This window comes from Pimephales promelas, chromosome 6, assembly GCF_988280905.1.
Source record: "Pimephales promelas chromosome 6, fPimPro1.hap1.1, whole genome shotgun sequence".
NCBI classification, from domain to species: domain Eukaryota; kingdom Metazoa; phylum Chordata; class Actinopteri; order Cypriniformes; family Leuciscidae; genus Pimephales; species Pimephales promelas.
In genome coordinates this window covers 31,711,072-31,999,429 of record NC_142774.1, presented here as the reverse complement: position 1 = coordinate 31,999,429, position 288,358 = coordinate 31,711,072, and the positions used below count along the sequence as shown (strand labels likewise).

The 288,358-nt window shown below is 37.2% G+C and overlaps 8 protein-coding genes and 2 non-coding genes across 37 annotated transcripts; 5 read left to right on the top strand and 5 right to left on the bottom strand.

Annotated features, from left to right (window-relative positions):
• Positions 1–72,812: 72,812 nt before the first annotated feature.
• On the bottom strand, positions 72,813–75,567 carry fgf20a (fibroblast growth factor 20a). Its single transcript, XM_039674630.2, has 3 exons — positions 74,549–75,567; positions 74,009–74,112; positions 72,813–73,801 (listed from the first exon to the last, which is right to left on the bottom strand). The coding sequence occupies exons 1-3, from the start codon at positions 74,823–74,825 to the stop codon at positions 73,556–73,558; spliced, it is 627 nt and encodes a 208-aa protein (XP_039530564.1). The 5' UTR covers positions 74,826–75,567; the 3' UTR covers positions 72,813–73,555.
• Positions 75,568–77,745: 2,178 nt separating this feature from the next.
• Positions 77,746–112,069, top strand: micu3a (mitochondrial calcium uptake 3a). Of its 11 annotated transcripts, XM_039674781.2 has the most exons (17): positions 77,746–78,089; positions 79,742–79,889; positions 81,974–82,005; positions 82,829–82,907; positions 87,625–87,672; positions 89,300–89,382; positions 89,499–89,570; positions 94,283–94,324; positions 97,305–97,400; positions 100,103–100,117; positions 101,022–101,116; positions 102,992–103,163; positions 104,533–104,541; positions 108,182–108,290; positions 108,796–108,953; positions 109,364–109,428; positions 110,011–112,069. In XM_039674781.2, the coding sequence occupies exons 1-17, from the start codon at positions 77,784–77,786 to the stop codon at positions 110,015–110,017; spliced, it is 1,536 nt and encodes a 511-aa protein (XP_039530715.1). In that variant the 5' UTR covers positions 77,746–77,783; the 3' UTR covers positions 110,018–112,069. The 11 variants fall into 11 exon arrangements, with proteins under 11 accessions (XP_039530715.1, XP_088988544.1, XP_039530717.2 ...); XM_089132418.1 differs by lacking the exon at positions 94,283–94,324 and having other exon boundaries at positions 77,747–78,089; XM_039674783.2 differs by lacking the exon at positions 100,103–100,117 and having other exon boundaries at positions 77,748–78,089.
• Positions 111,855–112,069, top strand: LOC120481412 (small nucleolar RNA U3). The gene has a single exon (XR_005623302.1). It is a non-coding gene; the product is annotated as a small nucleolar RNA U3 (small nucleolar RNA).
• A 1,468-nt stretch (positions 112,070–113,537) lies between these two features.
• Positions 113,538–113,752, bottom strand: LOC120481411 (small nucleolar RNA U3). The gene has a single exon (XR_005623301.1). It is a non-coding gene; the product is annotated as a small nucleolar RNA U3 (small nucleolar RNA).
• Positions 113,753–114,170: 418 nt separating this feature from the next.
• On the top strand, positions 114,171–123,615 carry vps37a (VPS37A subunit of ESCRT-I). The gene is made up of 12 exons (XM_039674877.2): positions 114,171–114,603; positions 116,029–116,103; positions 116,711–116,828; positions 117,608–117,705; positions 117,810–118,020; positions 119,292–119,362; positions 119,569–119,696; positions 120,150–120,208; positions 120,457–120,525; positions 122,466–122,609; positions 122,913–123,027; positions 123,133–123,615. The coding sequence occupies exons 1-11, from the start codon at positions 114,494–114,496 to the stop codon at positions 122,991–122,993; spliced, it is 1,164 nt and encodes a 387-aa protein (XP_039530811.1). The 5' UTR covers positions 114,171–114,493; the 3' UTR covers positions 122,994–123,027; positions 123,133–123,615.
• mtmr7b (myotubularin related protein 7b) lies at positions 123,262–137,133 on the bottom strand. Of its 2 annotated transcripts, none has more exons than XM_039674949.2 (14): positions 136,876–137,133; positions 136,202–136,321; positions 135,745–135,907; positions 134,591–134,748; positions 133,856–133,984; positions 133,581–133,715; positions 132,010–132,142; positions 131,811–131,920; positions 131,582–131,707; positions 131,401–131,450; positions 130,502–130,702; positions 128,519–128,653; positions 126,378–126,501; positions 123,262–126,124 (listed from the first exon to the last, which is right to left on the bottom strand). In XM_039674949.2, the coding sequence occupies exons 1-14, from the start codon at positions 136,897–136,899 to the stop codon at positions 125,828–125,830; spliced, it is 1,905 nt and encodes a 634-aa protein (XP_039530883.2). In that variant the 5' UTR covers positions 136,900–137,133; the 3' UTR covers positions 123,262–125,827. The 2 variants fall into 2 exon arrangements, with proteins under 2 accessions (XP_039530883.2, XP_039530884.2); XM_039674950.2 differs by having other exon boundaries at positions 125,924–126,124; positions 126,350–126,501.
• Positions 137,134–142,867: 5,734 nt separating this feature from the next.
• Positions 142,868–192,589, top strand: mtus1b (microtubule associated tumor suppressor 1b). 2 transcript variants are annotated; one of them, XM_039674733.2, is made up of 15 exons: positions 142,868–142,968; positions 153,116–154,681; positions 156,537–156,684; positions 162,518–162,709; positions 163,960–164,100; positions 165,663–165,767; positions 180,221–180,450; positions 186,595–186,661; positions 189,081–189,295; positions 189,532–189,637; positions 189,763–189,836; positions 189,992–190,087; positions 190,666–190,782; positions 191,398–191,495; positions 191,646–192,589. In XM_039674733.2, the coding sequence occupies exons 2-15, from the start codon at positions 153,278–153,280 to the stop codon at positions 191,851–191,853; spliced, it is 3,201 nt and encodes a 1,066-aa protein (XP_039530667.2). In that variant the 5' UTR covers positions 142,868–142,968; positions 153,116–153,277; the 3' UTR covers positions 191,854–192,589. The 2 variants fall into 2 exon arrangements, with proteins under 2 accessions (XP_039530667.2, XP_088988542.1); XM_089132416.1 differs by lacking the exon at positions 142,868–142,968 and adding an exon at positions 143,591–143,724.
• Positions 192,590–195,608: 3,019 nt separating this feature from the next.
• Positions 195,609–233,343, top strand: pcm1 (pericentriolar material 1). Of its 16 annotated transcripts, none has more exons than XM_039674992.2 (40): positions 195,609–195,764; positions 198,253–198,370; positions 199,470–199,715; positions 199,943–200,242; positions 203,579–203,749; positions 207,787–207,909; positions 209,685–209,868; positions 209,968–210,077; positions 210,989–211,229; positions 211,420–211,573; positions 211,688–211,882; positions 213,521–213,684; positions 215,436–215,668; positions 215,853–215,971; positions 216,089–216,218; positions 217,017–217,178; positions 217,866–218,029; positions 218,136–218,333; positions 218,413–218,662; positions 218,751–218,896; positions 219,386–219,558; positions 219,682–219,838; positions 221,265–221,617; positions 222,572–222,739; positions 223,005–223,061; positions 223,673–223,845; positions 224,712–224,843; positions 224,936–225,068; positions 226,248–226,388; positions 227,428–227,531; positions 227,629–227,763; positions 228,586–228,783; positions 228,864–228,923; positions 229,197–229,323; positions 231,197–231,348; positions 231,425–231,494; positions 231,608–231,804; positions 231,905–231,997; positions 232,257–232,380; positions 232,577–233,343. In XM_039674992.2, exons 2-40 carry the CDS (start codon positions 198,269–198,271, stop codon positions 232,600–232,602), a joined length of 6,165 nt encoding a protein of 2,054 aa, XP_039530926.2. In that variant the 5' UTR covers positions 195,609–195,764; positions 198,253–198,268; the 3' UTR covers positions 232,603–233,343. The 16 variants fall into 16 exon arrangements, with proteins under 16 accessions (XP_039530926.2, XP_039530928.2, XP_039530927.2 ...); XM_039674994.2 differs by having other exon boundaries at positions 210,983–211,229; positions 219,718–219,838; XM_039674993.2 differs by having other exon boundaries at positions 210,983–211,229; positions 229,203–229,323.
• Positions 233,344–233,416: 73 nt separating this feature from the next.
• asah1b (N-acylsphingosine amidohydrolase 1b) lies at positions 233,417–265,758 on the bottom strand. The gene is made up of 14 exons (XM_089132415.1): positions 265,472–265,758; positions 265,212–265,258; positions 238,177–238,267; positions 237,777–237,863; positions 237,544–237,622; positions 237,379–237,453; positions 236,944–236,989; positions 236,620–236,764; positions 236,341–236,395; positions 236,119–236,200; positions 234,423–234,554; positions 234,207–234,330; positions 234,056–234,112; positions 233,417–233,958 (listed from the first exon to the last, which is right to left on the bottom strand). Exons 1-14 carry the CDS (start codon positions 265,547–265,549, stop codon positions 233,869–233,871), a joined length of 1,188 nt encoding a protein of 395 aa, XP_088988541.1. The 5' UTR covers positions 265,550–265,758; the 3' UTR covers positions 233,417–233,868.
• Positions 265,759–267,347: 1,589 nt separating this feature from the next.
• On the bottom strand, positions 267,348–273,974 carry frg1 (FSHD region gene 1). The gene is made up of 9 exons (XM_039685475.2): positions 273,793–273,974; positions 273,567–273,631; positions 273,295–273,417; positions 269,660–269,717; positions 269,364–269,478; positions 269,153–269,257; positions 268,867–268,958; positions 267,620–267,730; positions 267,348–267,447 (listed from the first exon to the last, which is right to left on the bottom strand). The coding sequence occupies exons 1-9, from the start codon at positions 273,852–273,854 to the stop codon at positions 267,411–267,413; spliced, it is 768 nt and encodes a 255-aa protein (XP_039541409.1). The 5' UTR covers positions 273,855–273,974; the 3' UTR covers positions 267,348–267,410.
• Positions 273,975–288,358: the final 14,384 nt, after the last annotated feature.

Sequence of the window (288,358 nt, the reverse complement as noted above, 5' to 3'; positions counted from 1 at the left end):
AATATTATTTGTATTATTTGTATTATTTATTATTTTTGTATCATTTTTTATTATTTTATTTGTATTATTTATTTTTATTTATTTTTATCGATATTATCAGCACCAAAAATGTTAAAACTCTGCAGCTCAATTTACCAGAAATTACCTTCACACAGCTGCCTTGAAAATATATGAAGAGCGGAAGAGAAACAGTTCCTGTAATCTGACAAGTCATTTATCCACACACTCAGATGGGGAGAGACTCTTTTGTTTAAATGTCAGTCCAATTTGACAACATTTTTATCTAATATGTACATAATCATTATTTAGATTATTCCACATCAAAGGAATAACTAAACGTCTAGAATAATTGCTTTATTTCATTATTTAATATTGTTTTTTGGATTTGTATTATGTTGTTGATTTTTCAGTGACCTTCATATTTGTGCTAAGGAATTTGTCTACAGCTGATCATGATTTTAAGCTTTTATTAGACTTGGTTCTGAATCAACACAGCATCTTAAGTCTGCCTGCTGCATGCTCCATTACATCCCCATTAATGTTCCTTTTTTTTTTTTTTCTCAGACGTTTCTTTGTCACACAATTTTTTTTTCTTTAAGCTTTGAAGCCGCTTCAGAAAGATCTTATCTAACATCTTCCCAGTGTAGATTCCCAGGAACCCTCCCAGTCTGAAACAGCAGTTCTTTTTCATGTGTCTGCAGACTGCGATTTGTCTTTTCAGGTTTCTTTTTCTAGTTTTCCCCTGAAGCTGCACCATTCTCTGACTCATCTTTCCCGGTCACGAGGCATTCAAGCTTAAAGTGCACAAATTATTATTTATTTTTATTTATTTATTTATTTTTTAATCAATGGTTATCAGTCACCAACTATTACTACCTTTTCTGCCAAATGATTCAAGCTGAAAATAGTTTTCTTAACTCTGGGAAAATGATAGCATGGCTCATGAAGTTGGAAACCACTAAGAGTAATTGAAACAAACCAGGAAAGGTAAACACAGAAGTAAAAGTGATTAATGATGCTTCTGGAGCGGCACACTATCCATTTTTCTCACCGGTACGGGAGACCTTCGCCCCAGGAGAGAGCCATTCCAAAGTTATGGTATGGCTAAACGCTGTTAGAGAGTTTTAGCTCATTGCTCAATTTCATTCCCACTGATATCACTTCAACAGAGTGCCCACAGGAGAGCTATGGTGGCCATTGTAATGACCCTCGAAGGTCACAATGTTGCAGTTTCTTCTTGGTTCGATTCGTTTTCACAAGACATCGCTTCAAAGCTTGCCAAAATGTTTTGATTCAAGTCACTTGTAAGTAAACTATCCTCTTATTGGTCAGAGTACTATCTTTCAGGACGTCATCTGTCAACGTTTTGACAAGTTAGCTCTACAGACGTTTTATGGATTTATCTGGCTTTTGTAATATGTAATGTAGCCGTCACAGTATGGTGCAAGCAGAAGAAGAAGCAAGAGCTCCAATGCAATTACTTTTACTTACAAAGAAACTTCATGCAGGTACAGATAGGCTGTATAACACATGCTAAACACAGACTGAACTGAAGGAACTAAATACAAACACTGATTAACTGGAGCAGGTGACACAGATGATGAAAATGAACAACCGTTCCATTCAACCGTTAGTGGACTGCGAAGTGGACTTCACAGGGTATTTCACCATCTTAAGTGAGATTCCAATTCGAAGGGAACGAACATGTTCAGTTCGAAGGGCACTGCAAACGGCATAGGGAATAAGGGAACATCGATACATCACTTCACAGGAAGTCAGTGAAGTCCACTTCAACTGATATACCGTGTTCAGGGAGTAGGGAGCAGCGAACACTGCGTAGGGACCCTGTCGAATGGAACGCACCTTATGATGACAGGCAGGTGCAAAAACATGAGGGATTGCAGGGAAGTGTAGTTAAGAAGGTGCCAGGACAGACTGTGACATTACACCCCCCCCCCCTTACCCTTCCAGTAGGTGCTTCCTCACGCTGTAGAAGGACCGACAGCAAAGGGAAAGAGCGACCAGGGCAGATCAGGCAGTGCGGGCAGTCAGGGCGATCAGGCAATGCGAGCGGCCAGGGCGGAGAAGATGTAAGGAGGAGCCATGGAGGGGACAGGGCAGAAGACTCAAGGGGGCCGACTGACAGGGCGGAGCATGTGGAAGATAAGACCAGGGTGAAGCTGTAGAGCAGAGAGAGAGGCAGATGCTGAGGGACATGGTGAAGACAGAGGGAGTGAGGACCAAAAGGGAACTGAGGAATCCAACAGAGCCGAGGAGATGAAAGGACAGGGCGTAGCCAGAGGAGAGGAGTCCACAGGTGAGGAAAAGCTGACGAGCGACAAAAGTGAATCAATGGGAACGAGGGAGCCTGGCGGAACTGGGGGACTTAGGGGCAATTGTGGAGCAGAGGGAGGTAAGAGCCAAGGTTGAACAGATGGAATGAAGGGCCAATGTAGAGTCCTGGTTGTGGAGGTTGGAGGCAGAGACCAGGGATCCACCGACAATGAAAGGGGTTGGTGGCAGATCCTCGGCAACTCCACCTCCTCAAGGGTGGATACAGGAGCATAGGGGCTGCCAGGCAGTGGTGGAGGAAAGGTAGACAGGCAGGCGTGGCTAACCTGACAGGGACACGCTGGACGGGACCTGAGCCGAAGGCCCTGTGCTGGATGGGATCTGAGGTGAAGGCCCTGCCATCTTGGCTGGAGACAACGGTTTAGGCAGGATGAGGAGAATGGGCTGCTCCAGAATGTGTAGATCCCCTAAAGGAGTGGTCTTTGCAGGACTGGCAGATTGTTTTCCAGATCAGGGATCGACGCTCTCCGGACACTGGAAAACGGTCTCTCTCCAGCTGAGTCCGGTGGTGTCTGGAAGGTCGATCCAGTGCTAAAAGGTGGCCCCGAGCTGGAACAAGGCACACCACCTTTCGTCGTCAAGGGTGCTGTGGATGGCAACACGGACAAACCCCTTGAAGAACGAGATGAAGTGTTGGCTTTTCTCAGCCAGGACGTTAATTTTATCCCATCGTCCATCTTAGGGGCGGTTTGTAGTTCTGTTACAGTGTGGAACATGCAGAAGAAGTGAAAAGGTAAGAGCTCCAATGCAGTTACTTTTACTTACAAAGAAACTTCAGGCAGTTGCAAACAGGCAGGATAACACACGCTAAACACGACTAACTACGGACAAAGGACTGAGTGAACTGAATGAACTAGATAAAAACACTGATGAACTGAAACAGGTGACACAAATGATGATATTTAACAAGACACAGGTGACAACGATGATAACAGGCAGGTGCAAAAACACGAGGTTTGCTAGGAAGTGTAGTGAAGAGGCGGAGACAGACAGTCATTCCCTTGTCCATGCGAGTCCTTCGTACGTCATTAAAAAAGTGTCTGTTTAAAACATTTCGCCTTACAGATAACAAATTAAACAACTCTAGTTGAATAACAGAGTATTAATTTTGATTGTTTGTGTTAAATAAAAGGTGAATTGTGCTGAAATGTGTTCCTTTTGAAATCATGCTTTGCTCCTGTTGCAGCTATCAGTTTATTGACAATCAGTTTCTTTAAATAAAGCTAGCTAGCATTGCTATTTAGGCCCTGTTTACACGAGAACGCTCGCGAGTGAAAACGTAAAAATATTTTATCGGATGTGCCTTTCGTTTACACGGCGACGCCGTTTTGGGGGCTTAAAAAACTAAAAAAACGAAAGCACCCTCCAGAGTGGAAATCTTAAAAACGCTCCACCGCCGCGTTCCTGTGTAAAGGGTAAAAACACAAAAGTCTGCTTGACAGTGAAGGTTGTACGCAGGCGCGCAGACTTGGAGTTGTTGTAGTATGCACACCTAGCCACCTGAAGTGCATACTACATTGAATTTCACACACTTTTGCGTCATCATATGCATGCGGATTTCCCACCCAAAACTCTCGTCTAAACGCAGAATAAAAAGAGACAACGCAACGCCACTTTTGCGTTTTCTCTTCAGAATCATTTCCGTGTAAACACAGCCTTACAATCTCCTGATATAGAACCCTTTTCATTTCTCTTCCTTCTCCATATCTTCCAAAGAAACTGCAGCGTATCGGTAAAATGTAAAATGTAAACAAATACTAAGCGGCACTGTCTCTCTTTCGATATATAGCCTCTGTAAAGTTCTGAAGGCGTTGCCCCTTGCAACCGATAGCGTCTCCTACCATCATGGCCGACCGGCTCAGACCCCGCCCAAATCGGCACGTGACTCTCTCTCTCTCTCTCTCTCTCTCTCTCTCTCTCTCTCTCTCTCTCTATTCTAAGATGTGAATTTGTGAGTTCTAATGGAAAGTCAGGAGGAAAGGCTTTGTGGCTTTTTCTAATACACTTTAAACTTTAAATTTTATTTTTTTACACTTTGAATTTTAATGTGATTTACTTGGCTGACCAAACATTTATATACATATATATATATATATTATTGACATACATTGTACAGCCTACAGTGTCTTAGTAGTACATACTATGCTGTTTGTGCTGTTTGTAGTCTGTGACAAATATTATAAGATTGTAAAGGCCTGGAGCAATGCTAGTGTTGTGCTGCACCTGCAGACTTGATAAAATGTTTTTGAAAATGTGTTTCATTTGAACAAAATTTTATTTGACTATGTTGTGCAGGGAATCCAAAATGTGCCTACTGTATATTCATTTGTGGTGTATTTGAGGGTTGGCATCTATTATCTATTATGCAGTAAAAGAAAAAATAAATGAAAATTTAGGGAAAGACAACCATAATTTTTCTTTCATCTTCAACATTTTTTGTAAACAATTTGTACCTACTGTGAAGAAAATGACTGTGTGTTCAATCAATACTAAAATAAAGAAGTAATATTCCATTTTAGCACTGAAATAGCTAACAGATTACACTAATAATATTTTATTGATTGAGATCACCAGAGGAGGGTACATTTTCCAGAAAATGGCAATATACCTTTAAGCAATATAAGTCCAGTTTCTGTTTGAGATCCTTTCAGATTCTCAAAGCTTGTGTTGGAGAGAAATTAAGATGTCTTGATTAAAGAGAGCTCGAGCTATCAGAATGATTCTCAGTTACTTTTCTTGCACCATGGCACACAACACACTTACTGGAAAGGAAGTAATACCTTCATTTTCAGGGTCCCATGCACACGGATTCTTGAGGAAATGATATACGCTTGAGAAAGGCTTGTTCCGGGTCCTGAAGGCTGATCTACCAAGCATGACACCAAACAACAGATTTAATCTCTGCCTAGTGCTAGCATTTTATTTATATCTCAATGAGAACATCTTACAATACACTGGCAGTGCTAAAACCAATGCGCTTTGCCACTGCATGGTCATTGTGCACTGACAAACCAGTCACTGATTCTTGAAATATGGGCTGTTTGGAATTTTTTACTGTTACCATTAGTTCTGAAAATATTTTTCTTAAATGATAGTTCACTCAAAAATGAAAATTCTTTCATCAATTACTCACCCTCATGTCATTAAAAACATGCAAGTCAGGGGTCTTTTTCCTGTTATTGAATGACTTGAGAATTATCTTGACTTGACTTGACTTGAAATTATCAAAGAATTTGCAACAGTCAAACTATCTGTTTATATATTGGCCTCTGCATGCTGTGGGTTGAAGTGTATGAAATAAGTGATTACACAATATTTTCTTTCTCTGCAGCCTATTTCCTAATATGATGTAGAATTCAGCTTGAAAATGTAGAGCTTTAATAAAACAACGAAGGCCACCGTTCCAGTTACAGAAGTGTTGAAAAATCCAATACGAATCATTCAAAGCTGATCTTTGTTTAAAAGTATAAACTTAGCAAAACTTTGAATGAAACCTTGGAGATTTCAATTCTTGGCTTAGTAAAAATCCAGAACGCAAGCCTTAGGACCTCAGACCAGCTCTTATCTGTTAAGGAAATCAGCAGAGAGGGAAGGTGAGGTTGGCCCACTGAAAGTGGCTGCTTTCATCTCGGAGAAATTCCTGAGATGCACATGTCCACTTAGGTGGTGAGCTCCTCTTAAATGAGTGTGTGCTCCCACTTAGGCATTGACACAGAGTGCTTTGCTGACAGATATTCTAGAATTGAGGGCTGAGCGACACCTTAGTCGAACCGCTGCTTCCCGTGGGCTCCCTTCACATGAAGCCAGTTACACTGTAAGCCCAGTTCGTTGTGTCGGCTTGCTACACCATTCCTCTCCTATGGACTGGATACGTGGGCAATTCTTGTTCTCCTTTTTAGCCGAACCCTGTTGAGTTCCTCCATACCCTTCATCAATGGACATGCTGGAATGTCCGAAGCAAGGCCTATCACTCATATGCACTGGCAGAACGTGTGTTAGGCTGGGTCCATATGCTGTGATCCCTACGGCAATCCCATATGTGTATTCTTCCAAGGTACGGCTCCCTTCGGCGAGCCTGTGTCTTCCCTTGGCAGAGCCTGCTCTGCCATTACTGTTCGATTGAGTCTCCCCCCTATTTAGTGACATTCCACATGTTGTACTGCCCAGTCATTCGCCCAGTTCATATGTGTATTCTCCACATCTTACCTCCCTTCGGGCAGGATGTGGCTTCCTCAGAGTCCCTTCCTTCCATGTTCAGGGAACTCTTTCCCAGTGGTCCTACAGGAAAAGCAGTGACTTCCCTGGCCTAAGCCCTGTCCCTTCCCCGCCTCAATTGACCTATGGCTGAGCCACGCCCCCTCCACTCACTCGGACAAACACGGCACGGGCGCTATGGCAGCTGTCACAGTAGGAGACATTTCACAGGAGGCAATTGGTGATTTTTGGAGACAGAAAAATTATATATCATCTTGAAGTCACCTAAAGGGCATTAACTATGCATTGGAGGGTTATATTAATAATTTTATTTTTGAGAAGGTCGATGAAAAGCTTCAGCTACAGGCAGAGATGTACATGTCACAGTGTAAACATGATAACCCGCATATCGTTTCCATCACCGTTTGGTGCTACAGTATTTACATGAATCATTCGGCACAACATTGTTAACATTTGTTATCGCGGTTATTTATAGATATACGTTAATGAAGCTAATTGACATGATGTACAACACAGAGCTAAAAGCTAACGTTAATGTTTTCTAATGTACGTCTAACGTTAGACTAACGTTACGTTAGAGATTTTAAAGATAACGTTCAAATACTTTCTTGACTTAACTTAGATCAGATGTAGACATCCTTGTTTAATTTATCCGCGTTTAGTTGGTGTTGTGGTCTAGCTACCCCATAACTTTATCCAGAGCAGACACTTATCTCGGTTGAGATGTGGCTTGGGAAAGGGTAAAAAAATACACACTGTCGCCCAGCCTCTCAGGAACCTATTGTCAGAGTTTGACCGTTTGACCATTTTAAATTTAAAATAACAGGAAAAAACGAATGAAAACTGACTAACTCCAATGCATTTTAATGGAAGTGGAAGCAGAGAATGTCCAAGTGTGTTGAGGTTAGCTGCGCACTGTGATTGGCTCATCACGTTTGAGGGCGTGGCTTAGCCATAGGTCAATTGCGGGGTGATCTGGAGGCTTTTGTCTAGGCAAGGGAAGGTGGCAGCACTAGACAGCATTTTAATTAGGATCCTAATCAGTCGACACATCGACTATGTCGAACTTGAGCGACTGAAAGGGAACGTCTCGGTTACGTATGTAACGGCGTAGTCCCGTCGCCACTATTGCTGGACCACCGCTGACTCCGAGTTACGCTCGGCTCCTCAGCGAAAAACAGATAGTGTGTACATCCACTTCCATATTTATACCCACATCGCGGGGGCGGAGTGTGTTATCCATTTCACGCACGCCAATTACATTGTTTTTTTTTTTTAATAGTACTTGAAGATGAAAGGCTATCTAAGTGTGAACCAATTAGTTGACACGTCGACTGTGTTTCCTTTACCTCCTTCAGGGAATGAGGGTTACATACGTAACCATAGTTGATATGCTAAATATAAAATGCATGCACTTGCATTCGGGCATATCAATACTTTTGTTTTGTTTTGTTCTGCTGTGTTTTTCTACTGTGCATGCTACATCATTTGGAAATAATCTTTATGCCTCAGGCACTGATTGCATATTAAAATTTTGTGTGTGTGTTTTGCATGGCGTCAAAAGAAACACGTCAAAAATGTGTTAGGCAAGTCTTTTTTTTATGCATGCTCTTTACATGACCGACCTTCTGGCTGACCTGAAAACAGCTTTGCTTTGTCTGTCGTAACGGTGAAGGTTATGACTTGTGGGACCCGGTCGGTGATCGGTGCCAACAGGCAATTTCTACTCAGGGGATCTGTTGTAAGAGAGATGTCCATATGCTGAGCCATATGGGAGCTTGAAAACAGCTCTGTAATTCAGAGCGAACATGTCTGGGCCCTCCCCTGTGAAACCATCTATTTTTAAACCACATAACTAACTGATTCTAATTCAGACTGCCAGAAACAAAACAGAGTTTTGTTATTAGCCAATGAACTGAGGAGTTTAAGCTTGGTTTTCCTGTATGTGAACTGACTGGTGTGCATCTGGGCAATGTGTCGTATTATTCACTAAGGTCATAATGGGGTTTTTGTGAACACATGTCATCATGCTAGTCCCAACGTGCTTTAGTTTTCTCCAGCTATATATATGTGAATGGAGGCACTACTGGAATCTCCTATAACATCCATTAAGCTGCCACTCAGCACAGAGCTTCAGGAACATACTCTCTCTACCCAAAGGATCCTTTTGAGAAGAGCAAACATTTGTGACACTTTGAAAAGCCAGCAACCCCTTCCTTTAGGATTGCAAGACAGCTTTGCTTGGAGGCTCCAGTTTGGATGGAACATGTGTGAGGGAGATAAGTAGCCCACAAAGCTTGAATATATGAAAGACAGTCTCTAACATATCACTACTTACCAGATTACTTTTTAAAAATAGTTTTCAAAATACCCTACGGTGCCTTGAAATGCTTCCAAGGTTTTCTGGCAATAGATTTGCCACCCACATTAGGTTTCAAAGCACTCTCAGTCTCTGTAAACTGTGAATTCCAATTTTGACCATGCTTGATCATTACTAGCCTAAACAGTTACGCTCTTTTTCTTTTTGATTAGATCCATAGTCATCACTGTTAATGCCATATACTCGTTTGGATTATGTTCCCAGTGACCCTCTGGAGAAAGTGAAAGTCTTCCCACCACACACTTGAGGACAAAGTCCAGCATTGCATTTGTATGTGTATTGTTTGTATAATCCAACACAATCTCATGGCTATTCATAACTATTTTACATTTTGGAGAATTGGTGGCTAAATCGTATTTGTACGTTTTTATACAATCTGCCTAGTGCCTACCCCAGTGACAGTATGTTTAGGGGTGGACCTTCGAACGTTTTCATACGATTTTTCTATGACCATGTCAAAAATCTTATCTTTAGGGGATTTTATGGTACTGAATTATATTTATGGAATAATTAGAATCCATGTATTACCTGTTAGAAACTTTTTGAGCATAGACCGGAAAAGTATATTTCCAACTTAAACTGTCATAAATCTTGAACCTAAGTTTGCTCTTTTATTTAAAGAAGACTCTTGACAGATTATTACTGTTTAAGATTATAGAAGTTTAAGTTTATAATCATAAAAAATGCACAAAATACTATTTTTAAAATATATATCTGAAATGTGAGTAAAAAATTCGTTTTCAGAAAGAACTTGTTTGGGTGCAGTATCAAACGTTTATTAGGTGAAATCATTTTTGATCGTGAACAGTTAAAGGGATAGTTCACTCTACAGTATATCGTCGATTTCGTTCACATCCGAAGCGCCCACGCAATTAAGTCACTTGGACGTGGCTAATTTTTCAAAATATATTCTTGAGAATATTGGTTTAATTGATAATTATTTCATTTCATTTACATTGTTATGTTAGTTTATTTTTTATTTTTCGGAAAGTCCCCTTTAAAACAGGTTCGTTAATGACATCATCCTCCAAGATGTGACATCATTTTGATGGGAAATCTATATCACAAACATCAGTAGCTGCATTTCCACTGCCAAGTATAGCAATGAATTCGATGAAGTTTGTGATGTTTTGTAGTTTTAGTTGATTTGTTCCACTCTAAAACACTTAAAACCATAAAATTAAATTATAAAAACCATTTTAGATTAAAAAAATACAGAAATCATCATATTTCTGAAAGTCTTATATATCCCTTTTTTTAAATAAAATATATATATTTTAGAAAGTTCAAAAGGTACTGCATAACAGGAATAACCCTGTTCATGCATGATTTATTAGTCCATGATTCCTCAAACATATCTCGAAACGCTCCATAAAAAAAAAAAAACGTGGAGGATAATGGCAATATTTCATTCACAATTACATCCAAAGGGTCTGAGCTCATTACTGTTAATCATTTTCTGGTAAGGGGGCTGTCATGGAAACTCGGGAATAATGGAAGTCAGAATATTAAGTCACTCAGTGCCCTATGTGAGGGTCAACAACCACTAGACTTCCTCCACACTGTACCATTATCTGTCTGATTTCATTTCTACATGCACCAATTACTTGAAATTTCAGTTTTAAAATGAATTCCCAGCAGTGGAATACATTTTTATGGTCAAGTCCTGAGAAGGCTAAGAGTGAACTCAACAAGGATGAATGGTAGATGGATTATCTATGTAATATATTTTCCTTAGTTTTGTTGTAGTTTTTTTTGGTAGTTTTTTGCTTTCTACTTTGTTTTCTTTTCTGTGTATAATTATTTTATAGTGCGAGTGACTTTTTTCGAGTCGTTTAAGAATCACTTAAAAATTTGGTGATGTGCAGCCTAACCTTAACCTTAACCTATCAAGTATTTTTTTTACATTTGTATTTATTTATTGGCTGTTAGGGGCTCAAGATATTTTGTACTAATGTAACCCTTCCGGTTCTACTTGCAGCTCTCTAAGCAGCGCTTTTGAACAGGCGTCTCTGGGAATGGAGGAGCACATGCTAACAAGGACGCAGCCTCTAGTACACCTCTTGAGGCCAGGGGAGTGAAGCTTACTCGCTTACTCTTAGCTGGCCTCTGTTACACTCACCCCCTAAACCACACTCCCATCCTGGTCAGGGCACCATTGTAACCCCTTTGGTTCTACTTGCACCGCTCCAACCGGGATTCGAACTGTAAAACAGTTCTACTCACACCACTTTGAGCCGGATTCAACCCAGCATATCCAGCATGGGATGCTAAAAGACAACAGCCTATAGTGTCGCTCATCAACTCAAGAGGTTCATCAACTTCCTGTCTATGGCTAATGGAGTCCCTATGTTAATGCATGGCTAATTTAGTGTGAATTGGTGGAACAGAAGGCAGTGATGTTGCTTCTGTTTGTCTTCAGTGTTAAATTATCACATTCCATATAGACACTGACACTGATGAACTCCTGACATAGGTTGTATTTCAGTTTGTCTAATTATAATATCTAATCAGCAGCATGTGTGAATGTTGGCAGGGTGGAAGTACTGAGATATATTAGAGCTACACGACATAAATCACAAGTATACACATTCATTCAAAGTCACACAACACATACAACATCTGGAGGAGTTTTTTGCCCGCACTAGACACATAGCATAGCTCTTTTCAATTTGCTTCTAATTTCCCATTCTTTCCTTGGCCTCTCTCTTTTTCTTGCATTCCAATTGTACGACTGGATTTTGTCTATGACCGACCCGTTGAGGAAACAAAAGGCCCTCCTAAAAATGAACACTTGAACTATCTCTTGTATATGCAGCCAGAACTTCTAAGATTCAGCACACAGTGCAGACAGGGGTTAAAGTGGGCCGTCACCTCGGATAAATTAATAAATACAGATTCATTCATCTCAACGAATATCGCTGGTCCCGATATGGGCTGACTGACCGAGCGACCAACCTCCCTTCTTCCCCGCTGAACGCAAGCAATTACAAATGCGTGAAATGCACTCACGGTGGTTGAGCACAGTAAAGTTAGTTTTAGGTTCGATATTTAGCCTGACATTTGTTTTCCCTAGTCACTGTTCTATAGGGTCTTACAAAGAGATCAATAGCAGGGTTAGTTTTAACATTATATGTAACCATTATATATCGACATTAAATATTAGTTCAAAATCACCTACGTGCATTAATGCTGAATGCTTTGACGCGTTTGCACAGCGCATGATGAGGGAACGTCTGCTAATTCCACCAACTCCATTAAACGTAGAGTATAATTTGTTTTATTTAAAATCACTTTTCAAATTCCAAAGCTTGTAGAAGGTGGCAATACTGACCTGGTAGCCTTGAGTAAATTAACTTGTTTAAGAAAATGATTCATAAAACATAAATATCAGTATGTTTACTTTTTGACACAGACAAAAATGACTATCAGTCAAAGTTCAGCTTTAGGAGGGGAAGAAATAGGGCAGGATAAGGAGACTGAGAGAAAAAGAATGATGTAGATGAGGAGAGAGCAGGTATTGACAAAATAATCTAATGCCCCCTGACATTGGGGTTGTTTTGGCTTTCAAAAAAAAATCTTAGGGAAGTATACCCCCCAAACCCCCCTAAATATCTCACATTTTAATGCACATGTCTGTGGGTGGGGCTGCGGATGATAATGTGGGCTGACATGGCTACAGTACCAGTGCAATTTTAACATAGTATGGTCATCATATCATTGATGGGCCAAAATAAAACCATTAAAATATCAAGTAAATAAGTGACACTTGGTGCCACAGTGACACTCTTGAACCAGAAGGTATTGCTATAGACCATTTTGCAAGATGTAAACAACACTGGTCCAGAAACAAGTCTTGTTTCAGTTCGTAACTGTTTTCTTTATTTCACATGTAAAGAAAACATCTTAAAGATGTTTGTTTAACTCAGTTTTCAGTTTTAAATTTTCTGTTGGTTGTATTTTATCCCAGCTTTTATGTAGTGTTAAAAAACTGAAACAGGAAGTGCTTCTGGACCAGTGTTGTTTACATCTTGCAAAATGGTCTATACCACGATACTCAATAGGTTGTCCTATATGGTGAGGGATTTTTCCCTGTTGCACCTTCACAAAATTTGAATGTTCCCCCGTGTGCCAAATCCCACTTTAACCACTGAGTGCAGCTCACACCTCACACACACTACCTCTCTTTCATCCACCCTCCTCCTCCTCACCTAAAATACACTGAAAACCAATGCGATGTTGAAAATGTTCAAGAAGAAACTATACATGTTTGGTCTCCTTTTTAGTGTCCCAGTGCGTCTGGTAAAATGGTCTCATTCTCCCAGTCCCAACTGAGAAAAAATGAACTAGAAAAAATGATGTGTCCCTTAAAGGTGTTCCCTCCCCCAGACTATTGTTTGACCTTAAAATCTCCCTTCTCCCTCTTAAAAGTCACTCACACAGGTAAGCTGATTTCTGTTCCAATCTTGCATGAGTTTGAGGCAGAATTACCTGCTGTCATCTAAACAATGGAAGACTGAGCAGAAAGGGACAGTAGTATTTGGGAAACAGGTCATTATTTTTCCAATTTCGTTTGGTTCCCTTAGTGGCGCATAAATTACACTCTACAGCCTCAACAGCTTCTTTACCTGACACAACTAACCTTTTCAGGTAACACACACATTTGTAGAAAGCTCAGACGGATGCAGAGTGAAGAGGTCATGGTTTAAGTGCAAAACCTTTTAAGTGTTAGATTGCAATCTTCATTAATCCCGGAGTGCTGGAAAGTCTACTAAGAGTCCACAGCTTTTACTTGAGGGAAGATTGGGCCAGTGCGTATCTGGCCTTTTCAGTTAATGAGGGCCCTTCTCTCTCTTTCTCACTCTCTCGCTTTAGGAGGCATCTTTCATGTGGAACAAGATGGAGTGAATTTTACTTGGCTTTCCATTGTGTTCTGTTTCAGACAGCCTCTGGGCTCTTTGGCTTGTTTGCATCCTGCTCTCTTCTGTCATCAGCCTGCAGCTAAAGCACATAGCTGCTGGTGCCAATTGATTTTCTATGTCGTTTGTATTGAGAGTCTTCTACATAATTTATTTTGTAGCATTGTAATATGTCATTGCAGTGGATAACATGTATTTGAGTCTGCATTTTTTTTTCCTCTGAATATCCTAGGAAATTAATTCCTCTGATTTTTTTTTGCAGTGTTTTGTACTTTATTTTGAAGATGGGTGTGTTTAAGACTATTTGTTTTGCCAGATCTGATCAGACAGTGTGTGCAACAACAAATGTGTGTTTACTTTTTAATTGCCTTTTTTTTTTCCAGCCAACCTCAATCTTGTCTCGCTGGTGCCATTAAAGAATCATTCTGCAGTTAAACATCCTCAGAGACCAGATTCTCATCTTCTACCTATCCGGTTTTTAGACTCTAAATCTAGCCTCTAAGCCCTTGAAATCATCACCAGAGACCCCCCGCAGCATAATACCCTTTCATTTACACCTCCCATGTGTCAGTGAGTTTTTGGTCTATCCATTATCTCTTGCATTATGTCTTGTATAAAGCATGTAAGAGATTATGAGTCAAATTCATGTAGCATGACATGCTACATCTGTTTCTGAATTGTTCTATCCATATTTGCACATTCATTAAAACATGAATGCATTTTTTGTATCTTTTGCTAAACATTACTAAACACTGAAAAAAATCACATAACTTAAAGTTGTTGTGACTAAATAGAAATTTTCTAATTTGTTGAATACAAAAAATGGGAATGTAAAGTTAATTATGCTTATCATTTCAACAAATGAATAACATTTTGACAATATTTTTGCCTTATTTCATTGATTTAAAATAGATTTTTTTGGATTCCTTTTGAGTGGAACTCCACGCTGTGTCGTGACGCTGTGACACTGTGGGAACATCCCTGCGTAATCCAGTATTTGACGCACGTGTGGAAAATTGACAACAGCGTGGCTAAGTGACGTAACATCAACATGTCACCAAGACCATAGATAGACACCAGAAGCATGCGTCACCAGCTTCTTTGTCTTCAGGAACCATTGGTTTGTGTGTGGCAAGTTTGTGTCTCTCTGTGTTAGAAGTTTATTCAAACGAAAAACAAAGAAGTTGTGTTCTACTGTCTGTATTTGAAATAGAAAAGAATTACAAGCAGTGTGTTCAGCCATGCTCTCTTTACATCACCACCAGGGATAACGAACAAGATGTTAGTGTCATCTATTTGGGATGGGAACATGCTCGATCTACTCTTAAGGGGGCTGATTGCCCTCAAAAGCTCACTTTGAGGAAGCTCCTGTCTGGCTCTCTTCACGAGCAATGGGAGTCAGATGTCTACACCCTGTGGCTCAGGTCCCGCCTCTGCCTCTGTGGCACGGCATCATGGGGTCTTCAAGGACCACGTTCTGGATTCGAAAGCTCACTTAGCGTTTTCTTCCGATTCAGCCTAGGACCTACTTTCTATTGCCACAGGTTCTGAAGAGATCGATGGTGATCAAATTGCCATGAGTGACACACGACATTGAAATTAGACTGTTCATCTGATGAGTTGTTGGAATTGGTGACTTGTGCTGTAGACAAACAATGGGCAGAGGAGAAAAAATAAGTAAAGAAAACCAATTTAGATGATCCCTTTCCTTCTTTAGAGGGTCAAGTCATCAGCCTCACAGAGTTCTGCCATTCTTTTTGGACTTCCATGCTGAGGCATTGAGGCCCTGAGTAGAAAATATTTGGTTCAAGTCCTTGTTCAATTAATGTGAAATTACACCTAAATCATGGGACTTGGGGGATATGGGTATGCCTTGGGCCAAATAGACGCTTGTGAGTTATCCCCCATGGCAGGTACATCTTTAAAGGAACCCACTATGCCTTTGAGGCCTTGCTGAGTGACATCCGTCCTTGTGGGTAAAGCATATGAAGCATGGTTCATGCTGGTGCGTCATTGCACACTATAGCCATTTTCCAAGTGTAATAGGCTGACCTGCTGTTGATGTTTCCACGGCAGCATGGAAACTTCTTCCAAATTTATCTCAATGGGTTCTACGATCAAAAAGGGTTACAGAATTCAGTTTGGCTTTGACCTCCTTGATTCAATGGAGTGAATCACAAACTTGTGAAGTGGGTTCAAGCTCTATTCTTAGTAAAGGAGCAGCATTCTCTGTTGATGAAAGGGGCCATAGAATATGTTACATTTCCCTTAACCCTTTTAAACTGGGTGTATAATCGCCGACACATCCAACCAAGCTGTATTCATGTTCCAATAACTCTTCAACCAGTTGCACTATCAAAATAATTCTAATTGCTCTAGACAGCATACACTTTTCTACCATATATTACAGGACTTTTCTTGGTGAAGGTTCATGTTTGATCCTATTTAACAAACACATCCTATTATTATTATTATTTCCATTTGATGGTTTACCTCAGGTTTGTCTCTAATGGGTAACTATTCTAAGACCAGGGGGTTTGTGCTTGTCCATACTTCTCAACCTGATAAGGTAAGGCATGTCTTCAGTATGTCAACGTGGCTATTAACCCAGCAAACACAGAACGTTCCCCTAACGTTCCCGAATGGTCTGATGAGGATATTTTTTTGGGAACCAAACAAGAACGTTATAGGAACGTTCCATTTAGGTTATTTTTAGGTTCCATTTTTATAACGTAAGGAGAATGTTCCGGGAACGTTCCCTTAACCTTAAGGGAAAGTTCTAGGAACGTTCTGGGAACCAAAAGCTAACGTTCCCAGAACGTTCCTAGAACCTAAATTTGTTTGCTGGGAAGATTCCCATAGCATCACAACGTCATGACGCAGCATGGAGTTTTACTTGAAAGGGAATGTCTCAGGTTATGTATGTTTCTGTAAATGTTTCTTCCATACTTCATGCAATGGCTGAAAACATAATCCTTCAGACAATTACAATCTGGTGAAGTATGTTTCTGGCATCTATTTATGGTCTTCGGTATGTTTCCCACACATGCTTGAGACTCTGGCATTCGCATAGTCCCACCACATAGTGTCATTCCCTCTTAGGGAACTGTGACAAGTTTTCACATTTTTCATTCAATTAGAAAGGAACTTTACTTGTACATTTATTAATAAATACACACACACACACACACACACATATATCAAAGAAGTTGTTGTGCATAATGAATACAAGCCTGAACAAAATAGTCATGGCACCTCGATAAACCAGCTAAACCCCTGCCATATAGGGAGTTTGTTATCAGTTTCTACATGACGTCGCGGTCTCTCTGTGATAATGAGTTAGCAGGCGATGATATTTACTCTTATTAAGTTAGCGTGTGTATGAATCTCTGCAGGAGACAGGGGAAGCAGATGGTAGTGGCTATTGGCGATGGTGATTGGTGGACAAGGGAATCAAAACCCTCCTCCCTGAGCCTGCCTCTGAAACCAGTTGGAACACCGAATAATAGGAGACGACCAGGGAGAGGACAACTGTATACCATCTCAATTACAGTACAGGTCATTACAAACTTTAGACCGCACTTATTATACACAACTCATTAGTACTTTAACATCCAGTAACTGTGTAGCTATTTAAAACTGTACTTTATGTATTTATCTGTGACCATGGGAAGGTGCTATAGACAGATTTCATGTGGTGCTGTCATGCTAAGTTACAGGATGTTCCTTATGTTGCCTGAGGTTTAGTTTTTTTCAAGGTCACAATGGTGATAATTCAGGAATCACACCTTGCAGTGTTTAAATTTGCATCCTTGAACTTCGGGGACCAGCCCAGATTCACTAAAAAAAAATCTAACAACAATATTTACTCAATTAAATTGAGTTCACTGCACTCAAATAATACTTAAACTTGAAGTGGATTGAGTGACTGAAACAGAAGTCAAACTGGAGGAGTTATAGAACATTTCTAGATCCCAGAATGATAATGATAGTTAAGTTAATTATTCATAAATTAATTATTTTTTACAGAAAATGTAATTCAATTCCAAGCATATATGAATCTCAACAATGGTGACCATTAAAAAATGATTCATACGTTAATGCATGCTGGATACTACCATTGTATAAACCTTATCCATGACTTCCAGCATGGATTGCAGCATGAATCGTTTTAATGGTCACCATTGTTAGATTCATATAATGATTTTTGATGTCTGTGTAAGTCAGCATGATACCATAGAGTTTTTTTATCTGATTGAAACAATTATGGATCTTGCAGCAGAATTGCAGTTCTTTTATAATGAAAAATACAAATTATATTTCACCTGTTTAATCAGACATTATTCTCTAGAAAAGATCAGAGAATCAAGACACTTTCTTTGAGATTTTGTGCCATAACAAATGTCAATTACAGCAGCCAGAGGAAAAAAAAATGGTGTTATAAAGTCAAGGGTCAAGAACACAACTAAAGCAAACACTGGCCACTATCAACATTACATCATGACTTTTGCGTAAACATACATGCCACTTTCAAGTCAAGTGGCGTGTTTTCTATGCACATTTTGAGCTATCCGCGTGTATGCGTGTATGTCTATGCCCTTAAATGTCTGAGTGATTCCTCGTGTATGTACACGCCGTTAAATGTCCGAAGCAAAATGTAGATCTACATCTGGGGAGCGATGTTTTTTTTTTTTTCCTAGAATAGGGGAAGACTCATAAATTGTATTAACCCCAGTGACGGGTAGGTTTAGGGACGGAGTTGGGGTAGGTCATATATTTATATATACAGTAATATAACGTTAAGTCAGCGGCATTGTTAAACACGCTGAAAAGCGATTATGTTTGTTGATAGCACGCCAAAAATGGAAATACGAATTAAGATCAGTATGCCACTATCATGGTGTCTTTAAATGAAACTAAATAAATCATCATCTAATATGTTCATTCAAAATAACAACTTCTGTAAATGCACGATAATAGTCAAACTGGTTAGTAATAAGTGAAGCTGGTAATACTGTTTGTGGAGTTGTTCAATCCTCCTATGCTGAGATCTTGAGAGATTTAAACATATTTTATCTTCAGTTGATTTCATCTAATTTTGTGGTTGGAAGTCAGTTGTAGTTCTTGTGTTTCTCTTTCCTCCAGTGATGTTAACACCAGGTGTTCATCATTAATCAACAATCACTTAATTTATCATTTAATTAAATTTCTTGACTGCAATATCTACTTTTAGTGAACTCAACTCAAATAATTTCAGTATACTTATTACTATTGTTTTTTTTTATAAACTTAAATGAATTTAGGCAATCGGTTCTCTTACGAGAGGCTCTCTCGTATTGCGTAAGTTTAGTTTACGCTATGCGGAAAGATTCATCTTCTCGAGATATTGTAGCCAAAAAATTATCCTTAATTTTGTATTCATTGTCAACGCAGTGCAGCAGCTAACAGACCTAGAGCGGGCATCCTAGTGCTGCTCTGCGGGGCTGGTACAGCCTACCAGCGAGCCCGATGTGACCTCGCGCCCTCAATGCGTCCTAGCCCGCCAGAATGTTTTGAAATGTTCTCTGAGTATTCTGAAACAAGTAGAAACATTTAAAAAACATTACATGAACGTCCAACTAAAACATTTCAAAAGTAAAGTTCCATGAACAATGTGTAATGTTTTTGTGCTAACGTTTTGAGAACATTATTCAAGACCAGATAACTTTGAACAAAAGTTATATTAATGTTGGAACAACTGGAACAACATCTGTTCATAACTTTTAGAGAACATCATTGACAGATCATTAGCCAAAGGTCTGAGAACGTTCCCTGTTAGCTGGGTAGAACATTGACATTCAACAGATAAAAAAAAAAAAACATCCTCCATGCATAAAAGAGGTTTAACTTTTTTAAACCAATCCTCAAGACACTTGTGTTTTGTTCATGACCAAAAGAATGTGTCCTGTGTAAACGGCCTCTTTATAAGGTTGTAGTGCAAGAACAGTGCTGTTGTACAGTGTTCAGCCGATAATAAATCTTTCCTGTGAGTCTGCACTCCATTAGATCGGTCTCTTACAAAAGAGCTTGCCACTCTCTCGAGAAAACTAATCTAATTTTCAGATCAAAATATATTTAATCTATGAGTGATTCTGGTATGAAGGAAGTCATTAGTCTTCTGTTCCTCATTATTCAAACGCATATCCGATGTACAAAATCTAATGCATTTCAAATAGATATTCCTAATTGATGCTGGAAGCTTTAGACATAATCAGGATCAGTTTTTTACAGTCATTTACTGTCACTCAAGACTTTCATCATTCAGATGTGTCTTCATCTCATAAGAACGTCATCCTCACAGACGATCCTGGCAATTGACAGCACCTGAAACTCTTTCATAGTTCTTTTCAGCATGAGATTTATTTGAGCAAATTAAGGCAATCACCATTTCATTCCCAGTTCGCATGCCATATTTTCCTCCATGTCCTCAAATGTCACCCCTCCCACTTTGAAACCTCAGAAATACTGTAAAGTTAATTCACTTTGTATAATCACGGTGATAAAAATGTATAAGGAATAGGCTGAACTCTTGAACTCGCTCTCTTCAGAGTGGACAGAAGCACATTAAATTCCACAGAAACTTTGCCACCTCAGCAAAACACTTCACGGTAACTCAGTGTCTGTCTGCTCATCATGTTGGAGAAGAATAGGCAGGAGAGAAGAGTAATCTTAGATAAACTGAATGTAATGTGTCTACACTAAAAGCTAAAAGAATTCATGCTACTAACTTAAAGTGACTATGGGATTTTTTAACGGAATATTGCAGTATATTCTATATATATATATATATATATATATATATATATATATATATATAAAAAATTCACATGCCCTAATCCTTTATCAAAATAACTTCCCCCCCTCTCTCCCAATGACATCTTTTCTCTGATGATCTGTTTACTGGTGCAACCTGTCATCACATGAGATCACAGCAATAGGTGTGTTCAACTTGATCTCATGTATGACATCATCAATACCGCTAGAACATTTCAAAAGCATATTATGGAGCCGTTTGCGGTAGGCCTACTTTGATGTCATTCACCGATTAGCTTCAAGTTGAAGACATCTAATATGAAACTACAGATAAATTCCTGATGGACAAAATTAAATCGCACCCAAAATTTTTTTTTTTTTTTTTTTTCGGAAGCAGTTTCACTCGAGACCATTTCACAAGATGTAAACAACACTGGTCCAGAAGCACTTCCTGTTTCAGTTTTTTAACACTACATAAAAGCTGGGATAAAAAACAACCAACAGAACATTTAAAACTGAATCAAAAAGTTAAACAAACATCTTTAAGATGTTTTCTTTACATGTGAAATAAAGAAAACAGCTACAAACTGAAACAGGAAGTGCTTCTGGACCAGTGTTGTTTACATCTTGTGAAATGGTCTATAAGGAAGAAAAGACTGTCACAACTTCTGTTTCATTATTCAACATCCAGTAGAGTGATGGTAGCTCAGGTGTTTCGATTATAATGTATTTTTCCAGTAATGTTGAACGTTTTTATAATGCTTTTTGATGCATTGCATTGTGCACGCTTCTAATTACAGCCAAACTTATGATCTAAGGCAATCTTCCTAATCTTCAAAGTCTTGACACTCTCTCATGTAGATTTCTGTAAAAAAATAAATAAATAAATAAAAAAATAAAATACACATATATTTTTCCGTTTATTCAAATGATTCAGTGATTCATTCATTGCTTTATTGATTTTACGATCAACTGCAGGTTATGTCATTATGCCAGTAGGTGGCGCCAGAACTGATTTCATAGACAAACATACATTCCTTTATACTGAAAGGGTCAACCATTTTATAGTAGTAGGGAATTTAAATAATGTTCACATACATAATACATAACTATACTGAAAATGAAAATAATATTCAAAATACATCAACCTAAAATTATAGGTTGTAAAATAATACAAATAATAAACAAATACATTTCTACATACAATAAACATAAACACAATAAAACATGAAACAATAACCCCCTGCTCCCATTGAAAAATGAACTATGCCTACACTACCCAGAATTCTTTGGGATGGCATAAAATGAGGAACAGGAAGGCTGCACGTCCTCTTAAACACTCACCCCCGGAAACCATGCTGCAGACATGAACCCAGAAGGTTAGTTTTGCAAATGAGGATAAAACTAATGATTTATGTACGTACCAAAATAAAGAACTAAATCTCTTGGTGTTTTTTTTAAAAGTCTAATGTGCACCTCAGACTAGACAAAAGCTACCAAATAATGATAAACAAACATTTATAAAAATAATATAAACCAAACAAACACAGGGGCCTACACTGCTATCAGGGGTAAATTAGGACTTAATCACAGTTTCTTTTTAAAATTATATTAAATAAACATAACTATATATAAAATTACATCTAAACGTATGACAGTTTTGTTTCAAAGACGGGAGGACAGTACATTTTGAAGACTCTGCCATAATCCGGTTTTCCTCCCCTTTAAGCTCCAACTGGAAACTGAAGAGCACCTGTGTCAAATGCAGAACTTATGCGTGCATATGGCCCATTCTGGAATTGGGAAACTCTTGTGTGTGTTGCTAGTAACTGTTTTGGCTGCAGCCTGCGTGGAAATATTGTCTTTGACGGAGCAAAAAAAAAAAGACCACGTAACCTATTGGAAAAAGGTAAGTCACTCACTCATGTGTTGTTGATTGTATAGCCTATATGTGTTGTTTACACTCGAAATATGTTGTTGTTAATATCTGGGCTATATAGGCCTACTTCACATTTGTGATATTTGGTGCAACAGCGCTCTTGGAAGTGTGATAATTGTAAAGTGATGTCATTGTAGGCCTACATTTAAAAAGTTTCAATCTAATCTAATGTTTAGTTCAAAAACTAACGGTTTCCGAAGAGAGTGCCTAATTTCAAATTAAGAGGACTGTGAATTACTTCTACAAACTAGATGCACCGATATGGACAAACTGTCCATAGCCTAAGACAAGGTGCACAGAAACAAACACACATCTGTTTGTGTTGAGGGTAACAGGCAAGTTGACTGAGTGTATCCTAGCGGTTGAGTCAAACCTCCCACCCAGCTTGAGAGCGATGGAAGCAATTTCACACCTCTCATTCTCATTCTCAGGTGATGCATTTGTTGTAGAGTGATTATGTTCACTCTGAGGTGGCGTCCATTTTCCCAGCAAACTGTAATCAATAGAGATGACTGGTTTCTCGCAGTCAGGGATGCTTCAGTCTTCTGGCTCTCTCATTTGGCTTTTAGTGGAGCCCTGATGAAATACCTGTTATGAGTGAGGAGCAGGCCCAGTTGAAATATGTGGATTTTGATTGCATTTTATGTGCAGATATTAAAGGGAAATTTGTGGTAATATGTGTTAAATGGAGCTGAAAAGGTAGCTGAAAGAATAATCAGATTAGCAAAATATTTATTAAATGAACATGCAGTAGTTTTTTGAATGACTGTAATTTCGATTATGCAGAAATCTCTGGATTTTCTAGGTGCAAATTCCATGTGGGCCTGGTGATGAGCAGAGTAAATGAGAAAGCATGTGAAATACAATTAGGTGTGTGTGTTTGGTAAATAAAAAAAAAATAATCATATTCGCAGAATTTTTCATGAACAGAATAGATTAAAAAGAGGCAGAAAAGCAGAGCATAGTTAGAGAATTGTGGTGCTTAAAATGTTTATTTTGTCACAATTTAGAGAGCAGCGAGTTTCCTCCAGCCTTTGATTAGATCAAATAAAAATTTAATTTAAAGTCAGCATGAAACAGAAATTGTGATTTATCTTTTCTTCTCTATTATATCAGAGTGAAATAGCTAAACAAACGAGAAAAATGAGGTTTTATCCATCAGGAATTTATTGGATCTTTGTTGTTAGCTAAATCTTCAGTCTCATGTGTGAGAGGTCACATGAATAAAAGAAAAGAAAAAGATGTGCACTATCGCTTCCTTTACTATCCCTTAATACATCCTAATGATACAGACATGTTTCCATCTGTCTACGTATTTGTTTCTTAAGTGTATTTGGTTTTAAAGAAAGTTGGGGTGGGTAGCAGATTGCAAATGAGGTGAGATAGAGTTGGGAGGCGATACAGGTTGTTTTTGGAAGACAGGAAGGATGTAAGCGAAAATGGCATGAAGAGAGAGATTGAATGAGTTCATTAGTAACGGAGCAAAGATTCTGCAAGATTCTTCAGCAGAAATTCAATGAGGATAAGGAGGGAAAAGAAATACACAGAATGACTTTCGTTGTCGAATTAGACTGAAACAATTTGCATTTCAATAATTTATCAGTGTGCTGATACCGATTAATTTGTGTCATTACTTTATAAAATTATACTGGCATCCAATTAAGGGGATCTATCATGCCTCTTTTTAAGTCTCAGATGACCCCAGAATGTGTCTGAACTTTCAGCTCAGTACTCATAACTTTCAGTTATGTTTATGAACGTAAACAACAAGTAAAGAAATCGCTTGTAAACTGGGACTGCTGACACATGTATGTTCAAACATTATATATACAAAAGTGAATTTTGCATTATACGTCCCCTTTAAGTCTTGATAATGAAGAATTAATTGAATATACACCAATGCTTTCAACATCTAAACTGTTAATCTCTTCGGGTCTGAATGAACATGCATGTTTGTTTGTGTGTGTTAATAGTTAGAGGTCGATAGTATGGATTTGTTTTGGCTGAAGAAATCTGACACATAAATACCAGTAAGCTGATAGTGTTTTTTTTTTTCTCTCTCTGAAGAGTTAATATATATGTGCGTGCATGTGCATGTGCCCTCAGGCCTGACATTCTTTCCCCCTCGGCCATTACTCAGTAAATGAGTGTGAGTAAAGCTCTCAAACCTTGACCTCTACCATTAACACACACACACAAACACATGTGTACGTACATGCAACTGCACTTGCACTCATCCTGCACTTATTCTGATCAATGATCTTGGGCAAGAGAGTGGTCTTAAGAGAGACAGAAGGATCCAGAGCGAGATACAGAGATAATGGTCTTTTGAAAATGACTTTATTGCCTTTGAATGATGATTTTAATCTCTGGCTTTAAGGGTACTATTAAGACTATTACAACTCATCACATACCTTCACAGAGACGCCTGTTAGTGTGGATACTGATTGATATAGATTCTATATGGTTGCGTATACAGTCTGTCTGTACTGACCACGACTACAGGCACATCATTTTCCATTCACAGCACAAGTCTTAAATTCTGGTCAAGCTTTTATTCTAAATTATACCGTTCAAAAGTTTGGGGTCAGTAAGATTTTACTGTCCCTTATGCTCTACAAGGATGCATGCCTTTAGTCAAATACAGTAAAAACTGTAATTTTACGTGGAATTATTACAATTTAAAAAAAGTATTTTAAAATATGTTGAAATAGAAATTATTTTTTCATTTATTAATGTGATGGAAAAGCTGAATTTTCAGCATCATTACTCCAGCAGTGTTACATGAAATCTTTCCAATATGCTGATTTGGTGCTTAAGAAACATTTCTTATTATCAGTGTTGATGTGTTTTAATGCTTAAGACTATTTGATGAATAGAAAGTTCAGAGGAACAGCATTTATTGCATTTATTGTGGTTTTTAAACATTTGTTAAAGAGTAACTAAACCCTAAACCAACTTTTTTAGTTAATGATCTGTAAAAATGGATCTTTATTAATACCAGTCATTGATTCAAGTAACTTTTTTGACGTTTGTGTATAAAGTGTTTTATTTCTACAATATATGGTGTAAAAACGCCTTAGTGCTGCCCTCCTCAGGTTGAACGGTGGCTCCTGCAGTTGAATTTTCCTATTGGATGTTAACAGTCCTTAGTGACGTACGCACTTTTCAGCTCACCACACTCTTTGTACGAGCTACTCCCTAAGTTGGCAGTATAAAAACCAGCTTGTTTCGACAAAACCACTATAGCGAGTCAGAAACAATCAGGATAGAGTGTTTTAGCATCTATTTCATCCCCTCTATCTCCGCTGCATGGGGTCTGCCCACTTTTTCTGCATTTTCAAATATTGACAGTGGGTTTTTGTTTAGCTTTTATAGTTATTTATTTCTATGTTGTTTAGCTTTTCTATGTTATTTCTATTCACTTTTAAGATGTAGACTGATGCTACATAGACTGATGCAAACACAGTCTCATCCCAAAAAGTCATATAACTGACGTCTTGGGACGTCTTTTGACCATACGTCAATATCCGCCTTTTTAGGGCCCCCTTAAACGTCAGTAGATGGCGATCCCGGGCCGTCATACAACTGACGCTTTACCTTTAACGTCAGTTAGGTGACGGGTTAGGTTTAGGGTTAGGTTTAGGTCTGGGGTAGAGTTAGGATCCCATAACCTCATCTACCGACGTTTAAGGGGGTCCTAAAAAGGCGAATATTGACATATGGTCAAAAGACGTCCCAAAACGTCAGTTATATGACGTCTTGGGATGAGACCGGGTTGACCAACCACGACCAAGTCGTACGAATTCGACGAATGATTAAAAAATGGCTAATTCGTAACAATGCATACGACCTCACTCGTACGAATTAATACGATTTTGCTAAATCGTACATATTTTACGAATTGGCCAATTCGTATGAATTCGTACGAATGACCTACCCCTTACCCCGCCCCTAAACCCAACCATCACGTGGGTTTAGACAAATCGTACAAATTAGTACGAGTGAGGACGTACGATTTAATACGAATTAGCCACTTTTTAATCATGCGTCGAATTCGTACGAATTGGTCGTGAGATAGTGTTGCATAAACTCAGGAGTTATCTTTCAAGCACAACAGTTTGACTAATTGCAAAATCTCGGCTGTATTGTTTCTTTTAATGCTCCAAAAATGTTTCTGCCAAATTTTGACTATTTTATTTATTTAATATCACCTAATGCACAAAAAGTTGAATTGCTCACTGTCGAATTGCTGAATTGAATAGCTGTCTAATACAATCTGATTTATTTATTAGCAAGTTTATTATGTAATCAGGGTGTTTTTTACAGGTAGCTTAAAACATGATTATGATGTGGTTAAAATCAGAATATTCTTGTTACTAAAAAAAACAGGCAGTGTGTTATAGACTGGGGAACAAGGTCCAGAACATATGTTAGTGGCAGAGATATGCTGTTCTGTTTAGCAGGGAAGTGTATTGTAAGTTGTTTTGGTAATTAAAAGTTGATAAAGTTATGGAAAAATTGTTACTTGATTAGTATATCAGCTGCAAATAACTGCTCTTCTCCTCTAAGTGTATTATCTAAACAATTGTGTTTGGAGTATCTGTCATTTCACCTTCTCTTGCCTTTGATTGTGTCCATTCCTTTCTATCCTGCAGCGCTTGGAATCCACCACAGCAAAATTACCCAAACATCTTGCCTCTCCATGCCCTGGAGGCAGTTTGTTCTTGCCCAGCACTGACTGCTTTGATGGGTGTTTCAAAGGCCAGTGGGAATGAGCCAGATGTCCGCAATGCTGGAATCTTTCAGTGGCCATTTTCCTGCTGTTAGGCTCACTGCACGAACACCTACCACTCTCCGCCTGTCAGCTGTGGTGTGGTCACACTCGGCCCTCTCTCCTCATTAGATTTCATGCCAGCTCGCTGCTCTCGTGTTATAACGTTTGCTAATTTATGTTGACCTGGGGGTTGTTGACTTTCAGACTCCCTATTTTGCCACCGGGTCATTTGATTACACGCTACTTTCTGTTTCCAGGTCATTAGATTAAGGTATGTCAACACATCAGAGCCGTACTGTAATATCTTTCCAGGCTAATATGATCTTTACAACTCCATCAGCTACCGCTCAGCGCACCACTCTTTACTCCTGGAATTCTGCCACATTCGATCATCATTTCCTGTTTGTTCACCTAGGTGATTCAATTTGGGATATTCCCACAGACCTTTGACCATGTAGCGCATCTTCCAAGCATCTGACATGAATTATAAAGAAATATAATGACAAATAATGATAGAATTTGTAATATATAATGTAGCATGTCTGTCGCAAATTGGATTAATCCAAGATAACTGAAGAGTTTGCCAACCCGGTCTCATCCCAAGACGTCATATAACTGACGTTTTGGGACGTCTTTTGACCATACGTCAATATTCGCCTTTTTAGGGCCCCCTTAAACGTCGGTAGATGAGGTTATGGGATCCTAACTCTACCCCATACCTAAACCTAACCCTAAACCTAACCCGTCACCTAACTGACGTTAAAGGTAAAGCGTCAGTTGTATGACGGCCCGGGATCGCCATCTACCAACGTTTAAGGGGGCCCTAAAAAGGCGGATATTGACGTATGGTCAAAATACGCCCCAAGACGTCAGTTATATGACTTTTTGGGATGAGACTGTGTTAAGTTTGCAGCAGCCAAAGCAAGAAAATGCTTTCCTCTTTTATGACTTTATAAATTCATTACACCTGTCGTAAGTCAACAGTAGGGGTCAATATGTGATGATAATTTTATGTACTGTATGGGGCGGCAGAATCATATTTTGCCCAGAGCACAGGATTGTCTTCCACTGGCCCTGTTTTGCTAGCCTGGCTGCGCCCTACGCACTTCCGCTCAATTTCATTTTACTTCTGTACTACATCTGGGATCGCTCCATATCCTTAGGTTTCCAGAAATAAAATTTTTGTAGGACCAATCAGCGAATAGAGGGAGTGGCTGAGAAAGATGACGTTGATGTAAGCGCGTCAGTTTCAATTCAGTAATGGCAGCGGAGAAAGACGTGAGAAAAGCTATTCGGTCCGTTGTTGGAAAAGAAACTGCCGAATATACAGAATTTAAAGCCGGATTGTTATCGTCTAACCTCTTGTTGCACAACTGAGGACCAAGTGAAGGAGGCAGAAAGTTTGGAAGTTTGTGCTGGGCAGTTCGTGCATGATGACCGTGACATTTTGGACGGACGGTTTAGCCTGGTGTTCGCGGTGTTCAGAAGCCCCGAGTCCTGGCTGCTAAACTATTGTTGAAGATCCGCTCAGGAGTCACGTCAGTCGCTCATATTCCCAACTGTAAAGTTACTGATTCTTGTGATGAATAGAACATTTTGAGCCCCTTTGTGCACTCGTGCAGGAGGTTGGTGTGTCAGTTTTACATGTTGTAAATCATACAAATTGGTTGTGATTTAAAAAAAAAAATAATTGTCATAAATAAAAATGTGAAAAACCATACTTTGAAGATATTTGATTTTCAGTTTTAGATGGCAATGGTTGATTTGTTTTACTAAAAAAAATAAATGCCACTTAAAAATGTACAAACACATACTTTGAAGACCATAAGACCATAATTAAGGTAATTAAAAAACAATAAGACGTAATATGAAAAATTGTTGTTTATTACACATCTGCAGATAGAGACATACTGATCATTCACTGTAGCTGCTACAGCATTTGCGGCAGATCAGAAAACGACCACAGCGGCGTATTTGTAATGATTAGACACAGCTTCCACCGTTGAATGAATATATCACTGTCCTTCGTGTCAAATATACATTTCGAATTAATAATTGTTCCTAGATTAACAAAACCTGTGGCGCTCGTTGACTAAAATCCTATTGTAAACATAATCCTCTGATCATTCGGACTTGTTTCCAGCCATTTCGGCGCGTGACATACGTCACTCACGACACCCCGTTAGCGATTGGCTATGGCAGATCGTGAGTGACCTTGGGCAGATCCAATAGATTTGAAGTTTAATAGTGAACCCGCCTACAAGGAAGGAAACGTTTCTCAATGGAGCGGTTCCAGACTCAATGTGGAAATGAAATGAACTAGAGTCTGGTTGAACCAGGCTACTGTTTTGCAACACTAAAAGAAAAATAATCAAGTGCTTTCACCATAAGCAAACCCAGGGTCTGGGGAATGACTTTAGCACCAAGCTGGATTTGTGGATAAGACCAGTGGATTTCCGTGTTGCTTATTTGGATTTTAGGAAGTAGGGCTCTGGTATGTGGCATTCCAGTCAGATATCCCCAACTTTCAACCTTCTTTCATTACATCTGCACAAGAGATGAAATTAAACAAAATGGTTAGCTTTACTGGAGAATGAATTAAAAAATATTATTATTTTAAACACCTCTAATTAGTTGTAATGTTCGTGTGACCTCATAAACTTGTATTTCTTTTGTGGATTTAAAAGTCTGAAGTGGTGTTTTATTGCACAATTCCACTGTAAATAGTGTGGTAAATACCAACGCATTCTCACCCCAAGGCGTCACCTTTGTCCATGCTTCAATATTTGACGTTTTAGGCGCCCTTTAGCGTCACTTACATGACGCGATCCTACGGCGTCATCTAACTGACGCTAAAGGAAGGCGTCAGTAAGAGGACGCGGTTAGGTTTAGGTCTGGGGTGGGGGTAGGGTACACGCGATCCTAGGGCGTCATCTAACTGACGCTAAAGGGCGCCTAAAGCGTCAGATATTGAAGCATGGGTGAGAATGGGCTGTAAATACTGTATTTATTTATTTATTTATTCAAGATTATTTTAGTACAGGAAAATGCTATTTCAGGCTTTTTACTGGAATTAAAAAGTGTACATTTAATTCTGTGTTACTTTTTTCATGTTGAAAAAAGTGGGGGTAGGGGGTTGAAAAAAGTACTTTATTCACGATAATACATTGAAAATTCCAACAAGAAAAATTTACTTTTTTTTTAACCAAAAAAAAGTGTGGAATGTTGAAAGAGTTTTAGAATTGCTTGCTCATCAGGCCCCAATGCTGGACGAAATACAACCTTCTAAAATTCGGTGCTAGAGTATAGTGCATATTAAAGATATGTTCAGACTACAGTACAAGTAAAAGTGGCCTAAATATTTGTTTTGTGTGACTTTTCACATTTGACTCTGATCTGTTTTTTTCCTAACAGTGTGAACAGCACAAACCACATGGAATCTGATCTTTTCGATTCTGATATGGGCCACTTTAATATGTGGTCTTATATCAGATACAGGTTTGATGTTTTGCAATGCGACCTTAGTCAGACAAGTCATGTTCGAATTTTTGTGACTTTTATATCACTCTAGATCAAAATTCGCCACAGTTCTGTGCTTTTTAATCACTCTGTGAATATGGAAGATGGCAGTGAAGTTAGTCAGTGAAGGGACAATGAGCTGTTAAGGCCTGTTCACAACAAGAATGATATCTATATTAGGGTCCACACAAATGTAAACTTTTCTCCAGGCAGCCTTTTTGTCTTCTGTCGCTTTAAATACTCTAGATATTTAGAGCAGGATGGATTCTGATTGGCTGTCAATGTTAATATCGTTTTTCAAACGATATCGTTCCGCTGTGTCATTACCGTGTTGTAATCGACTCTGCTATTCTTTTATATTGAGAATGATTTTTAAAATATCTTTATTGTTATAGTTATCGTTCTTTGTGTGAATGGGCCTTTATCCTCACAAGCAAAACATGGAAAAACTTTGCTCTCTGTCCATCCTCGTCTGTGTCTTTGTCCTTGAACTTGGGTGCAAGTTTGCTGATTTCTGCGGCCCATCTCATTATAAATAAACACGTACACGTAAATGCTGATTTCACCTCTGCAACCCTCTACAATACAAGTAAATTTCACACTACTGTTATGTCATACATGTATTATGTTTTCAGTCTTTAGGTACATAGTGTTTTTACAAAGTAACATCGCCAACTACTGGCCTGGCATTCATAATACGGTTTTAGACATTTTTTTTTTCATCCTTGTGAACTATGAACGGGCATTGTGATAACAGCATTGTTGTCTGTACGTGAAAAACTTGAAGAAAAAACTTTTCTGTTTTTAGTACATTGTTGTTGTGTAAACGTACCCCAAGTTAAATGGAACTTCAGTATTCACATATTCAGAATAAACCGGAAAGAATAAAACTCATAGACCTAGTCGAAAGACTTTTGAAAGAAGGAGCATTGAGCAACTGTGTTTGGTAAACTTAACTCGCATTTATTTTTTAAATTTTAGGTCTATTAATACACACTTTTACTCTCTCTATTCTATGATGTGGTGGCGTAAAAACATTTTTTTTTGTGGCACTGCACCAGTCAGTCTTATTGACAGAAATAGCCTTGGCATCTCTTTTGAGTCTGACTCATTTAAATTGTAAAAAGATCAACTAATGCAATGATAAAATATGTGCATTTTCTCAGACCTTTTTTTTCTCAAGGCCATCCAGCAAACTGTTATACCATAGAAGCAAAAAAGGAAATAAGCTATAAATACTTAAAATGAAACTCATTCAGTATGAATAGTAGAGCTGTCAGCAACATCATGAGCTGCCAGTTATGAATTGTTGGCTTTTGAGCTCATATTACATAACTAAATAATCAACTTCACCTTTAATATATCCAGAGTTTCTTAGTCTTGAGTGAAGTCATCTGCTTGGCATTGCACAAAGCTAGTTTCCACAGGCCTGCGTATAAACAAGCGGAAGAAAGAGTTGTGCCCTCTGAGTGGTCAGGGACAGTCACCTCACATTATGCCACAAATTACACTGATTGTGTGTGAAATCTGTCACCCGTAATGAAGCCGGTTAAAAATGTGATAAAAAAACGCTCCACTTTTTGTGTTGTAACATAATACAGAGAGATTGTGTTGCCTCGGTTGGTTGCTGATAAAAATGAATGAGAGACCAGTCCCTTAAATGAGATGCCATTTTCACAATAAGTGGCTGAGGTATTACATTAGCTGTTTACACAATGAAAAAGATAACTTTGAATTTCCATGTTTTTTTAATGTTTTTTTTTTTTTTTAATTGTGTGAATTGTATTACATCAAAAGTTTTGGTAACACTTTACAATACGGGTGCACTAATGTGCATTAATTCATCCTTAACTAATGCACAGATAATCATGAGTTAATGTATAACTAATGAAGAACTAAACCATTAATTGATGATTACTGCATCAGCAACTAATAAAGAGTCAATATGATAAATAGATCAAGTAATACATGAATTGCTATTAATTCAATGTGTCATTGTGTATTAATTCCTTAATAACATATTTTCTTAACTAATAGTGTAAATGAATGTGTTAATTACCACAATTAGTCAAAGCTATGCACTTCAACTTCCAGTTGTCTGCTTTAATTAATCATTAGCTAATGATTTGCAAAGGCATCATTATGCTATGACTTTACTTGATGAGGCACATCATTATTAACTAGTCATTTAGTAATTGTAGTAATTTGCACTAACAATGAAGTAATTAATCATGTATTAATGCATATTAGTATACCTGTCATATTACCTGGAAGTTGAAATACAAGGCTTTGGCTCATTCTGGTAATTAACATATTAATTAACGCTATTAGTTAAAAAAATGAGTTATTATGGAATTAATCCACAATTACATATTTAATTAATAACAATTCATGTATGAACTAATATATTAACCTTACAGACTCTTAATTAGTTCCTAATGTGGTAATCATTAATGAATAGCTTAAATAATCATTAGTTACACATTAATTCAGTATTATCTGTGCATTAGTTAAGCATGAATTAATGCTTATTAGTGCACACGTATTGTAAAGTGTTACCAAAGTTTTAAAAAGCCGAAAGAGCAAATATTTATTTGACCTGACCAACAGGATAGTATAGCTCACAAATCAATATCAACCTATTTTCATTTTTCCACTCTATTTTTATACAAAGTATGTTCATGTACAAGAAACCTCACAGTGTGTAAAGGTGTCTCTTGCTCCGTAACTTTTAATTCAACTACTTTCCAAAACTTAATAGAAACATGTATACTTTCCTCCCGGTAGCCATAAAACTGTCAAAAGTACTTTCCAAGTCAAGAACAACCACCATGTTACGTGAAATATTGTTCCTCGGAGCCTTGCCTAATGTGCTTGTGCAATTTCAAACTTCGAGAAACTTTTGTTATCGAATTTTACTTCCAAATCATAATCCCACGCTGAAGAACCACGTTAGGGTTGTTTTGAGTCTCGGAGCATCACAGTGTGACCGCCGCAACTATATCACATATACAGCTTTCATGTTAGAATATGAAAATCTCTTGGCTCCTGCAGATGCATATGCAGAAGCAATGCCACATCCTCCTACCCAAACCCGTAAGAGCAGGGCATAAAGGCATTATTCCAAAAGGGATAGGATATTTTCTAAAAAAAAAAAAAAAACAAGCAATTTTTGTTGAAGAAGCCAGCCCAGGAGATATAAAATGGTAAAGCTTCCTGGATTCTATGTTATAATGGCTAGGGATTGAGAGGATATTATTATTTTTTTTTTTCTGCTCGAATGGGAGTGAAGTGCATCCCAGTGTGTTTTTTTCAGTCACCTATATTTAAGACACACATATGAGAGGAGACTTCCCCAGTGCATACTGGGACTGTTGTTCTCATCGACTAAACCTCTCTCTCTCTCTCTCTCCTCTTCTACATCACTGTTTTTCTAATTCTTTTTCATATTATTTGGTTCACTGGGCCTTTAGATGAATACATCTATGTGGAAGTAACTCTCGCAGACAAGCCAGTGGTGTTCATTCGCACAAAACAATATCTTTCAAAATGACTGTGGCAAGTTCAGTCCATGATTCATGATTCAGTTCCTCCTTTCATGCTCATACGTTGGCAAGGTTTTCATCCACTTGACTTCTGCCCTGTGTATTAATCACAAACGCTTCATTTTCAGTATAATGGTGCCACCTACCTCCAAATAAGGAAACTGAATGGCACTTTTCATGAGTAGGGTACAAAATAGTTTTTTTCCTTCAAAAAAATGTTGATTGTCAACTTCAGAAGCTACTTTATTTTCTGTTCATAATAGGTTGTTTAATTGTGAAAAACACCAACATTTATAAAATAAAATGACTAAATTAGAATGAGTCAAGCTTAAAGGTGCCATGTGTAAAAATTGAGGTTAAAATATCCAAAAAATGAGCTACACGCATCAAAAGAATGAGAAGAAATAAGGTTGATGATGTCATTAAAAAAATGACAAGTTATTGTGCTGCGGAGATATTAACCTGAATTAGCATGCTAAATTACTAGCCCCGGCCCGGCAGGTGTTGTAATACCAGTTACGGCCATGGGAGGCGGTATACGGGCGGGCAACATAACCACCAGCCAAACTGCAATACACGTGTAACTCGCATGGCTTGTGTTTGTACATAGACATATACACAAGACCTCACCTTGGATACGGCAGTTCATTGGAACGAATGCGTCAATAGAGCCGCCATCTTGAAACAGGGGAGCCCCTCCACTTTAATGCATCAGCGTCAATGTAGTAGACAGGTCTAACGCAAATAAAATCACCATAAATCATCATGAATGCGATTTTTCTTGTTTTTTTTGGTTTGTTCCAATGGTCAGACATGTATTTATCATTGATTCCAGATTTTTTTATTATTATTTTTTTTTTTAAAAACATTCTTCCTAGTTCAGATTTCATCCGTGAACATCATACGCTGCACAAAAGTCCGCCACCATCAATGAATTCGAAGTAAAGGCAGAGATAGCAGCGTTACCTAGCTACTTCCTATGACAAGACCCCTGTTCCAAGATGGCGGCGGTTTTGACGCATGCTTAGAACCCCCAGGTGAGGTCTAGTGTATATGTCTATGGTGTTTGTACTTGAACCTGATGCCAATCGTGTTGCCATACAGCCCACTACTACATTTCAGTTCAGGAAAGAGTTAAAAAAAATGATTAGTGGATATTATGCATGAGGAAAACATTTTGGTAAGTTGTAGCATACTGTATCTTTCAACCGTGTTCGTGTTCTTTTACCATTAGCTAGAGATGATCGGTTCATGTGCGCTAGGGATCTGTCGTATAACATTTACAAGCGCCAAAACGGTTTTTATTGTTTGAATTGCGTAATAAAATTGACAGAATCTGAGAGCTGAGATTTTTTATATATCATATCTAACCTGCTCCGTCTAGTCTGTCGGTCTCCGTGTCCTTTTCTGTGCATGACAAAATTGATGTGTGGCGTGTGAAAAGTGATTCACTGTGAATTCGTGAGAGTTGGCAGCTCTGAATGGCGCTAGCTTGGTCAACATCAGCGAATGCTGTTTGTCAAATTAATTCAAAGTAACATTAAAAATATAATATGAACAAAACGATACTGTAAAACTTCAAATAATAGCACAGGCTTTTATTTTCCCAAATCGTCAAAATGCACTGGCTTGTATTTGAGACGTCTATGAGACGGCCTTTATAATTTAGTGTTGAGATGTTGTTCATTGAGTCTCTAATCTCTAAAAATGTCCAAATGCTCCACGTGAAACTGCGTCTTCCAATCTTTTACTATCGTGTCAATTGATTTGATTAATATGTGAGAGGGAGACAGAGCAAGACAGTGCTCACCCGTGTTGTTTGAAGACGTGAGAGTGCGGGCGCACGGCCGCCACGGCACAACTCAATTTCTGGAGGTATAGTGCCCCCATCTGGTATGGAATATGGAGTATGATTTCATTTTTTTTTTTTTAAGATGGCACCTTTAAATTAAGTCATCAAGCAGGATATTGATTCGTTTGAGATATACTGAAAACTACTGAAAAAATATGAAAATGTTTGATTGATTTTTTTGTTTGTTTTTTGTTTTGGGGACAGTAATGTTACCTGGCTTTTCGTTTCCATAGCTTCACCTTCACGCTCTTCATCGGTTCCATATGAGTCCACATCCTGGCATCTGGTATTTGCCTCCACTAACTCCTCCACTGTCCTCTCACTCACCACTCCTCATCAATGCCTCAGCCCCCCTCTCCACTGCACACAACATTCGCATACGATTATCGTATTTTGCTCCTTAGCGGCAGTCGCGAAGACCTTTGAAAATGGTTGTGAACTAACCGTTACCTCGGCTTATTCACCATGGTAAAATCAATCATTTTAGTAAATGTAATGCATTTATGAATGTATCCACCCAAAACAAATTACCCTTAGAGATAATCAACATAAATGATAATTGTAAAATAATTATTTCTGCCGCAGTTTTACACAAATGGTGTATACAGAATAACGTTAACGTGTTAAAATATTGGTAATTATAACTTGGCGCTTATAGTTTTGATTAGAATCACATCCGGTTGGCTGGTTGCATACGGTTTAGCCGCAGAGTTTAAAAATTTGAACGTATCCATCCAAAGCTCAAATCGGATCCAAAGTTTCCTCATACACAAATTGGAACTCGTACTACTCCATTATAAATGAATGACTTCTGGTCCAACGGCTGTCGTTTGTCGTGTGCAGTGGAGAGGCGGCTTCAGATTCTCCCTTCCTGACCCCCAAGATTGACACCAATCAAAACCCTCAAGGACTTTTACATTTTTGTGGGCTATTAGGAGCCGTTTGTGACGGGGAGGGTATGTCACAAAAAGCCCCTTCTCAGACAGCACGCAAATATTGAATTCTCTTTCAAGTTTTGAATGTCTTAACGCATGTGACAACACATGTGTATATCAGCCTACTGGATCAGTGCATTATTTTTTAAAGTGACAGCAGCCTAAAATCCCTGCTGTCTGCGTTTTAAATTTTAATCAAACAACAAAAGACAGGGAATCTCTTGATGCTCTTAAATGCAATGTTGTTTTACTTTTTTTTTTTTAACTTTATTCAATATCTGTACATAAAAACTAGCCTACACTCTAAAAAATGCTGGGTTGTTTTAACCCAATTTTGGGTCAAATATGGACAAACCCGAAATGTTGGGTTAAAAATGTAATGTAAAAATTTAACCCAATGGCTGGGTTAGTCCATATTTGACCCAAAGTTGGGTTAAAACAACCCAGCATTTTTTAGAGTGTACTGTTAAAAACGTGAAAACCCTGAAAAGCACTGTTTATTTTATTAGCATATTTGCTCTATTGTAATTGTGCTGTTACTTAGTTTGATTATTTGTTCTTTTTTTGACAATAGTCTCTTTTTCACTGTACATACTGAACCGTACCAAAATCGTGACCCTAAAAGCCTGATAACGGCCCCTAATGTGCATATGAAGAGTTCAGATGCAAAAGCCTCTAAATGCCATTTGAAATTTTCTTCTTTAATGATGATTTTTATCAAACTTATTTAAGTTCAGTAATTTCACTTACTGTAAATAACAATTAATAGGTAATTATCATTGCTATTTAAGTGAAATTACTGAACTTAAATATACAAGTTTGATAAAAATCATCATTAAAGAAGAAAATTTCAAATGGCATTTAGAGGCTTTTGCATCTGAACTCTTCATATATAACAGCCCATTCTCACTCCCAAGGCGTCACCTAACTGACGCCTTGGGAAGCATTTGGACATGCTTCAATATCTGACGCTTTAGGCGCCCTTTAGCGTCAGTTAGATGACGCCCTATGATCGCGTGTACCCTACCCCCACCCCACACCTAAACCTAACCGCGTCCTCTAACAGACGCTTTCCTTTAGCGTCAGTTAGATGACGCCGTAGGATCGCGTCATGTAAGTGACGCTAAAGGGCGCCTAAAACGTCAAATATTGAAGCATGGTCAAAGGTGACGCCTTGGGGTGAGAATGCGTTGCATATAAGCCTAGAAAGGATCTTCTAACAAATATAGAACCTAAATGTGTGAATGAGTGTTTTTGGGCATTTGACTACAATTTTTTTTTTTTTTTTTTCAATGCATGTTTAATTCGGTTATTTGGTCAAATTTCATCAGTTTAGTGTAGCTCCTCAGACAGCTAATTCCCCCCAACATTTGTCATCATCTCTGTCTTATGTAGTCCAGAAGTTTCATAGTTTTATCCCGGATGTGTATGGCAAGTTGTGAACCTGCCTTGCTGCACACTTGGACTTGACTACAATATACTGTTCAAGAGATGAGTTGAGGACTTCCATTGAGGAGATAGAGAGTAAGAGAGTGGGCTGTTTTCACAGCACCATCTGTCTCTTGTCAGAAACCCTTCGATCGTCTACTGTGCTCACATACAACCTTCACTACAGGCAGAGAGAGAGAGAAAGAGAGAGACTCTGCTGCCATACAAGATAAATGTCTTTTTCTTGAGCTACTGTGACCCACTTGAAGGTAATCACTTTCCCCACCATCTCTGCCTGTTTCTTGTTTGTGATGAAACATTTAATCATCACAGTTGTAGTAAACAGAGGTGTCAGCGATCTAATACAGTCAACCAGCACTGAACTGTAGAGAATGACACAATACCATCTTATGTGCTAAATGTAAACAAAACTTCTTTTTTTTTTCTTTTTTTTTTTTTTTGTGCAAGGAAAGCTGTGTGGGAAGAAAAGTTCAGAAAGCTCAAGGAAGGTTTTGACATTACACAATGAAAGAGACACTCATGTGAACCTATTTTTCAAAGAGGAGAAGCCAAGCTGTCACTGTGACCCCAAAGTACTTTTTCTTATTTATTTACTTTTTTTAGCCTTGGTATTCATAAGTATTCATTATTTAATATTTGTTATATAACAGCCAACGAGGCAAATTTAGAAAGAGAAAAGAATATGAATATTCTAACTTGAAAGATTGACTCTGTAAGTGTGCAAATAATGGATGAGCTACAAAGAAACAAATAAATATCAGTGCTACAAAGTTTATTATTATTATTTTATCTTATGCTTACAACTATTATCTAGTGGTATAAGATAAATAGCCTACATTTAAATTAAAATGATAAAAGTTCATTTTGATTTATACAAATCATTCTGGTAACACTTTATTTGAAGGGGTGTGCATAAGACTGACATGACACTGTCATCATTCTCAAAGATACATTTATTAGTTTAGCAAATGGCGTCTTTTTTTGTGTCATTTGTGTTTGCCATTTACATCACTTCTTGTCATAAGAATTGTAAAGCTTGTTTAGTTTTTGTAGCTTATCATTCTATAGTCTTATGCTTCATTCCAGGCAGGTTTTTGAGCACGTAAATCATGACTCACGACTTTGTAGCATTCCAGGCCAGTCACGCCAAACTACCTGAGTGCAAGGAATTGTGGTAGCTAGATATAAACAAACCAGCATGGCGTACCTTACGGGGCTTATGCGCATTTGTAATCATTTCTGTTGCCAAAGGTGCTTTCTTGTTTATTTAAGGGAAACTGAGGTGGAAAAATGGCGCATAAGACAAGATAAGCTGTTATACCTTTTATTTTACTTTATTTGTGTATTTGGTATTAATTTATCCTTGCACTCAATGGACTGAAAACTAGTCAATGTTATATTGTTCTGAAGTGTATTCTCACTATGTGCCTCCTGCAAAAACACTGCAACCGTAGGGGCTACCGTTGTTGTTTTACATGGTTTCGCGGGCTATGTGACGTCAGAACTCGTTGGGAGTACATCAATCTAGTACGAGTTCTCGGGTCGGAAGTCACGGCTTTGACTGCCGTTACAGTGCACGTGTATATGGTTGGAAAAACACGGATTACAAGTTGCCTGGAACGCGGGATTATTTTACACAATATTGGCTTTATATAGTAGCCTACTTGTATAATATTAAAAAATATTTATTATACAGTGTATATGTCATATCATAGATACACAGTGAGGAAAATAAGTACACCCAGCTATTTTACAAGTTCTCCCACTTAGAAATCATGGAGGGGTCTGAAATTGTCGTCGTAGGTGCATGTCCACGTGAGAGACATAATCTAAAAAAAAAAAAAAACAGAAATCACAATGTATGATTTTTTTAACTATTTATTTGTATGATACAGCTGCAAATAAGTATTTGAACACCTGTCTATCAGCTAGAATTCAGACCCTCAAAGACCTGTTAGTCTGCCTTTAAAATATCCACCTCCACATTATTTATTATCCTAAATTAGATGCACATGTTTGAGGCTTTTAGCTGCATAAAGACATCTGTCAACCCCATACAATCAGTAAGAATCCAACTACTAACATGGCCAAGGCCAAGAGCTGTCCAAAGACACTAGAGACAAAATTGTACACCTCCACAAGGCTGGAAAAGGCTACGGGGAAATTGCCAAGCAGCTTGGCGAAAAAAGGTCCACTGTTGGAGCAATCATTAGAAAATGGAAGAAGCTAAAAATGACTGTCAATCTCCCTTAAACACCCAAAAACACCACCCTTACTGTGAAGCATGGGGGTGGTAGCATCATGCTTTGGGGGTGTTTTTCTGCACATGGGACAGTGCGACTGCACTGTATTAAAGAGAGGATGACCAGGGCCATGTATTGCGAGATTTTGAGGAACAACCTCCTTCACTCAGTTAGAGTATTGAAGATGGGTCGAGTATTATATATGTTTATTTTTACCAAACTGCACCAAAAAAAAGATTTTACGAAATATGTATTCAGAAAGGCAAAATGTGGAGGGCCAAAATTGCTGTTCCAGCCTCGGACTTTTCACTTTTTGTATTATCATTATCAATCCTGAGGCAGTTTAAATATTTAGTCTCTCTTGCTTTCTGTGTCTGTATATCTCTTTCTGTGTGTATGTATTCTGTAACTCCAGTCACTAACAGATAGCCCCTTTATGCGTGACTCATTTGGGAGATAAGACTTCCCAACTTGATGAAATTGACAGCAAGACAGAGAGATAGAGAGAGACAGGATCAATATTACCTGTGAAACTGTATTGGTTTTCACATGGCTCCATAACACTAGTCTGGCCACAGCTTCCCTGTAGGATTTGTAACAAGTCCCAAGCTGTGTGTCCTACCCTGTCCCAGACAGACATTGATTGGCAGACATTGTTACTGTGTTAGCACTCTGTGTCTGATCTTAGTGGCTGTATTCTTACAGACTCCTGTACATCTTTAATATTTTATTCTTTTTTACCCTCCCTTTCTAAGCTGCCATGAACACAGTTTTTACTATTCGCTCACATTTATCTTTTATACCACCTGAGCGTGTGTGTGTGCCCATGTTTGATATGCACATGATGTAATATGCCTTCAATGTCCATATTTGCAACATGCACTAATGCATGCCTTTAAATCTGGCATGACCAACATGTCAAGTTGCAATTCCACCTCCACAAAAGAAGCAAAAGGCTAAGACAGTTTGTAAACGTGTGTGCGAGAATGTGAGAGATACACAATACAACTATATAAAACGTTACAGTAAAGAAGCATTGTAAACATTAATGTATGCGTAAACTAACAATTATTCATATTTTTTACAGCATTTATCAACCTTTATTAACGTAATAACGCCATGTTAGTTTACAGTGAAGTAATACATTTTAATAGACACAACATTGATCTTAAAAATGTACAGTAAATGATGTGATTAATTTATATTGTTCATTTTTCATCTGTCATGTGTAATCTGTTTTGGTACTTTGAGTTGAGTTTCTTCTCTTGTGTTGTCCCTACGCTATCTCACGACCAATTCGTACGAATTCGATGAATGATTAAAAAGTGGCTAATTCGTTCGTACGAATTCATACGATTTGTCTAAAATCAACTGATGGGTAGGTTTAGGGGCGGGGTAAGGGGTAGGTCCTTCGTACGAATTCATACGAATTGGCCAATTCGTAAAATATGTACGATTTAGCGAAATCGTACTAATTCGTACGAGTGAGGTCGTATGAATTGTTATGAATTAGCCACTTTTTAATCATTCGTCGAATTCGTACGATTTGGTCGTGAGATCGGGTTGGTTGTCCCGGTTTCCTCAGTTGCATTAGGTAAGGTAGGGCAATGTATTTATAAAGCACAATTAAAACAACGGGTAGTTGATCAATGTGTCAACATTTTCATTCAGGCCATTTGCTATTTTCGTTTTGTGCAGGAATTTTTTATAGTTTAATTCCACAAAGCAAGTTCTGTTTTTGCTTTAAATCTTGAAATTCTATATTTAAATAAAAAACAACTGCACATTATATGTAACGTTCAATTCAAATTTATTTGTATAGCGCTTTTCACAATATTGTTTGAAAGCAGCTTTACAGAAAGTGCATTTCAGAAATTGACAGAAATTGTAATTTCAGACAACGTAGCATCGGTTTGGATTGCGATTAAAATGCAATGTTTGCCACTTATTTCAAATGGCTATACAGATCATTTTTAAGGTTGGTTTGACCTGCAATAGAGCAAATGAAAAAAACAAATTATTTATTTATTTTGTTCTCAAAGAAAAAAAAAATCCGCTACCAGTATTGGAATCAGCCAACTTGCTTGCAAAAAATCGGCAGAATCGGCCATGAAAAACCATGACACTAATGTAGTCAACAAATGAAACCTTGTAAAGTGTTACCAATACAATTAGATGCATTGTTTAGTCCATAACTGTTTCACAGACGATTTTTTTACGTAAACATTTAATAAAATAACAATGTTAAAAATTGTTATTATTATATATATTTATATAATGATATTTAATCATATTATCTTCACTGTATTCCCTTGTGTAATGCATGTGTTGTTTGCCTTTGGATGATTTCTTTATTTTTCATTAGAAAAATGTCCCATAGCAGCTATAATTTGTCAAATCCTATTTATATCCAATAAAGTTCCAAATTTTAATATCACAAAGGCTTCAGGCTTCAGCTGGATCTTGCTCAAAGTAAAATTGTCTAGCCTGACAGCAACACCTTTCATTACAGGAAAGCCAGGTGCACGTAGTGAGTTATTAAAAAAATCCCTGTGACCCTGGCAGACGATGTGACCCCTTAAGGGTGCGAGACAACCTTCATCTCATCAGGTGATAAGGTTGCTGCATAAAAGTGCTGAGTCGGGTAACACTAGGTAACACTGATGCATTATGGGGGTGTTGTCAGGCGGCACACGTATAGAGAGGGCATTAATATTGTATTAGGGTTGAAAGTGCCCCCTACCCCAAACTTCAGATGGAAATGTGAATCCCCTTGCAGTATAGAAGTCGTTGACTCTAGGTGAAGAAGCATTTAATGCTGTGTAGTCTTCTGAGATCTGTCCCACTGAGGTAAAACAGTTGATAAAGTAAGCTTACACAATTTTACACCTTAATTATTTTTTTCAATGTCACCACAAGTATACAAATAGGCTATATTAATACCAGTAAATTGTGACCTTGTGGAGATATACAGTATGTTGGCCAAACAAGCTCAAAAATCATTCAAGATTATCTTTTTTGAAAATCTAAAATAGCAGAAAGTTTTCTGTGATGGGTAGGGTTAGTGTAAAGGGAGAGAATTTACAGTTTGTACAGTACAAAAACATTAGGTCCATGGAGAGTCCCCACAAAGATAATAACCCAGGTGTTGTGTGTGGTTTTTTGAGGTGCAATGCTGCCCTCTGTTGATGTAATGACATAATTACGGTTTACGGTTGTTACAGTGTTTCAGGCTTCAGACATTTGCACAGCCTTCTGAAAGGGCAGATCCAGTAGCAGATGTAAAAGTGACTGTTTCTTGCTTGGCCATTCATAGGCAGCATGCAGGTTAATTTTCCTTCATCATTTGCTGCATTCATTACTAGGATTGCAATTTATTTTTATCAAACCACCAGATGGCAATAAAGTCCTTCCAAATAACCTTTTTTGTAATCTGAACATTTTTGGATTTGCTATTTCGACTGTGTTTTAAAAATAATTTACCTATAAGCTGTTTAATTACATTTAATTCCTATTAAGATCATTTGCCTCACTTACATGTATTGTTGTGTGACAGCAGCTTGTCAAGAGTCAAATATAAAAGGCTTGTGTGAGTGTGTGTGTGTGCATGCGTGCATATTAGGACTGTCAATTAAGTGCTTTTAAACCATTCAAGCATTCGAGTTAGGACGCAAAAAATTTACTCAAATCTGTGTTCCGCCTTGAATCGGCTCTCTTGAAAAAACACCCGAAACGTGTGCACAGAATGCACCTTCAGTTCTCTTTTGCGCTTGAACAGACAAAAACACACAAAATAATGTCAGATTTCAGTTTTGTCAAGTATCCTCCCGTCCTAAACACAGTTTTAAGTTAAAAAGAGTTCAATGAACTTAAAGAGTTGTGAAAAAGTAAGATGTGTCAGGTTTTAAAGTGACAGCAGCCTAATAAAGCTGCTGCTGCCTGTCATTAATGCTAATCACACTTGGCATGTTTGGTTTGATTTTTCTCATCAGTCGCGATGTTGCTCATCACAGTTCGTTTAAGGCATCAGAACTGCGGTTCCTTGCAGCAGATCTTCATTTGTGTGTGTGACGGAGGGAATCCTGCCACTGTTTTGACTCCTTTAAACATTTTATAAGCTCTTCACAAGTTCTCAACTGGTAAAAATACCATCAAATGTAGGCTACGCACATACAACGAGCACATTTATCCTAGCACACAGCATTGTTTTGAATGTTTTGTAAAGTTATGTCTCTAAATATACGCCCTGAAATCTGACTAATTAGGTTTTGAACGTACATTATCCCTAGGTTCGGTTTCTTTAGTTCCGTGTCAAAAATGCAAATGTGAATGCTAAAAAATGTTGTTGTTGTTGGTTGGTCTGGACCAAGCAAACCAAACTTTGAACACACCCTTAATCAAAAGACTCCCTTCTTTTTACCGAATAACTTTTGAAGTTTTAGTCCATTTAGGATTGATATATATTCAATTTACAATTTATACAACTGAAGACTCGTTATTTCGTACTACCTGAAAGTCTTAAAGCACTGTTTACATGGGTCAAAATAATAATAACTTTGTTTGCACATTTTAGCATTTTAGCAGTTAGCTGTTGCTTCAGGCTTCAGTCCTGAAATTACACAGGCCAAAGTCTCTTTAAAAGGCAGATCTAGTAACAGACGTGTATAAAAGTGATCTTACTTTACAAGCCATTTAACAGCAACAGTAGCCTAAGTACCATAAAAAAGGGGTTGTGGGAAACATTAGTTTCAAAAAATGCATGTTTATATGAGAATTTCTGTTTGCATTTAGTAAGGATAATAGGCCTATGCTGCCACCTGCTGGTTTGGATGGTTACAAAGGATTCAGTGTGATTATTAAAATTTAGTGGCACTATTGAGAATTATTCTTACATACTTGTCCAAACACTGCTGACACAGTTATTATGAATACTTATTTGTAACAACTTATAATATTACATATTTATTTTGTCTTGTAAAACAAATATTCTGACAATGCGACTATATCTCCTCCAACAGAAACAAATCAGTTCAACATCTGAACATGGCTCTCATTATCTCCAAACCTGTCACAGAGTGCATGTCCTGGGCAACAACATATCAAATTGCTGGGCAGGAAACCATATTACTGAAATGAGGCAGCATGGGTCACGGAAAGGAGTGGTCCGAGTGTGAAATGGGAGGAATGAGAGAGGAGAAGGACATGGGTATTAGGTAGTCTTTCCTCCCTCATTTACTGTTCGGTAATTGACAGGAAGTGCAGAACAATGGCCTGTTTTAAAAGGTGTCTGACCTGTTCTCAACTTACTTGCAATATACAAAAACTCTCTTACATGAACACAGACACCCAAAGCAAAGTGTCTTTTTTGCTCCGTATTAAAGACCAAACTGTTCAGAGCTGGAAAAGGTAAAGGCATTAATCTTCATAATGGAGTAAGACAGGCAAGGGCAATACAGACGAAAGATTCATCTCTGACAGACAGTGTGGTCATCATTATCTTACCTTTAATAGTGCTGTGTATTTTTTGTATGTGAACTTTGTTTGTTTTTGTTTTTTCATATTTTTTATGTGAACCATATGGACAAATTGAAAGGTTGTGTCAAATTGTAGTTTTATTACAATTACTTGAAAATGATAAGAAAATATTGAAAAAAAATAATTCAGGAGTACACTGACATGTACCTAGCTGTATTTGTCATTTTTAGTAGTGCTGTTCTGATTAAATGTATTATTTAAAGAGGAAATGAAACATGACTAATGCAAGGGAATGAAGAAGAGGGATTTTTAAAAATGCATCCCATGTTGGTTAATTTATTGGTTGGTACTAAACATTTATGTATGGTTATTTTCTCTATTTTTACTTTTAATCATTAACAACATATTGCTTTTTGGTGTCTGCCAAATGTGAATTCTTATGAAGAAATATTTTCATGGCATATTAGTGAGGAAGATATTAAACCAGATTTTCATAATGATCTTTAAAATTGATCCCTTTAAGATGAATTGTGATTGAGCAGACAAAGATAATCCAGAATTGCTTTAAAATGATGTATGGCCAAAATTTATTTGGGAATATGTTTTCTATGCTGTATTTTGTCTCTATTTTTATCCCCACACCGTTTTGTCCATCCAAAGTCAAATGACTCAATTTGTCTTCAATATTCTTTCTTTTTGTTCCACAGCAGAAAGAAATGAATACAAGGATACAGGAATGACAGTGTGGTGAGTATTTCTTATTTTTTTCAAAATTTCTTTTGACCTCTTTAATTAGATTAATTTGTTTAAATCACTTGCATGGTCTTTTTCTAGCTTATTCTTCTCCCTCAGTCCTTTATCCAATGTCCCTAATCATCATAACCATTATCTAATGATGTCACGCTCCTCATTCAATCATTCTCTCACCCAGTCCTTCCCTGCCTAATTGATTTCTATCGCTTGACCTCAACACAATAAAACAAATCCAATATACAGGCACCTCCTCTGACAGCCATATGCCACCCATTGGAGGTCAGAGCTGTTCTTGTGAGCTAACACACATTCTGTCCGTGTTCCCAGGCTCAATGAGGGACCTCATTGCAGCCCAGTGCTCAAGCTAGGACAATAACTGCTCCTGAGGGACATATCAAGGGCGGGAGTCTCCTGGCCCACCCAGTAAATCAGACCTTACTGTACAATATGCTGGGGAGGAACAGGAAATGTCTGCGAATGAGGCGAATGAGGAGTCAAGGTCTGCTGAAGAGGAAAGGAATAGCTGGGTTAAAATCAGCATGAAATCAAAATTGCCAGTTTTTAATTTATTTTTTTATGGAATATTGCAGTGTACGTCAATATTATTAATTTTTTTTTTAATTCATGTGCCTGCGTAATTTTTTAATCAGACAACCTATCACTCACATGAGATCACAGCAATAGCAAACCACAACCATCCAATCAATTCCTGATGGACAAAATCAAGTCACGCCATTTCAGTCAGATATGACGTTGTCATACTCAGATTCTAGTCAGAATGTGAGTCTGATACTGCTCCATTGAGCTGTGATTTATGGGGCGTGTTTCAACCGAACCAGGAAAGAAAATGCTTCTGCGCTCAATTGGATAGACCTACAATCAATCGTAGCAATGGAGTAAGTGACATATGTTCTTCATTCAACTTTCCATCCGATAAATACCTTGATTTCTCGTCTTCTTTTAAAATGAATGTGCTGTAGATATCTTCCAGAACCGACGCGATGGTGGAATCTTCACATGATGTTTCATAAACAAAGTTCGGGAAGACATGTTCAAATAATCAATCCAATCAACTTGTCATCAAACAATACCATAACGTTGCCCAATCAGCATGAGAGGAAGCATATTCACTCTGTCAACTCACCTGTATTCCTTGATAGTTTTCAGCATCCCTCCACCATCCCGAATCCTCACGCTTCGCTTGTTCTTTCACAGCCAGGAATACAGGGGGAGTAGCCTACTCTGGGTTTGGGGCGAATACCGAGCCCACAGCCCTCTCCTCGGACAGCGGAAGTGTGAACTCGTCGATTCTCAATTCTCCAGCGGCGGTCATCTTTGTTGTAAATGATTCAACCCAAGCGCTCTTTGGTGACGTAGATGATTACATCGTTGTATAAAGCCCGCCCTGGCAATTTGATCGGTCTGGCATGCAGGCTAAGTCAGATATACTGTGCATCAAGGTAAGAAAAGACTATTGTGACTTCCGTTTCATGCCGACTTTAGAGAATTAGTTCAACTAAACCTTAACATTATGTGACTTCATTTATTCAAGGGAACATAAAAGTAGTAGGCTAGTTTGTTAGTGCAAATAGATTTACCGTTTATTGCACTTTGATATTCTTAGTTATTTACCTGTGATTAATGAATCAGAAGTCTCTCACATTTAAAGAAAATACTTTTTTACTTCCACATTGCAAAATAAAGTGGATCTAAGATGACTGGATTGGTTTAACCAAGAGATAAAGGTTGGTTAGCATTGTCGAGTGAGTACTCCTTTCTGGAGGCTCAATTGATTGTTGCTGTTATATAAAACTTATATAATAAAAATATAAATATAAAATATATATTTTATAAAATATAAAAATATAAAATGTATATTTTTGTTAATTGAAATAAAGTTTAAATATAAATAATAGATGAATCATCGAAAACTTAACAAAACTGGTATAAAATAAGTTTAAGTTACAATAGACAAATTAAAAATAAAATGAAATATAAAAAAATAAAAGAATGACAGCATAAAAAGTAAGCTAAAATTTAAATGAAAACTGAAAATATGAAGAAAGTTACATTTGAAAAAAATGTTTAAAAATACTGTAATGGTATTTAAATGAAACTAAAATAACTTTGTCAGTGATGACAATTCAAAAGTAGCCAATGCTTTTACAAGTTAATTTTTATTAGAATTTAATATATTTTTTAAAGCATTATATTATATATTAGTAATAATTTTGACCTGTCTTTGGTGTTTTTAATATATATTACAATTATTATTTTTTTTCCCATACCTTTCAGTTACATGTTCTTGTGGTATCATCAGCCAATCAGCAATGACATCTACAGCTGAACTGAGAACTCGAATTGAGCATCTATGAGGAAACAGAGCATTAAGTGGAATGGAGGAATACTTAGAGCAGAAAAGGTATGTATGTGACACCAGGAGCATTGCAACAGCTGGAGTTACGGACAGAATGTGAATGCAAGTAAGTGCAAGTGTATTAGGCTGTTTACACACTGTGAAATACTGCAGTGGATCAGCAGATGTCTTTCTTCAGATTTGTCCCTGAAGAGTTCCAGGCTCCCATCTTCTGTCTCACATGTACACACTCTCACGCACACACTTACAAACGTTCACAGGACGCCTCATTGGAAATCATTGCCATTGATTCAGCCTGATCAATATAGACACAGATATACTGCTGCTCAAAAGGTTTTACTAATACACTCTATGCCAGTCATGACCTACACACACACACTGTTAGTGCACTCAGCTAGTGTGTTTATACCAGGGGCCTTCTTGTCCCAGGAGGCTAGAAATGACTTGGTTTTAATAAATAGTGTGTTCATATAAATTAAGTATTGTTTGCTAGTTGATAGTGTAATCTTTATCAGGCCAATGACCACTTGCTTAATGGAGCGATGGAGCTGGCAAACCCATTAATCATTGTAAAAAAAAACTGAATTGCGTTACATGTATTTTACAGTAACATTCAAGACTTTTTTTCATAGAAATGAATACTTTTATTCAGCAAGGATGCATATTCATCAAAGAATCTTAAAAAAAAAAAAAAAAACATGAAATGGCATTTCCACAGAAATCTAATGCGGACAACTGTTCTCAATATTGATAATAATAATAAAAAAGTTTCTTAAACACCAAATCAGGATATTAGAATGATTTCTGAAGGATCATGTGCCACTAAATACTGGATTTAAGGGATAGTTAGCCCAACAATGAAAATTCTGTCATTTACCCTCATATCATTCCAAACCCCTAAGACTCTCATTCCTCTTCATAACACAAATTATTATTATTATTGTTTTTTTTTTTTCGCTTCTGAAAGTTCATAAAGAGATCATAAAACTAATCGATATGAACTGAGTGGTTTAGTTCAAATATTCTGAAGAGACACAATGGCTTTATGTGATGAACAGATTTAATGCAGGATTTTATTTACATATAAAACATTCATCAGCGAACACATCAGTTGTGGTAAACGGAAGCTCAAACTTTTTTGCTTGACGTGTGAGAACCAATTAGGTTCTTTCCCGTGTTGTGCAGCACGTTGGAGCTTCCGCAAGAACCAATGAGGTTTGTCCTCGCCCGTCAAGCAGGTTTGTTGAGCTTCTGTTTATGACCACTCATCAATGTTTAAATGTGAATAAAAGCCTAAATTAAAGCTATCATGCCTCTTCAGAAAATTTTAATATAAAATAAAAATTAAATAAAATTTTATGTTAAAAATTTAAACAATTAATTTAAACGGTAATATTTTACAATACTAAATTTTCACCACAAATACCTCTTAAACATGATTATTTAAAACTAAGATGAAATAATGCCTTGTTACTCACAGAAGGGCTGTCTTTAAAGGCTTAGTTCACCCAGAAAGGAAAAGTTTCCCATAATTTTCTCACCCTCAAGCCATCCTAGGTGTATATGACAAAACACAAACAGTTAGATTAAAACCTATCCTGGCTCTTATAATGGGAGTGAATGGTATCTAAAATTTTGAAGCCCAAAAAGTGCATTCATCCATCATAGAAAGTAATCCATTTGGCTCCAGTGGCTTAATAATGGCCTTCTGAAGTCAATCGATGTGTTTTTGTAAGAAAAATATCCATATTTAGAACTTTATAAACAATAATCACTGGCTTCAGAGACAGTAACAACTAACAACCATTTGCAAGTCCAGTTCCAGTGAAAGAGTGACCTATGACCCGACGTATGAACGCCAATGGACAGCTTTCTCCACGTATTGTGAACCCAACGTGATCTCATGAGAATACGTATGTATTTGTACGTAAAGTGTCGTTCTATCATACAATTACGTTTTTCGTTTTCTATCTTTGTAAAAACGTAAAATACCTACGTATTAACAATGAGACCAGGCTGGTGAACCACAATCTACCATTCCCACTTGAACCCACAGCGTGGCAGCACTGAGCTCCAGTTCAGTGTTTGTGTGTGTGTGTGTGTGTGTGTGTGTGAGATCCTCTGACAGAGATTTACATCTCTAGTTCATCTGTTTGTATCTCGCATCAAAGAGCCTCATCATGTTGGCCTGCGGGAGAGGGAGATTACCAGCATGCAAGTGTGTAAGAGTGAGCGAGAGAAAATCACTAGCCTGTGGCTAAAAGCAAACCTCTTTGGTAATGACAATCCACAACTTCCATTTCTATTCTGAGTCATAACGTGTGTAAGTGAGCGTCTGCGTCCCTGTACATCTGTGTGTCTGTGATATGGGTGTGCGTGTGTGGTGACTGCTATAGCCAGGTGGGTGGGCAGTCGAGGCTCTCTGAGAACACACTCAGCCCAGCTGTTGATGTGATCCTGGCTCTCTTTGAAGTGCGGCTATCACCCGCCCCTGTGCACACCCTCATCCACACACACACATCCACACACTCACCGGAGAAACTTCCAGACCTCTCCGTGTCAGTCAAAGCACTAATAGCTGTTTTGACTTTATGTGCAGGTTTGCGTGTGTATGCGTGTGTTTTGGTGTGTTTCTGTGAATCTGTGAGTCACATTTCAGTGTAAAGGATTAATTAGAACAGGGATTTTTTTTTCACAGTAGCTATGGGTCCAATTCTCACTTTTTGCTAGTTGCTTATTAGCATGCATCTTGCTAGGATATTGGCTGTTTATTAGTACATATAAAGCGTATTTGTGTGCTTCATTCTGTATGAATATATACTTGAATATTATAGAGATTTAAAGGTGGGCAATTTTGACTTTGACCAATATGCATCCACTTTCTTATATCACATATACTGTATAAAGACCCATTATTTAATTTCAAGAGAATTTATTCGTCATTTCACTCAAGTCAAATTACATTATTGAAGTATTATTTGGGATATAAATATTTTAAGGTAAATACAATGTTAATAACTGATTTTAGAATAGAAGATAAACATTTTTAATTTAGTTCAGGTGACTGTAAAAAAAATCGCAACTTTTTTTCTTTTGTCAAATTAACTTAGATAATTTATGTAGTTCAGATAACATAATATTTTGAGTTTCTGATGATTAAATCAATCTCCTTCATTGTATTAACTCATTTTTTTCATTTCAATGTACTTAAAATTTTAAGGCAACCAGGTTACTTATCTTTTTTTAAGTTAAACCAACAATATTTGTTTACAGTGTGCCTGTTCATAAAAACATTGTATCCAAATCCACATATACTGTACTAATACTTATAGCTTATACTCTATACAGTGGTGAGACAAATGTAATGGCTGCTGAAAATCATACTGATAAACTTCTGAAAGATAAATGTATGATGTATATGTATTTTTGACAAAACTATGCATTTATTTATTTTTTTGTCCTACAAAGCCCCTAACTCAAGTTTGAAAATCCCTGGTCTAATTTGATAATCTGTTTGGAGTTACATTGTGACTCAAGTCCATGGGTGGGATATGTTCATGTCAGTGGGTTGTGTGTGTGTGTGTGTGTGTGTGTGCGTGTGTGCGTGTGTGCGTGTGTGCGTGCGTGTGTGTGTGTGTGTGTGTGTGTGTGTGTGTGTGTGTGTGTGTGTGTGTGTGTAGTCTGTGTTTCCATTCTTGTTGCTTTATATGCATGCATGTTTTGTGCACATAATTGCTCCCCTAGTGTGTCTTATTCCCATCAACTGTATCTACTGCTGAAATCTCACCATACCTTCTAAGCATTAGTGTCTTATCATGTTACCATGCACTTCCCAAAACTCTCTTATCTCCCCTCTAATTCGGCACTAGCAATGCATGCTAATGTAGCTTTAAAAAGGTCTTCTCTGAGCCGACATGATACCTGGCCTTACCTGGGCCCCCCGGCTCCCATCTGCCAGTGGTTCCCAGCCTTCGTAACCCCGGTGAAGAGGCCTTTTGTTGGGTCGATAAACCCGTCATTGTCTCCCGTTCCTCTGATTTGTGAACCACCAGAGCTATCAGCATTCAGTCGCCCCTCATCATCCACAACAACGAGGGTTCCCTTGTTGCCTCTACTCTTTTTCACATTTACCTATTCCCTCAATAGCTCTTAGTCTAACAGAAAGTGATGATGAGATAGGAGATAAATATTTCTGGCACAGGCCTTATAACTATCAATGGCATACCATGGTAGTCCAAGGTAATTCATTACCATAGTTACTTCCTTCAAATATAAATCGAATGTATTTTTGCACAGCTTTATCATCAACGAGGTAGAAAGCGCTTATCTGATCATTTAGAAAAGTAGCACACCTCTCCTCAACAAATTGCGCAGTTTGAGGTATCCTTCATACACTCTAAAAAATGCTGGGTTGTTTTAACCCAATTTTGGGTCAAATATGGACAAACCCGAAATGTTGGGTTAAAAATGTAATGTAAAAATTTAACCCAACAGCTGGGTTAGTCCATATTTGACCCAAAGTTGGGTTAAAACAACCCAGCATTTTTTAGAGTGTAGCTATAGCTCAAATATGCGAGTTACAGTATGCATATTTGTACAGTTGTTTTCGTAGGGTAAAAATTTCAACAAACCTATAGTCGTAAGTAGCAAAATATTAACTCTTTTCCTCCATTCCAAGATTTTCCTTCATAAATGACAACGCATTGTCAATTTATGCCTGCAATTCAGCTTTTTATTTGAAATGTGTTTTGATGAAACTTGTCCTCATTCAAGTGTTAAAAAATAGAAAAGTAAAATAAAAAATAAAATGATGGCTGGGAAATAGTTAATAGTGATGATTTATAGCCAAAATAGTTAGTTGTGGAATGGATGGTTGGTGTAAAAAGCAGGCCGATGATTATGCTTAGGATCGAGTTTGAGCCAAAGCTCTAGTTTGCTCTTTGTTTGCCATTGACTAGCTTTTACAATGCTGAGGAATTGTGAGAAGTTGTTGCCATTGCTATGTTAGTTCTTTATAGCATGCAGGTGGCTCCAAGAACACTTCAAAACCAATACATTCTTCTCTCTTGACTTGAATTTCACATCGCAACAACTTGGGAAATGAGTTTTGTAAGAATGTGCAACCTTGGCTTTCTTAGATCTCACTTTTGCTCACTATTGACTTGCAATTTAAATTCTTCACTTGAACAAATAACAGAATCTTTACTAAATTCCCTCTCATGGCCTTTATTGGCTTTAATTTGGTTGTTCTCAACTGGTAGGCTGCTCCTGTTTTGGGTTGTGTTAGTAAAAACATAAAATGCCACTCATTGTATAAGCACAATATAGAAAATATTACAATATTACATTTCCTATATTTGTTGTATTTCTGTCAAATATTTGGTGCAAATTCAGTTCATGGTAACATTAATACATTTACATGTTTTTTTATCTTTATGGTTCATTTGTAATTCCATATAATTGTTTAATTATATTCTAAATTATTAACATGACAGGCTGTTATTTTCATATAGCAATGTGTTAAACATTTTATATTGAACAAGCTTCATGATATGCAGTTTATGCTAAATATTATTAAAATGTCCATGTTTTTTGGCACTGGGTCACCACTTGATGATCTTAAATTAACCCATTTTTTAGCTGTTTTTTCAGTATTTTAAAAATTTGGTAATTCATTCTTAAAATCAAACTTTTATTTTACATCTTCTTTTGACCTCAAAATCCCCTGATGTCATTGCAAGGTCAAAATTCACAACGCATCACAGCCCCATCGAACTTTGTGATCCCAATACTTCAAAGCAAATAAATCCATACGGGTAACCATGACTGATCGCTTTCGGCATATCACCCAAATGCCTACTCCTGGAGGAGCCCCATTGGGCATAGACTGTCAGTAAGACAGATGTGTTTAACAATCTTTCTCTTTTGTGAGTGACTAGTACACTAATGTATAGAGGACATTTGACATTGTCTGAGACTTGCTCACTCAGCATTACAGTTATTGGGCTGAACAGGTTCTGCTCATAGGGATGTAGCACAAGAGTATGTCAGATTGGTGTGTATGCCCTTGGGTGACTGTTATTGATAGATGCCTTGTCCAAAGAAATTAAATATTAATGATTTCAAATTGGAAATGCATGCATGTGTGTTTTCAGCTGATGAATTTCTTGTTACCTACACAAAGCCGTCCCCACCCACCAGAAGCACCTACTTATTTCCAACAGCGTGCCTTGTACTTTTGTATCTTTCCATTAGACCGGCTCTGTGTGTAGTACAAGATATACATATTCTCTTGTTCAGCTCATCCTCAGGCTTTGATTTATGTGTGTGTTTAAATTGAGATCTTTAAAAGCACTATGTGTGTGTCATTACGGTTTGTTTTAAGATCTGCAGCTCTCCAGGGCACCAGGAATTTCCCTTAGACACTAATGTATTTCCTTCTCCCTCCCTACAATCCTCTCTCTCTCTCTCTCTCTCTCTCTCTCGCTCTCTCTTCCACTGAATGTGTGTACTGGCATGGCAGTTTGGCAGGGTGCTGTCTTCTTGTATCTGTTTGCGGTGTGATTTGTTTGTGTCTGTGTGCCCAAGTGCGTGTACATGTGTATAAGATTCTCGCAACATGCCGAGGCCACGCTGAGGAATGTTATGAGTTCGACTCAATAACACACAGTCTCACACACTGAAAGATGACATCACTGCTCCTCTGAGACGAAAATGTGTGATTTTTCTCCATTGTTTGAATGGTTGATCTTAGTTCATTTACGGTAGTTCGACCTGCGGCAAACATTCTGGTAACCATTGCCCACTTGGACAGGAAAACACCACTTGATTGACTTGGAAAGTAGTCAAACACAGTTTTTGTTTTTATGTTCGTAACAAGGTTAGTTGATAAGTGGAGGAGGAGGCCGGAACCAAAGAACATTTTACAAAACTGTAATATCAAAATAAACAAACACAAAATTAAAGTAAAGCGGCAGCCTCTCATGGATGACTGCAGCATTAAAACATAATAAAAACACAACATAAATGTCCCTGCCTGGTCTTCTCTCATCCTTCACTGTCGTCACTCCTCCTTTTATCCTCCAAAAACTCCACTGTGAGATACAAGGCCGATATGGTGTGCAGGTGATGCTTATTAACAATCTTTCTGTTCTCACTGCTCTCGGACTAGCCCTGCTTGCCACAGTGTGCTTTTAGGGGCAGGGTTGTCTGAAAGAGTTGGTACCACAATTAAACCAGCACAAAAAAAGTTTAACTGCAGTCGGTATGCTGAAATGCATTGAACATGAATGGATCGTTGAAACAGATTTTCTAGTCCCATGGTGTCATAAAAATCACAATTTAAAGCCTTAAATCTGGGAAGAGACCTTGACAAAAATCAGTAATTACCTTGACAGACAGACTGATCTCATGAAGTAACGTGTGTATGACACGCCAATTCGTATTTCCATTTTTGGCGTGCTATCAAGACGCATAATCGCCTTTCAGCGTGTTTATGAACTTAACGTTATATAAATATATGACTTACCTCAACCCCGTCCCTAAACCTAACTGTCACTGGGGTTAATGGCATATATGACTGTTCCCTTACCATCCTAGGTAAAAAAAAAAGATATGACTTACCTCAACCCCATCCCTAAACTTAACCGTCACTGGGGTTAATGGCATTTATGATTGGAGATTTGACTGCGTGTACAGACACGCGGAATGACGCGGACGTTAATGGCGTAGACATATACGCATACACGCGGATACACGCGGATAGCTCAAAATGCATAGAGATAACACCCCACCTGACTCGAAAGTGGCGTATATGTTTACGTAAAAGTCATGATGTCATGTTGTGACAGAGGTGATGGAGTTTGATCATGGATCGAGGTATGGTGACTGGTCTAACGAAACGCTTCCTTGAAGAGTGCGACAAAGCTGTCAAGAGAGCGATTGAGTAGGAGGGAATATTGTTGGAGAAATCCACTGCAATCCTCTACCGCTCCAGAGAAGGTCGAGCCATGGGACTGAATGATTTGACTACCGCCAAAGGTGTGGCAGGTAAGTATTCTGGTGATTGGGACCGAGAAGGTGGAGCTGAAGAACCTGTTGCTGATGGTGTGTTGGTTGAATCTGTGACAGTGTGCTCGAGTGTGAGCACGCGCAATAAGTTGCTGGCTGCAGTTCACTTCACAAATAACAATGGTTTCTGAATTCTAGGCCCTTTAAAGGGTTAGTTCACCCAAAAATGAAAATTAAGTCATTAATTACTCACCCCCATGCTGTACAGTGGCTCAACTATAAGTTTATCAATCGACGAAAATACTTTTTGTGCGAAAAAACAAACAAAAATAACGACTTTATTCGACTATTCCTTTTCTTCCTTGTTGGCCTGAAACGAGACTTCAATACGATTTCCACGACGCATGCGCGAGAATTGCGATCTCCCTTAACTACTTCAGTTCAGTTCTCGCGCATGCGTCGTGGAAATCGTATGGAAGTCTCGTTTCAGGCCAACTAGGAAGAAAAGGAATAGTCGAATAAAGTCGTTATTTTTGTTTGTTTTTTCCCACAAAAAGTATTCTCGTCGCTTGATAAACTTATAGTTGAGCCACTGTAGTCACATGGAATATTTAAACATTTTCTTCATTGACTTTCTGGGCCTTAGGAGCCTATGTGGTAGTTATACAGCTCTCAAATTTAATCAAAAATATCTTCATTTGTGTTCCGAAGACGAAAGAAGGTCTTACGGGGGTTGGTACAGCATGGGGGTGAGTAATTAATGACTTAATTTTCATATTTGGGTGAACTAACCCTTTAAGTAAGCATCTTGGAGTGATCTTTGATGACCAGCTGACCTTCTCAGACCACATTAGCTCAATCATGCAGGTTTGCTATGCACAACATCAGGAAGATCAGGCCTTTCCTAACTGAGCAGGCGACACAGCTTCTTGTCCAGGCCCTGGTTATTTCTAGGCTTGATTACTGCAATGCTCTTCTGGCTGGACTTCCATGCAACTAAACCTCTACAAATGATCCAGAATGCTGCTGCTCATCTTGTCTTCAAAGAGCCCAAATGGGCCCACGTCACTCACGTTCATCTCCCTGCACTGGCTGCCACTCGCTGCTCGCATCAAGTTCAAGGCGCTTGCAGATCGACCACTGGCTCAGCTCCCTCTTAATTTCACTCACTCCTACGAGTCTACATCCCTATCAGAAGCCTACGATCGATCAATGACCGACGCCTCGTGGTACCATCACAAAGAGCCACAAAATCACTCTCCAGAACATTTTCATTCACGGTTCCATGCTGGTGGGATGATCTGCCCATCATCATACGGAATGCAAAATCCCTGCAGCACTCAAAAGACAACTGAAAACTTATCTCTTCCATGAGCACTTACCATAAAAAAACATGTTCTTTAAATCCTTACTTTCCTGGTTTATGCTACTCTGAGTAATATTTGAACTTTGTATTTTGAGCACTTCTTGCGTTGTTATTGCCTCTTCACGATGACTTGTCTGATATAGTCCTCAGATGTAAGTCGCTTTGGATAAAAGCGTCTGCTAAATGACTAAATGTAAATGTAAGCATTAAATGACTGTAAAGTTAGTATCTGAATGTAAAAATAGATCATAAGAATGAACAATTTAATATCCATCCACATTTGAAGAAAAAAAAATATCATTTTTGAAAAATGTAGACTTTGAAAATTAAGTGATTGTTTCTTTCTCAGTTGTTCACCCAAAAATGACAATTCTGTCATAGTTTACTCACCCTTATTTCATTCTAAACCCATACTTTAGGTCATCTTTAGAATACAAATGACACACCGAATCAATGATCTCTCACAAGCAAGCAGGTTTGAGCTTCCATTTACCATATTTGATGTGCTTTATGTATTTTAGTTGATATGTGCATAAAACGCTCAATTAATTCTGTTCATCATACTGCAAAAAAAGAGATAAACAAAAGTCAAAAGTAATTAAAAATATGCACACTTACTCCTCAAAGTAATGTAAAGCCAGTCAGTCAAAATTAAAACTGATGAGTTCGCCATTTTTGTGTGCGTAATGCATCAGATGGTCAGTGAACTTAATGTGGGTGTGCCGTGTAAAGCTGAGACTTCTGCGTACTTCACTTCAAAAACTGTCTGTGCATCTCTGTGGTCTCTCAATATCGCAGTCCTTTTTTCTCATCTCTATTTTGATCTTTCTTTTCTTAACCCCATCTTTTGGTCTTTGTCTCCCTAGAGTTCTGTATCTCTCTCTCACCCGCATCCTGTCACCTCTTCACTGCTTGTCTGTCTCGGCGGCCGCATCTCTCTTTGATATCCGAGACCAAGCGAGTCTCCTCCACAAACAAAGGCCTTCTTTGTGTGTTTGTATGTATGTATTCGCAGCTCCGTCCTTCTGTCTGTTTGTCTGCTAGTGCGGTCCAAACCCATGCTGTGACGTAGAGGTCCAGAATTGCAGTGTAATCTCTAAACTGCATGGGAGAGCTGCTACCGAATGAGATTGGGATCTGGAAGCACGCAGTCTGAGCGTAGAGGAGTGTGAAGGAGGTCAGACCACACCACTGTGTCTGTGGGGTTGTGTGTGGTAGGCTATGATATAAAAAAGAAAAATCTGTTTGTTTTGTAAGTCTCCGACTAATTGGCATATTAAGATTCAGAACATTTGATACAGGTAATGACATCAAACTCATGGTAAAGAATGTAATTTAGCACTAATAGAGGATGTTTTGGGTTGCAGCTCTATAGCAAAACCTATGTGTGTGTGTGTGTGTGTGTGCCAGCCATAGCAAACTTTTCTGTAAAGTTTCTTTTACAAACTATTTATTACTCTCACGATGAACAAAACAACCTTTTAGCCTTAGTTTTAGCCTCATTTTGTTTGAAACTAGTCTACATCACTACAATGTGTTATTCAATTTTGATTAAAGTATTAAAAAAATAACTTTCTGACCCCAAGCTCTTGAATGGTAGAATTTAAATATAATATATTCAGCAAGAACACATTGGTCGAAAGTAACTCTAATGTAAATCTAATTAAGATTGTCCTGCAGTTGATTCCTCAATGAAACAAACTGAATGTTAAGAATGAAAGACCTACATTTGAGCAATTTAAATGTCCATTAGACTCAGAACTACAAAATAGTCGATAGGTGTTCAACCTCCCCAGTGTGTGAATGATGCAGAGTAAGAGGAGGAAAAACACATTGCTTTGATTGTCTTGTTTGATCTGATGCAGTTTCACAAGGTCTCTCTTTCTCTCACACACACACACACAGACACACTTGCTCTTCCCTGAGGCTAAAGGTTGTGCAGGGTGGAGGTGGAGTAGTCGTCCTCAGCTGTTTTCTTCCTCCCAGATATGTTTGTTTTCACACAGCAGGGCTCGGTATGAAAGACCTGTACTTGTCAGAGCAAATATAACATTTATCCAGTCTGCCCTTGCTATCACACACACACAGACACACATGCCATGACACAAGCACACTCTCGTGCTTTGTTTTTTCCTTGTAGTTTGAGTCCAAGGATGTACAGCGTGATCTAAAGTCTGAGTGTGCATTGCAAATCTGAGATTCGAAATCTAATTTAGGTCTATAAATGAACAGAACATTTCAGACTATTTAAAGGTCAAAAATCTGAGTCAATTGCTGTGTAGAATCGGTGTATCGATGGTTCAATATTCTTGCTTCTGTTGAAGCCCAAGATGATCAAACCAAAAAACTAATTCTGGAATTCCTATTGATCTTTCAGTGAAACTTAAAGGTCTGACTGAACATTATTGCTGTGATTATTGTGTTTCTAGCCTGTTATATGTTTGGCAACAATTCTTTCAACCCTAAATGATGGAGTGTGTAGCTTTTCATTCAACGCATTCTCACCCCAAGGCGTCACCTTTGACCATGCTTCAATATTTGACGTTTTAGGCGCCCTTTAGCGTCACTTACATGACGCGATCCTACGGCGTCATCTAACTGACGCTAAAGGAAAGCGTCTGTTAGAGGACGCGGTTAGGTTTAGGTGTGGGGTGGGGGTAGGGTACACGCGATCCTAGGGCGTCATCTAACTGACGCTAAAGGGCGTCTAAAGCGTCAGATATTGAAGCATGTCCAAATCCTTCCCAAGGCGTCAGTTAAGTGACGCCTTGGGGGTGAGAATGGGCTGTTTCATTTATTAAACAACCATGTAGGAAGACACATCATGGCCTTATTCCAGGATGACAAAGCCAAGATTCATCAGGCTCAAACTGTGTAAGAATCAGTGTTGGGTGTAACTAATTATTAAGTAATTAGTTACTGTAATTTAATTACTTTTCCCTTGAAAATGCAAAGTAAGGGATTACTCTTCATTTATCTGTAATTTAATTACAGTTACTTCTGATGTAATTGAGGTAAATACTGTGTATAGATCAATCCGATCTCACAGCGATTCGTAAGCATTTTATGAGGTGTCTAAATTGTACGACCGCACTCGTACAAATTCGTATGAATGAAAAAATATGTATGTTTAAATGTCATGAGATCAGACATAAAACAATAGTGGGTTTAATGTCAAAATGTATTGCCTGATGTTAAAAAGTATGTTTTTATAATGTAACCTTCTCCACCTTGGTCATTTTAAGGATAATTCATGCAATTTTATAGTATTTATTTGAAAGAAAACAGATTCATGTCTATCCTTGTATTATTCAGCTGGTTGAGATTGATATGGGATTTTGAAAGTAATTAGTAATTAAAAGTAATTAAATACTTTTTAGAGAGAGTAATTAGTACAGTAATCTAATTACACTGTTGAAGAGGTAATTAGTAACTGGTAATTAATTACTTTTTTAGAGTAACTTACCCAACACTGGTAAGAAAGGCCTGGGAGGGAGCATGAATAATCATTTTCACACATGCATTTGCACCTTAAATTCATTGACAGTCTTTGGGATGTGCTGGAGGAGACTTTACAGAGTGATTGACTCTTGAATTCACAAGATCTTGACCAAAAATGCATGCACCTCCATCAAGAGGTGCATACATTTTTGGTCAATTTGCATGTAATGCAGAACTGTGTATTAGTATTATTATGTGACCAATGTATTTAAATATGTATGTGTATTTTACATTTGCTAATATGAATTGAATATCATGTAGCATGTTCAGTCTCCACTATATTTACGCGAAACTGCGTTCATTGACACTACGTAATCACAAAAGTTTCTTCTGTTCTGCAGTGTGTCATCTTTTGTGTGCGTGCTTGGGAGAACTATGGAGTGTGGAAGAATCCTGCATGTTGAAAAACCAACAAAGTGCCACGTGTGAGAGACATTTTCTCCACCTGGCTCTTTGCAATGCCTTTGGAATGAGATGACAACATCAATGGCCACTGCATAGCTGTCAGGACAAGAGAATGGAAAGTGTGGCGCTCACTCAGGTTTGTGCAAGATACACACTGATGAGCTAATGGGGGTGTATGTCAGACAGAGTGTTTGTGATTCAGGATTTGTTTGCACAATTTTCTATCAATCATTCCCATCATTGGTTGGGTTCGAGATATGTGACATGCAGAAACACAAGTGTGCACTCGCACACACTACACACACGCGCAATCAGTGATATCTTTGTTGCTTATCACAAGATCTAATTGTGAGTGATCCTTGGTTTTCCCAAGCAGGGAATTTCCTCTCCTTGCTGCGGCTTCTTTGTGTGTGTGTGATTGTGTAGAAGTGGCTGCACGCCGCACCACCAGGCGCTTTTGAAGTGCACACACACACACACAAAACGCATAAAAATCTGAACCAGATAATGTTTGCTCTTCGACAGGTTACAGCAACACCTTACGGTACATGTTGTTTCCCCCTGCACTCGCTGACACACACACTTTTCTAAAGAAGTGATGACACACTATGGCAGGAGAGGAGGAAAAGACGAGATAGAGCCATTCTTTTTCATTATTCCTTCCCAGAATGAGTTGTTTTTTTCACTGTAACAGCATTTACAGGCTGTCCATTCAAAAAGTATATTTTGTCCAGATTTTGCCCTATAGCCAATCCCGGTATTGTTAGATATTAAAGGTTCTGTAATTACCAGGACCAGATGTGCGCCACAATTATTGTTGTGTCTTATAAAGTGAGAAAGAAAGCCATGGACAGGCAGAGTTGTGTCAGTTCTCTTTCTACAGGCTTGCTGAGACTCGCCCTCCACCCCTTCTCCTCATCTTGCTCGCTCACACACTCTCTGATTGTCTGATTGATCTTGACTCTGTCCGCATGAGCTTTCAGTGCTGACTTTGGGGCTGTCCACACAGGTCAGGTTCCTCAAAAACAGCTAGATGCTGTGCAGCAGTGTAGAACAGAATGCAGGTGTCTCCATATGTTTTTAATGTTATTTTTAAGTTGTCATTGTGCATGTTTAACAACACTGGGCAAAAATTTAAGGTTTCTGCTAAAACATGAATTAGCACAACAAGAAAGAAATGTTTCGTGAGCATCAAATCAGCATTTAAAGGATTAGTTCACTTTTGAAAAAACTTTTGCTGATAATTTACTCACCCCCATGTCATCCAAGATGTCCATGTCTTTCTTTCCTCAGTCGAAAAGAAATTTAGGTTTTTAATGAAAACATTCCAGGATTTTTCTCCATATAATGGACTTCAATGGGAACCGGATGGTTCAAGGTCCAAAAGATATTGTTAATAACAGTTTCAGATGCAGCTTCAAATGTCTTTAAACGACACCAGACGATGAATAAGGGTCTTATCATGCGAAACGATCGGTTATTTCAAAACTTATTCCAAAAATGTAACTTTTCTAAGGACAAATGCTAGCCTTGCTATATTCTCTGAGGCGCGTTTGTAACGTCACGTAATACGTAATTACGTTCAAAAGGTCACGGGCGACGTAGCCGGAAGGACAGAATCAAAATCGTCCGACATCGTTGTTTTTCCTTTTAATTCCTTTTTTTGTAAACGGTGTTTGAGCTAGTTTGCACGTTCAACCTATGCGTGCAACTTGTAAACACTGACTCTGTACTTTCAGTTACGTCACCCGTGACCTTTTGAACGTAATTACGTGATACGTGACGTTGCAAACGCGCCTCATAGAATAGAGCAAGGCTAGCATTTGTCCTTAGAAAAGTTACATTTTTGGAATAAGTTTTGAAATAACCGATCGTTTCGCATGACAAGACCCTTATTCATCGTCTGATATCGTTTAAAGACATTTGAAGCTGCATCTGAAACAGTTATTAACTGTCTTTTGGACCTTGAACCATCCGGTTCCCATTGAAGTCCATTATATGGAGAAAAATCCTGGAATGTTTTCATCAAAAACCTAAATTTCTTTTCGACTGAGGAAAGAAAGACATGGACATCTTGGATGACATGGGGGTGAGTAAGTTATCAGCAAAAGTTTTTTCAAAAGTGAACTAATCCTTTAAGAATGATTTTGGAAGGATCATGTGATACTGAAGGCTATAATGATGCAAAACATTTCAGCTTTGTCATCACATTAAATAGAAAATGGCTATTTTAAATTGTAATAAAATTATACAATATTACTGTTTTAACAGTATTTTGGATCAAATAAATTAGGGCTGAACGATTTTGGAAAATAATCTAATTGCGATTTTTTTAACCAATATTGCGATTGCGATTTAATATGCGATTTAAAAAAAAAAGTTATTTACCTTCTGCATTAGTCGACAAAAGACAAGCAATAAATCATTGTACAGTATGGATGGGAATCTTTAGATAGCTCATGATCCGATCTACTTTTTTTCTTATTAATTAATCTTAATAACTCTTAAAATATGTATTTAATTACTTGTGTAAAAACACATACTTTAAAAAAATAAATATAAAAAACATTTAATTAAACCAATTACATGTTAAGAATTTTAAATAGGCTATATAAAATAATATAGCTTCAAAATATCAAAGCTAGTAAATAAAGAGAAACAAAAAAAAGATACGATAAGCTGCATTCACACTAATGCATATATCTCTTTTGAAATTGTAAATGTGGTTTGTCCTTTTGGTTTAAGATATAACTGACCGTGTTTACATCAATTTCGCGTCATAAAAGCATTTTGACATGCAAGTACATTTACCAATGAGTCGCTCACGGCCGCATGCAAGAGCGCTCTTCACAAAGCACGCGTTAGTATTTTAAAATGAAAGCAGCCTTCTCAGTGATTTTCATGGTTTTAATATAAGCCAACTGCATTCCAAAATACATAAATAATGCCTCTGTGAAGCATTTGTAAAGAAAATACCCGCGGGAGAGAACGCGCACTCCAAGTGGAACGTTATAACATCAAGCAAAGCGGCAAAACATGTTCAATGAAGCCCGCGAATGTCCTTGTAATTCGGTTCAATCCCGAACTTTATGAAATAACGTTACTATGTTTTGGAAGGTTCGAGCGGTGTCGTGTGTGAGTGAGGAAGAGAGAGAGCGAGAAAATAGAAGCAAGCAGATTCAGAACCCGGTTCGTTTCTAAAGCACGCGCAGCGTCATCACGCATCTGTGTTTAAAAACTATAAGCTCAGACTCGATTCTGAAATTCTCTGAATCGATCCAGGATTGTTGAGAATAAATAACACAATAAACTGTTCTTTTCTGGACGCCAGACCGCGTAGCGTGGCAAGTTATGCTTTATCTTGCAGACTGCTTTTCTCTTGCGTGTCACGTGACCAGTGTAATCGCAGCTCTTGCGATTACAAAATCGCGTTTCATCATATCGCGATTTTATCGCAAATGCAATTAATCGTTCAGCCCTAAAATAAATGCACCCTTGGTGAAAATAAGAGATAAAGTCTTATACGGACCCCACACTTTTCAACTGTGGTGTGTAAAAACATATTATTGAACATTTGCATTGGGGTTTTGGAGGGATCTACAAAGCCTTTTTCAAAGATAAACCACTTTTAATTTGACACACCATCTTAAAGGTGCACTATATAGTGTTCATTTTTCAGCCAAATACAGAAATGCGCTGCAAGTACCCACAATGCACATATGATCAGGATGCATGATCAAATAAACAAAAAAACTCACCTTTCAGGTCATTGACAATACCACACTGTAAAAAAATATTGTTGGTTTTACTTAAAAAAGTAAGGAACCTGGTTGCCTTAAAATTTTAAGTTGATTGAATTGGAAAAAGTGAGTTAATACAATGAAGGGGATTAATTCAATCAGAAACTCAAAATAATAAGTTATCTCAACTAAATAAATTATTTAAGTTGATTTGACGAAATAAAAAAATGTTATGATAACAAATCTTGAAAATATTTTTTTTTACAGTGTACTAATTCGTTAATCAGAGTTTCTTGATAGTTACTAGTAGTAACACTGTAAAAAAATATTGTTGGTTTAACTTGAATTGAAATGAAAAAATTGAGTTGATACAAATGAAGGAGATTGATCTAATCATCAGAAACTCAAAATATGATGTTACCTGAACCACATAAATTAAGTTGTTTTGACAAAAGAAAAAAATGTGATTACAAATCATGAACATATTTTTTTACAGTGCACCGAAGAGTAGACATTGAACAACAAGCATGTCCTAGCCAGGTTCTTCATTTGTTTTGTTTTTTAACCACTAGAGGGACAAAAGTTACATAGTGTACCTTTAAAAAAAGAACATGGCGCTTATTGTGCAAGACAGCTTAAAAAACAGCAATGTGACATTTGATTTTCTGAAACTGTTGAGTATAGACAACGAGAGTCCTTTCCAGGGTAAAAAAAAATCAGTGGAGACCAAAGCAAAAGTCTCCATTTGCTCTCCATTTAATCTCATTTGGGTCTAGAAGAAACCCTTGAGATGTTAAAACAATCCCCATTTGTTATTTCTCTTTCCAGTGGGTAAGTGCATGTTTATGTGTGTGTAGAGGCTGAGCATTGATCCGATAATTGAAAGGAGAGAGAAGACGAGATTCTCATTTAGTTAAAATCGTTACACGGAATCAAAGCAAGATCACATAGCAGTTTGTCTGCATATTTGAGACTGTCACAACCACACAACGAAATGGACATTAAAAGGGATATTTAGATGATATGCACAAAACGCAGAAGCACACTGTTAAAGGGAAACCATACTCGGACATATGTTTTAAAACATTTATAATATGCGTAGACTTACTTAATTGAACCCCAAGGGGAAACATGCTCAACTCATGCAATGTTATGAACAAACATATCCAGAGACACACTGCAGCAGCTCTGAAATCTGTGCAGCAGTGAAAGTGTACTGTCTGCAATCAATATATCCTTACAAGTCATCACTCAGTAGTGTGTTTGTGTGTGTGTGAGAGAGAGAGTGTGAGTGGGAGAAAGACGGAGAGAGAGAGATGAGTTCAATATTCTTCAGTCCCCCTCCACTCTAACTAATTACTTTCACCATGTGTGTGTGTGTGTGTGTGTGTGTGTGTGTCCGTGTCCCAGGTGCCTCAGGACACTTCTTATGATTATTCTGCTTTGTGAGAGCTTCAATATTTCAGGTTGTTTACTGTGAACAGGTGGACAACAGAATATAAAAAACAAGAACATGCTGTCCTCATGTACTCATCCTCAAGTCTTTCCCAAATTAAATGACTTCCATTCCTCTGTGAAACACAAAAGAAGAAGTTTAGCAAAATGTTGATGCTGTTCTTTTCCAATGGTGTCTAGTGAGGATGAGTTCTTAAAGGGATACTCCACCGTTTTTTTTTGTTTGTTTTTTTCAATTAAACTATTGTGGGATTTATTATTGTGGGATTTATTAAACTATGTTATTCCCTTAACTAAAACAAGTTGATGCATACCTCTCTCGTCAGTTGCTCTGACACTTTAATCGCACTTAACCCTGTTAATTTGATGTGGGCCAAACAGAGAAGCAACCAAACACCTCCACGTTTTCCCTATTTAAATACAGTTACACGAGTATAGTGTAACTCGACCAAGAATGGTGACACAAAATAAAACGTTGCACGCTTGAAAAGCTTGTAAAAGCGGATAAATTGTATGGCGGAATACCACAGCAATTGATTGGGAGCACTTTGACTCATATTAGCGCATATTTATCTATGGTCATCTAACATTGTATTTCATTTCAGCTTTATTTTGAATAAAAATTATTTAATGTTCTTTTTAATTAAAACTTTTGCTGATCTTTTTTTACACACATGTTATATCTATATTAGTGATTTGACTGCTTCTTATTTTTGCAGATTAATTCAGACAATGGCGTAACAAGTAGATTTTGAGTTAATGATAAGTAATTTTCTAAACAAAAATAATCGTATTTTAATATTTTTGCCTTGAAGATAAATTTATTCCAAAATATGTATTCGTACAGTCATGAACATTTCATGTATCCAAAAAAGTTTTAGTTTAAAAATAAATAAATAAATACATTTAAAAAAAAACAGGTCTTCTGAAACATACAATAACGTTTTGTGTCAGACTGAACTCTTCCACTTTTTCAACATATTTGCTGGTGCAAAACTGGTGCAGTGCCGTGCTATATTTAAATATGTACATTTTCTTTATTTGTGTTCTATGGAAGAAAAAAAAAGATTTGAAACTATGAAGGTGAATAAATGATGACTGAGTTTTCATTTTTGGATGAATTGTCCATTTAAACAAACATGTAGACGGTAGTAGAATGGTACACTTTACATTCTTCTTGGCACTTCCTTTTTCTCCTCCTCAGCTGAAGCGTTTTATCTCATTAAGAATGGAAGAGTGAACTGTAGGCCAAATCTGCTGCATTGACACACAGCATGTTCTCAATAAGACATGCAAATTAGAGGATCGTCTTTTGGGAGCATGCTGTCAATCAAACTGAACCCCGAGGCAGCACTCAATCTGTCTCTCTCTTTCTCTCTCTCTCTCTCTCTCTCCTCCCTAAGCTTAAAGAGAAGTTCAGGATGGGGAGCACAGACTTAGTCTTCCTCATTCATCATGCTAAAACTGGCACTGTCACAGCAAACTTCCACTAAAAAATTTGAATTTATCTTCACGCTTCTTGAGGTTTTTTTTGTTTTTGTTTGTTTGTTTAGAAAATTGCTAATCATTAATATAGCTGAATCAAAGTATATTAAATATGTACTGCATTTTAAGAAGGGATGTAATCATTAAAACAGAATATCCGAAATCCTTGAAAAAAAAAAAATGTTTATCCCCATAAGGGAAATGGCTTCTTTTTTATGTTCAAATACAAACTCAAATTAAATGTGTGTGAGAGAGAGAGTGTGTGTTTTGTGCATGTGTGTGTGTGTGTGTGTGTGTGTGTGTGTGTGTGTGTGTACACTAGGTGAATTAGTGGTTCAGCTAATTCCATCTTATAAAGGCTCAAACAGTGATTATGTTAACATTGAACATAACTCTTCTTGTAATGAGTGTATCAACCTCAAACATCTACAAACGTGGTGGCAGAAAGAGGAACACACTCATTAGTTTAATTTTTTCACTTTCTCTCTTTAATCTGTACGGTGTCAGAAGACATTATTATTGCTCAGAAGTCTATCTATCTATCTATCTATCTATCTATCTATCTATCTATCTATCTATCTATCTATCTATCTATCTATCTATCTATCTATCTATCTATCTATCTATCTATCTATCATCTATCTATACTCTCACTTTTTAATTATATATTTAAAGTTTTAACTATTTATTTTATTTTTAGTAATTTGAGATGCCTGTTGTTTTTGAACCTGAAGCAAACGGAGGACCAAATTGTGCTTACAAACTGCAAATGTTACAGTAAATCAATCTTGCTTAGCTTTTTTTTCCTGCACTGTAAGTGGCGACATAGAGAAGAGTAATTTAAGTTAAGCAGACCAAGAAATGTTCTATTTAAAAAGAAACGTTCTCTATTCCCATTTCCATTTCAGTTTACAAGTGTAAAACGGACCAAGCAGAACAACAATTCCCTCAAGCATCCAAAATCTGACACTTCTCTAATTCTCATCATCAGTGGCATGTGTGTGTATATATATGTCTGAGTGTGTATGTGTGTCGGGACAGTTACAACACATGTGTTGTTCTAAGACAGGTGTTGAAGTGAGTGATCTTTCACCTGCATGTCTTTGTGGCTCAGGTAAAACTGCACAGGTGTTCATGCGGCAAGTCAAAGTAAAGGTGTACACACACACGCATACACAGATATGTGTCTTCCCCTGTCTCTCTCTCTCTGAGGTGAAAAATAATGAAAATGAGATCTGTCGATCTGGCCACATCAGCCTCACCACATCCTTAGCTGTAGCAATGTTTCTGCTTTGGGGAAAACCCATGTGTGTGTGTTGTGTGCAGGGCAGGCTGACTGACTCTCAGTTAGGAGAACCCCTGGCTCATCATCACAGAGATTTGGAGATCACACAACTTACAGAGCTTGCTGATATGCCTACGCACACAAATAGACGTATCATCCCATCCTCCAACCCCCCGAAACGGGGAAAAGACGCACAGTTCAGACACTCCTTCCCTACATAATGTCAGTTATGTAAGATGAATAGTTCTTCTGTGAACTTTTACACAGGGCAAAATCTCTCCTGTCTGTCTGCTGCTACTCGACATTTAGAAAACAATGTTATTTGTAACCTGTCATTTTTACCTAAAAGTTATAGTTTTAATTCTGCGATTTATTCACCATCATATCGTTTTTTCAGTGTACTGTAAAAAAAAATCACATTTGATTTACAATTTGATTTGAGATTTGTCATTTGAATCAGATTTTGATATATATCATCCACGTTAACTTATGATTTCATTCTACATGTTATAAAAACATGAAATGAGCATGGGATGGGTTGGACCATTACTATATTGTACTTATAGATCCATAAAGATTGCTACATGCCACATTTAATACTGTTACATTTTAGAGTTAGATTTATTTTACACAGGGTATGGTTAGTAAAATAAGTATCTTATGCTCATATATCAAGGCTGAATTTATTGGATCAAAAATACAGTAAAAACAGCAATATTGTGAAATATTCTTACAATTTACGTAAAATATATGTTTATATTCCTGTGATGGAAAGCTTATCTTTCAGTATCATTAATCCAGTCGATCCTTCAGAAATCATTAGAATATGCTGATTTGTCAAGAAACATTTCTTCTAATTATTCTCAGTTAACAGTTGTGCTGCCTAATACATTTTTATAATATATATATATATATATATATATAAAGCCAATTTTTTTACAGTAAGATATTTTTTTTCTATATGCTGTTTGAGTTACAGTAAAATGAGTCCATTGTCCTATATATCCACTGTTTTGCTTTCAAATATTTCAAATGAAATGAGGGATGTGATGGACATAATTGTATTTTTTTTTATTATTATTAAAGTATTTGACACTTTTTTACACAATTTAGATGTGCAGTAGATGTGTTGCATTTAAATGTGCAAAAAAGTGTTACAATCTCCCCTATTTCTCTGTAATGTGACCGAGAACCCTCATACCAGTGTTATTTTGGAAACGCATGTGTGCCTCTCCCTTTACATTACTTAAAACGGATAATTTCCTTCCTTAAACAGACAGACAGCCAGATTGACAGGCAGCCAGCTCATCGAATGTCATCAAAGCTCATGAATCACAACCATAAGGGGGGGATAGGAAGTGAAAAGCATCAAACAGAAAGCAATAAGAGATGTGAAAAACACAAAGCACTTGTCAGCCAGTAATTGTGTTTTTTCAGACCGCACGTGACTGTGTTTGTCTTGAAATGACCTCATGCTTCCTTAAGAAAACTTCCACCTGCACTGGCTCAGTAAAAGTATATCCCACAATCCTGCGTTCACAACAACTTTTTTTTTTTTAATCCTAGTGCATGGCTTCCAAAAGAGACTTAGCGAAAGAAAAGGCCACTTTGTAGAGGGCAGCCCAAGGTGTCACTTGAGAAGGTTGCTGTAGGGAGGGGGGATTGTTTTTAGGTCATTGTGTTTTAATGTTAGCATTGTACTGCCTTTTTAACAGAGGGTGTCAGGGAACGCAGGGAATTAGTGAAATGGAAAGATCCTGTCGCATTTTTTTTTTTTTTTTTTTGCAAATCGTATTATCGTGACTTACATGCATGTGTACTGTTTAGCATAAACATTTAGGCTTTTAAGCGATTAAAACCTTATTTGATTTCATTTCACCCAACAGGATCGATGAAAATCAGACACATGCTGTCCCTGCTTACGTTTTTCCTAAAAGTCAACCTTTTTTTTTTCCCCCTTTCTCCAAATAGAAATTCAATAACCATTCACCTCTGACAGGTGACCTTATGTTTCTACTGAAAAGACGGACACAACAAAATGCAATCATTTGAACTGTTTTAATTCCCCAGTGAATTCTGGAACATTCTCAGGCTCTTAAGGATCTGGTTTAATGACATGAGAGATACACAAAAAAAAAAAAAAAAAACGAAAATGAACAACTCATAAGAAAATACTTTCTCCAGTAGATCTATCTCTAGAAGTCGTGTCTCTATAGCGGTAGAAAATAAAGCTCTCGTGACCTCCTGTTACATCTTGCATATATTCTTGTAAAAATATACTTTCAAAATAAATAAATATATAAAATAAATATCTTGAAAAAACATAAATTAAAGGACCTAAAGAAAAAATGTTTGGAGGAGTTTGTCTCCTGCTTGTCCATGCCAGTGTTTGGAAGAGTATGAAATCTCTATGAAAAAACATTTCGCAGAATTCCTTCAGAAGCCTTGTAGAATCTTCAGTAGTAGTAAATGTCCATTATTCTCTGGCTTGAGGTCCACCAGTGATAATTTGCCCTCTTTTAATCCGAAATCCCTACATATAGCAGGTGAATGGATCCAAAGCAGTGTTCTGTTTTCCGGAACTATCCAGAGTCCAGACAATTGGTTCCTGCCACTGGAATCGAGGGCTTTCCATCTCCTGCTATTGCTCCAGAAGAGGTCCTCTTCCCCCCACCCCACCCACCCGCCTGCACTGCTTTCTCCTGAGACAGGTCTGTCTTGGGGGGGGGGATAAAGAGCATGGCATGCAGGTGCTTTTTTGGGTTTGAATTTGAGGTTCAGTGGTTTCAACTGTGACCTAGTATCTCCTTGTAGAGCTCAGGAACGCGCTCTGGATCCACAGGCCGTGGCAAGAAATGCGTGAAGCGCTGGTGCCTCCGAGAGCGGGCTCCATCCCGAGACGTTCCGTCTTTGTTGAGGGCTACGTAATAATGGGATCCTCGTTCGCCGTGCCGATACAGGTTTGAAGAGTAAGTGTTGTACCAGTTCTCCTCAAACTGCTCCCTGAACACACACTCCGCTGTCAGCTTTTCCTAAGAGAAAGAAAGGGGAAAGCAAGGGTTAACCACACTGCATAATAAGTTCCAAACAGAAGGATAAACTGTGTCCAAAGGCTATTTGAAATTGCACCATAAATCTCAGCCTCAATTTAGCACGGGCAGGCTATGAATGAAATGAATTGTTGCATTACTCAACACAGTAGCAGTAAGAGAAAGACACTGTATTTATGCTATACTTACAGATCCGTACAGTTCACCCTTGCTGTTCATTCCCAGATACAATCCGCTATCCACGCCACGGATGCTCACCATCCCCACAGCGAGGCTAATGAATTCCAATATACCTGTGAGAAAAGCACAGCTGTTAGTTCTCAGTTGAGACAGCAGGACAAGCACCTGCAATAGTGGCATCAATCTGCCCTATACTTAATTTGTGACGTATTTCGCGCTTAATCACAGTGTTTTGCTATATTATAATGAACATTATTCAAAAACAGTCAGCATGACCATGAAAATAATAATAACCCCCCTTGTCATAATAATATCATCACATTTTGCATTATAGTTGAGAGATTGACCAACAGTCAGCAATAACCATGATGCATTTTTAAATAACAATGATCAGAATTTTGAACCATTATCAGTCCTGGTCAATTTCTACACTCAAATATGTAATATGCACTGTCTAAAAATACAGTGTTGCATGATTATTGTTATTAGTTATTTATTACAGTGACATGCAATATTTGTAGCATTGAAACAGCAATAAATAACACTTACCAAATCTGCTGTGGTCTTTTCTCGTGCCTTGCACCGAACCGTCCTGTAATATCTCGAGGTGGAAGCCGGTCCTGCAGTAAAGCTGCCGCCGACGGAGGATCCCTTTCAGATGCGTCAGGTCCGGTGAAGTGCTGCGTGACAGGCGCTCGGCGGAGACGATGTGCTCGTTCACCAGAGCACCGGAGTCCCCGGGGGGCGTGAGGACGAAATGAGACCCGTGCGCAAAGCTCTCCAAGCCGTGAGAGAAGCTGCCCACCAGCTCACCGACTGCACCCATCACCGACAGTCGAAGAAAAGTTGCCGTGAGGAGAGCCCCTGTGGTTTCTCTTTCCCTAGTGTTTTGCGCAGTCACTGCTTGCGGCTTTGACAGTCAATGCGTGTTTACATCCGATTCTCTCTCGCTCTCTCTCTCTCTCTAGCTCTCGCTTTAGCACATGCTCTCTCGACCTTCCAGGCTACTCCCCTTTGCTCCGGTCCCCTGTGTATCCAATACTCTCTCTTACGCACTCCAGCACACAAGCTTATGCGGCTTCTCTCCTCCTGTGCTCTCTGGATGTGACTGGCTCTGTACTGAAACACCAGCCTAAATATGGCCCTTATGTAAATGCTCTCTTGACATATGCTAATGGCTCCCTTTATAGATGACTGTTTGAAACATAACTCCTTGATCGTTTGATCCTCTTCTTCTGTCTTCTTTGATGATCGGTTTCATCTGCATCCACGGGTTTAATCCATTGATGGATTATGATAAAAGTGCAGAAAGCAACATTGTGGCAAATCTTTGCGACGCGGAAAAGAAAAGTGCAGCTGGATGGTGAAGAGGGATGCGCACTGTGTACTGATCCGTTCCGTTCCCCGTGGTTTACGCGCACTGACGCGCTCTGGCGAATCTCTAGTGTGAAGCAGGTGGAAGCCAGGGAGGAAAAAGGAAAAGAAAGGGGGCGGTGCTCGAGAGAGAGAACGAGAGCGAGAGGGAGAGAGAGACAAGACTTCAAGGTGTGTAGTTAGGCTATATGTGTGTGCGTTGCGTTAGTAATAGTTGATGCCAAAAAGTCTCTTGTTCTTGATTTGCGACTTGGTTTATGCCATTATACTTGGGTTTAAACTTACGCTTAATCGATAGCGAGGTGTAAATTGATATGACCTATAAAATGTGCGTGTAAAAGAATAAAGAAGGAAAAGTCAAAACAACCTGCACATTTGTGCGCACGCCATCAACTCTGACTGATGTCAACGTGCCTTTGAACAGTTCCAGAATAACATGAGTTGAGATGAAGTATCAAAGATATCAAAGATCAAAGATCCATTACGCACAAAAGACGGGTCATTAACACAAAGGAAACGAACTGTTTGATGGCAAATCGTTGATACTATGAGTGATTGATATAGAAATTTTCCAGCCCAACAGCTAAGAACATGCCTCAAAGTAGATATTACATGAAAGATATGGACCTGGTGTTGCCTTGTTCATTTAAAACAAGATGAGCACGCAATCAACTGCTCTTACATCTTGCTCCTGCATGGGACCCACCAAAGTCAGTTTATAAGTCAATGTATTATATTTTAATTCGTGGTTTATTATACATTATAACATTAAGGTGACAGTAATAACATAGCTTTATAGGCTACTATTATAATCATAGTACTATCTACTATAGCAATATATATGGCTATAGCTATAGGCATATGCACACTATCATTAAAACATTTAAGTTCCAAACCCCTTCTTTGCTATCTCTCAGGAGGATAGATCACGTCCACAGTAGGTGATTTATCAACGCTTCTCTCGAGGGACACGTTCTCCCACGTTGTTCCCCTTAGCTCATTAGTATTTATGATCTCCAAAAATACTTTAAACCAAAATCAATGTGGTCAGCTAGAACAGGATCAATCCACGGCCGCAGTGGATCGATCACTTGCAATAGAGATGTCAGTTATGTGCCAGATTTCGTGGTGACATTGACAGTTTGCTCATGCTGCATGGTAAACCAAAAACACGTCATAGGAGTTTGGCATTTTTCATAAAAGCTCATCTCGAGACCTTTGAGTTTGGCTAGCCTATAGGCTACATATGTCTGCTTGGAATGGGGTTTTCAATGCCACTCCCGCCAAAATATGTTTTAAAATATGTTTTTTTTTAACCGAAACTTTCGCTTTTTGTCCCGTTCCCATCCGCAAAAGCCCGTTGGAATTGGTGGAACCTACCTCAGTCCCGGTCCGGCTACACTCTGCCTCGTTCTGATGCTTCTATTTACTTTTTTTCTTTTTTTTCAATTTCCACACACGACGGTTCAGATAGGTTATCGAGTGACAGACTTCTGCGTGCTGTAGATAATTATATTTTGCGGGAGCCACGAGTCATTAATTTCTCCCGCTTTCCGCTCACCCTCGCGCATCCGCGCTCAGCAATTCAACTTCCCGTTAATCACTCTGCGTCGGGTTCCGATTGCAGACCTCTGCTCGAGTTGTAGACTACAGATGTACAAAGCAGATGTGCGCACATTTGACTTCAATGACTGTACAGTGAAGTGTCAAAACTTTGATTTGCATAAGTAGAATGTGCGAATAGGTCAAATTGTCTGCAAATGAGAAGATTGAAGTCTAAATAAGTTTTTTTTTTTAGATGCTGGTACTGTATGCTACAATGTATGAATTATTCAGTAAACTTCTTAAATAAATTTCTGTTACTGAAGTAGCCTACATTTTGCAATAGGCCTATGTCGAGGTTGTCACACGCAACAAAAACATTGTTTTGTCGCCCTAAAGCCACTAAACTAAAGTTTAAACAAAACACACTCATGTTTATGTTATTTGTTCATATCATGATGTTTATTTGATGTTAATTTTTTATATGTTCATAATAATAGGCTACTAATAAAACTAAAATTACTTGGCTACTTGTTTTGTCTACGAAAAGTGCGGTAGTTGCTATGGTTACCTCTTCATGGGGATGTGTTTAGCTCACTCTTAACTAACATGTAGCTATAACTTTATTTGAAACGTTTCATTTATATGTAAAAAGAACCCAGACCTTTTGTAAGACTTTTTTTTGTGGGGGGTTCAAGCCTTAATTTGAGACGTCCACGTATGCGTTGGCAACCCTTTTATTACATAACATTTTAAGTTTATATTTCATTATGTTTACGACCAGAGCACAAATGTCATTTTGGACTTGCTGCTGCTCTGTTCTAGATGATCCCGGTGAGGGAGCAGCACATGATCTCGCGATGAATGAATGAGAATTCGAGAATCTTGCACAAATTTTGTCATACCAACAATAATGGCCGCTGTGCGCAGACTGGGATTCTTATTTAGGAGTTTGCCGTCATCTCCGCGGAATGCTCTTTTTCGTTCTCCGGTGAAGGATGGCCGATGTATAGGTAGGGGAATAGCAGTTGCTGCGGGTTTTGCTACCGGAGGAGCGGTGTTGTATTATTATTATTCAGATATGTGCGGATTCAGAGGGAGAAAAGCCCCGAAAAACGGAACGGGCTGTCGGGCTCTGCTGCCTTCACTACCCGCTGTAGCCGCAAAGGAGAAGGTATGACTGTTCCCAATGTTCTCAGTGCCACGTAACTGTTTCCTATTCGTGTTTTTTTCCTGGCAAGGGTTTTTAATTGTCATGTCGACGCTATGCTACTGCTTGTGGGACAGGGAATGGGATGTTCGTGCTGTAGAGTTTCGTGAGTTGTTTTGCTTGCACAAACAAACATTCTTAATTCTTCGAGAGTATGACAATGCGCATTTGTGTGATGCTGCAGCAGCAAGGGCGCTTTCCCCAGTCATGGTGCTGAAATGACTGCGCACAAAGTGTCTGTTTCAGATCTCACATCCGAGCGTTACGGTTGGTTAAAATACCTATGAACCTGTGCTGTATCATAGAGGCCTGTCAAACAGCACCCTATCAGAATTGAGCTGTCATATCTAAGCACAGAATTCTTTGGCACGTGCATATAAACATATTTTGGGGATTTTTGTACCTTTGGCAGACGGTCAGATTTGGTTTCCATGGACTGACAGATGTTTTGGTCTGACTGTTTCACTTAGAAACTAAATGTTTTCTTGATTGGGCTGGAAATGTTGCATATCATGTTCTTGTGAGTGTGTTACCACATATACCGGTCAAAAGTTTTAGATCAGTAAGATTTTTTTATGTTTTTAAATGAAGTCTCTTCTGCTCACCAAGAATGCTTTATTTGAAAAAAAAAAAAAAGACAAACAGTAATATTGTGAAATATTATGACAATATAAAATGACTGTTTTCTCTTTTAATATATTCTGAAATGTAATTTGAAAGCTGAATTTTCAACATGTTCAATGTTGAAAACAGTCGTGTACCATTTTTTCCCCAAAAATTCTAGAAAGTTCAAAAGAACAGCATTTATTTAAAATGTAATCTTTTCTAACATTATTACTGTAACTTTTAATCAATTTAACCCATCCTTGATAAATAAAAGTGTTTTCTAATTTCTTTCCCCAAAAAAAATAAAAAAATGTAAAAAAACGTTTTCAACATGGATAATAATCATAAATGTTTCTTGAGCATCATATTATAATCATTTCTGTAGGATCATGTGACACTGAAGACTGGAGGAATGATGCTGTAAATTCAGCTTTGATCACAGGAATAAATTACACTTCACTATATATTCACATAGATTCACATAGATCTTACTGATGTAAAACTTTTGACTGGTAGTGTGTGTGTTTATGAAGAGTTCAGATGCAAAAGCCTCTAAAAGCCATTTGAAATTTTCTTCTTTAATGATGATTTTTATCAAACTTGTATATTTAAGTTCAGTAATTTCACGTAAATTGCAAAGATAATTACCTATTAATTGTTATTTAAGTGAAATTACTGAACTTAAATATACAAGTTTGATAAAAATCATCATTAAAGAAGAAAATTTCAAATGGCATTTAGAGGCTTTTGCATCTGAACTCTTCATATATATATATATATGATGTATTCCTGTGATTGCAAAGCTGAATTTTCAGCATCAGCATCATTACTCCAGTTTTTAATGTCGGATGATCCTTCAGAAATCATTAAAATATGCTGATTTGGTAATGAGGTAACATTATTTTTATGATCAATACACATGCACAGCATTTGTTGCATTTATATTTTATATACAGTATAGATGTTAACTGTTAACAAATTTGTGTTTTTCTTATTTTTTTTTCTTGCAGGCTCCGATGTTTGATTTTGACGAAGGTGACGTGTACATGTCGTCTCATGAGCATCGTTTCCGTCTCTTCAGCTCAGTGGAGTATGAGGGACAGCTGTACATGACTCCTCGGAACTTCATCGAGTCAGTCACCATGAGTGAGCCCCGCAGTGAGTAACACATATGCTCCATCTAAACTCAGAGTTATACTTTGTGTATAAAGCTCTTTACTGTAAAATCTTCTCAATTTGCCTTACTTCAAAAAGCATGCAAAATGTTTGCCTTCAAAATGTTTGTCTAGGCCTTAGTTAAATTTGGACATTTAAGTATATTCTTTTTTAATTTGCCTTAGATAAAGCATTCTTGGTGTGCATCTTGAGAAAAGAATAAGATATGTCAGTGCAAGTTGCTTTCAGTTAAAGCAGCACTATGCAGTTTTTTTACCTTAACTGAATAGTTTCGGAGTTATTGCAATGGTTATATGACTATTTTCGGGTTGAATGTTGGGCGTCTAAAAGACAGCTAAAACAAGCATTTTAACCTTGTAGATGAAACCGGGTATCAGTATTTATTTGACTCAAAGTAGAATTGTATTCTTTTTTAATAAGTACTTGATGGTCTTGTACTCACCTAATATGTTCTTCTCTAACCATTTAAGGTCAAAGTAGACTTAACTCAGGTCTGATTATGTGCATCATTTCGTTTGTACATTTATTTATTTAGCAGGCACACTTTGATCCAAAGTGACTTACACATGAGGAAGAGAGAGATGTTTAGGTGTCCCTGTTTTACTTATTTAAATAAGATTTAAAAAAGAACAATCATATTGTTATTTGAGGAAAATGAGTAGTTTCTTTTTCCCCACTACTTCAAAGTTCATATATAATTAGGACAGCAGTGTGAATTAAATGTTTTGTTGCCGTGCCCTAATCTAATAGTATGCTAATTAATAGACATTAGTAATGAAAGTTAGTGGGTCTTAATGGATCAAAAGCAGATCAAAGCTATTGAAGAGAGAGAGTCACAGAAGTGCTTACTTAGCTGTATTAGATCTCTACTGTTGTTTTGTCTTTGAAGTGCATGTCTTGATAATAAATACAATAAATGTCAAAATGTTCCAGTTGACACACCAGGTTAATCTTATATAAAAGGAGCATGACATTCATTAATGCTACACCTGCAAAAGTTTATAGTTTGTTCTTGCTCCATGACAGAGTTGCACGATTAATCATTAAAAGATTGTGATTTTGATTTTCTTATTCCTAAATGACAACAATTCGCCTCTAACTATTAAACCTTTGGACAAGTACGATAACAGAAGAACATTCAAATCTGCCGCTGACCCAGAGAAAGCAGTTGTCATGTTTAGATATGAAATAGCTTCTCCAACAGTCTTTTCAACCACACAGTATCATTATTTCTGTTACAATAGTTCATATGGACCCTTTTCACATTTCCAGAGTTCCCAGTGTTAATTATTTTTTTGACTTTAACTTCCAAGGTAATATAAAACAACTACGTATAACGTAATAAATGTGCATTACATTTTTAAAAAATTAAAACTGTACTAGATTTGTGATGTTAATAACTGTGGAAACGCTTTCTCAAATAAAAGTATATAGAATCATCTTCTGAAAGTAACTTGATGCTTCAAAAAAGGTTTGTATCAAGTAACTTTTGAAAATTTATTTGTCATTGAATCATTGATTCAAAACGGCTGATTCATCCAGTAATGAAACAAATCGTGATTCTCAATTTATCCCAAATCGTGCAGCTCTATAGTTGAGCATGAATAGCAGAAGGGAGTTGTGGTTCTAATGTGATATGTATCATTTGTAAATTTAGTTGTTGCTTCTATGCTTGCAACAATAACGTATGTTCATAATACATACAGTAAATAAAGACACAATCAGGATAGTAGTTGCATTATGTCAGATTATGCTGCATGCTCTTGGCACATGAAGCAAAGCCTGTGGGACGAACTGACCTTGAGCATCCAGCAGAGCTCCATAGGGCTGGTTGCTATGAGAGAGAACAGGACTGTGTAGCCCAGCTCTGTTCCTGTACACTAACTGTATGCTAAAAACAAACAAACAAAACACATAGATATTTTATTGGGAATTTAAAAACCTTTTTTGTTCTTGTTGTTTTTTCTGATTGTTAAATGGCATGAGACCCCTATCCTGATCTTATCTAACAGGCCACCCTCTTTTTTTTTTGTTGCTCTCTTTCTCTGGTCATCCTCTTTTCTTAGTCAAAAAACCTTGGAGGTCCCTCAACAAACAGGTGTGTTTTAAAACTATTGCTAGTGCATGCTATGATAGCTCAGTTAAAGGAGTAGTTCACTTAAAAAAAAAAAAAAAAAAAAAAAAAAAACTTTTGCTGATAATTTACTCACCCCCATGTCATCCAAGATGTCCACATCTTTCTTTCTTCAGTCGAAGGTTTTTGATGAAAACATTCCAGGATTTTCTCCATATAATGGACTTCATTGGGAACCAAACGGTTCAAGGTCCAAATGAGAGTTTCAGTGCAGCTTCAAAGGGCTTTAAACGACACCTTATCTAGGACCCTTCGAGTAATGACTCGAAAAAAGATGTGTTCCTTTTGATGAACGAGTTTGAACATGAGAGTCGCCAACGCTCATCACAGAACAGAGCAAGGTGAGCATTTGTGCTTATAAAACTTAAACTTTTTTATTAATTTTTTAAATGGCCGATCGTTTCGCTAGATAGTACCCTTATTCACCGTCTGGTGTTGTTTAAAGCCCTTTGAAGCTGCACTGAAACTCTCATTTGGACCTTGAACCGTTTGGTTTCCATTGAAGTCCATTATATGGAGAAAGTTCTGGAATGTTTTTATCAAAAACCTTAATTTCTTTTCGACTGAAGAAAGAAAGGCATGGACATCTTGGATGATATGGGGGTGAGTAAATTAACAGCAAAAGTTTTTTAAAAAAGTGAACTACTCCTTTAAATTAGGCCTATTTATTTTTTATTGATAATATTTAGGTTTGCATTTCATGGTGTATTTATGCATGCAAATAATGTACAGTCCAGAGATGCTTTTTTTTTTTTTTTTACACTGTATGTTTTGTCATGTTTAATAGGAGCTGGAGAAGATCTTGTCCGACACTCCACCAGTTTGGAAAGGAACGTCCAAGCTGTTCCGGAACTTTCGGGAACGAGGTGGGTTTTGAATTTCACCTCAATAATAGAACTAAAACAGCGTTTTTCCACGCGCCTGGCTTGTGTTTTCAATTGTTTTCAATGGGAGCGGCACGTTTTTTTTTTTTTTAAATGCTGTGAGCGTAACGAGGCGCTGAGTGTTTTTTCACGCTGAAGCGTCGAGCGCCCCTGCGTTTTTTACTGGTTGCCGAGAGTTGAAAAATATTCAACTTTGGATAAAACGCAGCGCTCATCACTGCCACTTTTTACCCACCCGTCCAATCACAGTGGAGGAGGGGCGGGGCTAATAACACACCGATCAACTGTCACAATATTCTTTCTGTACAACGACATCAATCAGCAGAGCTAACCGAACAACATGGATGTAAAATAGTTTTTAGTATGAAACAAATTATCTGCGAAATAAGTTACGAGTAAACGGTGCTGCGGATATTCTGTATCATAGCAACGAATCGTCTCAACGGAAAAAACGCTGCGCTGCCAAAAAGCTCTCAAGCGCCCAAGCACAGCATCTTCAGCAGAGCGTCTGCTGTTTTCAGCTGGTGGCCACACGGCCTTATTGTCAATTTTAAAAAACTGCTTAAAATGTTTGTGGAAACCATTATACAAATTCTTTTCAGGATTTTTTTGTTTATTAGTGCAAAAGAACCTAATTTTATTTGAAATATAAATATTTTGTAACATTGTCTAAGTCATTACTGTCTCTCATATCAATGTAATGCTGAATATACAGTAAGTATTAATATCTTCTAAAAAAATACTGTATCTTCCTTATCCCATATCTTTGAATGGTAGTGCATCATTATATTATGTAAATCTTGAAAAAAGAAGAAATCACTTTTGATTTTCTTAGTAGTTCTATTCTTAAAAGTACCACGTGGCATTACCATGCTTTTGTTTCTTGTTTGTTTTTGACCAAAATGTCATGACCTTCTTCAAACTATTCATAAACCATGTAAAGAGCATGGTATATGAATACAGTACTCATCGATGTACCTTGAAATTACCAGCTAATAGACAGAAATGGGGCTCAGAATAATATAAAGTTAAATCCAGTCTTTCAGAGTTTTTCTGAGTGATGCTGAATTGCCCTCCTCGCCATTCCCGTCTCTCGTTCATCTTTCTTTCTTGCTCTCTCATTGGGTACCAGTCAAGCACCAGTTAAGCCTAGGCCTGAGGCTTTCACTTCCTGTGAGCACTCCTAAAAATAGCTCAGTTCACTCTCTACGTCTCCCTCTCTCTTACTGTTTCCATTTCCTCCCTCTCATTCTCTCACTGGGACCAGTGCAACATACAATCTCCAGGCAAAATACATGCTTTTGCTTTCTGACCAAAACGACAAATAAAACATAAAAACAGAGTGCAGAATGGCATTATTAAATAAATAAATATTGTTGAAATAACTGCACGAGCGAGCAGTTCTTCAGCAGCACAGCCACAATTAAAGTATTTGCTTGTGGCGTACTCAACAGCACTTGCTCATACCTCCAGCTATTTCCCAGTGGTGATAATTATACGCACACACACACACACAGAACCACTCCACCCTCTTACACTCTAAAAATAAACCTTCTGAATTTTGTTATTCCTTGTAGTAATCGCAGTTTTTGAAATCATCACCTTAAATTGGCGGTGGTACATTTATCTTGGTTTCATCCAGAAGATGCCTGTGTGCCAGAAGCTTCAGCTTGACTCGGTGTCTGATCTCAAGCTGTGGTAATGATAGCATGCAGAAGTTAATTGAGGAAGCTGTGCTAACGAGATCCGTGAATGTGCTCTGGTCTCCAAGGAGCAGTTTCTAAGAGAAAGCGAACGCAGCGAACGTCATAGTGAAGAACTTGAAGGAAGCATGGGAAGTTCAAAAGTTGCAGGACTATCTTATCCTTATAAAAAGGAATTGAACTCCAAGAACACTATTGATTTATTTATGAGTATGGTTGTTTACTTAAAATTATGTATCAGCAAATATGAATTTATTGGTTTGATAGTTTATTTATTTGTTAGTTAGTTAGTTTGTTTAATTTTGAGTTTTGAGTAATACATTCCAGTAATATGTGTTTAAGTTAGAGCCCGACCGATAAAGGATTTTGAAGGCCGATACCGATACAGATACCGATATTCCGATATATCGGCCGATTTTATTTTATTTTTTCAGAAACGCGCAACAAAACATTAACAGATTTTCCTAACATAGTTATTTGTAGTTATTTATGAGTTTTAACTAAAATAATATGATAAAGCATTTTAAAGAGAAACTTGTTTCTTTTATTGTCACAACAGAACAGAGGAACATCAAAATATCTAAAAATTCTGATGAATAAAATAAGAATTAGTCCCTACATTGCCTTAGCTACCTTATAATTACAATGTCAGGTTATCTAGTCTATGATGAGCCATAATTTAGCAATAGATAACGTCATACTGCAAATTTTAAAACATACATTTTCAATTTAACAGGCCAAGAAGAGATGATTTAAGCGTGTTTCGTCCGTTTTTAATTTTATTTTTGAAATATTCATTTATCGGCCATTGTAACTGCCGATACCGATAGTTTGGAAAATGTCTAATATCTGCCGATAATATCGGCCGGCCGATAATATCGGTCTGGCTCTAGTATAAGTTAATTTATTTATGAGTATGACTTTGTTTCCGCTTAAAAAAAAAACAGCAAATATATTGTTTTTTTGTTGTTTATTAATTTATTTAATTATAGTATAATTGTTTCCTTAAAATAATGTATTTTTTTCTATAAAAACAGTACATGCTAATTTAGCTTGAATTTACTTTACAACTGCAAATAGTAAAACAAAAAAAAATGCAAACTCTAAAAGAAGTGCTTAAAATAAACTAACCATGCAGTCATGCGTTATGATGGCAAATAGATCGAAATAGAAAATCTTCCTTTTACAAAATGAGAAAACGCATCCCATACCTTTAGTATTTCATAGTTATTTCCCCAAATTAAACAATGTTTGCAAAAATTCTGTCACTTGACCAGCCAAATTAGACATGTACCGACATGAACAGGTTACGTGACACGGCCTCGTCTTACTGTTGAACCTGTGATTAATATCTGATTTCAAGATTTTTTGTTGTTGTTTTTGGGTCCATGTAAAATCTGGTGGAGAACCACTAATACAGACTGTATAAATAGCACTTTTGTACATGTTTTTTTTTTTATAACAAAAAATGCCACAAATATTTTCCATTACTGATATGCATCCAGATCAGGAACCAGACCTTTCTTGAGAACGATCGGTATGCAAACCCTTAAAAGTATGTATCATCTCGTACAAACACATCGGATTTGGCATTTAAAGTCAATACACCTCACTAGACAATCCATCCTTAAAATTGGGACTGTATTGAACAGGAATGAATGGAATGTAAAACAGCGCCTCTTCATTTAAGGAGCCCTGCGCCAAAACAAAGATTTACTGCATATGTACGCAGCGTATAAACATTAACAAAATGTCTGCAGCTAAAAGCCTTGTTTTACTAGTTTAAAGCAGATTTTTGACATCAATTAATCTGTTTTAGATCCTCAATGATAACCTTTGACCCAGAGTCTTCAGGTCTAACCACAGTGAATTTTAAAGGAGTAGTTCACCTAAAATGAAAACGAAAAATCTTTTTTGTGCCTGTATCATTTTCCATGAAAAAAACATCTATTCCAGATGTTCACATGTCAAAGTTTCAATTGAACATGAGTTTGCAAATTGAATTGCAAATGAGATTTGAGTGCTCTGCCAGAGTGGACGCTTATCAGGGAATAAGTTCAAAATAAGTAAATATACCCGAATCTTGTCTCTTTTGGCCCGAGTTGCTTGTTCAGTGGACTTTGAAAGCCTCTGTATTGCTTGAGTGAGTGTGTGAGACTGCTGGTGTTGGGTTGAATTTTCAGTGTCAGGTTTTTCTCCCGAAGGCTCACAGGCAGTGTCCCGTAACACTCAGTCCACTCACCCTGAACTATCTGTATGCCTGCTACTGTCTCCATGTCCCCCTTCACACAGAAGCTGTGGAGAGGAACACTTTCAGTGGAGGTGTAGGAAAACGTATCCCCTTCTCTCTGCCCTCCCCCAGCGCCTTTACAGGACTTCCATCTTTCCATCAGCCCACCTTCACTTTGTCTCTTTTTTTGCCTTTCTTTTGACTCTCACTCTCTCTGTCCTCCGTACTCTACTTTGCCACTTTTCTCACGAGTCTAACAAAAGCAGGGACAGTTCCCTGTCTAAATGGTGCACATCTCCTTGTCCTGACGGATGCCTCTAGAACACCCTTATCCAAACAGAAGCCTTTGAACGCTACAGCCGGTCACTCACTGTGTCAAAGTCTTCAGCTTCAGTGTGTGGGCCAAACGCGGGGCAAATGTTGCCTAAATGTAGATGGACACTTTAGCTGAGAGGCACCTTTTTAGATGTTATCATCATGAAAGAGGGGATTACTTGTCCTGCCTTTTTTTTTTTTTTTTTTGGAGCAGTAGAAAAAGGGAAAAGGGTATGCGACTCCATCTATCTCTAGAGGCCCCTAGCTTTGAAAATTCAGTAAACATTTTAATCCAAGCTTCAGATGAGCCGCCTCCTGAGTTTTCAGTTTGGACAAAGAGTAAAAAGAAAAAGGAGAGATTATAAAAAGGGAAGACGTGGCCATTTGAAGGTTGTTAGTGTGTTACTGTACATTAGCAGAATGGATGTGACCCTTTGATATCCTTTTTCAGGCATCATCGCTTACACGGAGTATCTCTTTCTGCTCTGCATTCTGACAAGTGAGTATGACCTCTATCTCTCCATCTTTTCTTCCTCTTAACCTTTCATTCTTATCCCATGCTTTAGTTTTCTGTGCCTTTCTCTTTTGAAATCAGCACACTATGCATGTATCCTATTTTAAACATGAATCAAGGATCGTTCTGGTCCATGGATGTTTTATGTCTATAGTGTGACTCAGACTCAGACTCAAGGCCCACCCAGACTCTCTCACCCTCACCCAAAAAAGTTTCGCTACAGCCACATTTTGCTCACTGCACATTTATTAATGTTTTAGACTTTTTGCCAGATATAGGATATAGGATATATATATATATATATATATATATATATATATATATATATATATATATATATACACACACACACACATTCTCATGTGGGTGTAGGCTATATATAGGTTATATGTATTTGTCTAAGCAGACTACAATTTTTGTCTATAATCATTAAAATCTTTAGTGCTAATTGAATTTTTATTTAGTTTAGTTTAAGTATAAAGTTGACTCAGTTTGTCACCATTGTCGAATTTTGTCTGACTAACAAATTTAATTTTAGTTCTTAAAATAAATTCTAGTGAAATCAAAAAAAATATATATATTAGGGGTTGTTAAAGAAAAAAGTGACAATTTTCATACACATTTAATAATTACATACGAAGAGTTCAGATGCAAATGCCTTTAAGTGTCATTTGAAATTTTCTTCTAGAATGATTATTTTTATCAAGCTTGTATATTTAACTTCAGTAATAATACTTAAATGGCCATTCATAGGTAATCTTCATTGTCATTTAAGTGAAATTACTGAACTTAAATATATAATCTTGATAAAAATGATCATTTTAGAAGAAAATTTCAAATGGCACTTATGGGCTTTTGCATCTGAACTCTTCATACACATTTATCATCTATCTAGAAACAAATTAGACAAATGTTGCATTATAATTATTGTATAGCAGTATAACTATGAATAAGCGTAGCCCAGGTAGTTTTCTAAAAGATTTGATGGGAAATATTGCAGTTAAATTAATATCTCAGACTTTATCTTGGCAAATCTGAGCACAGTTTGTTTCATTGTTGAGATGAAACATTCATGTCTGTGAATAGGGTATTTTCCTCAAGAAAAAAAAAAATTGAAAAGCAGAAGACTTCAACAAAAGTCTTCATTTGTTCTCCATGTACAGTTTAGGAGAAATAACTGAGATCTAATTTATGATTGTCCATTCATACCGAGTTGTCTGACTAAGCTAGTATCTAAAAGTAGCTGAGACAAACAGTATAAACAGAAATGAACTGCCTAACATGTGTTCCCTCCTCTGCTGTTGCTTGGGCAACATAACAAAGTGGAAGAGGCATGTGGCTCTTGATGGGTTGAAAAACACCTGAAGAGAGTGATGAAAGGAAAAGTGGTGAAAGCAAAAGTGTATTGGAAGTTCTTGGGGTGATAACAGGTTCTTGCAAATGTGGGCCTCACCTCTGATCTGATCTCAGATCTAGCCACAGTGAATGGTTTAACAAATTTTCTGCAAAATGTGCGGTGCTAAATGAGTGAATACATGTATACATTGTTTAATTATATGCATGATATAGCATATTGTTATAAGGGAACCTTTTTTTCACATCTATTCTTCAGAGCCTCATGCAGGCTTTAAGATTGCCTTTAACATGTTTGACGCTGACGGTAACCAGATGGTGGATAAACGTGAATTTCTTGTGGTGAGTGGATTGTAGATTCTGGCCTTTAGAAGTTTGTTTTTTTAAACAATCATCTTGGTTATTTAATCATCCGACTTTATTTATTTGCTTTATTCCTTCTCTATTTCTTTTAATAGTTGCAAGAAATCTTCCGAAAGAAAAATGAGAAGAAAGGAAGAAAAGGAGATGCAGAAAAATCTGCTCAACTGGTAAGTTGATATCAGGTTTTTTGTTTGTAAAACATTTTGTAATCTATTTTTAAGTTCCAGTTATCCCAAATTGTAAATTTAAAGATATAATCGTGTATACAAATGAAATCTTCACGCATTTTCACAAATCAAAAACTACTTCGATAAAGTTCCATATACATTTGTCATCTATCTATAAACAAATGCTTTACAATAATTGTTTAGCAGTAAGCAGTAAAAAGGTAATCACGACTTTCTTACTTTATAACACATTGGACTTTGGATTTATAACATTGGATTTTATTACTCACAATTGCAAGTTTATATCTTACGATTATAAGCAAAGAAGTTAGAATTGTGAGAAAAAAGTCAGTATTGTATGATGTAAACTCGCAATTGTGAGAAAAAAAAGTTTAATTGGGCTATTAAAAGTTAATATATTTTTATTTATTTTTTATTCTGTGGCGGAAACAAGCTATCATAATAAACAGCATATTTATATGCTAATAGTTACTGAGATGTAGACAGTATCTTATTGGTATGTAAGTTTATAACTCGCAATTCTGAAGAACTGTGAGAATATATAATCTCGCAATTGCGGAAAAAAAAGTCTGTCTTGCAATTTCGAGTTATAAACTCTGAATTGTGAGATATAAACTCGCAATTGTGAGGGGAAAAGTTACGATTGTAAGATTATATCGCAGAATTCTGAGGAAAAGTCTGATTTGGGAGACATGAACTCGCAATTAGGAGAAAAATAGTCTGAATTGCGAACAATTGTGCGATAAAAAGTCACAATCTCCCTGTTTGTTTAATTTTATTTATCTCATGGCGGAAACAAGCTTCCATATATTGCATTTTCTTTGTCTTTTCTCGCAAAGGGATTTTTAGAGGTATACAGCTATATAAAAGTTACATTTATTGTAGCAAATCAGTAGTGGTCATTATTGTCTAAATAGCCCCCTTCTTTAAAACTGATGTGTGGGACATATTATTGGAGAACAGTTTAAATCAAAGGCAAATCAGTTTGAGGGATTACTAGTATCTCTAATCTGTTTCTGTATGCAAACAAGAGGATTTTATGAGATCAACAGAAGTTCAAAGACTTGGGATACAGTCTCTGTCTTTCTCTATTTACCACACTGTCTTTTTTTTTCCACGTTTCTGAGGATTCTTATTTAAAATGATGCCTCTTTTGTGTAAAGGGAAATAGATATTTTGCCTTGACACAATACAACGTTTTATGTCTTGTGGCTTAGTATCAAGAGCATACATGTCATTTGAAATGCTGAAAATGGAGGCAATGATGAATGTCACATAAATCAAACCTAACATTGGGGAATACACTTTATTTTCAAAATCTTAAGGTCAGAAATGTTGATTTTACTGAGAATATTAAGAAGTTTGGCTTATTTTGATTAGTGTGCTTATCCTAATGTGATTTTCTTTAGGCTCTTATTAGTTTCTAAAAAGAGAACATTACTGTGAAAAATGTACTAGTGTTGTAATTTCCTTCAAATGTCAGTTTCAGTGTTAGAGGTATAAGAAAAATTACCACTAAGTAGAATTGCTTTTTAGCAACAAATTTGAGCTTATAAGAATTTTTTGATGCTTGTTTGTCAAATTAATATGGATTAAATATTTATTTGTGAAAAACTTAATCAGAGATTATTTATTGTGTGAAGGATCATATACTTTGTTTAAAAATCTGTCAACATATCATTACTAAATTATATACTGTTCTGTATAAAATATAAATGGAGGAGTGACATCCATTCACACTCACTAAATTTAGCACTCTTTGAAAGCACTTGGTGTGAAATACTGGTACTGTAACGTAATTAGTGGTGTTTGCATCAGTATTTGTTTTGTTCGTACTTGGGGTTAGTAATATGAGTAAACCCCTAACCCTAAAGCCTCGTTCACACCACCAGCAACTTTGTCGCTGAATAACGCTATCTCTACTGTGAAGATGCTTGTGGGTGTTCCTAATGCTGTCGCTCTAATGTTGTTGGTAGACTACACACCTGGCCATATCTTTAGAAAATGCGATCACAAATGACATACAAAACTAAGATATCATTCTAATTTGACTAGGAATTAGACTTAAACGAATTAAAAGTAGCATCTGCTGTTGAAGAGTGTTGTGATATTGAGCAGTGCTCAGTGCATTAAATCATTAACCAGGTTCACGCTCATTCAATCTCAATCATTAAACTCAATCAATTAAACACAATCATACTGTCAGAAATTATTAAAACGTCACTTGAATTATTTGACAAATAATAAAACATTTTGGCCCTACTAATCATCATAATTCATGATAAACTGTAATATGAACTGCAGCGGTGTTAAACTGCTCACTGCATCATATATTAATTAACACACATACTATCAGAAGCCACTTTTTCACTGTCAAGCCAAACGGTTCTCATCCGGGCCAGTTGGTTTCGCTTAGGGTTTCATTTTCCACTGTGGGGCTGATAACGGCCGCACTTTGTAGTGTAATACAAAAGTGTCGGTCGTTGCCTTGGTAAAGCATGAGTTTACTGACGATATGAGATGTAAATAATGATCACGATATGAAGGATGGTCAGATATTTCTTTTAATTGTATTATTATGTGTTTACGTTTCTCAAATAGCATGCCAGAGAGAAACGGGTAGGCAGGCAATAGACAAGTTACCAATCCTAAGTTGCAACGTCACTAGACAACTGTGCTGAGAATTCCAGGCTGAGAACGGTTTGTAATTGTGCCGTCCCATAAATGGAAACACAACCGGAACCATTTCGTACCATTCTAAGAACTGTTCGGCCCGACTGTGGAAAAGCGGCTAATGTATGGATTCACTGACTGCCGACAGTTTCTTTTTCTCGCCTCAATTTTATTATGTGTTTTATTTTGTTAACTCATATAAATACTCCGAAACTCTGTCCTGTCTTGCCTGTACTCGAGACGGTCTTCACTCCTATAGTTTGTTGCTGCTCATTTACTTAAAGGAGTAATTCACTTAAAAAAAAAAAAAAACTTTTGCTGTTAATTTACTCACCCCCATGTCATCCGAGATGTCCGCGTCTTTCTTTCTTCAGTCGAAAAGAAATGAAGGTTTTTGATGAAATATAATAGACTTATATAATCGACTTCATTGGGAACCAAACGGTTCAAGGTCCAAATGAGAGTTTCAGTGCAGCTTCAAAGGGCTTTAAACAACACCAGACAATGAATAAGGGTCTTATCTAGGACCCTTCCAGTCATGACTTGAAAAAAGATTTGTTCATTTTGATGAACGTGTTCGAACAGGAGAGTCACGAACGCTCATCACAGAACAGAGCAAGGCGAGCATTTGTGCTTATAAAACTTTTTTTTTTTTTTATGAGCGATCGTTTTAACACAGTCTCATCCCAAATCGTCATATAAATAACTTAACCCATAGGTTTAGGGTTAAGTTTAGGTATGGGGTAGAGTTAGGATCCCATAACCTCATCTACCGACGTTTAAGGGGGCCCTAAAAAGGCGAATATTGACGTATGGTCAAAAGACGTCCCAAAACGTCAGTTATATGACGATTTGGGATGAGACCGGGTTGATCGTTTCGCTAGATAAGACACTTATTAATCGTCTGGTGTCATTTAAAGCCCTTTGAAGCTGGACTGAAACTCTCATTTGGACCTTGAACCATTTGGTTCCCATTGAAGTCCATTATATGGAGAAAATCCTGGAATGTTTTCATCAAAAACCTGAATTTCTTTTCGACTGAAGAAAGAAAGACGTGGACATCTTGGATGAGATGGGGGTGAGTAAATTATCAGCAAAAGTTTTTTTTAAAGTGAACTACTCCTTTAAAATTAAAAACTTTTGTCGTGTGTCTCCCATTGCTTGACACACCTACATTCTGTCACCAGTGGTCACTGTTGCTTGAAAATCGCTTGAACCCTCCATTGAAAATGAATGGAATCATGTCGCTTTGTAGCTGCGTGCCGCTGGCGGTGTGAACGAGGCTTCAGTGTTAAACTTTAGCACATAAAGCATAAACATTAATACCTCAAATCATGCAGGTTGTCGAAGACAAGTAATGTTATATCTAGGAATGCACCGATATTAAAATTGAGGCCAATAACGAAAAGCCAATAATAAATGCATTAATTTTACTGCCAGATGACAAATTGGGTTATAAACTGATTGGTGTGCGTTGAACGAGGGACCCGAGCCATATCTTGGGGTCTTTTGACGTGAGTCCTAAAGCCTCCTCTTAGCAACACCCTGGCATTCAGAACTTAGCAACCGCAAAACAACGCCCTAACAACCAACTACAACAACCTAACATCATAATGGCGAGTTTTGCAGAGGCAAGCACTGCTCACATTTTCTTTAGAAAATGTACAAGTCTTGTTATATATGAGATGCTGAAAATCCCATATATATATATACCCTAAAGAGTACAATTGGCCATCCTCTGTAAACATCCTCTAGACTGAATTTGTTTTTGTGTGCATTTGGTGCATAACCCTTCTTATCTCATTCACATGTCCAGTTTATCAAGGGCTGTCTGAGAGGGAGCCAGTTGTATTTCATCCCCTCTTGGAAGCTTGCGAAAGTGTGCCAACTGTCCTGTAGTGAAACCACTTTCTACTTTTTGCATGTTTAACCTGTGTCTTTGTCCATCTCTTCTTATGTGGTTCTCTCCTTCCTCTCCTCTTCCGCATGCTGTGACCTCTCCTCTCGTCTCTGTGTAGAGTATGCAGCTCTATGGATATCAGGTTGCCCCCGTAAACAGCGTATGTATCACCCCCGGCCCTCTGACCTGTGAACTATAACCTCTGTGTAAATCTTGAAATCATGGAAGGAATGATGGGAGAATGAGAGAATGAAAATGAGCAGGGAGGTGGAGTGGACCTCAGAGGTCAGAGAGCATGTGGGTGTTTTGCCACAATCAGTCTAATTTCATTCTTATTGATTTTTTTTCTTTTCCTTTAACCACAACGTGTCAGTTACAAACTTCATCAGCGGGCTATAAAGAACAGGTCTGGGTAGTGTAGTGGGTGGAGTTGTTGGTGGAAAATGTGTTTTCTATTGAGCCAGCTCTGGAGTCTTTCACATTCACTTACATTAAATCATTTAATTACTTCTCTCTCCCTCACTGACAACCGCAAGAAAGGAAAGATCACAAATAAGATGTTGAGATTCAGTTTCGTTTCTCCTAGACAACAATGAGATTATAATGGACATACAAAGTCAGATATTTCAACTCAAATATTTTTCTTCTGAATTCTTTCAAGACCAAATTTTTAAACACAAAAAAGATAACATAAAGACTAAAAGATAAAATCATTTTTAAAATATTTCTATTTGTTAAATAAAATGAAAAGACAGGTTTTTTTAAATATATATATATATATATATATATATATATATATATATATATATATATATATATATTCAATATTGATAATAAGGTTATTAATATTAATTTATATTAATTTATATTATGTGTCTTGGTAACACTTATTTTACAGTGTGTTACATGTTACATTAAGTTACTATATTAATTACTATAAATTGTGCTTAATTGTATGGAATAACCTTATAGTAAGTATGTTAATTATTATTACACAGTACTTGTATAATCACACTGTTACAAAAACACCTTAAAATAAAGTGTAAACGGTGTCTTTAACTGCTATGTACTGACATCAAACATAAGTACAATGTAGCCTACTTATTGTGTTAATGTATTACAAAACACTTTTGCTGCTATTGAGGTGGGATATGGTTAGGGACAGGTTTAATGGTATGGTTAGGTTTAAGGGTCAATTAAGAGGTATTGGAAAGATCGTCAGTGTAATTATCGATGCAATTACTGAAATTATTTACAGCTCTAGTTATTTTTAGGAATTTCTTAAAAACAAGTACAATGCAAATACTTTTACAATAACTGCATTGTATCAAATGATTAATGTTAACATCTATGTGATTAAATGTTAGCAAATAATAGTTAGACACTTAATATAAAGTGGGGCCGATAAGAAATATTACTCAACCACCGATTGAGCATATTACAATTTCTAAAGGATCATGTGACACTGAAGACTGGAGTAATGGCAGCTGAAAATTCAGCTTCACGGGAATAAATTATATTTTAAAATATATTGAAATAGCAGTTAATAATATTTCACAAATGTAATTGTTTTTATTGTATTTTTTATCAAATAAATGCAGCCTTTGGTGAGCATACCTCTTTGAAAGGTAATAGTCTATACTATTACGGTGTAATAAAAATTGATTGATTTAATTTTTTTTTTTTTTTTTACCTGTAACGATATTGGAAATATCAAATTTGTTGACACTGAAAAAAATGAAAATATAAATGGGGATATGTCAAAAAAACAACAACAAAAAAAACCATTACAAACGATATTTTTAAATAGATTTTCTTATTTAAAACATCCCTGAATGTCTCCTAGTGGACAATTTTGTCCCCATACAAACTGATACGTCAATCAAACGCATGGTCAACTCAAGTACAAACACAAACATCTATACAAGAGTTTTCATGAAAGCCGTCCTGAGCTGGTGGTCCTTTTTTCTGGTTATGTGGTGTTTGAAGAAAGTCATTCTGTATATCTGTGAATCAAATACAGAATACAGAAAGAGTAAAAGACCAGCATTGTCTAATAAAGTGGTTCCAGGACTGATGAGAGAAATCCATTTCCTGTTTTCTGTGTCACTTTTAGTCTCTCAGCCTCTGTATTCAATAAATCTGTACACAATAACTGAGGATAATTCATTGAATTATTGAAAATGCACACACTGCCAGGTTGTGAAGTGTTCATGCAGTCATTTCCAATTATTCACCTGTTCAAAATCAATATTTTTGCTTACAACATGGTTAGTCCATGCATTTATCTAAAAAAATGTTAACAGTTTACAATAAGGTTCCTTAGTTAACATGAACTAAGAATGAACAATACTTCTTCAGCATTTATTAATTTAAGTTAATATTAATTATAACATTTACTTATTAAAATTAAAGGTTGTATTTATTAACATTAGTTAATGCACTCTGAATTAACATGAACAAACAATGAACAGCTGCATTTTTATTAATCAATATTAACAAAGATTAATGAAAACTGTAACAAATGTATTTCTCATTGTTAGTTTATGATTGTTAATGCATTAAATAATGTTACAGTAGCTAATGAACCGTATTGTAAAGTGTTACCAAAATGTCATCCCCCCTCCCCCCCAAAAATATATTTATTATGCCAGTATATTTAAAACCGAAATATTTCAAAAGTATCTGAAAAAACAAACAAACATGAATTGATATGCATCTGTAAACAAATTTGAAACTATATTCCATAGCCGTGCAGTTACAGAAAATATACTCATAATCAAGAGTTGTGATATAAACTGAATTCTGTTAGTGAATTATTTAGTGAACCATTTCACAGATTATTCTGTACCTGGTATATTATTTGCACACTATGTCTGATATTTAAAACCTTCTCCAATCTTAGTTAATCTCCCAGATTATTGATCACTCACATTATGTAACCTCATACAATTAGCATTTGGCTAACATCATCTAATCCCCCCCCCCCCCCCCTCTCCCAATCTTCATATTTCTTTATAGTATATTTGATTGGTTTTAGTTGAAAGGACTGAGAGACCACCCGACACATCCTCTATTAAACCCTTTCTATATAAACTAACATGATGACAGCTTTCCATCTCATGCTAACCCCTCTGCAGGTGCTAAAAAAAGAGAATCAGGAGTTTGTGCCCAGGAGCTACTGGGACATGCTGAGACGTGGCGCGAGCCAAGCCCTGTTTTCTGACCTGGCAGAGGTACAGCCATAGTCCTCTGTCCTCCTGTCTCATCCCATGTTTTTATTCGTCCCTAGCCATCCCTAACACAGTGCTCTCACCTGAAAAAGGTACATCGTAATTCTCATTCATCCTTCCTGTTTCAGCATCACAACCCGCCCTATTCACCATAACCTTATAACACTGGTCATTGTCATTTAATGACCTGCGATTGTCCCTCTGTTTATTTTGATTATTTTCACCCCCTTTTTTTATGAATTTTATACTTAATTTTTTTTTTCAACTGTTGATCTTCTAGTAAATCTGTTCCAGGTGCTTCACTCAAAAAAAAAAAAGAAAAAAAAAAATTATATTAAAATCAGTATCTTTGTCCTGTTTTCCACATAAAACATCTGAACATATAAATTCACCAAAATGGTGTTGTTTTCTGAGAATGTCTTATAAGATTAAAAGAAAATAAGTCTTGAATTCCCTTTAATATTTATACTTTCATTTTTTTTTTTTAAATTTTATACATTTTTATGTGCTTTTTTCATTTTAATTATTATTTATTATTACTATTTAGGTTTAATTTATTTTAGCTATAGTTTAGTTTTTATGTATCCAATTAGTAATTTTAGTGTGTATGTATGTTTACATATCTGTGTATACACACACATATAAAAGGAAGTTTTGATATTTTACTGGAAAACAAGAAAAATAAAGATTTAAGAATTAAGAATATGATTTTAGTGTTGCAAAGAATTGCTGTATTTTTTTAATCATTTTTGTAATTTCAGCTTATCGTTGTCTCTGTGCAATATTCGTGTATAATTGACTGCGAGTCTGCGACTAATACAACACAATATTGCTCACAGCTGCGAGGCACGTAAAGCCCTTTGTTTGTACACCGATTCCGAATATGGCTGCTCATCCTGATGGTGTGTTTGTGTTCTGATGGCTAATAGAGGGCGTCTGTAGGAAGCAGTAGTTTAATGATTGTGGAGAGCTGTGTGCAAATGCCCTGTATTTACTTAGTCTGTTATTCACAATGAAAGGGTATTTTCAGCTTGGCTTCCTCAGATGACACAGCAGTTAGACAGGTCTGTTTGTCTGAGCTGACAACTGCAGGGTATCAGACATTGTGTATCTGTGGACTAAAGGGGGCATGCTAGCATGTGTGGAAGTGTGATTGGGGTTACTCATCTCAGAAGTCGACAGCAGTAATCACTGTTTTTACCGCTGCGTTTAGATCAAAGAGTAAAAGGCCTCGGGCCTTGTCTAAGTCACACCGTGGGCCTGGCTGTGGTGTTACATGTAATGATGACCTCACATTAATGGTTTCCTGTAACCACAGTGTTGTCATGTCACACTTCCAGCAGATTGATGATGAAATTGTCTAATGGGGGAAACAGCTATGTTTTAGATAAAGGAAAGGTATTCATTTTTCAATCCATCAGTTTTAATCACATGCCTTTTTTATGACCATATTTATGACCATAAGCAAAATAATGGTGTTGAATACAAAAACTCATAAGCAGAGATACCAAGGGGGAAAAAAGCTGTTTTTTTTTTTTTTTAAATAAGAGAAAAAATAGTGGATGTCCACACACTGGACTTAAGCTCCAGATAAAATAAAATTAAAGCTTTAAAAACAAAACAAACAAGTGCAACATTTTAATTTTTGGAATTGATCCATTCCAAGTCCCATAAAACATTTTACAGATCTAAAGTTGGTGCAGATTCCAACAAATCTAACATTTGCTGACATTTATATATTTAAAGGGCTACTCCACTTTTTTTTTTTTGGAAATTGGCTCATTTTACAACTCCCCCAGAGTTAAACAGTCGAGTTTTACAGTTTTCGAATCCATTCAGCCGATTTTCTGATATTTAGAAGAATATCAGTAACCAGACAGTTTCTGGTCTCATTGACTTCCATAGTAGGAAATAATATATACTATGGAAGTCAATGAGACCAGAAACTGTCTGGTTACTGATATTCTTCTAAATGTCAGAAAATTGGCTGAATGGATTCAAAAACAGTAAAAATCGACTGTTTAACTCTGGGGGAGTTGTAAAATGAGCCTATTTCCAAAAGAAAGTGGAGTATCCCTTTAAAACTACAATCCATTTCCATATATTGTCAGTATGGATTTGCACCATGTTGGTCATAAAATACTGTATATAATTCTCCTCCATCCAACACTTACTGCTGTTTCCAGCAGAAGATTTTTGCACAAAAATTGAGCACATACAAATGTTGGATGCAATACTTTTTTTTCAAATATTTTCAGTATTTAATGAAATATATGAGTATGTGATGCTGCCTTTTAATTTAGCTTTTAGTAGACACCATTTTTTGCTGTCTATATATATATTTTTTTGTATCATCCTTTGGGAATATGGTTATTTTGTACATAAAATAAATATGCTCTATTTATCGTAATTGTGACATTTTATTTTATTATTTTAAATGGCATTTCATATTTTTTGAAACAGGCTTCCATACCGTTGGGATCAAACAGTAACATTTCCACCTTATATTAATAATCAGACCTATCAGAACAGTTTTACAACTTTGATTTATTTGTTTGTTTGTTTGATTGATTGCTATTTTTTTTTAACATTGTGTTGATACAACGCCAAGTATGTGCAATATGTCTCTGAAACAATCGGGCTGGTGAAACAGAATCATTCTTTCTCTCTTTATAACTTTCCTCTGATTGTATCTTCATGGATAGGATTTTAAGCTAGAGGTACAGCAGTGGCATGGACTTGCATTCTGGCTCGCTTCATTGCACAGAGGCCTGTAACCGGGGACAAAGAGATGTTTGGAGTTTATGCCTGGTTTTTCCTAGTTTCAGCATGATAGGCTCCTCTTGCAGATGAGGGTGAAGCATGGGTAGAGGAAACAATACAACCTAATCTGGCCTTGCACCTTTCAGCCACCTTCGAATGCCATGCCACTTTTTTTGTTGTTGGTTTTACTGGCGAATGAACGTCTTTTCCTGAGCCCCAATGAAAAAGCAATTTTGACACTTGTAAGACCACTCAAATTGATTGAGTTTTAAAAAACAGAAGCTTCTGTCCAGAGAAGGAAAAGTGAAATCTGCTCACATGTGTGCATTTCTTTCACAAATCTCTGCAGATAGTTGCCGCATAAATGCATGGGATGTGGATGCTTTGTGTGTTTTTGCTGTCATGTGTCAATGTCAACCCCATTTACACCTGGTATTAATTTCCTATGACTATCAACAATTGACTCCAAATGGGTTTCTGAATGGCTCTTTTAAACACCATTCAGGGGTAATTGAATATACCAGGTGTATACAGGGTCTATGTATGTACACAACTGGCATGTTTGTGTGCATTTCATTGCATATACATTTGTTTGTGTGTCTGTTTCAGTCTAATATACAGTCTTTATGCCATTCTCACTCACTAATGGCATAAAGATCTGCATGTCAACTTAGAACATGTCCTCTGTGGGCTAGGGGAGACAATATAAATGGATGCACATTTTCAGGCACTGGATGGCTGGTACTCTGAATGGCCCGGCAAACCTTTGAAGGACTGCTTTCTTATTCCAAAAACAGCTGGCTTTTGTTATAGTTTCTTCTTTCTCGTTTTGCTCTCTTTACCACCACTCCTCAATCACAGCGTGCCGATGAGAACATGACGATTGACACCACTCTGCTTGTGCACTTCTTTGGCAAGAAGGGGAAGGCGGAGCTGACGTTTGATGACTTCTACAGGTATGACGAGTTGTGTGTAAAAAGCTTATTCATCCTTATTCATCCACTAGACATGGAAAGATACATAAGAAATAATGTAGAAGGTATGCTGAAGATTGTTAACAGCTTGTGATGTTAGATAACAGGATGTGATGTGATTAAATGACAAAAATGTATTAAAGTTTGGGGTTGGTAAGATGGCTCAACACAGTGGAACAGTAATAGTGAGAAATATTACAATTTAAAATGACAGTGTTCTGTTTTTAAGAAATGTATTTATTCCAGTAATGGTAAAGCTAAATTTTCAGCAATTTTCATTACTTCACGTGATCCTTCAGAAATCATTCTAATATGCAGATTTGCTGCTCAAGAAACATTTTTCATTAAGTTGAGAACAGTTGTGTAATACTTAATATTTTTGTGAAAACAGTGATACATTATTTTCAGCAATTTTTGGATATATAGAAAGTAAAAGAACAGGATTTATTTGAAATAGAAACCTTTACATTATGATTTTACTATTATCAATGTTTTGTTTTGTCACTTTTGTTCAATTTGATGCATTCGTGCTGAATAAAAGTATTAATTTCTTTCAAAAAATTCTTACTGATCCAAAATTTATGAATATTGGTAATGTAATTTGTTATAAACAGTCTCTATAAGTGACAGGACATTTTGTGTGTACTTCTAGCAATGGATAGCTTTTTTTCTCACATATATTGAGGCAGAAGAAAAAAAAATCTCATTGAAATACATAGAATTACATACAACGCCATGCATATTAAATCTAATATCATAAAAAACATATTGCCATCATAGAAACCACCTGCAATACACCCTAGTAACAACATAGCAACATCCTGGCACACAGGCCCGACTCCAGCTGACATGCAAGGTGGGCCGGAGGTGTTCTGTTAACAGTATGAATGCCATTTTTATTTTTCCTCATAACAGATTTCGTAACAATTTTTGTAATTATAGATTTCATAACAAAAGGGGCAGGTTTTGAAAGGGACAATTAGTAACCCAGCTATACTATGTTTAGGAGCACACATTATATTGTTTTATGCTTCCATTTAGAAAATTCTGTCACAAATTAAATAATACAATTTTGTTTAATGCTTCAGAATTAATATCACATGTCAAATATTACCATTATAAATGTATGTTTTAGGCAGGTAATAAAATGCTTCAAAAAAACACACAAAAAATATTTAATTATTATTTCACTATAGCAGAATGTAGTAAAAAAACGGAACAAACTCAAATTTATAAGAAAACGATCATTTATGATGAGCCATTGAATTATAATAATATAATAATGCTAATAATGCTTTATGTTTCTAATAATTCAATGACACAGAGTTAGTTATTCCACTTATATGCTATGGTTACCAAGCCTCGAGACACTGTTCATACGTTTCATTTCAAGACACTTGTCAGGTTCTTGTCCATCTCTCTTGTGTGTAGGTCTAATTTAGGCATCTCATCCCAAGCCTCCGTTGCTAATTCCAAAACATCATTTTAGAGCTAGTAAAGTAGACTTGAACTATTGATATGCAAACCACTGCAGTTATTAGAACTTTCTGTCTCTCGAAAGTTTTCGGCAGCTGTGTCTCTACTAATAGTAAAGCTGAAGTTTAACTGCTTCAAAAACAGCGGTGTTACCACCTCACTAAATGTCATGTTTTGCAGCTGTGAAACTATTTTATTGATAAAGTTGTAGGATAGTGCTTACAACAAGGATCCTGTGGTTTTGTGTTTATGGGAGAGAGGTAATTTTGTAATAGGTTGTTATTTGGTGTGGGGTCATGCCCTCCCTGGCTCCCTTGTGGAGCAAAATGCAACAATTGGGCAAAAATTCTTTAACTCTTTTTGCGGTCATTGTTCTTTCAGATTTATGGATAACCTGCAAACTGAGATGTTGGAGATTGAGTTCCTGACCTATTCCAAAGGCATGACCACCATCAGTGAGGAGGATTTTGCGCGAATCTTGCTTCGCTACACTAACGTAGAGGATATCCGCAGCTATCTTGAGAATGTGCGGCAGTGCATACCAGATGAGAAGGTAATGAGTAATGTCACCTGGCTGCTAACTAACAACTGTGACACCCACCTCCCCCACGCTCCCACTTTCACCCCTTAAACAGACCCATCTTACCCCTCCTCTCAACAGCTTTACATGTACAAGAAGGTTACTGGTTCAAATCTCACTCTCAAATTCCACAAATAAATTTATCATCTTAAAAATACTACAACAAATACATTTTGTCCACTCACATACAGTACATTTGTTCCATGTCTATTAATTCTGTGATCCAGCCCCAAAATGCACACATTCCCACACGTTGAGTTGTCATTCACCCTTGAGTTTGACACTTACATGTAAACTGCCATTTAGTCTTATAGTCCCTCTATTCTCTCCTCTCCACAACACATGCGACTCAACCCTTTTAAGCTGAAGACATCCATCTTCCTTTATATTAATATGTTGATTTAAGAACCAAGTGTCAAACCCACAGTTTGCAGCAAAGTGGAACTGGACTTTCCCAGACTTGGTTGTTTTAATATCTTGTTTTTAAACATAATATCTTGACACAAATGTTAAATTATGTGTCTCTTTGTTGCATGCCACTATTATGTCAATTTAATTAGTTCTTGAAAAAAAGGCTATGTTCAAATGGCACATAAATCCGATTTTTAGGATTGACTGTCATTTTGTAAGTGATGAAATCTGATCCGTCAATGTCCAGTATATATACACTGATAAATGAGTACTGTAGTAATGATGCATTTGCTACAGTAAAGAATACATGTAAATTAGTAATATAAGCACTGGAGTTATAACTGTATTCCACAGATTAATAAATACGCTGTCCAAAATCACTCACCTGTAGTCTCGTCTCATATCAGCTATATATCAAAATGCCAACCGTTTTATTAAAGAAAGAGTGGGTGGAAATGTGTGAATTCGAACAGTTATAGACAAATGATCCAGTGTGACAACTAAGACATGACATGAGATATAATAATTGATTTCCAATCACCTTTGAATGAAAAAATAAATAAATAAAAAAACTTGATTGTTGTTTGCGGATTACACAAATTCCAAATGTATCTGAGATGGATCCACTCCCCCCAAAAATGGATTTTTGCTACCTGTCTGAACAAGGCCAAAGATATTTGAAAAAGCATGCAAAACTTAATGAACATAATCAGACTTTTGAATTGCTGTATGCAATTTGAATTGTAATGCTGTATTATGGCATGATTGCTATTAAAATATATTAATATCTTTACTAACACAGAAATAATGATGATGGAGTCGAAGAAGGTCTTGTTAAGTGCACAAGTTGCAGAGCAAGTTCCAGCTCTGTTACAGTGTACAAAAACTTCCTGTATTCTCTCTGTTATCTCTGTTTATCACACACTGGAAGAAACCAAAGGTTTGTCCCTGCCGGAGTGATCCGTCGCCCCGCAGTCCTTGATCCGATTGTGTTTTGATTTGTTATGCCCTCCGTTTTGTATTTCAATTGTTTTTCCTTCTCTTTGATCTTGTGTTATATGTTCAAGAAAGTAAATTCACATTTACTTTCAACCGGCTAAAATGATCGTGTTCTGAGAGACCTTCCAACATTTTTACAAATTTATATATTAAGATATACAGTGGCTCCCAAAAATTATTTGGTCACTTCATCCATACTTAAAATGTGAGAAACTTCCGTAAAATGTTTCTACCTACAGGTCTACCCACCTGCCAACCTGTCTGCCTACGTGCATGTCTACCTACCATTCAGTGTTGTTTTTGGCAGCCCTTTTAGTTTTAGTCGTAGTCTTTTGAACGAAAATGATTTTAAGTTTTAGTCACAATTTTAGTCATTTTAGTCAACGAAAACACAAAATGGTTTTAGTTAATTTTTAGTCAATTTTAGTAAAAAAAAAGTAGTCTTTAACAAATTAATTTAGGTTAAAAAGTATTGGGAATGGGCTTAGGTTTGATAGGTTGTAGCAAGTGTTGCAATTCATTAAACAACAGCTTAAAACCTTTTCAAAATAAACTAGACTTTCTTATTGATGGAGAAGCAGTGCTACCATTGCCATGCTGTACTTCATTGTCACATTGGGCAGAAACCGTCTATTCCCTATATTTCAAGTTATAGTTTTTCCATGAATATTAAATGCTATTTTTAACAGTAATCACAGTAATAAAGGAATGGTTTAAAGTTTGAACAGCAGAAATGACATGCATTGTGAATGTCAGACTTATCATTTTCGTTCCGTCTCATCTCGTCAACGAAATCTCGAAAACCACTCCTCATGTTTTCATCGTAGACAAAAAGTGCGTCAACAAAATCATTTTGTTATCGTCATCACTGATGAAAACATCATTGCTACCATTCTGTGTACCCACCTGTCTAGCTACATGTCTACTTGTCTACCTAACTGCCTGTCTGCCTATTTGCATATCTACCAACCTACCAACCCTGCCATACCTACCTCCCTGTCTGCATCCCTACCTACAGGCAGAGATGTATAGTAACGAAGTAGAACTACTTAAGTACTGTTCTTAAGTACTAAAATGGTGTATCTTTACTCTACTAGAGTATTGTTTTTTTCTCATACTTCTACTTTTACTTCAGGAGATATTTTCGATGAATTTAATACTTTTACTTCGATACTTTTTTTTTAGTGTTCTGCTAGTTACTCGTTACAATTATAAAAATTTTACGAATCATTCGTTGCAAGTTGGCTTTCATGCTGCCTAAAACTCACGCCAGTTTTATAAGGTAATGGTATTGCTTGACACACACATTGACAACTAATGCAGGGGTTGTCCTGCAATGATATTTTTTTGGCGGCTGCCAAAGCATATTTGTATCCCGCCAAAGCGCCTTATTTGATTGCTAGTTCAAACTTTTGACTGCTTTCTTTAATAAAAATTACATGACACAATACTTCTACTTTTACTTTTAATACTTAAGTAGTGAATTTTAAAATAAACTACTTGCAATACTTAAGTACAAAAAATGTTGAATACTTTAGTACTTCTACTTAAGTGTGGTGCTTAAAGAGCACTTCAACTTCTACTCAAGTCACTTTTTTGATAGAGCACTTGTACTTTTACTCAAGTCTGAGTTTCTAGTACTTTATTCATCTCTGCCTACAGGTAAACTTGTCTACTTACCTACCAGTCTACATGTATATAGATCTCCTTGCATACCTACCTGTCTATCTACCTGTTTACCTCCCCTACTTGTCTATCCTACCTACCAACATCCCTGCCTTCCTCCATACCTGTCTCCCCACCCATCTACCTGTCTGTCAGTCTGTAGTGTATATAAAGAAATCCCAAATACTTTTTAAGTGAAGTGTCCAAATACTTTTTCGCCCACTGTATTTGTGTGGGTTTGGTGTGTGTATGTGCTTGGGGCAAAGTTTGTGTTTGAAATCAGATTGTCATGCTGCCCCTCTATAGAGGGTCACCTGATGTAGGTTTCTCCATGCCTGACTGCTTTCTTTTAGCTCTTTCCCAGTCCCATCTGAGGGATCTGTTTGTGTTGAGGGTATCAGGTTTTGGGGCCCCTTTGAGCAGTTTGTACATTTGGCTAGAATGACTTCACCCCCTCTCGAATTCCCACAGAATAGACCCTAAACTCACTTGTATGGCATTTTATGGTTTTCCACCATAAGTCCTCAACACAATCAAACAACAATTCAGCTTTAAACTTCACATAAATCCTGACCTCAAAACAAGCTCTCAGTTAAACCTAATGTGTAACTAGAACTAAAAACTCAGCAGAGAGGTTTACATGGATTACCATAGCTGTGACAACCCTTTCCTGTGTTTGTTTAGGGTATTTTCTACCTCATTACCCTTTATCGTCTTCTATAACCAAAACGCAGGTCTGTGTCAATACATCTTGACACCCTCAGGTGAAAGATTTAATCATAGATATGGTTTGACAGACAGGAGGATACACTGCAGGATTCTGTGCATTAAATTTAAAAAATGGAAAATTGCACATCTTCATGTCATACTAATATGATTTTCTTTCTACTGTGGAGCACAAAAGAATATATTTAGGATTTTGTCTTAAAGTTCTTCAAAATATGTTTCACAGAAGAAAGAAATGCAGAGCTGGGACGACATGAGGGTGAATAAATGATTGCACAGATTTCATTTTTGGGTAAACAATCCTTTTTTAAATGTACAGTATTGTTCAAAAGATTGGGGTCAGGAAGGGTTTTTTTTTCTGAAATAAATTAATACTTTTTATTATTAAGGACTAATTTAATTGATCAAAATTGCCTAACGACATTTACATTGTTACACACATTTCTATTTCAAATATTAAGCTGTTTTTCACATTGATAATACTTTTTTTTTTTCCATCAGGACCAAATCAGCTTATTATAATGATTTCTGAAGGATCATGTGACACTGAAGACTGTGGTAATAATGCTGACAATTCAGCTTTACCATCACACGAATAAATTACACTATTTCTTAGAGAAAAAAAGAAGTAATATTTCACAATATTTATATTGTTCCTGCATTTTTGATCAAATAAATGCATACAAGAACATCTTACCAAAATTTTGAGCAGTGTGTTTAAGAGATTCTTGGTGTTCTGATGTCAGTCCAATTGTAAGTTATCTCTTTGATTCCAGTCTATGATGTCATGCAGTTTGTTTTCGCTTCTCCGCATTCAGACAGGCTGACAATTTTATGACATTGTGCTGTAAAATGACTCATACCTTTTAATCGTTGCATGTGTCATTGTATGCAGTGTGGCAGAGCACAAAGAACTGAACATGCATCGGCAAACAAGCATGAGTGGCGCAGAGTCTGATTTCTTTTGCATATATCAACATGTTGATTTCCTTCTGTCCATCATTGCATTACCCGATTTGCTCGAGAATGAAATGACGACGCCGCTTGTGTATTCTGCGTGATGTCATGTCTCTTACAGATCCTCTTTGAAATGGAATGTAACATCAGTTGATGGCAGCTCTGTTAGATTGGATATCTCATACTAAAAGATTTCTGTTTCTTTTTGCTCATTTCTTTCTTTTCCTGATCAGGGCATCACCTTCGAAGAGTTCAGGTCTTTCTTTCAGTTTCTCAATAACCTTGAAGATTTTGCCATCGCCATGCAGATGTACAACTTTGCTTGCCGTTCCATTGGACAAGGTTAATGCATTGGGATTCACAAATACTAGCATTTAACACATATACAAAATACACAGTGGGATCCAAAAAGTCATGAGACCACCAAAAAAAATATTTATAAATAAATAAACCTTGAAAAAATATTGTTTTAGGAATGAAGTTTTTTTTTATTCAACTTTTCATTTAGATTGTTATGCTGGATTTTTTTATTTCTAATAAAAGCATTTAAATTGAAACATTTTCTCTTTATAGTGGTCTCACGCTTGTTTGCCCCACTTTAAGCCTATATATTTAAAAAAAAAAAAAATTAATATTGGTTTGATATGTTATCTAATGCAGCGGGATTTACTTAAGTGTGGTTTAAGGGTCTAAATACTTTACATTCTACTCAAAATCTCAACTAAAAATGAGCTGATCATGTTTTATTAGAAACAAATTTGCACATAATTGACCAGCACATTGAGTGTTTGTTTTGTTGAGCAGATTCATTATATCTTCTGAATGTGTGTCACTCTCCCTCTTCCAGATGAGTTTGCTCGAGCGGTGTATGTCGCAACAGGCCTTAAACTGACCCGTCACCTGGTCAACACCATTTTCAAGATATTTGATGTGGATCACGATGATCAGCTCAGTTACAAAGAGTTCATTGGTATAATGAAGGACCGTCTGCACCGTGGAGGCAGGGTAAGAAAGAGGTGTAGGGGAAAAAGAGGTACATCATCATTCTTTACCTTACTGAGTTAATTACATCAGTTAGATACATTCTGGTGTTTTGATTGTAATTCGGAGAGGTATGGATGGGCAGTATCACTGCAACTATAGTGCCATCTAGTGTTCAGTAGCTATGTCTACAATGAAACCTCCCTCAACATTTAGGCCTAGTTCCTAAATCCACTGTCAAATAAGCATAAGATTTTCTTCTGATGTTGAACAATGCTAGCAGCGAATTTGTTTCTGCAGCATGATTTATTGATTAAAGTTATGTTTTGTAATCCAACTATAGTTTATAGTTAATAAACATGTAAATAAAATGCAGCTTTGTCAACTACTGAAGTAATGAATCATTCTCTCATTTTGTTTTTTCCTACCTGCAGGGCTATAAGGATTTAGAGCGTTTCATTTCATTTAAGTCATGTATGAAGAAGGAACTGGCAGGCAGATAAGTAACCCCACACACATACAAATATAAATAAATAAACATGCTACCACTACGTTTTAAAAGTTCAGTGTACCATTCAAGCAATTTATCTAAGATTACTAAAATGTTTTCAAAAAGTTGCATGTGCTCACTAAGACTGTTTGAGAAAAATATAGTTAAAACATCAATATTAACAAATATTATCTAAAATATTCTATTTTATTATCTTTTAAAAATTTATTTTTTTCCTGTGATGGTAAATCAGGATTTTCAGCATTATTACTCCACAACCTATTATAGTTGTGCCACTTAATATTAACCTGCAAAAGAATAGCATTTATTTAAAATCTTTTTTTTTTTTTTGTAACAATGTAAAGGTATTTACCATCACTTTTAGTCAATTTAATGCAACTTAAAAGTATTAAATTATTTTTTAAATAAATAAATAAAATCTCACTGGCCCCAAACTTTTGAACAATTGTGTTTGTGTGTGTGCATACAGTATCTTACTATCTGTGTTATAGCCTTCAGGTTTTACTGGAAAATCTGATGATTTAATAAGTGAAAGTTTTTAAATGGCTCCTTTCCATTTCCCATATGCACCAGGTGAACGCGGAACGCGACTTATATTTTTTCAGAAGGAAACTACTCTGGAAATGTTTGAGATGCTAGAGATTCCATCATGAGATCTACCTCATCCTCTGTTGATCTTGAAACCTTTGGAAACTCGGATTGGGATAGTGTCCCTGCAGTCAGCGCTCTGCATGCTCTAGTATCTGCACATCTGCACGATCAAACTTTGTCCTGTAATCTGCTATTAATCTTGTTTGCATGTAACCTGGAGGACGGCCTTGTAACTGAGTTTCAGTTGGTACAAGTTCAATTTTTGTTTGTTTTGAAGTTACTCAAATGTGTCCAAGCAGGGTAAAGAGACCATTTTCTTGATGTTTTAAGTAGGATGAACTAATCATTATGCCGTTTTATTAATTATGTTTGTACTATATTGTACCTTGCATTTTATTATGCCCATTACAAACAAAACTATTAATCATATTTGGTTATTGTATCTGTCAGGATTGTTTAAATGCACCGAATAATAGCTGTGTGAAAGAGTTTGTTTTTGAAAGAGATTAGTTCATGTAGCAATAATGATCATTGCCTTATTATATATATTTCTCATACAATTTATTTATTTTTGAACAGGTATGGCTGTACAAAGATTGTATAAGTTTGTCTTGGAGTTTAAGGACTTTAAGACTGTAAGTACTTGATAAATAGACTTGAAATTCCATAACAATGTTATTCAAGTCAATAAAATGGTCCATATGATGAAAAAACTCTGTTCAAGATTGTCTCTAATGAAGGAGCATGACTTATAGGACTATATTAAAATATAGCCTGTAGGATTATATGGGAGCGCGGGGCACAACAATAACGCGGGGCTAACTTATAACACACTTGTTTTAAATACACATTGTGTCCCGCTCTCCCCTAGGTCGCTATCAGAATATTATTTATTATAATTAATATTATTATACATAAACTTATCAGAAATAGGCTGTTTTCCTTTTTGATACAAATATAAAGGTGAACGATTTAGGATTTAAATCATCAAAATAATTCTGAAACTTAAGAAAAACCTGAAGACATATGTCTTAAGAATTTAGCAAGTGTAGTTTTCCAAATTATAACACATAGTTCTATAATATGTGACATGTTCAAAACATAGAGGTTCAAAACAACTTTAATTTTTGACGGAACCTTTATACAGAGTGGGCGTTTCTCTCCGGGTATTTGATAGTGATGTACCAATTCACGATTTACAAATTTTCCTCAAGAAAAAAAATCAAATGTATTAATAATAGCCGATTTTTGTGTGTGTGTGTTTGTATGTGTATGTTATATAGTGTCCGAAAGTCTAAAATGCTTATATACTACGTTTTTATTGAGAAACACGTATGCTCTCTCTTGATTGGTTGCTTTGTCACGTGTTGTTTCCAGAGTTCGACTTGCATTGTGGGTAACTGTAAAGGTGACCGTAATATAAGTGTATTTATATTGTTTATACAGTAAAATATAAATAGTGTTTGATGTTATTTAAGTTGGATTTTAAACCGAAACAATGAACGCTGTTAAAAAATCTACTCGAATAAGGTTGTGAATGTTGTTGTTTTTCTCATCGGTGATAATGGTGAGCACATGTATGTGGAAATATCATGTCTAGCTTCAACAGAGAAATTGTGCCTACTAGTTGTACACCGAAATTAGTCAATATTTAAATTAGTTACAAGTATTTGAACTGTTAGTGATTATGGGCATACCAATGTTTTAGTTGTTACTTTTCTAATCGCTGTTTCATGTACAGCGCGACTGACCAACTAATGAACACCGTCTGTGAGACATCTAGTGTCAGAAGTCACTCGAGCTGGGTTTTGCAAGGTAAGGTCAAGACTATACTTTCAGGGATCATTTCTATAGTTCTTAACTTGGAAGTGCATTTCTAAAGTGATGAGTCTCCCTACCCACGATGATGAGCTTTGATACTTCTTTCTGAGCGTGAATCGGGTGTAGAGTAATGATTTATTTCATAAGCTCTGCATCATTGATGAACGTTCCTCGCTGAACTATTCAGCAAGGAGGATAGAGGTATGATCAGAGTGGTTTTTAAACATGGTTAATATCAGATTTATTATTAGTAGAGAGGACGGTTGTCTCATTATACGTACTAAATATCATAGTTATTACTTGACAAACTTTCTTCGTGTGTCACTGTAATATTAATTATAAAATTGAATACATGAAACGCTCTTCACTGCAAAATATGTTGAGAAAGAAAACGTATGATGAGAGTAACTTACCTTATGTTTTTATAAAAAGTAGAACAATTAAAATAGTCTGGAATGTGTAAAGCGAATTTGTGAAAATCAGTTTATTAATATCTCTTTTGCAAAGTGTTAGACAATGTGAAGCTTTATTAACAGTGGTAGTTAGTGGACTGTAAATAAAAGTGTCATTGGTTTAGATTAAATATGTTAATTGACATGAGGTTTTTTCTTGTTTGTGCGTTTAAATTGATCCTTATTTTGTCGTTTTTTATGACGTTCATATATTTGTACTTAATGGATTTATTTAACTCTCTGTGTGGAAAGTAAAGTTATTGCAGTTGGTTAGATTACATTTAATCTGCAGCAATGGCATGTTATGTTTTATTTTCGTATCTATAAAGCTGAGCGTGACGATTAAGTTTGTATTTAATCAAATAAACTTTTCTCAACATGCACATGGTTTTAATAAAATTTTCTTTTAATATAATATGCATATATTATAAAGATTAAAGACTAATACCGTATTCCAGGCAACCTGTAACCAGTGTTTTTCCAACCTGTGACATCGGGCATATTTTGTAAATTCTTAAAGAACAAAAAGAATGACCTTCTCAGCTGCCATAGTTGCACCTCTTGCATCATCAGAACTGTGTGTTCAATGCATCACCGTTTCTGTTTAAAAAACATTGTCCAATGTTTGTCATGGCTGAACGCAGCCCTGTGTACATCTCGTGTGTTTAACAATGCAGCACGTTTGAGCTTCAGCAAGAACCAATGAGATTCAATCTAGTTTTTACGCAGCACTTTTGAGCTTCAGCAAGAACCAATGAGGTTTAATATTCTTGCTCTAGACGTGTAGTAAACTCGGTTGGGCTAGTTAATGTTAGCTGATCTTTGTTATGTGAATTAAAGCCTAAATTAAATCTCATCATCATATAAAATCTCTACAGTGATGAGAAAAGTGACTTCTGAATTCTGAATATAAATTGTAAAAACTATACAGATTGAACCCAGGCAGATGTTTAGTTAACTTGTTTATATATATAAATTAGCATGGAAATTTAAATTAGAAAATAGCAATAATAACATTCTGTATTTAATTATTATTAATTATAATGATAGTACTGTACACTGATCTTGTTCATTCTTGGGAAAAGTAACTTGTTTGTAAATCCAATTTAGTATTACACTTCTATCAGAAGGTCTTACGTGGCTATCAAATTCCTTCCATGCTCAATCGTTAAGTTCCCTAATGAATAAGTATACCAAAGGCAATTGTTATATCTAATATTTTACTCATTACAAACCACTCTGATCATACCCCTTTCCTCCACACTGTGTGATACAGTGGGGAACGTTCATCAATGATGCAGAGCTTATGAGATAAATCATTACTCCACACCCGATTCACGCTCAGAAAGGAATATCGAAGCTCATCATCGTGGGTAGGGAGACTCATCACTTTAGAAATGCACTTCCAAGTTAAGAACTATAGAAATGATCCCTGAAAGTATAGTCTTGATTAAAACTTGCAAAACCCAGCTCAACTCTCTTCTGACACTAGATGTCTCACAGACGGTTGAGACTTAAAATTACAAAAAAACAAACAAACAAAAAAAACCAAAACAAAACAAAACAATGACATCTTCATAATACGTGCCGCTAAGCTAAGGCACTTTTTGAATAATATCGCTTGTAATAAACAGAATTTTGCTAATCCAGTGATTAACGTTAGTTAAAGCGCTCGATACTTAGCATGGCAACTTGTAAGAATGATTTCCAGACTGTTGGTTAGTGGCATGTCATTGTGTTGCTGTTCTCCTGTGTTGTGTAGAATAGAGGTAAAGTTATTCCATTTCTTAAAAAAGAAGAATAATTCTCAGAAACCTGTCGAATATGCTTTTAGAACCGTGTCTCTTTAAACTCCTCCCTGCTGTGAGTGATGACGGGAGCAGCGCTAAACAGCTGACGTCACGCTCACACGGGTTGTTTTCTTGTGAGCCCGTGTACTTCTTAATCTCTCATACTGTTATTAAAACTAACAGATCTTTTAGCGGCTATATTATTGTTTCCTCTTGGCTCCACATTCACTCATTTAAACGGGCACTGGGTCGCTAACATTAGTAAACACCACATAGGTTAGTGGCTAATGCTAATGGTGGCGTTGGGTATTTTTCGAATTTCTGTTTCATTTCGCCAGGCCTCTTAAAACTGACACCGCCGAGAGATTCAAGCGTTAGTTTGCGTTTTGGCAGTCGAGGATGAACTGGATTTTCCCTCTGTCCAAGGGCTCTGGATCGATCCCTCCTCTGAACAGTTTACAGAAACAAAGACAGAGACAGATCGAGTCTCTCAGAGCTGCTCACTCCAAGTAAGTCTCGCTCAATGGCTGTGTCCCAAACCTAGAGAGCTAACCTAAATAACGTTACCTGGACAGCGTTTAGGTATTAAGACAGCAGGAGGACGCTCGCTAGGATTTCAGGCAACCAAAATGTATTAACTTATACTTCTAATGATTTTAGTATTTATAACACGTGCTCGCTGGTCGGCTCGTTGACATGAATCATCCAGAATACCCTATGTATGTTGTTGTTGTTGTGTTTTTGTGTGTGCGCGCGCGCTCTGGACGTCCCGTACATGTTTCAGATTAAAGTATTAGCTCTTCATAGTTTACTCCAGATCCCTTCTTACTCAACAAGACAGGTATTAAATTAGTGGCAGGGTACACCCTGTATTGTTTCTAAACAGACAGGTAGAGCCATTTTGTTCCTGAGAGGGTTTGACTTCCTTAGTTCTGACGAAGTGACATTTTTAAAGTTATTCAGACCACACGATCTGGCCAATTTACGCAATGGAGAGTTTATCACAATTCTGAACCATCGATCTTCCATTTTCGTAAAATGTAACTAATATGTACCAGCTAGTCTCGAAAACCATACTGAAAGTGTATCATTTCAGATACCAACTTCGCAAAATATAATTGATAGTTCCCAAACATGTTTCCCGAACTCCTCCATTGGTCAGCAAAAAAGATAGCCCCGCCCTCAAATAATGTGATTCACTAACAGGTGGATGCCTGTTTTTGAGGGTTTTTGTATGTGCAGTATTAAAATGGACAGTGCTATTTGTTTATGGAATATAGCATTGATGTAAACAAACGTGATCTTTGATCACAATATTTTGCAGTCCCTCTTGCAATGATATGTCTTTTGATATCTCTGATGACGTGTTTACTTGTCACTCACATGAAATCACAGATCATAGCAATAGCAAACCACAACTATCCAGTCAATTCAACAAACTCAAGTCACAGTCTACATACACAAGCAGTTTCGCTTGGGATATATGCCACATATTCCGTCATATTGATCTGCCTGCATTGAATGAGAACTGAACGGAGCTTTCTGAACTGAACAACACATTGTATGAGAACTGAACAGAGCTGGACCATGACACTAGTGTTTCTCCAGAGCGGCCCTATTGATAAAATGACTAAATTAACAAAATTAACAACAAAAATGAGCCATCATTGAATTTACTTAATCTGGACAACGACACTATTTTCTTCTAGATCTGCTGTATAGCTGAAACAAAATTTGTTGCATTATTTTCCTGTTATCACTGTAAAGCTGCTTTAAAACAATTTGTATTGTAAAAAATGTTAAATAAATAATAGTGACTTCACTTCACAATAGGGAAGAAACAATACTATCTCATTGTCTGTTTTTTGCTGACTTTATAAAACAAAAAAAAAATGTCTACTTATTTGTCTGACTTAATTCTGATGTTTCCATAGTCTTGCAGAAATTCAGAAGGATGTAGAGTACAGACTTCCTTTTACCATCAACAATTCAACTATTACTGTCAATATGTAAGTATACAATTGTATTTTGTTTTATTTATGCATTTACACAGGGTTTAGACTTTTAAAGGGATACTCCACTGTTTTTTTTTTTTTCATATTAAACAATGTTATTCCCTTAACTAAGGCAAGTTGATACATACCTCTCTCATCTCAGTGCGTGCACTCAATCGCTCTGGCACGCGAGATACGTTGATAGCACTTAATTAGCCCAGTTCATTCAATATGGGCCAAGCAGAGAAGCGACCAAACACCTCCATGTTTTCCCTATTTAAATACAGTAACATGAGTAGTGTAACTCGACCTAGGACGGTGACACAAAATAAAACATGCTTTTCTAAGCGTGTAAAGTGGATAACTATATTGTATGGTGGAATACAACAGCAAGTGCTTGGGAGCCTTTCGACTCATATATTTATCTATGGACTCGGTGCAGTAATATCATCTCTCCGAGAGTGGGAGGGGGGAGAGGACTTTTCACGAGTGATGATATTACTGCGCAGACAGAGGTATGTATCATCTCGTTTTAGTTAAGGGAATAACATAGTTTAATATGAAAAAACTGTCGAATATCCCTTTAAGTGTTGTTTAAATTGACAATTGCTGTCCTCCACAGCTTACTCCCACCACAGTTTCCTCAGGAGAAACCAGTGGTCAGTGTGTTTCCACCAGTAGGTCATCATTTAGTAGACGGTAATAATGGAACAATGGTTACCAGCCCACTCATAACTAATGTAAGTTATTTGTCATTTTATATGACTTTATATGACTGCATGTAAATGTTCTGATTTTCTACTCAGATTTCTTTTAGGTAAACATGAAATCAATACTTATGTAGCCTATATTTACTTTCATTAATACACATTCCTGGTCTTATGATTTGTCAGTGCACTTTATTAAATTATTCAAATCGCCCAAACGTTAATTTAAAGGAGTAGATCACTTAAAAAAGTCGAAAAGAAATTAAGGTTTTTGATGAAAACATTCCAGGATTTTTCTCCATATAATGGACTTCATTGGGAACCAAACGGTTCAAGGTCCAAATGAGAGTTTCAGTGCAGCTTTAAACGTCACCAGACCATGAATAGGGGTATTATCTAGCGAAATGGCCGGTCATTTCAAAAATAAATAAAAAACTGTACGTTTTATAAGCACAAATGCTCGCCTTGCTCTGTTCTGTGATGCGCGTTCGTGACTCTCCTGTTTGAACTCGTTTAATCAAAATGAATGAATCTTTTTTTTGAGTCAGTTGACTCGAAAAAAGATTTGTGAACTGTCTGGTACCCAGTGACGTCCATTATATGGAGAAAATCCTGTAATGTTTTCATCAAAAACCTTAATTTTTTCTCCTTTAATTCTGTTTTTCACAACCCAATCAATAGCTTTTGCATAAACTTCTTAAGTCAAATGCCATTTTGTGTACATTTATTAACTACCTAACTACCTAACTATCTAAATAGGCTATGTATTATGCAACAGTAATGACATTTGTTTTCTTTTCCCTTTTCATTAGTTTGGAATGCATTCAGATTTAGGGAAAGTTATTCAGAGTTTGCTAGATGAGTTCTGGAAAAGTCCTCCTGCCTTGATGTCAGGTCCCAACTTTCCTTAGTGAGTTTTTATTTTTATTTTTTATGTTGCTGCAAGTTAAATCATGTCTAATCAGGAAGATCTCTAATGTGTGCGTTTGTTGTTATCTTTGTCTTGTGGCTCAGTATGTACAAACCATCTGGGATGCCTCCTTACTCAACTCAGAGCTTCCATTTTGTTCCTGCCTTCCAACCACAGGATGGTCAGCGGCCTATTGGCCCTGCCCCTGTGCCACATGCAGGGGCGGAGCCTCAACAAGCCCCTCCCCGACCAGCAGCACCAGCTTATGGACTCATCACAGACCTTCCTCTTCCTGTACCAACTGCTGATTCACAGGTACCTAATGGGTATTCAGTCCAAAATCAGCCAGCTGGTGTACTACTATTACATTCACTGTGTTTTGCACAACTACATCTAGATACACTTGCTCACATTGTGTGTGACGCTGAGGTACTTTTTAATTTTTAGTTAAATAAAAATTCAAACGACATACATTTGTTGCTTGAATTGATTTGATAGAAATCATATTTTAAGTTAATTTCTGATGTTCAGACTGCAATATGATATCAATGTTGTGAACAAATAAAATAGAAGCTATAGGTGATAAATTTGGATGCATCATTGTGTTTACTTTAAATTTCCATCACCATCTTTGCCACCTGCTACACACCATGATTCATTAAAAACAAGGCCACAATCATTTTTTACAGTAATCCTCGTCAGTTTCACGTCACACATAATATTAAGAGGTTAATTCACACTGGGTGCAAGTTTCTGAGACATATTTCCAGCATGATGTATAAAGTTGAAATTCTTAAGTCTGAGATAAAAGGCAGTCAGAAATATGAGATATAAGATAAAATGTCAGAATAATAACTTTTAATCTTATCAGGATTTTTATATTATGTCGTAGTGTTTAATCACTTTGACTTTTATCTCATAATTAAATTATGACAATTTTAATTATCCACATGATCCACACTGTTTGTATAAGCAGTGTAGTGTTGTGTAGCATAGTTTTGCAAGATTGTAAATCATAATTGACATGAAAATTCGAAATTATGAGATAAAACGTTGAAATTATGACACACTGTAAGAAATTATAGTCAGTTCCTATCCAACTTCCACTCCAATATTTGTCAATTGTTATAGTAAGATAAAAAAATTATAATAATTCTGAGATAAAATGTTGAAATTGATGTTTTTTTTTAGTTTTTTTACTTCATTTAATTGACAAAAAGTCGAAATCCATTAAACATTTTTAATTAAGATACAATGTCAATTTTGACCTGTGTAAATTTAAAAAAAAAAAATCTTATAATTATGACTTGTCAATCATATAATTGACGTAAAAAGTCAAAATTATGAGATAAGTCAAAATTATGACATGAGAAAGAAAACTAAGACAAAATGGGCTTCCATAACTCCTAGCACACTGAATGGTAACACTCAAAATGCACTTTATCTTATTAATCAGCATAGTCTTTTGCAACATAGGCTTTTATTAAGCAAAATTCACTAATGGAAGGCATTATTCGCCACTTTCTGTGTGGTGTGACATAAGAACACATAATTCAGTTCTCACTCTTGTTGTCCTTCCTTTGTAGTCAGGTCTGAATGGACACATATACAAGATGCCTGAAATCCCAGATACATTTCCAGAATTATCTGAGATGAGGTATGAAATTTCAGGGCATTTGTTTTGTCTTGCATTTGTTTGCTCTGTGGATGAATCAGATCTTGTTTTTTTTTTACTGTTTTAGAACAGTAAAAAAGATCTTGTTTTTTACTGTTCTAAAACACACTAATTACTTTAGTCTATTCTTAAAATTAAATATGAACTTGACACTACTCACATTCTGTCATCTTGTGTTTGTAATCTAGTGTTTCTCAACTGAAGGATATGAACGATCAAGATGACGTGCTGTTGGAGTTCTTCATGTGTCTGCCTCAGCTCAAACAAGTAACCTCTGACAAAGAGGAGCTGGTCAACAACATTGTAGAGATGGCCAGTGAGTTTCTTGAGCGCACTGCCGATTGAGCTAGTTACTAACCTCTAGATCAATTTTAGACTAAAGTTGGATCAGTGTTTTTTTTTTTTTTTTCACAGATAACCTGAATCATCAAACTAGCCCTTAAAACTATAGACCATTTTGCAAGATGTAAACAAAACTGGTCCAGAAGCACTTCCTGTTTCAGTTTTTTTAACACTACATACAAGCTGGGATAAAATATAACCAACATAACATATAAAACTGAGTCAAAAGGTTAAACAAACATCTTTGAGATTTTTAGAAAACAGTTCCAAACTGAAACAGGAAGTGTTTCTGGACCAGTGTTGTTTACATCTTGCAAAATGGTGTATAAAGACACACCTCTCTGTCCTGTCACACATTTCATGTAGATCAGATCAATGTTTTTGGTGTAGTTTTGCAAATAACAGAAGGAATATATTTTGCTTTCAGAGAAAAACCTACAGCTTGAGCCTCAACTGGAGAGCAAGAGACAAGAGATGTTGTGTAAAGTACGTACTTTAACAAATGCTGTCACTAATACTTGGGTCCAAAAGTCTGATTTCATTTTTCAGTTCAACTTTTTTTCATTGTCAATGTTGATATTATGGTATTAAAAGAGAAAAAAATGCAAAGTAGAAGCATTCATTTCACAAGCTGTCTCAGACTTCTGGAGCCCAATGTACATTGTAATCTTGTCACCTTCTTTCCTTTTCTGATGCTAACGATTACCTGGTGTGTGTTTTGTTTTTTTGTGCAGTATGAACAGTTAACCCAGATGAAGTCGGTATTTGAAACCAAAATGCAAAGACAACATGAGCTCAGTGAGGTAAAGCACACATGCAAAGATGGAGGGGATCTTCCAAGATGTCAGGATTTTGCATACCTGTGTTGTGTTTGAGGTTTTTCTGCCTCCATATTGTGTTTTGCTCTCTTTTTTATTTTGTATAAGCAAAATTAAAATAAAAAATACAAAATAATAATATAATAAAATAATCATTTTGATCATAAAAACATTAAAAAAGTAATATTTTGAAATATTATTATAAGTTAAAATACCTCTTTTTCTATTTTAATATTATTCCTGTGATGTCAAAGTTGATTTAGTGCTTATTTATTATGATTTTTAATCGTTCTGATTATTCTTATCAATGTTGGAAATGATTTTTGCAGCTTTTAGATTTTTTTTGCTGCTGTAACCGTCATCCCGTGATTTTTATCAGGATTTTTTAATGAATAGAAAGTTCAATATAATAGCATTTTTTTTAAATAAAAATATTTTGTAACATTATAAATGTCTTCACTGTCACTTTGATCAATGCAAATTGTTATTTATTTATTTTTTTTAATCTTACTTAAGCCCAAACTTTTGAATTGTAGGCTATCACAAGTTTTTCAAAAATATTAAACAACACAACTGTATTCAACACTGACAATAATAGTAATGTAGAAAAATGTTTGATAGTATGAAAATTCAAGATGGTCCTCACAACAGAACACGCAATCTGGGGGGAGGAGTTGGATCCAGATCCAACCCCTCCCACCTTGCATATACCTAAAGGCCGATTTATACTTCTGCGTAGGGTGCGCGCAGTAGGTACGGCGTAGCATACGCACAGACGCGTCCCATTGCGCGTACCCTTCGCCGACCCTTACGCCCACCTCCTCAAAAATGTAACTACACGTCGCGACGACGCGGACCGCAAGATCGGTGATTGGTCGGCTTGGTAGCATCGCATTTCCTCCTACGCATTTCCGCACGTACCTTCTCACGCATTTCCATCACTGTCTATGATTTCCACACGTACCATCTCCTCCGACGTCTTCTCTCATTTCTGCCTTTCAGTTTTAGTAATTTCACTAAAGTGAACTGTTTTTCCACCTCAATAAGCTCCAACTCCAACATGATCCACTCTCTTTCAATCGCTATTGCTTGTAGTACCCTAGCCGCGAGGAATCTAAACACAGTGGAACATTAAAACTCTCCGCCGCCAACTAGCGTTTCGGAGCAGTACTGCAGAGCAACAAGACCTGAACGCAGAAGTATAAATGCTCATAACGGCGTCGCCTACGTGCGTAGCCAACGCCGCACATTACGGCGTACCCTCGACGCAGAAGTATAAATTGGCCTTAAACCTACCCATCTCCACCCCCTGATCTATAACCCCACCCCTAATCTTACACATCTCCACCCCCAATTCCCTAATCCTACCCATCTCCACCCCGTTTCCTAACCCTACCCATATCCACCCCATGATTCCTAGCCCCACCCCTAATCCTACCCATCTCCACGCCCTGATCTATAACCCCACCCCTAATCTTACACATCTCCGCCCCCTGTTCCCTAATCCTACCCATCTCCACCCCCTGTTCCCTAACCCCACCCCTAATCCTACCCATCTCCACCCTGATTCCTAGCCCCACCCCTAATCCTACCAATCTCCACCACATGATTCCTAGCCCCACCCATCTTCACCCCCTGATCCCTAATCCTACCCATATCCACCCCCTGATCCCTAGCCCCACCCCTAATCCTACCCATATCCACCCCCCGATCCCTAGCCCCACCCCTAATCTTACACATCTCCGCCCCCTGTTCCCTAATCCTACCCATCTCCACCCCCTGTTCCCTAACCCCACCCCTAATCCTACCCATCTCCGCCCCCTGGATCCAACTACGCCCCCTGGATCTCATGTACTGCAATAAGGTGCTTCTGGAAAATTCTCCCGTTTTTAATAGAACTGTTCATTTTCATATTCCTCTGGCAGAGCTGCAGTCTGAGTGCGCTGCAGGCCAGATTAAAGGTAGCGGCCCATCAGGCTGAAGAGGAGTCTGAGGAGACAGCGGAAAACTTTCTGGAAGGAAAGAACGAGATTGATGACTTCTTAGGCAACTTCATGGAAAAGAGAACGGTATTAAAGCCATATTCAGTATGAAACAACAAACATTATAAACATATAAACATTTGTTTGTTGCGTCTTCTATGCACCTCCAGTAGAAAGCATAAGGGAAATTGTAAAGCACCACACAACAATTTCATACAATTAATCATGCCGTTTTCATAAGCATAGCTTTATACAACATTTCACAAGACTAGTGTGATGTTCATGAGACTGTTTGTTGTGCTCCAACTTCTTGTTACTAAAGGAAGTCTTATCTTTAGGTCTGATATGAAAACTTGTGTAACGTGATACTGATGTAACATTCTGTTTTAGCTTTGCCATTGCAGAAGAGCCAAAGAGGAAAAGCTCCAGCAATGCATGAACACACATGGACAGTTCCCCTCAACACATTAGATTGAATGTCCCAGTGCTCTCTCCATGGAGGAAGGTACGTTTCTCTCAGCGAAACTCAGCAGATTGATTCACTTGTGGTAAGAAAGTGTTTTCAACGCTCACCTTTGTTAAACATGTTGCATTCTATTCTTAATCACAGGTTTGGGATCAATCTACCAGCAGACCGGTGGGCTTGAGACAAGCAGCATATCTTGTGGTCTACAGCCCCGATTGGGCAAACATAGACACATATGACAAAAAGAGATTTCTGCATAATTTTTTAATGAAATCAAAATGATTTTTGCACATGATTCCAAAAGTGTTACACTCACAATGATTGAGTAGACAGGTTCGAGTACGTTTGGATGTGCCCAGTCTGGCTGTGACCCAAAGGAAATCTGTCCTTAATAGTGTTCAGAAACAGCCGGAGTTCTAAGCTTATTAGTTGAGTTGATGATGTGACAAATGAGGTTGGGCCTTGTACGCACTTGAAAATGGTTTTGAACAATGTTAATGCTGCCGTAAACGTACGACAAAGACATACTGTATTTAATAATGTTGATAAAAAAATCCTTTATTATAATTAGACATTGTATTATATGTTTATTTAATTTGATAGGTTAATAAAACATTTAGAATAATCTCTGTTATGGCTTAAGTGTGGTTTTGCATCTTCAGTAACTTTAATGAAATTACTAAATGGAATGAAATATATTCTGGAGGTATATGCACAATATATCGGTTGTGAGCTAATATTAGAGATTTCTTAAAGTCCCACTCCAATCATATTTTGAGCTATTTTTTAACATTCCCAGTGGTCTTTAAATTATGATTATGCCATTTTTAGACAAAATCACAAAACCTGTGCCGTTTTCTGGGACTTCACTTCAGCAGAGCGGCAGTAGCTCATTAGCAATTCGCCTCTGCGTTGTGGGCGGAGCCGTTGGCACGGAGACGACTCTCCCCCTCCCCGTTGCTGAGAGCTTGTGGCCGCGCCCACAACTCCAGTCGATTTTAGCCGGCATTTTTGCGTCTGCTAGTGCTACTGATTCACAGCCATTTGAATGTAGTAGAAATACTCAGAAATAACACTGTGAGCTTATTTTTCTCAAGATATGTCCTCTAACTTCAGAAAATTTACACAACAACATATTAACACTTCAAAAACATTATTTGTAATTATTTGTAACGTTATTCATAAACTCTTGTCTCAGGCCCAGAAGGAAGAAAAGGAATAGTCAAATAAAGTCGTTATTTTTGTATTTTTTTTCCACACAAAAAGTATTTTTGTCGCTTGATAAACTTATAGTTGAGCCACTGTAGTCACATGGAATTTTTAAACATTTTCTTCAATGACTTTCTGGGCCATCAAGTTTCAATCCCTTAGGGTGCCTATATGGTAGTGATACAGCTCTCAAATTTAATCAAAAATATCTTCATTTGTGTTCCGAAGATGAACGAAGGACTTATGGGGTTGGTACAGCATGGTGGTGAGTAATTAATTACTTAATTTTCATTTTTGAGTGAACTAACCCTTTAATAAACCGGTTTGGAACAATCCTTTTTACTCTTTCCCCGCCGCTGATGGAATTTTTCTGATGGACAAATCTTTCTTAGCTTGTTCAAAATGTTGCTTCTTTTATGGAACATACCCACATTCAGTTGTTGATATGAAAAAAGAATGTTTGAAGCTAGAATATGTTTTTATATTTTATTTGTTTAGAGGCTCTGTTCTGTCTTTTGATATATTGTATGTTCAGATATTCATACAACCAATCTTCAGGGGGCCATGACATGTTTGTGATCATTTTATAAAATCCTGAAGGTGATTGGCAACTTTTTTTTTTTAAATAACATTGGCGGGGAAAGAGCTAATGGTGTTAATTACACATTTCACTATAATGTTCATCAAAGAATGACAATAACTTGAGTACCCAGATACACCATTTAACGCAAGCATTCTCAGCAAAAATTGGCTCCAGATATGCTGTAATTTTGTTTGTTGTTTGTCAAACATTTTATTGAGAGCATTTTTTGCCCTATATTCATATCTACTGGTATAGCTGAAAAGTTAATCATGTGGATGTGTGAGGGATTGATTGTCTATGTGTCAGAGTACGCCTAGTTACTGAAATGGGAAGTAAAGGTAGTGTGGTTGACATACAGTTCTTGTTTTCACATATACAGCAAATTCTCACAATTTCTATTTAAGAGTTCCTTTGAATACCAATGAAACACACAGGTGGGAATCTAATAGTCTTGATAGGCACAGACCAAATTCCTTGAGGATATGGGCTATGTTTGAAATGGAATCCTAGCATCCTCTTCCTGCTGTATATAGTATGTGAAATTAGAAAGCATGTAACATAGGTAAAAAAAAAAAAAAAATTCTCAGACAAATAATAATAATAAAAAAAACCTATTGGTAACCAAGAATGCTGATTAAAAAAAAATGCAGCCATTCCAGTTTATGCATTGCTTTGTGGGACACAAAATGTATTTAGCAAATGTATTATGATATCTGATATATATTCTGCGTATTACTACGAGTAGTATTTTAATATGCTGTTCCGTACATAGTTATGGAAATAAATTAATTGCGCATAAAATATACAGTCAACCCAAAACATTACACAGGAAATAACTTTACTATAATGGAATGCGGTCTTATTGCCAGACCATCTTGGATATTGTGCACATAATTAAATATAAATTCACACACAGATTTAAAAAGAAAAAATTAAAATAACATTAAAAATACAACATATTTCCCAGTTTGATACTGGTTACTGTGCTTTTATCCCTCATTGTCACCAGTTCTGTTTAGTTCAAGTGTTTGTTTTGACCACCTTATCCTAATAAGGGTCCTTTGCGTCGTCTCCAGCACTGGAGGAGTGGCTACTGAGGTCAGCTACGCCTGACTCAAAATCGCTGCAGGTTGAAAGGTCATCGGGGTCACCGCTCTTAGGTTGGGCTGCTAGCTCTAGTGGCAGTGTGAAAGGAGGAGTGTGTTTCTCACTTCTCAGTGTAGTGAAATAGTCCAGTGGGCTGCCGAGTTCACACTCGCTTGGAATTGGACGGCGGGGCCGTTCAGACAACTTATTGGTCTCCTTCCTCTCCCCTGAAGTTTTCTCCTTCAGCTCGACAATTCTCTGTTTAGGTAAGCAAGTTTGAAGAGGTCAAAGTCAGTTTTACATTAGTGCAGCAAATAAAAGGAACAAATTCAATTCTAATGAACCGTTTGAAATAGAACACAAGCATACTTTAATGTGTAATATCAGAATGAATCCCATCCCAGAGAGGGTGATGTCTACTTGGTTATACTTTTTCAACTGCTTATTGATACATATGTGATATTTATGCATGCATGTGTATGCCTTGTCCAGCGTCCGTCTCCCGCGGTACCTCCTGGTGGGTGCTAAGCTCCTCCTCCAATTGTTGTGACTCCTCCCTTACTGCGTTCAGGCAATCGGCTGGAGACTGTGATGTCACACTTTTCTCTGCACGGCCGTACATCCCCTTCCAAAACCTAGAACGTCATTTCCAGTTGATTCATCCTTTATTGAACGGTGTTACCCAACAAACCAATTTTATTCACTTTGCAAAGAACAATATATTAAGGATGGTAACAAAATGGTTAATGAACCTGTATGAATTTCTTTCTTCTGCTGAACACAAAATAAGATGTTGAAGAATGTCGGTAACCAAACAGTTGATCGGCCCAATTGACTTGGAACTATGGAAGTCAACAGGGTTCGTCAACTGGGTCCGTCAACTGTTTGGTTACCGACATTCTTCAAAATATCTTCCTTTGTGTTCAATAAGGTTTCTTACATGCAAACCGAAGCATTGAGAACGTTGCAAGTGTGCAGACCGTTTAATATATGATATTTTAAGACATTTTTGAAAGACAGTCCACTTCGCGAAAAAAGGCAGGAGCCATCTTTGGAAAACAGTCTCGAGCAGTCGAACCACGAACGCCGAGCCAAGTTCTGGCTCGTTCACATCTCACCAGCGCACTTGGCTTGACGTTCGTGGTTCGACTGCTGTTTTCCAAAGATGGCTCCTGCCTGCATTCGCGAAGTGGACTGTCTTTATAAAATATCTTCTCATTAAACGGTCTATACACTTACAACATTCTCAATGCTTCGGTTTGCATGTAGGGACCCTGATTATGCTACCGTGTTAGTGTTGGGCTATTTTGAGCCTTGTTAGTGGTATTAACTAGCGATTTTTATTTTCATTACTCTATGCCCCATATACTAGCGTTATAAGCTAAACAGTTTTTAGAGATAAAACTCTTTACATTCGATAATCATGAAAACAAAGCTCAGGGAACGGTTGACTATGTACCAATGTGTAATTAGACCAAAGGTTCATTTTGTGCCGGAGTTGTCCTTTAAATTATTAAAAGGGACAAACCACCCCAGTAATTACATCAAACAGTAGCACTTATCCACAAGTTTCCTACGCCCCATGAGGCCTTGCGTCAAAAGTGGGCGCGACTTCCGGTTGGAAGTAAACAAAGCGCGATTTGACATGCTTGACACTCGTTCATTCAACAGTTGACAGTGATTCAAGTTATAGCGATCCAAACTAGCTAACGATGTGGGAACACAACCTCAACGAAATGAAAAAGGGTGAAATAACAGTACCTTTACCCTCCGCAGTCGTTGATTGGGAGTATTATAATAACATTATTAATAATCAATACTCATCAAGGCATGGTGACAGACAGTTGTGCGAGCTGACAAACAATTAAAATAAAAAATACACACTTAGTCATTGTGCTTTGGAGTTTATTCAAAATTATAAATGAATGTGCTGCTTGAATACATTAACTGGCACATTTGGTATTCTGTCAACACAGGCTTTGATCCTGAGTTAGTAGAGAACAGCCAAACACAGGCTGATAGAGTTTATAGAACATTAAGAATTTAAACAAATGTACACAGGAAGATTCGTCGTCTTTTGGGAGGTGATGGAAACTACAGTCGTTGGCAGGATCAGAGACTGGCTCGTTTTCAGCTTATGTTCAAAACAATCCCGTTTAAGCCACTAAACTAGTTTAGTCCGATTATACATACAACCGCGAACAGCACATGTTGTCCCTGAGCTCCGTAACGACATCTCTCATAAAGATTTGCGTCTTTAAATAGTAAAATAATTCTCCGAAAAACAGCTAGCCTCTTCGCTAACTAACACACAAAATACCATTGGAATGCTACTTCCGCCGCGTCACCGGAAGTTTCACCCACTTTATTTTTTACAGGAGCGCCCCTCGGAAACTTGTGGATAACGCAACAGTCTTTTTTAGTCCACAAGCCCACTTAAGTACATTAGCTCAAAAAATAAAAAAAATTACAAAGGTGTCGTTGCAAGCTGATTTGTGTTCAATATGGTTTAATTTCACATTCTCATTCTGACACTATTGAGCTTTGTCATCTCTGAGCCAATTCAAAAGGAAGCACGACTATTGTACGACATGAAGGAAGGTTAAGTGATCATTTAAAGGCATCATGGCCATTCAAATTGGGTTGACTTACTTGAAGCAGTAGGCAGTGGTGAGAGGTTTCAGAACACCCTGTGTCTGACTGTGGTCTGTCCTGTACAGAGGGTTTGTGTATTCGGCCCTGTTATCCCACAGGTGTGGCCACAAAGAGTGTGTTCGCTCTTGTAACCTGCATAGAGTACAAAGAGGGAGATTGAAAGAATAAACTAGCACATTAAGGTAATGAAACCAAGCTGATCCAACAGTTAGATTACCTTTTGATTAAAACAAAACATGTATGGTTGTGGTAAGCACTTGAAATAGAATCGAATCTCAACCTCTGTTTTTTTTTTTTTTTTTTTTGCTGTAGTTGGTCATTTATATTATCATAAATATTCAGTCACTCTATTTCATCAGTAAAGTCTTTTGGATATTGAACTCTTGAACTAACCCTTTTTTGAAGAAGTATTGGCATGTTTGTCATGGCCATGAACTGGCCATTTAGACAGGAAAAGAATCTAAACATGTTAAGGGATGGACAGGCCTCCATACCATGCAGACATCTGACCTAGTTTTTTTGGTGTGCTCTACACTAGACGGACCTCCATTGGTAGCTTTTCGGTCGGTTGTGCACATTGAATTGGCGGCGCCCATCTGTGATCACTCTTATTGGCTTATGCCTCATTTCCAACAAGCGGTACAGTACTCCATTTTTTTTTTTGCCATTTCCATTGTCAGTTGTGAATGGTACCCTAATTCTGACCCATACAACTTTTTTGAAACTCTTTCATTGATGTACCTAGTACCTAGGGTACTAAAGGGTGGAGCTAGAGTCACTGCAGAACGTTGATTGGTTGACAGAGAATTGTCACTTGTGTGTGCTTTTTGGGCTTTTTTTCTGCCCATCAAGGAAAGGTGCTGTTGGCGGTGGAAACGCAAGCCAGATCATGGTTTACCATCTTGAATCGTACCCTACTGTCCTGTACCGCTCTGTGGAAACAAGCCATTAATGAACCAGTGTATAAGAAGAAAAACGAATGGGACGGGATGCTGGTTTGCTGGTCCCCAGCTACTCCAGCTCAGTTTTGCTTTGAAAACAGTATGGCTATGCTGGTCCACCAGCTAAACCAGCACTATACCAGCTCCAACCAGCATGGAATTTATTCTGGTTTAAGATGGATTTTTCAGCAGGGTACTACTTCCAGGTTCTGAAGTGTATATCTGATGGATACTTTACCATCTCATAATATCACAGGAGAGGAGTTGTGAATAGCAAGGAAGCATCACGTAACAGTGACCACATAATGGATGTATATTATAATTCCAATCATACCATCCATTTCCACACTATAACATCAATTTTAATGGTTGCAAAGTACTTTGAAAACCAATACATATTAGCCAATACATGATTTCAGACGCGTCTTTTGTTTACGGTTTGTGTATAGCCGTAGTCCTAGCTCTTCCGTTTTCCCATTTTGAATGACAAATACTGACCACGGCCACCTGCAGGTGACTGAAGAGTTATTTCCTCTCATGCAGATGCAGTATGTACATAGTAGTTGGCCATTGGCTGTAGTCTTTTTGCTTTTGGCTGTAGTGTGTTCAAACAAGTTTTTGGTCCAGACGCAAGCAACATGAGTTGACACCACAATTGGCTTTCATCCCTACTAGTGATTTGATCTTGGTTTGTTGTGTCTGGGCCTTTAGGAGCTGTCATAATATCAACCTGGACTCACAAAAGTTACGTATCAATAGCATCAGTTTGGATCCTGCCATTGTTGGGCAATTTCCCAGTAAACAGACTGTGGACAATCTATACAAGTACATCTACAACATCACAGTTCAAAAAGTAATATTTCTGTCAAAGTTGTGACCTAGCAGTTATCTTACATGCTCTGGCACGTTGCAAGTCTGCAAGTCCTCATGCAGCTGGTGCAAGTACAAGTCTGGCAAATGAGGGATATGCTGATCCCCCTCTTTTCTTTCTATTATCCATATCCATAAAAAAGTGGCAAAATGTAATTGGTTTTCTTACCTCAAGTCTCTCCTTTCTTTCTGGCAATTGCCGATGAAGTTCCCGTACTGGCAGGAGTAGATGTGTGTGTGTAGCTGTATGAGGAATCGCTCATTGAACTCAAACGCACAGGGGAACTGCTGCATCAACTGCCACACACACTCCAGAAACTGGTCCATAACTGGGGAAACCTCCTTAGGGTCACCGTCAAGATGAGCGTACCTGAATGTAAAAGATTTTATGCCGACACTTTATTACGACAGTCCACTTGAGACATTCTACTAACTATAAGTAACTTTGCAACTACCAGTCATAGGAGTATTATGGCTCGTTTCCACTGAGTGGTACGGTACAGTACAGTTCGGTACGCAATTATTTGTGTTTCCACTGTCAAAAGTTGTGAATGGTACCAAAAAGCCGAACCGTACCGTACAACTTTTTGGGTTACCCTTCCGTTGGGGTACCTAGCACAGTGAAAGGGTACTAAAGACTTGTAATATGTTGGAGAATTGTATGATCCACTTCAATTATGCCTATGGTTGCTGTAAGCTTTTGCTATATAGGGTTGGGGGGGGGGGGAAGAGGGGGACAGTTTGAGCTTTCTTGAAAATTTCTAAAAAAACATTTTCATTTTTTGGTAAACTGAACCTGTAGTATTTCATGCTTAGATTGTAGTGGCTCAACTAAAGCTTAGAGACACACTGTATACTGCATGACTGATGGTTTAGTCACAGTATCTGTTATGGATTGAGTAATGAGGCCTTTCTGGTTTTGTATGTTATCCATGTACAACAAACATAGTAGAAGAGATTCACAGAAAGCTGCTATTCAATTCAATCATGTGATTCAATAAATTACAAACAAATGCAAGTCTTACATGCGAGTCCAGAAACGTGCAAATTGAAATGAAAAACACAAACCTGTGGGAAAACTTGTGTCCAAATGACATCCAGTCCTTTTCAATCAGAACCTATAAGGATGAAGACTTGTGTTTAAATACTGACAAAAAAGTTACAAATTTAGTCTTTATAGATGATATTAGACTAGCACTTTTTGAAAAGCAAAGCAAAATGGATCAATCATCATCAAAGTTCTTATTACCATCAGTCCCTTGATCGTTCTGTAGTATGAATCTAGTAGTACACTGGCCACCGAACACGCCTGAGCGGTTCTGTCCCACCCGTCTGAACAGTGCACCAGAACACTCACTCCCTCCTCCGCCACTGCCTGTGGACACACATGAACAGAATAACACATGTGATTGTCCCAATCACATGCTATGTGAACTTGGGTACTAAATCATATTTAAAAATTTCTAATAGAGTATTGCCTTTGCAATGAATACTCCAGCATCTAGTACAGCTTTGATGTGTTTTAGCCACCCAGAGTTCTCCAGACCCCAGAGGAAATCACTCATGGTGGGAGCCACGAGATCACCAACTGCAACAAACAGACAGAAAAGGTGCATTACCATATGGATAGGAAGTGATCACCAGACAGGTATCTGTAATAATGATTAATCCATATACCATCTATAAGCTTCTGTTGGCTGTTCCTCATGACATGGATGTTTTCTATGCCAATGAACTGCAGTTTTATGTTAGTGTAGTGGTCCTCATTCTCATAGCCCTTCCCAGCAGCACGATTAGCCATGGCATTCAGCTGAAAGCAGTTACAAATAGCGTTTCAAACTCACAATACTGTTAGTATTTTGGATTATTTACACTATGGTATATTATGTCATACTGGTATAGTTATGGCAAGGTACATTAAGGCATGGCAAGTGGGGAGGGGGGGGTGCTTAAAGGAGTAGTTCACTTTAAAAAAAAACATTTTCTGATTATTTACTCACCCCCATGTCATCCAAGATGTCCATGTCTTTTTTTTCTTCAGTCGAAAAGAAATGAAGGTTTTTGATGAAAACATTCCAGGATTTTTCTCCATATTCTTTACTGGTAACCAAACGGTTCAAGGTCCAAAAGACAGTTTCAGTGCAAACTGCAAACTGTTCAAAGGGCTTTAAATGATTCCAGATGATGAATCATTAAAAAAACGATCGCTCATTAAAAAAAACAAAAAAACACAAAGTTTACGTTTTATAAGCTCAAATGGTCACCTTGCTCTGTTCTGTGATGCGCGTTCGTGACTCTCCTGTTCGAACTTGTTCATCAAAATGAACAAATCTTTTCCAGAGTCAATTCATTCATTTCGTTCGTGAACCAAATGACACGAAAAAAGGTTTGTTCATTTTGATAAACGAGTTCGAACAGGAGAGTCACAAACATGCGTCACAGTACAGAGCAAGCCAACTATTTGAGCTTATGAAACTTAAACTTAAACTTTTTTTTTTTTTTTAAATGAGCGATCGTTTCACTTGATAAGACCCTTATTCATCGTCTGGAATCGTTTAAAGCCCTTTGAACAGTTTTCAGTTTGCCAGGGAACTGTTTTTGGACCTTGAACCGTTTGGTTACCAATAAAGTGCATTGTATGGAGAAAAATCCTGGAATGTTTATTTCAAAAACCTTAATTTCTTTTCGCCTGAAGAAAGAATGACATGGAAATCTTGGATGACATGGGGGTGAGTAAATTATCAGCAAAAGTTTAAAAAAAAAAGAGTGAACTACTCCTTTAAATGTCATGAAAATATCACTATGCAAAAGTAAATGCTGTCTTTTGAACCTTCTATCCATCAAATAATGAATGCATGGTTTCCACACAAAAAAATAAGCTTGTGATTAAGTGAAATGCTAAGAAATGTAACTAGATAATCCAGACAGCAAATAAGAATGATTTCTGAGGGATCATGTGACACAGAAAGCTGGAGCAATGGCGGCTGAAAATTCAGCTTTGTATCACAGGAATAAATTACATTTTAAAATATATTCAAATACAAAACAGTTGCTTTAAATTGAAATGTCAAAATGATACTGTTTTTATTGATCAAATAAATGCACCATTTGTACATAAACAACTTTAACTACTATACAAAAATAGACAGACAGATAGATAAGAAAACTTCCAAACTACCCAATCTAAATCTCAACAGCTTGTCCAACCTGTTTTGTGTGTATGTGCGTGTGTGTTTCTAATCTCTCACCTTTGGCCTTGTGTCCACCACATACATGAACTCGCTGACAGGGTTTGACTTCATGATGGCCTGCAGCATCTGCTCATCGTCTGAGGAGCGTGCACTGAAACCAGAAAGAGGCTGACTGCTCCGACAGATTGATGCCTAGAAAACCAATGGTGTGCGAATTTAAAAAGTGGGGAGGCGAAGACAACCTAGAACATATTAAGCTTAAGTATAAAAATAAAAAAGCTTTCACAGGCTTACTCTTGAGTTTAAATGAATATCATTATTTTTGCACTTACACTGGAATCTCTGTGGTAGTAGGAGAGAACAGGAAGACGTCCTCGACTCCGGAACTTGGCACTGCCCACAATGACAGCAGGAGAGACTGACTTTGGCACATACAGGTCCGACGGGTAAGTGTCACACAACTGCCAAGCAAAGTATTCAGATTACAACTATTGTTTTACATTCTTAAGTTCAGCAGCGGCTGTTTACTTTAGAAAGTAACATTCCTGTGCTTATTATATAAGATTCATCAATTTATTTATTTATTTTTTTTAAATATTGCTCTGCAAATCCATCAGCTCTAAACTTGCTAAGCAATGATGCATGCTTTTACAGAAGATGCTGTTTTTACAAATCATGTTTACTAGCCAAACCTCCAGTGAAGAACTGCATTACCCTTAATCCTGGCAAAAAATCCACCAATCAGAGGTGTCGCTGTTACCGTCAATAGCTTGATTACTATGAGATTCTGATTGCTTTTATTTTCCACAGAGGAATGGAAGTCATGGTTTTTAAAACTACATTAGGTTGAGTAAATGACAACAGAATTTTGATTTTTGGGTGAACTATCCCTTTGTTCAGTATTCATATACATGATAAACAGAAAAAAATCCACACATCACATTAATATTGTTTTTGGCAATGTAATTTAAGGCATAAAACTCAAACACTGATCTCTGAAATTTTGTGTAAAAGGTAATGATGTTTCTTGATCCTGAGGATGAACAGGCATCTGAGCTCATACTGACTCTGTACTCATGATTGGCTGCTGTGGCATGCCAGAGGTTTCTGGGTATTCCCATTCGAATGAATTCTGCCTTCAGGTCGATGAAGGCCCAGGACTTTTCCCTTAACTCTTTATCCAGGTTGGGGTTAAAAGAGAAGCAAAAGAGCTCTCCATAGCGCTCTGCAAAAGAAAAGAGAGAGAGAGAGGGAGAGAGAGAGAGAAGTAAAAGTTAATGAGTGTGTGGGTCCTATGGGCGAAGCTCACAAAGCTGTATAGAACTGTGCTATCTGACGTTGTAGGTTGTATTTCATAATACACTGTGATGCAACAGCTAAGACCTAGCATTGTCTAAGCAAAAAAGCCAGTGTTCACTTTTCACAGAAGAAAATGCTAATGTAAATTTGTTACATGAATTCAAAGTGGAGGCTTACAGCTGAAAAGACACTAGTTTAAACTATTTCTATCAAAATGGTAGTAATAAAAAAATACTGTAAAAATCTGATTATTGGTTAACCTTACCAAAGTCACTAACCATATACGGGAAGCACAATAAATGGCTTAACAACAGATTGTATATATTTTTAATGTAAACAAACTGACATATTTATGTTTTTTAACAAGTAAAAACTATTTACGGTGACCCACATCACGACACAACTTATTTTACTCATTTTGTTTCTTCTTTTTTCATCAGTAATGTACATAAGGGAGTTTTGGCACATCAGGCCCCATTTATTTTAGTGCATTTGCCTGATGGTCTTTTGTCTGTGTCTGTGTGACCCCTGTACATTTGAGACCTGGCCATCTGTCATGTCATGTGACTTTCTATTTTATCATTTAAATTAATATGGTGGTTATCACTACATTTCAAGGTACAATGCAGATTATGGTCTTCAAGTAAATGTGTATATATTATAATAACTTAAAAAATGGTTATAAGTTGTAAAATATACAAACCCATAATACCCGAAGCAGTGTTACCATATTTTTTTAATTGAATTTCTGGCAACCACCGCTGGCAATCTAGAAACGTCCTAATTTTAATACTGAAATAAACCCTAAAAGATAAATGTAGGCCAATATACATTCTGCAAAGACTATTCTGTGACATTTTAAAGGAATAGGTGACTTTTTTTTTTTTGCGCATTTTTACTTATACTATGCATTTTACTTTACCTGGATGTGAAAGACGTGTGAGGGAAGCCAGCACATCTAGACAGTCCTTCTCCTGTGGGATCAGCAGTCTATAAACATGGAAGTTCTTACAGCGGATAATGAGAGGGCTTCCTGATGGATTTGTCGGGAGTCTCTCCACATTACCCATCAAACTGTGCAGGATCTAGCAGAGCAAGAAAAGTCTTTAGTGACTGTGAAACTCTGGAATAATTACAAATACAGCAGTAATAGAAATACAGTAGTTGGATTCCAGACAAATACATTGACTCCTGTGTTTAATATGTCATATTTTTTTAGAGCAAATAAAAAACAGAATAAGGCAACAACAAATGCAGTTCTAGCAATTTATAGGAGAAAAGTTAACATAGTGGATGACTTGTGTCACTGCGGTTTAAACAATTGGGGTCATTTTTAAGAGGAAGCTTGATTGTCTGCATGGAAAGGTTTCGATTCCTACCCAGGTCTCTTTGCGGGCCTCCGAGTTCTCTACAAATATAGTGTGAGTGGATGACAGGTATAATGTTCCCACCATAGACTTCCTGGGGGTCAGTTTATCAAACATGCGAACATTTTCCACCTGGAAAACAACAAATCATGAAATATAATTTATATAAAATGCTACCAACCTTGTGATGTACATTATATATTGTCAACTTAAAAAAAAAGAATACCCTACCCTACCAAAAAAATACAATGGCTCAGAAGGTCATATGAATTATTTTGCAATAATTACAATCACAATCATTTCTCCAGCTTGGCATATTCTAAAACCTTCATTTAGCTAGGGCCAGATCATCTTAACGTGGATTATTTTGCCCTTGAATACATTAAAATAGTAAAATATCATTCTAAAGATTAAATGGTTTATCAGTAGTGCTCAGGCAGAACCATTCAGATCTTGTTACAATGCACAATGATAGATGAAGGAAAAATGGGGGCTTCGTTGTGGCCTATCATTGGGCTTATTCTGTCAAACCATATTTACAAAAGATTATTTTGGAAAACACATATTACGTGTTTGTCAAAGCATATGCAATTCAAAATGAAAGAAATCTAGAGAATGGATGCTGCATTGTGAGCTATCATGAAATGCCGGGTCGGGACATAAAAGGACATCAGCAGTAACGTTACCTTGGGTGTTCTGATGTGCTCCATTCTAGAGACGGCCGTCCAAATGATGCGCAGAAAATTAATCCAAACCGACCGGGGTATTGGCTGTTTATCAGGTCAGAAGAACAGAGCAGGGCGTCGCATGTTGGTTAAAAGAACACCATTCTATAATAGTATAGCCTGCTGGTAATGTAATTCAAGCCATGGCTCGGGTTAAAGTGAGGAGATCCGCCGTGCGCTCAGACTGGTACACGGTGGAGAACGCGCGCGCGCACACTCACAAACTACGAATCCTACTACGGCGACGGCGTGTGCATGAATATTACCTACGTTGAGTGACGTTGTCCAATAAACCTCACTGATTGGTTGAGGTAGACAATGATAGGTGGGCTCTAGTCAGAAGGCGAACGAACAATTCTCTTTTTTGAAGAAAGTGTGGTTTGTAAATTGTAAATAAGGTACGTTACTGGACGCTTCAACCAAGAAGAAAACAGACTATTTAATATTTATGATCTAAACCCCTCGCTATAGTAGGATTCGTACTTCTACCGTGGATTATTTCACAAAAGCGCATGAGCAAGCATCTACGTCCTATGTAACGTTATCCCTTAAAATACAGACTATCGCCCTTGGAAACAATAAAAAATATGGACAAGAATATGGTTGTATATTCAGAGGCAATCTATGTAAGGCTCCGAATAAAGATCTGTATTATCTGAATAGTTGTATTGATTGGTTTATAATAGCCTTTCTAAGATTTCAATTATTTACAGTGGTTCGATCCTTTAATTACGTCTATTTAAAGTTGATTTCCAGTCACTGGATTACAATTGGCTGAGACTGAATCTTTTGTCTTTTATCATGTGATTTTTATCATGTGAACACGCAGTATTTTGTGCTGTTGTATTTTGTAATGCACCAATGTTTCACAATTTGACTGCCCTTTCATTTCAGTGGCCTTTGATCATATGATGCATTTCCAACATGAATTGCTTCTTTAATGTTATGATCTCTCTTTTCAAAGAAAAAAATCTTATTTTACTTGATTACAATAAATGTTGTTTCTGTGGATTCAACATTTGTCCAGAAGGTGGCGCTAAATTACAGCCTTGAATAATAATTTGAACTATTTATTAGATGCGCTCTGAAATATGTTTCCCCTTTCGCTAGCTATGAAAATATAATAATAATTTATTTATTTTAAGTACAGAATCATATGTCAGAGGAGTGCTGCTGGTTCAAAATCAAAAGATGTTGCCTATTCTTTTGGTTTAGTTTAAAACTTAACTGTTTTTTGACTGTCAACTTTCAATCCAATCCATTCTAACCCCCTATTATTATGGGACAACTCAACTAACAGCTTCGGAAAATGGGACATCATTTAGGCTACACACCAGGTTTATATAACTCGGATGTCCAATTGTATTGCTTATTATTGGTTTTAACTGATTCTGATAAATATACGTGAACGTGTCAGCGGCTAGTCCTAACATTTACCACATATCACTGTATAATTATATACTTGTATGATTATTTGTTTCTTTTATATTAATAGGATTTCATAAAGAGGTTCATAGTAAATTTCTTTAACTTGTACAATAAGTTACTATTTTGTATGTTTTATGCTATTACCAAGGGGTGGGCGTGACTGACACGCAAACCGTTAAGTCATTTGTTTGATTTCAGCAAGAGATCAACGCAAACCAGAGCCGTTAAATATGATTTTTTTAAATTAATTACTTTATTTTAAATATGATATTTTTAAACGGCTGTGACGCAGACAAGACAACGTGATTAATATTCATGAGCCCAACACAACAGCCTGTCAGGCAGTCAAGATTGTGAGAACGGAGGTAAGACGAGAGCAAAAATAAAATAAGAACAATAAAAATAAGTTATATTTGACTATCTTTATTTAAATATTGTTAACTCGATAAAGACTTTATAGATACTGGTCTTAATCTATGAACTCACAAAGCCCGCAAAGTGTTGTATAATTTTTGAGAAATATGCAATTTTACAATCGCCATTGGTTGAGCCAACGTTGGCAGTTTAACGTTAACGTTAGCAGTTTTCAGGGGAATCAACCTGCAGATTCTGCTTTAACAAGAGCTTTCAACAAACAGATAGTTGCTTACGTCTTATATTTGATCCTGATCGCAAATTTGTTCTCTTTTCTCAGTAATGTCTGACAAACAAACGAACAAACAAAAAACAAACATATTTTTACAATTTTTTTTTTTTTCAGGATTTTTTTTTTATAGAAAGTTCAAAACAACATCCCTTTGTAACATTGCAGATGTCTTTTTTTTTGTCTATGATCAATTTAATATATTTAATACAGCACTGGGCAAAAGTCTTTGGCATATTAGTATTTTCACAAAAGAAAATGGGTCTAAGACAGTTATTTATATCTTTTGCTGTTGTGTGTTAGTAGGAAATATCAGTTCACATTTCCAAACTTTTCTTTTGCCATTAATTGTAATAATGCGGTCGGACAACAGATAAAGTAAGGGTGGGATGTCATACTGTAATTATTTAAGATTCAATAAACAAAGTACATAATAATTTTACCTTATTATCTGGCCCCCGATTTTGCCATATGTGTCCTGTCTGTCCTGACATGCAATTCTTTTTTTCTTTTTTTATTATAACTAAGGTTGATATACAGGTATTTGTATGAAACATTAATCTCTATTGTATATTATGGATTTTATATTTACAGGCTCTTATTGCTTTTATAAATGGCTTTATAAAAAAAAAAAAAAAAATCAGAACAGACCAAAAGAATGACCCAATTTATGAACCAAATGACTCTTACATGTTATTTTACCTCTTCGGAATGTAACATTTGTGCAGACGGTATCATAAAGTTTCCGAACATACCTGATTTCACTTTGCTTCACTAAATAAGTGAACAGGCCAACAATTGAATTAATGGCTTGTTTTTTGTTGAGTAAATATTATTAGTAACTCTATCTGTAAGCGCTATAGTAACGTTGAAGTCTGTGGTCAGGTTGAATGCCCATGTCCACACGCCCCTGAGAGCTCTGGGTGTTTCTATATATAGGTTTTTAGTTTAATACAAGGAGCCTGAGAAACATATGACCAGCAGGCTACTGGAAAAAAAATAATAATAATCCAAAAAAATATATATTTATACAAAGATGTTTATATTATTTATTGTTATAATACCAAATCAACTTTATCAAACACCACCATTGTAATAGGGGTGTTTGATAAGCCAGAACGCTGACATTCTCCCAAGTGAACCTGTTGTCGATTCACTTAAACTCTACAAACAAATCAAATTTATCTTTAACCTGATAACATTACCAGGTCAAGCATTCATTGCACAATTATTTGTATGTGCTTGTGTTAAAATGTATGTGCACATGTAGTGTTGTTTCTGTTGAATAAGCTTAAAAAAACACTGAGAGATACTGTCATCTCTCAAAACAGTGCAGGAGAAATTAAAGGCAAACAGAAAGATGTCATTCTAACCGTCTATTTAAGAGCATAAAACACAGTTACACAGCACTCTGAAACGTACTGAATGTCAGTGCTGTTACAGCTGTGGTTATGGTTACTGGCTGGGGTTTGTGTGTGTGTTGTTGTAGTTATGTGTTTTTCTACACATAATGTGTTATGTGTTAAAGATTTTGTTTTCTTGCAGAATAACGCTGGTTAATTGTAAGATTGTACAAGCTGAATAATAACTAGTTGACTGTGTTGTGAAGTGGACAAAATATCTTTCCACAGCTTCATTCTTCACTGATGCTCTTGGTTTGTTTATGTGTGTGTGTTTTGTCTCAGTGCATGTCAGCAGTGTTTTCTTGGCGTCTAATATGATAAGCTTGGCACAAATTCATGGAGTTTATCTGGAAAACCAGCTGTGAGACTGAAGATACCATAGTCTATTATTGACCACTTGACCACAGTTCACTGATAAAGCAGCTCTCACACCGCTATTAAGTCAGAATATCAACTGGTGTGCTATTTTAACTTGGACCAATAAGCAACCACCCAGAACACACTTGCAGCCATTTAGCATTGTGTTTAAATCATTTACAACACTTAGTTTGGTTTTATTATACCCTCCTCAATGTTTATATCTCTTTGACTGTAAAGCAGAGAAAATGCTGTATTTTTGTGTGATTTAAGGTGCATCCCAATTCACATACTTATGCACTATTCTGCCATTTTGTAGTATGAATAGTGCAAATTTTGTGTTCACATTGAAAATTCCAAAAAGAAAAGTGCACTTTAAATACCTGGATGATGCACTTAAAAAAAAAAAGTGGTATGTTGATGTCGGACAACTGTTGCAGCTTTAATGGACAGGGAAGAAATATAAGACTCCAGTGTTGAATGACAAAAAATCGTATAAAGTTCATACACTACGTGGTTGAGTACATAGTGCATATAGTGTAGACTATTAGTGTGTGTCATTTGGGATGCAACTCTGTCTTCAGAAGCAAAAACTATAATACTATTGTTTTGGCAAATAAAGTACATTTTGCTATTAAATGCTAGCATTAGGCCGCAGAGTAAACCGAGTTGACCAAGTTTTTTTGTCTGGATCATTAGCCATTACAAAACTTGAGACTATTCATTATATTAACAAATTTGGTTAAACCAGCTGACTGATTCAAGCTGATAGAAGAGCAACTTTGACTGAAATAACCACTCGTTACAACCGAGGTATGCAGCAAAGCATTTGTGAAGCCACAACACGAACAATCTTGAGGCGGATGGGCTACAACAGCAGAAGACCCTACTGGGCACCACTTATGTCCACTACAAATAGGAAAAAGAGGCTACAATTTGCAAGAGATCACCAAAATTGGACAGTTGAAGACTGGAAAAATGTTACCTGGTCTGATGAGTCTTCTGTTGAGACATTCAGATGGTAGAGAATCAGAATTTGGCGTAAACAGAATGAGAACATGGATCCATCATGCCTTGTTACCACTGTGCAGTCTGGTGGTGGTGGTGTAATGGTGTGGGGGATGTTTTCTTGGCACACTTTAGGCCCCTTAGTGCCATAGGGCATTGTTTAAATGCCACTGCCTACCTGAGCATTGTTTCTGACCATGTCCATCCCTTAATGGCCATGTACCCATCCTCTGATGGCTACTTCCAGCACCATGTCACAAAGCTTGAATCATTTCAAATTGCTTTCTTGAACATGACAATGTGTTCACTGTACTACAATGGCCCCCACAGTCACCAGATCTCAACCCAATAGAGCATCTTTGGGATGTGGTGCAACTGGAGCTTCGTGCCCTGGATGTGCATCCCACAAATCTCCATCAACTGCAAGATGCTTGCTATCCTATCAATATGGGCCAACATTTCTAAAGAATGCTTTCAACACCTTGTTGAATCAATGAATCAAGACAAAAGGGGGTCAAACACAATATTAGTATGGTGTTCCTAATAATCCTTTAGGTGAGTGTATGTCTCACTAAGTCTTTGATTATTTTAAATAATCTGTAATATAATAATATATTGTGTAATATTGTGCAATTACACAAATTAAAGCCATTACTCCTGTCATCAGTGTCACATCATCCTTCAGAAATCCTTCTAATATGCTGATTTGCGGCTCAAGAAACATTTCCTATTGTTACCAATGTTGAAAACGGTTGTGCTGCATATTTTTTTTGGAAACCGTGATACATTCGGGATTCTTTAATGAATAGAAAGTTCAAAAGAACAGCATTTGACCCCAAATTTTTCAATGGTAGTGTACACAATAATAATAATATTGATAATCATTTGATGATGAGATGATTGTGGTGGTCATAAAGTGTATCTCACTCTCCAGAGGAGCTGTGAACTCAATGAACATGCATTCGGATGGATTATCACTGTTAATCTGAGCAGATTTGTGTGGGCTTTTAATCTCCTATTTTGAGTTAAGACCAACTTTAGTGAAACTGGCACATTTTATATTGTCTTTCGTTTGTCATATCATCACCATCTCTCTCTCTTTCTCATCCACTAGGTCTAAAACTGCATGGGCAGACTATCGGCTGCTTAGCAACCAAGCATTCTAATATACACAGGAGGGCCCCTTATTTCTACACAAGTTACAGCCAGAAGGAGGTAATCTGCCCACCCATACGCTCCCATACACACACACACACACACACACACACACATTGTGCTATCATGTTTCATGGGGACTTTTCATAGAATTAATGATTTTTATAATGTACTTTACTTAGTATAACTATGATTTTTGAAGCTGTTTTCCTCATGGAGATCAAAAAATGTTCCCTCATGGACAAGGATTTCAGATATTGCCTTCTTTGTGGGGACATCTTGTCCTCGTACCGTAGGGTTTACCTGGACCACACACACACATACGCACATGCACACACACAGACATTCTTAGTCAGCAGTAAACTTCAAGCTTCATGACTCATTGTTTGCCGCGAAAACCCCAGCACTCTTCAACAGTGTGTAATGCATATGTCGCAGAGCAGGAAGGATTGTCCCTGCTGCTGCGTATGCTGGCATGGATGGTTCTGTGTAAGGGGAGAAAAATGCATTCCAGGGCTACCTCCGAAAAGTCACTGGCTCTCTGACACATACACACACACAGAGTCAATTCTGGTTGGTTACTGCGGCACGATTTGGCTGCAGCTACAGATAGAGGGCGGGGTCTCTCACTCTCTCTCTCTCTCTCACTCTCTCTCTCTCTCTATGAGTCTCCGCTCAGTCTGAAACTGCGCTCTTGCAGTGCTTTTGGATCACATGAAGCAGGACATTCTGTCCAGGACTGGTTTACCTGTGGAAATGTGCATTTTGATAAAATCAAATACACTCTAGGATTGATTGGAAACACTTGAAAAGCAGGTACGTTTTCTGTGTCATGTAAATCATTAATTGCGTAGTTGCGCGACAGAGCCTCTAACTTTTCTTCAGCTCTATGAGGAGAATGATGTTTTCATGGTCATCAGCAGCTTTTTCAATCAATCTCAGTCTAAATAACTTATATTAGGATTGGAATGTGGATGTTTATACACCATTGGAGCATATTCGCCAATCTATGCACTTGTATGGTGCCACACTTACTACATGTACTGTTATGCAATGTAATGTTGATTTAATTGTGCATGTGATCATGCTAGTATTGATAAGTGTGTTTGTTCTTAGAATCCGAATCACTGTGGCATATGAATGATGTAGTTATTAGAGCGCATCCTCTTTTTGGATGCTCTTTGACATAACCAGAGTGATCTATTGATCTGTTATGCATGTATCCTTGCCACAACATTACATACACCAAAGTCAAAATGCACCAGACACGATCACTGCTTTAGAGGGATGTGACTGTGTTATATGACTATTTGCTTCAGTAAGTACGTATATACCTTACTTTTCCTAGTCTAATGAAATTCATAAAGGCTAACCACACTTTTGCACTTAATTAACTAACGAGTCATCTGTTGAGGCTTGTGGGTATTTTGGTTTCGGAGACAGTGCAAATACCAAAGTAGACAACTCATCTCTATGGCAACTGTTTGGTTCTGACAGAAGTGTTTGGGAACCGAGATAAATCCAGAGGAATTAAGGGTGCCTTAACCTGTTTGAGAATATTCAATGTGAAACTTCCTAAATTTATACAGATGGGTTATAATAGTGTTTGACTGAAATGATCTTCCTCATAAAAAGGCTGTAAAAAGGCTCAAAATGACTTCAGACACAATAACCTCGTAAGCGCTAGAATGGCAATTTAGTTTAATAAAAAAAAAAAATTATCCATCATCACATTTTGATTTTACATAGAGTTCGCATTTCCCTGTTGCTTTCTGTGCTAAAATGCATTCAAGTATATCGGATGTAATAAAAACCTAATGGGAAAACATTAGATTGAGCTGATTTCAGTCCAAAAAAAAAAAAAAGTTAATTTGTGGCTTCACACACGCACACAAGTAGAATAAAAATGATTAGCCATTTTTTTCGTTGCCTTTCTCATATATTGAACGTTCTTCATTTATGTATTAATGTCATCATCATAGCCATGAGCACTATATGCGGTCATGTGTTTTTTTATTTTTCTAAGCAGCGTAATTACAGCTCACAAACAACAGCACACTGCATATCTGATCATGTATATGCAAATAAACAAGTACATACTTGTTTCAGAATACTCATGGCATTACATGAGTTTTAGTATCTTATGTCACCATATAGATTTGTGGTAACGTTTCCTTTTACAGTCCAGTTACCCATGTAAATACTATATGTACTTATTTTATTAACTACAATTACTGGGTAATAACTAGTACTAACCCTGATCCTACCCCGAAACCTACCCCTGTTCCATGTACTTACCTTAAGTACTCTGTAAGTACTGTACTGTAAAAGGAAGCGTTACCAGATTTGTTGTAAATAACATTCAGGATAACCAGAAAAACTGACTAAACCAATATTAACTAACCCAGGGTCCTCTGACTTTTAGTTCATTAATGATTGCCTATGAATTCAAGCACCAGTAGATCTTTAGCTTTTTCTTCAATCTTTCTTTAATTTATGGCCTGTGTAGAGTTGTGCAAATTTGGACTTGATGCTCAGGCATTAAGAATAAGCCAAATAGCCAATGAGATCAGTTTTGGCTAATACTCAACTATGCAGTATAATTACACAGCAGAGAGACACACACACTCTAATACTCATTCTATATCTATATTTTATTCTGGAATCTTTTATTTTACAGTTTCACTATAGAAAAATCACTCTCAAGATACCTTTAATAGTATTGCTCTGCTTGTGCAATGCAACAAGACTGTTATCAGAAAGCATAAGTAAAGTTATCACATTGTGCAAAGTTCATCTGTTTCTGAGTTAGTGCTGTTTTCAATGGAACAGTTTTTAACGCAACAGCTTTAGCCCTCAGGCTGCGTCTACGTTTACGTTTACCTGACCAGGGCAATTAGATAGGTGTCTGCATGTTTGAGAGAGACACCTCTCTTCCGTCCTATGCTCCTGAGCCTATTTTTAGGACTTAAGTGGGACGTGGCAAGAGGAATAACACATTTCTCATGTGTATACTCAATAGCTCATTTCATTTTTTTTTTTTTTACACAAGAGTGATTGCTCATTGGGAAACTAGTGCTGATAGAATGAGAAAGAGAGATTAGCATGAAAACCGAGACACTGTTGCATAATCTCACCCAGCATCTTGGAAAGACTGACATTTATAAGGAGGTGTAACTGGCCACCTTAATAATATATGTTATTTAAGCAGAGGTGTAAAGTCATTGTCTACAAAGATGATCAGGGCTGTCTGCACAGGCTTTAAGTCATATAAGGACAGTTGAGGTTGCATCCTCTTTTGTTTGTCTCATTTTTTTTGACAATGCCAAGTGCCCCAAAATAGTTGTAATGCTAAGAGCTTTGTCAGGTCATTCATTGGTGGTTTAAGAGGGCATAGCAGTTTTTCATCCTCACATGTTGAAATATTTTCATTCTAGGTCATCAGCGTGATTCGTTGGTAATAGAAATATCCACCTAATTACTAAAAGCCGTGTTACAGAATGGCTGCGCTTCCCAAATTATGAATATTAACCTGGGGAATTATGCAGGTGCTAAATGTGAAATGATGCTGTGCAGAAATATAATCAGATATTCCGTAAGACTATAGTGGTGGAGTATGTTGTCATTTTAGTTCTGGGACAAACACACATGTATTGTGTATCCTATTGACAAAGAAACACTGTGACTCATTGGAAGGTCATACTGAAACTTAATTCCTGGGTTTTCCGATAGCGAACCGGCTCAGTATTGATTATATAAGTTCATAGGCCATCTTCTCTTGTTGCTGGGGCTCTAGGCTCTGAGAATTGTTCTAGAAATCCACTCAGTTCAGTCCTAGAACATCACATTCATTCTCTGGATCATTCCATCAGGGATGGAAGCATTAGCCACCCTTCGCTTCACTGTTCTTTTGCCCAGAGGGCCAGTGGGTAGACTTGTAAAAAAAAAACTGGGTTGATGTCAGTCATTCACTGGTGTAATGATGCCATAAAGCACCATTCCCATTTAAATGCACATGCAACTTCAGATTTTTAAGCCTGGTGGATTTTGAAAACAAAACATTTGTATGTTTAATTGCTAAGTTTAAGCACAATAATTTTAGAGGGGAAATGTGTTTGTGGCACTGTGGCAAAAATCACTTTTACATCCTCAGTCCATTTGAATCGCATCTTTCGCAGATTATTTGTTTTAAATTATCATCATATGATTATGACGAAACTAGGCCTATAGCTTGAGGATGATTATTGGGTGTTAGATATCTGCCCCACTACGCCATAGAGCTCATCGACTAAACCTAAAATATATCCCAACAGTTCTGACATGTAAATAAAACTTTTCCCCTGTAAACTCAGGCACATGTTTGCACTCTGTCCCAAATTGCAGAATTCTTTGAACTCTCTCTCTCTCTCTTCAAAACTGTCTCAGATGACCTAAGAATCAACTTTATATATAAATATATCAAGTTACAGAGGCAGGGTGGAATCTTTTTTTGAAAAATGGCAACAATGCATTGCCTACTTTAAATATGTATGCATGAAGGTATACTTAATAATATTTCGCAATAGAGTGCCGAAGTTACGACGTCACTCTGTAGGCCAAAATGCGGAAGTGAGTTAGCATTTTAGCACTACGGTTCCCTCGCTCTAAAGCCTATGGGGTTTTTGAATGGGTTTTTGCTAAATAAGGTCTGTGGTGAACAAAGCCTCTGAATATTTTCACGTTTTGATCTCTGACATAGAACACGCAGTTATAACCTGCTTGTGTTTTTTTTTAAACTTTATTGTGTCTGATTGTGTTTTTTTAAATCTTTATATATAAATTTTGGATTAACTTGTAAAGATTATCTTGCTAGACAAAACGTGTAAGGGTCACAACTCTTTGTTGAACACAGATCTTATTTTTTGCGATTTTCCAAAAGTCTATGGGGAAAATGCATTGCTTTTCGACCGAGGGAACCCATGCGCCGCTAGCTTCCGAGTTGTCCTACAAAGTGACGTCATCACTTCTGCACTCTATATTGCTAATTTTAGTGCATTTTTGATAAAAAAAAGAGTACAGTTCACTTTCTACATGAACTAGTTCAAAGTTCAGTTGACACATTTTAAAATGAACTAGTTCGTCACTGCTTTGTCGACGGCGGCCGTGGCGCGATTGGGTGTTTTTTCGCCACATATTAAGTCCTGTTTGTGTGTGTTTTAGCAGGGTTTTCGCCTGGAAGGCTCTATAGAAATCTGGCACCCTATTGTACAAAGTTAGACTGAGAGAATGTCCGTTCACAGACACCAGAATGAACGCGTTCACAGTAACGTAAAGTTCAGTTCACGTTCGCCCAAAATATGAACGCGTTCAGGCACAACGCTGTAAGTTACCTTTCATTAACATGATTTACATTTGTTTATTTAGTTAGAGGAGGCATTTTTTTAATTAAATTAGTCTTTTATATATAGAAATAATATAGCTATATTTTTAGTTCTTTACGAATTTTAGCTGTGGAGATTTAGCCTTAGATCTTTCTATCCCAGTGTGATGTCCGCTCTTGAGTTATTTCAGTTGACAGGCACGCAGTGCAGCACAGCAGGGCTCGCTTTTATTGTTAGCCAAAGCATTTTGTCAATGTGCACTTAAATTTATAGAAAGCTATGCAAATCTGTCGGGTGTGTGGAGACCGTGACAGATAGTGTTGAGAAATCTGACATGTGTTGTAACCTCACCTTTGTTAACCCAATGCAAGCAAATGTCCCTCTCTTATTCTCATCACACCCTGGGGATAAGAGGACTGACCCTAACACAGCAAGAATATGTCTCTCTCTCTCTCTTTCACTCTCACTTTCTCTCGCTATCGCTATAATCTGTGATGTTAAAGCAAGAGTAATTATCAATCTCAGAAGATTATAGTGGCCTTGGACAACCTTACACACACTCATAGAGCTATGCAGGCAATGGTCATGTACGTCATCCCACTGCTATCTGAGCTGAGCACATAGGAAGAAAGACATTACATAATATAATCACAGTGATGTACAGGGCTGTTGTTGGTTGTAAGCAGTACTTTTAAGACTTTTAGACTGTTTTTTTTCTTCTTTTCTATTTCAACATGAGGCTTTTTGCTGTTTCTGTTGAGATTTAGTTTCATCAACATTACTGTGCAAGACTTAATATTTCAGTGTTTAAAAAATGTTTTTTAGCTTCTTTTTTTTTTAGCTTTAAAGTCCTTTATATTATGCAAGCTCTATTAGGCAAAATAAAGAAGATACACTTTCCAGTTGCCACTTACTAACAATAGGAAGTAGCAAATCATGCTATTTTAGGTCCCTTGGAAATAAGTCAAACACAGAAAAGTAAATAGTCTGATGAGAGTACTATTTGGGTACAATATGAGTGCAGTGTTATGTTGCATCATGCAGTATTTGTCCTGAAAAGGCTACTGAGTAAATGTCTGTTACCTCAATGAATTTAAGGTCATTCCTATTTTATTTGTATACATTTTAATCATTAACTTTAAAAGCACACTCTTATTACGACTAAAATAACAGTCAAGGGTAAAAAAAAAAATAATTCCCCAAAATTAAAACGGAATTTGGGAAAAAAATAAAACAGATTTCATAGGGCCCTAAAACAGTTGTGGGGCACCGCTGATAGTATGGGGGGAAAAATACTATAGAAAGTCAATGGTGCCCCTCAACTGTTCGGTTACCCATATTCTTTAAAATATCTTATTTAGCATTCAACAGAAGAAAGAAACTTATAACGGTTTGGATTGGAGCAACTTGAGAGTGAGTAAATGATGACAGAGTTTTATTTTTTGGGTGACCTATCACTTTAAGTCCTTTTTGTAACCTCTATACCAGTTGTACAATCACTGATTCATTGTCACAGCCATATCATCCTGTACTGTAGCCCAAACAGCTGATAAAACAGGTTGCTCACTGTAGCTAAGCAGGGTTGAGCCTGGTCAGTACCTGGATGGGAGACCTCCTGGGAAAACTAGAATGCTGCTGGAAGAGGTGTTAGTGAGGCCAGTGGGGGTGCTCAGTCTTTTGCCTGTGTGTCCTAATGCTCCAGCACAATGATGGCGAGACTATACAATTACTGTACCAAGCACCGTTCTTCGGATGAAACGTTAAACCGAAAATTTTCTGTTTTGAATTTCTAAAAATCACAGCTTAATCGGAATGTTATGAAACTTGGTGACTTGTATGACATTAGGTATGTGAATACAAAAAAAAAAAAAAAAAAAAATTGAGGTCATGATCCGAGCATGCTAAGTGGTCGTAAAAAAAAAATTGGTCACACTTGTGGTCTTCGGTCAAAAATGACCGACCCATAGGAAATGAATGGGAAATTGGCATAAAAAAAAAATTAAAAAATCTCTGAATCGGCCACAATTCTAAAAAAAAAAAAAAAAAGTACACCGCTGGAAAGGGGTGACACTCTACAACATCTAGAGCGCAAAACAGACACACCAACCCACACACACACATACAAACACACTTTTATACACACACCAATAAATTCTGATTACTAAAAGTATGTTTTGAATTTTTAAAAATCACAGCTTCATCGGAATGTTACGAAACTTTGTGACTTTTATGACATTATGTATGTGAACACACACACAAAAAAAAAAATTAGGTCATGATCTGAGCATGCTAAGTGGTCTTAAAAAAATAGTCACACGTGTGGACCCCCATAGGAAATGAATGGGAAATTGACAAAAACACAAAAATTCACACAATTTTTTACATTTTTTTTAATAAGAAATTGTTTTTGAGATTGTTTCAACTATATATTCAAATCCACCAAAAAAAAAAAAAAATGTGTTCATAAAAAGCTGGGGAATTCACATGCCTCTCCATAGAGAGCTGTTCATGCCATCTAGTGGTTACACCATGATTCTACGCTTTTTTCTCTATACTGTAACCAGATGGTGCTAATTTTCTTCAAAAGATACTTTTTTCTGATGGCCTAGACTCTATGTTAAACTAAAATGCTGCATTATTAATTTTTTGAGAAAAAAAAACCATATATATATAGAAAAATATAGGCAAAAATAGACCATAAATATTGCATAAATATTAATAAATTCAATCAAATTGTCTCACATTAAAAAGAATAAATATTATAGAACAAAAATAAATTGCATTGGTTTTACTGGGATGGAGGAAATTTCATTTTTAGGTGTCCGGTCACTTCTGACCGGGAAGGCGCAGGATGTGACTCCGAAACGAAGACCGTCTGAGGGTTAAGGTTGTAAACCCTTTGTCCTTGTCCAAATTCCCTCCATTGGCCCATATCAGTCATTCTCTATCATTCTCTCTCCGCACCTGGTGTGTGGTGCACTGTGGCTGCCATCACATCATCCAAGTGGATGCTGCACACTGGTGGTGTTTGAGGAGAGACCCCCTGATATGATGGTAAAGCGCTTTACAGTAGTACATAGTAACAAGCTATTCTTTCTTTCTTTCATCGTGTGGGAGATAGTGTAGAGATGTGTTGAAAGCTGTCGTTCAATGGGTCAAATTAACATGCAAAGTAATGTTAAATAATAATTAGCTTTTTAAACATCTCATTAGTTTTGAAGAAGGAGATGATCCGATTTTGTCTCTGTTCTGCTTGAAGTTTGCTCATCTTGTTCTCCAGAGTGAGATATTAACTAATGTTGTCAGCAGCTCTCTCATCAACAGTAGCCACATAAGCATATATCTCAGGAAGGTCAACAGAGGAATAGTCTGCCAATTAGACGATGCTATTCATTATCATTTGTGACATTTTCAACAACTATAACCACACCATAACCTGTATACGGTTGATATCCGCAGTCCCACTCAATACTTCACAAATAATGCTTGAATTTTTGCAGTGTCATGTTGAGGTCATGCACCAGCTCTTAGAAAGGGCATAGATGCATTTTGACACCCACTCATCTTCCCAACCCGGGTAGATATCAGCCTGTTCTTTGTGTTAAAAGATGACTTTTGGTGTATTCAGCGAAAGGTTTTGTGAGCTGAACAATCAGACTTTTGGTCAGAACCATTGAGCATTTGTCTGGAAACACAAGGACACCATTGTAAAAGTAACTGTCGCCATTGCCTAGTGTGTGTGTTTGTGTGTGTGTGTGTGTGAGAGAGAGAGAGAGAGAGAGAGAGAGAGAGAGACTGCCCTGAATATCAAAATAAAAGCCATCTCCTTTTATTAGCTTTTATATGACCTACATTATCACCCTAATTTAAGTGTGACTGACATAATACAGAATTGATTGTGCATGTGCACTATCATATGTGTTTGCTTAAACTAAAATAAAGGAATTTCCATGCCGGCAGCTTCGAACAAGCTTTTCCATTACTCAAGCAGACTGACCGTTTTCATGATTCAACTTTGAGAGAGATAAAGATTGTTATATATATATATATATATATATATATGAAGAGTTCAGATGCAAAGTGCCATCTAAGTGCCATTTGAAAATTTCTTCTATAATGATAATTTTTATCAAGCTTGTATATTTAAGTTCGGTGATTTCACTTAAATGGCAATGATAATTACCCATTAATTGTTATTTAAGTGAAATTACTGAACTTAAATATACAAGTTTGATAAAAATCATCATTAAAGAAGAAAATTTCAAATGGCATTTAGAGGCTTTTGCATCTGAACTCTTCATATATATATATATATATATATATATATATATACTTGTATATATATAATGAAGTTGAACATTCATTTCTTGCAGAATTGATATAAAAGAGTTTGTAGAGGTTTATAATACATTATTTCCTTTGACTTTTCCTATATAGAGGAGTAGTTACCAGTAGAGGGCAGTCAAGTCAAGTCCTTTATTTAGTCATACCCAATACATGTTGTTTCAAAGCAGCTTCACAGTGATCACATGACAATGATTCAATGATGTAAAATGAAAATAATTCAGGGCAAGTGAAATTGCCAGTAGGATGCAGTAATACTTTTGTTTACATTATAAAATAGTATATTCTGGCTTGTTGTCTCTGTCATCTCATCTAGATTTAATAACTTTGAAGAGAATGTTTTGTCTTTTTTTTCTTTTTCAATTCAACATTAACATTGGATTTTAGTTTTCTTATATTACCTATGTTTCACTCAGGCTTTATAACATTTGCATTACTAACAGTAATGATCAGGACTAGATGAAATGCAATTGACATGTTGTTGTCTTTTTTTTGTTTTTTAGAGTCATTTAAAGCGTGTCAGCAAAACCATGGACACCATCTTCTGAATGATCAAAGGAATAGACTTTCTATGATGAGAAACACCATAATCCCATCTTCTACAAAGTTAAGTATTAACTGTTTATCAGAGCTTAATTGGATCTAGCTATGGGGGATTTGACTGTATGATAGTGTCTCAACCCACCTGTGTCATGGAACCACCAACAAATAAGTCTGAACTTCCACCTCCTGCGCCTCCCAAGAGATCTTCTCAGGGATCTCAGCATGGGATGTGTCTCACATTACACAGTAGTGACCAGAGTAACAACACTTTCACCTCTGAGTCCTCTCTGTCATCATCCAAAACCTCGCTCCTGTACGATAGAGACGAGACATCGCCGGACTCCATGCGTAGCTTGAGCAGTCTGAGTAGTGCCAGAACAGATAGTCCTCTGGATGTGGACATGCCAGATGTGGAGATGGGAAAAGCAATGGCCGGCAGTGATGATTCAGGCATACAGAGCCCAGACTGCAGACCAGACTACAGTGAGGACAACGACAACTCAGTGTCTGTCTATCTGGATGCTAATGAAGACTGTTGGAGTGACAATGACAACCGTAATGTCACTTTGGTGGTAGCACAGGAGGTTGGTCAAACTGATGGTGATGATACATTCTTGTGCTCTTCAGGAAATGATGATAATGATGATGATGACACTAAAGAAGAAGAGGAAGAAGACTCTTTTCTTTCTTTATCCTCTGTAGAATTAATGATGAAAAGCCAAGTTGTTGTGTCTGCTCTGGAAGTCTCCACCAGCTCTGAAGTGGTAATGCCAAACAGTGTTTTACCAGTGTTTTCTGAAGGCCAAACTGCAGAAGTGCCTAACGTGGCCACTGAGATTGAACCCCAGAGGGAAGTTGTCCACGAAAATGGGGAAGTCTCTGTTGAGTTGTCATCAGCCACTCAACAAACTCACATTATGAATGAGACAGTGGTGTCTCCTGAAAACAAAGTCTCCATTTCAATAACAAGTACCAAAAACACAGCTTCTTCTCACTTATCCATCTCAAAAGAGGACAACCATCCAAAGTCCACAGCAAAAAAGACCAATGATATTGCAGGACATTTTATTGCCAAGCCTCATACAAGGGCTGCTCTGGCCAAAGCCACAAAACTTGAGGTGAAGAGGTTCCCCAGGCCAGACCTGAGGAACGTGAAGGCCAAGATCATCTCCAGGGCTGCCTCTGTGCCAAGATCAGCCAATCCAGCAAAAACAAACACAAATGTTAAGCAGTCAGCTTCAGGAAGTGTGAAGGTTCCTGCTAGTAGGAAGTTGGAAGATAATGCTGTTGGAAAAAGAAGCAGGTCATCATCAGCCAATACAAAAGGAAAAGAAACAAAGACTTGCCCAAGTGAGGTTGCATGTAATGGCAGTCTGGAGAAAGATGTAAACACTTTATACTTGCTAACACAAGAAGAAGAAACAGCAATGAAGTCAGAAAGTCCTTCTTCGACTGCTTTTAATAATGAAGGACAACCTCAACTTGAGAAAGAAGCTGGGGAAGAAACCTCTAAGAGTAACAGCAAGGTCAGTTGACCTCTTATTCAATTTCTCTCCTGCAGTTTAATTATTGATTGTTGTAATTGACTTTTTATCAACTAATTAAGCATTAAGAAAATCTCATTTATATATATATGAAGGACATGTTTATATAAGAAGGGTTTTTTTTTCTTTTACATTTTGATAAAACATTCATTAAGGTTTATGTATTTACATTTTATACTGTTGCAATTTTCTATTTTTTTAGTAACAGTATACATTAGTAACAGTAACTTTTATTATTACTAAAACTTTTAAGGTTTATTTATTTAAAAATTTTACTGTTATTAAAAAATATAAAAAAATATATACAATATTATTATTTAACTAATACTTTTATTAAAGTTCATTTCTTTATTTTTTACAATTAGAAGGTTTTTCTACATTTTAGGTTTATTTAAATTTGACTATTACCAGTACTTTTATTAGTATTTTATATGCATGTTTTCACATTTAGAATGTTAGTGGTTTATTTAAATTTTGCTATTGCTATTATTAAGTTTTATTTGTGTTTTTATTATTTATCAAAAACTTCTATTATTCTTAAAATGTTCATTATACTTTATTATTTATTCATTTGTTCATTCTTTTTTTATTATTGTTGTTTATTTACATTGCATTTATATTAAAGCATTAATTTGTTTTTTATTTTTATTTTTATTTATTTTTCATATAGTATGTTTTTAGTACTTATGAAAACTTTAAAGATTATTTATCTAAAGTTAACTCTGATTAAAACTTGTATTAATATTTGATTTGTACATTTAATATTCACATTTACATGTCAAATGAAGCATCTTTTGTCAAATAATCTCTACTGGGATGCACAGAAGGAGTCAGACTGAGAGCTCAGCCAGTTATAACATGTTTACTTTAATCACCAATAGAAGAAAATATTCTTGATTCTCAACTTGTGTTAAATGTGATCAGATAAACCTTTCAAGTTGTGTGTGTCATATATAGTCATACATCCAAATCTTGGTCTACTTAAACTGAAATGTTCATTTAAGCAACATATTAACAGCAGCTGTCTGTTTCCATGTCAATCTTCTTCTCCTTATGAGGAGAACTGCTTCAACAAGTCCAACTCTATACGTGCCATCACAAGATTGTGCTATGCTGTTATTCAGGCTTAAATGTGTTATTAGCTTGGGTTGAACCAAATGTGTCAAGAGTAAATGAAAACCTAACAAAATGTTTTTCAAATGTAAAATTGTGATTAGAGGTTTTAAATATGTTCACCGTCCACTTTTACAGTAAGTGTTTTTGCATGTTTCTGCTTTATTATCACTGTTAAGAAACACCCACTTTCCTGACATTTTTTAAATTGCTTAGAGAGAACATGAGTGAGATGTTTTTGCCAGTAAAACAACTGTCTTGGAGGGAAAAGAACAGAACGTGGAGGGAAACATTCCTTAGTTTAGAGGACTCATGAACACTGATTCAGACAACAGAATCTTTCCACAAACTCACTCCATGTGTGTGTTGAGTGTTTAATAACGAGGGGGAGAAAAGGAAAAGATCTGGGCTGGTCCTGGCATCAGAAGCCCTGAGGGAATAACACAATAGAAACGTTTTTCCCTTTGCTTTTTTTCTTTTTTTTCCTTCTTCTGCTTTTTCTTTCTTTTTTTTTCTTTTTTAGAGCAGGCGAGTCTTATTTCCCCTCCCTCCTTTCCGCTCCTCCTTCCTCTCCTTCAGCACTCTTGCTTCTTTCTCTCTCTCTGTACTACTGCACATTTTCTGTCTGTTCTGTGGAATGGCCAACACTATGGTTACCCTGCGGCGCCCAGAGTTGGGATCTCTGGCTTGGGATGCTGTAACTAACCAACGACTCTTTCTCCAGACTGTGTCTTCCAAGCTGGGACCATCTCTAGGGACTAACAGTACTTCCATCTCTGGACACCCAGAACCCAGACTGAAGCCGTCTAACAGAGAAGCCCGATCCACAGGTAGTCTGGGTCCACCGGGAGGACGAGCGGTTCAGCCGGCTGGTGAGTTTTTCTTGTTTAACGCACCACATGTACATAACAAAATCTCACAGGCATTGGTTTAAGGAAGTAGACACTACAGTGGAAGAGACTCTAGATCTGTTTTGTTTTGTATAAGGCTTCCTGTAAGCTTATACTGATAGTATAAGTTTTACATGCATCACTGTCACAGTTCAGGTAACTGTGCTAGAGAGAGGAATCTAAAATTCAGCCTTTCTGCTGTACATTTGCAATTTAATTTGACATTGTAGGGTTTTTTTTTTTTAGTGTGCATACATATTGTTTTTATTTAAAGCAAATTACTTACTCTTAAAGCTAATTAAAGGAGTAGTTCACTTAAAAGAAAAAAAAAAAAAACTTTTGCTGATAATTTACTCACCCACATGTCATCCAAGATGTCCACGTCTTTCTTTCTTCAGTCGAAAATAAATTAAGGTTTTTGATGAAAACATTCCAGGATTTTCTCCTTATAATGGACTTCATTGGGAACCAAACGGTTCAAGGTCCAAATGAGAGTTTCAGTGCAGCTTCAAAGGGCTTTAAACGACACCAGACGATGAATAAGGATCTTATCTAGGACCCTTCCAGTCATGACTCGAAAAAAGATTTGTTCATTTTGATGAACGCGTTTGAACAGGAGAGTCACGAACGCTCATCACAGAACAGAGCAAGGCGAGCATTTGTGCTTATAAAACTTAAACTTTTTTTTTTATTTTTTAAATGACCAATCGTCTCGCTAGTTAAGGCCATTATTTATCGTCTGGTGTCGTTTAAAGCCCTTTGAAGCTGCACTGAAACTCTCGTTTGGACCTTGAACCGTTTAGTTCCCATTGAAGTCCATTATATGGAGAAAATCCTGGAATGTTTTCATAAAAAACCTTAATTTCTTTTCAACTGAAGAAAGAACGACATGGACATCTTGGGTGACGTAAGGGTGAGTAAATTATCAGCAGAAGTTTTACTACTCCTTTAAGCTAAACTAATGATTGTTATTATTTGTTTTTAATTGTTTTTTTTTGTTGTTATTGATGTTTTTTTTTTTTTGAGAAATTGAGAAACTTTTTAAAAGAAATTAAGATATTCATATATATTTTTTTTTTTTAGCAAGGATGCAATAATAATTAAAAGTGTTTTACTGAATTGGTGAGCTTTTAATCATCATTGCATCCTTGCTAAATAAAAATATGAATATCTTACTGATCCCAAAAAGTACAATTAAAAACGTAAATAAGAACAATCATTAGTTTAGCTTAATTAGCTTTACGATTAAGTAATTTGCTTTATTTAAAGAGACCCCTTCAAAAAACAGACAGATTCTTGCCAATTTAAAAAAAAAATAACTGTAGTGTTTATATTTTATTATTTTCTTGTATTATTTTTATGGTTTATTTTGTCAAATAATCAACTTCTCCATCTCTTCTTCAATTACTAAAAATTTCTAAAAATTCTAATAATACAAGAAAATAATAAAATAAATAAATAATTACCTAGACCCAAAGGTCTTTTTGCATCATGTTGTGTAAAAAAAAAAAAAAAAAAAAAAAAAAAACATTATGATTCAGTTTTAAGGATGTCCTCGGATGCCGTCCAATGGAAGGTTTTGTCAGATTTAACTTCTAACATCTTGGTACAAACAGAACTTTTATAGTGGTACTCAGGATTTTCAAAGTGTCATAAAGAACGATTTTTTTTTTAAATCGATTGATATCAACAGGAATGTGCGAGAATTTGGGTTGGCGTTTAGCAAATAGAATCTTTGTTTAAAAATCATTAGGCCTATAAAAGTGAATCTAACATGTGTCTGGGTTATCCAGTGAGTGAGAAGCTGCAGCTGGTGTTAATATGCCTGCAGAATTCAACACTTCAGGTTCCAAACTCTGAATAGTGTTGCGTATCTTTCTGTGGTCACATGTTCAGGATTTAAAGCCATAACACACATTCGAGTTTAACACTTCACTTAACTTCTGTTTCCTATCTCATATTGTCCATTCATTGCTCTCGCCCTTTGTCGTCCTCTCTTTTTCCCTCCACCCATCCCATCATGTGTATGTCTGTCCATTTGTGTGTGTGTGTGTGTGTTTGTAGCCTAAGGCAGTTTTCCTGTGTTGGTCAGAAAAAGACATTGTGCTCAGTGTGTGTGAGCATGTCTACACTTTTGAAAAGTTTGGGGCTGTCCTGTAACTGAACCTTCCTCTGTGACATATCCTTTTCTTTCTCTGTCTCTTTTGCGTGTTTCCTCTTTCTTTCTTTACATGTGGATGCAGGGATATGTTTGGGTGCATGTGTTTTCAGGGGCCATATTGTGTATGTTTGTGTGTGTCATGTTTCAGTGTCAATGAAAAGTAAAATTGAATCAAGGAGAGAAGGTCACTCACATTCCAACTAGACAATCGTCGTCTTGTTTCTTCACAGAGACCACAGGCCCACACTGTGACTTTTGCTCCACAGTTTAATAGTGGACAATCAGGGGAAAGTGTTGTGTTGAAGGATATCTGTTACGGTGGGGTCAGTCTCAGGAAACAGTGACATTTTATGTTCATAATGCAGAGGAAGTTTGAAAATAAATAATTCATTTAAAGGGATAGTTCACTTTGAAATTAATTTTTGATATGTTTTAGCTTACCTCAAGGGCATCCAAGATGTAGGTGTCTTTGTTTCCACATTATCTTCAATTTTGATATTTTTAGGTCAAACTGTTCTTGTCTGTCAGTCATATAATGGAGGTATATGGGGTCCACCTCAAAGAGCATGCACAAAGAAGTCCAAATTAAACATGATTTAATGACTCGTACTTGAATGTGACTGTGATTTCAAGCGGTAAAAACGATATAAATAGTGTTTGTTTTCTCACACAAACCGCTTGTATCGTGTCTTAGGCCATCAATGTGTAGTTACATTTATGACTTATTAAATCATGTTTAATTTGGACTTCTTTGTGCATGCTCTTTGAGGTGGACCCCATATACCTCCATTATATGACTGACAGACAAGAACGGTTTGACCTAAAAATATCAAAATTGAAAATACTGTGGAAACAAAGACACCTACATCTTGGATGCCCTTGAGGTAAGCTAAAACATCAAAAATTTATTTTAAAATGAACTGTCCCTTTAATGGAAATAAAGGATTTACATCATAAAGGTGTAACGTTTATCTAACAATCGATATGTTTATATATTGGCCTCATCAAGCTGAATGAAGTTATGAGGATAAAATCAGTTATTTACGTATACTATTTGTAATAGATAATTTGTATAATTGTTCTTTGTAGAAAGCGCAATATTATTGATTGTAAATGATTGGTTCATTAAGTGGACTGTGTTTCAATGATCTTTACTAAAGGAAATTATTAGAAAAATCTGCACCTTCAATATAGTCATTATATTTATAAATATGTTCATTTCACTCAAAAATGTTTCTGATCAACTGTTATGTTATTTGGATAGTATACAAGTATAATAGGCCTACACTACCATTCAAAACTTTTTTTTAAGAAAATAATAGTTTAATTCAGCATTAACTTGAAAGTGAAGACATTTTTAATGTTTCAGAAGATTTCCATTTCACATAAATACTTTAGATTTATCAAATAATCCTGAAAAGAACTTGTATTATGGTTTCCACAGACATTTTAAGCTACACAACTGTTTTCAACATTTCATAATAATAAGAAATGTTTCTTGAGCACCAACATTAGCATATTAGACTGATTTCTGAAGGATCATGTGACACTGAAGACTGGAGTAATGATAGCAAGCAATAAATTACATTTTAAAATATATTCAAAAAGAAAAAGGATATTTTAAGTTGTAATGATATTTCATAATATTACAGGTTATTATATATCATAATAATACATACATACATATCTTCACATTTACTATTTAAATTTACATTTACAATTTCATTGCAAATTTATGACACTGTTTCCTGTGAAATACCCTGTACACATCTTATCTGCTTGGCCACAAAAATGGGAGACCTCTTTCTATGTGTTTGTTTGCTTTCCTTATCTTGTTTTAGTAGTTGATAGCCATGAGTGATAAGATAAGTACTTTCAAATGAAAAACCCAAAGTCAGACTGTCTGGAAGTGAACAAGCAAAATGCAGTAGCATGTGTTCTCCAACAGGTGGCATTTATCTTATATATTGGTCTCACTGCTTTTGAATTTGCGGTTTAAACACTTAGGAGAGGAAAGAGCAGGGAGTTCAGAAAGTGGTTTCTGGATCAGACTCTGGAGAAAATGAAGAATCTCGCTGTACTAGACCAACAGATTAAAATCTTCATTTAAATACACCAGGTGGCATAAAGTGATATTTGTGTTGGTTGGTCTCCATAGCAGTGCCCCCAGAAGACCTTACATTATGTACAGTACAGGATGTGCTTGTGTGAGGTGTTGTCTCTCTCCCTCTTCAATTCACAATAACACACACAGCTTCTACCCATTGGAGTCAATCACGTGTTGTTCTCACACATAGGAACTGATCGGTAGTGTAGAAAAAGAAACAGGATACAGGAAACAAGATTTCCCAGCACACTACTGCACATTTCACAAAGAAAAGACACAAACGCAACTTCCCAATGTTGTTACTATAAAAAACGAATCAAATTGAATTTAATGGAAAATTAATTACTTTAATCATATGCACATATGAGAATATTTGAACAGCTTCGTCTTTGACCTTCATCTAAAATATGTTAACATTCATAACACCAAGGACATGGAATATGTTTTCTACATATTATTTTATAATAGCATTTATGCTACCGTTCAAAGGTTAGGTATCAGTATGATTTCTTTTAAAGAAATGAATACTTTTATTTAGCAAGGATGTATTAAAATCTTCAAAAGTGACAGTAAAGATATGTATAGTGACATAAGAGAATTATTTCAAATAAATTATGATCTTTGGACCATTCTATACATCAGAAAAAAAAAGAAAGAAAAAAAACGTATTCACAATCATAGTTTCTAGACAAATTATTAAATGATTTCTGAAGGATCGTGTGACGATAAAGACTCGAGTAATGGTGCTGAAAATTTAGCTTTACCATCACAGGAATACATTACATTTTAAAATATATTAAAATAAAATGCATATTTTAAGTTATTTTAAATTGTAATAATATCTCACAATATTTTTTTATTTCTTATTGTTCACCGTGTTTTTACTTTAAATAAAGCCTTGTTGACCATAAGAGCAAAATCCTGAATCCAAATGTTTGAATGGCTCTGTATATTTCGAAGTACTTATTTTGTTTTGATCTTATTTCTACAGCGGTTAAACATTGCACTAAATTAGGAAAACAAAATTTTAAAATAAAATAAAATATATTTATAATATTTATTTATAAAATAAATATTATATTTTGTATAATATTCATTTTATAAATAAATATAAATAATATAATAACATATTTTATATTTATATAATATATTTTTTGCAATAAACTCAATATATATATATATATATATTTTTATTTATTTATTATTTATTTATTAACAGAGTTAAATCATATTTTATAAAAGCTACAAGCAGGCTAGATGACAACACACTGCCTCGTATGGTGAACTTCTTGTGAGGAAAGGTGATGAGTACAGAAAATAAAACTGTTGACACACAAAGGTCAGTGAGGGTCATCTATGCTCATGGCTGAATGCACATTGATATTCTATATACGGTATAACTGCATGATTTATTCAATAATATAACACTCTGTGAGTGCAGCTGGCTGATTGGAACCGCTCCGAAAACATATAGAGTCTAGCTTGAATATGCTTCGGTATCAGTGATGATGGCGAGTATAATTTAATTATAACTCTTTTGTGTTTAGGTATTCCAAGGATGCGCACCACAGACAAGTCAGCAGTACCCTGCAGCCCAACTTCTGTTTCCAGCTCTTTTTGTAAGGGTCCTCAGAGAGCTGCCACTTCCAAACTGCCCGTGAAAGGCCTACCCACAAGCCCCAGCTCCTCATCACTGGGAAGTACAATCAGCGAAAGCAACAGTGTTGCTGTAAACAAAGGTGCGTGTCTGTGTCTGTGAAGAGTCTTAAAGGGATAGTTCACACAAAAAAGAAATTATCTATTAAATTATCTCCGAATGTGTTCATCTGAAAGAAGAAAGTCACATACATCTAGGATGGCTTCAGTTTGAGTAAATAATGGGATGATTTTCATTTTTGGGTGAACTATCCCTTTAAGTCACCATACATACTTAATAAGTCATACATACATAAGTCAAGTACATAATTGAAAACCTCTTAGCACCAAAATACATGCTTTCCTCTTTCTCGTGCTGCATATAATCATTTTCTTATAATAAATTTACCAGATAAACGAAATATGTATATGGAAATCAGTCATTATCATATTTGTATATCAAAGTACCATGGTTTTAACATTTGAGATGCATAGTTTTTCACACTTTCTATCTGAGCTTCAATGAAATCTTCAGGGCTCAGACTGCCCTTATTCCTTTCCTCAGGTCAAATGTCACATCTGCTCAGAGTTAAGCAGTGACTGTGAGCAACTCATATACAATCCAATCTCTGTCATTCCAAAGCTGTGTGCTGTAGACATTAATCACAACATCCTTCACACAACACCCTATCAGAATTATGATTAGTTAATTCCCACACTTTCCTGCTGTCCCATACTCTGAACTTAAATTCAAGAAAAAACAAGATCGCCATTGGGTTGCTATGGTAAATTACAGCAATGAGCTCTAGTTTCAATAGGAATGCTTGTGAATGTGTTTGGCTAATGAATAAAGAAGATTTTCAAGGTAAATTCCTGACAAAATTGTCCCATTAATATTGACACAAAAGCCAAGTAATCATGTTGTTGTGCAGGGACTAATTGCTTAGCTTTGTTTCTAACTGATCTAGTCTTTTACTAATTGCATTTTTGAACATATCATTTGAAGAATTGAAGGAATTGGATTTTTATTTGGGTTTCTTAATGGGAGGCATGTTTTTTTTATTATTATTTTTTTTATATAAGATTTGTTTACCAGAGAAGAAACTGATTAAGATATTAAGACATGTTGTCAAAGATATAGACATTTAATCATCAACTTTATCAACAAGTATCACTAAATTTAAGTGAAATAAAATTAAAATTAACGAAGTGAAACAAGACAGTAAATTTATATTCAATATATTTTCTCTGAACACACAAAAAAAGAGAAAAATATATCATTTGAAAATAGGGTTTTACTGCATTGTACACAGTATTATATTATAATGTGATGTGGTGATTTGTCTTTGGTCAGTTCCTGTTGAAGGGATGAAGAGTGAGGAGAAGTCTGTCAAACAATCACCCACATCCCAGATTCAAGGAAAGTCTCTAGTTATCAAACCTGTATCAGGTCACCGCAGCAGAGCGAGCTCCACACCGTCTAAACCCGTGGCAGGTGAGGAACCGTGAAGTTTTAATCTTCTAATCTCACTAACTCTCTCTAACAGTCACACTTATTTTCATGTTTATCAGAGTCCACATTCATCTGTTTCTCATCATTCATTATTTACACATCAAAACAGGCTCAAAGGGAAACTCAGTCTCTTTACCGTCAGATCTTCTGGAATCATTAATCAGTGGGAAAGCTCTGATTGTCTTAAGCTAATGACACTGCAATTAGAACTCATTTGATGTTATTTTAGATCAAAATCACAATCTGATTACAACCATATACACCTCTTAATAGGTTTTTCTAAAATATTTGAATACCCTAATTTGTTATTGTAATTCCTCTTGTATTGTCATGATAGAAATAGATTAGATTAGATCTTTTCAAATGGAAGGTAGCAAATTTCATACAAAAAAAATGTATCATTTGTTTAAAAAAATATATCCACAAAACAAGATAAATTGACACTAGAAGCACAATTAGAAGCATTAAATATTAAGAGATATATTTATAAATATATACATCTTGGATATATTGATAATAATTAAAAAAAATTGAAAAGAAAATGTATTACAGTTTCCAAAAAATATAACTTTATCCTCCTGAGACCTAGAAATTTTTTTTTTAATTTTTAATTTTTTCATGTTATCACATTGTTTAGAGCATAAGAAACAAATTGAAAAAAAAAAACATTTTTGAAAAATGATATTTTATTCATATGTTATACTATGGCTTTTTTTTTTATTATTTGAAACCCCATAACATTTTCCTCATATATTGGTTGTTGAAATACAATTGGAAAAGTAGTTCGATTTAAATTATAATTACAATATATTATCATATTTCCATAAGAGTGCTACATTTGATCTCTAAATTAATGTTAGACATTTTTTAAAGACCAAGGAGAAGTTGTTTTCATGGTGAAATCTCCAAACATTTGGTACGTATCTCTGAATTACCCTGAATGTACTCTTTACAGGACATCCTCACATGCATGATGCATGTGACATGCATGATGTCAGAGAAATACTCTAAAATATAATGTCCACTACAGTGGAAAAAACGTTTTCTTGAGCACCAAATCAGCATATTAGAATGATTTCTAAAGTATCATGTGCCTCTGAAGACTAGAGTAAAGATTCAGCTTTGCCATCACAGGAATAAATTTCATTTTATATATATATATATATATATATATATTCAAATAGTAAACATTTAGGAATTATTTTAAATTGCAATCATATTTCACAGTGTTTTCCCTGTATTTTTGATTACATAAATGCAGCCTTGTAGAGCATAAGACTTCTTCGAAAACCATTACAATATTTTACCAACCCCAAACTTTTGACGCCAGAAAACAAGTTCATATTGATTGCCTTGCTAATTGCTTTGAGTGTGACGATGGTTGTGAAGGTTTAGTGCCATTCTTTCTGCCCCGCCCTGTGCCACCCACTGCCATTAAAACACGCATGCACATACAGCCTTTACAGGACATCTGACTCAGTCACTTAAACCTGCCACTGGGTCTGTTAATATGAATTTTGATTTCTTCTGCACTATTTTAATAGGACTGAAAGCCCCAGCTGTGACCAGCCATGTGACAGCTAAGCCTAACCAGAATGCTTTGCAGCGTTGTGGATCTGCAAGACTTATTCGCTCATCATCAGTAATAGGTAAGAAGAGAATTTGATTGTGTGTGTCTGTATCCATTTACATTCTACCATTGCTGTGTTGTCTATAGAATAATATGATCAGTATGTATCTGGGTGTGCTGAGACAAACCCGGAAGCGATCGTGCATAGAGCCTATTGCTATCGCTGTGATGTCATGTGAGTGACAGGTTGTCCCGGCCCGCCCTCATGCTAGTAAACACGTTATCAGAGAGGAGATAAAATCACAATTTTTACATGTGTAGTTTTATATTTCTCTATCATTTTTAATTCAATTATGCTGTTGCAATGCTTCATGGGATTGTAGTTATTTCCCTCACTAAAGTTGTTAAAGCTACACTGTGTGATTTTTACCCCCATCTTGCGGTGTAAAGATATATGACCATCCAGTGAATATTAGTTTCTGTTCCTCTCAATTCCGATTTCGTTTTAACTCCTACGGTGGCCAATGTAGTCCAAGATTAACATGGCTTCCAGTTTGACCTCATCCATGATTGTTAACCGAAACGTAAACTTGAAAGGCGAAGCTTTAATTAACGGGTATGTCCCTCTTTGGCTAATGTACTTTCAAGATGGAGGGGCAACATGGTGACCGACATTTGAACCCCTTACCCGTATGTATTTTCAATGGCATATTATACACTCACGAGAATACTTTATTACTTGAACGAAGTAAATATACATTAATGAGCACACATATTTGTGAAAGAACTAAGTGTTTTTAGCTAAGAATAAACTAAAAGAGTTACACAGTGTAGCTTTAAAGGCCCATTGAAATGCCTTGGAATGTACAGCTTTGTATGCCAGTAGTGTTTAGTTTACCTCACAGACTTCAAGTCGTACTTGACAGCACCATGGAAGCGAATCTAAACACTGATAATACGTTGGATTCAATAGTAGAGGTGTGAATAAATTCTTATTCAACAGACAGTTGGGAAATGGAATAAAACTTGAGCGTTTGAGCAACAGAACAGACATTTCCAGCCCATATTGCTACGTGACAAATCAGCGGTCACTTTGGCCAGGTGGTATTTATAGCATAGGTGGCGGGACACTTTATATTCTAGAGATCATTTGATTGGACAGAAGATGTGAATGTGAATATTGTCATTGTTTTTTGGAACACTGTTGTTATTATTAACTTCATAGCTGGTTGTCTAGGTTAATGTCTAAAAATGCTTTAATGAAGACTTTTTTGAAATCCCTATGGGAGAAATGAATGGGAAAAATAATTCCGGAACCAACAGCACTGAAAAAGAGGGCGGGCAGTGTTGGACTCTATAAAATTACTTGTCACCATTTCATGAGTTGTCAACTTTGTAGTGTGTATGTGGCCCATTTGAAGTATTGTGTAAGTACGTTCTGTAAGTAAGTTTAATTGTGGGTTTAATTCACACGTGACTTATTGTGTGCAGTATAGAACATAAATGCCATAGAGATCCTCAGGCCAAAATTCCAGTCACATTCACAACCAGTGCATATTTCTTGGCATTTCTTGCCTTTCCGTCTTGTACTTACAAACATCTTGACTTTAACAGCATTTTACCCACACGCACCACCTCCGCCCCTTGACTGTTCCTAATTTATGTTGCTCTGGCCGTGCAGCTGTTGGCCTTTCGTGATGAATAAGGAAGCACAATAGTGTCAGAACACAGCCAATCATGTGCTGCTTGACGTCTCTCTATTCAACAGTGTCACTCATCAGTATTCTGAGACGCTTGTTTCTCTCTCACTCTCTTTCTCTCCATTTCTTTTTCTTTATCCAACAAAGGCATCCATTCAGGAAGCCTGCTGCTTGGAAGATACATAAACGGTAAATAGATGTCTGAGAGAAGGCGCCCGAAAAAAGAGAGGAAAGAAGGAGAGAAGAGGAGTTATAGGAAAGATAATGACATGAGGCAAGATTAGGGTCTAATATGCTGTATGCCTATGAAATATGAATAAAATGAAAATCTGTGAAAAGAGAGAATGTAGGCATTCAGTGATCAAATAAATTCCATAAAATGAATTAGTTAAAGGAATAGTTCACCAAAAATGTCTTGAAAAGTGTTTTGTTTTATTATTTTTTTGGTCCAACATTGGACTCCGTTGACTTTCATTTTTTGGTGAATTTTTATTTTTTTTATTTTTTTGGGTGATTTTTTTATTTATTTATTTATTCAGATAATATATTTTGAATTAAATAATGAAATATATCTTGAATTCTTACCTCATTGGTGTTTTTTTTTTTTTTTTAAGCAAAAACACCTCACCAAATTTTGTTACATTTAACAAAAACAAAAACTAGTAAATAATGCATATCAAGATATTTGTACTTAGAATATTCTCTAGTATGGAGTCTTCTTTTTTTTTTTTTTTTGCACAATTTCGTTCCTCAAATACAGGATGTATAGATGTTTTGTATACAAAAATACTAATTATTTTTTCATTTTACACAATCTATAATCTTCAAATGCATGATCTTCCATCCTCATACCCATACTGTAGCAAAGAGAGAGGGAGTGAGAGAACGACATTACTCATAAACCGCCTACTCCCCGCTCTGTGCTCACTCCCTCCCCATCCCTTACATTGCCTCTATCCCTCCATCCCCCCTTCTGAGTGCATGAGTGTGTGTGTTGAACTACAGAGAGCTTGGCTTTGTGTGTGTGTGCGTGTGCAACACACATAAAGGATTAGCGTGTGCACGTCTGCGCGAAAGTGAGAGAGGGGAGCAGAATATATGAGACACTGGCTGGTTCAGCATCCAAGAGGACGCCGCTGAAAGAGCTGCTCATCACCCTGGTGTTTCTGTTGGAGTATCAATCTTTATCATTCTTGATTTTTGTGGGGGGAGATTTTGAGATTTTTAAAAATAGCAAAATTGCTTTTCCCTTATGTTTTTTTTTTTTTTTTAGTATTATTTATTTTTTCACTTAAATTGTTGATTTGACTTCCCCCTCCTCTTAAAGAAGACTTTTGCACTGGAATGTGACAAATAGATTTTTCTTTCTATAGTGAACATTCCGTTTTTCTTTTTTTCTTCTTTTTTCAAATTTTTTGTTTAGAAATCGTATTGAGAAATTTCTTGATTTTGTTTTTCTATATCTTGTGGAGGATTTACTCTCCTCCAATTGGACATCGAAGGTCATGTTATGGTCTCCGAGACTTTCCTTATCAAACTTCCACGTGAAGCTCACAGCTAAGGGACTTTTCCGCAATCTCCAGCTACTGCCAGGATGCAAAAAAAACACAGTGGTCTTCCACGCAGGTTGGAGAACGTCTCTTCTCCCATCCTCCATCTCTCAATCTTTCCCATCATCTCTATCACCATACGCCCCTTCCCCCCTGCCATATTTCTCCTTTTAACACCCGTCTCTCCTTAGTTACCGTTGATCCATCCGTGATTTGAGGAGCGTCCTTAACCATTGTTTCTTTTTACAGAAGATGCTTACAAAAAATCATGTGTTTGTGTGTGTGTGTGTGTGTGTGTGTGTGTGTGTGAGTGTGTGTGTAATGTAGTGAAAGGCTCGGTCGCGTGATCTTTAGTGGAGTGATGCTTGTACCAGAGTGCACCATGTGCAGTGCCACAAATAGAAACTGCTTGCTGTGTTTGATCTGTGTTATGCTGCATTGTGATATCCATACGTAAACGGCATTAATTTAAGTGTTTATATAAGCAAGGGGAACAGTATTGCTTTTTTGTGCTGGGAGTATATAAAGCACAGATTAATGCCATAGTGTGGTATATCAGGACAGTTAGGGCTCAGCTGATAGCGTAAACTAACTGAATTTTACCTCAGCCTAACCTAAATTCTCCACTGCCCTCCTTCTTTCTGTCAAATGAAATTTAGGTTAGGGTTCATGTAAGGATGTATTTCCCTATCTCTCTCTCTGGCCCTGTTTACACCTGGTATTAATATGCGTTGTGGTAGATCAGATCACAAGTGAACGATGCTAAATACAGATGACGTTTTGAGCTTGTCCACTTTAGAAACACATTCGACCGGATTCATTTCGTGGTGTAGACGCTAATTTGGCCGAATGCATTCTAGCAGCCACAAAACTACTGACCTAATGCTTAAACATTATGGGATATGGGCTAGTCAAACTGGATTTAAACTTTGTCGGCTGAAGACTCAAGTTTTATTTGAAGACGGAAAATGTAGCAAACACAATGTTCTCACCATTCCTGATTTCTAACACGCATTCACAATCACAGCGTTCAGTGGTCTTGTGGCTGTCAGAAACCAATGCTGCTGCTCTCTGTTTGTTTTGCCGTTGTCTCCGGATGTGTTCATATGTAAATTGCATATGTCATACTTAGATCTGAAAAAGCAAATACATTTACCCTTTCTTAGACAAATTAAAACAGGTGTAAACGGGATTGTGTCTCGCTTACTTGTGATCCGCATCTTAATACTAAAAGTGTAAACATCCCCCGTCTCTCTCTCTCTCTCTCTCTCTCTCTCTCTCTGTGAATCTGTTGGAGAATTTCTATCATCAAGGTTAATGTAGGACTTTTCTCATAGTTGTCTTGCTGAGGTTTGTCTGTTCTGTCCTAATATATAATTTGTTTATTAATCAAGTCTTGATTATATCTCTTAAATGGTTTTAGCAACTGTTGCTTATCAGCTCAGGTCTAATACATACAGTACCCTCCACTGCTCTTACAATTTTGAAAAAGTGTGATCAAATTCAAATACAAATCAAATACAACAAAATGTGACCTGGAAATGTTCACAATATGTATCTCTCGTCCACACAAGTGGTATACTGTAGGCATAGCAGTCCTAATGAAAGACACAGTGGAAAATTCCAGAATATTTTTGAACACATAGACTCAGAGTGCAGCATCTCCTCATGGTTGTCTCCATAGAAACTAGCATGCTGGCTCATGACGTGCTGTTATTAACAGACCTGGTATATGTGACCCGAGCATCAGCTTTGAGTGAGTGAGAGAGAACAGTTTGTGCATGCCGAACGCTCCAGTACACAGTTCACGTGATATTGGTTCAAATTAATCTTTATCTGAGAACACAGCCTCTCTAATCAGACCAAATGCTTTACAAACCCTGATTTTAGGGATGTAATGATGTGCGTATGTGTGCGTGTTTGTGTGTGCCAAATGCATGGGAACACAGTGTACTCAAAGTGGGCCACCAAACTCAGACATTCATTACAGCCTTTTTTTTTTTAATCTATTTATTCATCTGGATTTGATGGCATGCTTTGGACTTGTAGTTTCCATCCCTCATCATGTGATTTAATCTAAACTTCCTCTGGCCTCATTCTTATAATTCCAATCCAGATTATTTCCCCAGACCCACCTTCTGATTCTGTACAGTACAAATCTCACTTTCATTCTTGTGTGTGTGTGTGTGTGTGTGTGTGTGTGTGTGTGTGTGTGTGTGTGTGTGTGTGTGTGTGTGTGTGTGTGTGTGTGTGTGTGTGTGTGTGTGTGTGTGTGTGTGTGTGTGTGTGTGTGAAGGAACTACATCTGTGAAGTAAATTCTTGTATTTTTTATTTATTAATTTATTTTATGGTGCCTAGAAGTAGAAAATGTCATTACTGATCTTTTTAAGAGTAGAAGTGTGAAATGCAAAATAATTATATTCACAATTTTTGTCTGGTGGATGATTAAATCATCCAAAGTGAAAAAAAAAAATTCCATATTTCTCTGTATATTTACAGGTAGTTAAAGGAATAGTTCACTTAAAAATGAAAATTCTGTCATCATTTACTCTGTTGTTTCAAACGATTGGCTTTCATTGGATTTGTTGTCTTACTATGGAAGTCAATGGGGTCCATCAACTGGTTACCGACATTCTTCAAAATATCTTCTTTTGTGTTCAGCAGAAGAAAGAAATTCATACAGGTTTGAAGCAACTTGAGGGTGAGTAAATGATGACAAAATTTTAATTATTCCTTTAAGCAAAGACCCAAACCTTATATTTTGGCAATGCACTAAAACCACTCACAACACTTAAGCAACACTCTGGCAATCCATGGCATACTGTTATCATGTGTGTGAATTTTGGCGGGAAAACAGGGAATCCCAAGCCTTTAATATCCAAAGAGATCCATAGAAAATCCAAATACATGTTTGTGTGTGTGTGTAATCACACTTATCCTCTTCAGATATTCCCTTGGACTTTCCAGTGAGCCATACCCCTTGCTTACCCCATTTCTTAAATAAGAATAATTAATCAAACTAATTTTGATTGAGTTGTGATTATGGTGGTATGTCGTTCTACCACAGGCCCTGGATGTCGCTCTCTCTGTCTAGCGGACTGGCCACTTTGTCTTCCCAGCCATTCTCAGATAGGTAATCTCACCAAACTATCACAACAGATCTGATTTAGTCAACTTACAGTCCTTTAGACTGGAAAATTGGTGGTCAAAAGCTACTGTACTTAAGGGGGGGGGGGGGGTAAAAATGTTCATAAAAAATTTTGAAAAAAAAAAGATCTGAAGTTAAAAAGCCTTTATTATTTTGTCGAGGGCTAAAACATCAAAACACCAACACGTATCGGCCCATTGGACATCGGCCCAATACCCTGATGAATGTACCATTTTAATACCATGTTTTTTGGACATGGTCATGGTATTCTATGATATACTGTACCCTGGAAGACGTGTAAATATTCCAACCATGACATTTGGTAATCATATATCAAAGTACTATGGTATTTCTATATGATACAATGTTATATCCCACAGTACTTTTCACATCATTTTTTAGGAGAGATATTTTAAGCTGAATAATATGAAAAAAATAAAATAAACCTGAATTAACTTGATTTAATAAAATAACAATTTGCTTATTTTTTTAATAGTCTGCTGTTCAAAGTTTGGGGTCAGTTTTCTGAAAGAAAGAAATACTATATTCAGAAAGGATGCATTAATTTGATCCAAAGTGGCAGTAAATACTTTTGCTTTATTACAAAATCTGTTCTTTTCAAGTCTGTTCTTTAGAACTTTCTGTTCATCAAAGAAAAAATGTATTACAATTTCCCCAAAAAAAATATCAAGCAGCACTATTATTTTCAACATTGTTAACAATACGAAATGTTTCTTGAGCATCAAATCAGCATATTAGAATGATTTCTGAAGGATCATGTAACACTGATGACTGGGGAAATGTGGAAATTGCTGAAAGCTGCTGAAAATTCAGCTTTGCCTACAGGAATAAATAATTTTAAAACATAATAAAAAAAAGTTCTTATAATAAATAAGAGACTTCTTTCAAAAACATTAAAAAAACTCTCATCATCCTCAGATTGATAGCTGTATCATTAGAGAGTTTTCTCTTCCTAAAAATGACTGTTACATTTTTATTGAGAAGATGTGCTGTAATGTGTTTGAATGTTTCTTCTCTTGAATGTGTGGCACTGATTCTGTAAAAAGCGAGATAATTCTTTCCATTAAGCAAAATGCTGAAACGTTTATTCAGGCTTTCCTTCAGAAAGGGTGCATAATTTCCTCATCTGCCTTCCAGTAATTATGTGGAAACCTTTTTTTTTTTCTCAGTGGAAGGCTTGCGGTCTGCTGGTTGTGTGTGTATGTGTGTGTGTGTGATGAATAATCTTGCAGTGTAATGAAAAGAGAGTTGGTAGAAACAACAGCATCAAAGGAGCACCACTCTGTCTGTTAGCATAACCATGAACATATCCGGACTGGGTGTGGACACGCTTGACGGAACTTGTGTTTGGACGCCTGTTTTAGAGCCCTACTCAGTGTGTACGTGTGTGGTAGCTAGTTACGGTCTGTCTCCAGTGGAGTGTTTGGGGGACAGCAATCACAGCGTGTCTCCTATCAGAGTAGACCATCATAAACGCTTATTATGAGGCTTAGACTGCACACTGATTACACGGTACTCATGGACTTTTCCTGTTCACACATGCACACACACACACACACACACACACACATGCAAAGACTCTTATTGAATATGCACTAGCCCAAATTTCGCACAGAGTAGTGATGCTATTTTTTAGGTGCTTTGGAATCTATAAAGACACATTCTCCATGTTCATATTGTATACCTAATTTTATTTAACCCAATGCATTCCAATTCATTGTATCAATCCCTCACACAAACAGAGCTGCGTCATTAACTAGTTCTCCAAAAAATAATCTCCTCTCTGGTTTTCAAGTCAAGTCACCTTCATTTAGTGCTTTTTACAATACATATTGCAAATACATATACAGTGATAATAGGAAATAAATGCAACAAAGATTGTTTTGGCTGTACTTTGAGGTAGGTTTCTTTGAGGTAACTTTTGCTATTTTTTTTTCTCTTTTTTTCATATCATGAGGACATTCCATAAGCATATTGGTTTTTATACTGAGCTAATGACATTTCCTATTAGCCCCTAACCCTAAATTGACCCATAAACCAAAGCTTTCTGCATTTAAAACATAATTTAGTATTCTTTATAAACCGTTTTCTTCATGGGGACCCTAAAAAACCCACATAAAATCTATTTCAGATAATTATATATGTATTTTGTGTTATATATGTATTTTTTTAGAATATACAAGAAAGAGGGAAAAAAATAATCTAAAACATATTTGTAATAATACATTTTTTTTTAATACACCTAACACACACACACACACACACACACACACACACACACATTAAACATGTTCCATGGTGATTTCATGGTATTCTATCTAGAGTACCATGTATGTAAATACTGTACCATGACATATAGATGTGGTAATCATTCAGCATCATAGTATAGTTACCATCTGATTCCTCAATACTGCCACTAAACCGATTTGTGCCGCTATAACGTCTGTAGCAGCGAAGTATGTCAGGTCAGCAGCAGTGATGTGATCAGAGCTGATGACAACAGTCCACGTGGGTAGCAGATTGTGCAGATGTGGTCATGTGACCACAGGCAAGGGCACTGTTTATTCTGATGCCACTGGGTTACAGTTATTTAAGGACATTACAGTTACCTCAAAGCACGTATTCCCTCACAACTCATTGAGCCAGAAAAGGACTGCAGCAATGCCTCTATTTCAAGGCTGCGTTTAAATAATGTAACAGGGACCTTCGTCACAGTGATCTTTCCATTATGCATCACAGTTGGCTTTGGACTGGCAGATTTAGAAAGAAAATTGTTTTACTGTGTGTATGAAAAATAAATATAGAGAGCATTTTAATGATAATTAGTTGTGCATTCACCATAAAGAGGAGTACATTTTTCTGTTTATTGAAATAATCAATTGTCAAAAAAATAAAGAAAGACTAGATTTGTTTTCATTAAATACACTGTATACCTAAAGAGTTTCAAAGACTAATATGAATGTAGTATTGTATATAAACTGTGTCTGTGTAACTTCTACAGGCGGTTGATATATTGATATATTCACACTTCACTTCAAACAGTCTCCCTTCGTTAAGAGTGATGAATGATGTGTTGTTGATCATTTGTTGTTTTACTTAATGTCCAAAATGCACATAAAAAAGCTATGTGATCAGAATCTGAGGGTCAACACAATTCTGAATGTATCTGCCAGCAGAGGGCATCAGAGAGACTTTGTTATTCATGGGAGGTGGTTGAAATGTAGTTCACCCAATTATGTCATCATTTACTCACCCCCCAAACATTTTTTTAGTTATTATTATTATTACAAAAAACTAAAAAAGAGAAGTTTAGCAGAATGTTGATGCTGCTATTTTCTGCTATTATTTGTTGGAGTGATGGAGGTCTTCAAAGCGCCAAAAAACATCGTAAGAAGTTTGTATGGCTATATTCAGCTAAATGCAATATTGAGCTATGACCATTCTGAAAGACAGTTTTGCGCTAAATAAATTAATGATAGAATTATTTTTATTTTATTTTGAGTGAACTATCCCTTTAAGGGTGGCTGTCAAATCAGTACTCTAGACTCGAGTAATTAGGGCCCAAGCCCTGAAAGGGCGAAGGCCCTATTGTTTTCCTAACGATTATTATTATTATTATTATTTATACGACTATTCGGGCACTTTTGGGGCCCTTAACATGCTCAAAAACTCTTGAAACTTTGCACACGGGTCAGAACCCGCGGCCATCAGGGCCGGGCTGAAGATGGTACCCGGGCGTGGCAGGGGGGCTAGACAGCGCCCCCTGGAACGGGGTCCGAACACTTGGTCCATAAATCAAACACGCTTGCATGTAATAATATGAAACTCGGTACACATGTTGATCTCATCGTTTCATCTATATCTCGTGCTTTTACTTTTTACCCCAGCCCAACAGGAAGTCGGCTATTTAGGGTTGTTCGTAAAACACTCGCAATGGAATTTTTAATACTCCTCCTAGAGCTTTGATCCAAATTCGACGAAACTCGGTCAGGGTGAAGTCAAGACATTGAGGATGAAAGTTTGCGAGGGGATTTTTGATATCTCGAACGGTTTGGCCGTGGCGAGGAAACAAAATAATGGCGAGAAACGTGAAACAGGAAGTGTATCATAACTTCAGCACACATCAACCGATCTTGATGAAACTTCAGCAGTGTGTTCGCTGTAAGAGGACGATCACATGGATGTGACTATTGTGAGTCAAAGTTATAGCGCCACCAACTGGCAGCAGGAAGTGTGTCACTTTCAAAATGCTTTGATATCACCCTTTCATTTTTACCCGATTTGCTTCAAACTTCATATGTATAATGTAAACATACGGCAGATGTAGACCTGTGAATGGATTCTTGATATCTTTGAAACTGTTGCCGTGGCGACGCATCAAACTTTACCCTTCTTTTAGGATGCTTTTAGGATACTTTTGAGACCCTTAGCATGCTTCAAAATGCATGAAACTCGACAGACACATCACATTTATTAGCCAGTAGACACGTGCAAAGTTTCAGAAACGGGCGTGGTGAGGGCTCAGTAGCGCCACCTTTTGACAAAAGTGGGGTTGTTAGTTTTATCTACAGTTACAAAAATCGGTATGTATATTGTACTCCTCGAGCCGGACAACTTTCTAATTGACACTCATTAGCTAGGACCCACAGAAAGTCAGATATGTTTGTTTGAATGTAGAGAAAATCTCAGAATTTTGCCAGTCTCTCAGTGTCCCTCTGTGTGAGTGAGAGGAGGGGCGCCTGTCAGGTTAATTTTAACCCTTTATTTGCTGTGTGCGACTTCTCTGGCATTTTCGGGGGCCTTAACATCCTCGAAAACTCTTGAAACTTTGCACACGGGTCAGAACCCATGGCAATCAGGGCCGGGCTGAAGCTGGTAACCGGGCGTGGCAGGGCGGCTCGACAGCGCCCCCTGGACTGGGATTCGAACATTTGTCCATAAATCAAACACACTTGCATGAATTAATATGAAACTCGGTACAATTATAGATCACATCAGGCCAAACAACTTTCGTGCTCTAAGTTTTATGACAGTTCAAATGGAAGTTATTTATGAATTATGAATTATGGGTTGTTTGAATAATTGTCCTAGGAGAAATACATCAAATTACAACGCATGTGTTTACCAATCACAACCAAACTCGGTGTGCATGAAGTCAAGACATTGAGGATGCTCAATTCCGGACGGATTTTTGATATCTCGAACGGTCTGGCCGTGGCGAGGAAATGAATTTTATGACTAAAAAAGGACACATAAAGTGTGTTATAACTTTGCTCATTTTACCTACACTTACAAAACTTGCCACGTATATTGTTCTCGTCAAGCCGATCAACTTTCCAATTTAAATTCATTCGCTCTGAGCAACAGAAAGTCAGATATTGTAGTTTGAATGGATTTAATTCCCCTGCGATTCTCTCTCTCTCTCTCTCTCTCTCTCTCTCTCTCTCTCTCTCTCTCTCTCTCTCTCTCTCTCTCTCTCTGTGTGTGTGTGTGTGTATGTGTGGGTGTGTGTCTGTGTGGGGAGGGGAGGGCTGTTGTCTGTGTTTATGTGTGTGTGTGTGGCTGGCTGCGATTTTTCCTACAAGTCCTTGTCTCTAAGTCCTTGTCTTTTTGCATAACAATTTTGCATAACAATATTTTTAAATGACAAAATAGGCATATAACCCCCATCTTTTAAATGTATAGTTTGCTTTAAATAAAAGTAAGATTGTATTTGTAATTGAAGTTGAATTAATTAAAAATGCATGTGCTATATTTCAATATATTTGTTTTCCTTAAGATTTTAAAACACTAACTTCATTCTTATCTGAATTACAAATATTTGTTTCTGTATAAAATAATACTCTGACTAAAAACACATTTGATGTTTTTTTTTTTTTTTTTTATTTACATGTATTTGTGTGTGTGTGTGTGTGTGTGTGTGTGTGTGTGTGTGTGTGTGTGTGCGTGTGTGCGTGTGTGTGTGTGTGTGTGTGCGTGTGTGTGTGTGTGTGTGTGTGTATAAAGTGCAGGGTTTTTTTTAGATGAAGTAGAATTTCTATAACTATGTGTTGAACTAATAAAATCACTCTTGTGTGTGTTAAACACAATCTACTTAATACAGACAACTTCATTATAAAGATAAATAACTAATCCAAAAAATATATGATTATAATCTATGACAACAAAAGCCATTACAAACTATATTAATGGAAAATACACATTGCTCTTTGTATTGTTGTAAAATATTCATGAAAAACAAGATAACAAAAATCAAAAAGATAAATTATTTTAGATATAGCCATGTTTTAAATGTATAGCAGAGATGTTAATTGAGGCAGCAACATACAAACTTTCTAGAACAACATGGACCTGGATAGCTGGTTTTTATCGAGGACAGTGAAGAGGAAGAGGGTGCAAATCAAACAGCTCATTCTCAGACTACACAGCAAACAGCTTAAGTTTTTAGTGCTTTGTTTGAGGTTTTTAGTGCTCTGTCCTATCTATTATCAACATATAATAGATGGAACAGAACAAGAAAGGCAATTAATAATCTGTCATTGCGTCACTGCATTATGATATGAAAGGCTCAGTACAGTGTGGCACAAACCGCTTATGCGCATCCCGAGTGGAGAATGATGCGCTTAAAGCCACATGGAGTTACAGCGCACAGCGCATCGAGTCTGCATTGATGCAAACTCTACAATACACTTCTTTTTGATAGTCAAAGCGGGGGTTATGTTTTTACACGTCGTACAGAATAACCCTAAAGGCACCAAGGTGGCAGTGCCACCGGCTTTATATTAAATATAAATATAGCTGTGAGCAGCGATAAAGGGCCAAAACAGGCGGTACCACCATCCCGGTGCCTTTGGGTAACTAAAGGCATCGGGGTTGCGGTGCCACCGGCTTGGGCCCGCAATCGCTGCTCGCAGCTATATTATTAAATTTGTACCTTTCACCGCTTCCATGTGTTTCTTGTGGTTAGTTGGCAGGTTTGTGTATGGAATATTATAAGGTTGCTGTGTAAATATAGATTATATTTAAATGAGGACTATTACCATCCAAATTACAGTTCTTGTTAAATGTCATCCCAAAAGTAGAACAGAATAGCAAAATTACACATATATCCAGCCTTCATTTGTCTTAATCCTCATATTAAGCTTTAAATATCAAATTAATACATAACAAGCTTAAACACCTCATATACATTTGGGAGAGTACATGAACTATTTTAATATACATTTTAATAATGTGTTACTCTGCTTGACTATTTAAATAAAATGAAATATCTGTAATGTGACTAATAATAGTGAAATAGTCAGATCTATACTTTTGTACTTTGTGTTAGGTTAGGGTTAGGGTTAGGATTTTGTATAATTGACAGTAAGGGAAGGTGAAAAATGTTATTGGGGTGAAGTATGACATAATTGTCTCTAATGTAACTTGATGGTGCATATGGATTTCCATGTCATTAATATATAGTGAGCAGGATAATAGGAATATGAATTTTTGTACAGTTCAGATGTATTCAGTGTAATTGATTTCTCAGTATGCAGTTTGAATATATTATGGTTATAAACTGATGTATTAAAGTGAAAATGGTTGGTGTAGATGTATTGATTCTTTTATGCACGAGAGATCTGTGAGTCAGTATTCATCTCAGATTATGGGATGGGAAACCATATTTTGACTTCAGTTAGCCTGTAGAAGATGGGGCCAAAATGCACTCTCAACACACACACACACACACACACACACACACTCTCTCTCTCTCTCTCTCTCTCTCTCTCTCTCTTTCCTTCTAATGCACTCTTAATGTGCTCTCTGGACCTTAGTGCATTATCATTAAGATTCGATCCCAGCATGCACTAGGACTCAAGAGAGTATCCATTTTTGTGTGGCTGAGTTTGTTGCTTAAAGCTTTTGTTACAGAGCATTCGATTAGTCATGTTTATTTCTTTCTTATGACATCATTTAAGTAACTTAATGTTCTTCTAGTGTGTGGGTGTTTATGCGTTTTCTTTTTCTTGAAAACTGTTTTTTTTGCTTTGAATTGAGGAGTATATGGGATTTTGGACAGTGAAATCATGCTAAACATAATGACCGCACTGAACACACGCTCTTTTACAGTGGACAAGAGCCCTAAAGTGCCCAAAGCTGCTGGGCCAACATCTGGACGGACACAGCAGCACAGCCCAGCTAGTCCTCAAGGAGGACCGACGGATGAAGAGGAAGAGAGAGATCTTCGTCTTCAAAATGAGAAGAAGAGTCAATGCGTCCTGCACCTCCGTAAACTCGTCGTTCACAGCAATCGGCGTCTGGAGGCTCTCGCCGTGGTTGTGCAGCACATCTTCAGCGAGGTTTGAAAGCTTTACTGTTTAATATTTTCTCTCTTTCTTTTTTCCCCTATTCATTTTCTATTTTACTTCCTTGCAGGGCTCATTAGTGCTCATTGTTGGTCTGTTGACCTGTAGTGCATTATTGGTCTACGTACAGAAAGCTGCCTAAAATGGGGTTTTAAATGGGACTATGTGTGATAAAGCACTAATTTAAGGTTATCTAAGTCTTCTTTGGTCTTCCTAAATGTTCTTTAGTTGTAAATTGTGAGTAAAGGGTGTCGGTAGTTCTGTTTGAGAGTGAGATTTGGCATAATTAAAATAAATATGTTTTATTTCATCTTCAGTAAAGATTCCTGGAAATTTTATGTCACATTGGACTATTTCCAATTGAGATAAATATATCAGAAACGAATCTTCTTTTACAAAAATGTGAAAAAACTTTCCATTTAACTTTGTTTTAACCATCACTTAGATTTAACTATCAGCACATTTTCTGATAGCTAAATTATACTTTTGACGAGTTTAAATTTCAGTATTTGTGTGAATCAAATTAAGATAAACTATGCTGTTTGTGGTTGTTTATATATATATATATATATATTTAATATATAAGTCCTGTATGCTCTCTAATGTTGCATTTAGTTGATGAAAAATACAGCAAAACTTTTCAATTTTAATTAAAAAAAAATATATTTCTGATGTTAAAGCTGAAAATTAATTAATTTAAATTAATTTATTCCTGATGGTAAAGCTGACATATATTTCATATTTTCTGTGAAAACCAAGGTGTGTTTTTATTTCAGAGTTCTTTGATAAATAGAATAAAACAGCATTTATTGTAAATATAAATCTTTTATAACACTATAAATGTCACACTATAACAAATATAATGCATCATTGCTGAATAAAAATATTAATTTCGTTCAGAAAAAAAAATCTTACTGACCTCAAACGTTTGAAAGATAAGTGTATGTGAAAGATAGTGATGATGATGATGATGATGATGATGATGATGATGATGATGATTATTCAAATGATCTTCTTCATCTTTTCTATTAGTCTGGTTATAATTGCAGATATCTCAAATTTTCATTTCATCCTTTTAAACTGTAATCTGGTCAGTTGAAATCATAAACATCTGAAATGTAATTATGGATACTCGCCTGCTGATGCTTGTCATGAGAGTATGGGCCTGTTTGTTATGTCTACAAAACAGAAGTAGGAAACGTTTTATATGGTGGTACCATTAACCAACATTTCCAGGTGTGTTGGATCTAAGAGGGCTGCAGGGGGATGTTCTCTCACATTCACTCTAGATGTCATGCATGATTTGGGTCAGTCAATAACCCAAGTTTGACCTGAGCATATCATGTGATCTGTTTGCAACCCACGAAAACAGGTTCCCATTCATTCATGCTCATCGCCATCAGACCCACACATTGGCTTTTTAGCTAGATGTTGCAGTTGTGCATTGATCTTCCTCTTTAAATGACTTCTTACCCACAGCAATTGCCCTGTAAATGAAATGTGGCTATAGTATCTTTGATAGTGACTTCAACCAGCAAGTTTAAGAGGAAAAGGTCCGTTTTATTGGGGTCCTCTTTGACTAAATGTCAGCCATTAAACTCTTACGTTTAGGTCCTGGCATGATCAAATATCTGGGAGTGTCTGAAAAAGCCCTTTATTTTGTGATTGGCTGTATCCTGGATACAAACCTGCCACAGTGGTAAATCTCCATTTGCTTTCTTTCGGTTTGCAAATATTTGCAGATCAAAAGAGACTGTCAATCACTAGGTGTTACTGGGTATTTAAGGGTTCTCATTGCTCTGAATACATCAAATAACCATGGGGTAAACACAGTAGCAGGATAGTACTAGAGTTGAAAAAATCAGAATCATTCTCTTTAGGTGGCTCAAAAATATTATCATTAAAACTGAAATTACAACTAACTAACCAGTTATTCAGTCATTTTTTTAAATGTTAAGTCTCAGATATTTAGCTTGCCAAACTAGTTAAACAGAATAATGAATCATCGACATTGACGCATCTTTTACAAACTGCTCATGAATCATGATTGATTGAATGCCTTCTTAACATCTTAGTAGGGAGTTTCTCAGCTGTTTGTGAAGACCTTTTTTTAAGGAAGGTTAGGATGGTGAAAGCTACAAACTCAGACTGCATTAGTCTTCAGTATATTAAATTGGATAATCAGCTTTGATCACTCTGAAACTTCTGTGGTAAACTTGGAAGAAAAGTGTCAGATTGAAGTTTCATAAGTCTACTGTTTGATTGGGGTGTAGTAACACCCTACTGTTTTGCATTTAGTTTTTTTCTGACAAAGTAGTAATGAGCGTAATCCCACCCTCATGGCCTGAGGCCTGAGGCAAAACCGCCGACGATAAAAACATCTAGATGTAAAATGCTGTATTAAATCATACACTGCACTCTCTGTTGATGTTTGATGATCTGAAGGTGTGGATATTTACTTTATTCCCTGCATGGCTGACAGAAATGTATCTTGATTTTGAATTTTACGTGCGATTAACTGAGGGAGGAGAGATCAAAGTGAGCAAGAATATAACATTCACTCAAAAAGACATACTTAGAATATTCAACAAGATTTTTTTTTTTGATTGGTGCAAACTTTCCATGCAATAACTGGTGCAGATAGGCTGGAGAAATTGGTAGAATTGCGTTGAAAGGTTATGACAATATTGTCATATTTCTTCCTTGAAATGATGTACGCAAATTAATCAAGCACAAGGCCAGAAACATGTATTGAGAAAGTAAATAGGGTCAGTTTTCACCTATATCTAAACACTATTGGCTAGGTTTAAAGTATGGGACTTATAGGCTTATGTGTGCTAATGTTAGTGTATGTTAATAGGTTGCTCAATGTGCACCCCACACCCATTTTAATCTTGACCCCAGGCGTACAATTACACCCAGAAACCCACAACTTCTTTCTTTCTTTATTAAACTTCAAGTCAGTCCCTTTTCCATCTCATTCCATGCATTCCTCAGTGTCTAAAATGCGAATTTTTTATCTTATCTTCTTATCTCTCAGTAATAGCAAGTCGCCCCGCACTCAATTCTTCTTATCCAAACAGGTAAAAAAAAAAACAAGGATACTTCACAGATATTGCACTCCAGAAACTCCACATACACTCACATGCTCTCTATGAAACACTTTTGCTTTTGTTCCGCTCAATGAAAATAGAGAGACTTTGCTTTAGGGAAAGTTGACCGTTTTAGCACTTGTGTCACCCACTGTGATTGATAGTGAGCACAGAGGAGGTGAGATGTTGCTGTGAGGAATGCACCAGCTGCTACTGAGCCCAAGGGGGCGGGGCTTAGGGAAGGGGCGGGGTGTATTTTCCCACCTCACAGCTGTTTGGCTGATAACAGTAGAGCAATGTTTCTCTGTACCCACCCACCCGCTTTCCTCCTTACCGTAAATCATAGAATATAGTTGCATGTCGTTTTTAAGTGGAAAACGTTGCTCTTAAATGTCCACTGAAAAAATATTTGATTTAGAAGTTGTCATAAAATCATACTTGAAAACGCAAAAAAGCATTTAAGCACATGCTAATAGGTTATTTGCATATGCTTGAACTGCCATCAAATTTTTTGCATTTGGATTTAATTAAAATCTGTTTGGTACTTCTTCTTTTTATGTGTTCGTTTGTCCAAATCCTTCATTTATTTTTTCTTCCCGCGTTTATATTTGAACTTGAACTGATCAGCTTTGCAGACCTATAGTCTTCTGCCATGTAATGGTTCCCACGTTGACCATAACGTTATATAAACTCCAATGCACCAAGCGCATTCAGAAATCTCATTTATAAAACAGCCATGTTATGTAACTCTGAAATCACCTTTTGGACTTACATCTTTCCATGTACCCTGGCAAAATGTGATTCATCCATTACTTATATCAGTAAGAACCAATCAAATTGCTTTCCCATAAAACCAAAAAAAAGGTGTTCTTCATAACCACAGAACTGAGTTTTCCACCTACTCACTCCTTCAACATTCATCTTTCCATTTTCTCTTATCTGAGTTTGCGCTCACTCTCTCTTAGGAGGAATACGGGGGCAGGTCAGTGAAAGGGAGGGAACGGTTTCTAATGCAGCGTGCCTGGAGACTGATGCTGACAGACCAGTTTTTAGAGTAGAGAAGGAGGAAAGTAGTTGAAGATTGTTGGGTTTTAGGGGAGAAGAGAGGGCAGGAGGAGAAATGGGCTCCTCTGGGAGCAAACCTGGCCTAAAGAAACATCATGGCTCCAAGAAGAATCAAAAGGTGCAGTCTAGTTCTTCTCCATTTTGAGTGGTTATTTTACAACTACTGATATTGGTAGATTTACTAGTTACTATGTTTCTCAGTAACTTCTTTCTCGATGTTTTGGCTTTTTTGATTCTTAACTGCCTGTTCAACTGCAGAAGGGGACTGATGCTTTGTAATGGCAGGAAATTCTGAGTTGTGTATCATGTATTGTTCATCTGTGATTATGTTTTGTTTGTGGTTCAAATTCCAGTTTGTTATCAGAAATTATATTCAGCATGCAATACTGTGTAGTGCATAATCATGTGTTTTTATTTCAAAGAATGTCTTCTTTGTGTGTTTTGTCCATGCTGAGTGGTTCAGAGGTGTAAACCCCTGTCTTCATATCTTAGGCCGTGAACCCAAGTGTGTGCGAGTATAGTAAACAAACCATAACATGGTGTTTGACTGGAGATTTGTGTGTCAGCATGTTCTGTTAAGTTTGTCTATCACGTGTTTTGCAGTCTTTATCACAGAACATAGTCATCTTTTTCCAGGCTGTGTGATCTTTGGCTACGTAGAAGTTACTGCAACATTAACCGGTGCTTAATCACAGACACGCACATCTTTCCTGAAACATTTAATTCAGCCTCACACTGACCCTTGATCACGCTTGCTGATAAGAAACTGATTGAGATGGTTTTTATCCAACAACAACAGCCCATTTTGCCAATACTGACAGTGTCAAGCTGAGAGCCATGTGTAATACATAATATCATTGAAAAGGCTTGGGGATTGTAGTGTGTTTGAACATAGTTAGTATCTAAGGGTGTTTATTCAGTGTGTAAAATGAATAATACAATGTGTTGGCTCTTTAAAACATCTGCGGGGTCGAATTGAAGCATATCTTGATCTTTGTAGAAGTTCTGCAGCTTTCAGTGGTGCAGGTGGTCTCAAATTCTGGACCACTGGTGGTCTGTGAAGGACTCTTATTTAGTGTTTCTTCTAAATAAATAAACTAATTATTGTAACTGTAACAAAAAAATACCAACATTAAATGGCCAATTAATCAATGAATTAATTGATTATGTTTAAGCATTGATTTGTGGTTAAACTGTGTTTGATGTCTTGTTCAACAAATCATTGGCTCATCTAAGTTCATAAGAGAACCAGTAGTTAATAAATAATTGGCAAAATGAAGGGTATTTGGTGGGACATAAGTGTTATTTTAATGCCATGTATACTATTATAGTATGTATCCGTGATTTGTATTAGCTATTTTTAAATTCTGAGTTTTCATCTAAATTTTAGTTTTAGTAATTTTGTTATGTGCTTTATTTCTTAAAAAAACAACAAAAAAAAAAAACGATGAATTTTTATTTTAATTTTAGTCTTTTTAGTACTTCACATTAAACATTTTATTTATGTAAGTTGCTAATTGTGTAGTTTTTCAGGTAATATTTATACTATAACTGATGAAAATAAGCTTTCATTGTGTTTTTTTATTTTACTTAACACTTACTGTTTTTTTTTTATTTAATTTTTTTTTATTTGGTTTGTTACAGTGGGCCAGATCTGCCACAAAAAATAAATAAATAAATAAATAAAAATTGCAATGTGACATGCTATACTTTAATACATTGCTTTTCATATTATATATTTGTATTTTAAATTTTGTTAAAATTATGCCATTTTTATGACCTCATATTATTGATTAAACTACATGGAATATTTATCCTTTCAAAAAATATTTGATGAATATAAATGATTTATTCTAGTCTATTTTTTTATTATTATTCTACATATTTAAGTCCAAAATCTTTGTTAAACATATTGTCAGCTATCCTTTTTTCAATGGTTTGAACGATTGTTTTTCAGTTTTGTTTCTGTCATTTGTTACAGCGTGAGGTGGCAATCAAACAGAGGGAAGAACTTTCTGTCCAACTCAACAACCTGCAAGAGCAACTGGGTAAGCAACACATGTCCAGTCAAATACACAGAGGCTTGGTTTCCATGTCCATTCTCAAAGTTCACAGAACGCAAGCTTTCATGTTGGTTAGATAGCTGTCATTTAGTAGGTGCTTTTATTCAAAGTGACTTGAAGAACACTAATTGTAGGGAAAGTCTCTGTGAGAAACCTTGGGATAACTACCTTGCTCAAGGGCACAATCCTGATATAGGGCTGAGGGAGTGTTTAGTTTCGGGATCACACCTACCTGAGATTTCAGAATTTAGTTTTTTTTTTTTTTTTTTCTTACAGATAATTTACCCGAGACATATTTAGGGGCCATACTATCCCTGAAACTTAAGATTGGGCTCATTTTGGCTAAGACAAATTAGCACGTGTTTGAGGCTTCACTGCCTTGGAGTGATTTGCCAGTCAAATATATGTGTTGTTCGATGATGTTCCTACATTCCAGAGTGAGGCTCTTTCATGTTTTATCCTGTATTATGCTCTTCTGATGAGCATTGTATTGATGGAACTGTACAGCTCAGTGTTTGGGAATTGGGAAACCGATACGATCGACAACACGTCAGTCGCACTCCACCTGTTTTATTATATACCCTGTAGACATTTGGCATCCTTTCACTATGTTTGGAGTCTGTGTTTTTATTTGTATGTGTTAGCAACAAAATATGACTACTCGATGATGCGTTTGTACATTGAACTCAAATACACAGACATTCTTGGCAAGCCCGGACACACACATTTCTAATGCTGTAGAATGTTAAGGTTGTGCTGTTATGTTTAATTAGTTTGGCCTTACGCACTGTCATGGCCTTTGGCTTCAGGACAAGTGTGAAGGATGTGTGTGGCATATGAGGAATGTTTCACTCACACTGGCTTCTGAATGCAAGTCTGAAGGTGCAGTTGGCCAAATGACACTCCGCTCCTAAAGTTCACTGCTCTTTACCTCACAGAATTCAAAGAATATTTATCATGAGGCTTCAAGATCATATGCTAACACATGTATGCTACATTTAAATGTCTGCTGAAAATTTGCGGTGAATCTTAACTAAATGTTCTGGTGGTTCAATCCTCTAGAATATAATTCTTACCGCAGTAGATTCTAGATTTCACTCTGAATTTTACTCAATATTTAGAGAATTAAGTACACTATTATTTAAAAGTTTTTGAAAGAACAAAGTCTGCTCACCAATGCATTTATTTGATCAGTAAAACAGGAATACTTTACAGCTTTCTACGTTTATATAACTATAATGTACTTATTATTCCTGTGATGGCAAAGTGTTTTTTTTAATGTTCTCAGATGAATCTTTTATATATATATATATATATATATATATATATACTGTTGATATACTGTATACTATGTATACTGTGTGTGTGTGTGTGTGTGTGTGTGTGTGTGTGTGTGTGTGTGTGTGTGTGTGTATATATATATATATATATATATTATATATATATATATATATATATATATATTATATTATATATACTGTATATATATATATATATATATATATATATATATATATATATGAATATATTTATATATATATATTATATTATGTATGTATGTATATATATATATATATATATATATATATATATATATATATATATGTATATGTACTGTATGTAAAACTCTAATATATACTGTATATATATATATAAATTTAATGTAAAAGTCTTTACTGTCACTTGGTGAATAGAAGTATTCATTCCTACATAAATAAACATAACACACAAACATACTAAATGTAATTTTTGGTGTAAATGGTGTGGTTGCCAGTATATTCCATTCGGATTTTATTGATCCTTTTGTGGATTTAACCACTAGTGCATTCAAGATTCTGTGTTAGATTCTACTGGCTTGAACCATCAAAAAGAATTGAACCATCATTTCAATTCAAGATTTTTACATTTAAAATGTTGTTTTTGTCAGTCTAGAATTAGAATTCTAACTCCTTACAGACTTTCATCACTAGTACATTCTTGGTTCTATTCTGGTGCGTTCTAGATTCTTCTGTCTCTATAGAGAATGGAACCATCAAAACATTCTAGAATAAATTAAATTTGCAGTACAATCTAGAAATAGAATAAAATTTCTAGAATCTCTTAAAGATTCCAAAGTTAATGTCAAGACCAGAACCTTTAAGGACTAAACCAATACCAAACTCCCCAAGGCCTGGATTTAGATCTGTTTAAAAAGTATTTTAGTGAACTGAAAGAGAAAAGGCAGAATTTATTCTTGCATTCATTTCACATAAACATAGTATGATGGAAATAAACTGGAGACCCATCCAGACCAAGCCACCCACCGAGCAATAAGACCATTGCCAAGTTTATATAGTCTTGAGAGTGCTGATGATGACCAAGACTCTTGTTCCTAACAAGCTCCTCTCCTTCACTCATTCCCCAGGTAACTCTGTCTCATGTTGTGAGCAGTTGGAGAAAGAAAAGGAGGAGGTGCGTGTGTCTTTGGAGGCATTGTTCCAGAAACTACAGGAGCAGCATCAGACAGAACTACAGCAGCTGGAGGAGAGGCTGAAGGACTTCTACTCTGCAGAATGGGACAAGACCCACGAGGCCTATCAGAGGGAGGCGGATAAATGCAGGGCGCTCATGCAGCAGCAGGTAAGATCTTACCTTGGCCCTATATATACACGTTTAGGTATTCAAATCACACAGCTACAATCACACAATATTACATGTATGTGTGCACTCTTTTTATTTGCATGTTTGTGATTCTAAATTAATCATGGATGGATGTTAATAAATGGTATCAGTAGCTTTTACGGCACAACATAAGGGAAAAAAGTACATGTTTAATGTTTTCATGGTAAGATGATGAGTGTGGTTTCCACTGACAGGTGGATGATGTGAGGAGCAAACAAGAAGCTCTGAGGAATCAACAGGAAGTGGCACACACTGAGCAGATAGCAACACTGAAAGATGAACATGAGACTTCACTTGCAGGTAATTTCACCACACTCATGAAAAGGCCTATTGTGTATCCTTTCATTTAATGCTCTATATTTTGAATTTGATGTAATCTATTCTGTCAAGACGAGATCAATCAGATGTTTGTGTTTCTTTTCCAGAGCTCAGGAAGACGCATGAACAGGACAAGCAAGAACTTGATAAAACAGTGAAGGAATCTGAGGCTATGCTCAATGTATGTATCACCATCTCACCATTTAACTTATGAATATTAATAATGTGTTACAATAACTTACTATTGAATTTCATGTAGTATTGACTTATTTACTCAAATTGCAAATTGTTTTTGGTGTTTAAAAATAAATATGTATTATTCAATCACTGTTACAGGAGAAAATTCAGACTTTGACAGTAGAAAACGAGGCTTTGAAAGAAAGACTGAGAGCGGAGGAGGAGCGGAGGAGAGCTCTGGCAGACAAAAGTCAGGTAAAATTTGCAGTTTGCTATGATATCCATTAGTCACAGTAAAACACAGGGTTTATGAATTTTTTTTTTTTTTTCACTGATTTGATGCTTGTACATAGAACAAGGCCCAAAACTACCTGTAATATAGAATTATAATATTTATCATTATTTTGAATTAGTTTTAATAATTTTATTATGTGCTTTTATGTTTATTAGTTTTTATTTAGGTTTATTTTTATTTACATTTTAGATGAAAATAATTCTGTAATTTTGAGCTACAACTTTTGCTACATTTCTAATTCTACATTTATTTCATTTTTAAGGTTAAGTTTTTCCATCTAATATTTATATTTTATTTTGTTTCAGCTTTATTTCTATTATTGATTAATCAATATGTGTAGATTTGTATGGTTCAAAAATTGTGGCTTGTTAACAACAACAACAACCCAACCTTAGTTTCAAGGGGCTAGTGGGACGTCCATGTAAGTCAGTTACTGTGGCCCATGCCAAGCCTGTGATCCATAGAGATGTTCAGTGTACTTCTTTGTGTTCCCATATGGTGTGAAACACAAACTGAGCACTTGTTTCTCTGTGTGCAGAAGGACGCCCACACACTGTATTTGGAACAGGAGCTGGAGAGTCTCAGGGCTGTGCTGGAAATAAAGACCAACCAGATACACCAGCAAGACAAGAAACTCATGCAGATGGACAAACTGGTGAGGATGCGTACTGTTATATATACAAATATAACTGTATGTATAATAAGCTTCTTAGAGTCTGCTGTGATGTTGCTTCCCATGATTCCCATCACATAATTATGCACTGTCAGATATTTATTGATTGATTTTATTTATTGATATTTATTATCACCCAAAAAAAAAAAAACTTTCCCGTAGGTCTTGATTGACTTCCTTTTATTTCTGTGGAACACAAAAGAAGATGCTTTGAAGAATGTTTTTAAATGAAAGTCAAATAATAATGTCAAAATAACATTGGACCCCATTGACTTCAATTGTATGCATAAAAACACTCTTCTTTTGTGTTCTGCAGTATATGCAATGCATACAGATTTTTAACAACATGAGGGTAAATAAATTATAACAGAAAGTTCATTTTTGAGCAAACTATCCCAGTAGGAATAGCCATCAGTAGACCTGCTGTAACTTTCCACATTTAAACTTTCTAACCCGCAGAAATACAGAAAGACAAAGTATCTTGGTAATCATTATTATAGATCAATGTGTAAAAAGAAATTTCATTGTGGGTTTACCATTTATATAGTGACTGTTTGATGAATAAATAATATGTTAATGTTTTATCTTTGTTTACAGATTGAGGATAATTTGAAACTGGAAGAGTGTTTAAATAAAGTCCAGCAGGAGAACGAGGACTACAAGGCAAGGATGGACAAACATGCTGCACTTTCAAAGTAAGATTCAAAAATTGAAGGCGTTTGATTCGTCATCTTCTCCTTTGAGTATTTCTGGTGATCTAATGGTATTTTAGTTATAATATTAGTGTATTATTTTCTCAAAGCAGAGAATTTTCTAATCTTTTTTTTTTTTCTGTTTGACTTTAGGCAGCTCTCCTCAGAGCAGGCCATGCTTCAACAGACCCTACAGAAAGAGTCAAAGGTCAACAAACGGCTATCTATGGAGAACGAGGAGTTGCTGTGGAAACTACACAACGGAGACCTCTGCAGCCCTCGACGCATCTCGCCCACCTCTCCCTTCCCCTCGGCCCAAAACTCCACCTCCTTCACCACAACCCCCATATTACCCAGATAACCTCTGAACTCAGAGGCACCTATGGACCTTTCGGCCATTTTATTCCTATAATAGGACCTGTACACTTTGTAAAGACTTGAGGTTTATTAATGTTCCGGTTTTCCAGTTAAAGACAATGATGCACAGCTGCACTTCTAGATCAAGGAATTGCCTTGTCCTGTTACATGCTTGTTTGTTCTTTTCTGTCTGTCTGTCTCTCACATTTCTTTCACATACATACACAAATATTTCTCTGAGGGGGGAACATACCTCAGGGCTTGTACATAGAGTATCTCTTCCTCGGACTGTCATTTTGTGTTCTTTTATCCCCTTTTTTAATTAAAAATGGTTTGTATATAGTAAGTAAAAGATGTAAAGCTGTCCTTTTCATTGTATGCTCACAAGAACACTATATGGTATTTGCAGAAAGGATTGAAAACAGGATTCAAAGCCCTCTATTTGCTTGGGTTGATTATTTTAGAGCATATTTACAGAAGGTATTGTTCAGAAAGGGGAAAAAGACTTTTCAAGAAAGAAGCTTAAATGTCAACCTCACCTTTAACTGGATTGGATCTAGATCCAGATCTCTGTTCCTAATATTGTGGAATGTATTCTCTCCCAAACTGTGTCCAGTGGCCCTCACATTCAGAATGCTTTAGGTGTGAATGTGTCCCTATCTCAACCGCAGTGCCCTTCCTTGCTTTATTTTATTATTATTATTTTTTTTTAATTAATGCATTAAATTTTTGAATGTTCATCCTTGTGTTTTGTATTGTTTATTGTATTGTAAATAGCACATGAAGTTTAATCACTTTCTGATATTTACATTTTGAATTTGTTTAAATGGGTAATAAAGAAATGCATTGGAGTTACAAAGAGGAAATATTAGGGAGTTAAAATATAACTAGGAACAGATCCTGGGCTAAATCTGGCTTGCATTCGTCACCTCTGGTTTATTCTCCAAAAAAAAAAAAAAAAAAAAGTTCTGTAAGAGAGAGCATAACAAACTTGCGTCATCGTTTACTTTCACTCGTCATTTTTTTCATCTGTTAAATACAAAAGACAATATTTGAAGAATATTGTTAACCGAACTATATATGTATTTTTTTTTTTTTTACTATGATTGAGATCATGAGATTATATATAATCCCCACAGAAAAAAAAATACAGTGGTTGTTGGAACATAGACAGTAATATAAATAGACACAGCGACCCCATAGACTTCAAAGAGAAAGTTGAAACCCAAGAAGCACTCACGTCCTGATTGCCAAGCGCACTGCGCAGGCTCAAACTGAGCTTGACTACGACGTAGACGCATAGATGTGACGTGAGCAGAGACTGTAAAAAATGGACGTGAGCAACCGGTCTGACCTTCTAGTATCTGTGCCGAGACAAATCTGAATAGAATCTAAAACAAATCTGTTGTTGAAATATTTTGTGACGTTTCTTTTATGAACTGTCTATCTATGGGCTTCTCCCTTGACCGTATGCCTCCATGTCACTCCGATTGCCTCATAGGCAGTAAAAGATTGCCCGCGAGCTTCTCTTTCTGTCTACACGGTAAATTTTATACTGCGCTACAGAGAGCCCAGTGGTTATGACGCAATCGTTAGCATACTTTTACAAAAACGGCTTCTACGGGGCCATAACGTAAGATACAAAATAATGGAGCCTGTTATCCATTGTCCTGTTTCTTAATAAATAAATAATGGACAAATTGAGTCTTTGGACGCATCAGATGTAAAGTTATATGCTGTCAAAGTGACTCCAAAATGAATGGGAGTCAATGGAATGCTAACAGCAGGTGATAGTACAATGCTACAAAGCAACAGCTCCGACATGAGAGCGAGCATAAACTATACCTTTAGCCTATTCTGCCACCTTGTGGTGAAAGATAAAACTTTTCACTGTATGTGGAATGAGGCCTACATTTCTATTTTTACAGTCTATGGGAATGACAAATCATATTGTATAAACAGAGGGACCCCTAGTGGATATAAATGGAAATGCACGGTTTTTATGTTATCTCCATGTTATCCTGGCTGTAAGTGGACAATTGACAAGATGGGTTCACACAACAAATGTGTCAATACATGGTATATTTGAGTTTGAGACATGCTTGACTATTTCATTGAGCTATTCCTACATTTTTGCTATGTATATGTCCACATTTATTTCAGTATAAAAACTTCAAAGAGAAGCAAACTGCAAATATAAAAAATATCACTAGGCAGATGGTAGGCTAAGTATCACACTGACTAGCTTAAGTATTTCTCATGGTGTGTGTGTGTGTGTGTGTGTGTGTGTGTGTGTGTGTGTGTGTGTGTGTGTGTGTAAGTGTGTGTGTGTGTGTGTGTGTGTGTGTGTGTGTGTGTGTGTGTGTGTGTGTGTGTGTGTGTGTGTGTGTAAGTGTGTGTGTGTGTGTGTGTGTGTGTGTGTGTGTGTGTGTGTGTGTGTGTGTGTGTGTGTGTGTGTGTGTGTGTGTGTGTGTGTGTGTGTGTGTGTGTGTGTGTGTGTGTGTGTGTGTGTGTGTGTGTGTGTGTGTGTGTGTGTGTGTGTGTGTGTGTGTGTGTGTGTGTGTGTGCGTGCGTGCCTTAAAGGCCAGGAATGATATATTATAAAGGGCATGTGTGTTCATGTTAAAGAGAGCACATACGTGTGCATGTGTCAATGCGATTCCTCACACACAGACTACATTAACTAACAGTATTTGATTCTTGAAATGTACTGAGAAAATGACTGCTGACATTATTCCTCTACTGCATGATTTTGACAGCCTACTATGGATTGATATAATGCCCATTTAGGGATAGTGCAAACACAACCCAAATCTCATATCAGCTATCCTGGTAGAAATATGTAAACTGATAAAATCTGTTCATAATGAATGTAATTCAACTCTCATGAAGATCTGTCCAACTGGGTAGCCAAATCAAAGCTTTAATGCAAGTGAAATTAATCCTAAAACCATTTAAATATGTGTTTGACAAGTAATTTAGAATAATACCAGAAAATCTTTATTTTACACTGTCCTCGTTACACATTAAATGTAGGCTACTTAAGTAATTTCAGTCAATTGCAAAATGCATAACTACTGGCAACTTACCATAAACTGACCCTAACCAGTAAGTAGGCTACATGTTATATTACTTAGTACTTATTTGTGTAAGTACACTGTAACAAGAAAATAAATTATAACAATAAAACCTATTTATCTATTTTTTTAATTTCTTAATCCATGTTCATCCTCAAGCTAATTGAGGTTACGTACTAATAGTTTGGCTGTGCTAATTCGCCTTGTCATTTTGTTCTTATCGTCCTTCAAGTGACATTGTTCTATACAACAATGTCACACTGTATATAGGCTGTTTTGTCTCTTTCATGAATTCAGTTTCGATATGGACTATTTATAAATTGTCTAATATATCGATTAATTTACGTAATAAGAGTGCTTTTAATAAGACCAAGGTTACATTACATTATATCACTTTTCTTTGACATTTTATCAGTATAAAATATCACTTATCACCATCATTCCATCAGTTACATTTCACTGCATCTGTACTTTTAAGACATTGCGCACAACTACTCAAATGCTTCCGAGAAGTAAAATAGTACCACTCTTTTATGGCCTCAGTTTTTTCGCTTGCTTGACCTTTTGATAATCTCGTCTTGAAAGACAAATATACAACTTTTATTGTCAAAATATACAATGAACAGATAGGGATTCACAATCAATTGTGTTTTAATCAAACTGAGAACGGTATCCTTCCGCCTGTTTGTTTGGATATGGGGTAAAGATGGCCGCTGCTGGACAGGCGGTTGCTCCTTGTGGAAGTCACACTACGCATTGACACTTTATGTGGGATTTTAATAAACGTCACATGGGAATAATTCTCATGCTCCAGTAATAGGTCGCCACAACGTTAAGGGTAAGTGTTCTCCTTATTCACTAAAACAGCTTGCTAGCTGTGTTCGTGCAGTTGTTTCTTTCTCTCAACTTCTAACGTTATTAGCTTGCTAGCTACCTCACTAAAGAAATTCTAAGTCATTTCAACAAATACCACCTTATCTCATATCCCGAAGTGAATTGCTACTCAAATGTGAAAGTTTTGCTCTCATTTGACTAAAATTCATAACAATGTAAATGGGTCAAATTGATCTGGAGCGCTTGAAGGTGGACGAAGTGGTTTGTATTATATGAGAGTGATGCACCGGTCAGATGCCTTTGTGTCAGGTGAGCAAGTTTAAAACCACCAAGCCCGTGTCAAAATAGAACAACACCAATGAGCTAATATGATACTTAGCTACTAATCTTTCTTTTTATTATGACCATTAACCAGACATGAGTCATTTTGTTGTGGTGACTCTGTTGGGGTGTTTGTTTCTCTTAACCGCGAGTTTTCGCGGGGATCTGGAGTTCCATGGCTCGTGATAGAGGTTACCATGGAGACAGACTAAAAAATCTTCACGGGCGTTTAAAAGTCACTGCTAGTCATCACGCTCGAGTATTATATTTGTGAAATCTACTTTTTAAATAACGTAACCGTCAGGTTATAATATCTTTAACTACGTGTCACGTATTCTGCACAGTTTCACCTGCACAGGTGAAAGTGCCTATGTAACTCAGCAGAGAAGCGAGTCTTTTTTACAGTCTAACGTTACTCTGTGGTGTTGACAGTTAGCCAGGAAATTGAGCGCGTTGACCAGGTTTAACCGTTTTAACGGACACAAAACCCATAAGCGACAGATTGTAAGACAGTTCAGAAAGATTAACAACCTGAGTTCACATTTCTCGAGGAATAAAGCTCACAGACTTCAATTGTCAAAGTAAGTTACGTTTAGATCACAGTAACTTAATGGACCTATTGTTTTTTTTTTTTTTTAAGATGGACCACTGTATGAAGTCAGGGCTGCCAACTATTGAGTTTAGCTTGGAGTGAATGTTGGGGAAAAAATACTGTTTTATTATTGCTTGACACAAATTTCAATGGCTTTCCTGAGGTAAATGTAACGTTATTTTTTTTCTTTAGCTGTTTTATTGACCTCTTTCCGCATGAGAGTTGGCATCCCTACAGTTTCCAATACATTTACTATGGTTAAACCATGGTAACGTTAGTAAGTTGAGAACCATGTAAATGTCATTGTGGATGAAAAAGATAATTTTTCAGTATCTTTAGAAACACTTCAATATAAATCACTTTTAATCAATTTAATGCATACTTGCTGAATAATTAAAATTATTTAAAAAAACAAGAAAGAAAAAAATACTGTTCCCAAACTTTTTAATGGTAGAAAACCTTTTTAAACTTTTTTTATTGCATTTTTTTTTTATCCATCAAAGTATCCGGTAAAAAAAGGTATCACAGGTTGTAAAAATGTTAAAGTCGGTATGAAATCAATTTTGACAAATCTTATTTTTATACTGTAGTGTTTATTATAAATGATTTATCGGTGCACTTGATTATTTTTTTTTAAATTCATGTAGCATTGAAATCTTTAATCAAATACATTACCCTTCTCTCCCCCATCGAAACAACCTCTCTCTCTTTTGGTCACGTGGAATGGCAAAAGGGTGTGGCCAGATCCAATGAGGGTGTGGCTATCGGTGCACCACCTCTCAGAGAATCGCATTCAAATTTTTTGCAACACTCAACCTCCAACAATCCAATCAATTCCCGAAGGATGAAATCAAGCCCTGCCCTAAATTTTTTTTTTTTCCAATTTCAGAAGCCGTTTCACTATACGTCACGAGTCACAACAATAAAAAAAAAAAAAAATCTCAACTTCCGTTTCACGCCGACTTTAAGTAGCACAACTGTTTCCAACATTGACAATAAATCAGAATATTATTACAGCGTTCCCCCATGGGCCCTTGTGATCCTTGAAAGTTTGTCAATCTGAAAAAAAAATAAAAATAATAATATTTGTTTTGGAAAATAAACATACATAGATACAGAAAGTGATCGCATTTAGTTTGTGCATGAAGTTTTCTGGAAAATCCAAATTCCCTCCGTTTGGATGAAAGTGTATTTCGCCAACACTTCGTGGGCTATGATTACTAGCTCGCTTTATTTACGTTAGTTACTTAGTTAATGCATTTACGCATTGTTTCCCCCGTTAGGCACTTTGTGTTGTACATTGCCATGACGTTCACACACGCACGAAACTACTACAATGGCACATCAACGTTTGTTGTTGAACACACCACGTGTGTTTACACAATCCTTATGATCAGTGTGTTGTTGAATGTTGCTTGGCAGCTAGTCAAACAAACCTCAGCCCCTTAAATGAAACTGCCACATCAAGAACCTGTTTAGCTGCACAGTGAATAAGAGATTTCTAAAAAGCTGGATTAGGGTTATGCATTTCTTTAGGTTAAGTCCATGTATGTGTTCATTAATTGGTTGTTTTCTGCAGGTTCTGATTGTTTATAATGGCGACGGGTGGCAGTCCATTTGAAGATGGCACAGATGAGCAGGAGCTGCACAACTGGACCATCTCCAATGGAAGCTTGGATGATAGACTCAACAATATGGTATCTATGAATCAATCGTAGTGATAGCCAAAGCTGCGTGTTGGAAGTGAGAAAGTGGTATCGGGACATCACTAGTTTTATACATGTTGATTTACATATCTGAATGGGAAAAAAAACATGAATTATAATATAACATTGCAATATGTTTATAGCTCTTAAAATTCCTAAATAAAAGAGTGCAAAGTAATGCATTCTTAGTCAGAGGTAGCATTCAATAAAACACGCCTAGCTTACTGAAAAAAAGTGCAATCTGTCATGACACATTAAATAACCACAAAATAGTAGCCCTATGTATGGTTTAATTTTCTTTGACTGACCAAATTTGAAAGTTGAGACTTTATTAAATGTTACCGTCTTGGTCCTGTCTGTCAGCGTGTTGTTAGTGTCCTCTATGTATTTTCCATTACATTAATAGCTATAAGTGCATACTTGCAGCAGTCTTGCACGCGCTTAGAGCTTGTGTGAATTGCACATATAAAATGAACAACCTCGATCCATCAGGAAACGCCACATAGGTCACTGCGCTTCGTGACATTTTTTTCCTTTTGCGCGAAAAAGCCGTTCGCCTGAGATTTGTTAAAAGATAGCGATAGTGCATTCATGATTATTAAGCTTAATATTAAGCTTAATGAGGACACTCAACAAAACGGACAGTTTGGCATAATTTGTGTTATGGTTCGTTCAAGCCCAAAAGAGAACTCGATACTGACACACATTTTTTTTGGGTTTGTGTGTGTGTTTGGGGCTGTTTACACAGTCTGAGGACCCACTCGTGTTGCTACTACTATCCGGCGACGCCATCTTTGTTTTGGGTCTGACGAATCGTCGTGCATATTTTGCGTCAACGTATTTTTTGCATCAACGTAATCGAAGACGTCGACGCTTTGTACCAGCCATACCTCTGTCATGTTTACAAGCTTAAATTATGAATGGGGTATTAATGATTTATTTTGTGTTGTAGAAAAAAAGTTGTAGAAAATATCTTGAGATTGTGTGACCTTATTTCAGGAATTTAACCAAAATAACTAATTTCTAAAGCATTTTCAGCCTATGTGCTCTCTATGTGGTTTGTAAAAATGTCGATTTACCATTCTCTCAGGATTGGGGAGTTCAGCAGAATAAGGCCAACCGCTCCACTGAGAAGAACAGGAAGAAGATCTCTGCTATGTCAGCGAGCCGGCTAACCAATGACATTTCTCCAGAGTCTACTCCTGGAGCAGGGCGAAGGAGGGCACGTACGCCCCATTCCTTCCCTCATGTGAAGTATAGCACACAGATGTCTGTGCCCGACCAGGCTGAGCTCGATAGACTCCGGCAGGCCATAAACTTCACAGATCTGGATGAGGTGAGTGGGGATTTATAACCATGATCAGATTTATGACACACTTCACTGACTCGATTTGGCTGAGGTTCTAAGCTTGCTTCTGTTTCAAGACAAAGAGTGCATGGATTTGAACTAGTTCAGAGACAAGCCCTTAAACGCATAGATCACTATCAATTACAGGCTATCTTTAAAAGTAAATGTTAATGTCATCCTTTGGTAAACTAAAATTTCACTTTTCATCCTAACAGAGAAGTATTGGCAGCGATTCTCAAGGCCGCGTCACTGCAGCCAACAATCAAAGACAGCTGTCTAATGAGGCCAAGAAACCTTTCAACTTCCTGTCAATTCACCTCAACACTAACAAAAGCAAAGAGCCCAGTGGATCCACCTCTTCCACACCTGGGGGAAAGGAACCCAAGAAACAGAGTCCTGGGAAAGAGCTCTTTGCTGCAGTTCCGGCTGTGGTTAAAGAGCCTTTTGGTCTCGACAGTGCCCATCAGTTTGAATTGGAGGATGAAAGAGCAGAGCTCTCCATTGACCGCAGTCAGGTAACTAGGATGCATTTGATGTCTTTATAATGTTTCTATACTAGGGGTATGTTCAGACTGCCAGCAAAATGTTTTATTTGTTTTGCATATCCAGATTTTATACAGTTGTATAAAACTGCAAAAAAGTTCGGAACTGGTGCTGGTTCAAAGTTGGTTCAACTTGCGAACCTTCTCAGAACCTGTTTATTTTTCCACTGACTAGAGAGCCCAGCGAATGATGTTCTGTCACAGTGTACGTCGCCATACATCTTAGCTTTCCCAAAAACGCTTGTGCCAACTTCAAGCATAACAATTACAACAATCCCGCCCCCAGTGTAAGCATGATGTGGTAAAAGAACGGTTCTAGACCAGCAATGAGTTGGTGCCACTTTGGAACCAACTTTCCTTTCCGAGAACCGATTCTTTGGCTGGCGAGAAACAAAGAACTGGTTCGAGAGTAGGCACCGGCTCTCAAAATGCTTTGGTGGAAAAGGGGTAAATCTGGACACTCGGACTGCTCAAATCAGATGTCAAACTTTTTTTTTTTTGTATCACTCTTTAACCCAGGGGTCTCAAACTCAACTTAACAGGCTGGGCCAAGTGTTCCACAAACAAAATGTATTCAATTATTCCAAAAAGGGAGCACAACTGATCCAATCTTTATTATTAATGTTCTGAACTGTTCCTCTGAATTTGAGCATTCCTTTCTGTAAATGATTTGTTCTTCATGAGTCCTTCTAACCATTGAAGTTCATTTTACAAACTTTTTTTGTCTTTTCCTTGTACACAACATCTTTGTGATACTTATATTTGCTCATGTCCTTTTTATTTTCTTTATACAACATATTAATATGATATTGAATGTTTTTTGGAAGGCACATTTCCTTTTATTATACTTAGAAAAACAATTATTGCTTTTGAAATACTAATATTTGCAGTCATGACTGCCCGTCTTACTGAATTCTTTCTACACATGTATAGTGTCTCAGACAAATTACTGACTTTAATGAAACTTGGGAGGCAGATGGCCGTTATTCTTTCACATATCTTAGCATTTGGTGTGTGTATGTGTGCATACCATGCGTGCCTATGAATTATTTTTTCATACACTCATTTGTATGTGTGCGTGTTTGAAAAACTGTCCTAAATGAAAACTGTGAAACCCAATGTCACAAAGACTTGGATACTTCATTTTTCAACTTTAAAGGTCCCCTGACATGAGTTTTTGTATTATTTTATAATGTTTCTTGGGTTGCCCTTATAATGTTAGTATGTTTTTTAGATCAAAAATAGTCATAATTTAGAAATAAAAGGCATTTTTCCTAGCCTGATTTTAGCCTCTGCTTAGAACGCTCTGTTTGAAGGGGCGTGTCTGCTGTGGGATTCAATTTAACCGCCCACTGCTGTGATTGGCTGACATGCTTGCATATGAAATAGCTACATATTACATGTGAAACTCTATTGAATACGTTTTACTACAGCTATTATACGTTTTTACTATTACAGATATCGAGATTACTGAATTGTGAAGTTTTTGAAGTATTTAGATTCTCATCACATAAAATGTTGCTGTGGTGAGCATTGAGCAAGCAGATGACAGTCTGTCGATCGCGAGAATGAAGATCCTATTGTATAACGCAGTTTCTGTACTCTCTGCTTTCACCAATGCAGACACGATGCTGTACATACAGTAAGAGCTTTGTTGTGCAGTGTAACACAGTTTCTGTTCTCTCTAAAGCCCAGAATTCGTCCGCTCTCGTCGAGGTAAAAAGCTGCACTTGAACTCACCGAGAGAACAGCAGCCGACTGTCAGCTATAGCCTAATGTGCGTTCTGCGCCTGCATTTAATGAGCCAACTGTCTATTTCTGCAGATATATTAGTCTATATTCGTCATTCAAAAAGGAAAACCGACGCTGCCGGTTGCAGATACACATAACGTAAACAAAGCATGCTCGTGCTTACCGTTCTGAATATCAATCCTTATCCTGCTAAACACTTTCTTTAAATAAGATTATTTTCATCCTACTCAAAGAAATGATGTGAAGTTGATAATAGTCTGGCTTGACTTACTGATGCATAAACAGTATCGAACGATTTTGAGAGAAAGATTAACTAACCTGTCTTCTGCCTGTTGGACCATACAAAACTTTGGGAGGTGAGTCGGCGCATTTCCAGAGAAAATAAAATTAACCCATTGTTTCTTCAGAGGCGCGGATGAAGGAACTAAAAAATACTTTTGTGTTCATTTGTACATCTGAACACTGAGAAACTGCCATGCTTCGCTCGTTTGCAAGCCATGATATTTCTCGTGGAAAAACTCAAATCTCGTATTTCTCTAGGAAAAAATAAAACCGTGCCTGCGCATGTTCGTACTTCCTGTTCCTAGCTCGTTTTCTCATGGTCGGTCTCTGGGCGGGCAAAGCAGAGAAAGGGGAGTAACTTTTCCCCTAAATGACGTTATATAGTGGGAGATTCTAGATCAGCGTGTCTGAGATGCAGACGGATGCAGAGAAGAGAAAAATAGCCAAAGCTCGGTTTACACCGATTGAAAATTCTAGACACGAGGGGACCAAATACAGTCTAGGGGAACTCATATTAATGTTAAAAAAACTTAGAAAATTTCATGTCAGGGAACCTTTAAAGTGTTAGTTTCTTTCGTTTGTGTTAAATAAAAATCAGAAAATGTATTTGTTTTTGTTTTTTTGTTTTTTTTGTCTATTTAAATTCTATTTACAAACTCACCACACACAATAATGGTCAATAACTTTAATTTGTTGAAAGCTAGTCTTTTTCTGAAAAAGATGACACCTTGCACATGAAGATAGCACGTTGGTTCCATAATTACTTTCTAATGAGAATGATTTTAGTTTTGCTCTTTCAATGCTCCATTAGCATTCTAGATTAGATTTGAGTACTTTTTAAATTGAATCTCTGCATGTCTTTTTTCCCCCTCATTAGTCTAGCACCAAGCATCATTAATAACAACTATTATAACACTGCCTAAAAAGAATAGCCAGGAGTCCGTTTGTTAAAAGGTTTTGGAATTATTTTCTTTAAAAAAATAATAAAAGTAGATGGCACAACTTCCCTGTGTTCTTTCCCCCCCGTTGTTGCTGAGCAAAAACTGGAGCACAGATGTGCCAGTGACTGCTCAGAATTTAGGCCAGTTTAAAAATATGCCTCTGTCCATGTGAGAGCTCTTCCTTGGTCTCTTTCTCTGCTCCTCTCTGTCTCTGTGTGCACTTCCTTCTGTCTTTTCTATCTATTTCTCATTCTATTTTTTATTTGTTTATTTTATTTTATCAACATTTCAGCTTGGACCTATTTTTCCTCACTGAGCTTGTCTCTCCATTCAGGTGGTCAGTAAACTGGTGCAAATTCGTGAATACATTGGGAAGGCCACATCCATGAGAGACGACCTGGTGGAAAAGAACGATGTGCCTGCAAATGTGGAACGTCTTTCTCTCCTTATCACTCACTTGAAAGAACAGGAGAAGTCTTACTTGCGTTTTCTTCAGAAGATGCTGGTCAGTATTTCCCTCTCCAGTTTTTAGGAAGTTGTAATTGTTTTATGCACTTTAATGACATAAGAACTAATTAAAATTTAAGAACATTGTCATGACCATTTAAGTATGTTAGTTGACAATTACAATTTACGTATAACCACTTTTTAAAATACAAACTTTATTTGTGAATTAAGTGAGTGATCTGCTAAACCTCAATGCTGTTCAAGGACTTGCGTCCACTGCTTGAATATCTAAAATAGGCCGTCAAAGTTAATGCTTGTGGGATCTTCTTTTGAACCCTATTTAGTCATCTGTCATCTGTCTGCTATTTTGCTATCTTAAAAATTGTCACTGAAGCTCAACAAATTTAAAATGTCCATCATTTTGACAAATACAAATCTGCTGTTTTAAAACTGTTAAACTGTTAACAGTTTTAACTGTTGCCGCTATTAGTCGATGGCAATTTTTTTTAGTTGACGTGACGTTTTAAAAATGACCGCATCCCTTGCATGTTTTATTTAACTAAATACATCATAATCAGCTATAACGTGCACCCGAGTCCGTGATGCTTTCACATTCACGCGAACCTTCAGCGCGATTCATTATAAGGCAGATCTAAGCATATTAGGCTAGTCCAGACTCTTTCAGTTCAATTCCAATTTATTTGTATAGTGCTTTTCACAATACATATTGTTTCAAAGCAGCTAGAAAATGCACTTTACAATTTAGAGTGATGTTATTAGTTATGCATTTCAGAAATGTACATATACAAATGTGTACTGTATTAAATGTGTAATGTATTAATTTAAGGCATAACAAAGAGCTAATTTAAGTAATGAATACATCAATGTTTAGGACATGATTTGAAATGCAGATACTTATGCTTAGATTGTTAATACATAATGTTTTTAACAGGTGACATTTTATATTTTGGCCCTTCAGTTGAGTTCAAAATAAAATGCACACAACGAAACAACAAACAATGTTTTTTTTTTTTTTTTAAATATTAGTCATTTAGATTAGTCGACTAATCGAAAAATTAGTCTTTAGAAAATTAGTCGTTAGTGGCAGCTCTAAATACTACATGTATTAACCTTAGTTAATGCTAAAAATGTAATCTTATTGTAAAGTGTTACCATTTTATATAAATCCAAAGAGTCTGCTATGCTTAAAGATGGCCATCTTTAAATATCTGCAAATGCCAGAGCATTAAAATTGCATAAATGTATATTACATATATAGATTCTTACTTTATCTGCTTCTATATTAGAACATTTGATGATTATCTAATAATCTAAAAAACAATATGTATTGCAGTGATTAAAAAAATAGAATCGAATGTTTCTGATCAGTATGTTTCTGATTTGTTTGTTTCTGTCGGCTGCATGAATATCAATGTTGAGAAATTAATCACGTCACTAGCTTTAAATATGCAACTTCCCCCGGCTAATAAATGTATAAAAGGGACCAGCCGGATAAACTAATGCAAATAGATGGTAAGAATTGCGACATTGAACATTTGGGTCTGGTTTGCGTGTGTTTTTGTCACATTGTTTTGAACCGCTTGAGGTACTAATGTTAGAGTCCTCCTCATAGCATCAATGGTAAACATACTTCTGTTCTTTCTTTGCTAATGCAGCATCTAGTCCACAAATTAATCACTTTCAGGGCTCCAGACTGCTACCAAATAAATTTGAGAGTGTGCGACTGAATCTTACATCCAGTCGCATGTGCGACCAGTAAAATGCCACACGTTAAATGCATGGTTAAGCATGGCACAACCTGCTATGTGCGTCTGACCGATAAGCGAACTATCGACTCGTTACCGAGTAGCAAATGCAAACAAAATGAAAGTGGAACGAAAATACACCACTCATTTATGCTTCACGACAGATAATATATGCCGCTTGGAAATAGAACAGATATTGTTTAGTTTAATTATCGTTATAACTTGTATTGTCGTCTTGCTTTTTCCACTATTAGTAACTAGCCTATTGTAGCGGAACCCGTCCCAGTCCGATCTCTGTCACGCAGCACGCTTGCGACACAGTATTAAGCCACCGAATTAATAACAACGCTACTAGGCCTAGTGAGAAGCATTCTGATTCGAATCGACGCCGAATTCTGTTTGAACAGCGCTAATGTGAAAACCAGGAGCAACATTTTGCCATGAATTAACAAGTTATAGAAGGCCACAAATCAGCAACATTCATCATGGATTTAATGTAGTAACACTAACTGGTATTGTGGCAGACATAGTCAAATCCTTACTACACATCTTTTTCCAGTACTTCAAAACTCCAATATGATCTTCAATGTTATTTTTAATGTCATGACCAAATCATTATCTGTTCATCCTTCATACTTATTTAAAGAGTTGCTGCTGCCCTCAAATGTTAGTCTAGAGCACTGTGAACTTAAAATAAGACTGCTCATTGTAATTTCTGAATGTTAAGCCTATTTATTACCAAAGCTTTGTCCGTAATAGTGAAAATGTGAATAACTGTGTTGCAGGTTGATTTAAGGTGTATATGTGCTCCTAAACATTTTCAATATGGGTCTATAGTGCTCCTAAAAAAAAGTCAGTCTGCAGACCTCCATATCCATAAACTCTCTCTCCCTTGCATTAACATCAACATACACAGCAAATTACACATCTCTTGTTACAACTAACAGTAAACAATACAGGCAGTCATATGAATACTTTGACCTCGTATAACATGTCCAGTGGCATTAGACAAAGTCTCCACCACAATACTTTCGCCGCGATTGTGGAGAGACTCTCATAAAATAGCTCACTCGCACACTAGCTCCGCTTTTGATTGTACCGATTCAATGTGCTCTAACTCGAAGATTTTGTATAGAAGCATGACTTTTTTTGAGTCTGGGATGAACTATGACATGTCTGCCTTCTAGTGGAGGGTGCCTTCTTGTGATTTGATTCCGCTCTTGATTCAATATTGATTTATTTGGATAAATATTAGGTACAGTAGATACATGTTAACTTTTCTCAAGAAAAAAGAAATCACCTAATGCTGTAATTATACATAGAGCAAATTAAATATAATTTTTTTTTACTATAATAACGTTATAATATTTTAATGAGATAAGTAAAAATATAATAAATATTTAATATAGTGCACATCTTCAGCAAAATACTCTATATATAAATATATAATTTGTCTAGCCAACTAACGTGCTATCAGATGGCTTTCCTAAGGTAAATGTAACTGTGCCTGATGTTCTCCAGCTGTTTTATTGACCTTTCTGCAGTTCTGCTGAAAAACACTGATTGATCAATATTATGTTTATGAGGCATACATACATTTCGGTTAGTTGTACTGTATCTTTCAACACACCTATTGTTAATTCGTATTTATTTACTATAAACTAGTAAACGAGTAAGAGATGTTCGGTTCATGACCACGATCTTTCACGTCACATTTACAAGCACCCAAATGCTAGTGTTTGAATTTTGTAATAAAATAGAATCTGAGAGCTGATGATTTGTTTCATATCAAAACTGTCTAGTTTGTTGGTGTCTTCACGAAATAAATCTAACAATCGCTTATAAGTTATCATATCACGCAAAACCGTGCAAATTATACTTTGTTCTCAAATTGTTAATGTTAACAACGTAAGCAAGCATTGCATGACTTTATGTAATGTCCTTCAGATATGTATCCCTGTTTTCTCATGGATCCGGTTGCAGTCTTTTTTCCTGTAGCCACTCTGAAGTCCGAATAAAGTCTTTCGCATTTTACAGCAGGTGAATCTGTTGTGTGCTGTGAGAAAAGGCTATAAAACTCCACCTCTAGCATCCTCATGCAATATAGCCTACTAGCCGAGACTCCTTTTTTACGTGTACAGATATGACGTAATGAAAAACAATGTCACAATGAAAAAAAGCATTATTCCCAGATCCTTTGCAATGAGCAATTGTCTCTGTCCGATTCAGTTTACATCTCTTTATAAATACTCAAATGTAGCAGTATAGTGTCTGCAACTTCTAAATTGGGTCTGTTCTGAGCCCTGCCCCTCCTCCATACGCTCTACAGGCGAGGGAAAATGAGGATGATGATGATGAAGGTGCCACGGTGGACTCTGCCGTAGGTTCAGGCTCGGTGGCCGAGAGCACGTCTCTGAACTTGGAGCCGCGTTCTGAAGCCTCCAGTGCCACTGTGAGTACTCACAAAGACTCCTTCTCTCCTCTTGATGCCTGAAGTGAACATTGATTAGAATGTACCGGGCATGCAAGGTGGAATTTAGAGCTCAAGCTTTGAAAGCATAGTTGGCTACTTGGATTGCTGCTTCCTCTGAACAGATGGGGGCTTTGTTTGTTATTTATTTAGCTATTTTTACCTTGTTCTTCTTGTTTGTCATTGAATGGCAAGCAAGTTGTTGTCGTATCTTGTCGTATCGTAGAATTAACCACTTTTGCTGGGATTTCTTTTGTTGTGTGAATTAATGGCTAATTGTAACATTTATGTGACAGCACGAGTTGTACGTACAGATGACCAAGATGAGTGATTTATACTTTGACTGTGTCATTTTAAAATGTGTTGAGGTCTAGTTGCAGGAAGCCAATTGATGCTGACTCATTTCCATGAAACTGCTTAATGAAATTTGAAGCGTATGCACCTCAACAGGTTACTTGTCTCTTTGTCGTTTGTTGTTTGATTAACATTAATGGCACAGACAGCAGCAGAAATATTAGGCCGCTGTCACTTTTTGAAATCACAGATCCAGTATACTGAAACATATCCCATCTGTTTATGCTCACTTGAGACATAACCAACTGTGTTTAAGTGAAAACTCACCAAGCAGAGCATTTTGGCATATTTCTGTGTGTATTTGACTGTTTAGGTGTGAACTTGAAGCCCAAAATATAATTTGGTTGTTCGTGTTTCATTCCATCTCGGCGTGCGTGCACATAAAGGCGCATAGGATTCAGTATCTTTTTCACGGCTTGATGCAGTTAGTAAATGACTGATTTTCTTATTCGAAGGACAAGCACGACAAGGTTTATTGTTAAGCCCTGACATTGCTACACAGCTCTGGGAGATCCAGTGAGAAAGTTTTTGAATTTGCCGCAAAATTAGATTATGGGGGGAAAGCATTCAAATTTGGTACAGAATTCAGTTATTAACCACAAATATCAATTCAAACAGCGCTGATGTGGAATTCAGGAGAAACAAACAAGTTATAGAAGGCTTTTTAATTCACAAATCACCAACATTCACCATGGATTTAATGCAGCAACGCTAACTGGAACCATGGTATTGTGGCAGAAATAGTCTTTTTTTTTTTTTTTACATTATTTATCTGAGGGTTCGTACAATATTTTGAGAGTGAAAACTTTACAAAAGGTGCGTTCTTTACTTGTTTTATTTGTAATCACTGATGCTGTTGGTCAGTTCAGTATGATGCTATAGAACAACAATGGTACATTTAAAAAGATTAAAATATTTAAATTTTCCTTAAAATTGAAATTAAAATGAAAATTAGGTTTTGCACGTTACTGTTAATAAAAGTTGATTTTAACAGCATATCAATTCAAGCTCGGTGCTTTACTGTTAAATTTCCAGTAAACAAACATGTAATATTATTTGATACATTTTCATATTATACATATTATTTGATGCACTTGATACATTTTCCCCCAGCGCTACCAAATCAGTATAAAATGGCACTCTTCTCTCTAAAATGGTGCTTCTTCTCTCAAGTCTTAGTCTAGAGCCCTGATTGGGCAAGTGTCAGTTGTGTCAGCTGACCTGAAACTCTTTCACTTTGGCCCTTGGCCAGTGGTGATCCTTATTGTTGAACCCAGACATTAGCTGACTGTAAGTGTTCTATGTACTACAGTCTGTAACATCAACATGTTGTTGCTATTGCATAGTTCCACAGATTGATACTTGTCATTTGTTCTATTGATATATTTGTCGTTCCTTCTCAGGGCCGTGGGGTGTGTGTAGAGCAGAAAGAAGAGCTAGAGAACATGCGGAAGCAGCATGACCTACTAAAAAAGATGCTAGAACAGCAGGAGCAACTCAGAGCACTGCAAGGCCGTCAGGCTGCACTACTGGCCATGCAGCAAAGTGCTGAACAAGCCATAGCAGTGATGGACGACACTGGTGAAGGTATTATGTTTACTTCGTGTTTCTGGAAGTTAGAATTATTTCCATTTTTATTGTGTGTGTATATATATATATATATGTGTGTGTGTGTGTGTATTACAGTTGTTACAGAGACTACTGGAAGTGTGTCTGGCAGGAGCATAACCTCAGAGCTCAATGATGAACTTAATGATCTTATCCAGCGATTCCATAACCAACTGCATGATTCTCAGGTACACACACACCTAACCAGCTACATCTTTAAATGTATACATTTATGTATACCTTGTTCATTGGAATATAGCAGGCAAAACACTAAGATTTATATTAAATTATAATATAAAGTATACAGAATACACTTATTTGTTGCAGTTTTACATTTTGATATCTAGAAGTGAAAGCAATTGTTGAATAATTTGCATGTAAATTGGTTCCTTTCTACAGACAAAAGTTCTATTGTGTTAGCCAGATAATATAACTGATGGCTCTACAGTGTGACCATTTTGCTCGCATATGCCCCTAAAAATCAATATGTGTGAACGGGAAAAATGATTTACGAGCACGTGCAAGTAACTACAACCTATCATAATCGAAAACGAGATGATAACTAAATAAAAAATAGTTTTGAATGACAAAAACTATGACAAATCTATTGACTTCAACAAATAAACAAATAAAAAACTAGACAAATGTTAGATACTGACGATTTGCGAAGCGATCCAGTCAGAACTTGTGTTTTATGTCGTGGAAAGATGCAGATGTTCACAGGTGTGCCAATGTGCTCCTAGCCTCCTCCTGAGTGATTGTAAAGTATGATTTATACTTCTGTATCAAATCGACGGTTTCACATCATAGTTGAACACAAAGAGCACACATGTAGTGTGTATATATATATATATATATAATAGTTTGTTAAACTCTTAATTTAAAGTTTTCACTGCGGTCCAAAATTTCTTTGTGTGTGCCTACATTTTTTCATTTAGGAGCACATGTCCTCCTTGGGAAAAACCTTAGCGTAGAACCCTGTAACTGCATCGCATGGCTTATTATTTGGAAATGTACGTGACATTTTTGAAAAAGTAGTCTGTTCCTCAATAAAGCAAAATCTAACTACAATTTTTTTATTTCACTCTTTCAGTCTCAGTCGGTCCCTGACAACCGACGACAGGCAGAATGTCTCTCTCTTTCAAGAGAGGTGTGCCGGTCTCGCACTACCCATAATTCACGGGGTCAGTTGCCCTCCTCTGCCCCCCTAACTACTGCATCAACCTCCACAAGTGCTAAACTTACCAAACTGCAGGAGCTACAGGACAAAAAGCAGACCATGGACCAGATCCTCCAGGAACTCCACTCCCTTAGAGACCAGACCCTCAACAACAGTTCCTGTAAGCCTCCCCCTCACACAGCAGCACATGCAGTTACTATGACACTTTCCATTTTTAAAAGGTCCCTTCCCTTTAGATGATTTCAATTGTGCATTTTTTCAAAATAGTTTGTGTTGCATTAGATGCTTCTGATACATTTGTTTTTCAAATGTACTGTTAATGGCTAAGTAAGGTGTTTGTGTTTCTTCAGGTCAGGGTGTCAGTCAACGTGCTGCACGCATGGGCATGTCAGAGCGTCCTTCAGTATTGGGTAGAGAGGGAAATGGCCCACGTCCAGTGAGGCAGGACCCCTCCTCCTCTTACACAGAGATAGTTGATAACAGCCACCCTGCTGACAAACTCAGGTCTCTCTTTTCATCTCATTTGATCTCACTTCGATGATTGTACCAAAGTGATGTTATTTATTTTTTATTTTAGTGGTTCAGTGTATTTGATGCCTGGTTTGTCACTCAATACAGGAAACTGAAGGAGGTGCACAAGCGTTTGAATGAGCTAAGAGAGCTTGTTCAATATTATGAACAGACATCAGATATGGCAGTGGACATGATAAACGAGAATGTAAAGGATGACAATGAGGGAACAGAGGACGGTTCAATTTTTGAGGTCATGTTTGATTCAGAACAGGAGAACCATGAACCGGTCACCAATATCAGGTACTGATTATAGTAATTTAATTCTTTAAGTAGTTTATTTTTGTGCTGTAGTCAATCTCAAATCTTCTTTTAATTGATATTCAGGGTTCAAAACAAAAATTGTGTGTGCAGGAATGAAAGTTTAATGGACAAAACAACAGTATAAACATTAAAATACACACTGTTGTGAAAGTATTATACACAAAACTCATAAAATATGAAGCGTGATACTCTTGTGGCTTACCAAAACCACCCCGCCTCCTTCTGCCCCTGCCCAGCCCTGACCCATTGTTGAGGTTGACCTCACTTTACCTTATGTCTCAATGCTAATTGTTTTTCCTTGACATTTGATTAAATGGTTATTGAGGGTGTAAGGACATATGCCTCCCATAAATGTACACGTGTCTTATGTGTACACTACGAATACAGCGTTGTAGCCTTACCACCATTAACCACCAATAATCGCAATAAGCATCGCGTTTGGTTACTTTCGATAAGAAATAGTGTAATCTTTAAAATTCTGTCCATTTTTTCACCAAATGCACGTGGTTTCAGTGGCATAACAGAGAAGAGAATGTGGTAATTTCTTCCTCTTTAATACCAGTTATAGAATTTACATGAATTAACATCTGAAAGTATGTTGAAAAATACTTTATGCATCATATCTCGTGTATCAGCTCAATCAGTTTTTCAACGGTGGAAAGACATAAAAAAAAAACAGCTTGTAAACATTGTCATGTACATTTTTGTTTCAACAAGATCTTGAACACACAGTTGATTTAGTTAGGTTGTTAGGTTTGTGCTCTATTGTCAAATATTAGAATCTGCTCCAATCGGTGGAAACGGCATGTTGAGTTTCAGCTAGTCGTTAGGTGCGTCCCCAGCTTTAATGCGATCAGTTCAAGTGCCAGCATGAATCAAGGGCACATGAACCAAGCATCACTTTTTCTATCTGTACTACTAGTTATAACTCTCAGTAAACATAAATGAAAATCTTACTGAAATGCATCATGTCTCATGTTATCGCTCAACCGTGGAAAGGCTTATCAGCTTAAAACTAGTGTCATGTTACTCTACATTTACCTCTGGAAAGCCATTCAATGTAAATAACTCCTTTGCTAGATAAAAAAAAATAACTCTAGAGAGGAACATTTGGCTAAATATATGCACTTTATTACATCAGCATTGTGTTTTATTTAGTGATGTCTTATTTATTCAAATGTACATTAAGTCAGCCATTCAAACTTTTTATTTTTATTTTTTTTTATGACAGACATGTTTAGATTTTGAGTGTCTGAAAATCTACAAATTTGAGTGGAATAATATTAATCTCATTAAAAAAATGCATTGTGCAATTTAAATCTTTGGAATTTGCCTTTGAATTGCTTTGCAATTGAATTTAATAGTTTTGACTGTTAATTTTAAACTTTTACTAATGTATCAGCTGACAGGGTTACCTGCATGAAAAATTATATATATATATTTATATATGGATAAATCAATAATGGATCAAGGATATCTTATCTAAATTGAAACCAATCATGACAATGGCCATTTTTGTGATTTAGAGGCAGCATGCTCTGCTTCTGTGAGAATTGTTTCTGCTTCTTGTTGTTAATTGTGGGCAAATTAGAAATGTATATATTTTTGTTTTTGTAGAAATCCAGCCCAACCACAGACTCCAAGTAACTGGATGGACATGAACAGTTTGACAAAGGCTCACAGCACCTCCAATAATAGAGATGGCCGTCTGAACACAGAATGTGAAATCAATAACCGCTCAGCAGCCAACCTCCGTAGTCTCAACGTCCCTTCAATTATAGGTCAGACTCTTTCAATTTCTGTCAACCGTTTGTAAAGATTTGTTAACTGAATTAAAAGCATGCGGTGCTAACAAAGGTGTTCTAAAACAAAGAACACATCAACTTAAAGCTGCACGATTACTTGAACACGATCTCGATTAAAACGGCCACCCGATGTTATTCATAAATGACAGTGTTTCCGCTATTGTCTATTAAACTTTTGACAAGTAACTACGATCACAGCGTACATTCAGATTTGTGTTGGTGCTGCCACTGACCCAGAGAGGGCAGTTGTCATGAACAGGTATGAAACTGCTTCACAAACAGTCTTTTCAACCACACATTATCATCATTTCTGTATTATAATAACTAAAATTATCACAGAAGTACAGGGATAAAAGTTTATCGTTTGGATATAAACACTTTTTCTACTCTAGCGATCAAAATAGACTTAATCACCTTTTGAAAGTAACTTGACGCTTCAATAAAAATAGCCAATTACATTTTTACGCCACTAGGTGGTGACAAGTGACTTAAAAAATATATTTGTCATTGAATTATTCGCTGATTCATCCAAGTGACTTAAAATGTATCTGTCATTTAATTATTCAAGAAATTTGTTAAACACTGATTCATCCAATAATGAAACAAGGGAAGTATTAATGATTAAGTCATTGAATCATTCATTGATTTATAGACAAACATTTATTTGAAGTAATTAAGTATTTGTTAAATATAAAAGTATTTTTAAATACTGCAGCAATTAACATTTTTTTCAGAACCTCTTATAAAAACAAGACAAAATTACGCACATCACTGGCAAAAATATACTCACGGTTGGGTGCTCGTCAAAATAAATGATACAAAAAAAAAAAACCCAGAGTTGGCACACCAAGCTCCAAAATATGCAAAACAAAAATTGTAATAGTGGAGCCAGTGTTGTAGTACTCGAGACTCGGAGACCATATTTTAATGGTCTTGGTCTTGTCATGGACTCGTGTCCATTTGGACTCGGAATTGACTCGTACTCGAACATTTGTTTTTTTTACTCGAGTTCAATTAAAAATATTTTTCATGATTATTAATGTATGTTAATAAAATATTTCTTTAAATTGATTGAAACGCCCAGTGATTGGTGATTTTCTAGTGCGCAACTGCGCATGACAAATTTTAATAAAATTACTTTTAACACCACCTACTATGTGGCCTTTTTACCCTAAACTGATCATATTTTTTAAACTCTAAGTAAATTCAGTAAAAAAAAGTATTTCTCTAAATAAATAAAAGTAAATTAGGTAATCAACCCTCACTGGTCTCGGTCTCGACTCGGACTCGACCGTCTCTGGTCTCGGACTCGACTCTCTATGGACTCGGTCTTGACTCGGAGACTCGGTCTTGACTCGGACTCGACTCTCTCTGGTCTCGGTGTCAACTCGGACTCGAGTGAGGTGGTCTCGACTACAACACTGAGTGGAGCAACCAGGCTCAACCAGGAGCAACCAGGCTCTATAGTGTAATAGTTGAGCAACCAGGCTCTTCTTCAGACAGTTAAAAGTTATTATCAAGAGTTTTTTTTTTTTTTTTTTTTTTTTGGAGCTTTGGTGGGCTGACTTTTTTTTTTTTTTTTCAGAACCTCTAATAAATGTATTTTTTTTTTTGTCGTGATCTGTTAAATCGTGATCTGTAAAAATAAAATAAAAGCGGATGTAAATATCCAGAATCGTGCAGCTCTATATGAACTATTTCTTTTATATTCATTGTAATCATTTCAGAATGCCAGTTCAACCGGGACAGGCCTCACGTTGAAGTTAAAGATGAGGATGATGATGAGGCACTGGAGGATGATGTTGATGGAGCAAGAGGAGGAGGCATAGACAGTGATGGTTCAGGGTCCAGTCGTAGAAGCAGTCTTGGTGGGGATGCAGATTATGCTCAGAAAGTTCATCGTCTTCAAACAGCTAAACAAAAACTCCGACAACTCCAAGAACTGGTGGCCATGGTGCAGGTGAGGGTCTGGTGCCATGAGTGTGATGTAAGATTCTGCTCATTCACAATGCAAATATAGTTTGAGTGGAGTTTGACTTAATAAAAAATAGCTCCCTTATACATTCTCCTGTCTGCCTTTTCTTTACTGTGCTTTGTCAACCTGTTGAAGACTTTTTCCTCTGGGTCTGTTAATGTTACTCTAGAGTGATGATACAGATGGTACTACAGCTAATGAAGATGAAGGTTTGAAGCAAAAACCCAATAACACCCGAGCAACAACTCCCAAAACCCAGAGAGATATCACCCTCTCTGATACGAGGAGGTTAGTGTTTGTGTCCCTGGATATATACTTGTATTTTCAGTTCATTTTGTGTCAGATGAGAACATACTGCAGCATGTTAGTTTTTTTAATGTGACCTGTGTGAAACAACTTTTTCAGAGAGAAATTATATGAGGAAAAACTCAAGCAGCAGCAGCAGGAACTAAAGCAGCTCCATGAAGAGAGACAAAGGCTGATGGAGATTCAGGGCAAGATACAAGACATACAGTGGGCCTGCCCTGACCTTCAGGTACTTCACATACATTTGTGATTTACAGTAGGTCATTCAGTGTTTCCCTCTAGGATTTTTTTTCTGGGTGGGTGGTAGATCCCCGAAACTACTACACGTGGTGTACATTTTTTAGTTGTCAAAAAGCCTGTCTAATTAATTGAAATCATGAAACTTGTACAATTATTACACTTATACAATATAAAAACACAAATTCTGTGATTTTTTTTTTTTCTTTATTTTTGGTAATCAAAGGAAGACAACATTAATTTAATTTATTTTAATCATATGAAATTAACCAAACTTTTGGTCTAACAATGTGTTGCACATTGAGCTTTACTGTCAAAATCAAAACATGTAAAACATTTCTTAATTATTTCTTAAAATAAAGTTTTGATAATTTATTTTTGTTAGTGTTAATATTTTTACATTGAGATGTATCTAAATTCTACTAGGGCTGTCACTTCACGTTTGAAAATCGTTTGCACAATCGGACTAACCAACACAAGTTTTGAAAATGAAAATAGGGAATCGATTTTAACTGCCTTTTTTTTTAAACCAAAAAATGTGTTTTAGGTGGACAGTTAACCAAATGCTTTTTAATATTCGCTTTTGCTTCAATGCAAGTGAACAAGCGCGCCGTTATTTGTTGCTTCTTGACGCCCCCCCCCCCCCCCCCCCCCAAAGAAAAACAAAAAACAAAAAAAACAATGGTAGGGGAAACACTGTTATTATGAACTCACACTGAACAACTGTAAAACTGCAGAGACTGAGTTTTATGATTTATGAATTTTCTTAAATCATGATGTGCCCTGTCAGTCGTCTGTGAGCAGTAGTGCTAGCGGTCAGATGAGGAGGAAGATTCCTGCAGCAGCCTCTACTCCCGCTCCTGTACCATTACACTCTTCTTCAGCTAAAGCCAACACTAGTGGCCCTAAACCCACCACTGAACCTCCTCCAGTCACTGTTACTGACAATGAGGTTTGTGTGAAATTTAAATAACAATTTTTCTGCCTTTATATCTCAGGTAGGGTTTTAAAGGGATTGATCATTCAAAAAAAATAATTGTCGACATTTACTCACCTTGTCGTTCCAAACCCATGAGACTTTCATTCACTTCAAACTCAAATGAAAATCTTCTTAATGAAACCTGGGAAGTTTCTATCCCTCCTTTTTGAATGCCACCAATTGCAGATCAGCTGTACATGACGTGTGACATGCCTCTTTTATTCTCGCCTGTAAAGCAAGCTTGTTTGAGCTTCTGTTTACTATATTACTATTCTGTACTATATCTCTCTGGTTTCTTTAAAAATACCTGCATTTGTATACTGAAGATAAAAAAAGTCTCATGAGTTTGGAACAACACGAACCTGAGTAATAGATGACCGAATATTTATTTTTAATTGAATTATCCATTTTGGGTGAATTTTAAAGGGATTTTAAGATTTATTTAATGAAGTATTATTAAATATCATTATTATTTTTTTATGTTTTTAAAAAGAGAAAACTATAGTAAGCCACTGTAGGTTTATTTCCTTGACAAGAGTAGCCACTGTCTACTGCTGTCAGGCAGGGGAAAGAAGTCCAAGGTTTATTTAAAGTCATTTTATTATAGCACATTTTAGTGTTAGTGTTGGAAAGTTTAATAACTTTGTCTTTTTATATTAGCTATGGTCAGAGATGCGAAGGCATCAGATCTTGCGTGAGGAGTTGAGACAGAGGCGGAAACAATTGGAGAGTCTGATGGCAGAACAGCAGAGGAGAAGCACACTCACTGACTCTCCATTCAGGAGCGAGACACATGGGACCCAGTCCTACAGTCGTGATGAAAGGTAACACTTTTCTTTGATAGTTTATAATGGCTAATTTCAAAAAAGTGTTTTATATACTTTGAAGACTCAATTTTATGTCAGGTGCTAATCATCATTTTTGTGTCAGAACCGTGGCCACCTGGGGTGGATCGACACAGTGTCCCCTTGGTGAAGATGATGATGATGATGATTACTCTGAGGTGGGGGCTGAGGAAGATGCTGATGAGGATGAACATGATGGAGGAGAGGATTCCAGTTCCACAGATGAGCTGCATGCTTGCTCCACCCAAAAACAGCGCAACTACAACAGGAATAACAGAGATAGGTAAACGCACAGGCGCATACTAGAGTTTGACTAGACGCCAAACCCAATCCATTATTAACTGTCTTTTCATTTTGCGCAGTGTGAAAGTTCACAGGGAAGTTAATGGTAGTCCTTCCCCCCGTGGATCAAGGGGTTACCCTCGTCAGCAGCCACAGACTGAGAGCAGTAGTTCCAGCAGAGCTAAGCGGCAGGAGAACCTCCGATGGGCGGCTGATCTGTCTCTCTCTGAGGGCGCTGCACCAGCACACTGGCAGGAACAGATCACACACCTCCAGAAACAACTCAACTTCAGCACTACCATGTGCCAAACTTTACTGCAGGACCAACAGGTCAGAAAGTTTAACACATTTTATTTTTCCATTCTTTCAGTTTTTTTCCTCACTTACAACTTTTTTTTTTCCCTTCTCTCATCTCTAGACTCTTTCATACATGCTGCAAGCTCTGCTCACAGGTCCATATGGTGTTGTGCCCAATAATGTGACCTCTCCTCAGGTCCCTCTCATCATGCACCAACTAAACCAGTGTTACACACAGCTGGCTTGGCAACAGAACAATGTCAATCGGTCTGTCTAAATTTCTTTCGAAAATTATAAATGAAAAAAAAAGAATATAAGTTAGATTTTAAGCATGAAGAATGAGGCATTTGCTGTAGATCTACTACCATTAAGAAGTTTGGAATTTCTTTTTGAAAGAACTTGCTTATGCTCACCAAGGCTGCATTTAAAAAAATAAAATAAAAATAAATTGAATACCCCTGCAAAAGCGGTAGATTTGTGAAATATGACTACAATTTAAAATATCTATTTAAAAAACTATTTCTTCTTATTATCAGTGTTGAATTAATAGTAAGTTCATCACAATTGAATGCATCCTTACTGTTAGTATTAGCATTAATATTAGTAATTTGTATTATTATTATTATTATTTTTTTTTTTAAATCTTACTGACGCCAAACATTTGAATGGTAGACAATGTCTAAACTGATTTAATGTGAAACAAGCTTTGGTTTCATTTGTCACAATGTTTAAAATGTGCTCTTTTTTTCCTGGCAGGTTGAAACAAGTTCTGAATGATCTGTTGCAGCAGCAGAGTCAGTCCTTGTCAGGACAACAGCAGAATCAAACTGTTACATGTGATTCTACATCCCCTCCTCTGTTCCTAAATTACCCACCAGTCAATACACTCAATATGCCTGGAATTCCAAACTTTTCCCCTTTCCCAACTGGTAAGTGTTATCCATCTCTAATTATTTATATTGGGTAAATTACATATAAAATAAAATAAAAATATTTATATATACATACTTGTAACCTTTTTTCTTTCATTCTCTCTACTTTTCTATCTTTAGGCTTTAATTTCAGTCCCTTGTTTCCTTCCTCGGTAGGAGATTTCCAACAGAACCAGGCCGGTTCAGATCATCAGCATGATCCAAACATATCCGTCAAAACGGAATACATGAGTTTCCCCCCTCCACTACAGAGATCTCCACTCAACACAGAGAAGAGGTACAAATGTGTTTCTGTAATTTGTATTAATATGATAAAATCTTGATGATTCTATCAATAAAGTCAGATGAAAATTTAAGAATGACCTACTTTATATATTGGTTGGCTGTAAAGTCAAAAAAATTATCTTGCTTAACCTTCTGGGGTCTAAGGTGTTTTTGGGGTCCTTGAGCTGTTTTGACATGCCCTGACATTTGTGCCTTTTTCAGTTGCTTATAAACATATTAATTAGTGATGCACCGATGTGAAAATTTGTGGCCGATACCGATAACCGATATTAACATTGCTGTTATGGCCGATACCGATATTTACCGATGTCGATATCCCTGTATAGAAAACACATAGCGAGGATTAGGGCTGCACGATATTGGTAAAAAATGATATAAAAACAATTTCACCAGATTACTTGAATAGGCCTAGCTCTATTTGGAAAGAATGAATCATTCTAGAATGACTGGGGTAGTTTTGTCATGGAGTAAATACGCATAGAAACTAATATTAATAGAATGTTAACAAATGTACACTTTAATAAATGGAACCTTATTGTAAAGTGTTTCCGATTTATGTCTCTTGAGCTCAGTGTTGGACAGATCAGTTGTTTTAACAATTCATTAAAGTGAATTGGTTCAAAGGAGTCATTAGTTCGCGAATCGGACGTGGCACGGACCACGGCACACGTTGTGTGATTATCCAGGCACGAGATTTGCCTCGACCTATTTTTACAGTCTATGGTTTTGACAGTCGACACAAAAAAACATTTCATCACCAGGTAGATTTTTATTTTATTTTATTTTTTATTGAAAGTGTGGTTATTTCATCTGATCTAAATGTGTGGAAAGCTTTTCAGAGAAGATAAGGCAACGTTATTTTAGCACAATTCACAACCAGTAGTTCAGAAGAAAAAAAACGTCGGCCTTTCGACCTTTTACCATCATGTATTCTCAAAGACATTCAGTCAACTCAATTCATAAACATGCGCGAGGGAGAAATACACATTAATACACAGAATGATCACTAATCTGTGTGTGCATTTTACTTTAGAACCATGCAATTTGACTCATGAAACCATTTGTTTATTATATCGCAATCGCAATATTGACCTCAATATTCGCAATATGACATTTTCCCCAAATCGTGCAGCCCATGTATGTACATGTTTGTATTTTTGAGAGAATATTGTTTGTGCATGATAATATTGAATAAACTGAAAATTAAAGTTGCTGAAATAAGGTCACAAAACACATACTATGTGTCCACAAGACTTTTGACTAATGAGTGATCAGGATCAGCAGAGTAATTTGAGTCTCTTTTGCACTAATAAGAAAAAAAGTAAGATGGTATTGCCGGCAATACCGCCGACCCCAGAGGGTTAGACTACAAAAAAGGAAGAGAAACCTAACAAATCATTTTTATTTTTACTTTATAGGTTTCAGTCTCAACCTGATACTGTGGCTGATGCTAATAACTCGAGCTGGTTAAACTCCTCCCTCAATCGCTCTGGTCAGAGACCCACTCTGTCCTCTGGCCATACAAGTCAGATAGAGAAGAACTCCCCTTCCTCCTCTCCTATTCCTCACCCTTCCATTTCCCGGGATCGCTCCTACATACCTGACTCCCAGGAGTCTATGAGCAGCCTGCCAGACAGGGCAGACCCGACCACCGTAACCAAGACCTTTAGAGCAGGACGCAAGGCTGCTGCACAGGCCAGCCTGGCCTCTAGAGACAAGACCCCCAACACAAAGAGCCGCCGTAAGAGAGGCAGGGGACAGAAGAACACAGGTGTGTCTATATTTAAAGTTGACATACTCGGCCTTTAAAGGCTCATTGAAAAGCAAAGTTTCATTAATTGGGTTTATGGATTTAAAAATATATATTTAGTAGGGCGGGGTAAAAAAATATTGATTTCTCGATATTAATCGATTCTCATTTTTACGAACCGGTATCAATTCTTAAATGTCAAGAATCGATTAGTCACCCTGTTTTCATTTGAATGAATGGAACATTATAGCTCGCATCCCATCCAATAAATTGCAATAATCTTTGTGCTTTGGTACTATTGATATGAAATAAAGTTCAAATTACGTCCATTATCTTATGAAATTCAAAAACATAAGTATCGTTTTGGTGCTGTGGCGTGAGATCGCTCTGGCTCAGCTCAAGAGAAGCAGCAGTGCGGAGCGCACATGATATCCTCTTCTGCCTTAATATCAGTTACAGTGCGAAATAAACATGAATGAGCATCTGAAACTGTGTTAAAAGATAGAGTACAACTTATCGAAATCTGTTATGAAATCTGTCTGTTATATGTTAGTAAAACAGCTTGTAAACAATATCATGCAACATGACATTTACCTCAGAAAAACCTTATCACAAAAACTCAGTGACCATAAACTCATTAGTCAGCTACTAAAAGTAACTCTAAAGAGGACCATTTTGCTAAATATATGCACCATATTACATATTCATTATAATTTTTAATGTTCTTCAATATTTAATGCATGTTTGTATAAATCTGGCAAGTTTTTATGAAAGCCACCATTTAAATGTTTATAAATCATGTAACTTTCTTCGGAATCGAATCGCAAGCTTATGAATCGAAATCAAATCAAATTGTGTCATTACCCAACCCTAATATTTAGGCAAAAAAAAGCCTTGGAGTTAAAGACTCCATGTCTTAAATTTTAATTTAAGATTCAATCAAATGGGGTTAAATTGTGTTCTTTTCATTTTCAGCATCTGTGGATAGTGACAGTGTTTCAAGTGACTCTCACTTTGATCAGGACAGAGTGCGCTCCTCTCAGGTCAAATACAAAGATCTCAACCAAGGTCTGCTAGACAAACTCACACAGGAGAAACTGGACAGCAAGACTAAGAGCAGCAAGCCAAATGATCTCTCATCTGGTATGTATTTATATCCAGCTACTGATATCACTGAATAAAATGTCATAACACTAAATATCAAAACGTAGAACAATGAGAACTGTATTGTTATACAGTGTGTGTTATATTCTTCAATCAGAGAAGGTTCTGCCAGAGCAGTATAGCAGACTTTTTTAATTTGAACATCTTATGTCCCCTATGTCCACTATATTGTTTTATAGTGTCACTTATTTCATTTTTATTTCTGTTTTTGTTCATATTTCATTTTGGGTTTTGTTCTTCACAGCATATGCTTGGAGAACACCTTTTCTCTCTAACAGAATTGCATGCACTGAAGTCCCAGGTAACTCCAAGTTAATCAGCTGTTTGACCTGCTAACCACCTAATCTGCATGTTTTCCTTCTCCTCTTTCTCCTCTTCTTTTTTCTAAAGTGCATTCACATGTATAACATGCCTAAGAAATACTAGACATGGGCCCAATTTTTTTTCCATTTTCAGGGCATAAATGTCACACACAAACATAGATTGTTATATAGACAACTCCCCTGAGCTGTTTAAAGTTTATTTCTTTTGTTCACTATTGTCATTTCAGAACATTGGTAAATTGGGGAGGAAAGGGGAAGAGTCTGCTGGGCTGATTATAATACAAACCTAGTGTGTTTTGTTATGGATGTTTTATACCTTTGCTTTTGAATTGAAGACAGAAAGTATGGATCTGAGCATGGTTCTAATGAATATTGTGTGAAGTTCGGTACTCAAGGTGTTGCTAGTGCTGCAAGGTGTTGCTAGGTGTTGCTAATGCTGCTTATGTTAAGTATGTTTCCACAGTTTTTTGTATTAGTTTGCACAAACAGTAGTAGTTTGATCTACTCTTTATATGCTTGAAAAGTTTTAGTAGATTGTCTGTTTATCGTCTTTTGTTTTGTTCTGACTCTGTATATTTCTCTTCTCTAGATGTGAGCAGTGATTTCTCTCTTTTTGAGGCCCTGAGAGAGACGATCTATTCTGAGGTGGCAACACTGATCTCTCAGAATGAGTCTCGCCCTCACTTCCTCATTGAGCTCTTCCATGAGCTTCAGCTGCTCAATACTGACTACCTGCGGCAGAGGGCGCTCTACTCACTACAGGTACAGTCCTCTAAAAAACCCTGAAAATTTCAATCTTTTGTCAGCTTGTTTTCTTTCAATTTGGACAGGTTTTGTATTTGTTTTTGGAACTGATTGATCATTGGCCTTATTATTGCGTACCTATGTTTTTGAGTAAAAATTGTTTGTGTATAATTTTGTAATTTTTACTTAAAATATGAAGAAAAAAATGCACTGTTTATCACACTAGTGTGCTTTAATGTTTAACCAGGAAATTGTTTTGAAATGGTTTTAATTTTGTACAAAATAACAGTCACACACTTGTGGTACAAAAACAATAGCCTATAAATCACTCGGTACACTATTTAATCACCAAATATTGGATTCAGTCTTTTTCTCAACTTCATATATTTCACAAAATGGACAAAATTATCTACAAATAATGACTGAGGTCTGTAAGCTTTTACGATTTTTAAATGATGATCAATTCCAAATATATAGATAAAACTTGTCCTAATTGAAAGAAAATGAGTTGGCGAAGATTTAATCCAATATCAGGTGATGTAGCAAAATGAGAGATGTATAAGCAATATTTTGTAGGGCAGTCATTTTTGACTGGGAACAAGTGTTACAGTGTGGAGAAAAAACCCCACAAAAAGTATCAAAACAATTTTGGGAAGTTGTTAGACTCAGTAAAGTGAGAAGTCACTAACTTTTAGTCCAATGCAATAACATTAACTAGCATTTCCAGGTGCAGGAAAATGCTCTCCGTGGCAAAATAACCCAAACACAACCTGAGGGTTAAATTGAATTAGTCAAATGTACTTAAATAAAAGTAGCATAGAATGCGTTTGTGCACACACATCCTATGAGAGATATCAAATCTCATCTTTGGCTTTGGCCACCAGGACATTGTAACAAGGCACCTGACAGAGAAGAGTGTGGCAGATGAGCATGCGTCCTCTTTGGGTCCAGCTGTGTGGGCCACAGGCTCACAGTCAGAGCTCACACCTAGTGAAAGCTTGGTTACCAGTGACAATGTAAGTAATTTGCTTCCCCATCTGCCCATCTGATTTTCTATCTTTAGCTATCACACAGTTGATTTATTAATTTTTCTTCCTGGTTTTTCCAGGATGCATCTGAGAAGATTGTTACCGTTAAATCCAACTCTGTACTGAAGAGGGTAGCAGATAGAGATTCGATGGACAATGAGAGCCTGCTGTCCACCTCTTCCAACCTTGAACCCTTTGCTAGTGATGACTTGGGTATGCTTGCATATAGACACAATCATGTTAAAAACTATAGATGGGTTTAGGGCTGTCACTAACGATTATTTTGGCAATCAGGTAATCGGACGATTATTTTGTAGATTAATCGAGTAATTGATTTTTGTGTTTTTTGAAGTGTTAATAAAAATAGACCTAAGCAAACAATAGCTTTTAAAATGACTTGAAATACATATATAATAACAAGGCAATAATTGTTGGTTCAAATAAAGGATCAAAAGCAAGTAATCATATGGTTTTATAGAACAACACTGTTAAAATACATAATATACATATATGATATGATCAATCAACTTTATGTATAATTACACATCCCTTCATAGGCCGCCAACAACCTGGTAATTATTGTTTCACTTTACAGCAGATCAAGTCCTTGTTTAATATTTCCCAAATTACATTTAATTCAAATGTCAACTTAATATTTAACATTTGGCCACTTCTTTACGATAGAAATGCTACAGCAACTGACATTTCTCAGAATATGGGAACATCAAAACATGTAAATATAGAACTTTTATTTTGAAATTGTGATAAACAGTAACAGTTTACACATTTAGAAACATGTTGATGTATTCCCCTATGTTTGTGTAAGTTTATAAATTATTTACTTTACAAATCTGAATAAATATGATCCCAGATGAACGTTATAAGCAGCACAAACTCACAGCATATGTAGAGATGGAGTTTGAGGCCCATTTTACGCATATAAATAACAGTTTGTGTGTAGCAGCATTTATAGTGAACAGAGATGCACGTGACCTACAAACATGTAAATAAAGCGTTATATATTATATGCAGGGCATATATTTATTTAATTGATTCACAGCCTTTTTTAATTCACAATAGCCCTATGCTATAGTATGGTTTTTGGTTTTAATACATCGCGCAGCCTTAGAAAACGGTCTAATAATGTGGTTCTCATCCGTGTAATGCGCCACTTCCGGTATTTTGCAGGTTACTCTACATTTTTCAAAATCGAGTACTCAAAATGAATCGAGGAATCGTGACAGCCTTAGATAGGTTGTTTACCATGATCATGCTTGCTTTGCTGGGTTGGGGCTGGACTGAATTCTATCGTACTCCCCTTGAATACTTTCATGTTCCTCTCTCTCGCTCTCTTTCTCTCTCTGTCCCTTCGTTTCCTTTCTGCTTCTCCAGGCAACACAGTGATTCATTTAGATAAGGCATTGGCCAGGATGAGGGAGTATGAGCGCATGAAGCTAAGGGCTGAGTGTAACACAGATAACCCTGAGCACAGCCCTGGAGCTGCTGCTGCTGCTGCCTCAGCACCCACGCAAGGTATTCATGTGATCACTCTCAGACTTCAGAATAGACCTGAGATTCATTTGCAAGTGCTTCCAATGCAGGGCTCCAGACTGCGACCATTTTTTGAGAATGTGCGAGTTAAAATTTAAAAAAATCGCATTTGTGTGAGCGCATGGTCATGTACTCAGTTAAATTCACCATGCGCAACAGAACGCTGCTGGATCAGTAGCTGCTGCAGCCCGTATGTTCAAAATGAACGAGTACATCATGAATCCATTTTTCAAACCGTGTTTTGGACTTATCTCTACGGTACGCCTATAATAAGTGTGGATTTAATTAAATACTACTATTTTTCAGAGTCAGCTTTTTACTTTAACTTTTTAATAGGTTTTTTTTTTTTTTGAGAATATTTTGATTTGATTAAAACATTTTGCTGACATGAGGTCTTGTGTCACTGTCAGTCTTTTTACATCAGTATCAAACCATGGTATGCAGATTAAGACCACTATTCATCAGCATGCATTGATTAATTCCATGGTATGTAAAAAAAAAAAAAAAAGTTCAACCAAATCATATGCTGGTGTGACCAACTGAGAAAGTTGGTAGCTCCAGTGTAACCAGTGGAAAAGTTAGTCTGGAGCCCTGCTAATGGCATGTCCCTACCAGATACAATGCGACAAGCAAATGCTCTAAAAATGGAAATCAAACAAATGGCTGGTTAGAAACTTTTATATGCCTTATTTCATCCACATCTGCTCACGATGGACACTGTCTTCTGATGTCACAGCACACATCACTGTCAGTGATTCCATGTCTAAAATGAGTAATTCAGGCTAAGTACAGCCTGTACCTTTGTGTCTGGTACACATATCACACTAACACATTTCGTTCATTAGGCTGAAAGTAACCTGGAATATGTCTTTAATTAATCTGCTTGCTTTAAACATGCATATGATAAATGTTTGCACAATCAGTGGCTGACTAAATACTTTTTGGCCCCATTGTATGTCCCTTTACATAGCTCTACTTATGTGTGTTGAATGCATTTCTGTGTGTGTCTCTCTATTTTTAGGTGCAGGACATTCGTCTGCAGATGCACATTGTCCTCAGATTGACACACAACAGCTTGACCGACAGATCAAAGCCATCATGACAGAAGTTATTCCCTTCCTAAAGGTGAGCTTGCTCTACTTTTCACTTTAACATTTCAAATAAATCAACTGTTTAAGCTGCAGTTCAGAGATGTGTTGTTTTGCATGCGTCTTTCTGTCAGGAGCACGTTGGGGAGGTGTGTTCACACCAGCTGCTCACATCTGTGAGACGCATGGTGCTCAAACTCATCCAGCAAAATGATGAAAGTAAAGAGTTTGTTCGGTTTTTCCACCGACAGCTGGGTGGCATCCTGCAGGTTAGAACAAATTTAATGTATTTATTCCTTCAAATTCATTACATTAGTTATTAGCCTAGTATTTGAGTTGCTATGGTACCAAAAGTTGTAAAATTTCACAAAATCTAATATTTTGCTATTGTTACATCTTTATTTCCAGCAAAAATGGATGATGTATCTTGATGTATCTTGATCTTGATGCATCTTGATCTTGATGATGTATTTGCTCTTATTGTGATATAGATGGTTATTTCGCACACCCCTATATGAATAAAATGCATTTTTAAAAATCATGGGTGTGTTTGAACGTGACTCTGATGCCTAAAAATCTGTGTCGGAAGCCCACTAGTTGCAGATTTCATACGGCCATGAAAAACATGGAATTTTAAAATGGAAATTTCTAGGTCTGGAAAAGTTTTGGAAAAATAAATAAACCCAGAAAGTTTTGGAAAAGTCATTTAAATTTGTTTCACAAATATCTGTATAACAGAATGCCTATCCAGGTCCTGAATTTCGGCATGGGATTACATACAGTAGATTTTTTTTCACATTATTTTGGGACAGCTGGCAGAATTTTCTCCTGCCTAATCAGTGTTGATTCGTCACAAAAGTTTATAATTTTCACATCTTTTTAAACCATTTGGTTCTTTAAAGGCAGTTTTCTTTTCGCTCAGACACTTCCAAAGCGCTTGCATATAAAGCTGTACCAAATTGAGTTATTTTCGTGGCTTACTGCACTTAAAAATGTGTAAAACTTTGTAGTTGGATTACAGCCTACATTTAATTAAGGGTGCTTTAAATAGTTTTACGAAGTTGTTCTTTGTTTTGTGTGTGCACTCACAGGACTCCCTGGGTAAGTTTGTTGGACGGACGCTGCAGGACTGTGGTGAGGACCTGCTGGTAGAGATCTCTGAGATCCTCTTCAATGAACTTGCCTTCTTCAGACTGATGCAAGATTTAGATCAGAACACCTCTAAAAACAAATGCAGGACCAAGAGACGCTCTGACCACACATCCCCAAAACACTCGCCTCGCACTGAGGTAGGCTTGAGTGATTAATGTGTGTGCCTGTAGCAATGCTTCAGTGTTAAACGAGAATAATCTTTGCATTGTTTATTTAGGAGAAGAAAACGCTAGAGAGAGAAAATACATTCTCACCATCATATTTTGATGAAGACAGAGTAAGTTATAATTGTTGATACACTTAACATTCTCACAAATACACTAAGCTACACTGCCTCTGAATCTAACGCCCCACAGCAGAACAGTTTTATGTGTTATATATTCGCTTGCAGTCTCTATATGAAGTGATGAGTTGAGTTAAAAAAATAAAATAAAAATCTATTTGTTGCCTTTGCTGGTTTACAACAAATGTATAGCGGTGTTTATTTTAGTTTTATTCAAACCTGAATGTTTTCAATGTTGAAAATTGAGTTTCAATGTTTTTTCATTAGGATCAGGATGATACTGAGCAGCGAGGGACACCTCATGAGAGGGTAGAGGACAAGGAGAAAGATGCACAGAGCAGTGGAGCATCTGAGGTGGAAGAAGAAGAGGAAGAAGGGCTGCCTCTTTCTATAAGTAAGGTTATCAGCCAGAAACTAAAGGGGAAAAAAATAGCTATTGTTTTAAATAAATATATAATATCACTCAAAAGTTGGGGGCTGGTGAGAATTTATTTGTTTTTAAAAATATTTTTGTTCTCACCAAGGCTCCATTTATTTGATCAAAAAATACAACAACAGTAATGTTGTGAAATTTTACTTCAATTAAATTGTAATTGCTACTTTTAAAAAAAATGCATTTTAAATATATATCAACATAGAAAGTTAAGTGTCACATGATCCAGAAGTTATTCTAATTTGCTGATTTGGTGCTCAAGAAACATCTCTTATTTATATCAATGTTAAAAAAGTTGTGCTGCTTTATTATTTTAGTGGGGTAAAATTTCCCCCAAGGATTCATTTGGAAATCTTTTGTAACTGTAAAAGTCTACTATCGTTTTTTATTAATTTTTTTTTTTCTTGCTAAATAATAGTAGAATTTTTAAAGTTTAACCCTTTGGGGTCTTAGGGGGTTTTGGGGCCCTGGATAAGTTTTGACATGTCTTGAAATTTTCAGTTGCTTTAAAACACATTAATGACTAATTACACTGTATTCAGCACAAAACAGGGCTACAGTAATATGTGAGCAGCATGTATGTACATCTTTGTATTTATGAGAAAAATAAAGTTTATGCGTGTTTAAAAAAACAAAAACTAAATATCAAGCAGGGCTGCCAACTCTCACGCATTCAGTGTGAGACTCACGCAATTGAGCCAATTCTCACGCTCTCATGCCACACCCCCGATTTCTCAAGCTGAATTGTCAACAATGAGTTTATCTATAGATCTACCTGTTGAGCCACTCGTGATCTACTAGTTATACCGAAAATTAGATAAAATATCATGTAATATAGAGCAAGCGAGTGTGCATGCAAGACCGATATTGTGCTCCAAACCACGCGCGCAAGCACGGTAGAGGCAAGCGAGAGACCTTGCGTGTGTAGACTTACTCATCCAAAATTGTATCTACGGCTCGATCAAGTCGCTCTTCAAAATATAAACGATCGTCATCAGAGTCCCGCTCTTTTTCGGAGGAAAATGTGAACTCTTCATCACTATCCAGAGCAAGCTGAAGAGCTTCCTCACCAGTGTATCCTGCCATCTTCCAAATGCGCAGGAAAGTGGATGAATCAAAAGCAGAAAGTTTCATCATTAAAGGCATTTGCCTGGGGGCGTTTATCTATTTTGCAAAGATCAACTCACACATTATCTTATGAATAGCGTGTTCTGCGAGTGGGTTTAAACACATCAACGATTATTAGCGGAGACAGCAGAAACTGTACTTCTCTTAAGTTTCATACAGATTACATTGCATGAGAATATTCATTTTAAATGTGAATTGTTTTGTTTAAAAGACATTTAAAGCTTTATTTAGATGTTTGTTTCATGTTTGTGTGATGAGTATTAGCTGAGTTTCAGTCGATTTTCCAGTTTCAGAAAGATTTTTACGGAGACAGAGTGAGCTGAATGCGCACCCTGTTTATTTTCTTTATTTTACAAAACACAAGGTTTTAATGTCAATGTGAGTCTACACAACTAAAAGAGAACCCTCTATAGTTTATAGTATTGATTTTCATTTATATGACCAAAAATAAGTTGCTGCTATGTGAAAAAAATCCAGCCGGCATGTTTGCCGACCCCAAAGGGTTAAATATTGATTTAAAATATATATATTTGTTATATTCTATGTGATACAATAGTACGCATAAAATTGAGTATTCAACAATACCCTTTAGTGTTTGCAGGAGGTTGTCAATCTTATCGCCTACAGTTTGAGACTGTTCTGTAATGTATTTGATTTTGATAAGAATATGTTTGACCGTGTTGTGTGTGTATGGTCTTTTCTTTAGGCCTGTCTAAAGCAGAGACACAGGCTCTATGCAACTATGGCAGTGGAGAAGATGAAAATGAAGTGGAGGAGATAGAGGAGTTTGAGGCTGGACCTGTTGAGGTGCAAACATCACTACAAGCCTGCATGGACAACACTAGTGAACAGAGACAGGTGTGCTGGCATGCACACGAAAGAGCAAATAACCTGACTCAGAAGACATTAATAATGTCCTGTTGTGTTGTTTCAGTGCTCTGCCTTACAAAATGATGCCCCCTTGGAAACCAAATCAGACCTAGAAAGTCCCGAAAGCAGCCAATGTATGTCTTTCTTCTGTAATATTATACCATTAACATTTATTGGGGTATTTACAAACAACTCATTACAGTTGAAAAACATTTTTTTTTTCACTTTGTCTCACATTTTCTAACAGCTAAAAGCATAAAATCGGAGTCCAAAGTGACAGATCTGCAGCCTCCAGAGGAGGGCAGAGAGGAGGCAACAATTGGTTCAGAAGATGAAAGGCAGGAGGAGGAGGAGGATCGTACTGCTGCTTCAGCACAGGAAACTCCTCAGAGCTCAGATACAGCCAGCCCTGACACAGACTCTCCAGTCATGATCAACACCGATGTATGTCAGAGCAGCTTTTCACCTCAAACATCATTTAATCGTTTTTAAGAATGACCAAATTATGAAAAAAAGGGATTAAGTTCCTTTGTATGTAATGCAGGAGGCTGGATCTGGAAACAATAGCCAGAAATCAGATGAGGAAGATTTTGTGAAGGTGGAAGATCTCCCTTTTCAAATGTCTGTTCTGTGTGAGGTAAGAGCTTGAGGGGTCTCTCTCTAATAGGGATGGCCAGGATAGTGAAGTTTACAAATAAATGTGGGAAGTTTATCCACTTTTTTCCTTTTTTTTAATCAATTAATAGGCAATTATATTAATTTGCTTTATATAATATTAATAGTTTTTTTTCTTAATAATCATATATATATATATATATATATATATATATATGTGTGTGTGTGTATTCACATAGATGAATGATTTTCTAATTGTCTTTGTTTTTTAACTTGTACAGGAAGAACTTTGTAAGAGGATCTCAGAAGAGCAGCAAAATAACAACTTAGCAGCTGAAATTCTGAATGTAAATACAGAAGAGTTTACAGGAATGGTGGGAAATGCTCAAGCACTCAAAGAGCCTGGTAACTGTTAAATATCCTTTAAAACATTTAAGCTATCTGTTCAGACTTTACATGCAGTGACTTTAATAATTCAAAACTCATAAAATTCAGAGCTCAATTACTATGAGCTGTATATGAGCATATCCCTGTGATAGGTGAAGACATGTTCTACTCACTGTATTTTAAATCATCTTTTTTTTTTTTTTTTCCTTGTCAGAAACCATTGGAGCCCAGAGTGCATGAGAATGGTTCTTTGATTCATCTTTACACTACAAACCATAATTCATTCAACATTACTATAAAATGAACTTAATACCTTAAGATTTCTTGGAAACAACAGCTAAGCTAAGTATTAGTGGATTAGCCTGTCAGCATGTGTGATCTAACAGTTCAAGAGATGTTAAAGAAGTCTCTCTACACTTATAAAAAGTTTTATTCGGATTGTTTTATGGAGAATGTAGGAGAGGATGTTTTGAAAGGGTCTCTGTCTTTAAGCTGTTCTGTAGCCTGTAAGTACATTTTCTGTTTCTCTTTAAGCCAGAACTCTCAGTAAAAGCTCATTCAAATGCTAGTTTAAGGGATGCAAAACATTTTTGTGCATCTTTGTTTGGCATGGTTAGGCTTTTGTTTTTGCATTTTTTTTTTCTGGGATTCCTTCCCAGACGTTCAGCATTTTTTGTGAATGCAATATATAGAGGGCAATAGACGTTCCTCTAATTCAGGATAAAACTTCAAGCACATTTAGAAAAATTCTCTATTTAAATATATTTCACTTCACCCAGGATGGAGCTGAATCACATATTAGCACTGATAAATTGTCCTGTCCTCTCTTATTGCACTCTTTTAAATGTTTTCTCTTGCTTTCATTTTTACCTTTTTTTAAGGCATGTTGGCCATTGCTTGGGTTCTCACCCCATTTCACCTAATGTGATTCTCTAATGTTTAGATTGAGATTTAAAATGAATAAAACATTGATTTTTATCATTTCCTGCAGTGATTGCTCTCTCGGTTACATTTGCATAAAATCTCAATGCAACATTTTCCCCACAAAAAATACTGAATTTCCATGATTTATTGATGTTAGTTGTGTACATGTGTATACTGCTTGTACACTCATTTTTAGTTGATAATTTTTCCTCTTATACACATTGGTTGGCACTGAGGAGGTTTAATAAAGTTACAAGGCACCAGTAGTGTTGATTATCCAGTTGAAACACGTTCCACTGTACACATTTCTGTATGCTAAAATGTATGTTAAAAAAAAAAAATACAATTTGCCATATGCAATATAAATTTTCAGTGCAATTTCCCACACCCCCACACATCTTTAAACAAGTAGTAAATAGGCTGCTCTTCCTTGATTAACCAAGATGATGCCCTGATGATTGTTGCAAATCTTCTTAAATTAGCAAGCGCTGATTTTTAATGATGCTACATTTTGAATTGGATGGTTTTCCTTAAACATACATAAGAACGTCCCAGTGATGCAGCTTGCCCAGATGCCATCCATCACCACGGCATGCAGGGGTTAGGACAGTCACGGATATAAGACTCCAACGTCCCCTTAGACACCTCCATTAGAGAAGTGTATGTGGTCAGCTGCACAGCATCATAAAGGGAAGCGTTAAAGAACAAACCATAACATGCGCTACAAACTTATACATAAAACATTACCAGTAATGGATAATGAACCTACTTTATTTAAGACTGGCTTGGTGGACAGGACATCATAGACTGTCTTTAAGGAGATGTCCTGAAAGCGAATAGGGTCATGCATGTAAAATCACTATTATTAGGCAACCAGGACAAACATGATTTAGTTTTATTTATGTGTGAGGCCAACTCACATTCTGTGTGGTCTGATTCATGCATTTCATAGCAGGAGTTCTCCTGTCATCCAAAAACAGAGGCTCTTTCCAGTGGTCATAGTTAGTCTCCAAAACATACCACCTGCCATTCTTCACATCAAGCCTGAAATACATAGTTTTTCAGTTTATTATTAGTTTCTAACGAAAAAACTCACACGTCGTCTACTTTTAACTATGTGTAGTAGCAATGCTCACTCCAGTGGATTGATGTTGTGTGTTCTGGATCTGGTGATGATGCAGGCTTGACCCGTCTGGTTCCCTCCCAGGATGAAGTAAGCTGGAGCGAGCAGCTTAGTGTCAGACAACAGAGCCTTGGCACTTTCATAGCTAAAAGAAGACAACATCCAAATCATCTTCTTCATAAACCCAGTTCTTATTAAAGTTCAGGTAAAGACAAAAAATATGCACCAGTTTGGATTAATTATTATTTGTAATGTTTTCGATTTAAGTATCTTATGCTCACCAAAGCTGCATTTATTTGATGAAAAATCAAGTAAAATCAGTAATATTGTGAAATATTTAAAAAAAACTGTTTAAATATTTTCTATTTAATTATATTTTAAAATGTAATTTATTCTTGTGATGGTGTCATGATTCTGCCTTCTTGTCCTTGATTTTCTCTAGTCGTGAGGCAGGATCATGACAGAATCATATTTTGTGTGCAAGCGCATGGTCTGTTTGGGCCATGTGCTTGTTTTGTCTCGTTACGTTACCCCGCCCCCTTGTTATCCTCATCTTGTCATTATTGTCTAGTCAGTTTCACCTGTCCTTGTCATTAGTGTTCCCCTTTATAGACCATTTTGCTAGATACTGGTCAATACTGGTCCAGAAACACTTCCTGTTTCAGTTTGGAACTGTTTTCTTTTTCACATGTAAAGAAAACATCTTAAAGATGTTGTTTAACTTTTTGATTCAGTTTCACATGTTCTGTTGGTTGTCTTTTATCCCAGCTTTTATGTAGTGTTAAAAAAACTGAAACAGGAAGTGCTTTGCCTTGCCCTGTCTTGTTTTTCCCCATCATGGGTTTTTGTTTTCTGTTTTGTCCTTTAATAAATCCTGCGAAAGTCATTTGCCGTCTGCACTTGGGTTTATCCTACACCACCATAACAAATGGCAAAGCTGAATTTTCAGTGTCATTACTCCAGCCTTCAGTGTCACATGATCCTTAAGAAATCATTCTAATATGCTGATTTGGAGCTCAAATATTATAAATTATTATTATTGGTGCTCAATTATGAATAGTTATTTTTATTATCAATCTTAAAGTTTTTGCTGCTTATTATTTTGATAATTTTTTTTCATGATTCTTTGATGAATAAAAAGTTGAAAAGAACATTAATTTAGTGCTTCCTTGATGAATAAAAGTACTGATAAGTATAATAAATATTTTTTGAGCATCAAATCAGCCTATTAAAATCATTCCAGCGCTAATTATGCTGCAAATTCAGCTTTAAATCCCACATATACATTTAATTTTAAAATATATATTAACCTATACAATATATATTAATAGAGAACAGTTATTTTAAATGGTGATAATATTTCACAATACTATAGTTTTACTGTATTTTTCATCAAATAAATGCAGCCTAGGTGACTTCTTTAAAATAAAAAATAAAAACTTAATTTAGGGTCCAATTCTAACTAGTTGCTTATTAGCATGCATATTACTAGGATATTGGCTGTTTATTAGCACATACTAATGCCTTTTTCTGATTTACCATTTCTTCATCCCTTAATCCTACCCAATAGCTAAATTTAACAACTACTTTACTAACTATTAATAAATAGTAATTATGTCTTTATTGAGGCAAAAACTCATAGTTACTAGTAAAAATTGGACCCTAATCTAAAGTGTGACCATATTTTAAAATAACTATCTCTAGCCAACCTAGTTGCATTCTCCAACACAGAACGAGTCAGAAAACTCATCCACATGCCCTCTCTCTTCCCCAAGATCCACTCCAGAATTCCTGTAATTCATATCACACACTTAATCACAATAAAACTATATCAACGATCTGACCAAATGAAATAAGAGATCATCTTTGCAGAAATCTTCAACGTATTTCTCACAGTCATACCATATGCAAATAAAAGAGCAAATGCCTACCAATGTACCCTCCATCCAGACTGAATCGTTCATTCATAGTGAGTGTGAAAGAGCGCTAGAAAGAAAACAAAAGACAAAGAGTTGAGGGACAGAAGCAATGTGATTATTGACCAACAATCCATTCTTTCACAATGGTTCTTTCCTGTTAAACTGCAGAAGTGAGAAACTAAAAAGAGACAAAGGGTCATTCTGGATCCTGTCACCATGATTTATAATGCATTCTGGATTGAACTCTAATCAACTCAGATCGCTCATTCTGATTCTCTCATCCGTCCTTACCTGATGAATACCAGTCAGCATGCCCACGTATCCTGCAAAATTGGTGGATTTAAAGACAGTCTGATTGTTCCTTCTGAAGTCGAGGTTGACAATAAGTGGCTTCAGCTTCTCTGTGATGATCCATGACCTGTTCTTCAAATCCCAACTGTAAACAGAGGATTCCAAAGAACAGTCTGAAATATTGATGTTTTAGGCTTCAATATATAGTAGTCGACATCTGACCTTTCATCAAATGGTGACTACTGTTTATATATATATATATATATTCACTCAAAAATTACTGTAGGTTAACAACAAATACCAAAACAATGACACTAAACTCACCCCATGAAAAGTCCAAAGTCCAGGTTCCTTGCATGGATAAGATTGCCTAGAGTAAAAACAAAATATATCAACTTTATATCAAATACTCTAACTGTTCTAGTGATATTATGAACTATGTTCAAAGGTTTGGGGTCAGTAAGATCATGTTTTTGAAAGAAGTCTCATATTCTCACTAAGGCTGGATTTATTTGATCAAAAAATACAGTAAAACAGTATTATTGAGAAATATTACAATTTAGAAGAACTCTTATCTATTTTAATAATACATTTGTATTAATTTCTGTCAACAACAACAGCAAAAAAAAAAAAAATCTTTCTGATCTGAACCTTTGGAATAGTAGTGTATGTCATATAATGCATATTTGATTTGTTATAACAGATAAAAATGATAAAAAATAATCTCTCGAACAATGTTATATCAGATGATATCCTCACCCTTGGCATCCTCTGCAACCAGAGAAGTGCATACAGTGAACACCTCATAAAATATGTTGAAGAGCACCACCTCACCTGCGTTACAGAGAACAGTTGATGGAGTGAGTTGATGGTTTACGTTTTATTTAACAGTGTGAAACATGATGGTTTCGATGCATTTCATACCCAAAGGAACACCAGACACTGATGCTATTCCTCTGATCTCCTCATCGAAAGGATACGGCAAGGTGTTCACCATCAAGGGCTGAGGACAAACACATCAGTCCATTTAGTTATTACAGGTTTGTAGGTTTGTAGATCAGTGTGCCACAGCCAGATATGAGATTTAAGAGTGTCATATACTTCAATAAATAATGATTTAACATCATACGAAGTGATACGTTAGACTGCCGACTCACCAATTCCTTGTCTACTAGTTGGATGAGCTTCCCACTGGGAACAAAGGCATCTGCTAGATCTCTGATAGCCTGAATCATGCTCGCCATCTAAAAGACAAGCACATGAGCTCTTAAAGACATCATTGAACACATCAGCCCTTGTCAGATGACTCCTTTTTAATTTGCTTTTGGGTTTCAGTTCACTTTTGGTTCACGGTTAAACCTGACTCAATTATTGATGAGTCATCTGATTGTGGTTATTTAATCTGATCGCAATTATTTGAAATAACTGCAATAATTGTGCATTGATTTCACATTTTGCCTAAAAATGAGGTAAATTTAAACGCTTATAGAAATGTCATTGAGTGCATGTAAAGTATTTGAACTATAGAGCATTGAATCAGTGATGGTATAAACTCACATCCTTCTTTTTGTCTGTAATAACATCTGTCCATCTTTTGCTTGGTGGTAAGTCCAGATCAACGGTATACCAGGACACATCTCCTCTAAATCTAAAAGATACAGAGATTCAAATACAGATTTTCTTATCTTCTCCCCTCACACAACTTACAATTTCAATTATGTATACAATATATATATACTCATACTGCTATTAAAAATTTTGGGATCAGTAAGACTTTTAATGTTTTTAAAAGACATATCTTATGCTCACCTGAGTGCAAAAATGGAGGCTCTAGACCCTTCCAGAGCTGAGATATTGAGATATTTATAATGGCTTAAATGCTACGTGGTATCTCAATATCAGAGCCTCCATTTTTGCACTCAGGTCTAAGTCTCATGGCCCTCTATCAGAATGCAGAGTTTCAAGAAGATCAGAGAAACTCAAAATTTCGACCCAAAAAAAAAAACGACAGTGTTACCCCTTTCGTTTTTTTTTTTGTGCAAAAAAATATGTATTTCTCCAATCTTCTTGAAACTCTGCATAATCCAGAGTTTTGAGAAGATTGGAGAAACTTGATTTTTCGCCCGAAAACTGAAAAAAACGTAAGGGGTAACACTGTCATTTTTTTTTTCGGGTCGAAATTTTGAGTTTCGATATCTCAGCTCTGGAAGGGTCTAGAGCCTCCATTTTTGCGCTCAGGTCAAAGTCTCGCGGCCCTCTATCATGATCCAGAGTTTTGAGAAGATTGGAGAAACTTGATTTTTCGCCCGAAAACTGAAAAAAACGTAAGGGGTAACACTGTCGTTTTTTTTTCGGGTCGAAATTTTGAGTTTCGATATCTCAGCTCTGGAAGGGTCTAGAGCCTCCATTTTTGCGCTCAGGTCAAAGTCTCGCGGCCCTCTATCATAATCCAGAGTTTTGAGAAGATTGGAGAAACTTGATTTTTCGCCCGAAAACTGAAAAAAACGTAAGGGGTAACACTGTCGTTTTTTTTTTCGGGTCGAAATTTTGAGTTTCGATATCTCAGCTCTGGAAGGGTCTAGAGCCTCCATTTTTGCGCTCAGGTCAAAGTCTTGCGGCCCTCTATCATAATCCAGAGTTTTGAGAAGATTGGAGAAACTTGATTTTTCGCCCAAAAACGAAAAAAAAACGTAAGGGGTAACACTGTCGATGTTTTTTTAGGGTCGAAATTTTCAGTTTCGATATCTCAGCTCTGGAAGGGTCTAGAGCCTCCATTTTTGCGCTCAGGTCAAAGTCTCGCGGCCCTCTATCATAATCCAGAGTTTTGAGAAGATTGGAGAAACTTGATTTTTCGCCCGAAAACGGAAAAAAACGTAAGGGGTAACACTGTCGTTTTTTTTTTCGGGTCGAAATTTTGAGTTTCGATATCTCAGCTCTGGAAGGGTCTAGAGCCTCCATTTTTGCGCTCAGGTCAAAGTCTCGCGGCCTTCTATCATAATCCAGAGTTTTGAGAAGATTGGAGAAACTTGATTTTTCGCCCGAAAACGGAAAAAAACGTAAGGGGTAACACTGTCGTTTTTTTTTCGGGTCGAAATTTTGAGTTTCGATATCTCAGCTCTGGAAGGGTCTAGAGCCTCCATTTTTGCGCTCAGGTCAAAGTCTCGCGGCCCTCTATCATAATCCAGAGTTTTGAGAAGATTGGAGAAACTTGATTTTTCGCCCGAAAACGGAAAAAAACGTAAGGGGTAACACTGTCGTTTTTTTTTTGGGTCGAAATTTTGAGTTTCGATATCTCAGCTCTGGAAGGGTCTAGAGACTCCATTTTTGCGCTCAGGTCAAAGTCTCGCGGCCTTCTATCATAATCCAGAGTTTTGAGAAGATTGGAGAAACTTGATTTTTCGCCCGAAAACGGAAAAAAAACGTAAGGGGTAACACTGTCGTTTTTTTTCCGGGTCGAAATTTTGAGTTTCGATATCTCAGCTCTGGAAGGGTCTAGAGCCTCCATTTTTGCGCTCAGGTCAAAGTCTTGCGGCCCTCTATCATAATCTAGAGTTTTGAGAAGATTGGAGAAACTTGATTTTTCGCCCAAAAACTGAAAAAAACGTAAGGGGTAACACTGTCGTTTTTTTTTTCGGGTCGAAATTTTGAGTTTCGATATCTCAGCTCTGGAAGGGTCTAGAGCCTCCATTTTTGCGCTCAGGTCAAAGTCTCGTGGCCCTCTATCATAATCCAGAGTTTTGAGAAGATTGGAGAAACTTGATTTTTCGCCCGAAAACTGAAAAAAACGTAAGGGGTAACACTGTCGTTTTTTTTTCGGGTCGAAATTTTGAGTTTCGATATCTCAGCTCTGGAAGGGTCTAGAGCCTCCATTTTTGCGCTCAGGTCAAAGTCTCGCGGCCCTCTATCATAATCCAGAGTTTTGAGAAGATTGGAGAAACTTGATTTTTCGCCCAAAAACGAAAAAAAAAACGTAAGGGGTAACACTGTCGTTGTTTTTTTCGGGTCGAAATTTTGAGTTTCGATATCTCAGCTCTGGAAGGGTCTAGAGCCTCTATTTTTGCGCTCAGGTCAAAGTCTCGCGGCCCTCTATCATAATCCAGAGTTTTGAGAAGATTGGAGAAACTTGATTTTTCGCCCGAAAACGGAAAAAAACGTAAGGGGTAACACTGTCGTTTTTTTTTTTCGGGTCGAAATTTTGAGTTTCGATATCTCAGCTCTGGAAGGGTCTAGAGCCTCCATTTTTGCGCTCAGGTCAAAGTCTCGCGGCCCTCTATCATAATCCAGAGTTTTGAGAAGATTGGAGAAACTTGATTTTTCGCCCGAAAACGGAAAAAAACGTAAGGGGTAACACTGTCGTTTTTTTTTTTCGGGTCGAAATTTTGAGTTTCGATATCTCAGCTCTGGAAGGGTCTAGAGCCTCCATTTTTGCACTCTGGTCAAAGTCTAGCGGCCCTCTATCATAATCCAGAGTTTTGAGAAGATTGGAGAAACTTGATTTTTCGCCCGAAAACGGAAAAAAACGTAAGGGGTAACACTGTCGTTTTTTTTTTTTCGGGTCGAAATTTTGAGTTTCGATATCTCAGCTCTGGAAGGGTCTAGAGCCTCCATTTTTGCGCTCAGGTCAAAGTCTCGTGGCCCTCTATCATAATCCAGAGTTTTGAGAAGATTGGAGAAACTTGATTTTTCGCCCGAAAACGGAAAAAAACGTAAGGGGTAAGTAACACTGTCGTTTTTTTTTTCGGGTCGAAATTTTGAGTTTCGATATCTCAGCTCTGGAAGGGTCTAGAGCCTCCATTTTTGCGCTCAGGTCAAAGTCTCGCGGCCCTCTATCATAATCCAGAGTTTTGAGAAGATTGGAGAAACTTGATTTTTCGCCCGAAAACGGAAAAAAACGTAAGGGGTAACACTGTCGTTTTTTTTTTGGGTCGAAATTTTTAGTTTCGATATCTCAGCTCTGGAAGGGTCTAGAGCCTCCATTTTTGCGCTCAGGTCAAAGTCTCGCGGCCCTCTATCATAATCCAGAGTTTTGAGAAGATTGGAGAAACTAGATTTTTCGCCCGAAAACTGAAAAAAACGTAAGGGGTAACACTGTCGTTTTTTTTTTCTGGTCGAAATTTTGAGTTTCGATATCTCAGCTCTGGAAGGGTCTAGAGCCTCCATTTTTGCGCTCAGGTCAAAGTCTCGCGGCCTTCTATCATAATCCAGAGTTTTGAGAAGATTGGAGAAACTTGATTTTTCGCCCGAAAACGGAAAAAAAACGTAAGGGGTAACACTGTCGTTTTTTTTCCGGGTCGAAATTTTGAGTTTCGATATCTCAGCTCTGGAAGGGTCTAGAGCCTCCATTTTTGCGCTCAGGTCAAAGTCTTGCGGCCCTCTATCATAATCTAGAGTTTTGAGAAGATTGGAGAAACTTGATTTTTCGCCCAAAAACTGAAAAAACCGTAAGGGGTAACACTGTCGTTTTTTTTTCGGGTCGAAATTTTGAGTTTCGATATCTCAGCTCTGGAAGGGTCTAGAGCCTCCATTTTTGCGCTCAGGTCAAAGTCTCGTGGCCCTCTATCATAATCCAGAGTTTTGAGAAGATTGGAGAAACTTGATTTTTCGCCCGAAAACTGAAAAAAACGTAAGGGGTAACACTGTCGGTTTTTTTTTCGGGTCGAAATTTTGAGTTTCGATATCTCAGCTCTGGAAGGGTCTAGAGCCTCCATTTTTGCGCTCAGGTCAAAGTCTCGCGGCCCTCTATCATAATCCAGAGTTGTGAGAAGATTGGAGAAACTTGATTTTTCGCCCGAAAACTGAAAAAAACGTAAGGGGTAACACAGTCGTTTTTTTTTTCGAGTCGAAATTTTGAGTTTCGATATCTCAGCTCTGGAAGGGTCTAGAGCCTCCATTTTTGCACTCAGGTTAAAGTCTCGCGGCCCTCTATCATAATCCAGAGTTTTGAGAAGATTGGAGAAACTTGATTTTTCACCCGAAAACGGAAAAAAAAGTAAGGGGTAACACTGTCGTTTTTTTTTCGGGTCATAATTTTGAGTTTCGATATCTCAGCTCTGGAAGGGTCTAGAGCCTCCATTTTTGCGCTCAGGTCAAAGTCTTGCGGCCCTCTATCATAATCCAGAGTTTTGAGAAGATTGGAGAAACTTGATTTTTCGCCCGAAAACTGAAAAAAACGTAAGGGGTAACACTGTCGTTTTTTTTTCGGGTCGAAATTTTGAGTTTCGATATCTCAGCTCTGGAAGGGTCTAGAGCCTCCATTTTTGCGCTCAGGTCAAAGTCTCGCGGCCCTCTATCATAATCCAGAGTTTTGAGAAGATTGGAGAAACTAGATTTTTCGCCCGAAAACTGAAAAAAACGTAAGGGGTAACACTGTCGTTTTTTTTTCTGGTCGAAATTTTGAGTTTCGATATCTCAGCTCTGGAAGGGTCTAGAGCCTCCATTTTTGCGCTCAGGTCAAAGTCTCGCGGCCTTCTATCATAATCCAGAGTTTTGAGAAGATTGGAGAAACTTGATTTTTCGCCCGAAAACGGAAAAAAAACGTAAGGGGTAACACTGTCGTTTTTTTTTTCGGGTCGAAATTTTGAGTTTCGATATCTCAGCTCTGGAAGGGTCTAGAGCCTCCATTTTTGCGCTCAGGTCAAAGTCTTGCGGCCCTCTATCATAATCCAGAGTTGTGAGAAGATTGGAGAAACTTGATTTTTCGCCCGAAAACTGAAAAAAACGTAAGGGGTAACACTGTCGGTTTTTTTTTTCGGGTCGAAATTTTGAGTTTCGATATCTCAGCTCTGGAAGGGTCTAGAGCCTCCATTTTTGCACTCTGGTCAAAGTCTAGCGGCCCTCTATCATAATCCAGAGTTTTGAGAAGATTGGAGAAACTTGATTTTTCGCCCGAAAACGGAAAAAAACGTAAGGGGTAACACTGTCGTTTTTTTTTCGGGTCGAAATTTTGAGTTTCGATATCTCAGCTCTGGAAGGGTCTAGAGCCTCCATTTTTGCGCTCAGGTCAAAGTCTCGCGACCTTCTATCATAATCCAGAGTTTTGAGAAGATTGGAGAAACTTGATTTTTCGCCCGAAAACGGAAAAAAACGTAAGGGGTAACACTGTCGTTTTTTTTTCGGGTCGAAATTTTGAGTTTCGATATCTCAGCTCTGGAAGGGTCTAGAGCCTCCATTTTTGCGCTCAGGTCAAAGTCTCGCGGCCCTCTATCATAATCCAGAGTTTTGAGAAGATTGGAGAAACTTGATTTTTCGCCCGAAAACGGAAAAAAACGTAAGGGGTAACACTGTCGTTTTTTTTTTGGGTCGAAATTTTGAGTTTCGATATCTCAGCTCTGGAAGGGTCTAGAGCCTCCATTTTTGCGCTCAGGTCAAAGTCTCGCGGCCCTCTATCATAATCCAGAGTTTTGAGAAGATTGGAGAAACTAGATTTTTCGCCCGAAAACTGAAAAAAAACGTAAGGGGTAACACTGTCGTTTTTTTTTTCTGGTCGAAATTTTGAGTTTCGATATCTCAGCTCTGGAAGGGTCTAGAGCCTCCATTTTTGCGCTCAGGTCAAAGTCTCGCGGCCTTCTATCATAATCCAGAGTTTTGAGAAGATTGGAGAAACTTGATTTTTCGCCCGAAAACGGAAAAAAAACGTAAGGGGTAACACTGTCGTTTTTTTTCCGGGTCGAAATTTTGAGTTTCGATATCTCAGCTCTGGAAGGGTCTAGAGCCTCCATTTTTGCGCTCAGGTCAAAGTCTTGCGGCCCTCTATCATAATCTAGAGTTTTGAGAAGATTGGAGAAACTTGATTTTTCGCCCAAAAACTGAAAAAAACGTAAGGGGTAACACTGTCGTTTTTTTTTTCGGGTCGAAATTTTGAGTTTCGATATCTCAGCTCTGGAAGAGTCTAGAGCCTCCATTTTTGCGCTCAGGTCAAAGTCTCGCGGCCCTCTATCATAATCCAGAGTTTTGAGAAGATTGGAGAAACTTGATTTTTCGCCCGAAAACGGAAAAAAACGTAAGGGGTAACACTGTTGGTTTTTTTTTTCGGGTCGAAATTTTGAGTTTCGATATCTCAGCTCTGGAAGGGTCTAGAGCCTCCATTTTTGCACTCTGGTCAAAGTCTAGCGGCCCTCTATCATAATCCAGAGTTTTGAGAAGATTGGAGAAACTTGATTTTTCGCCCGAAAACGGAAAAAAACGTAAGGGGTAACACTGTCGTTTTTTTTTCGGGTCGAAATTTTGAGTTTCGATATCTCAGCTCTGGAAGGGTCTAGAGCCTCCATTTTTGCGCTCAGGTCAAAGTCTCGCGGCCTTCTATCATAATCCAGAGTTTTGAGAAGATTGGAGAAACTTGATTTTTCGCCCGAAAAGGGAAAAAAACGTAAGGGGTAACACTGTCGTTTTTTTTTCGGGTCGAAATTTTGAGTTTCGATATCTCAGCTCTGGAAGGGTCTAGAGCCTCCATTTTTGCGCTCAGGTCAAAGTCTCGCGGCCCTCTATCATAATCCAGAGTTTTGAGAAGATTGGAGAAACTTGATTTTTCGCCCGAAAACGGAAAAAAACGTAAGGGGTAACACTGTCGGTTTTTTTTTGGGTCGAAATTTTGAGTTTCGATATCTCAGCTCTGGAAGGGTCTAGAGCCTCCATTTTTGCGCTCAGGTCAAAGTCTCGCGGCCCTCTATCATAATCCAGAGTTTTGAGAAGATTGGAGAAACTTGATTTTTCGCCCGAAAACGGAAAAAAAACGTAAGGGGTAACACTGTCGTTTTTTTTCCGGGTCGAAATTTTGAGTTTCGATATCTCAGCTCTGGAAGGGTCTAGAGCCTCCATTTTTGCGCTCAGGTCAAAGTCTTGCGGCCCTCTATCATAATCTAGAGTTTTGAGAAGATTGGAGAAACTTGATTTTTCGCCCAAAAACTGAAAAAAACGTAAGGGGTAACACTGTCGTTTTTTTTTTCGGGTCGAAATTTTGAGTTTCGATATCTCAGCTCTGGAAGAGTCTAGAGCCTCCATTTTTGCGCTCAGGTCAAAGTCTCGCGGCCCTCTATCATAATCCAGAGTTTTGAGAAGATTGGAGAAACTTGATTTTTCGCCCGAAAACGGAAAAAAACGTAAGGGGTAACACTGTTGGTTTTTTTTTTCGGGTCGAAATTTTGAGTTTCGATATCTCAGCTCTGGAAGGGTCTAGAGCCTCCATTTTTGCACTCTGGTCAAAGTCTAGCGGCCCTCTATCATAATCCAGAGTTTTGAGAAGATTGGAGAAACTTGATTTTTCGCCCGAAAACGGAAAAAAACGTAAGGGGTAACACTGTCGTTTTTTTTTCGGGTCGAAATTTTGAGTTTCGATATCTCAGCTCTGGAAGGGTCTAGAGCCTCCATTTTTGCGCTCAGGTCAAAGTCTCGCGGCCTTCTATCATAATCCAGAGTTTTGAGAAGATTGGAGAAACTTGATTTTTCGCCCGAAAACGGAAAAAAACGTAAGGGGTAACACTGTCGTTTTTTTTCGGGTCGAAATTTTGAGTTTCGATATCTCAGCTCTGGAAGGGTCTAGAGCCTCCATTTTTGCGCTCAGGTCAAAGTCTCGCGGCCCTCTATCATAATCCAGAGTTTTGAGAAGATTGGAGAAACTTGATTTTTCGCCCGAAAACGGAAAAAAACGTAAGGGGTAACACTGTCGGTTTTTTTTTGGGTCGAAATTTTGAGTTTCGATATCTCAGCTCTGGAAGGGTCTAGAGCCTCCATTTTTGCGCTCAGGTCAAAGTCTCGCGGCCCTCTATCATAATCCAGAGTTTTGAGAAGATTGGAGAAACTAGATTTTTCGCCCGAAAACTGAAAAAAAACGTAAGGGGTAACACTGTCGTTTTTTTTTTCTGGTCGAAATTTTGAGTTTCGATATCTCAGCTCTGGAAGGGTCTAGAGCCTCCATTTTTGCGCTCAGGTCAAAGTCTCGCGGCCTTCTATCATAATCCAGAGTTTTGAGAAGATTGGAGAAACTTGATTTTTCGCCCGAAAACGGAAAAAAAACGTAAGGGGTAACACTGTCGTTTTTTTTCCGGGTCGAAATTTTGAGTTTCGATATCTCAGCTCTGGAAGGGTCTAGAGCCTCCATTTTTGCGCTCAGGTCAAAGTCTTGCGGCCCTCTATCATAATCTAGAGTTTTGAGAAGATTGGAGAAACTTGATTTTTCGCCCAAAAACTGAAAAAAACGTAAGGGGTAACACTGTCGTTTTTTTTTTCGGGTCGAAATTTTGAGTTTCGATATCTCAGCTCTGGAAGGGTCTAGAGCCTCCATTTTTGCGCTCAGGTCAAAGTCTCGTGGCCCTCTATCATAATCCAGAGTTTTGAGAAGATTGGAGAAACTTGATTTTTCGCCCGAAAACTGAAAAAAACGTAAGGGGTAACACTGTCGTTTTTTTTTCGGGTCGAAATTTTGAGTTTCGATATCTCAGCTCTGGAAGGGTCTAGAGCCTCCATTTTTGCGCTCAGGTCAAAGTCTCGCGGCCCTCTATCATAATCCAGAGTTTTGAGAAGATTGGAGAAACTTGATTTTTCGCCCAAAAACGAAAAAAAAAAACGTAAGGGGTAACACTGTCGTTGTTTTTTTCGGGTCGAAATTTTGAGTTTCGATATCTCAGCTCTGGAAGGGTCTAGAGCCTCTATTTTTGCGCTCAGGTCAAAGTCTCGCGGCCCTCTATCATAATCCAGAGTTTTGAGAAGATTGGAGAAACTTGATTTTTCGCCCGAAAACGGAAAAAAACGTAAGGGGTAACACTGTCGTTTTTTTTTTTCGGGTCGAAATTTTGAGTTTCGATATCTCAGCTCTGGAAGGGTCTAGAGCCTCCATTTTTGCGCTCAGGTCAAAGTCTCGCGGCCCTCTATCATAATCCAGAGTTTTGAGAAGATTGGAGAAACTTGATTTTTCGCCCGAAAACGGAAAAAAACGTAAGGGGTAACACTGTCGTTTTTTTTTTCCGGGTCGAAATTTTGAGTTTCGATATCTCAGCTCTGGAAGGGTCTAGAGCCTCCATTTTTGCACTCTGGTCAAAGTCTAGCGGCCCTCTATCATAATCCAGAGTTTTGAGAAGATTGGAGAAACTTGATTTTTCGCCCGAAAACGGAAAAAAACGTAAGGGGTACCACTGTCGTTTTTTTTTTTTCGGGTCGAAATTTTGAGTTTCGATATCTCAGCTCTGGAAGGGTCTAGAGCCTCCATTTTTGCGCTCAGGTCAAAGTCTCGTGGCCCTCTATCATAATCCAGAGTTTTGAGAAGATTGGAGAAACTTGATTTTTCGCCCGAAAACGGAAAAAAACGTAAGGGGTAACACTGTCGTTTTTTTTTTCGGGTCGAAATTTTGAGTTTCGATATCTCAGCTCTGGAAGGGTCTAGAGCCTCCATTTTTGCGCTCAGGTCAAAGTCTCGCGGCCCTCTATCATAATCCAGAGTTTTGAGAAGATTGGAGAAACTTGATTTTTCGCCCGAAAACGGAAAAAAACGTAAGGGGTAACACTGTCGTTTTTTTTTCTGGTCGAAATTTTTAGTTTCGATATCTCAGCTCTGGAAGGGTCTAGAGCCTCCATTTTTGCGCTCAGGTCAAAGTCTCGCGGCCCTCTATCATAATCCAGAGTTTTGAGAAGATTGGAGAAACTAGATTTTTCGCCCGAAAACTGAAAAAAACGTAAGGGGTAACACTGTCGTTTTTTTTTTCTGGTCGAAATTTTGAGTTTCGATATCTCAGCTCTGGAAGGGTCTAGAGCCTCCATTTTTGCGCTCAGGTCAAAGTCTCGCGGCCTTCTATCATAATCCAGAGTTTTGAGAAGATTGGAGAAACTTGATTTTTCGCCCGAAAACGGAAAAAAAACGTAAGGGGTAACACTGTCGTTTTTTTTCCGGGTCGAAATTTTGAGTTTCGATATCTCAGCTCTGGAAGGGTCTAGAGCCTCCATTTTTGCGCTCAGGTCAAAGTCTTGCGGCCCTCTATCATAATCTAGAGTTTTGAGAAGATTGGAGAAACTTGATTTTTCGCCCAAAAACTGAAAAAACCGTAAGGGGTAACACTGTCGTTTTTTTTTCGGGTCGAAATTTTGAGTTTCGATATCTCAGCTCTGGAAGGGTCTAGAGCCTCCATTTTTGCGCTCAGGTCAAAGTCTCGTGGCCCTCTATCATAATCCAGAGTTTTGAGAAGATTGGAGAAACTTGATTTTTCGCCCGAAAACTGAAAAAAACGTAAGGGGTAACACTGTCGTTTTTTTTTTCGGGTCGAAATTTTGAGTTTCGATATCTCAGCTCTGGAAGGGTCTAGAGCCTCCATTTTTGCGCTCAGGTCAAAGTCTCGCGGCCCTCTATCATAATCCAGAGTTGTGAGAAGATTGGAGAAACTTGATTTTTCGCCCGAAAACTGAAAAAAACGTAAGGGGTAACACAGTCGTTTTTTTTTTCGAGTCGAAATTTTGAGTTTCGATATCTCAGCTCTGGAAGGGTCTAGAGCCTCCATTTTTGCACTCAGGTTAAAGTCTCGCGGCCCTCTATCATAATCCAGAGTTTTGAGAAGATTGGAGAAACTTGATTTTTCACCCGAAAACGGAAAAAAAAGTAAGGGGTAACACTGTCGTTTTTTTTTCGGGTCATAATTTTGAGTTTCGATATCTCAGCTCTGGAAGGGTCTAGAGCCTCCATTTTTGCGCTCAGGTCAAAGTCTTGCGGCCCTCTATCATAATCCAGAGTTTTGAGAAGATTGGAGAAACTTGATTTTTCGCCCGAAAACTGAAAAAAACGTAAGGGGTAACACTGTCGTTTTTTTTTCGGGTCGAAATTTTGAGTTTCGATATCTCAGCTCTGGAAGGGTCTAGAGCCTCCATTTTTGCGCTCAGGTCAAAGTCTCGCGGCCCTCTATCATAATCCAGAGTTTTGAGAAGATTGGAGAAACTAGATTTTTCGCCCGAAAACTGAAAAAAACGTAAGGGGTAACACTGTCGTTTTTTTTTCTGGTCGAAATTTTGAGTTTCGATATCTCAGCTCTGGAAGGGTCTAGAGCCTCCATTTTTGCGCTCAGGTCAAAGTCTCGCGGCCTTCTATCATAATCCAGAGTTTTGAGAAGATTGGAGAAACTTGATTTTTCGCCCGAAAACGGAAAAAAAACGTAAGGGGTAACACTGTCGTTTTTTTTTTCGGGTCGAAATTTTGAGTTTCGATATCTCAGCTCTGGAAGGGTCTAGAGCCTCCATTTTTGCGCTCAGGTCAAAGTCTCGCGGCCCTCTATCATAATCCAGAGTTTTGAGAAGATTGGAGAAACTTGATTTTTCACCCAAAAACTGAAAAAAACGTAAGGGGTAACACTGTCGTTTTTTTTTTCGGGTCGAAATTTTGAGTTTCGATATCTCAGCTCTGGAAGGGTCTAGAGCCTCCATTTTTGCGCTCAGGTCAAAGTCTCGCGGCCCTCTATCATAATCCAGAGTTGTGAGAAGATTGGAGAAACTTGATTTTTCGCCCGAAAACTGAAAAAAACGTAAGGGGTAACACTGTCGTTTTTTTTTCGAGTCGAAATTTTGAGTTTCGATATCTCAGCTCTGGAAGGGTCTAGAGCCTCCATTTTTGCACTCAGGTTAAAGTCTCGCGGCCCTCTATCATAATCCAGAGTTTTGAGAAGATTGGAGAAACTTGATTTTTCACCCGAAAACGGAAAAAAACGTAAGGGGTAACACTGTCGTTTTTTTTTCGGGTCATAATTTTGAGTTTCGATATCTCAGCTCTGGAAGGGTCTAGAGCCTCCATTTTTGCGCTCAGGTCAAAGTCTTGCGGCCCTCTATCATAATCCAGAGTTTTGAGAAGATTGGAGAAACTTGATTTTTCGCCCGAAAACTGAAAAAACGTAAGGGGTAACACTGTCGTTTTTTTTTCGGGTCGAAATTTTGAGTTTCGATATCTCAGCTCTGGAAGGGTCTAGAGCCTCCATTTTTGCGCTCAGGTCAAAGTCTCGCGGCCCTCTATCATAATCCAGAGTTTTGAGAAGATTGGAGAAACTTGATTTTTCGCCCAAAAACTGAAAAAAACGTAAGGGGTAACACTGTCGTTTTTTTTTCGGGTCGAAATTTTGAGTTTCGATATCTCAGCTCTGGAAGGGTCTAGAGCCTCCATTTTTGCGCTCAGGTCAAAGTCTCGCGGCCCTCTATCATAATCCAGAGTTGTGAGAAGATTGGAGAAACTTGATTTTTCGCCCGAAAACTGAAAAAAACATAAGGGGTAACACTGTCGTGTTTTTTTTTCGAGTCGAAATTTTGAGTTTCGATATCTCAGCTCTGGAAGGGTCTAGAGCCTCCATTTTTGCACTCAGGTTAAAGTCTCGCGGCCCTCTATCATAATCCAGAGTTTTGAGAAGATTGGAGAAACTTGATTTTTCACCCGAAAACAGAAAAAAACGTAAGGGGTAACACTGTCGTTTTTTTTTCGGGTCATAATTTTGAGTTTCGATATCTCAGCTCTGGAAGGGTCTAGAGCCTCCATTTTTGCGCTCAGGTCAAAGTCTTGCGGCCCTCTATCATAATCCAGAGTTTTGAGAAGATTGGAGAAACTTGATTTTTCGCCCGAAAACTGAAAAAAACGTAAGGGGTAACACTGTCGTTTTTTTTTTCGGGTCGAAATTTTGAGTTTCGATATCTCAGCTCTGGAAGGGTCTAGAGCCTCCATTTTTGCGCTCAGGTCAAAGTCTCGCGGCCCTCTATCATAATCCAGAGTTTTGAGAAGATTGGAGAAACTTGATTTTTCGCCCGAAAACTGAAAAAACGTAAGGGGTAACACTGTCGTTTTTTTTTTCGGGTCATAATTTTGAGTTTCGATATCTCAGCTCTGGAAGGGTCTAGAGCCTCCATTTTTGCGCTCAGGTCAAAGTCTTGCGGCCCTCTATCATAATCCAGAGTTTTGAGAAGATTAAAGAAACTTGATTTTTCGCCCGAAAACTGAAAAAAACGTAAGGGGTAACACTGTCGTTTTTTTTCGGGTCGAAATTTTGAGTTTCGATATCTCAGCTCTGGAAGGGTCTAGAGCCTCCATTTTTGCGCTCAGGTCAAAGTCTCGCGGCCCTCTATCATAATCCAGAGTTTTGAGAAGATTGGAGAAACTTGATTTTTCGCCCAAAAACTGAAAAAACGTAAGGGGTAACACTGTCGTTTTTTTTTCGGGTCGAAATTTTGAGTTTCGATATCTCAGCTCTGGAAGGGTCTAGAGCCTCCATTTTTGCGCTCAGGTCAAAGTCTCGCGGCCCTCTATCATAATCCAGAGTTGTGAGAAGATTGGAGAAACTTGATTTTTCGCCCGAAAACTGAAAAAAACGTAAGGGTTAACACTGTCATTTTTTTTTCGGGTCGAAATTTTGAGTTTCGATATCTCAGCTCTGGAAGGGTCTAGAGCCTCCATTTTTGCACTCAGGTTAAAGTCTCGCGGCCCTCTATCATAATCCAGAGTTTTGAGAAGATTGGAGAAACTTGATTTTTCACCCGAAAACGGAAAAAAACGTAAGGGGTAACACTGTCGTTTTTTTTTCGGGTCATAATTTTGAGTTTCGATATCTCAGCTCTGGAAGGGTCTAGAGCCTCCATTTTTGCGCTCAGGTCAAAGTCTTGCGGCCCTCTATCATAATCCAGAGTTTTGAGAAGACTGGAGAAACTTGATTTTTCGCCCGAAAACTGAAAAAAACGTAAGGGTTAACACTGTCGTTTTTTTTTCGGGTCGAAATTTAGAGTTTCGATATCTCAGCTCTGGAAGGGTCTAGAGCCTCCATTTTTGCACTCAGGTTAAAGTCTCGCGGCCCTCTATCATAATCCAGAGTTTTGAGAAGATTGGAGAAACTTGATTTTTCACCCGAAAACGGAAAAAAACGTAAGGGGTAACACTGTCGTTTTTTTTTCGGGTCATACTTTTGAGTTTCGATATCTCAGCTCTGGAAGGGTCTAGAGCCTCCATTTTTGCGCTCAGGTCAAAGTCTTGCGGCCCTCTATCATAATCCAGAGTTTTGAGAAGATTGGAGAAACTTGATTTTTCGCCCGAAAACTGAAAAAAACGTAAGGGGTAACACTGTCGGTTTTTTTTTCGGGTCGAAATTTTGAGTTTCGATATCTCAGCTCTGGAAGGGTCTAGAGCCTCCATTTTTGCGCTCAGGTCAAAGTCTCGCGGCCCTCTATCATAATCCAGATTTTTGAGAAGATTGGAGAAACTTGATTTTTCGCCTGAAAACTGAAAAAAACGTAAGGGGTAACACTGTCGTTTTTTTTTTCGGGTCGAAATTTTGAGTTTCGATATCTCAGCTCTGAAAGGGTCTAGAGCCTCCATTTTTGCGCTCAGGTCAAAGTCTCGCGGCCCTCTATCATGATCCAGAGTTTTGAGAAGATTGGAGAAACTTGATTTTTCGCCCGAAAACTGAAAAAAACGTAAGGGATAACACTGTCGTTTTTTTTTCGGGTCGAAATTTTGAGTTTCGATATCTCAGCTCTGGAAGGGTCTAGAGCCTCCATTTTTGCGCTCAGGTCAAAGTCTCGCGGCCCTCTTTCATAATCCAGAGTTTTGAGAAGATTGGAGAAACTTTATTTTTCGCCCGAAAACGAAAAAAAACGTAAGGGGTAACATTGTCGTTTTTTTTGTGCAAAAAATAAGTTTCTCCAATCTTCTTGAAACTCTGGATTCTGATAGAGGACCATGGGACTTAGACCTGAGTGCAAAAATGGAGGCTCTAGACCCTTCCAGAGCTGAGATATCGAAACTCAAAATTTCGACCCCCCAAAAAAACGACAGTGTTACCCCTTACGTTTTTTTCCGTTTTCGGGCGAAAAATCAAGTTTCTCCAATCTTCTCAAAACTCTGGATTATGATAGAGGGCCGCGAGACTTTGACCTGAGCGCAAAAATGGAGGCTCTAGACCCTTCCAGAGCTGAGATATCGAAACTCAAAATTTCGACCCGAAAAAAAAACGACAGTGTTACCCCTTACGTTTTTTTCAGTTTTCGGGCGAAAAATCAAGTTTCTCCAATCTTCTCAAAACTCTGGATTATGATAGAGGGCCGCGAGACTTTGACCTGAGCGCAAAAATGGAGGCTCTAGACCCTTCCAGAGCTGAGATATCGAAACTCAAAATTTCGACCCGAAAAAAACAATGACAGTGTTACCCCTTACGTTTTTTTTTCGTTTTTGGGCGAAAAATCAAGTTTCTCCAATCTTCTCAAAACTCTGGATTATGATAGAGGGCCGCGAGACTTTGACCTGAGCGCAAAAATGGAGGCTCTAGACCCTTCCAGAGCTGAGATATCGAAACTCAAAATTTTGACCCGAAAAAAAAAACGACAGTGTTACCCCTTACATTTTTGTATTCAGTTTTCGGGCGAAAAATCAAGTTTCTCCAATTCCTCAAAACTGTGGATTATGATAGAGGGCCGCGAGACTTTGACCTGAGCGCAAAAATGGAGGCTCTAGACCCTTCCAGAGCTGAGATATCGAAACTCAAAATTTCGACCCGAAAAAAAAAACAACAGTGTTACCCCTTACATTTTTTTCAGTTTTCTGGCGAAAAATCAAGTTTCTCCAATCTTCTCAAAACTCTGGATCATGATAGAGGGCCGCGAGACTTTGACCTGAGCGCAAAAATGGAGGCTCTAGACCCTTCCAGAGCTGAGATATCGAAACTCAAAATTTCGACCCGAAAAAAAAACGACAGTGTTACCCCTTACGTTTTTTTCAGTTTTCTGGCGAAAAATCAAGTTTCTCCAATCTTCTCAAAACTCTGGATCATGATAGAGGGCCGCGAGACTTTGACCTGAGCGCAAAAATGGAGGCTCTAGACCCTTTCAGAGCTGAGATATCGAAACTCAAAATTTCGACCCGAAAAAAAAAACGACAGTGTTACCCCTTACGTTTTTTTCAGTTTTCGGGCGAAAAATCAAGTTTCTCCAATCTTCTCAAAACTCTGGATTATGATAGAGGGCCGCGGGACTTTGACCTGAGCGCAAAAATGGAGGCTCTAGACCCTTCCAGAGCTGAGATATCGAAACTCAAAATTTCGACCCGAAAAAAAAAACGACAGTGTTACCCCTTACGTTTTTTTCAGTTTTCGGGCAAAAAATCAAGTTTCTCCAATCTTCTCAAAACTCTGGATTATGATAGAGGGCCGCGAGACTTTGACCTGAGCGCAAAAATGGAGGCTCTAGACCCTTCCAGAGCTGAGATATCGAAACTCAAAATTTCGACCCGAAAAAAAAACGACAGTGTTACCCTTTACGTTTTTTTCAGTTTTCGGGCGAAAAATCAAGTTTCTCCAATCTTCTCAAAACTCTGGATTATGATAGAGGGCCGCGAGACTTTGACCTGAGCGCAAAAATGGAGGCTCTAGACCCTTCCAGAGCTGAGATATCGAAACTCAAAATTTCGACCCGAAAAAAAAAACGACAGTGTTACCCCTTACGTTTTTTTCAGTTTTCGGGCGAAAAATCAAGTTTCTCCAATCTTCTCAAAACTCTGGATTATGATAGAGGGCCACGAGACTTTGACCTGAGCGCAAAAATGGAGGCTCTAGACCCTTCCAGAGCTGAGATATCGAAACTCAAAATTTCGACCCGAAAAAAAAACGAGAGTGTTACCCCTTACGTTTTTTTTCGTTTTCGGGCGAAAAATCAAGTTTCTCCAATCTTCTCAAAACTCTGGATTATGATAGAGGGCCGCGAGACTTTGACCTGAGCGCAAAAATGGAGGCTCTAGACCCTTCCAGAGCTGAGAAATCGAAACTCAAAATTTCGACCCGAAAAAAAAACGACAGTGTTACCCCTTACGTTTTTTTCCGTTTTCGGGCGAAAAATCAAGTTTCTCCAATCTTCTCAAAACTCTGGATTATGATAGAGGGCCACGAGACTTTGACCTGAGCGCAAAAATGGAGGCTCTAGACCCTTCCAGAGCTGAGATATCGAAACTCAAAATTTCGACCCGGAAAAAAAACGACAGTGTTACCCCTTACGTTTTTTTCAGTTTTCGGGCGAAAAATCAAGTTTCTCCAATCTTCTCAAAACTCTGGATTATGATAGAGGGCCGCGAGACTTTGACCTGAGCGCAAAAATGGAGGCTCTAGACCCTTCCAGAGCTGAGATATCGAAACTCAAAATTTCGACCCGAAAAAAAAACGACAGTGTTACCCCTTACGTTTTTTTCAGTTTTCTGGCGAAAAATCAAGTTTCTCCAATCTTCTCAAAACTCTGGATCATGATAGAGGGCCGCGAGACTTTGACCTGAGCGCAAAAATGGAGGCTCTAGACCCTTTCAGAGCTGAGATATCGAAACTCAAAATTTCGACCCGAAAAAAAAAAACGACAGTGTTACCCCTTACGTTTTTTTCAGTTTTCGGGCGAAAAATCAAGTTTCTCCAATCTTCTCAAAACTCTGGATTATGATAGAGGGCCGCGGGACTTAGACCTGAGCGCAAAAATGGAGGCTCTAGACCCTTCCAGAGCTGAGATATCGAAACTCAAAATTTCGACCCGAAAAAAAAAACGACAGTGTTACCCCTTACGTTTTTTTTCAGTTTTCGGGCAAAAAATCAAGTTTCTCCAATCTTCTCAAAACTCTGGATTATGATAGAGGGCCGCGAGACTTTGACCTGAGCGCAAAAATGGAGGCTCTAGACCCTTCCAGAGCTGAGATATCAAAACTCAAAATTTCGACCCGAAAAAAAAACGACAGTGTTACCCTTTACGTTTTTTTTCAGTTTTCGGGCGAAAAATCAAGTTTCTCCAATCTTCTCAAAACTCTGGATTATGATAGAGGGCCGCGAGACTTTGACCTGAGCGCAAAAATGGAGGCTCTAGACCCTTCCAGAGCTGAGATATCGAAACTCAAAATTTTGACCCGAAAAAAAAAACAACAGTGTTACCCCTTACGTTTTTTTTAAGTTTTCGGGCGAAAAATCAAGTTTCTCCAATCTTCTCAAAACTCTGGATTATGATAGAGGGCCGCAAGACTTTGACCTGAGCGCAAAAATGGAGGCTCTAGACCCTTCCAGAGCTGAGATATCGAAACTCAAAATTTTGACCCGAAAAAAAAAACGACAGTGTTACCCCTTACGTTTTTTTTAAGTTTTCGGGCGAAAAATCAAGTTTCTCCAATCTTCTCAAAACTCTGGATTATGATAGAGGGCCGCGAGACTTTGACCTGAGCGCAAAAATGGAGGCTCTAGACCCTTCCAGAGCTGAGATATCGAAACTCAAAATTTCGACCCAAAAAAAAAAACGACAGTGTTACCCCTTACGTTTTTTTTTTTCGTTTTCGGGCGAAAAATCAAGTTTCTCCAATCTTCTCAAAACTCTGGATTATGATAGAGGGCCGCGAGACTTTGACCTGAGCGCAAAAATGGAGGCTCTAGACCCTTCCAGAGCTGAGATATCGAAACTCAAAATTTCGACCCGAAAAAAAAAACGACAGTGTTACCCCTTACGTTTTTTTCAGTTTTCGGGCGAAAAATCAAGTTTCTCCAATCTTCTCAAAACTCTGGATTATGATAGAGGGCCGCGAGACTTTGACCTGAGCGCAAAAATGGAGGCTCTAGACCCTTCCAGAGCTGAGATATCGAAACTCAAAATTTCGACCCGAAAAAAAAACGACAGTGTTACCCCTTACGTTTTTTTCAGTTTTCAGGCGAAAAATCAAGTTTCTCCAATCTTCTCAAAACTCTGGATTATGATAGAGGACCGCGAGACTTTGACCTGAGCGCAAAAATGGAGGCTCTAGACCCTTCCAGAGCTGAGATATCGAAACTCAAAATTTCGACCCGAAAAAAAAAACGACAGTGTTACCCCTTACGTTTTTTTCAGTTTTCGGGCGAAAAATCAAGTTTCTCCAATCTTCTCAAAACTCTGGATTATGATAGAGGGCCACGAGACTTTGACCTGAGCGCAAAAATGGAGGCTCTAGACCCTTCCAGAGCTGAGATATCGAAACTCAAAATTTCGACCCGAAAAAAAAACGAGAGTGTTACCCCTTACGTTTTTTTTCGTTTTCGGGCGAAAAATCAAGTTTCTCCAATCTTCTCAAAACTCTGGATTATGATAGAGGGCCGCGAGACTTTGACCTGAGCGCAAAAATGGAGGCTCTAGACCCTTCCAGAGCTGAGATATCGAAACTCAAAATTTCGACCCGAAAAAAAAACGACAGTGTTACCCCTTACGTTTTTTTCAGTTTTCGGGCGAAAAATCAAGTTTCTCCAATCTTCTCAAAACTCTGGATTATGATAGAGGGCTGCGAGACTTTGACCTGAGCGCAAAAATGGAGGCTCTAGACCCTTCCAGAGCTGAGATATCGAAACTCAAAATTTCGACCCGAAAAAAAAACGACAGTGTTACCCCTTACGTTTTTTTCATTTTTCGGGCGAAAAATCAAGTTTCTCCAATCTTTTCAAAACTCTGGATTATGATAGAGGGCCGCGAGACTTTGACCTGAGCGCAAAAATGGAGGCTCTAGACCCTTCCAGAGCTGAGATATCGAAACTCAAAATTTCGACCCGAAAAAAAACCGACAGTGTTACCCCTTACGTTTTTTTTCGTTTTCGGGCGAAAAATCAAGTTTCTCCAATCTTCTCAAAACTCTGGATTATGATAGAGGGCCGCAAGACTTTGACCTGAGCGCAAAAATGGAGGCTCTAGACCCTTCCAGAGCTGAGATATCGAAACTCAAAATTTCGACCCGAAAAAAAAAAACGACAGTGTTACCCCTTACGTTTTTTTTTTCGTTTTCGGGCGAAAAATCAAGCTTCTCCAATCTTCTCAAAACTCTGGATTATGATAGAGGGCCGCGAGACTTTGACCTGAGCGCAAAAATGGAGGCTCTAGACCCTTCCAGAGCTGAGATATCGAAACTCATAATTTCGACCCGAAAAAAAACGACAGTGTTACCCCTTACGTTTTTTTTCAGTTTTCGGGCGAAAAATCAAGTTTCTCCAATCTTCTCAAAACTCTGGATTATGATAGAGGGCCGCGAGACTTTGACCTGAGCGCAAAAATGGAGGCTCTAGACCTTTCCAGAGCTGAGATATTGAAACTCAAAATTTCGACCCGAAAAAAAAACGACAGTGTTACCCCTTACGTTTTTTTTTGGTTTTCGGGCGAAAAATAAAGTTTCTCTAATCTTCTCAAAACTCTGGATTATGATAGAGGGCCGCGAGACTTTGACCTGACCGCAAAAATGGAGGCTCTAGACCCTTCCAGAGCTGAGATATCGAAACTCAAAATTTCGACCCGAAAAAAAAAACGACAGTGTTACCCCTTACGTTTTTTTTTTTCGTTTTCGGGCGAAAAATCAAGTTTCTCCAATCTTCTCAAAACTCTGGATTATGATAGAGGGCCGCGAGACTTTGACCTGAGCGCAAAAATGGAGGCTCTAGACCCTTCCAGAGCTGAGAAATCGAAACTCAAAATTTCGACCCGAAAAAAAAACGACAGTGTTACCCCTTACGTTTTTTTCCGTTTTCGGGCGAAAAATCAAGTTTCTCCAATCTTCTCAAAACTCTGGATTATGATAGAGGGCCACGAGACTTTGACCTGAGCGCAAAAATGGAGGCTCTAGACCCTTCCAGAGCTGAGATATCGAAACTCAAAATTTCGACCCGAAAAAAAAACGACAGTGTTACCCCTTACGTTTTTTTCAGTTTTCGGGCGAAAAATCAAGTTTCTCCAATCTTCTCAAAACTCTGGATTATGATAGAGGGCTGCGAGACTTTGACCTGAGCGCAAAAATGGAGGCTCTAGACCCTTCCAGAGCTGAGATATCGAAACTCAAAATTTCGACCCGAAAAAAAAACGACAGTGTTACCCCTTACGTTTTTTTTCGTTTTCGGGCGAAAAATCAAGTTTCTCCAATCTTCTCAAAACTCTGGATTATGATAGAGGGCCGCAAGACTTTGACCTGAGCGCAAAAATGGAGGCTCTAGACCCTTCCAGAGCTGAGATATCGAAACTCAAAATTTCGACCCGAAAAAAAACCGACAGTGTTACCCCTTACGTTTTTTTTCGTTTTCGGGCGAAAAATCAAGTTTCTCCAATCTTCTCAAAACTCTGGATTATGATAGAGGGCCGCAAGACTTTGACCTGAGCGCAAAAATGGAGGCTCTAGACCCTTCCAGAGCTGAGATATCGAAACTCAAAATTTCGACCCGAAAAAAAAAAACGACAGTGTTACCCCTTACGTTTTTTTTTTCGTTTTCGGGCGAAAAATCAAGCTTCTCCAATCTTCTCAAAACTCTGGATTATGATAGAGGGCCGCGAGACTTTGACCTGAGCGCAAAAATGGAGGCTCTAGACCCTTCCAGAGCTGAGATATCGAAACTCATAATTTCGACCCGAAAAAAAACCGACAGTGTTACCCCTTACGTTTTTTTTCAGTTTTCGGGCGAAAAATCAAGTTTCTCCAATCTTCTCAAAACTCTGGATTATGATAGAGGGCCGCGAGACTTTGACCTGAGCGCAAAAATGGAGGCTCTAGACCTTTCCAGAGCTGAGATATTGAAACTCAAAATTTCGACCCGAAAAAAAAACGACAGTGTTACCCCTTACGTTTTTTTTTGGTTTTCGGGCGAAAAATAAAGTTTCTCTAATCTTCTCAAAACTCTGGATTATGATAGAGGGCCGCGAGACTTTGACCTGACCGCAAAAATGGAGGCTCTAGACCCTTCCAGAGCTGAGATATCGAAACTCAAAATTTCGACCCGAAAAAAAAAACGACAGTGTTACCCCTTACGTTTTTTTTTTCGTTTTCGGGCGAAAAATCAAGTTTCTCCAATCTTCTCAAAACTCTGGATTATGATAGAGGGCCGCGAGACTTTGACCTGAGCGCAAAAATGGAGGCTCTAGACCCTTCCAGAGCTGAGATATCGAAACTCAAAATTTCGACCCGAAAAAAAAAACGACAGTGTTACCCCTTACGTTTTTTTCAGTTTTCGGGCGAAAAATCAAGTTTCTCCAATCTTCTCAAAACTCTGGATTATGATAGAGGGCCGCGAGACTTTGACCTGAGCGCAAAAATGGAGGCTCTAGACCCTTCCAGAGCTGAGATATCGAAACTCAAAATTTCGACCCGAAAAAAAAACGACAGTGTTACCCCTTACGTTTTTTTCAGTTTTCAGGCGAAAAATCAAGTTTCTCCAATCTTCTCAAAACTCTGGATTATGATAGAGGGCCGCGAGACTTTGACCTGAGCGCAAAAATGGAGGCTCTAGACCCTTCCAGAGCTGAGATATCGAAACTCAAAATTTCGACCCGAAAAAAAAACGACAGTGTTACCCCTTACGTTTTTTTTAAGTTTTCAGGCGAAAAATCAAGTTTCTCCAATCTTCTCAAAACTCTGGATTATGATAGAGGGCCGCGAGACTTTGACCTGAGCGCAAAAATGGAGGCTCTAGACCCTTCCAGAGCTGAGATATCGAAACTCAAAATTTCGACCCGAAAAAAAAAACGACAGTGTTACCCCTTACGTTTTTTTCAGTTTTCGGGCGAAAAATCAAGTTTCTCCAATCTTCTCAAAACTCTGGATTATGATAGAGGGCCACGAGACTTTGACCTGAGCGCAAAAATGGAGGCTCTAGACCCTTCCAGAGCTGAGATATCGAAACTCAAAATTTCGACCCGAAAAAAAAACGAGAGTGTTACCCCTTACGTTTTTTTTCGTTTTCGGGCGAAAAATCAAGTTTCTCCAATCTTCTCAAAACTCTGGATTATGATAGAGGGCCGCGAGACTTTGACCTGAGCGCAAAAATGGAGGCTCTAGACCCTTCCAGAGCTGAGAAATCGAAACTCAAAATTTCGACCCGAAAAAAAAAACGACAGTGTTACCCCTTACGTTTTTTTCCGTTTTCGGGCGAAAAATCAAGTTTCTCCAATCTTCTCAAAACTCTGGATTATGATAGAGGGCCGCGAGACTTTGACCTGAGCGCAAAAATGGAGGCTCTAGACCCTTCCAGAGCTGAGATATCGAAACTCAAAATTTCGACCCGAAAAAAAAACGACAGTGTTACCCCTTACGTTTTTTTCAGTTTTCGGGCGAAAAATCAAGTTTCTCCAATCTTCTCAAAACTCTGGATTATGATAGAGGGCTGCGAGACTTTGACCTGAGCGCAAAAATGGAGGCTCTAGACCCTTCCAGAGCTGAGATATCGAAACTCAAAATTTCGACCCGAAAAAAAAACGACAGTGTTACCCCTTACGTTTTTTTCATTTTTCGGGCGAAAAATCAAGTTTCTCGAATCTTTTCAAAACTCTGGATTATGATAGAGGGCCGCGAGACTTTGACCTGAGCGCAAAAATGGAGGCTCTAGACCCTTCCAGAGCTGAGATATCGAAACTCAAAATTTCGACCCGAAAAAAAAACGACAGTGTTACCCCTTACGTTTTTTTTCGTTTTCGGGCGAAAAATCAAGTTTCTCCAATCTTCTCAAAACTCTGGATTATGATAGAGGGCCGCAAGACTTTGACCTGAGCGCAAAAATGGAGGCTCTAGACCCTTCCAGAGCTGAGATATCGAAACTCAAAATTTCGACCCGAAAAAAAAAACGACAGTGTTACCCCTTACGTTTTTTTTTTTCGTTTTCGGGCGAAAAATCAAGCTTCTCCAATCTTCTCAAAACTCAAGATTATGATAGAGGGCCGCGAGACTTTGACCTGAGCGCAAAAATGGAGGCTCTAGACCCTTCCAGAACTGAGATATCGAAACTCATAATTTCGACCCGAAAAAAAAACGACAGTGTTACCCCTTACGTTTTTTTTCAGTTTTCGGGCGAAAAATCAAGTTTCTCCAATCTTCTCAAAACTCTGGATTATGATAGAGGGCCGCGAGACTTTGACCTGACCGCAAAAATGGAGGCTCTAGACCCTTCCAGAGCTGAGATATCAAAACTCAAAATTTCGACCCGAAAAAAACAACAACAGTGTTACCCCTTACGGTTTTTTCAGTTTTCGGGCGAAAAATCAAGTTTCTCCAATCTTCTCAAAACTCTGGATTATGATAGAGGGCCGCGAGACTTTGACCTGAGCGCAAAAATGGAGGCTCTAGACCCTTCCAGAGCTGAGATATCGAAACTCAAAATTTCGACCCGAAAAAAAAAAACGACAGTGTTACCCCTTACGTTTTTTTTTTCGTTTTCGGGCGAAAAATCAAGTTTCTCCAATCTTCTCAAAACTCTGGATTATGATAGAGGGCCGCGAGACTTTGACCTGAGCGCAAAAATGGAGGCTCTAGACCCTTCCAGAGCTGAGATATCGAAACTCAAAATTTCGACCCGAAAAAAAAACGACAGTGTTACCCCTTACGTTTTTTTTCGTTTTCGGGCGAAAAATCAAGTTTCTCCAATCTTCTCAAAACACTGGATTATGATAGAGGGCCGCGAGACTTTGACCTGAGCGCAAAAATGGAGGCTCTAGACCCTTCCAGAGCTGAGATATCGAAACTCAAAATTTCGACCCCCCAAAAAAACGACAGTGTTACCCCTTACGTTTTTTTTTTCGTTTTCGGGCGAAAAATCAAGTTTCTCCAATCTTCTCAAAACTCTGGATTATGATAGAGGGCCGCAAGACTTTGACCTGAGCGCAAAAATGGAGGCTCTAGACCCTTCCAGAGCTGAGATATTGAGATACCACGTAGCATTTATGCCATTATAAATATCTCAATATCTCAGCTCTGGAAGGGTCTAGAGCCTCCATTTTTGCACTCAGGTCTAAGTCCCATGGTCCTCTATCAGAATCCAGAGTTTCAAGAAGATTGGAGAAACTTATTTTTTTGCACCTAAAAAAAACAAAAAAACGAAAGGGGTAACACTGTCGTTTTTTTTTTTTTTTTTGGGTCGAAATTTTGAGTTTCTCTGATCTTCTTGAAACTCTGGATTCTGATAGAGGGCCATGAGACTTAGACCTGAGTGCAAAAATGGAGGCTCTAGACCCTTCCAGAGCTGAGATATTGAGATATTTATAATGGCATAAACGCTACGTGGTATCTCAATATATCAGCTCTGGAAGGGTCTAGAGCCTCCATTTTTGCACTCAGGTCTAAGTCCCATGGTCCTCTATCAGAATCCAGAGTTTCAAGAAGATTGGAGAAACTTATTTTTTCGCACAAAAAAAAAAACGAAAGGGGTAAACACTGTCGTTTTTTTGGGGGGGTTGGAATTTTGAGTTTCTCTGATCTTCTTGAAACTCTGGATTCTGATAGAGGACCATGAGACTTAGACCTGAGTGCAAAAATGGAGGCTCTAGACCCTTCCAGAGCTGAGATATTGAGATACCACGTAGCATTTATGCCATTATAAATATCTCAATATCTCAGCTCTGGAAGGGTCTAGAGCCTCCATTTTTGCACTCAGGTCTAAGTCCCATGGTCCTCTATCAGAATCCAGAGTTTCAAGAAGATTGGAGAAACTTATTTTTTTGCACAAAAAAAAAACGAAAGGGGTAACACGTAAATGCTACGTCCTCTATCAGGGCCATGGGACTTAGACCTGAGTGCAAAAATGGAGGCTCTATGGCAACCAAACGTCACTGGTGAGACAAACGTGCAATGGACAGACGGTCAGATTACGTTTTGGCAGGGGAAAAACTGATCAGAAAATGTAATGAAAATGTAACAGAAGTTGTAGAAATGTAGTGGAGTAGAAAGTATGATAATTGCTGCAAAATGTAACAAAGTAAAAGTAAAAAAAGTATGCGCTATTTATTCTACTTAAGTAAAGTAAAGATAAGTGAAAAATGTACTTAAGTAAAGTAACAAAGTATTTGTACTTTGTTACATTCCACCACTGTATATATATATATATATATATATATATATATATATATATATGATCCAAAGCTGGATTTTCAGCATCATTACTCCAGTCTTCAGTGTCACATGATCCTTCAGAAACCATTCTAATATGCTGACTTGATTATTAGTATTATAGACAATTATTTTCAGGATTCTTTGATGAATAGAATGTTCTAATCTATTTATTAAATTTAGTAACTTAATAAACTTTATAAAGTCTACTGTAACTTTTGATCAATTTAATGCATCCTTGCTGAATAAAAATAATTTATTTTATTTCTTCCACCCCCCCCCCCAAAAAAACAAAAAAAACAAAAAACAAACAAATAGAAATATAACAGAAAACAGTTACTTTAAATTGTAATAATATTTCAGCCTTGATGAGCAGAAGAGTCTTCTTTTAAAAACAATAAAAATCTTACAAATCCCGAACTTTTGAACGGCAGTGTATATTTTGATGCTATATTTTATATAAATTTCTTTGATTTATACATACTGTTATAATTCTCTTAGTACTAAAAAGCTGCAAAAATATAGCTTATTACACAAAAGTGAAGTAACGTGACAAATATGACATATTTGAGTAATTGCATAACAGGCTGCACTGTTACAAAACACCTGACTTGGTTTCACTTCTTTAAAATTTAATACTGACACATATTGTGAAATATATGTATATTTTATTTTGTATTATAAATATAATATATTTTGTATGCTTGTACGGATTAAAGTTTGGAATAGCATGTTCTACTCTGACAGAAGTATTTGCAGAATGAATAATCCATAATTTCAGTTGTCATAGCCTACTCACGTTGGTCCGTTTGGAGGATACATGCCACTTCTGCACTCTTCTGTGTACTGAAACATGAACACCAGTGATTTAGCACATATTTACAGTAAACTAGTGTTGTTTCCAACAGCACTATTTAGGTCACTTAAGTTATAAAACAGCCCAATGGCGTCTAAACAACAGTGCAGTTCAGCTATTATTGTAACTTCAAATGAAACAAATCCAACATGAATATGAAAACAGTTTATTCCCATAAACAAACACGACAGATGGTGACTTACCGGTGGTACATATTGCGCATACAAGCACATAAACATAAAAGAGAGACTAAAACAGCAGACGTTTAATTTGACGATCATGATGAGACGTCCGCAGTCTTCAGACTTCAGAAGCGTCTGTGAACACGGAAGTGCTGATGATGATTCTCGTGACAGTTCCTAATCTGCGCAAACCCAGGGAGGAGTTACCATAACAATGAGTTACAAAATAAAAGATGACTTTACACTTTTTGTCTTTGGGGTTGTCTTTACTTTATTTTGCTAACTCTAGCACAAGAGTGTCGCTTATGTTTTTAGTATTACTAGGCAACGAGAAACAATAACCGCAGAACAAAGCATTTTACCTCTCTCGAACTAAACAGGACAGGTAACATCGACTGATAAACAAATAGGCGAATGTATTGCGACATCTAACGGTTGCAGAGAGATGTGCAACAACAAGCAGTGTGTGTGTGTGTGTGTGTGTGTGTGTGGCCTGGAATATGGGTTTACCCATAACTGGGACAACAGAAACATTCAAAGATGGCAATATCCGAAATACTTGTACTTTAGGGGACATTTTTTGGTCCCCATGAGGAAACCAGCTTAGTAACACTAAGTTATGATTTTGAAAATGTAATGTAAAATGCCAATTATTCTGTGATGGATAGGTTTAGTGTTTGGGGATAGAATACAAAGTTTGCACAGTATTTTTTTTAAAAAATGTCCGTGGAAGGTCCCCAAAACATGAAAACATTTGTGTGAGTATAAATATAAAATGTTGTACTTTATGTCTCACATTATTTCAAATGTTACTGCAATGACCTTGCAGTGGAAGTACAAAATACGAAATACAATTTTATGTGTAAATCTTGGAGACTACAATCATTCCAAAACCAACATTTACAGCTCAGTTGCACATGATGAATTACATCTTCAAATGTGGTTCAGCAATAATATTCACATATAGGTCATTTATCAAAACCCAACAAAATCAGTTGACGACTTCAGTCAGAAACATTCTAAGAACAATTTTCTGTGGGGTTTACCATGTTTTCTCAGATTTTTTTTTTCTATGTACTGTGAAAAATGTATTAAAATAAAAATGTTATGAAACAACAGAGATTTTTTTAGTTTACAACCCATTTAATTTGGGAAATGAATCACATTTACAGTTCAATATTACACCTAATTACAACATCTATAATATTATTCATTGGGGTTGATTAAAGAGTGAAGAGTCTGTTGGTTTATTTGTATAGGTTGCATAGTATTTACAGTCATTACGTTCCTATGTATATTGTGTGAATGATGGGTGGTTGGGCATATATTGTGTTTTGTGGTAGGTGGTATGCCATACGGAACCATTGCCACAGAAACTGCATTAACACACCAGTGGGGCTCAACAGCCTTAGTCACACGGGTTGGCACGTATGGTTGGGTTGTGGAGAGTTTGTGAGATTGTGGTTAGGTCTCAGCAGCAGGAGGAGTGTAGAGGTCAGTAAGCTGGGCTGAGTTGAGTGGGGTACGGTAGGGGGTGACTCTGGGACGCCAGAGTCACTGTCAAGCCCTCTTGAGGTGTCGTGGGTTAGTCGACGAAACACTGAGGACAGAAAGGTGCCCACTTGAAGACCCTAGAGATGTCCCCTACTCAGCTCAATCCAGACTGTTGTTGTGCTAGTTCACTAGGGAGACCACACTGTAGTTACAGTCATCATGTGTGCTGATGCACCAAGTACACTCCAGCCGTTAACACCAGACAGAAGGGAGTCACATCACCATATGGAAAGAAGCGTAAATGGATGGAGAAGCATAGTTTACTGTAAAGCTACATCTTAGTTCTTGCCGTGTAATGGAAATCATAATCATGTTTCTCGTGAACAGTGAATGGTTTATTTAAAAAAAAATGGCAGAGATTTTATGACAATGTGAAAATAAAACATAAAAAAGGTTTCTCCTGGTTTCACTTGCAGTATCTGTCAGCCTTCATCTTTGCTCTCCTAAAAAAAGAAAAAGAAAATTAATAATGTAGTATTGTTAGCCTATTCACACCATCTTCTATAATAAATCATCCAATAGGGTATATCAACATGACAACGTTTCATCCATCTAAGGATGAGCTAAATTAGAAGGCTACATACATTTATTATTCAGTATGAGGTTTGGCCGTACCTGTCCAGCAGTGCCTCGTGGAATTTTCCATCTGTTCTGGCTACTTTCAGAGAACTGCTGTCTTCCTCGTTTACCCTCAGCTTCCGATCCTGAAAACTCTGGAACTTCTTCCTGTAGGCAAACATTCACATAAACATTTATTTGACTGAATGCTCAAACATCACAGCTTCTGAATGTTACTGAGGGTAAAAAAACAGGCCAGTCACGATCATGAACTTTGAGCTGATGTCTGCTTTTCATACAAATAATAGCAAATTATGATTTAATGCTGTTTTATTCATGCCACTTACAGAGTAAGTTACTTTTTTTTTACTTGGAATTGTATAATATATTATTATACAATAGAGCCAGACCGATATTATCGGCCGATATTAGGTATTTTCCATAATATCGGTATCGGCAGTTATAATGGCTGATTAATGAATATTTAAAAAATAAAATAAAAACGACGACGAAACACGCTTTAATCATCTCTCCTTGGCCTGTTATATTGAAAATGTATGTTTTACAATTTGCAGTATGATGTTATCTATTGCTAAATTATGGCTCATCATAAACTAGTTAAGCACAAAGCAAGCTAATGCCACTATCATCAGTGGAAGACCGCTAACGTTAACATTAATGAGCCTGGAAACCACAATGAACTTTTTCTGCCAAAATAAAGTAATTATTACTGTATTTATAACTAGCATATCTCTAGTTACAGTCCCTGCATTGTAAAATGTAAGTTATACTTGCGAGGAGTGAACATTTAGATAAAAATATCAAACGTATCTTGTGCAGAAAAGTTAGCTTTTCTTTAACACGTGTGTGAAATCCAACAATATTTAATAAAAAAAAAAAATATCGGATTTTAAAACCCAAAAATATTTGTATCGGTATCGGCCTTCAAAATCCTTTATCGGTCGGGCTCTATTGTACAATTATATTAAAAAAGGTCCATGTGATTTACTTTGATGCTGTGAAAATGAATATGTATGCAATTAATATATTACAATATAATTCATACAGTGAAGTCTTGATTAAACCCACAAACCTTCATTTTGCATGAAGAAAGACTTTGACTATCTTTATGTACTTTAGTTTAAAACTGTTTTTTTTTTTTTTTACATTTTTTGGCAAAATATGGTGGAAATTTAAACCCAATTATTACGAATGCCACAAATAATTGTGATTGGATAGAATAATCACGATAAGACATTCAATCAATAATCGTGACAGGCCTGGTGATAAAAGCAAGCACTCACACGTAGTTGAGCTCACAGTTCTTGACATTACCCCTGTCTTCATCCGCAATATCGTCTTTACTCTTCACCTCTCTTTCGACGGATGAACGGATCTGTGAAGGACAGATAAGCATGAAAAATAATGTTGATATTTATTCAAGGAAAACATCAAGTGTATTTTAAAAACAATATTCTTATGTTGAGATAAAAATGCATTGTCTGTGAATCTTTCTGTCCTTCAGACAACAACAACAACAAAATCCCTTAAGCAATTCATCTTGGTGTTGACAGTTCAGGAGAGATTCACCTTGATCATCTCCTCATCTCCAGCTGTCTTGTTTTTGGCCACTATGTCTCCATTCTCACTGTACGAGATGAAACAACTGTTTGCAGCAAGTAAGGCCATTTTACGCTGCGGAGAACAAGAAACATAAACGAATTGGTAAACGCGGAATTCGTACCACCAACATTATTTTCATTGTGACTGGTGAATTGATTTGGCTGCCAGAGTTACTCACATCCTGAAACACTGGTTCCCACTGTTCTCTGGAGCCGATGGCATCTGATCGACCAATCACAACACCATCTGAGCTTATACCTAAATACTTCCCATAGCCTGACTTCAGTGCTATCCTAGAAACCAGCAAAACAGATGAGAAATGTTAGTCACATGATCGATTCAAAAATTACCTATAGAATAATACATGACACTTATGCATTTTAAGGTGCTGTTAGTAATTGCAGATTTGTTTTTAACTTCATGCACCCATCCCTACTCAGAACACCTAGTTATGGATATGGATATGATCTTTACCTGGAGTCTGAGAGTCTGATGGCAGTGAACTGTTCAGGAGGATCTGGACCTTCATCCTCTGTGAACAAAAGACATTTGTTTTAAACTTGTGTACACTACCATTCCAAAGTTCGGAGTCATTTATTTGATCAAAAATACAGTAAAACGTAATATAGTGAAATATTATTATTATTATAAATAAACTTCTATACTAGTAAGCGAAAACTAAATAATAATAATAATAATAAGCACATTCCTATTCCTATGTTTTCACCTAATTGTTTTCACTTCGGAAATTATCTGCTGAGTAAACACTTTAAAACAAGACCAAAGTTGGATATATATTCCAACGCATTCTTGAATTACAACCATTTAAGGTTAAATAGTGCATTTCAACCCACATTCTCAAAAAGGGGGTAACAGCGAAGGGGTTAAAAGATTTGCTATAAAATATCAAATACAAAGAACAAAAAAAGGCATTGGTATTGTAACTAATCTACTTCACAATAATTTATTATACCTATGGGGTCTAGCAGTATTTGCAGTTCTTTTTTTTTAACCAATGAATGCCTGAACAAAAGAGCAAACTGATATTCTATTCCACCTGCTGTGAACACATGAATTATCCAAGATATTGAATACTGTGATAAGCTCAAAAAGTTACAGGACAGTGTGTATGTGTGTGTGTGCCTCTACCACATTTCTGGCCTGGAGAGGTGTGGTAATCATACAAATACATTGGTCATGAAGTGGGTATAAACAACAGTTACAGTCATTCTTTTCCTAATTTCAGGTTTCAACCACTAAATTAAATTGATTTTTGGGGAGCATGCACATTTTCAATCATGGTGATTCCAGAGTGATGTAGAGACTAATCCTTACAGCCAATGGTCAGTGAAAAGCAGAAAATGAAGCTGGAAAGAAAACAATCGTAAACAACTCCTTCTGGTGACTGAACTATGAAATTGCTCGGTGCTCTGCATGAATGGCTGCGGTAATAGCAACTGACGATCCATAACATTATTCAGGTTTTTAAATCCCTCCATACTGAGAGCAACAGAGAAAAAGCAGCACCTAGCCATCTCTACTTTTGAGACTTATTTGTTCCACGCTATTAGAGGGACCTTTACAATTTAAAAGGCAATATAAAAGCTGCATGGCAGAACAAAATACAGTGCAGTGTAATTGCACAGAAAGAATTGCTTGTTGCCTGAAAGTACAGCAAATATATCTTGTGAAGTATATTTTTAAAAAACATAGACCTTAAGAATGAAATATTTCAGGTTCTAGTTTATGTAAAATAACATTTTCTCCTTTCAAATCTCACCACTACATTAACCCTCTGGGGACTAAGACCTTTTTGGTCCGTTCTCTCTATTTTTACCTTTGGGCTTATAAACCATATGTAATGGATATGGAACACCATGTGTTTGGTATCTATGGATTCAGAGGACCCTAAGATAACATCAGAATACATGTGATGCGTTTATAAAGGAAGGAATTTACAATAAACTAGAGAATTTCAAAAAACAAAATTTTTTTTTTTTTTCAAATATGACTGAAAATCACACAAAAGTAGTGAACAGTTTTTGAACAAAAAAATATATTTTTCAAACCCTTTGCTTGACAGACGTGTAATTGTTCAATCAAAAGTGTTGGGATTAGGAACAACGAACAATTTCGTCATTGTGAAACAGCTGTCAGCTTTGGATTTCTCGTCACTTTACAGTAATTATTCCCGAGCTTGTTCTGAGGTAAATCTTTTACTGCTTGCCATCATAAAAGTGCTATAACAATACTTATAGTTGCTTGTATGCTATAGATATCTATATTACAATCGCTCTGTCTCTCTGTCATAAATCTCTGTATGCTCTGTAACACTCCGTCTCCTCCTCCACTCGACACGTCTTAGTATAGTACCACCCAGAGTTTCCGCAAGAAAAAATTGGTGTCGGTCAATGTGACCGGCAGAGGTTTCATTTTACGGACATTTTGATGATGTGCCAGCCAAATATCGCCTCTTAATTAGTCAAGTTGAGGAAAACTGGAGACTTAAAAAAATATTACATAATCAGGCCATATAGAATGCAACATGTTATTATTAGACTAACTTTCTAAAAGATGGAAAAAAACAAAAAAAACATGAACGTCTGATTGGTCTGAAAAATATTTTGACCACTTCGATTATTGATTTCTATTAGGATGAGCAGAGTTTCAATGAGTATAACAAAAATTGTTTATGAAAAAAACTGCCTACCCTTTCCTTAAGGGGTCATGATGTGTTTTTTTATTATTTAAATAGGTCCCTTATATTACCTTATATAAGTTGTTTGCACAAAATAAGTCATATACTACTGTGGCCGAGAGAGCTCAACGCGCTGCAACTGAAGCAAACACATGCAAATAGAAAAAAAACAACAACATGAAATTAGAAAAAAAAAGCACCTGCAAATAAAATAAATAAAAAACATCATGAGTTTCACAACACGTGTGCTTCAAATACAGAAACGAGCTGCAAAAGCGCACTACACAGCCAAATACAGAAATGCGCTGCAAATAACACAGACCACAACAGAAATGTTTCCAGGGGAACCAAATAAGTGACTAACCCAAATAAGCGATTAAGTCTTAGCCTACTTACAGGTTGTGTCCCAACAACTGCTGCCTTGGGTTTTAAAGTTGAAACTGCTTCATGTTTTAGTAACAGTTTTCTTAAAATGCGCAGCACAGAGAGCCATGTCATTTTCAGGAACATAATCAAACATAAATTGCATCCGTTGTTGATGAACTACAGCGCCCGTGGGAAGCCTGAACACAGAAGACCTGACAGCTGGGTGAACATAACACACTCGACGAGTCACAGAAATATGGCCATGCCCTTTTCTGCATTCCGGAGGGACGGTTGACGCAAATGTATGGGTTAGTGACGTCTAAAACCCGCTGTAGTCCCATTCGAGTCGTTTTTGTAGGCATTACACTTCCTGATTTTTAAAAGACGATATCTCTGCTTACACTGAATTTTCAGCGCTGCAACTTTGCGGATACTGTTCATGCACCAACAGCAACATTACACACTATTTAAAATGAAAAAAGTGAAATCAACCCCCCTCCCCTTTAATAGAGGACATTCTTTGTCACTCAAACTTAGTCACCAAGGCATCAAAATGGAAAATAATTCTTCTTCTTTTTTTTAAAACGGAATATTGTCAAAATATTGTGAAAACACTATCATAGGGAACATAACACTATAATTTTTCATGTTGACTTTAAGAAAAAGTATGTTAAAACGCTGGAGTGAAAAAAAATGTCTTGAGTGAGTACTCTAAAGTGTAATATGATGTATACATGTGTACAATAATTACTTAAATGATGTTGTGTGATTTTGTGTGCAAAATCGAAATGGTTTTAATGATTTTGTATTCCAGTGTGTCCTTTTGTTTTTTTGTACACTTTGTATTCTACCCATGTTTTCTCTCTCTCTCTCTCTCTTTGTATTTTTATTGTGTAAAGTGGCTAAAGAAGAAAATCAAGCTTATTATTATTATTATTATTAATATAATATACAAAAATAGGATCTGAACGTTTTAAATAGCAAAACTGAGCTGCCTTGCATCTGCAACGTTTCAGGAGAAGAATGAAGCAGATAGAATCAGCACCTTTATGTGGAGCTCCTACAGTGAAGAGTCCAGTATCCAGTGCATGAATGTAGGAGTTGCTGTGCATCTCTATGGCCACTGAGCCTGTGATCTCACCAAAACTCTTCACTGCCCACCATCCTCCTGATGAGACATTCAGAAACACGCAAAGATAAAGCTATGAGGCAGATCATACAGCATTTACAATGACAGAAACTGCACTAGTCAATTCTATCTAACATTATCCATCTATACACTATCATTTAAAACATGGGCAAAGTGACAACACATACCAACGACATCCAGCTTGTCGTCATCATCTTCTCTTTTTCTCTTCTTGTCCTTCTTTTTCTTCTTTCTGCACAATAAGTCCCAAGACATTTAACGTTACATTAGCGGAAATAATGATGATATAGCATTTTTCTATTACAAAAAAAGCTATTTACATTAATTAGAGCAATAACACGCAAGTTATACAGAATAGATACATATGAACGCAACACGGAAAGAAAGCCTTACTTCTTATCGTTTAATCCTTTTAGCACCAGTTTGGTAGACTTTACGTGTGAGTACTCTGTCATGATCACACAAGATTGAAGCAGTTTCTGTGGAATATTATACGTTGTTATTCATGCCAGAAAAGAGTTTTCCAACAGACCTGCGCGTATACGGTGGCCGAGAGGACCTCACTAAAGACGCTGCTGGAGGAAAGTGCGACACCAAACGGTCGGAGAACGGAACTGGCTATAATGGAACTAGCATCTAGTTAAAGCCGCCCTTCGAAGCTGCACTAAAACTGTCATTTGGACCTTAAAACTGTTGGAGTCAGTTGAAGTCCATTATATGGAGAAAAATCCTAATGTTTATCAAAAACTTAATTACTTTTCGACTGAAGAAAGAAAGACATGGACATCTTGGATGGGTGTGATTAGCCTAAATTATCAGCAGAAGTAGGCCTAACTAATCCTTTAACCATGTGCTTATTAAAATCACAAACATTTTAACTTGACAAAAAAAAAAGCAGACTCATATCTTTTCTTTTGCATAATTTAAATGTTTACAATAAATCACAAACAACTTGTGTTGTTACCACCTACACGTATGAGACTGTCATTCATTATGTCGCCTTGAAGTAAATTTTTCCAGTGAAAAAATGTAGTATTTAATTAAATGCATTTATGATTAAATGGATGTCAATTTGTGTTCTTTTTGACCACAAACTATGCAGTCACTTTAATTCAGTGCGTGCAGTGCAGCAAAAAATAGACTTGGTGCGTAAACGATTGCTGCACTGCTGTATACACACCGCTCGTGGAACAGATCGCCGGACCGCACCCGCGTGCAGTGTGAAAACTCTAACCTTATAACATGGGTACGGAAGAGAAAACACACTGCAAATGGAGTATGTGTGAAAAAGGCGTTATACTTTTCAGAGAAAACATGTTGCACTGTCTCAGGTTCCAAACATGAACACTCTGGTGTTTTCCTAAAATGAATAAAGTGCTATTCAGTAACATGTGACCAATCATCATTCTAGAAATGATTACCTGTTCCTTAACCCTCCCCCCTCTTTTACAAACATTATTACCCTAATGAGAATATAGTGCTTCCCTTTGTTTTCTTGCTCCCAGAGCTGTTGCCATTTTAAAAGTGTACCACCTTAGGCTATAGATTTATGTTTACATGTATAGATTCCTTTTGAGCAGCTTCCGTGACCAACTTATCAACCTTTTCATTATTGCAATTATTATCTACACGAGATGGGGCACATACAAATTATATTTCTACCCCTCTCCCTTTCACATCTCTAATTTCCAGAAGAATATCATGCTGCAGGTATACTCTCGATAACTCTTTACTGACCCTTTCCCAATACTATTGATAGCTGACACAGAGTCAAAATCAAAACTTTATGGTTCTGAATCAGTCCATTGCACTGTCATCAGGATTGCATATAAATCCACTGTGAACCCACTTACGAAATTTGATGTTCTCTTAAACACTTGGACATTTCACCCCTGAACAACAAAAGTTGCTCCTACCTGTTTATTGACCCTTTGAACCATCAGTAAAAAATAATATATGGTCTTTATATCTTTCTCTCACTGGAATTCATGTACCAAATTTTACCCACTCATTTGACCCATCAAATTGACCCAATAGTTAGCCTGAAGCTGCTTTCTTGGCAAACAGATTGGCATTTCTCTTGTTTCGACGAGCAAGGAACACACTGGAGAAGATCGCACAGCTCCTGTACATATTCTCAGTGCCGTAGCTTGGATTATTTCTAATCCAGTTAAAACTGACTTGATTGTAGATCTATAAACCGAACACATATTCAATTCTTGCTCTAATTAAATTTATATAAATTTGCTTCAAAGAAGGTATATGTTCCCCATTCTGTTCCAGCAAGACATCTCATTAAATTAATTTCCCTTTTACATTTTCATATAAGTCTTGAGTCAAATACCACACCAAGAAATTTAAAACGTTTACCCCTTTCCAAATTCCTACCACACAGCTCCAGTTTTATACTTTCATCTATTTTCTTTCAATAAAAATATTAACGTAGTCTTCTCAACAGAGAATCTAAAACCCCATTTCCTTCCCCAAGCCTCCACAGGATTAGAGCTTACCTTCTTCAGGGTACACTTCACATATTTCCCTCTTTTCCATAGGCTATTGTCTGCAAATAGTGACTTTCCAATTCCTGGCTGAACATTAGAAAGAAAAAAAAACATCAAGCATTATGTTGAACAGCAATGGACTAATACCTTGTGGTGTCCCATTTTCTTCCAAATGCCTTCTAGATTTATCTATCCCTATTTTCACCTGAATACCTCTATTATTTCAAAAGTCCATTTCCCAGTTACACATATTTCCCCCAATTCCTAGCAAATGCATTTGTAATTAAAAGACCTTCTACCAATAGCATGTCATATGCTTTTTCCACCGCAAAGAATACTGCTACAACAGTCTCTTTCTTTATCTGTGCTTTTCTTATTTCATCCTCAAGACATATGACCGAATCAATAGTACTTCTCCCCTTTCTAAAACCACTCTGACAGCAAGCCATCAACCCCCTTTCTTCAATAAAGTGCATTAGTCTTCCATTCACCAACCTTTCCATTAACTTACCTTCACGATTTCACACTTACACACAATTAGAGAAGCTAAAGTTTAATGCGTATTTGACGTGCTGTTCGGGGGGGAGGGCTCCAAGCTCAGATTTTGGCCTGGACCCAGAGTACTCTCCTGTAAGTAGTTAAGTGTGAAGAAGGGGCGGTGGAGGCGTGCTGCTAAAATGGTCAATGGATTAAGGTGAGACTGCTGAGTCTATGTACACCTCTTATCATTGATTGTTGAGTGTTATCCACCCGTGTTAATTATCTGAAAGTGCTCCTCTCGAACTTTGTTAATAAAACAGCATTAATTGAGAAGTTAGAGCTATTGGCCTATTTGCTGGATTACTAGCATATTTTCCCGATGTTCTTATTTGAAAAATAACTGCCTCCTTCCATCCTGCATGAATCTTTCATTCCTATACATATAATATACATATACAATTAATATAAAACAATTAAAACCTTCTGAATTCCCTTATCACTTTAATGTCTTACTATAACAAATTTCATCTTTACTGAATTGAGCTGAGCTGAATTCTTACAGTTGTTCAATGCATTTCTTAACTTTCTCAGTATAAATGGAACATTATACAGTATTTATCCTCTAACTTTTCTTTCTTTTGAATATCCTCATAGACTCCTTGTTTCTTACCTACACCTTCTTTCTTCTTCTGATAAATTACTGTAACTACCTTACTTGAGTGTTCACCATCATTTCTTCTTTCGCTAGATTTGATATAGCCAACTGTTCTCCATCTGAAAGGACTGGATATTTCCACTCTCTTCTATTACCTTCCATTTTCTTGATCATTCCTCATACATCATTTATATTAATTGTACTTCAAATTGTGCTACAATAATCCCACCAGTACATTCTTTTCCTTTGCCTTATAATCATTCTCACTACTGCCTGTGCTTGATTATATCCTATCAAATGTTAAAAGTTATGAGTTATTTTTAACCTTCTAAAGGCTCTGTTCCTTTCCATACCTCTTCATTTAACACTCCACAATGGAACCGCTTTTCTTACTACTTTTCCTGAACATTTTGGTATTGCAATCATTGCAGCCATAGAAATACTGTCTCAAATTAATTTAATTTCTAAAACATCATTTGTTTCTTGGACTGACCTAATATACAAATCACTTGTTTCCATAAATATTTCCCAATCTGCCTTTTTGAAAATCCATCTTCCGTGACCATCTTCTGTGCTCAATCTTACATCAACATCCAGTTTACATATAACTGGGTAGTGATCACTTCCAAAAGTGCCTTCTCTTGACACTTCCCACTCACACATTGAAGCCATTCTACAAGACAAAAATGTTGAGGTCTAATGTTGACTCTTTACCAGTTCTAAAATCAATGCTAGTCCTTCTACCATCATTCAAACAAGTTCCTATCATTCATTACCTCCTCAATCACATGTCCATTGGTGTCTATCTTTTCCCCTCCCCACAGTGTATTGTGAGCTTTAAAATCTCCACACCATACAACATAATCTTCATCCCAAGACGTCATATAACTGACGTTTTGGGACGTCTTTTGACCGTACGTCAATATCCGCCTTTTTAGGGCCCCCTTAAACGTCGGAAGATGAGGTTATGGGATCCTAACTCTACCCCAGACCTAAACCTAACCCTAAACCTACCCCGTCACCTAACTGAGGTTAAAGGTAAAGCGTCAGTTGTACGACGGCCCGGGATCGCCATCTACCGACGTTTAAGGGGGCCCTAAAAAGGCGGATATTGACGTATGGTCAAAAGATGAAACTGTGTTATAATAATTTATTATTTTTATTTTCTTTTTATCTGCCCATACTTCCACTACCACATATTCTTGTTCCTTCCCTGTACCCAACACCCTGTGGCACACCCTTCCTTATACAGTAAAGGTAGCACAACCCCACCACCACTTCTTTGCTCTATGGCTCATCTGATGACAATATAATTAGTTAAAACAAAATCAAATTTAAATGTTTCCTGAATACACATTATATCTGGCCTTACACTCATTCTATCTAACTGTTCAAAATCTTGACCATTTGCCAACAGACTCCTTGCATTCCACTGTAAAATGGACATAACTAATCATCCTTTACCTACTTCCTGACTTGGGTGTACAGCAAGACAGTCCATTATTTCTTCACATTTAAAGTCTAGCATGCCCAAATGCTGAATTGCTGCCTTTGTAATGATTTGAATCCTTTCAGTTTTAAATTTATCCTCAGCGGTTGCACGAATTAATCCTCAATAAAGATTATTTTATAGTACTCTCTGAAACTTTCTTGTCTGTGTCCATACATTCCTTGTTGCTATTTCCCCTCTAACACTTCTTTCATTACTCCTCTTTGTTTGCTCCACTCTTTTAACTGCTTCTGCACAAGGATCTCTTATCCCTCCTTTCCACACTCTGAATCTCAGTCTCCCTTCTCATTACTTCACACCCCCAGTAGGCCGCACTGTGTCCCCCTCCACAATTACAGCATTTAGGTATTTTCCCCTCTCCACATTCCCCATAGTCATGCTCCCCACCACATTTAGCACACCCTTTAGTTCCTTTACCCAATTTACAGTACATGGCCAAACTTCTGACACTTGTAACATCTTATTGGCTTATGAGTGAACTCTCTTTCGTATCTCATATATCCAAAGTAGCTCTGTAGGCATCTCTTTTGTGTCGAACTGTAACTGACTCAGTTTCTTTTTTTTTCTTCCTTAACCCCCTTGGTTAAACGCTTTACATTCTGAACAGAATCACTCTTTTCTTATACATTTTTAACCAGCTCCTTCATCTCAATTGCTAAATAAATCCCATCACTCATTTACTTCCTTGTTCACCCACTTTCACCCCTTTTACTACCACTGCTCTCCCAACAGCTTGCAACTTTGAAGCTCTTCTGATCTGCTCTTCAGAGTTACATCTAATTAGTAAATTTCCATTTAGAATTCTAGCATATCTTACCTCGCCAACCTGATTCGTCAATTTTAATGGATCCAAACTCTTCTCTCCTGGCTCTTCAAACCTCACAACAACATTCCATTCTCCTCACTCTCTTTCATTTCTCTAATCCGCTTTGCTTTATTTATCCTCCCTATCTGTCAGTTCCCAACTTCTTGATCCAAATAATCCATACTGCAACAAATATATTCCTGATTGTTTGCCATGATAGAGAATACATGCAAGTGTATCATATACCGGACCTGTATACAGGCCGTCGGCCGATACTCCCGCAAAATTCTTCCCAAACCAAAACAATGCAAGCTTTCTCTAAACGCTGAGCTCACTACCCCGTTAGTGAGTCAGTCTAGCCGACCATGCAAAACAACATCAACTTTTTTTGTCCAGCTTCTGAATATTTAAACCTGGCGCCAGATGTTAACCCTCATCAAAGACCCTCATCATACTGTTGCAGTGATGATGTATTTTTGTAGGCCAATTGGAAAGTTAGAATCAACCCTAGAAAACGTATGATTTAACCTTATTAATATCAACCATAAAAAAAATACCCATTGCCTTTTTTTTCTTCGTCTTCTGTTTTTCAAGACAAAAAGCTCATGATTTTCATCATGATAATTTTCAGAAATAAACACAACTTCTATTAATTCTGAAGCATATTCGCCAGAAATAAAAATCTATAAAAATCTAAAAGAAGACTGTAAAGTAACTATAAACTATAAATTACACCAAGCGTCCTGATTTCTGAACAGATGTAGTAGCTAGTTTGACAGAGACAAATTTAATGAAAATATAGACTTAGTTCATTAATACTCAAAAGTTGACCGTTACAATTCAATAGCTTGACCAATAATAATATATCATTTTTTGGTCCCCATCAAGAAAACAGCTAAATCCTATTATATGATTTTGTATTTGTTTTTTTTTTTTTGAAAATGCAAAAAGTTTTCAGTGATGGGTTTAGATATTTTTCAGTATAAAAATGATTATGTCGAATGTCCCCATGAAAAATGAAAACCCCACAAGTGTGTGTGTGTAAACTAACTATTTTTTGGGGACACATTTGTACCCAGAAGTGACCAAAACCTTACAAAATCTCCAACCTTCTTTTAGGGATGTCCTCATTTGTTAATCTGGTATAAAAAATAAAATAATTAAATAAAATCATTTTTAAAAAATTAAAAAAATGCATAAAGTTTTGTGTGATGTGTACAGTAGGTTTAGTGTAAGGGGATAGAACACACAGTTTGTATAAAAAATCATTACATCTATGCGCAATGTCCTCATTTAGTTAAGTAAACTTGTGTGTGTGTGTGTGTTCATGTGTGTGTCTGTGTGTGCGTCACACCGTTGCACCATGGTTTTAAATCACAGGGTGTGTCGGAAAGGATAGGTTATTGCCAGATTATTTATCAGACTGAAGAAAGAGAACGAGAGGGAGGGGGGTTGGGTGGCAGTGTGTCTCCAAGCCTTTTTTCTCTCCAGACACAGCGTCTACCACGAGTGAGCCACCATTTAAACCAAAATAGCTCTGAACATGGCAGAGCCCTCTTATTTAAAACCTCAGCAGACCACTGTAACAATGAGTACACACACACACACACACACACACACACAATATGGGCTCGCTACTGTGTAATTAATTTCAGTACATCATTTTAAAGTTCTATTAAATCAGTCAGTTCAAAACTGTTACACAGGACCGGTACACTGAGGCTCAACCTTCTGCTGATGATGATAATCATTAAAGGGTGTCCTGTTAAGGAACTGGTCAGAGCATGTATGCAATAAATAAGAGTGTGACATTGGCAGGAAGTATAATAAACAAGATTACAGCATTCTGGGCAAACTTTAAATGCAAACAGGTGAATAAATGAGCAGGGTGACTTGGAGGAACAGCAAAGAGAACTTGTTTGTGGTAGAAAAGGTTCCAGATATGACATACACTGACATACACAGCTCTGAGCACCCTAAAAATAAAAAATAAAAATAAAAGAAAGTAAGGAAAAAGACATGACCTGCAACAAAGTAAACGGACTCGAGCATTGGAAGGCTGGATGGTGGATTTCACATTAAATGCTAAATATTATGAGTAATATCTGTTAATAATATTTTAAAAGACCTGCAATAGACACACTTAATCATAAGTGATAAGACGAAAGGAGCAGGACAGGCGGCTGTGGAGATGAGATTGTTTAATGAGATGTTTGTATCCGTGTTCAGTGTCTTTCTCTTGTCCTTGTTGAAAGGCTTTTTGTCTCCACGTTCGGTCTGGCCCATTACCTCCGCCTCTCAAGTGGAATAGAGAATTTATCATCCTTAGCAAGCATCAACGTAGTATAAGACACAAAGCAATTGGGGATGGCGAGAAGGAAGAGAGAGGGAAAGATGGCTTAATATATAGTTTAATGAGCTTAGTCTTTCATTTCCTCCCATAGTGCCAGTCATCAGTCAGGCGGTTGGCTATAGATAGTGATTGGACTGACTTTCAAACTAATGTAAGCCATGATACAGTGCCGACGGCAACGGAATGGCTGACAGTATGTTTTATGTACAAGATGCTGAATAATGAGTTTTGGATAATTTTCTGACTTGTTTTGTGATAATGCATATAGGTTGGCTAGAGACATTATTTAAATATATATATAGGCTATATATAGATACATACATATACACACACACACTGTATTTCAATACATAAGCTTGGCTCAAAACTACCCGGCAGCATAACTAAGTGCCCATGAGCAAACATGGCAGATTTCATGTTGCGTACTTCCGGGCATTTGGGAATGTGTGATTGATGAACTTCAAGGCTGAATGAATTCAGACGAGCCAAACACAATTAAACACACATAAAAAATGCCAATGTTAGTGGGAAAATGCATTTAATCTTTGGCATGAATGTCTACTCTGAAGCCAGCTGTTATTTTTAGCCAGAGTAATCAAAAGCACAGATGTGTAGTTTTGAAGCAGCTTCCAATCACAACTAAAAAACAAAAATTAAGACCAAAGCGTGACTTGTTTGAGCCAGAACATGCTGTTTCTTGCTCTATCAGGGGAAACTGAGCTAAATTTAATTTGGTGACCGCAATGAATTTAGCTGAACACTGTGATTTTCCAGAATGGAAGCAAATGAAAGAAATCTGGATTTGAAACACCCCTGCACTCATCTTCACGTAAAATAGACATACTAAATAGCCAGTCAATTTAATTTAATTTACATTTATGCATTTGGCAGACACTTTTTCCCAAAGCGACCAATTTTGTTCCGTTTATGGCCGTGTTACAGCAGCATTCTGTGGATGCTTGTACGGTATTATCTGCAGAGAATGTTAAAAAAATAACGTTGCCACGCCCACCATAAGGTGTTCCAGAAAATTGCTGAGAGGCTCTCTCACCGAAAACCTCCGATGGGAACAGTGCGTTCTGATATTTGACAGTGACTGACAGAGGAAATAAGGGGGAGGGGGGCATAGAAACAAGACCGGAGAATGCAGCTGCTAATGGGACCTCTGAGTCACAGATAATAAGTGATTTCTGGGCTGGCAAGCAGGAGCTACTCGGTAGCTCAGGGTCTTTCTGTCTCTCGGAGGGCTGCTGTGTTAATGAAAAAGAATTCGGGCTGAGAAAGAGTGATTGATGGTGAAGAGCAGGTGGTCTGGAGACTCAACACAGAGGTTTGAACTTACTGTACCATGTAAGTATCAGAACACAGGGCTTCTTTTCACTTTTGCCAGCTTTTCTGGATGTCAGTCTCCCTCTTGTCACCTTATACACTAGCTATCTTTCAAAGGTCTTGCATCGATGTGTGCGTCGAATCATGAGAGCCTCCCGAATCTCTAGAGTGCCCTCAGGCCAAATCCAGGATATGATGTCACATTTTGTGAGGTTAACAAGTCCTCTCTCATGACACTGACCCACTGATTGAGCAGCGAGCTGAAGCTGTCAGGAGGTGAGCTGTAGGTCTTGCTGACAATATTACAAATAAGAAGTCAACTGCAGAAAAATGCATTTGGGTTTTAATACCAAGCAGCTCCAATAAAGCACAATTTATAGCAGAATCTACAGAAAGAAACATTCCCCGCATGATTCGAAAAGAATATTGCATTCTGTTTGCTTAGTTGGAATAAGGCCAGTTTGAGATCAGGTTGCTACAGAGCTTGAAAAATTCACTTTTTGGCCCAGGGGAAAGCCTTACCGGTTTGCGCTTTGGTAACAGAGTTGTTTGGACAATAGCTTCAGGCACAGGAAACTGGATTGAAAAGCTCCATATCGAAGTATAGAAGACCTTTCAGAGACAGCTGAATTTTCTCTTCTTTCATGGGTCTCTATCAAACAGACTACAAGCTAGAGTCACTTTATAGGGCTCAGCCAATTTCTCACTGTGATTTGGAGGGGAAGAGATCGCAGCGTGAATAACTAGCTGTGAAATTTCCCTCTCAACACTTCGGAAGGAGGTAACAGGGCAGGTTTCTCCGGCCCCCGTCCTCTCAATGTTTCCTCTAACAAGAGGATTTTTTCAGCCCTTCCTTCACGAAGTGCAGAGAACATATGAGGAGTTCAGATGCAAAAGCCTCTAAGTGCCATTTGAAATTTTCTTCTTTAATGATGATTTTTATCAAACTTGTATATTTAAGTTCAGTGATTTCACTTAAATGGCAATGATAATTACCTATTAATTGTTATTTAAGTGAAATTACTGAACTTAAATATACAAGTTTGATAAAAAATCATCATTAAAGAAGAAAATTTTAAATGGCATTTAGAGGCTTTTGCATCTGAACTCTTCATATATACACCACCTGATAAGTTCCATTTTTAGCCGTGACATGAATATAAAATATCTTCGATCTAATACAGCTTTTGGTGATCGGCTAAGTCAGATAGTAAAAATTTTTTAAACATTTATTGGGTGGGGTGGCACATAAATCATGAAATCATGGTAAACAAATAATGAATTCCCGTTCCAAAATGCAGGGTAGACTTAATAAATGTTAAATTATGCACTTAGACTCTTTTTAGAGGTTAAAGTACCACGAGTCTCCTTATAATTACAAGTTATCAACAGTGGCCAACCCCATTTAGAGATCCACAAAAATGCACTCGATCCAGACTGCTCTGTGTGCTTCTCAGTGACTGCTTCCCTTTACCTCTCTCTCTCTCTCTCTCTCTCTCTCTCTCTCTCTCTCTCTCTCTCTCTCTCTCTCTCTCTCTTTCTCTCTCACTCACTCACACACACACACACACACACACACACACACACACACACACACACACACACACACACACACACACACACACACACACACACACACACACACACACACACACACACACACTATTAACAACGCATTCTCACCCAAAGGTGTTACCTTTGACCATGCTTCAATATTTGACGTTTTAGGCGCCCTTTAGCGTCACTTACATGACGCGATCCTACGGCGTCATCTAACTGATGCTAAAGGAAAGCGTCAGTTAGAGGACGCGGTTAGGTTTAGGTGTGGGGTGGGGGTAGGGTACACGCGATCCTAGGGCGTCATCTAACTGACGCTAAAGGGCGCCTAAAGCGTCAGATATTGAAGCATGTCCAAATGCTTCCCAAGGCGTCAGTTAGGTGACGCCTTGGAGGTGAGAATGGGCTGCTATTAATTAAAGAACCCTGAAAAAAACTGCAGCCTTGAACATTTTTAAAAATCGTACCGATCCAAAACATTTGAACAGCTGTGTATCTGCTAAAGCATCTCTGTCATTGACAAAGTGACAGACTCGGTTGCTGGAGAAGTCACAAGTTTGACTGACAAATTCAACTTTTCTAGCATGTCTCATGCACATAACATGACAAGCACACAAAATTACACAAACTCCTCTACAGCACATCACACACACCTATTTACATGTCATGTGTGAGGTGTTAACTCTATTTCTGTGACTCTTAAAGTTATTTGTTTTACAGTTTAAATACAAAATTGCCAAATCAATAATAAAATGAATTAAAATGATAGCAGTAAAATACACAAATTACACTTATAAAGTCTTTAAAATATATTTAAAAAAGGGAATAGAATAGAATAAAATAGTGTTTAATGTCTTTAAAAAGGTATTCAGCAGTCTTTGGATGCAGTGATCGATAACTTTGATTGAGCGATCTTGCTTAAAATCTCTAATGTGGTAAATGTGTAGTATGTGTAAATATTTGCAGTTTTCCATGGAGCTGAAATGTTGTGATGAAGTTTAGGCTATTTGCAACTTTATGTGCAAAAAGAATAAAATAAAGCAGTGATTGCTTTTTGAGGTTCTGTGGCTCAAATATGAGTTTTCCTTCAACCTCCCCTAAACGAGCATTGAAAGTTGTTCACTTTTTGCATTTGTAGTAAAGGAGAAAATGTGCCTCTGTCTCTCTCTACCTCTAAAGTCTCAAACTGTGACTGCATCTTTGGGAAGATAAGTTTGTGTCTCTCTGTACTCTGGAGGTGACAGAGCAAAGCACACACTCAGTCAGAACACAGCTCTCATTGTGTCATCGAGCATATGGGAATTTGCATCATAACTCACATCTGTCTTTTTGCCTACAGCACTCAATCTCTGCCGAGTGAATCTTAGTGAGCCTGTAGGGGGCAGTATGTACTTGCACACGGCATTACCCGAGCGTGCACTTATTCGGTAATGCACTGGGATTTGCAACACTGCAATATTGAGCAATACAATACTACTGGGTACGCCATCTTGCACATCATTAATACATGTCCCACTCTTCGATCATTCATTTTATATGATAACAGCAGCACAGCAGATATTGTTGTTATGATACTCTTGGGTAGTCACTCAATAAATAAGCATCATATTCATCCTCACTTTCAGCATTTTTCACACTTGAATAACCAAATTCAACAAGTCATCAGATATAAAACTGTGCTGAATGCAGATACCTAAACCCCATAATATATATATATATATATATATATATATATATACAGTATATATAGTTTTACTTTTGTTGGAAGCCAATTACTTTGTATTGTTTATCATGAGGCAGACTATATCTTCATGGATTTCAGCAGTTAGTTGTTGGAGAGAGACCTGCTGGTCAAAGTGCAATAATAACAATGTATTTCAATGTAGCCTACTGTTGGTGTCCTAGTTATTGACTACCCAGGTGATATGAAAGCAGTAATTTGCATGTGTGAAAAAAAATGAGGTTGCGGAGTTCAGCGGCAGTACTTTGTTGTAATATAACAGTTACTTTACTGTAATATGTTAACAAAACACTTTTGGAGTGCTTTTGATGTGCTTGAATAATATGAGAACCATGCAGTGGGAAACACTTGATAACAGTTCACCAAAACATGAAAATCCTGTCATTGTTTTCTCCCCTCTTCTGTGGAACACAAAAGGGTGAAGATGCGTGAAAACACTTTGATTTGATGTCAATGATGCTAATTTCAATTTTTAAATATGCAAAAGTGCAAATGAAGTTTGAGGGCAGGAGCAGAGTTGGAAACAGGATTAAATATTAGTTAAGAAGAATTTGTAATTTCAGAGATACACATTTGTGCATAAGCACGTTTCAGCCTCCATTTACCATCTGGTGAATAAAAGCCTAAATCTGTTAAATCTGTTCATCACATCGTGTCTCTTCAGAAGACTTGGATGAAACCACTCAATTATGTTTTCTTTTACGATGTCTTTAAGAACGATGCATCAACGTTTTTGGGAAATTAACTCTCGATTGAGAGACAGCTAGGATTTGATTCAATTATCTTCATTTGTGTTTCGAAGAAAAACAAAAGTTTTATGGGTTTGAAACTAAATGAGAGTAAAATGTATTATTATTTTATTTTATAGAATGTGCTTTTGCAGTGGTCTGGCCACAGTTTTAAGTGGTCTGGTCAAGGTCATAAGTACCACTGCTTTTTTAAGGCCAATTTATACTTCTGCGTAGAGGGTACGCCATAGTGTACGCCGTTGGCTACGCCTACCCTGTCTCACGACCAATTGGTACGAATTCGTACGAGTGATTCAAAAGTGGCTAATTCGTACTAATTCATATGACCTCACTCCTACGAATTTGTACCATTTGTCTAAACCCACATGACAGTTATGTTTAGGGGTGGGGTCAGGGGTAGGTCATTCGTACGAATTCATACGAATTGGCTAATTCGTAAAATATGTATGAGTGAGGTCGTACGAATTGTTATGAATTAGCCACCTCGTAAAATTCGTACGAATTCCCGTGAGATCGGGTTGGCTACGCACGTAGGCGCGCCATTGTGAGCATTTATACTTCTGCGTTCAGGTCTTGGTTGCTCTGCAGTACTACTCTGAAACGCTAGTTGGCGGCAGAGGGTTTTAGTGTTCCACTGTTTAGATTCCTCAAATTGCGGGTAGGTTACTACAAGCCTAAAAGAGAGCGGATCATGTTGGAGCTTATTGAGGTGGAAAAACAGTTAATTTTAGTGAAATTACTAAAACTGAAAGGCAGAAATGAGAGACGACATCGGAGGAGATGGTACGTGCGGAAATGTGTAGGAGGAAATGCGACGCTACCAAGCCGACCAATCATCGATCTTGCGGTCCGCGTTGTCGCGACGTGTAGTTACATTTTTGAGGAGGTGCGCGTCAGGCTACGGCAAAGGGTACGCGGTATGGGACGCGTCTCTGCGCATTCTACGCCGTACCTACTGCCCGCACCCTACGCAGAAGAATAAATTGGCCTTTATCTTTTGTTGCATGGAAAAGAGCAGCGAAAACATTCTGCTAAGCTTCTTATTTCAATGGCATGATAATGATTAAATGATGCAATTCGATCTTTTTACTAAACTTTTACTATATAAATATTTTAAAATAAATAGTTCAGTCCTTTTAATGACAAGAATATGAAATAAATAAAAGAGGTGTGAAGGAATATGGGGGTCACAGGTTTCAAAAAAAGAGGGAAAAAACTGAAAAAAGATAGAAATATTAAGGTAGCAAGCCAATAAATGTGAGGGTCCGAGAGAGAGAGA

Bases quoted from the DNA above. Each gene is read 5' to 3' on its own strand.
- fgf20a (XM_039674630.2), bottom strand. From the start codon at position 74,825: ATGGGTGCAGTCGGTGAGCTGGTGGGCAGCTTCTCTCACGGCTTGGAG. The intron at 74,113-74,548 runs GTAAGTGTTATT...CTTTTCTCACAG, and splicing joins AAAAGACCACAGCAGATTTG to GTATATTGGAATTCATTAGC. The intron at 73,802-74,008 runs GTAAGTATAGCA...TCTTTCTCTTAG, and splicing joins AGGGTGAACTGTACGGATCT to GAAAAGCTGACAGCGGAGTG.
- micu3a (XM_039674781.2), top strand. From the start codon at position 77,784: ATGAGAATTCGAGAATCTTGCACAAATTTTGTCATACCAACAATAATG. The intron at 78,090-79,741 runs GTATGACTGTTC...TTTTTCTTGCAG, and splicing joins CTGTAGCCGCAAAGGAGAAG to GCTCCGATGTTTGATTTTGA. The intron at 87,673-89,299 runs GTGAGTATGACC...TCTATTCTTCAG, and splicing joins TCTGCTCTGCATTCTGACAA to AGCCTCATGCAGGCTTTAAG.
- vps37a (XM_039674877.2), top strand. From the start codon at position 114,494: ATGAACTGGATTTTCCCTCTGTCCAAGGGCTCTGGATCGATCCCTCCT. The intron at 114,604-116,028 runs GTAAGTCTCGCT...ATGTTTCCATAG, and splicing joins CTCAGAGCTGCTCACTCCAA to TCTTGCAGAAATTCAGAAGG. The intron at 119,363-119,568 runs GTATGAAATTTC...TTTGTAATCTAG, and splicing joins CCAGAATTATCTGAGATGAG to TGTTTCTCAACTGAAGGATA.
- mtmr7b (XM_039674949.2), bottom strand. From the start codon at position 136,899: ATGGAGCACATCAGAACACCCAAG. The intron at 131,451-131,581 runs GTAATAAGAACT...TCATCCTTATAG, and splicing joins GAACGATCAAGGGACTGATG to GTTCTGATTGAAAAGGACTG. The intron at 128,654-130,501 runs GTAAGAAAACCA...TACTCTATGCAG, and splicing joins AAAGAAAGGAGAGACTTGAG to GTTACAAGAGCGAACACACT.
- mtus1b (XM_039674733.2), top strand. From the start codon at position 153,278: ATGATAGTGTCTCAACCCACCTGTGTCATGGAACCACCAACAAATAAG. The intron at 186,662-189,080 runs GTAAGCAACACA...CTCATTCCCCAG, and splicing joins CAACCTGCAAGAGCAACTGG to GTAACTCTGTCTCATGTTGT. The intron at 189,296-189,531 runs GTAAGATCTTAC...TTCCACTGACAG, and splicing joins GGGCGCTCATGCAGCAGCAG to GTGGATGATGTGAGGAGCAA.
- pcm1 (XM_039674991.2), top strand. From the start codon at position 198,269: ATGGCGACGGGTGGCAGTCCATTTGAAGATGGCACAGATGAGCAGGAG. The intron at 198,371-199,469 runs GTATCTATGAAT...CCATTCTCTCAG, and splicing joins ATGATAGACTCAACAATATG to GATTGGGGAGTTCAGCAGAA. The intron at 209,869-209,967 runs GTATTATGTTTA...TGTGTATTACAG, and splicing joins GATGGACGACACTGGTGAAG to TTGTTACAGAGACTACTGGA.
- asah1b (XM_089132415.1), bottom strand. From the start codon at position 265,549: ATGATCGTCAAATTAAACGTCTGCTGTTTTAGTCTCTCTTTTATGTTT. The intron at 238,268-265,211 runs GTGAGTAGGCTA...TGTATCTTTTAG, and splicing joins TATCCTCCAAACGGACCAAC to ATTTAGAGGAGATGTGTCCT. The intron at 233,959-234,055 runs GTAGGTTCATTA...GATGCTGTGCAG, and splicing joins CCAAGCCAGTCTTAAATAAA to CTGACCACATACACTTCTCT.
- frg1 (XM_039685475.2), bottom strand. From the start codon at position 273,854: ATGACAGAGTACTCACACGTAAAGTCTACCAAACTGGTGCTAAAAGGA. The intron at 269,258-269,363 runs GTGAGTAACTCT...TGTTCTCCGCAG, and splicing joins GGGAACCAGTGTTTCAGGAT to CGTAAAATGGCCTTACTTGC. The intron at 267,448-267,619 runs GTACGGCCAAAC...TTCTTTTTTTAG, and splicing joins CACGAGGCACTGCTGGACAG to GAGAGCAAAGATGAAGGCTG.